Genomic DNA, 225,281 nt, shown 5'->3' on the forward strand with positions numbered 1-225,281 from the left:
ATTTGATTGACTGTTTTACTTTAAAAGAGTAATGGATATTAATAGCAAATGTTAAATGGCAGAGGGTTTATCTGGAAGTTTAAAGTAATTCCTAAGTGCAGAGTACAGATTCATGCTTGTTCTGATTTACATATAGAAATAAGGACTCAGCTTTCCCACTGGCATATATGCCTGTGTGGCCTAAACAGAATTATCCTACTTGAGGATTGCACAGGACAGGAAACAGGAAATGTTAGACTCAAATTAGTGGTAACTCAAACAAAGGGTTTTACACAGTGCTGCGAGATCATAAAATTGAATTGGAAAAAGGCAAGAAATTGGTGCAGCAAATTATAGACAACTCCTCAGCAATGCTATAATGCTGGCATCCTGCCATTTACATACTATGGTGGAACCATCAATTAGCAGAGACTGAGGCAGCTCCTACTAAGGGAGTGTGCCGGGATGACAATTCACCTCTTCCTGTGATCTATTCTAATGCTGCTACTGGAAAACGTTGCTAAGTACAATTAGGAATTTTTAAAAGGAGAGATGTGAAAATGGAGGGAAGAAAAGATCCCAAATGCCTTAGCTGCAGTACAAAAAGTTTAAGAAAGGCATCTGGGAGCCTGCTTTCCTTGCAGTCACCGGGGCTGCACTGCGAGGAGGCCCGTGTTGGGCAACATTCCTGGGTTTGGGATTTTGGGTGTTCATTTGCACTTCTGCTGAGACTCACAGACACGCCAGCAAGAGACTAGCTTGGTAGCAAAGGAAATTGTATTTTTATAAAATTTTTATTTTTACGTTAAATTGGGCAATGGAGTTACCTTGAAACAGTACGGAGGTGCACTACACTCATGCAACAAATAGATAAACCATTCAGTTTAGGAAACTGCTTACTAACTCAGCAGGTATGAGAGGAGAGTTTGTTGGGTGTACGAGTGTAAAGACAGCACATTATAAAAACATCAAAAGACTTCTGGATATTGGGTGTTTAGAAGCACCTGTAAGCCACTGAGCAAAAGTTTATGAAAAAGCAAGCTGGCAGTGTTACAGGCACAGCTGGAACAAACACAAACACAGCATTATTTCTCCAGTGATGGATACGGTGCCACTTTGGGGTCATTCTTTGCAATGCTGAGCACCTCGGTATTCTTGATCTGAGCTTTGTCTCAGGCATTAGTCAAAACAAATGGAAGAATTTGTGCCCTGCCTATTTTTACACTCAGCAGTAAGTACAGGGAAAGATGAAGAGGTCAGAAGCTCGAACATACCAGCATTTATGTTTACCTGCAAGAATTATGCATAGTTCTATACTAGGATTATTAGGGGCTTTTCTAATGGCTTATAATTGTGTTGAATTTAGTTGCTCTCAACTATTAGAAAAGCTTTCACACAGTTTAGACTAGACATTTTGAAAGGTTAGAGTTAACTGGTTATTTATGCAAAGCCATATGTAATTGGTAACCATTTTATCAGATTGCCCATATGTTATTTTTCTGAAGTAAAATAAATCTTTGCAACAATGTTATCAAGATAAAGTCAAATGTGGGTCATGCAAAACTTTTCAAAAGAGACTGTAACTAATGATTTGTAAGATTTGGATCTGTAAGGTACCTTTTATAACTTTTGAGCCTGTTTTACCTGATACTGTGCCTTTTTTGCATAGCTGCTAGAACTGTTTCAACTGAGGCTTTTTAAAAATGACATGTTCTTTAGTGTCATTTCCCCTTGCCTAATTAGTAATGCTTGTTAATTCTTTTCAAAGTGCATAGCCAAGCCACTCTGGGAAAGCCAGCTGAATTCTGTCCTACTTCATAGGAAACATTACTCTTTATTTGAACTCTAGCTGAAGAACCCCAGGCCAATTTTTCATTTATGGCAGCTTAAATAAGAATAAAAATAAAAAAACCTAGCAAAGAACCAAGTATATGGACTTTCAGAAACATTTTTGATCTGGTATTCTTAAAGTTGTGATCTTCAAAGATGTTAAGCGTGTGCAGCTCCCGCTGATATCACTGAAAGTTGCAAGCAATTACTTTGCCAAGGGACCATTAGAGCTGGCATGACTTAAAACAGTCCTAGATCCTCTCTTTCTTGCAGCAGGAAATATGAAATCTTTTGCTTTCTAGAGGCTTCCTTGCGTTTAGACTATTGCTTTGAAGTGTGGACTCATAATTTCACTTACCTATTGATAAAATCCCTTTTAGACTGTATTCTTGTGGTCAAAGCCCTGTAGGGCTCACACCTGATAAAAGAGTAAGTGATCCCATATGTTTAGGGAAGGAAAAAAAAATCATAGGAAAGTGACAAGGCTAGAAACCTGAATCTGACTGCCTGGTTTTGAAAGGGAGAAGGAGCTTTTATTCTCATCTGCACAACCAGATCTCCACTCTACCACTCCTTCATGTCTGAACGCAGGATGGGACAGTGTTTTGAATGTGGCTGAAATCCTGCAAAAGTTGCAATTCAGTACTCTGGCTTGCCTGGCAGAAACCTGGAAAATCAGACTACTCATATGACACATCCTCTCCTTAAAACAATATTATTCAAAATATCTTCATTTCCTGCACCCACTTCTTAAAGAAAAACCTCCCGAAATTCTGGTGACTCTGTTTAAATACTAACCTCGACTGTGTCTGAGACTAAAGCATTCTGGAACTGGTCCAGAATCTCAGCCAGATTTTGGGTGAAGATCTCCCGGTCATCTCCAGAGACGGGCGATGCACCTGCCGGCATGCAGGACCTGATCCACAATCCATGCACCTCTCTCTCATGACCCCAGTAAGCTTTGGATGACATCCAAGTATATCTCCTACCAACAAATCCTGATGAAGACTTGCACTTGGGCAGCTGTGGAGAGTCGTGTGCTTTGCTGCACTTTGCTTTCAAAGATCACTATGAATTTCATTACTAACAGTATCAAATGACTTCAGGCAGGTCACTTCTCAGCTTGAGCTGAGGAAACAAAAAATAAATGTCTCATTAGGCTGAAAATTTTGAATCAAAAGAATATATAGTGATGCCCAAGGTCAGTTGTCCTATTTATATAGCAGTGCTGAGGTAAGTGGCCTGCAAAATTTTTATTTATCTTTCTGTTCATGAGGATGACTTTATTTTCTGTTGTATATCTCAAAGTTGTGTAACCACAGAGCTGCCTTACCCAAGAATTCAAAAATCAAGATGGGCTCATAAATCATGGGATCTGATAAAAATATTCATCAGTACGTCCTTTTTTCTTGTCCTCTGCAGTTTGAGATTTTATTGAGTTCATTTTCTGTTTATGTTCTTAGGCTTACTCACGAAATTAAATAAATAAAATGCTGTGATTTTTTTAGTTGTTTTGTGGGGGGTTATCCTTAGCTTCTCCCACCTGCCTACGCCGCTCTTTCTCTGTGATGAACGCAGTTTGTCAACCCTTGTGCATTTTTAACAGGAATGTGCTCTGGTCTCCCACAGCTAGAAGATCCCACTGAGATAATAACACACATTTGGAGATAGTGCTGCTTAGCTGTATGAGTGTCTCCAGCTTCTACCAGGACTCCAAAATTACAGTCCCTGCATTCCCAGCTCCCTGACTTCCCTTTCTTCATCTCGCCAGTCTCCTCCTCCACAACAAGCAGATAACCTTTCATTTTCATATCAACTTCCTCTGTGTCTTCACCACTCCTATCTGCCCTAGGCCCAAAATACCTTTTCCACTTATCATTTCTTCCTCTTCTCCTCCTCCCATCTTCTCTCAGCACATTTCTGTATTTCATGCCCCTGAGAAGGCTCTTTGCCCTTCTCCTCTAATGAAGGGTGGTGTCTCCAGGGATCTTTTCCTGCTCATCTCCCTTACATCAATCAACCTCTTGTCCCTTTTTCTGGGATCCTGTTTCATAACTAGGAAGGAAAGGAGGTAAAGGGGATTAGGACAGGAAAAAAGAAATGAAGAAGAATGAAAGGCAGTTTCAGCAGCTAAACTTGTCCATCTTCCTTTTCCCAGGAAGGTGTGAAAATGGTGTCATTAGCTTCTTCACCAAGTGCTTCTGTGGGCACAGGCGAACAGCCTCCTTAGTTTCCCTTCACCACAGGTCCAGACCAGAGCAGCATGGTAAGTTTCACCATATGAAAAACCAAACCTATGCTGCTTGCTGTGAATTTTTATGTGAATGAGACCATGGGCTTAGGAAAATAAACATCTCTTCCCTAATACAGCTTATCCACTTTGAATGAGGTATGTGGCTCATACTTCAATTATTTGAGTTCAAGGACACTTTGCAATTCATGCCAGCATATTTAATCAAATTAAGTCAAATGTGAGGAATCTGTGGAAATATTTTTAGCCAGCACGTATGAGGAACAGGTATTAGCCAATTTTTAGACTTGTCTAAAAGAGAAAAAACATTCTAGAGGCTATTACTGCTTTAAATGTGAATGAGGCCCTTGGCTTCCATGAGTAATGTTTTAATATGATTTAAAACTAACTGACTCCCTTTACTGCTCAACTATACAGGAAAGATTTTTAACTAATCAGAAAGGGGGGGGTGATGAGTCCCTGCACGTGAAGATGTGTAAGACTCTCCCAAGCGGTGCCACATTGCACAGCTCCTGTGGCACTGGGTATATGGAATATGGACAGACAGATCCCACACCGGGACCACTGAAGCCAGCTGGTGCATGAACTCCAGAGAAGGCCTATCCAAAACTATCGTGTTTCAGTTGCAGCAGTGCTGTGACCTCCCTCTCCTGAAAAGAGACCTTCGTACCTGACCTCACAGGCTGGTCTGCCTTTTCTTGAAGGTCTCCTCCTGCTTTCTTGTCTCTGTTCCCACCTGATTCCCCACTCTACAAAGGGTGTGGGGGCCAGGGCTGCCGGGGTGTGTGGGCTTGAGATTATCTCTGTGGACCTAGGATCAGGTAAATTGTCCTGCCTCCAGGGCTGACTCCATTAACAGAAACTGGACTGGTATCTCCTTCACTTAATCAGTTGTTATGTAACTTAATCCGTATGTTATGTAATAACATATTAATTAAAAGCAACGATTTAATGCAAGTAAAAGCAAGTATGTTAGACTTTAGTCATTCCTATCCATTTATTCCTTATGAAGTTAACATATTAAAACAACCTGCTCATAGGCAACATTTCCAAGGGAAGATTCTCACAAAGTTCTCCCCAGCTAGTGTCTGGAAAAAAACATGTGCACCAATGGTGCTGATATCAGCAAAGTGGGGCTATCAGCAGACTAAAATCTTTGCTGGAGGACAGTGTTCAGCATTGCACAGATTCAGATGAAGAACAACATGCCTTCTACATCAGGACCGGCTGTCTGCTTTGTCTTCCCTTGCTTTGCTCAGTTCACCTCGAGGGAGCAAACACTAACTGCAGTTCTTAAAGAACTTTAAGCTCTTGTCCCCAGTGTTTCTTGGAGGGGAACAGAGGCAAACTCAGTTCTGAATACCTGTCTTAACTATTTTACGAAAGACCCATGTCTTCAGAAAAAAACAATAAAACATGCAAACAAACATACAATATTTTATTGAGAGTACAGCTAATAGAGGCAGTGAACAGAGGCAGTAGCAAACTAAGCTCTGCTTAGAACTTCTGAGAATCTTGTTGGAAGTTGCAGGGTCTGTCTGGGGACCCTCTGAGGAACTGGAGGGTACCTGCTATGGACAGGTAAGGAGAGCGAGGCAAGGACAGCTACAGGAGGCCTTAACTTCTCCTGGGAAGCTCTATCTAGGTGTTGCTGCTGCTAACAAGCTCTGTTGGTTGCCCCGATCAGAGGGAGTTTAGGCTTTTGTTTCAGCTGACCTTTGATTAGGGTGGGTCAAGCACCCTGTTAGTCAGTGCTAGGGAGAGGCCTATATAAGAGTCAGGCCTAGAGCACAGTGAACAGAGGCAGTAGTTAGTGCAATAGTGTCTGGGCTCTGCTTAGAACTTCTGAGAACCTTGTTGGAAGTTGTGGGGGCTTTCTGGGGACCCTTTGAGGAGCTGGAGGGTGCTTGCTGTGGACAGGTAAGGAGAGCTAGGCAAGGGCAGCAGATGCAGCCCTGCCATTCTCAGGCTGTTGGGAGTGCCTGTGGCCTCTCTGTGAGGCTGGGGCTGACAGTCAACTTTTCTGCAGAAGGTGTGGTGTTGTTGATGAGTTGTGTTGCCAGGTAAAGGAGCTGTGGGAGGAAGTAAGCAGGCTGTGCAGCATCTGAGAAGATGAGGGAGAGCTAGATAGGATATTCTCAGAGACCCTGCAGCTTCAAGAGTCTCAACCCTCCTACATCAGTGGAGATGCAGGTGGGTTCTGTGCCATGTGGAACAGTAAGTCATAACTCTGTAGAAGATAAAGCTTGGAAACTGGTCACTCTTTGTATGAAGAAAAAGGCAGCTGATGAACAGGTTCAGTGCCTTCCAAATGGAGGTGGAGCTGGGCATGGCTTCAAGCGAAGCAACTGAGCTGATGGACACTGTGCCATGTAGGAACACCTGGAAGAAGTGGAGAATGATTGTTGTGGGTGACCCCTTGCTGCAGGGGACAGAAGCACTCATCTGCTGACCTTACCTCTTCTCTAGAGAGGTTTGCTGCCTACTGGGGGCCCAGATCTGAGATGTCATGGAAAGGCTGCTGAAGCTTGTCCACCTGTCTGGCTATTACCTCCTGCTGCTCTTCCATGTGGGTACCAATGATACCACCAAGAACAACTTGAAAAGTATCAAATGGGATTTCAGAGCTCTGAGGATGGTGGTCAGGGATCTGGGGGACCAGGTCATTTTCTCCTGGATTCTGCCAGTGAGGGGGAAGGACAGGAGGAGAAGTAGATGGATGCTCCAAGCAAACAACTGGCTGTGGCACTGGTGTTGGCAATGGGGTTTTGGTTTCTATGACCATGGGATCCTGCTTGAAGATTCCCAATTGATGGGGAGAGATGGGATCCACCTCGCTAAGTGGGGCACATGCATCTTTGTCAACAGGCTGGCTGAGCTGGTAGGGAGAGCTTTAAACTAGGAAATGCTGCAGAGCGTTGATAACTTTCTGACACAGGTGATGGAGGAGCCAATGAGGAGAGGTGTGCTGCTCGACCTTGTACCGAGAAACAAAGAAGGGCTGGCTGGAGATGTGAAGGTTGGGGGCAGCCTTGGCTGCAGTGAGCATGAGATGGTGGAGTTCAGGATCCTGTGAGGAGGAAGCAGAGCAATAAGCAGGATTGCAACCCTGGACTCCAGGAGAGCAAATTTCACCCTCTTCAGGGACCTTCTTGGAAGAATCCCATGGGATAGGGCCCTAGAAGGAAGAGGAGTCCAAGAGAGCTGGTTAATATTCAAGGATCACTTCCTCCAAGCTCAAGATTGGTGCATCCCTATGAGCAAGAAGTCAAAGAAAGAGGGAAGGAGAGCTGCATGGATGAACAAGGAGCTCCTGGCAAAACTCAAATGAAAGGAAGTGTACAGAAGTTGGAAGCTGGGACAGGCCAATTGGGAGGAATATAGGAGTGTTGTCAGAGTATGCAGGGATGGGATTAGGAAGGCCAAGGCCCAAGGCCCATTTGGAATTAAATCTGGCAAGGGATGTCAAGGACAACAAGAAGGGCTTCTTCAAATACACCAGTGGCAAAAGGAAGATTAGGGAGAATGTGGGCCTGCTACTGAATGGGGCAGGGGCCCTGGTGATGAATAATACAGAGAAGGCAAAGATACTGAATGCCTTTTTTGCTTCAATCTTTATGCTAAGGGCAGCCCTCAGGAATCCCAGACCCTGGAGACAAGAGAGAAAGTCTGGAGAAAGGCAGACTTTCCATTGGTTGAGGAGGATTGAGTTAGAGATAATTTAAGAAAACTTGACATCCACAAGTCCATGAGCCCTGATAGGATGCAACCATGAGTGCTGAGGGAGCTGGCGGATGTCATTGCTAGGCCACTCTCCATCATCTTTGAAAGGTCATGGAGAACAGAAAAGGTGCTTGAGGACTGGAAGAAAGCCAGTATCACTCCAGTCTTCAAAAAGAGGCAAGGAGGAGGAGCCAGGGAACTACAGGCCAGTCAGCATCACCTTGATTCCTGTGAAAGGTGATGGAGCAGCTCATGCTGGATGCCATCTCCAAGCATGTGGAGGGAAAGAAGGTGATGAGGAGCAGTCAGCATGGATTCACAAAGGGGATATCACTCTTAACCAACATGATAGCCTTCTATGATGGGATGACTAGCTGGGTAGATGAGGGCAGAGCAGTGGATGTTGTCTACCTTGACTTTAGCAAGGCTTTTGACACTGTCTCCCATAACATCTTCATAGGTAAGCTCAGGGAGTGTGGGCTAGGTGAGTGGACAGTGAGGTGGATTGAGAACTAGCTGAAAGGCAGAGCTCAGAGGGTTGTGCTCAGTGGTGCAAAGTCTAGTCAGAGGCCTGTAGCTAGTGGTGTCCCCCAGGGGTTAATACTGGGTCCAGTATTGCTCAGCTTAGTCATCAATGACCTGGATGAAGGGACAGAGTGCACCCTCAGCAAGTTTCCTGATGATACAAAACTGGGAGGGGTGGCGGATACACCAGAAGGCTGCGCTGCCATTCAGAAGGACCTTAACAGGATGGAGAGGTGGGCAGAGGGGAACCCTGCAAATTTCATCAAAGGGAAGTGCAGGGTCCTGCACCTAGGGAGGCATAACACCATGCACCAGTACAGGCTGGCAGCTGACCTGCTGGAAAGCAGCTCTGCAGAGAAGGACTTCAGTGTCCTGGTGGGCAACAAGTTGAGCATGAGCCAGCAATGTGCCCTTGTGGCCAAGAAGGCCAATGGTATCCTGGGTTGCCTTAGGAAGAGCATTGCCAGCAGGTTGGAGGGAGGTGATCCTCCCTCTCTCCTCAGCCCTGGTGAGGCTGCATCTGGATCACTGTGTCCAGTACTGGAGTACTGTGTCCAGGCTCCCCAATACAAGAGAGACATGGAGCTACTGGAATGAGTCCAGCAGAGGGCTACAAAGATGATGAAGGGACTACAACATCTCTCCTATGAAGAAAGGCTGAGAGAGCTGGGCCTTTTCAGCCCGGAGAAGAGAAGACTGGAGGGGGGGGGGGGTGTCTTATCAATGTGTATAAGTATATGAAGGGAGGGTGTAAAGAGGATGGGGCCAGACTCTTCTCAGTAGTGTCCAGTGATGGGACAAGAGGCAACAGGCACAAACTGAAACACAGGAAGCTCTGTCTGAACATGAGGATAAACTTCTTTACTGTGAGGGCGACAGAGCACTGGAACAGGTTGCCCAGAGGGGTTGTGGAATCTCCTTCCTTGGAGATATTCAAAAGCCATCTGGACACAGTCCTGTGCAACATGCTCTAGGTGACCCTTCTTGAGCAGTGGGGTTGGACTAGATAATCTCCAGAGGTCCTTTCCAACCTCAGCCATTCTGTAAATCTGTGATTCTGTGAAAAGAAGCTGTTGCCATAATGACTATATGCAAAGAACAAGAGAAGCACAAATCCTAAGAACCACATCCTGCAAAAAGTCTGTGTAGATGTAACCCTAAGATCTCATGAGCCTAGTTGGACTCAGTACAGCTAAGCAACCTGCTGACACAGACCAATGGCTTTATCATTTTGCAGTCCAATACTCGGCTCCATCTGTTTGTTCCAGCCCTGTGAATCTGGCCACTGAGAGCCAGACTGGCTCATAATAATTAGCCTGATTAGCTCAATTTTCTGGCTGCCTGAGGAAAGTGTTAACACATTCATTGAGTTTCATTGACTCATTGGACAGTGACAATTTTGCATATATTTGGCCTAACAAGGGCAAAACATAGTGCCAGTTATGGCTTTTACCAGTGAAATCTACCTCCTAGAATTAGACCATATGCAGTATCAATTCATTCATTCAAAGAGTTTCCCACTGGGAATCTAATTATAATGCAGAGGCAGAGCTGACTGGCTCATAACAGTGTGGCAGTGCAAAATACAAATCAGAAGCACACCAAGAGACAGAAAACAGCAAGAAAGCACTAGGCGAAGTTGTAGAAGGACCTGTTACGCAGTCCTGATGGAGCTACAAAAGGGAGCTTTTGGGGCTGGGTCCTGTTTTAAAGGACTTTAAAAACTTTGACTTTAAAAAGACAAAGGTTCAAGTCTATTCAGTTTTGCACATCCAAGACACTGCATTTTGGCTGACAGCTCACTGAAAACCAGTAACTTTCTGTTGCGTTTTCTGGGTCCACATTGAGGCCAAACAATCACTTAAGTAAGCAGTAAGCAGGGAAAGAATTGGTCCCCAAAAGGGTCTTGGGAGGGACTGTATCTTGACATGAATATTGCACAAACTGATGTACAGTCCCAGAGTCCAGAGGCAAAGATGTTTATCACCCTGCCATGCACAGGGTGTCGTTACTAGGCTTTTTACTACAAAAATGCAGAAGTTACAGATTATTTGATAACTGAACCCTGAGAAAAGCTCAGTGACCTTTAGAGGTTTGGATTTGGTCCAGCCCGCCCTGCAAGGGTGATCTCTGTATACTTACCAGTGTGCACTTTCAAATAAGGTAGGAAAATTTTTCTGAACAGAGAATTTAAGCAAGCATCTCTTGCCCTTATTCAGATTATTGAAATGAAGAGAAAACGCAAGGAAATCTACTGCTCTGAAATCTACTGCTCTGAAATCTACTTCATTCACATGAAAGACTATCTCAATGGCTAACAAAAAGGACTGCATAATACACTCAAGAGCTTGAATGATGTTCAGAAAGAGAAAGGACTCTAAAACCATCCAGTCATACATATTCTGCTTTCCATTAGTTTGATAAAAGAGTTGGTACAAAATAACTTCAAGGGCTTTAAGCAAAGCCAGCTTGCAGGGGTATTCAAAGGCATAAACTAGGTTTCAGGAATACTTCCTCAAGTAGTTCAGATTGCTGTGTTCATTTGCTTTATCTTGCTAAAAGTGGGAAGCTGTTATTCAAATACTGCATTTACAGAAATTTCCATTTCAGAGAGCTTAGTTTGTGCTGGCCTTTAAGAGCGGAGCTCTGGGGTCTGAAATAAAAGCCCTAGCAATAGGTTTGAAGTTGGGGACATTTGTATTGGAGCCTTACCTGCCACCTCCTCAAACCAAACCCAGCTTCAGAGTCTGCTTTTAGTTTACCCTAGGCCACAAGACAGTTATGTTGCTGTCTGCAGCAAACAACCTCACATTAATCATGTGGGATAAGACCATCAGCCAGCCCTGCCTTCTGCCCAGCTGCTGCTGTAACATTCATCTGTCTTCCTTTTCTTCTTTGAAAGCAAGCAATTCACCTTGGCTTTGAATCTTGAATTTCAAACAAGAGGCATATCTTATTTTTTAACCTTTAAAAATATTTTAATCTGCTTCCTTTCTGGCAGACAGCTATATCTAGAATTACCACTAATGGGTTTCAGTACAGTTGCTGACACTTTATATCATGTGGGTTTTCATTTACCTGCACTTTATTTGTCTCAATTCCCAAAGCCAATATTAACAAATACAAACTGGCAAAGATGTTGTAAGGATCTGTGTTTAAAACATATTTGTCAGCCAAAATGCATCAGTGATATAATGTGCCTCTCTGTGGGTTTCATAAAACATGCCTCTTGCAAAGCTTTTTTGCAGGAGCCATGCAATTACCATGCTCATATATATACACACAAATACATGTACCAAACAAGTACTGAGTACTCATGTGTCATGTATAGTACACAAGTAGAAATAAAATTTACATCAACCAAATACATAGCTTTCCAAGGCTACAAATTGTTCCAGTGACCAGAAAACTAAGGTAATGTAAAATGGAGATCCATATTTCACTAAAATTATTTTGCTTTCTGGTGTGTAACTTTAGATATCTGTGACCTTACTTTCAAATGTGCTGCAATCCACAGATTTCTGTAATAATAAGGCTCTGTAATTTCCAGTACCTTTGAGTACCTCTTACTTGTAGGGAGGGGCTATTCTAGTAGGGACGAGAAGGTACCAAACACACCAATTTGCAATGTCTCAGGGAAATCGGAAGCATTACTACAAAGGAAAAAATAGGGTTTATTTTGGCAGGGAAGTCAAAGAAGACTACATGACAAAGAGCTTCTAAGAGTCTTATATGCCATGGGATTTTATTAAGCAGCACTGGTTCTGAGAGCCTACTGGTATGAAAGTTTAAAGAAGTGTTTAGGAGGAGTTGACAGATTTGCAATTATCCCTGCAGGACTGATGAAATATCTAGAGCTTTGTAACATGCCTGTGAAGAAACCCCACCAGATTAATTCATCTCTGTTGTATTTACAGAATACTTTGCCCTGCCTGTCTGTCAGGGCTTACATACAGCCCTCAACAAATATTCAGAGAAATAAAAAAAAATTGTGTCATTTGCTCCATGAGTAAATCTTTTTTTTTATCTCCTCTATTTATAAAGAAAATGATCTGAGATGTTTGTCTAGCAAAGATTATAATGCTCATTATTTAATAGCTTACTGTTTGAAATTCCTGCTTTGTGCTGCTAGGAAAAACAGACTGTCATAATTTACTGTTCAATAACCTTTTCTAGTAAATGATTTAAACTTAGGCTTTATGGTGGTTTTGTCTGAAATCAGACCACAGTTTTAAAGGTGCTGCTGTTCAGAATTACCCTAGCAAATGGTTTGTGAAATCACCTTGAGCGGTGACAGCTCAACTGCAAGTTACTTTGACACCCAAAAACTGCTCTGAAATAACCACTTGTGCTGACCGAGACACACAGGGAAGATGCATGTGCTGCGACACATGGGAAAACCTGGTGTGAGCTGTGATCATGGAAACAGCTTGTTGTGCAGCCAGGCGCTTGAACACCTTCCCAAGGGAGTGCTCACTGAGGGCAAATAGACTGGTGCTGCCTGGGAAGGACGTGTGTTGGTCTGAAAAGGCACAGTTCTGCTCCCAAGAAGCCAACAGCACATTTTCGCTGGTTTCTGTGAGGGCTGCAGTACAGTCTTGAAGAATAAAGGATTTGTAGATTATTGTATGATTGGAGTTTCTACAGACCTGTAAACATGTAGCTTGTAGCAGTGTGCAGAGTTACACATGGATGTTTTATACTAGAATTTGAACCTACCTTGAAAAAAAAAACCTTAAAAATGTATGAAGGAATTTTAAGCTATTTGTCTCCTCCTTAATGGATTTTAAAACATATTTGATAATTTCAGTGGGAAGAAGGCTCTTATGCAAAATTTGCATATGTACTTCTTGAACAATTAATTGTACCCTCAAGGGATCACGGAAGATGACTCAGTCAACTCAGATGTGATTTGTATTTGTCTAATACAGCCTGTTCCTATTCATGCAATAGTTTTTCCATTAGATGCATTGCAGAAAGTGCATTTAAAAATAAATTCCATAAAGACAGAATTAAGATCATCCTGCAACATTACTTACAGTGCCTAAGATGTAAAAGCCAAGTACCCACAAATGAACATCACATTAATTTCTTTACTTTGGTCTTGCAGTTGCTGTACAAACAGATGAAATGACCCTCTGCTGCAGAGAGATTTTCTATGCCCACAGCGATCCAAACATAATTTTGCTAAACAACTTAATTGGAGTAGGAAAATTGGGTAATCTCAGCCTTGTCATCTACATGTGGACTTCCTTCCTTCCTTTCGTTATCTCAAGAGGTTGCAGCTGCTCAGCAAACAGATAGTGAGACCTAAGATTTTCAATATCAAGCTGACCACAGCTGCTGTAAGAATTTCACACAGTCCAGTGGCTCGAGATAGCACTGAGTGTTTTTTCTTAAAGGTTAGAGACATGAGTTCAGATGGCTCTCGGAATGCTTCCCGTCTTGTAGGTAATGCTCTCACTGCTATGCTCCTGGGTAACGTGAAGAAAGCTTTGTGTTCTGGACAGAGCTCATGAACATATTGTAGCACCATCAGTAGATGGAGAAATACCTTGCCTGTAAATTCCAGTGGAGGGCTAAAAGGCTGCACCATCCCTGCACCATCACAGCTGAGGACATTCTGGCTGTTCTTGGTAATGGGGACCTGGGTGCCTCAGAGCGCTACATGGAAATAGTTGCAATTGTGGGCTCTAAGCTTTGAACTTAAATGCTTGGATCCCTTTGGAGAATTTCAGCCTGGGTGATTAGGGGACTCGAGATTTGGCAAACAAAGGCATTAAGCACATCTGAAAACATTATATGGGACAGTATAAGTCATTAAATGCATGCTCACTTATGTTGCACCATTATCTCCCAGTCCAGTGGAACAGCTACCTGTAAGTAAAGGCTCTTAATGGTGACCACTGTGTAAAATCAGTTCCTCAGAGCTATTGAACACTGAGGTTTAGCAGAAACACATATCTCTGAAATGAAACTTATAAACGTACAAATGTAATGGGAAAGCACATAGATCTATAAATTCTCTCTGGGCTCACTCTTCATAGAGACTGCCACTGAATTTGAAGTTTTTATTTATTTGTAGATGGGAGAGGAGACTATAGCATGGTTATCTTGAAATCTGCTGTTAATAGCTTTTTTTTTTTCACTAGTCAGGAGAATTTAATAGAGAATGAGACATTTTTAAAAGGGTCAGAAGACTCTCAGAAAGACAATATTCATATCTTACAAGTTTTAACAGCTTTAACATTGTCTTCTCAGAGCTATCACCCATAGGTCAGATCCCTGAGAGCTGACTAAAAACCAATCATAATTATATTATCTCTTTAAATAATTCCAGTGAGAAACTTTTCTCTGCTCAGACCAGCTGAAAAAGGCCTGTCTCTTACAATCAGCAATCAATAAATCCCTGTAGAGTGACAGGGAGCTCAGGAGAGACAACACTAGAGAGCAGCCCCTTCCAAGGGGGCAGTAATTAGGGAGCTCTCTCCAGGTTTTAGTGCACTCTACACTTAGAGTGATGCTGCCATTTAGCTAATTGGCTGCTGCTAAAGTGCTCTGAAGAAGTAAATTGCTCCATCAGGCCTATCTGGGGCAATCATTACTAACAATGAAGCAATTTTTTTTCCTTCTTCATTGTGGAAGCAGCTTCTTGTGAATATTGACAGATTTCTGACTGTAACAATATGCTTTTTGATTCACTTTAGATGCTTTGAACCCTCTGCTCAAACTCCTAAGGTACTCACCTTTAGCAGCAAACACTTTTCTTCTGTTCTTTGCGCCTGTAGAGCGGCTCAGTCATGGAGAAGTCTCAGTCCGACCAGCAAAATAACCAAAGCAGAGAAGTGTGCACTTTTACAAATGCATCACCTGTATGCTGGAAGAAATGGGATACTTCCATGCAGGAGTGTCATGCAAGTCACAGACCCGTGCCCAGTAGTTAGAAGAAATCACCTTCTTCCCCAGTGTCAGGGACCCCCTCCAATATTCCTCTACCCTCCAAGCAATATCATCCCTAGGAAGACTGCAGTAAAATCCTTGCACTAGATACTGGTAATGAGCCCTGTAAGAAGGCAAAATTTTAACTGAAAACAGATTTTCCTTCACAGAGCAAAAGATATAAAACCTGCAGATCACAGCTGTAAGTAGCCAACTAATTGCCAGCGGAGTGAGAGCAATGCAAGGAAGGCACAGCACAACTCATTGCCAGTCCTGGGAGTCTGAGGTACAAAGCTGGAGAGCCAGATATGCTGGAAGGGTGGCTGGAGGCAAAAGCAAGCAAAGAGGTGAGGTGAGAGGAGAGATGGGCTGAGCAGTGATTTGAGGTAAACGATGCAGACAGCCTGAGATGCTTCCTATGGGGGAATGAGCCGTAGATAACTCATCCTGTGAAAAGCTGCTGGCTGCAGGATCCCAGTGTACCAACGAGCTTGAGCAGTTCAGCAGCTTCCAGTTTTGCTGGACGGCACAGTGACAGCAGCAGGGATGCAAGGATGGCAGGACGGCTGGTTTGGTTGCCTGTTGCTGCCACCAACGTCAGAGAGAGTAGAAATGGGGCATCTCAGTGGGTGATCTGCTCTGGGGATGTAAGTAGGCAGAATGAGCCCTGCGGGCCAGAGGCTCACAGAGGTTTTGGGCTGCCACTAACAGGAACTGCTGGGACACACATACTTATTTTTAAAAAAGCAGTACTATGTTACCTCTGCATGATTTTGACATATTGCCCTCGACGCTAATTCTTCCTACCAGCTTCTTGCCATGCAGCAAATGTCTAGCACTGTGAGAATTATTAAAAAAGTGTAAACAGGCTATAAAGAAACGAGCAGGGAGTCATCTTGCAAGGTTAAGAAGAACTTGGCAAATAAGTAAAAATAAACTGGATCTGGACCCATGCTTGGCAGCTGTAGAGACCTCTCAGAAAGGGGATCTTATCAGTGGGGATCTTATCAATGTGTATAAATATCTGATGGGAGGGTGCAAAGAAGACAGAGTCAGACTCTTCTCAGTGATGCTCAGTGACAGGACAAGAGGCAGCGGGCAGAAACTGAAACATAGAAAATTCTGTTTAAGCTTAAGACAACATTTCTTTGCTCTGAGGGTGATTGCACACTGGGAGAGTTTGCACAGGCAGGTTGTGGAGTCTCCATCCTTCGAGATACCCAAAACCCAACTGGACATGGCCCTGGGCAACGTGCTCTAGATGACCCTGCTTGAGCAGAGAAGTTGGACTAGATGATCTCCAGAGGCCCCTTCCAACCCCAGCTACTCTGCAGTTCTGTGATTTTATGAAAATGCCGAGTACTGTTCCCTTGAGAAACAGCTCCGACACTCCCAGAGAGGGGAGTAAACCATGAAGGATCAGTTCACACAGAAGTTACAGATAGAAATGACTTGGCTCTGTTCACGGCTCCATCATTAAAGGGACTTTGCAGGATCTACAAAGCTAGAGTTTCTGCCATATGCAAGTGAAAATTATAGACAGGACCAGTTAAAATTATAGACAAGACCAAGAAACTTCCCTGCCTGGAGCCTCAGCTTTCAAGCCACAAGTCCCTCAGAGCAGTGTTGGACAATGGCAGCACTGTTCTGACTTAAGGCTGTGTTTCTGCATATCTACTTCTCTCATCTCTGCCAGTTTTCTGTGGTTTTAGCACTAGCTTTAAAGATATGTTGTGACATGAATTACAGTGTATCAAAGGACACCAAGAGTCCTGGGGAAAAGATATCACTCACAAATTATTGCCATTGTCTGAATGATAATTTACATGTAAATTCATGTTTTATGGGCCCCTGTGCTGTTCAGACCAGGAACCAGTAATAGTGTTGCTCTACAGGTGTCTGCAGATGGTGCATAGATGGTGTCCCGATACTGTATTTGTCAGAGCTGTGCTGAGGTTGCTGTCTGCATAAAGATGTCCAAGAATATTTGGTATCAGCCAGATGTGGAGGCTAAAGTGTGCCCGGGGTCCATCCCTTTCAACCTGCAAAGTCATCAATTCATAGTGTTAAAAAGCACAAAAGGATGAGAGAATGGAAGGGGTATCTTTATAAGTCTTACAATTCAAAGAAAGAACTGTTCTCATTTATTTTTCTGTCTTTGGGTGACCATGCAAATAGCATTTATACTTTGAATGATAACAGGCAGTGCCTGCCGCTGTATTAGTAATCTGAAAAGAGACCTGGCAGTCCTGCAGGGAAGCTTGGCACAGCTTTGCCAAACCCAGCATGATTCCCAGACACCTCTGAACTGGCAAAGTGTTTGAGGAAGCAGTAGTTCTTGCTAGCTCATCTGAGGATGTCTGGAAGGAAGATGTAGACTAGAAAGGCTACCAAAGTGAATTCTGGAGTATGTCTAAGAGGTTTGGCTCTGGGGATCTAACAGGACAGAGCTTTCTTGGGATCCAGGGCATGCAGAATCTCAGTCTGGATGGCGTGATGTTAAGGAAAAAAAAAAAACCCATGTCATCTGAACACCTAGTTTGAAAGAAACTCTGGCATAAACACAGGAAGATCTTGAGATGGCTTAAGGGGCATCATATTGAGTAAGATTGCGAGGAATAGTCTGCCATAATTTTTAACATGTACAGCAGAAACAGCAGCTACCAGGAGTTCACCTTCATGAATAGCTTTGACAGTGAGCAGGACCCCAGAAGATCAAAGGAGACTGCTACAGCAGACATCAGCCCCACTGAAACATGAGAATTGTGGAATGGAGGGGACCTTTAAAGAGCCTTTATTGGATCTGTGGAGATCACCCACAGAAAGAAATGAGTCCTATAGCCTTAGCAGACAACAAAAAAGAACAGAAATGAAGGTCCCGTAAGGGAGACCTGGACCAGGAGCACCAGGGAGCACCAGGAAGACCAGTGGACCAGGGAGCACCAGGAAGAGAATGGAGGTTAGGTAGGCATGTATGGTAGCTGCTAGGCCTCTGCCAGCTGCTGATCAGGAACCTCACAAAAGATGACCATATTTCATCCAGCACCTAAGCTGTGAGGGAGGACAAGCTTGGATAGCAGGTCCTGAATGCTCTGTGAACACATCTGGCCAGAGAGGAAGGAATTTCTCCCTGCCACATTCAGCAGGACTGGGAAACAGAACTGTTTTGTCCAGGTGGAGGCATGTGGAGTTATGGTGCCTTGCCTGAGGACCTTGGAAATCAGCTAAGTGAGGGAAAGGCATAAATTATTCCTCTGAAATATAAGCTACAGAAATAACCCAGGTTCAGCCCTGCCCTGCAGTGGAATATCTGGCATTTCCAGTTATACTTTGGAGCAGGCTGACCTCAAAGCAGTCTGTCCTCAAATATGATCTTTGGGATACCAAACCATAACTCCCATTTATAATGCATGGGCTAGAAATGGCTGACACCAGCTTCCAGAGTGATCAGCTCTCCTGATGAAGAGACTGCTGACAGGTGGATCTGATTCTGCTGGTATATCAGATCCATAGCTTGGTCGCTTCTTCATATGAGAAGTTGTTCAGTTTCTCTGGGATCCTAAAACCATGAGAGGTTGGATGGCTGCCCTGAAAAGCCCAGTCTTTGAGATCTTTGTCTTTGGCGTGTGCCTTGGCCTGTAAGTTGTGGTGAACCAGTGCTTAAGTGTGACTGTATACGTACGTGGTCCATCATCCAAGCCTTGACAACCATTTTCTAGTCTAGGCTCCTTAGATGTCATCATGGAAGAGGAAAGCAGAAATTTAACAAAGGCTCCGTTTTGATTCTTTAGCCCTTAGGTGGGTCTGGACTTGTATGGCTACAGGATGCTCTGGTAACTCTATATGCACATGAACTGGAGCACTAGCCATAACCACCACCGGTAGAAAGCAAAAAGCTCAAGCCTTCCCTTGGAACTTTATGCGTACAAATATTACATAGGAACGGTCATAGTTAGAGCAAAGATCTGCCTATCCCAGTGTACCTGTCCGATTTCAGATGATAGTACTTTAGGGACTTAGCTTGAAGCTGTTTCCAGAAAAAAACATTGTATTTATTAGCCATTTGTGGACCTTTTCTCTGTGAATTTGTACCATTCCTTTTTAAACCCTTTTATACTTTCAGCCTCTCCACAGCTTATACCATAAAGTGCAGCAGTTTAGATTTGTGCTGTGGAAAAAGTACTTTCCTCTGTTTTGAAACTGCTTTAATAAGTTTTCTGTGTATGTCCTAGTACTTGGGTTATGAGAGAATGAATAATCACTCCCTATTCACCTTTTCTGCATGATTCATAATTAGACAGACTTCTATCCCCACTCAGGCTTTTTCAAACAGATGGTTCTAGCCTATTTAGTCTTTCATTGAACAAAAGCTGCTCCATAGGTCTACTGATCCTTATAACCCTTCATAGTCTTTCTTGCTATTTTTAAAAACAACACCAAATGAGCTCTGTAAATTTTACCTTTTTACTCAGAAAATAAGACATTTTCTGCTTTAAATGAGTGTTGACAAGCACAAGACTCAAGGGGCCATAAGAATCTGACTCATTTCATTGCATTTAATGTTTCTGTTCAATATCTCTTCATATGGGATGTAGGCAATGACAATGCAATGAGCCAGGCCACATTTATCTCTCATTTGGATCTATTCAATCCCTCTATTTGACTGTTCTGCAGTAAATTCTTACTTTTTTTCAGTTCATGGAGTGTTTTGGTGTTTGAGCAGTGCTTTGCAAGAAGAGCAGTGCTTTTGTTATGTTTGCCCATAAAGCCATAAACTTTATTAACCTGTACACTGTAACCCATCTGACTTTCCAGGATGTTCATTCAAGAAACCTGAAAGATTTTAAGAATGAAGTGGCTATATTGCTAACAAAAAACATGAAAACACTCATTATAACCAGCCACTATGAGGATGCTGGAAGGACAGCAAATATTTTATCGATTTTTGAAAGAGTGATTGGACAATTACAGGCTTCTAAAATATACATTTGTTAAAATGCTAATTATAACATGTAGTTGAACAAGTGGCAAACCATGATTGATGGAGGCAAGCCAGGTCCTGTAAAGCAAAATCATGTTCTATTCTAATAGGACTTCCAAGCCTTTTCAGACTTTCAAAATGCACTTGACAGAATCCCTCACAAGAAGATATTAACTTGGTAATTATGGGATGATTATCCATATTTTATGGGTTAAAAATTGTATTTCACTGTTTATTAAGTATAAAGTTATTCCAACACTAAAAAAAATTTGTAAGATAACAAACATCTTGTTTAACATACAATCTATCAATAGGAAAACTCCAGCGCAGACAAACCTTAACAGAAAGAGTAAGACTAAATTATTAACTTGGCTCATCAAGACAAGAGCGACTGAGGACTTTTTGGTGGAGCTACATGACTGGGCAGAACGAGGCAGAGGTAACACAGTGTTGGCCACAGCAGAGTTGTTAATTCATTACAGTGATTCCAGAAAACAACCAGGCAACTCTCTGAAGGGATCTCTAAAAGAAACATCTGCAATGAACATAACCATTCTTGTTACCAAACACAAGGTTGTGATCAGGAAAATGTGTGCGAGATTATTAGTCTTAAGAAATCATTTCAAAGAATGACTTGTGAATGGCCAATATTGCCCATCAGCACTTGTGACTGACTGTATTCAATAAGCAAACTATTAATGCCTCCTGAGCTATAACTGAGCTTGTCCTGACATGAGTTATACCCAAAGTTTACTTAGTGTCATATTCCTTACTAGTTTTTTGGTACATTACTAGCCAGGGAACAGACAGTTAACTGACTTGAAGCAAGAGCAAGAAGAGCTCTGATTAAGATACTTGAGGCCCCCATCTGGTCCTGCATTTCTTGCCATTGTCCTTGACTTTTGGGGAGCAGGTATCAGACACAGCCATATGACCCTCTGGTGAAGGTGGTGTCCAGTGCCTGCCTAGATCTAACACGCAAGTTCCTGAGCTTCAGTGTAAACAGACTGAGTGGGCCTTCACGTGGAGGCTGTCAAGACTACAATCCAATGAAACATCCAATACATCTTCCAAAACTCACATGACCCATCCCTTTAGTCTTTGACCATGGTGCTCAGTTGTATTGCAGAAAGAATTTCAGGAGTAATTGGCAAGGATGGCTGAGAACTTCAGTCATAACATTGGCTATGGTCTGTTTTGCCTTCTTATTTCAGCATCTTTTCTTTTCATTGCAACTGGCTGCAGTTTTCTCTCTCTTTAATAAAGATATTTAAGTGCTTTTCAGTTAGATCTGAGTAATTCTATCTACCTCCAAAACTTGAGGGTTTATAATTACCTTTACCTTATCTCTCTTGCAACACAGGAGATGTGTATCTTTCACCTGAAGATGCTTCAGTTGCACAGGCCAAAACAAGCCCTGGTCTGACTGGTTGGCTGGCAGCATGATTCCTGCCAAAACCCACTCGGGGCTCAGGCTGCAAGTACAGTCACAGAGATTAAGGCTATACATTGACGCTTAGCATGCAGTAGTCTGAGTTGCTTGCTTTCTGAAATGATAGGACACCCAGCTGAGAGGGGAGAGGTGGGGATTCCTGTGCTTACAGTGTTTTTATGTATTTTGCTTTAAACTGTCTAAGGAAATGTCCTGGACAATAATATTAGACTCAATTCTGAAGAAAAAAATGGTAGTTTGCTCCTATTCCATAGATCAGTGACTAGAATATTCAGCCTGGGCAAAGGTACCTGTACCATGTTCACAGGAGAGATTTGAAGCAAATTCTCCCACCTGTGCAAGGCTCAGACTCCTAAGTGAAAAGCTTAGGTAGTCATGGGCAGGCACTCAAACACCATCAGGAGAAGACACTGGAAGAGTCCCACCCCACAATATCCTGTAGCATAGGGAGTTTTCAGGGTGTCTTAGAAGGTAAAGATGTTTAAATCACCTTAGAATAAAGACAGAAATGAAAGTAAATCTCCCTGTCCTGAGTGAAACGGGGTGTATGAATGTATGCATGTATGTCCTGAGTGTACGGGGTGAAAGAGAAATCTTACTTTAGCCTCACAGATGTTGCCTATGGTAACCCTCCACGTCGATTGTTTTACTTTTAGAGATTGTAATTGGTAACGTGATATTAGTATACAAATACACAATAGCACTTACCAGATCACTCCACTACTGCTTTCACAAGAAGAGAAAAAGCACTTTAATACTTTGTCCCCTGGCATCAGTGAGCAACAGATGTTCCTACAAAGCTGCAGCTGTTTGATAAAAATATAACAGAAGCAGACTCAAACTAACTGAAGATACACAGTAATTCTCCATGCAGAAAATTTTATTTATTGGCTTTTTTTATGACAATTAATAAACTGTCTGCATTCCAGATTTTTTAATATATTTATGACTCAATTCTGTAAAATATTAATGATTTACTGCTTTTTACTTTCTTGGAGTTGTTCTGTAAAAAAGTTAGGCTCTTAAGCCTTTAGATTTACACTAGCACTGGTATTTTAATCTATTTCTCCCAGAAATAGCTTAGCACTTACTTTGCTTGTCTGACAAAAATAGCATGCCTACATATATTCCATAGGGAATGTTTCATGTTACTTTATGGATGTAATTTCCTATCACTCCTCTCCATAGCCTGTCTTCCAAAACATTTCTTCCTTTCTTTCATGGCGAACCTTTTGGCCTCTGTACAAAATTGTATTATGTCTACTTACCTTTCCATCTTCCATCTTTAAAGACATTATTGCTAAGGTATCTTTTTCCCTAGTGTTCAGGAGTAACCAGTCTATAGCGACTCCACCAAAGCTGTTCTATTCTTGCCATTTAGATGCAGGTCCTAGTAAATCTGATGAGATCTCTTTGGCCAATTTCAGCAGAGGCAGTACTACCTCCTGACTCTAACAGCGATACAAACAAAGAAGTGGGAGCTAAGGAACTGAATATAAGCAGCTAGATGCAAGAACAGAGTTTACTTTTCTCTGCCTCTTCTAGTTCTATGGGTCCATAGGCCCATAGGTCTTTTCCTTTAAACTACAGTCTGAGATTTGACAAGAGGGAACATTTTTTTTCTCAGTGGACAGAAATTAAATCATCAAGTAGCTACTTCCATGCTGGCTATCACTGTAAGACACTATGAATAAAGCTAGTCTCTGCATGTACCCTACACAACATGAAACAAGTTTAAATAGAAAAATTAGCTACCTACAAACTAATATTGCATCTATTTTTCATTGAATGAAATGATTACTTAATGGTATCATCCTTACTGTGATTGGTGAGGTGAACTTATTCTACACTGAACAAAGTACATGTATATGGGGCTGGGAAGGTTAAAGCAGCTTTGCTGCTGTGAGCTGGGACCTGAGGGCTTGAGCTGCACTAGGCAGTAGTAATAGCAGAGGTTTAAGTGCTATTAGTTTCCTCAGTAAATCCATGACATGTCATGGGTCATCAAGGAGCATTTTGCTCATTCTTTTAGTTACTTATCAACTATATGCAGAAGCAATTCTATTAAAATGAATCAGAATGTATTTATTGCCATAGGGTGCTGTAAACAGTAGTCTTCAGGAGTTTTATGGTGTCATAAAAAGCTAACCTCTTGCTATGTTTGCATGCCTTTTTTTTTGGTAATGATGCAGCATTACTGGCTTTGGAGGCACTTCACAGTAGCCCATTAGGGTAGTCCTTACTCAGTGTTGATCTCACTCTTGGGGAATCTAATGGAATGGAGTCTTGGGCCTCTGGCTATGACATATTCTAGCTCCAGCCATAATAATGGAAGTCCTAAAACATGAGAAATTAATAAACTGAAAATAAAGTCATTTGGATTCCTCCCTCCAGTCAAGCAGTCATTACAGCTGGTGTTAGAGCACAGCTATCCTGCACAAAAAGTTACCCAGATGGCAAGCCGTCTCACATGTCTGTCCATTTTCCTTCTTACAGCTGGAGATAATGAAGGTCAGTTCTTTTGGGCTCTCCGTGTTTGAGCCTTTTGCAGATGCAGGGAAGAAAAACTGGATTCATAGCCATCATTATTCTCACTTGCACTCCATCGTGGGGCTCAGATATCCTGTTACTCATCACATACATGCCTGGCTATATTGAAGGCATCAGTATTCCAAGATTTTTTTGGATGTTAAATGCAGATTAAACAACCAACCAAATTATCCAGAAAATTCCATGAAAGAAATGTTTTTGATACATGTTAATTTTCCATGTTATCAACACATTAAAAAAAAAACAGTCCATAATGATTCCCAGATTTTTTTCATATCACAGCTGTGGAACTTCCTGGAAAATGGAACCCTGAGCAGTCCCATTTTAATCTGTCTGTTACAAAGATGATCTGTGAATTTCCTTTCTCTTGCTTTGCTTTAAGATTATACCATTTACACTCCCCTTGATTTTTATTAGAAACATTGATACTGTTCATGCTCAACACAGCCCTGGAGAACAGAATAATTTCATCTTTAGGTTTCAGATAGCAAAAGCTTTGCACTGCCTTCTAAAAGTAAATGTAATACAGAAGGCTTCGCATCTTATTTTCAGAAACACTCTGGGATTTTGAAGTCTTGATTTGCACTTTTTGTCCATGGAAAAAAAGGTCATTTCTGTCATGCTCTTTTGTCATGCTGCTGCTGGGGCTGGGGCTGCATATTATTAGTTATGTATCTAAAGTTATATTGAGTTTTGGGGACAGAGAAAAGTCAATTGCTGCTTCACTGTTTTCAAAACTATTAAGGACAGAATCAGAAGTCTGCTTTAATTCTACCTTCCCTAATACCTACAAATACCACCAAAATACACGCAGTAAAAAACAGAAATAATGGTAGGAAAAAGGATGGACTTTAAACAGCTACTGTATTTGTTGTGTCAGAAGAAAAAGTCTAAGGAAGCAAGCAAGCAATATAAGACTGAGTCAATGGCACTCAATATCTAAATAAAGACAGGAGGACACAAGAGCAACACAACATGGATCCCAAACTAATCAGCTTTGCCTGACTCATTCTGTCTCCACACAGCCCAAAGAGATGTGAAGTATCACCAGTTCTCAAGTTGGAAGTGATTTGACTACATGATAGGACCTTTGGAGAACTTGATAATGATACATATTTTGTGAGAGCAACAAGATTCCCAATCACATATGAGGAGCCCACTATAAATACATTTTTCATTTGCACAAAACTAGAGATTAAAAAATTTATCTCATCTGGAGAAACGTGTCAGGACAAGGTATGGAAAGAAATAAAATGCTTAAACTAGCTTTTAGCACCACTGACCTTAGAATATTATTTAACCGATAAAATAGTGACATGGGTGCTTAAAGAATTCTGTACTCTGTTTGCAAAGAGGAAGAAGGCACAAAAGGTTAAACAAGTATGCTTTTATTCAGCTTTCAGCTCTCACAGTTCTAAACAGTAAACATAGTTAATGATACATCCATGGTACCAGAGAACATAGCCCTGGTATCAGCAAAATGTTTACTGTTTAAGGCACTGATAGTGGGAAGAAAGAAGAAAAAATACATGACGTGGATTACTCCTATTTAATCAGTATTTGAATCTATTATGAATATGTGCTTGCTATTCAACGGCTTAAAATTCCACAAGCTCCATTCACAAACAAATGTTTATACAACTTCAGTAATTACTGAAACAAGAATCAGTGGCTCCCCTATGTAGATTTGAAGCAAGTATTGCATTACTTTGGAATGGAATCAAATTCTAACCTATTGATAAAACAAAACAAACCACAAATGACTTCAGCAGTATGGCTTTAAGACCCTGTATTTGGTTACAATATAGCAAGCAAAGTTAGATAACAGCATACAAGTGCCATATACTGTAGTCTTAAAAGGAACAGTTTTACAGTATAAAAATTAGTTTAGAACATACTAAAGACAGATTTTGTACAATTTTACAAGACTGAATTACACAAAAAACTAAGAACATTTTAAATATGAATCCCTCTTTACATGTTGTATGCATAAAATTACTTGATGATATAAATTAGGAATATTGCAAACTTTTTAAAGCTGGCATCCATACACTATGGAAATGCAAACAGAAATACTGAAGTGTTAGTTCTTCAAAAGTCCTTAACAGTCACATTTGTACTTGCCAAATAGATACACTGTGACACAGATTTCTAAAGGAGCCACAGTGACCTCTCATGGCCACTTAAAAAATCCTAGTCTTTTACCTTTTTTAGATTTTGAATGTCACCTTCCTCACAGCTGCTAATCAACTTCAAGGTACAACAGTGGTGCATGCTTGGTCCATCTATCCCATGAAACTACAATATTTCTGTTTGAAAGGAGTATCAAGGAACATAGCCTTCACTCAACCTAGCTCATGGTCATAGAAATAAAGTCACATCTCCTCTCTGAATTATCAAGAATCTGGTCCAGAATAATTTAGAGACTGAAGTCAGTGAGAGCTATGAATGTTCAATATTAGGCAATGAAGAACTTCAGCTTTTGAGACACTGAGGAAGAAAATGTAAATAGATGATGGCTGACTCAAAGTCCAAAACTGAATGTAGATAACATTGTACGAGACATTTTAAAAAGAAACCAAGCTTAACAAAAGAAACTGAAAAATCAGTTAGGTGCCTTTTTCCATTACTCTGAAGCATTGTAACAAACAGGAACAAAACATTATCTTCTATGTCATGAACAGATGAACAATATGAGTAGAACACAAAAATCACAGTTAGTGACTGTCTCTCATCTGCAGTACATTAATCACAATTTAAATTCTTCTACTGTTTATAAATCCTCCCTGTTATATCCACCTTTCTTTCCATTAAGGGAATCTTCTGTGTTTGGTGCCAGCCATGTGAAATACACCTTCACTGGATCAATATTCCAATGCTTGTGAAATGATACTGGAATTTGGTGAGAAAGGTAGTCTTTTGGATAGTCCATTGGCCGTGCCTAAGATAGAAGGATAAACCAAAAACACAGCTACTCAGTGATGAATGATTTTTAGAACAAGAAAGTATCACCATTCACTATCACCATTCAACTTTGTATCATCATAAAGCAATGTGGCATTGACAAAACACACTATATGACACCCAAACAACTGCAAATTGGGCTGAAGTCACCCCACTATGAAATATATTAATATTAAGTATGCCTGACTTCTCAGGAAGAAGTGGTCACCATCTATAAAAGCAAGGGATGAGGAGCAGTATAGTTTATACCACATCCCTTTAAATGTACAGTCCGGATTCAATGATGAGAAAATACTTTTAGGCAATATTCTCTGTTCCTCCTCCTAATGAGAGATGCCAGCACTGCCAGTATGACTGCAGGATCCTGATTAGGACATAACAAACAAACAAAAAAAGTAGCTTTATGATGGGAAGCCAGGAGACAGTATTCTACTGCTAGAAAACTATGTTATTCTTAATCAGGTTGTATCAAGAGGCTGAATTACAACAAAGCCACATGATGCATATATTTCATTTTCTCTTTGACAATTGAATAGCATGCAAGTACATCATTATATAAAACAAAAATTCCATCTGTAGTGGGTCCTGGTTAAATAACCAGATTTTGCCATTGTAAATATAATTTTACTGCAAAGCAAGACAGACATGCAAGATCTTATTCAGAAAGCACTTAATATCAGCATTTTAAAAATAATTTAATAAAAGATACATTCATTCTTTCCTGGTGTAAAATAGAAAAAAATGGGAGATTGGGATACTGAATCACTGATTTGACACCTAAGCGAACAACTGATTTAATACTGTACACTTCACCTCCTTGTGGTTGTATTAATGCTACATGCTGCATTCCCCATGCTGTTCTATGTACATTCCAGGCAGAAAATTAGGCAATACAATTTCACATTAAGAAATCTGCTTATGGGGTGGGGGAGGTTCTTTGGTATTTAAACCACAGGTGTGGTTATCTATCAAAATTCTTTTGCAGAAATCAAGGGAGCCTGTCTCCTACAAGGCTTTTGAAAAAGCTAACTTTGATTAACATTTTGGTTTCCATGACCTTAAGAATTTCCTGCAATTTATTTTGGACAGAAATAGCTTTTACATTTCTGAGAGCAAGGATTTTTGCAGTTTGAAAATGCAATCAGCGAATTATTGACATACACACAAAGGAATCAAATCTGCTATAATAACTATTGTGTTTATTACATTGCTCTCTAAGAATCGCATTGCTTTATCAGTAGCTGATCTAAAGACATACATTCTCTCAATTTCTTTTTCTGTTTTCTCCTCCTTTCTTATATTTTGTGGATTCAATTATTGCAATACTTGCTTTTTTTGTGCTCCAGCTTGTATTTGGTATTTTATAAAAGCCAAATACACTGCTCTTGCCCAGAGCTTCTATTTTAAGACCGCAACCCTGAAAGCTATTGGGCATAGGCAGATTCCTGTTTTTTTAAAGCCTCATCATTTCAAAAGCCTCTGGAACAAGTTACAGAATATATGTCTACATTAATATGTAGCAAATAAGAAAACAGTAAGAAAGAGCAAGGGCTATCACACATCATGGACACTCTAAGGATGGAGATATGTTTCAAATTAATTATTTAGTAGAATTTTGATTCATGTACTTCAAGGCACATAGTACATCATGGTATTTCAGTCAAATCTTTTCAAAAAATAATTTGCTTGTTGACGGGACTTCTGATTTTGATTTTCTTCTCATTTTAAAAATCTTTATTGCATGATGGAATAAGTACACTGCAATTTCTATTCAGTAGTCTTCCTCCATTCTTAAGTTTTGTTGCAGGTATGTTAATTCAGAATTTATTGTAAGTGACAGTAAAGAAGAATTAGAATTCATGTGTAATTTTGTATTTGGAAAAATCAAACTGCTAAGATTTCACTTTTAAAGAGATCCAGTATCAGATGCACATCATTTTAAGGTTTACAAAGAAATGCTTTGTTTTCTTTTACAAGGGCCATTCCTACAAATCGGTAAGTTGAGTTTGGTTCTTTCTAAGTCACATTTAATCAGTTAAAAAAAAAAAAAAGCAAACAATTCATTCAATAATTCTGTTGATTTTATGAGATGCATTACTTTTTTTTCTTTCATATTTATACTGAAAGGAGTATGCAATTACAAAATAAACAAGTAAACAGATATAATTTCATATAAGCAAAAGGAATTAAAATGATGAATTAATGTGTTCTCAGTCTTCTCATATTTGGTTTAAAACACAGCATATCTCTGCGACTCAGCACATCATGTTTTTCATCATGATGTCACAGTTACACTGTTAAATATTCTGGATGAGAGAATCAAGATTCAAATCTATTCCAATACACTTCTCTCAAACTAGAAAATACATACACAAGAAAATTATGATTTGTGACCTCTTTATTCCTTATGCTAGCATAGTCCAATTTATGAAAAGATATTTATAGCATTCTTCAAAATCCAGCATAAAAGCAACAATGCTAGAAATACTGAGTTTACATTATGTGTCTTCAGTAACAAGATATTTCAGAATAGTAAAAAATAAACTGATACAAAAGTTGGAAAAGTAGAGATGACAGATGAAATATGTCACAGTCAATACTCCATTATCTGAAGGAAAAAAGATTGCTGTTTTTTTTTTCCTCAGAGGCTGTATTACAAGTATTTAAACAGGTGGCTCCTAATTACATCTGATAAGCAAAGTGCCCACCTCTATGTTTTTTGTAATATGTAGTCACAGGGAAGTTGAGATATAAACCTGTTAAAGCATTGTCATAATCCATGCTTTGAAAATATACTTATTTGCTTGATCAAACTTGCTCCGGAAAAAGATAAGGTATAGCAGCAGTATCTTGGTTACAATAATTAGACATTAGTCCACTTCATAGCATTTACAAGTCCAGTTTTAAGTGTACACTTAAGAGAATGAAATATATTTTAAAAACTACTGAAAATAACTCTCAGACCTGATGGAATAGCGGACTATGTGTTATAGGGATTCCTAAGCCACTGAAGCACATCCCAAGGACCATATCATCAGGAGCATCCATGCTGTAACACCGGCATTTACTAGCAAGCAGTTTCTGGACAGCTATTCTGCTGAAAACCATCCTGAATAATAAAAGCAAATGAAGAAGGTAAGACAACAACTAACGCAGCAGCCAAAAAGCTCTAAGTGTTATTGCTAGACTGAATATTGCTAAATGACATAAAATTGCAAGATGAAATGTAGCCCTCTGATGCAACATATCTGACATTTCAAAATTTTGACCATTACTGTTAGAGGCATTCTCTGAAAGCTAAGTGCTTTATATAATGAAAACTAATTACACTGTTATTCAAACAATTACATAGCTAGCTACCATTTTTACTGTAGATGATAACTGTTCCTAGATCTGGCCAGGACTTTTAAAGGGAGGTTCTCCTCTCTCAGTCAAATATATTGTCTGGTTAGTTACCATGTAGCAATTAAATGAAATGAAAAGAAAAAGAACTCTAAACCTTAACTGCCATTCCTTGTAACTTGTGTTATACAGAGCTCTCTCCATACACAAAAAAATGTTACTTGAGGCCATTGCAAGGCTTTTCTGCTCATCCTAACTTTCTTGCTCTTTTAAGTATCTCCCAGAGCCTGAAGCCTTTAGACAATTACCAGTAAAATACGCATCCAATAGATCAGAAACAGGATCATGATTTAAGTTTGAGAGCTTAGGGAATATACTCTTGCTTAGTATTCAGTAGCTGTCTCTTTTCTGAAGTTTGAATGCATCACCCACCCAATCCAATCAGAATATATGATAATCTAGCTACTACAAATTATACTGCTAAGATCCATACTCTGAAATCACTACCCAGCTTCATGAGTTCATTCACTATATGACACTCCTTCACTTGAAAGTGGCACACAGCACAACTTTTATAAATACCAAGGCTAAGGAAAAAAACACTGATCTGGGAATACTGTCAGACTGATGTTGTAGAAGACTTTATAACTAGCATTGCAACTTGGAAGGCAATCTAATGCATATATCATAAAAAGAAAAAAAAGAAAGCACAATGGGAAGTCATATTTCAGTATTCAGATCAAACAGAGATAGAATTAGCTAGAGCCCTGAAAAAAAGAGTCAGGACTAGAGACCAGCATGTGTTGCTACACAGAAGCTATGACGTAAATTGCACACATTTGGGAAATACAATTGCTACTTCATTATCTGCACTGTGTCCTTTCAGTTAAATGGAATTCTTAACTCTAAACAAACTTTCTCAAAAATAGGGTACGAAGCAAGACGGATAATCTGTGTCTTTATCTCCTTAAACCTGAGAATGAAAATAATCCCTCAAATTCTGCATCTGTAAAACAGAATAGAAGCTAAGAGATAAACACTAAAAAAGCACAGAAATATACAACTCATAACTGGCAAACATACCAGCACAAAAAGAAGGTTTATTTCTTAACCCAAGTGTAAACATTAACTTAAACTACTTGAGTAAGATCTTATGCAGCTATGCTTAAGATAATGAGAAGACTGGTCAATTGATCTTTATTTATTCATGGATGGATAAGAAAACTAATATTATAGTTAATATTTATTATAGTCATTACTTTTCATGGAGAAAGACAGTAATGACAGTGAGATCATATAGCTCCAAAACCATACCATTTGCTTTAGATACACAAGATAGGCAGATCAGAATGATCACCTTTATCCATGCCTGGACAAAGACAGAAAACAGGAAGGAATATTTTCATGACAAAATTTGTATCCCTATAGAGGTATGCTTCTTTGGTTGCTCCTCCAACTTCACTGCGGTTCAGAAGAGAAGAGTATTTTTTAAGCAAATATGCCAATTGTCTCCACTTACCATGCTTTGATTCACATTGCAAGGTGGTCCCTGAGTATACAAAAGGAACTCTATCAGATCAAACAAGGCTATGTGACGTGCTTCAGGAGAGCATGTGGTGTACTTGCTACTGATAACAGGTGCTCAGTCCACAGGATCGGCCAAGCCAAACTAAGACGCCCAACACTTGCACAATTCAGATGCTGGATCCTCAGTACCAACTGCTTTGCTCTACGGATCTGTTCCCATTGGGCTGCACAATTTCTTACACTTGGTTCTTTGACCATCACTACATTTTAATCATATTAGAAAACAACACTATTTCTGTTGCATCTGATCTGCATCTTAATTCAAAACATTTGCATTCAAAACAGTGAGTGACTAATATAGAGAACTCTGTAGGAGTTTAAATAAATTACCCTCCTCCTCCAGTGATATAACTATATCCTCCTGTTCCCAAGCCATAACCATAACGCTCTCCAAGAAATACTGGTTCATTTGGGTCATAGCAGCTGAGCAGTTTTCGGAGTCTGAAGATGCTATAATATGAAAGTCCATTAAATTAAAAAAAAAAAATTAGTTCACACAGACACTTATTTTGAAACAGATTTGAAAATCCTTATATTGCTAGCCTAAATGGCATTATAGTACACAGCACAAAAATAACTGGAGAAATTCAGAAATTCCAGAAGACTGAGATTAACATAAATTTACTATAAGAAATTATTTTTGGATTTGGTTAAATGATGAATCAATTAGCTTATAACTATTTCTCAGGAGAAGCAGAAAAGTTTCTCAGCAAAGCTGAGTTTCATCTCAAAGAAAGCATGCAATGATTTTTCCAAACAATGGTAAGAACTTTGCAAATGATCTTTTCTCCCCAGAAACTGGAAGACAAAAAGGTAGATTTAGTTCTAAGAATCCTGCTTTATCTATAGTTATAGGCTCCTCCAAATTCTTCTGTCATGTGATTTAATCAAAATATTATCTTGAACAACTTCTTCTCATGTTCATGAACATGTGATCCTACTGGTTCATTACTCTGCCTTATTTCTCTTATACTGCTGTGTCACAGAATACACATTCACTTGTCTTAGTGCCAACTTTGCCACACAGTCACCATCTTTCAGTTTTCACTGATCCAATTTTCTGACACAACAAATGCACATGATCCAATTTTATTTTAATCTCAACAGTTTATTCATGTTTTTTAATTTCCTCTACGTTCTTTTGACTGACTTGCCTGTGAGGTAATTGCATGTTGATGCATGTTCTTGCTAAACTTAACATAACTGTGCATTTATTCTTTGGTGATCAATGCTACTTCACAGATTTTCTGAAATATTATGCCCTTTGTAAAGGGTTTACTTCAAGGAACTGGATTAAAACTGCATTTTGAGTATTTTTCTATTTCTCCAGTATGGTTCAAATTCTTATCTTGTTCATTTCTTGAAAGCAGTCACAAACACATATGCAATTTACTCTGAAGAGAGATTGAGAACTCTGAGCTTCTCCTCACAAAAAAATATTTTTTATCTGAACGTGATCTCATTTTCTGACAAAGGCAAGTCCCAGGACATGGTTCCAGGTGGCTCTGAGAATCGACCCTAGCTTATGGAACCCTTGTTTGGGCTCTTTTATGTGAGGAATACATGTCAGAAAGTGTATTAACAAATGACTAACAGTAATCAGCTCATATATGCCTCCATCAAAGAAACACAACATCAGACCTCCACATATTTGGACTACATGATTATGTAGTAACACTATATGCATAGTTTTTAATCAAGTTACAAGAGTGAATTGTTCCTAGTTTAGTCAAGGAATGCTGAAGGAAAAGTGACAATTTTTCTTGAAAGAATAGAAATTTGCATAACTAATAAAACATAACTAAGATAAATAAAAAAAAAGATGTATAAGAATAAGAGGTGAATATTTCTAAGACTCCTATCAGCATGAACAGAGATGCTTTGTGAAATATTGCAATTTATACCTTATCAATGTGTCATCATCCACAATGACTAACCAAGGAGTTCTGGCAGAGCTCAGATTCAAAAACCTTTCCAAAATGGCAAAAGTTTTCCCACAGTGACCTAAAAGAAGAGGAATAAGAGAAAATATACCTTTAAATAAAAAGAGATTTTATAATAAAGTTATATATGACCTAGAAATGCCTTTTGCTGCACTCTGCAAAATGTTTTGGAAATGACTGGCAGAATACTTGAAGATGAATGTTTAAATTACATCTTTCTTTGTGCTGAATGGAGTTTGTACAGATGCTTCCAACACCACCATTGCTTTCTTTGCAGGAAGGATGTTAAACTATGGAAATTATTTGAATTATGGAGACCTGGACATCAAGCTGTATTTCCAGCTATTTTATTAAGCTGTTGGACAGTTTTGGGAAACTGCTTTACTTACTTTCCCAAACTGTAAAAAGAGGAGACTACGACAGAAACATCTTTTGCAAAGTACCCTGAAATCTATGAATGTAAAGTGATATTTAAGTATTGCTTATACATATCCACCCACCTACCCACAGGATTTCACAATGCATCAGATCAATATAGACTTAAATATTTACAAGCAAGCAACCATCAACCATATTCGTAACTGTCAACTCAGGTCCTGGTAACTTACTCAAAGGAAAAGTCTTAATATTTAACATAAAGACTATAATGAAGTTGAGAGGTAAAACACCCTTGATTAGAATGAGCAGGACAACAAAAATAAGAAGCTGCATTCGGACTTCTACAGAATCTTTTCTAAGGAAAGGAAAAATCCAACTGCAAAATTTTTTTCTTCATCTAAATAACAGACAATTATCTAAAGCAATTATCACTTTCAATGTAACTGTTACTAAACAAGCATTAAAAAATAACAATGACATGCTATATTTGAAGCTATTTCCATTTAAATTATTTTTGAGAAAATGCAGTATTTCTCTGCTTAAGAAATAAAAGAAATCCTGGCTTTGCTGATTTTGTGAAACCATGAACTTAATGCAGATTGATATACAAAGATTTACAAAATTAAAACAAATATTTCTATATTGTATTCCATGATGAAAGATGGACACAAATGATATTACAACACACAGCACAATTTGATTAGTTTAGAACACCAGTACCCCCCAGGTCCCACCGATTCTCCCGGCAATGCTCAAAGGCCGGATGCTGAAGGTCCGTCTCCCATCGTGTGATCAGAACTACTGGGCACGACTTCCACAGATGATCCATGCAGGCACAGCAGGCCTGCCACCCCCTGAAAACACTCACTGGTTGCATGTGTGTCACACCCATGCAAATAAAAATTCCTGCTTATTTCTGTCTACCTCTGATAAGCCCTTTGGAAAAAAGGGCAGCTGGAAACAAGGCAAAGGCCAGAACAACTGATCTAGTGGGTCAGATAAAGTTAATAGGCCACAGCTTGGACACCTCTAATGCAGAGAGTAATAGGCTTCTAGACTCTACAGGCTTAGAGAAATAGATCAAATATAACAAAAAACATTAAAAAGACATTAAAAAGAACAAACTGACTGAAGCCATCCTATCCATGGTCTTTCTTGTATTCAAAGATGAAGCAAGTTACTACTTTAAACCTACTAAGTTGTCATAAAAGAAAAAAAAACTTAATCTTAACATTTAGTTTTTATGCTTAAATAAGACATACTAGATATAAGCACAGAATATCCAAATATTATACGACAAGCAGTTTATGATCAGTACCCAGCTGGCACTGCCTGAGGTCTTCTGTCCTAAGCCTATGACATACTGCCACCATTAACAAATCTTACGCAAAACAGTGGGCAGACAGCGATAACAATTTTTTCTCTCCTGGAGTAGCATCAGCATACCTTGATTTCATACTTACAATATTTAGATTACTACTAAAAAAAAAAATCTGCCCAAATAGGTAAATTGTATTCTCCATCCATTTCTTGCATGTCAAAAGTATTCTTTCAGTGTTAACTGCAAGAATGTGTACTACAGAAATACAGAATTTCTAAATGATATACTGTACACGAAATACACATATCATCCTGAAAACTTACCATCTTTGTATAATAATTTATGCAAAACTGAGAACAACAGTCAGAAGCTTACCTCTGTCAGTATTAGGTACTCCTAAATCTATAGTAGGAATGGAGATTTCTGCATAATCACTGTAGTATTCAATAAGGGCAGCCTCTCTTTCCCAGGTCTGCTTTACAATTGGTACTGCAAAACAATCATCAATATTGAAAAGTAAATAACCACTTGATTAAAATGTTCATGTCCTTGTTAACTGACATGTTCCTTCACGCGGTAATGAAAATGCTGTTTCAAACAGAGCATCATGATTATAAACATTCATTCTATTTTCTTCCCTACAATATTTAGAGAGCAGCAATTTTACATTTTTATGCACAGTCAGCCATGACAGTTTTATATAGCAATAAATTTCTTTAAAATATGACTATAATCTCATTCATATTACATTGAAAACTGTAGTGTTTACATGTATGCCAACCAAAGTATGGAATTCATTAGCTTTATACTTGTTATGTTAGACTTCATAGCACCTAACAGCATGAACACTAATTATTAGATTTCAATCACTCTTTCAGTATTGAAACAGTCATATTTTAAAAACAGCACATCCAACTGTATGGCATATATGATATCCTTATTCTGAGAACAGTATTTGAAAGCAACTTCAAAAGCACCTGTCTCTGGAAACACACTGACAAAATGACATTTATAAATATCATGCAATCAATTTTTATCCAGTGGAGATTCTGCTCAAAGCAAGGACTGCTTAACCCTTCTCTACAACAGTAATTCTTTTCTTATCAGTTTTCCATTTGACACAAACATTTAAAATTGATCATAAAAAATTCTAATAATGATACTGCAAATGTATAATTATATCCTGAGGTGAGTAAATCATGAGTAACACAAAAAAGCAGGATGGTGGGAACACTTGCAGGATATTTGGAAGAGAACAATCCCATTAAAACTGATGATCCTTTTTTCCATTTTAAAAATTAAGTGGTCAGAACTTAGATGAGCAGGAACTCTGAAACATCCTGCATTCTGGTCTCACTATCTGCTTTATGTTCTCTGACACCATACAGTAGGTCTTGTTAGTAGTATCTCGTGCCTTGAATGATCACCAAAAACCTGTACATCTTATATGTGTGTAATTCTGAGTAATTCTCTATACACTCAAAAAATATTGATAAAACTTTCTTTTGTCACTATATAACCCTGATGCATGCAAATACAGAAGTCACAGGTTTTAGCCCCTTGCTGGATTCCTCCTTCAGTTATTCCTGTTTGACCAATAGTCAGTTTAATAAGACTAAAATGAACTGAAAGTTAACTGTTAGAATAGAGTAATAAGAACTGAATGCACTGATGAGCACAGCTGCAGTATCTGGAAGAAATGATTCCACCCCTACAGCACTGCACTCCAGAAAATGCTGCTTTAAAAAGTTTTAGACACTTAAAACTGCACTCAATTTTTTGCAGAAAATTTTCAAAGGAGATTATATACAAAAAATACATTAATACAACATTAAGGTTAAGATTTGAAATGCAAAGTCAGGAGTTTCACAATACATGAACTCTGCCTCCTGTGTGCTAAGAAGTCTCAATCACTGCATCATACAAGACTGCATTATCTTGCATTAACTGGCAGGGAATACCATGTTTGTTTTTTATTTCAACTAGAAGAAAAAACTTAGTAGGCAGGAAACGATTTTCTGATTTTGTGGGAATGTTCTATTTTAAAAATGTCCTTGTTTTTGAAAGGAACAAAACCAGAAGCCTTTCAGAAACCAGGGACGCAATACAGAAGTGTCACAGACACACTCAACGCTTCCAACATTCACCTGCAACAAGAGAGAGGCTCCCGTAAGGCTCTGTTTCACCTTTCTCCAATCTATGACCTAAACCTCAGTAGGATGTTTAACATAAACAACTATTTGCTATTATGGACTGTGCCTCTCAATTTCTCCCGTGGAGTTCCCTTTCTTTGCATAAATAAATATTAAAGAAAAAAGCTCACTGAAGCAAAGACCTGAGTCTCACCTTAGTTAAGTGGTCTAACCAGGGTGCTACTAGCTAAACTGTATTTCCTTCTGTTTTCCTTGCTTGTTTCTACTGAAATGTTACCATCCAGACTAATGTCTATTGTAAACAGAATCCCACAACAGTTTGCAATTTCTAGATAACCGATGTTTTCCAAAGAAATAACAATTATTTGAAAGTTCCTGACCAGCTCTTACACACACTGTCGATGCAAGGATTTACCAATATGTATTTCTACTTTTGATCACAAGGAAGTTTTAACATTATACTAGAGAGAGATTTATAGAAGCTCAACTCTGCATTCTTGATCATAATTTAGTTGTGTCACTTCTGGAACCTTGATTCATATTTTCTATATAACCATATGAAGTATGTATAAGAAGGAGAGTTAAATCTATAGTAAATTTTTTAATTTAGCTGCTCTTGCACATCAAATTCTAAGCCCTTAATGTTGCACTACTGTAGTTTTTGGCATACAATAAAAAAAGACTTACCAGGTAAAAGGAGCTCTCTGAAGCTGGCATCCATTAATCTTTCAAAATCTTGAGCAAGATTATCCTCCATTGCATAACACTGGAAGCTGTGAGGAAAGTTCAAGAATTTTCCTCAGTCTTCAACATGTGTTTCTTGAAGGATGTTTATGCTAACTTTTTAAAGCCTTGCGTTCCTTTCTGACTTTTTGATCATTTTTAATAAAAACAGCCTAGTTTTTTATTTTGTTTGTAATTTTGAGAATTAGAAAATAAACATGGATCCAGAAAGGCAAATTCTTCAGTGAACTCCAATTACAGGACAGTCGATTTTGTTTTGTCAAAAGCTACTTGCTAAACATATCCAAATGATTAGGTGATTAAAATACTGGAAATGTGCCTTCATCAGGTACACTAACAACATTAAGAAATATAAGTTATATAAATCTTATTTGGAAAAAAGAAAACAGCCAGCAAACAGTCTAAATTTAAAATGACAAATGATAGAACCTACAGTTTTGAATGCATTAGCAAAGGGGAACTTAGTTAAGAAAAGAGCTTTTAACTTCATCCTGTCTTCTGACAAAAGGCATGGCAAAACGCACCACAAAATTTGATACAACTACTAGCCATTATTTAATTTGCTTTTTTTTTCCTCCCCAACAATAATCACTATAACTTAAGCTTATAAACAAAATAGGCATAATGCTGACAATATTACATACCTGGAGTATTCAAGCACCCACAAAATGCAAGTAAATTCCTGTAAATAAATCCATTCCTGGATTTTCTTGTTAAAAAAATGCCCAGAAGTAAATTAGAACGGACTGGTAGATGGCATCAAGTAGATAGAGTATTTTCCATTAAATCAGTGGACTTGAAATCTTTCCCACCAAGTTTTGTAAACACTAGTTCTAGCTCAATTTAGCTGACATCTGCTGTACATTAACTGAAGCAGGGAGCCTTCTCTGTGCCTTTATTTTCCCTGCATCTGAGAGGGAAGTTAATATGCACTATATGTATTTTGCTGGGCTGCATATAAGTATAAACATACATACATACATACATATATATATATATATATACACACACATATATATATGTATTTTACCATGGATACCATGGTCATATTTTTTATGGTGACTATCATTACTTGCAGGACACTACAATTTCCAGATGAAAGACACTGTCGTGAGACACACTTTGGAAGACTCTAGATCTGGGCCATGTCTTGGACTCAACATGAAGTACTATACTTGGCCACGTTTCTACACAATAAAATTTCCCATTACAAGCATTACAGAACACCTGTACACATCCAATTGCATATGGTAACATTACATAAAAGCAACATGATAGCTTAAGCTACCCACTTCTTTTATGGGGGAAGGGAAGAACAAAAGCAAGGGGTAGGGGAGATAGCTTTCAGTCTGCTCAAATTTCTGAATCAGCTCACCCTACAGCTGCACAAGTATCTTGCTAGTACAAGGAATGTGACTTGACCACATATCCGGGGGATACAGTGAAGGATGTTAACACAATAGCTCCAATTTACATCAGCGTAAGCTAACTTCAGATATTTTTAATTCAGGTATTCATTTTCAACAGTTTTTGCCAACCAATAACTAGCAATGAAACATCAAACTACCATAACTTTTTGTCTTGAGCATTTCAAACACTCCTGAACAACTCTGAATAACAAAAAAAAAAATTCTACCTAAAGAATAATGCTGTTAGAATTCTGAAGCTTTCATCCTTCCCAGTGGATTTTGCAAATATTTAGTTCCAAGAGTTGCACGGCCAAATACTGCATCAGCTTGTTTTTTAAATATTAATTTCCCAAACTATACTGTATAGAGCTACTACCTTGAATAATCAGGAACTTACTTCTGTCTCCATGGAATTTCCGACATGTTTTTACAGCAACAAAAACATCTTCCTTTTTCACTGGCTCTCCCTATAGGAACAGAACAAAAATTAAGTTTGCAATTGCAGGCGCTGCCTCTAACATTTTATTGGATATGTATGTCCACACCTATAATAAAACAGAAAATACTTTTCCGTTGTGTAGCTTATCAAGTAGAATAGCGTATTGAGTAATACAGCAGAAAGGATATTTTTGTCCCTTGAAAGTGTGTCAGTAGTGGTTTCAAATTCCTGAAATAACATTACTGAAATAACTTTTCCATTGATGTAGGATTTTAACCTGCACTAAAACATTATTCATTAGGAAAAGAAGAGCAGTAGAACTTGTTGTACTAAGAATGATTTACCTGAAAAAAAATTTTCTTAACTTCTTTGTAATTAAAATAACCGCTATGAGAACCTGTTGAACTGTTTCATACTAGGAAAGAGAAGCTTAAAGGTTATGTCCTAGAAACCTGCAAACTGCCTCAACTCTACTGAAATCGTGTTTATTTTCTTTTTGACACCTAGAATTTTGTTTTCCTGCAAACATGGCCATCACTTTTTGGCCCCCAGTAACAGTTACCCACAATATCTTAAATATATGCTTCTAGAAATAGAAGATACAGGTTGTACTTTAATGCACTTAAATGCTATATTGCATTTTATCTTTAATGTATCAAGTTTTAGATTCCCATCTCCAAAATGAGATTATCTGTACTTTAGTATATCACAGAATCATAAGGAGAAATACTTTAAAGATCATGGGCTGCTCAGACATTGTGGTAAAATCATGCATGCTAATTGTTTGCCAGAAAATACTATGTACCACAGAAGGCTGAAAGCATATCCAAACAAAGGAAAAATGCCAGCAGCAATAATTTTTTTGAGTTTATTGAAAAACATTTTTTTAAGGTCTGAGATTTTTTTTTAAGTCAAATATTATGCATTTTAGTAAGAGTTTTACCTTTATTAAGCAAGTGGTATTTAAAATAAGGTACTTACACAAAGTGGCAGAAAATTACTGAATGTTGTTGCGCAATGATTAACCTTATGAGAGTTCACATCATCTGTACAGAACTCAGGCACTGGAGTAAGATGTGGTCCATCCCCTTTCTGCCAAATATATAGTGCGATCTATCAAAATGCAAAACATTTATATCTATGAGTAGAGTAACTGGGGCAAGCATAGAAATCATCATATTACAGGATAAACTTAATAGGAAATGGTTAAAAATATAGGATGCCATAAAGGATTTGTGCCTTAGTTGATTAACTTGCTGCATACCTTATTCCTCCACATTTCTAAAGCCAAAAATTTTTTGTTATAATGAAAATTTTACAGATGCTCAAGGTTTAAAAGATTAAAATTGGTTTCACATATGTAAGCACATGAAAAAAACTCATCTCTAAATTTGTAGAAGAAGGGATGAAATGAATACTGGCATCTTCTTTTAAATAAAATAAAATGCTTATTTTGGTGACAATTTAAAATAATTTAAAAACAATAATAAAACTCAGAAGTTGTGAAATAGACTGATGGATAATGTAGGAGATTCTTCTCCATTTTAAATGTTACAAAAAACAGCAAAAATTTACAAAGAAAAGGGAAGAAACAAACCAGGGATGTCAGAATAAGACAAAAAAGAATCTTTATGTTTACATTCATTTAATTCATAATAAAATTAATAATATTTCAAGTTGTATTTCACTACAGATCAAGAACACTTAGACTTGCCCAATGTTTCCATCACAAACCTTTGATACTGCTTATAACTTAGTCAGACTAATTGTTTAGTCAGGAATTGTCTATGTTGGCTACCTATCTTAGACTAGTTAAAAAATTAACCTCATTTCATATGAAATTGTTCAAGCACTTAAAAAAACAAAATTAAGTTCTTAAAAATTTAAAGGGAAGAAAAGAACGTCCCAGTAAGTATGTGGTGGATTCAGTATTTCCCAGCTGCACCACCATCCACTTTGCATTCTGAATGCTTAGTCTCTTTCGAGGACTGGTACTTCAAAGATGTGAAAGCACTTTCCTTTTGTATAAAAGCTGTTTGAGCATATGCTCAAGATATAGATATGTATTCTAGGTTTGCTTCTGTTAATTCAGTCAGAAGTTACAGCTTCTGCTTTTCAAAAGGGTGCCCAAGCCAACAAACCAGATACCCTGGGACAGGGACTCTCCATTCTTCCTTGCGAAGATGAATTATTAGGTAAAAATTAAGATTCGTAGAACCAACAAGATAGTGTAGCAAAGAGGAGCTTGACTCTACAGCACAGGGGGGATGAATCTCCTCTAAGGGAGGAAAATTCATCTTGGGTTCCAGTTGCTGTTTCCAATGTTGCTTTTACGTATTCTCAATGATTCTTGCATGGAAAACAAGTGCTTCACTGGAATATGGGACCAGAACCAGCATACACCAAAGCCAATGAGAAAATAAGACTCTTTTTCACCGTTTTATGTCTACTTGGGAAGCAGGAATTGGTAGGTTCAAACCTCCTCAGATTATGTAGGGGCCAGAACCCAGATCACACTCTTGGTAGGGAGTAAGTTTTCATTAAGCTATTATTAAAAGAGCAAGGTATTTCCTCCCCCCTCCCCACAGAGTTCAGGAAGAACTCAGTGCAAACTAAGTGCATTACGTATGGTCTGGACATAGCTAGGAAGTCAAACCATTTACAGGCTTTAAGTTAGAGATTAGTACCTTCTTGCCCATCTCATTCACATCAACCTCCTCAAAAAACCTCAACAACCTACACATAGCCATTTCTTAATTTGTTTCAGGCACTGTCAGGGCTGGGGGGCAGGCTTCGGAACAGAAACATATTCTTGAAACTTAAGCTTCTAGCTTTGGCAGATTTTAGATGCCAAAGAGCTACAGTATAGTCACATTATAGAACACAACCAGCTGATGACATTTTAACAAGCTGCTGGTTATAAATGAACTGTCATAACTACACAGGCACTCCTAGCCCACCTCAACTGCAAAGTAAAACATACTTAGTTTACTTGCATTGAAAAGGGTTTAAATTATTGTATTTTTCTTGTAATTGAGAGGGAATGAAGATGACTGGGAGCTCTGCATGCAAACACGGTTATTACTACTACTCAGCTGATAGCGACTTTTGAGCTACTGCAACTCAGCTGCAGGTTCCTACTATACCAGGATGAGTTTTGTAATTTGCAAATACATTCTAACTTCTCTTAGCCTTGCCATTAGTAAGTGGTCTGCTTCTTTGCTGTTTTAGCAGTGCTTCTGAAGACATAAATGACGAGTTCAGATGAGTTCAAAGCACTAATGGGGAAGAACACTCTATATGGAAGCAAATGCAGAAGCGCATGAGTGGAGGTCAAGCCTAACATCATTCACAGTGCTTGGAGTAGAGGAAGAGTATGGAAATGACATGTAACACACACGTGCAAGCGGTAAGGAGTTGAGCGTAATCATACACACATCCCCAAGGTATCTTTTTACCTTGTTGCCACATTCACCTTCTGGCACATAAACTGCTCCTGACCCTGCCTTGGTTAGAAGGCTACATAACAGCAAGGGATGTGATTTTATAAAGAGCTTCCAGCACATTTTAAGATTGTATTACCTCAAAACTCATCTATTCAGAATGAATACACATGAATCAACAAAAAAGCAATGCTTATGCTTCACAAAGAATATTCAATTTTAACCTAATATGACCTATCCACTCACTAATTATGAAAGTTCATCATGTGCTAAGAAAGCAGATTTCTCACAGAATTATAACATCTTCGATAGAAACCCTTAGTATACTGTGAGGCTATCATATTTCAGAAGTAAGAGTGCCATTTTTTGGGCTATAGAATAGGAAGATAGACAGTTCCTAAAACAACAAGAATAGCTTGACAATAAAAAGACACAAAATACATTAGTCTTTTGTTCATATCTAACAATAGCTACACAAAAAATCAATTATCCACTTCTAGTTTTAAGTAAACATCAGCATGAAGAGAATATGCTGTATTACATATAGTTTAAAAAATCTAGGAAAAATCTACAAATGAAAACTAGCATGACAAAAAAACCTTTTAACACATTTGTAAGATTGGTCTTCCAGATGGAAAGCGATATAAGCATTAGGGATGTAAGAATTAGGGATGTGGAAAGTAGTAGGAGAAAAAGCTGATACGGAGCACAGTAAAGTATCAAGGACTAGAGGCACATGTTATTAGGGCTCTGTCAAACCAACATATTTCTTAAGACATTTATCATCCTTCATAAATTTAAACATTACACATAAACATTAAGGATCTCAGATTATATCCCTTGATTTGTTGTCAATCATGATTCATGCAGGAAGGATACAGCAAGATAAAAAAGACTGAAGAAACAGGAGCTAGTGATTTATAAAATAAATGAGGGGGTAAGCTACCAACAGCGATGAATTTGAAATGGAACACAGACAAAGAATTGCTAACAGAACATGAAGGGGGATGGAAGTCACCTTTCCCAGTCAAGTGATCAATTGTTCTTCATTAATCAACAAGGCACACAAATTAAGAGTCTGCTAATGAAATTTTTTGATGACACTACATTCAGAGGTTTTGTCAGTGCTGAGGTAGACTGGAATACTGGGAATATGAATGACTTCAAGATAACACAAGAAGATGAATAGTGTGAAGTGCAAGGTCTTGCATTTAGAAAAATTAACAAGAGGAAAGTAAAACAGCTTGTTGGCTTGTTTCATGGAGGAAATGAAGGCTGAGGGAGTTCAACTGCCTTCTAGAAATACATCAAGCAAGGTGGGAAAACTAAGTGAAAGAATACTGTTGGCACAAAGCCAAATGCATTTAACTACACTACTGATTTATACAGTATAAGTACACTATAAATTTATGTGAAATGAGGAAGTTTGTAACCATTACAGAATAAGGATCTGGAATACTTAAGTAAGGTTTTTAATATGGGCTGGAACCAGAATTTATAGCTGAATTTTAAGAGAGTTTTAAAAAATTAAAATAAAATCAAAATCACTCATGATTTCAGGCCAAAAATCTAATAGCGTACCCCAGACTCATCCACCTCTTCCCCTCTGGTTCTGGTGTTCACTTTGGTGACAACACAAAATTCTGGGTCGTATGAGCATTTTTGAGGCAGAAAAACATGCTTCAGACAGTGTAGCACTGGTCTTGCCTCAGATCTCCATTCATTTCTTATGTTTCTTTAAACCAACTCTCTTATTCTCTGAAACACCCCGTAGCTGCCTTTTGGAACTGTTGCAAACCAGTGGTAAAAAGCAAAATGTCCAAACTTCCATCATACAAGTTGCAGTGTTGATTGTTCACACTGACCCAATGGTTGCAACAGCTGGGTTCCTCGAAATACTTCATCCCAAATCCATCGTATCCGGCTCTTATACACTGATTTAAAATGTGAGTGTGGCTGTCTAGTATTTGAGATACCATTCATGACAGTTTAAACTTCATGAATTGGATGCTCTTTCCCTCTCTATAGAATAAGCCTTAGAAGGTACCTCACTGTATACAAAATATTAACACAAATGCAATTTTCTTCATGAATTCTTCTATGCTTGCGGCATAATTTTGAAGTATTACATGTTATAATATTCTAAAGGAAGAGAAAAAAAAATAAACACACTACTGTATTCAAAATTTTTAACAACCCCTAAAAAACTTACTTCTTCTTTACTTTATCAAGATTCAAATATATAGTTTTGAGAGAATTTTTCTTACTCACATCACAGGAACAACCCACTGCTTACCTCATGTTTTAAATCTATTGTAAAGTCTGATTTGAGTGGTTCACTTTTCAACTTGTTCGCAAGCCTATACAATAAAGATGATGAAACTTACTTCAAAAAGCATGAATAAGAGAAACGTAAGATCGGCATCAACTGACCCTTTATACAAATGAATAAATTGAAATTCTTACATCTATGAGATATACAAAAATTTCCTAACAGTTTCTAAATCAGCTATTCTTAACTGCAGTATTCATGGCCATGATAAGAAATCTGTAGCTGATCTATGAAACTGTAAGTATTTTCCAGAAAACATTCCACAGGTAGGCTGCACAGCAATCAGAGAGAAATGCAGACCAACAGTAGACTACTGGCACAAAGGATTAGGGAAGTACTGCTCTAGATAAAGAGCTACCTATAGATATTTCACAAAAATGTATCTGATATATTTTCTAGCATATTTAAAAACTATTTTAAACAATAATATTTAAATGTCCTCTAATGTCATACTTCTACCATATTACACAATAAATCACTACTAGCTTGCAATAAAGTATAGCTAATATTTTTGACAATCATCTTCAAAAAAATCCCACTTCTGTATTTATTGTCTAAAAAGCAACTTGCATTTTCTTTTCATATCAAATTTTCTTGCATCTGAGCACAGTGTGATGATAATAATATCCATTTTCAGCACACATTTCAACACATTCTTCCTGCCCAAGAAGAAAGTTCTCATCTAGAGTGGATCTACCGTTTGGCATAACATTTTCAATAGATTAAAGGCAGCAGTGTGTTTGAAGCTGCATACTAATCAGCATCTCAAACTTCAGATAACATTCTCTTTTTGTGTGTTCCAAAGCACAATATTTAGGCACTTTCAATTTATGAAAATACCAATTCTTGCTAAAACAAGATGTATTTAACTTCTGAAGTCTATGAACTTTTCAAATCTCATCTAAAAACTAAGCATCTAATCTAAACTAAGCATCTATGTTTTCTCCATAGGATGAGCACTTACAGAGGGCAATGCAGTCACTCTAAGGTCGATGAATAAATCTGCCAACTGGAGGAAATTACTTTTTTAAAATCACAGAAAGAGTATCAACAACTAGTTAACATGATGTTAACTTTCAGATAGGCAGAGCTAAGAAAAATAAATCATACCTAATGGATAAGAGCAATGATACAGAATTATATGTGGAAATATATTTCCATGCATGTGTATTAACAAATTCTTAAGTGTTTACTTACGGTAATTGTGTGGAATAAGGAGAAAATGGAATTTTGTCAATAAAAGTTTTTTCAGGGTAAATCTATAGTGGGAGCACAAATCTATGCAGACATACCCAGACCTGGCTGTAAATTAACATGCATTCGCACAATATTTGAATGTCTTGCTACACACCTTAGATCTTCAAACCAAAATAGCCTTGGCATGATAATATAGGGGCAGCAGCAGCAAAAGAGCTCAGCATATGAAACCAATCCACGAAGTCAAATAAAATAACTGAGTGGCCAGCCTGCACTGATGGAGTACATCCCAAGTTGTGTACCATAGCGAGCTACAATTGGTATTCAAAGATAGGTCAAAATTAAAATTTGACTGCATATCTACATGATCTCTAGTAAAATCTTCAGCTGCACTGCAGGCATACTTTTAACTTTTATAGAAAATATTAATCCATAAGAAATCATAACTCATTAACATAATACTGATTAGCATCAAGATGTAAATTCAAAACTCTTAATTGCTCTCAATAAACAATTAGGAAGTGATTAAAAATTCAACTCTTACTTGTTAACAAGTGGAATGCTAAGTGCCCAACCAGCAGCAAAATCTGGAAATTTAAAGACCGCAGGATTTTCAGCAAAGGCATAGTGGTGAATTATTGTAGATTCTTCATCATACAATGCTTTACCTAAAAACCACTCCTGTAAAAGAATATAGAAAACAATTTTGCTCATCTACAGAGTCCTCTTAGTGAAGATGATGACTTCATTCATGCTAAATAAAGCAAACCTGAAAACAAAAACAAGGGAATTATATTCTTCACAATAAGCCAGGCCAAAATTTTACTTGATAAGAAATGAAACAAAAGGCAGTTCTCTAAAAGTTCAGATGTACATTGTATTTTCAGACTCCATCATTAGCCCTGGATTCCACTGGTGCAAAGAGCACTGAGTGAGTCAGGTATTATTGGCTACTGATTAGACAGAGCACTCAAAAGTATTGCTTGCACATTCAGGGTCTGAATGTACATCCATTTTGGATTTCCACCTGTTTAACCTACAGTTATTTTCCGCTAGGGAACCTGAAAAGCAAATACACCTTAAATACCTTGATCCTCTGAATCACCCTAATGGTTATATTAAGTATTTCAAGACTGGAGCTTTTCTTTGCATTATGACAGTAACTCAGACTGTGCTTTTTTTCTGGCAGTTTCTGAGCTCACTATTAAAATAGATTCAAATTTTGGTGATTATTTTCTCACAAAAAATAGTCCCATTCATTACAGATACATTCAGACCAAACACTGCCATAATCCCTTGTAACATTTACAATATTGTCCCCATTTTCCAGGTCTGTTTAAAAATATTAATCACACAGATTAATTGTTGGGTTTCTGTTCTCTTCCTCCACACTTCCGGCCGTATTTGATTCTTCCACTCCTTTAAGAGGGCAGCTGTCAGCAACAATGAAAAATACCTTTGTGGCCTTAGCACAGTTCATACACTTGACATAAGGTAAATAAACAATTTACGCACAGCTCAAGACAAAGAGGAAAGTATTCAAGCAAAAGTACTGTAGAAACATCAGACCAAAAAACTATAGCCCCAAGAGGCTCTTCCTTCTCAAAAGCCATCTCTACAGCTCCATGCAAATGTTGCTATACAGACTGAAATACAGTTTTGTAGCTCCCCAGAGTGAACGAGGAATAACGAGTGAGATTTGGCTAAGGCAGGGTGAACTGGCAAAGAGCAGAAGAGAGGTCTGAATGCAACAGGAGAGGCACACCTCCAGCCCAAACCGGACAGGCTGAGCCACATAAGTGTGGCTGCCCCAGAAGACACTTGATCTGGCAACCCCAGAAGCTTCCCACTGGGACTCAGTCCAGCAGCCCCAAAGGCAGAACAGGGCAGAAGCCTGGAGTTGCCAGCAGTATTTGTCTTGCTGAACACACCAAGTCAAAACTATGAGGTGCTGGCTGCTTTAAAACCCACACGTCTACAGAGGTCTTTCAGTGCGGCAAGCCTGTGGCCAGGACTGGTATAAGCAACCATGAGATTTATCTTGCTTCAAATGCTGTGGTGAAGCCATGGGACATCATCCCTGCTGGGAGCCCTGACTCTCCAAGGACCCTCTGGCTCAGCCAGCCAAGTACTCAGGACTGGTGCAAGTGTAGCACTGCGTGTGCATGTGCATGCGTTTGTGAGACAGTACTTTTCCCCTGAATTCTGCACGTTACTCCCCTCTACTTCAATCAGCCACTCTAAATAAGACTAAATTGAATGTAGCTTGTACTTGACTAGCTACTTCTTCAGGTAACACAAAGGCTGAAAATGTGTCAGCTCCCGTAATCAGTGTCTCCCCTCAGGCTGAGCAGTCTTTAGGAATCCATTGAGGAAACAGCCAAAATTAAACTGTCTCTACCCAATTTACACAGAAGACAAGGATGAAGATTTTTTTCCACATTAACCACCTTCATAGGTGGCTACCTGGCACCTTACTGTGCCTTTGATTTATACCTTCCATCCTAACAGACCCTATTTTCTTCCTCCTTTATTGGAAGGATTCAGTAGTGTTCACTGGAAGGATTTAAAAACTAACAAAATATTGGGAGGTGAAAGAAGATGGGCAAATACAGGCAAACACATTGATTTTTATGCACAAAGATAATCTCTTTGGAAAATCAAAATAATTCTTTAGAAGTATTTTGTGCAAACAAAAGGGCCTCCAGGGCTTCAATATGTTCATAACACAGGCATTCTGTTCGTTTCAGAAACAGATAATATTAACAATTTCACATAACAGTACTAGCTGCACACAACTCTTTTCAGAACCTTGACTCTACTGTGTTAGACACTGCATAAAAGTATTTTCTTATCCTAATTCTGTGTGCTAATTTTCACACTAAAACACTATAAACTTTCTCTTAAGCTTGCAGATCAAAAAAACAATTTTAATTTCCTTTCTCTATAAAACAGAGAAAATTAAACTCATACATATACTCTCCTCAGGCTTTCACAGAATATCATGTCTGGAAATATTAAGTCACAAATCAACACTGTGAAGGCATTTTAGATTACAGCTGATACTCTCCAGGCTTATCTGTTCAGATCAAAACAGCAAATAAACAGTGTTATACAGAACAAACTGATCTGTGCAAGATGGCTTTACAAGCAAAGATGAAATCAGTTATAGACTAAGACACTTATAAAGCAGCTTACAAGAGGTGTAATGGTAATCACGTTCTGTGTATGAAAAAAACGTGGGTGAAAAAAGAAAAGAATTCACTGTACATTGTACATCATTCATTCCACAGGATCAGTTAAAATACTATGCTTCAAAAACACCACAAATCACCTCCCTTTAGTAAGGACACTCCAAATCTTTGAAGCACTTTAACTAATATTGAGAAATCTGACACAATGAAATCAATACCCCACTTCAGGGCAGGGGGAAATGATTTTACACAGTTGGCTAAGCAAGTTGATTCTACCCACTCACTTTTGTACCCACTTACTCACAAAGGCCACAGCAAACGAGCCAATTCATCCTGCCAGGCCTTGTGTCCAACACAGAGAACAAGACCAGCTGCTGCATCCTCCCTATTGAGGTCTTACGATCCTCAAAGACAAACCTGTTCTTTAGACAGATCCCTTTACCCTGTAAGTGTCAACAGCTATTACGGCACTGCTGCCCCTCATCTTGGTTTACTTTTGGGTATCTTCAGGGCTATAATCTGTCTTCCTGTTAGGAGGCACATTCCTCTCATATTTCCACATACAATTTGGTTTAATCTTGCTGTTGTCCTCCTGCTATCAGTGCCCAGGTTTCTGCTGCTGAGTTATCTGAATGCTCACCTTCCGGTCTTGCCGTAAATCAGACATTCCTCACTGATTATTAGTTTCACAGCTATCAATAGTGTCCATCATTATTAATGTGGGCTTTTTTTAAAAAACAACACTCCTCTGTGATTTCTTATGGTGCTTTCACATTTCTGTTTCCATGCACATTACGTTCATACCAGTCTTAATAGTTCTGTTATTCATCTCTACATATCCAGACTGAAAAGCTGCAGATTCGCTAGCTATTTATATGTTCCTTGTACATATTTTATTGTGATTAATGTGTGTCAGCTTCTTATTAGGCAGACTGCTGACATGATAAAATTAATAATGAGTGAGCTCATTCTGGTCTAACTCATCATCTTAAATTATATAACTGATAGACTATTACATTATACAAGGAATCAGTTATGGACTGTTATACTAAGATGACCATTACTCTGTATAAAAGCGAAACATTTTATTTCCCTTTCAATGCAGGCTGGAACATAATTTGTTATTATAGTAAGATTTACATGTACTGCAAAGGAGAGATTAAAACTGGCATGTGGGCAGCATCCAAAACAAAACTGATGTCCTGAGAATTCATAGAAATTTTGAAGTAGCTGCTTCTGAAACAGAAATGGCTGTATGTTCCAAAGGCCTGAAAATATTTAGTAGTCCATTTTGAAGACAGAGTATTTTAAATACATAAGATCTCTAAATTATTATGATCATCATTTTAGAAAAGAATTGTGTGGAAACATGACAAGGCCACGTGCCTGCAACAGAAGTAAATACACTAAACTGAGACCTGAAGTAGAGTTCAATACTTGATCAAGGTAACAAAAAGAGGAGAAGCATATTTCTGACAGGAGATTTTGGCTTCTTTTAGTCCAGGCAATGAAAGACATCAGGCTGAATGTTTTCAGAACATTTAGAATTCTAAACATTAACAACTTATCATTTGCATTGCCAAGTTTACTTTATTTTTTGGTGACTGGCTTTTTCTTCTGTTGTGCAAGTCTTTTGGTGGTCTTTTTCTTCCAGCAGGTAAAGATTTTCTTTCTTACCACCAAGTCAGTTCAGAAACAGAATGCAATAAATGCCCTCCCATATTAGGTCAGAGCTAATGAATCATCCTGCCTGATGGTAATCAGAACTGATGATGGACAGGAGAAAGAAACACAGCAGATTGTATCCACCTTTTTACTGCTGCTACAGCATTTTCAGGAGATCCACAGAAAGAATCTTCTTTTTATTCAGTTTTAATAGCTCTTCAACAGCTATACGTGCCCTCTTACTGCTCCATGTTCAATATCTTGCTCACTCCCAGCTTCTAAATCAGGACTCTATACCCCTATTTTACACTGTTTGAATATCTCTTTCCAAAAGCTGGGGGCTGAACCATACAGGCAACATTGTAACATGAAATTCTGGACAACAGAAATTGTTCCGTAACTAAGAATTCCAAAATTATACATACAGAATTTTGTACTTAAAGACTTTAAATGATTCCTATGTTTCATCAAAAAAAAAAAAAAAAAATCAAGCTCATTCTAAAGCAAATTAAACATCTGATTTTTTATTTCACCTTAGACTGATCAAATCTTCCAAGTGTTTCCAGAAGCTTTACAACTTGTATTCTTGTATCTTCTTCACAGAAGAAAATCCATGAGGAGTTCCTACCATAGGTAACAGAGAAGCTAAAAAAAGAAATTAATGTTTTATTACAAAACTGGCTTTTGAACAGAATCATAGATTCAACCTCCACTCCCCCAGATATAAGCACTTGGAAATTTACACACAAACAGAAACCTTTACTACTTAGAATCGCATATCAGAGCACTAGAGTAAACAGATGAAGATACTGCCTCCATTCCTATCTGTTTACATAGCATTAGTTATCCCAGAGAGAAAGGAATATAGATAGATAAAGAATGTCAACTCAGAAATACGTAAGTACCATAGGAATAGGCACCTAAAAAGGCATAAGTTTATAGGCAGCAGTTTAAGTTACCATCCCCTCTGTACCTTAACTTCCTTCCATTGAGCCCCACTGTTGGACATTAACACCAATTGCAATAATCCTGAAACTGCCTAATGACAGGATTTACAACAGCCGTTTGACCACATCCTTGAACCAAACCTAAAAACTTCATGAAAACTTTCATTCACTGTAATCCTTAATACAGTGACAGAGATCTTAAAATCACACTTGATAGAAGTCTTCAGAAAACAAATATTCTGTCCAAGTTAATCTGTGTCTAAGAAATAAAAATCAAGAATTGTCGTGTGTACAGACCTCCTTAAAAATGGTGATACCTAAAGAACCGAGGAAAGCTATTCTACTGAAAGCAGTTTTCATAAGAGTGCAACTTGCGTCACAATTCCTAGCATCACCAACCGCTGCAGAACTGGCTAACCACTTAATCTCCCTCTCTTCCTCCTCTTCTGTCTACTGAAAAAAACCTAAATAGTACAAGCCTCACAACACGTACATATTTCTAAACTGCTCTCTGTCTTCATTCTGCTCTTTTGCCAAAAGTGGTGAACAAAACAGGAGACACAAGGAACTGGTTACTCCAGAATTCTCTTCAAGCTGGAAAACTGTTGAGATTCCATTTCTGACTACTGAAGAAATTTCTTTTGCTTTGTCACATGAACTAGCATCTGTATTTTTGCTTCTGAGTTTTGCTATCTTGCGAGAGCTCTTTCCGTTAAACTTTGTCATTGAGACGTAAGTAATTCAGAAGAGTAGCCATTCAGTCACTGAAAAAGGGGCTAAGAAAGGAAAACAAAGATGATTCTGATTTTCCAGTTTTTCAATTTACTTTTATTCTCCTTTTGCTTATTTTTGCAGCATACATATATATTATGGATAGGTATTATACAAGCACCATTTTCATGTTTCTACTAACATAGAAGGCAATAAAAAGCAGAACAGAAAAGAGTATGAAAATCCTGTCCTGTGACCAGTCTGGTGCAAAAAACCCAAACCAAAACAAAAGAATCCTTTTGAGTAACTCTGTTTGCATCAGAGGAAAAATAATATTGACTAAACTAAGCCTCAAGAAGCTGCAGAGCCTCTGGCATCAATTTTAAATGCAAGTTTTAGGATAGCCTTCAGTACCAAGGAGCTTTAGAACTTCCTGAAATGGGAATCTTTGTTTCCTAATAGTTTGCAACACAGTACTGTGTAAATGCAGCAAGTCTCCCCTGGAACCGTCTACATAAGCTAAGACAAGATATCTGAAATTTCCTGTATTATCAGAGCACAATGAGATAAGAACTGGCTTACCAAAAGTTCTTGAAACCTACACCTCTTCACTATAGAGGAGGACTAGCTCTTAGGAACGCTCTAAGCAATATATGATAGAAACCCCAAACAGGTATTATTCATTATCTATTAAAAAAAAATTATCAACTTTATTTAACCAACCAACCTAAAAAATCAAAAATTCAGCAATTTTTCAGAAGTCACTCCTTAAGCAACTGGGAAAAAAAAGTAAATGCTATTTCTTTTCACTAGTTTACTTTTCTAATAATTTTAAAACACACAACTATTTAAGGAAGCTAGTTGTTCAGTTACGTTATACTATTTCTTCTTTAGTTCCTCTTATATTTAAAATAGCTTTCTCTGATTTAATGAAATTTAACAGAAAATTGCTTTGGAAAGCTAAAAAGAGTAGAAAGTGAAAAGATAAAGTTGCAACTCCTATCCAAAAATGGTTGCTTTTGAAAAAAAGTTTGAGTAATATATTTTTTATCTGCTGGGTTACACAAAATACTGAAAACAACTGGTATTCAGTACACTTACTCTCTCATTAATGGCAATATGGTCCATGCACCTTCATGTCTGTCCATCTGATGAATAAGCAGAACCATAGGTAATTCCTTTAAGAAAATAAAATTATTCCTGTTAAACATGACTAATATACACTTTTTTTCCTCAAGCACCAACTAGTTTAAAGACAAAATTACTCTGGAATGATTTAGCTCTTCAGTGTTTTCACTGGCAAATAGCCCTGCAAAATAGAAGATTTAGGACAGTATGAATCAAGGCAACCTACAATTTACAAAAAGTGATTCTTCCAACTCATGGTTTCTAAGTTATAGGTCAGATATAAAGCTAATACACTTTCAGTGAAGTCTTTTGTATAGGTCCCATGCACTCATTTAAGCTATATTCTTGTTTATCAAATCATAAAACTTTATATTGCAAGGAAAGCCTTCTAAATAATGTAGAATATTCTACAAAGCAGCAGTTGACAATCACATTACACAGAGTTTATGTAAGAGTTCTAAAACCCATTACTTTGCTGAGTTTGCCTGACCTGTCACACTAACATCATGGCAGAAAATCACAGGTTTAAACAAAAATCAAGAGAAGTTTTTCAAATTTTTTCTCCTTACCAAGCAACTTTTTTTCCTATAAACTTCTTTGCACTTTTTTCTCTTGAAATCTCTTTGATGTGACAGACCAAGATGTCTAGCAGGCAATGATCATCATGAAGTACCCAAGAAATCATCTTTAAACAAAGCTCTCTGAAAACCCAAATCATGTAATTTTTTCTTTAGCTTATAAATATATGCATACACACACACATATATAAACTTTATATAAATTCTATATATACTGTGTGTATATATATATAAAGCTATAACACAATTTATAATTCATATTTATAATTATCTATCTATAAAACTATAGTTTCTATATTTACTTCAGTTACATTTAGCAAAGACTTTTGCTTTGGTAGTAGGGTAATGACCTAAACCTATGGATTTGGACATCTGTGAAGCTGCTGTGATCCTAATGATGCTACAATAGAGAACTGATATACTTGTAAATAAATAGATGATAAACCAACAGAGTAAAATGTTGCCTGTATATTGTGGGATATATCTCTATACAGTTTCTACATATCTGTATCATTTTTTTATATATAGCTTATATATGAATACTTTATATAGAAACTACATATATAGCTTTACAATTTATATATCTGTATCTATAAATAGATAGACACATTACAGTTTAAACTCTATGGCAGCATCTTTAGGGCCATAACTAGTTCACAAATGTCTAAATCTTTTGGGTTAGGTAACTAGACTACTACTGAAAAAAAAATCTTTGTGCTAGCAAAGCCTCACCTCCCAACTAGTTTATCTAACTTCCTCATGCTCTAAATACATTCCATTACAACAAATTAACTTAATAAAGCACTGGTGTTGTTAACATACTTTAACACAAACGATTTATGAAGAAAATTATTTATTAACATACAATATATTACAGATAGAAAATTATATATATTTACACTGTATTATATTATATATATGAAACCTGTAATTTTTTATATATATTATATACATATTTATTTGTAGGCAAATCACCCCACCTCTCCATTATGCAAACTGTTAGGTTATATGATTAAAAGCTCATCTCTATAAGCACAAAGCAGCACAGAGAAACAGTGATGGGGAGAAACCCCAGGCGGAGCAAGCGGAGCCCCTGACCCCGCTCCTGCCAGAGCAGAGCCATCTGCCCCATTGCCAGTGACACCCACCAGCTGAGTGAACAGGAGAGCCTCCCCTGTCACCTTACAGACTGCGGAGGGTTGCTGTCTACCAGGGTATGGAACTCACTACGGGATGCAGGAGAAGAGCATGTGGGGATTGTGCAAGACTTACTATCGGACCTTTAGGGGAAGAACCAAAAGCCAGGGAGAGAGGCATCAAGGTGGTTTGGGGAGGAACCAGCACAGTAAGCATAGAGCAGAGGGGATAAAAGGGGCTGGCTGCTTGTAAAGAGGCTGCTGGTCAGTATGCCTGTCTGGCCACACCCTGTGCCCCGTCACCGCAGTCTGTCCTCTCTTCTCATTAAACTTCATTTCTAGCTATTTCCCGGGTGAGGGGACTCTGCACATGTATGTGTATGGATGTCTATGTGCCAGCAACTGGAGGGGGACCACAAGTCATGGGGGATCCACAGGCAGCTACTGCATAGACCGAGCATCTGAAGTCAGCTACTGGGGGCTTCCAGATTGTATATATGTATATAATATGTCCACTTCCTCCACTAACAGGCTTTCATCCTGATCAGCCAGAGGGGGGAAACAGGATGAGGCCATTGGTGCTGCCTGTGTTTGTGCGAGTGCTGTAGTTTGTGTTGATCTGTGTGCCCAGCCATGTACATATGTACATGCACTGTGCATATGTGTGCACGTGTGCCCGCTGGCAAGGTAATACCTGCTCAGCCTCACTTCGGGCTGGGTGGAGGGGGATGCGGAGCTGCAGCCGCCGCCCTCTGTAATGGCTACTGCATTACACATCTCCCAAGAAAAACAATGTTCCCAATGCTCATGATCTTTCAAAGGTGTAATTCTTTTCCACTTTTAGCATGCATATGCCAAACATTTTTGCTTAACCAATGCTTCTCATGAATATAAGCAAATTACATTAATAAAAAAAAGCATTTAAGCACACAATTTCTTCTCTAGAGTCCACACTTCCTTCTGACTCCACCAAGGTTAAATTAACTTCTTTTTAAGGACAGTTAAGCATAGCAACTAGAAATACACACAACTTCCAAACTTCATATACTAAAGAAAACATCTACGTCACTCTAGAGAATAACCATGTCTCTCAGGAGCACATTAACTGTATCCAAAGATAATGATTAACTTGTTTTTTAAAATTTTATGTTACTGACATGTTACTGACACAAATTGAAAAGAAACTATAACAAAACTTTAATTTGGAACAGGATATTCGGATGCCTCTACAGTATCAGTTGCTCTGATTTATGGTTCTAGTTCAAGTCAATTTATGAAATTGGTTTCTGGCTACAGTTACAATTTATTGCAATTAGATATAAACCAGTCCAGAGCTTTTTAGTGGAAGTGGCAAATCTTAGTAAAAGCATGATCAAAGTATGGTATTTCACTATAATATAACTACACTTTATGGAAAAAAAAACATAAAAATGTGTTCTCTAACAGTGTTGCAGACAGGAAGGTAAAAAGATGAACATCTGTCTTTACAAGCATACAACAGCTAAGCTGATATTTGTATGTGGCCACATATTTCACGTACAGCAGGAACAGAAAGACAGAGATCTGTAATTGTGTATTTAGTGTCTCTCCAAATCCCTCTAAAACAAGAATACATCTTACATATACCTCTCCTTCAAACCATCTCTAAAAATGTATCAATTCTGATTAATAAATGATTTTTTTTAAAAAAAGACCGTACAGGTAAAATGACCTCTTCCCAAAAGTTAGAGAAGGCTCTCTGTTGCTTCTCCTTCCTAAATTTATCTATTTGCTGTGAAAATGGGCATGTCACTAGCACCCCTATACCTCAACTTGCATAAATAATACTAACTGATTTTAAAGGTGTATATGAAGTAGGTTCACTTTGAACCTGATGGAATTAAACTGGCCAATTACTATTTCTACCTTCAGTACAAAGACATAAAAAGGCAAAAGGCACTTGATATCAGCTTTAGAGTGTGTGTGTGGCCAGGGGGGAAATGTGCAGGCTGGCACAGCAGAGGATGGCTAGATAGTCAAGGTGCTGGTAAGTCTCTACAGGATCTTACACAGAGGTTCTGCATATCCCAATAAACTCATCTCCAGATGCTCAAGTTCCTACAACAACTATACCAACTATATGTTTTTCATTGGTTATTTTATCTTTAAACCAATATTCTTCCACAGTTACAGTGCCCACATGACTTCATGCAGATTGACACTTTAAATCTGACTTATGCCATGGGCGATCTAAATAGCTTTCAGCATTATCATACTGAATAAAATCATCTAATCATTTTAAAAGCTAAGAAACAACCCACTCCACTTTCAGAACAGAGCTGACTTTAGAAAGGCAAAAACAAAAAAAATGGAATCACCTGTGGCCTGAAATATTGTATAACATATTTTTGCTCCAAATGCTAGCTGCTATTCCAGCACACAGAGCACTACTACCTGCCAGATTATAACAGCAAACTGCAGACAAAGAAACAAACAAAATCTAAGAAATGTGTGACTAAAGAGCTTGGAGCCACACCTTCAACACATTTTAAAATTTAAAACCCATTGACCCTACCTCATATATATCTTTAAAATCAGTTATTATTATTTATGCAAGTCGAGGTACAGGGATACTAGTGACATGCCCAATTTCACAGCAAATCAGAAACAGAACTGGAATCAGAAATTCTGGTTCTTGAATATAAACATTAAAAAGTCCTCTTCATCAATATGTGAAAACCCTGGAGGAATAGCATATCCAATTTTATCACAAAAAAGATCATTCAGAAGAAAAACAAATTTTAAGAAATAATTAAGAGATGTGCTAACCTGAAAATAAATATCTGAGATCATTTGGTACTAAACACAATTTCATATTAATCCACCAAAGTCTATTTGAGAAAGGCACAATTAATAGAGAACAAAACAGCATGGTGTAAGAATAAAGAAAAGGGCTGAGATTTCATAGACTACAAGACTAAAACAGACCCCTGCAAGCACCCAGCATGGCAAAGATCAGCCCCAGCTACACTGGGATTTCCAGAGCCACAGCTAGGTCACATCATCTGAGACTCCCCAGTAGATCTGTGCTTGCTTTGCCTTCTTGTAGAAGGCAGTCCACTGAATTTCATCTAAATATAAATAAATCTTCCCAAAATGTATGGCTTAGTTAGAACATATTTTTTAGAAAGTAATCCAAACTGGATGTTGCTCACCAGTATTTATTATGTGCTTTATGTGACTATTACAAGCTACTATATTTAAACACATCTGACACTGATGAAATATAATACATGAACAATAAGCAAATACATAGCACATTATAGAAAAATAGAGATGTATATAGGAATCTTCTCTTAATGAGGACAGTATACTGGTATGCGCAGGTATCTTGCGTATATCCCTCTGCTCTGTAGGTTTATTAAGCTGCCTCACGAAACTCAGAAGTGTGTGTGTGTGGGGAGGACTGGTTAATTGTTTTTTGTTTGTTGTTACCTCCAGACATTGCTGTTGAATCCCAGAGCTCCAAAGTTAGAAATGTTTTCCTAGTTTTTGCTCTACAGGCTCTGAAAGCAGTTAACACCACTTTCCCTTCTCTTTCAGCTTAAATGCTGCTTTTGCTTTTCACAAATTCATCTCCAGACACATTCGCAGCCCTCCTATAGGTGAGGTAAGCCCAGCTCTCCTCGTCACCCATTCTGACCAGATATTCATTCTCTGCTGCGACAAAGGAGAGTTGGAGAACACACCAAAGTCTCCCTAGAGCTTTCCTTCCAAAGACTTTTACAGACCTCTCAAGGATTTCCAAAAAAAAGAGAAAGTTAGAGCATATCTCCTACCTCTAAACCCAGAGGATCAATTTGCTAGGAACTGCCACTGTCAAGTACTACACCATACACTACATCATCTCTATTTTCTACCAATTAGCTAAAAGCATTGAAAACTACAACATACATCCCTAATTTTTTTTCATGTTTGAAAGACATAAACACCAATATTTATCAGAGCAGCAAGTACAAGAATTCAGGGCAAGACATTATTTCAATATACACCTTCAAACAAAACCCACAAATAATTTAAAATTCTATTTTATATATAGTGTTACAGATGTACTTTATCTCTGTTTAACTCAAAAGTTATGAGGCAGCTTGTCCAAGATGGTCATGACCTTTTTAAAATCTTTGCTCTATTTCTCCCCTTAAGCTGTTAAAAAAAAAAAAAAAGAAAAAAAAAACTTTGCAAGCAACATGCAACAGCCAATAAATACACAGTTTGTAGCCTTTTGCTGCTTTTTTTTTTATTATTATTACTTTACACTCCAAAGGAAAGAAAAATCTACTGTTCTCCATTAAGAGAGAATCTCTACTTCTACTCTACTCTCAGATGCTTGGTTATCATTTTAAAAAAGGCACCGGTTTTCTTAAAATGCTATGTGCAGTTTCACAGGGTTCAAAGAAAAGTCACAACAGTACACTGCCTTCATAAATCAAGGCAAAAATGTGGTGTATGAGTGTCTTCAGATGATCTTACATTAAAGAAACGATGGGAGCATTTACTCAGTCACATGGAGATATTAACTGAAACTACAGAAAGCGATTTGAAGTTGTCCTGACTGTAACTTGAGATAACAGGCAGAAAGAAGGAAGAAGTGAAGAAGTAAGAAATAGCAATTTTATTTATTTTCCTACTGTATACACCATATTGAAAACCTCAGAACACAACTTGGCTGCCAGCAAAATATATTTGAACGCATAACCAAAGCACTGACTCTTCACTTCTTGCACTCTAGATTCAGCCAACTCAATGCCTGGGAAAATAGCTATGCAAGTATTTGAATTTTTAAAGGACTGTTTAGGCAGTTAGTTCATTGCATGTAAGGGTTGATCTTCTAGCTACTTCCTCATCAAAAAAAGTTTTGTGTTACAGTATATTTCTGTCTCAAAAACCTGTAAGTTTCATTGCTGTAACTTTTTCATGAAGGAAAGATGCTTGCAGCTACTAATTTTGTGATTTTACTAAGGTGTTCTTCAATGATAGTCTGATCAGGTTTCAGCAATGCAGATTACAATGTTGGCAATTGCTAGCATGCTGCCTAGAATTCTCACAATTAGAAAATCAGTAAAAAGTCTAGTAAGGTTTTTGTGAGCCAGAAATAATTCACTTGTCAGCAGTCATCACTGTTCATTTATTTTGAATTATGTTGATAATGACACCACAAGATTTTCTTGAATTCTGATAGAAAGAGGATCCTAGAGCAAACTAAAAAACATTCATACAGCAAGGAAGTTATAAACATGCCTACGTTTTCTGTTATCAGGAGCAAAAAATATGACATCAATACACTTCGGTCCAATCTTGTAGATGAAAACCTGAACAGATCATTATTCAGATGAACAGAATGCCTGAAGACTCAAGAAACTATCAAACTTAAAAACAATTTCAGAATATATGTCCATCAACAAATTAAGTTATGTCTAAAATAAATTTTAAAAATAGTCAAAAAACATAAAATGCATATAATTTGTTTTAATCTAGATTGGATACATGTTTCAAACATCAAAATGAAGTCTGGAGTCTTTGATTTTCCTTGCTAACAGAGTGGTCTCCTCCTGACTTTTGAAATTGAACGATACACTCTTTAATTTCCCTTTTACAATTACTGGGATGTGAACAACATTCAGAGGTCTTAGTCCAGTTCAAAATGATTACCAAAAATGCTTAACCTTAATATCTAGAAAAAAGATATGTTTACTAAAGATCAAATCTAACTGCAAAATTGAGTCCTGAACCAAAAGTAATTCCTATTGCTTCCTAACATTTCCTAACATATTCAGTCTCTATTAGTCCATCTTTTTGTGCAGATATTCCCATGAAGAAAATGAATATAATGTAATTAAGAGATTAAATAACGGTGTGGAAATCTCATTCTGAGTCTGTAGTCTTTCGTTAGTGGATCCTTTTTACAGACATCCATATACTTCAGCTCTCTAAGAATTACCTGTACATTTCCAGATGTGTTTCACGCAAATTAAGATCCTTTCTATAGCTACTCACTATTAAGGTTGTTATAGTGAATGTTTGTCTACATTAGCATCTTAATTCAAATAAGGAGTGAGAATTTGAAGCGCACTTTGTGATTTTTTTTGTACTTACCCCTGTTTATCTTGGATCACAGAGTGCACAAGTTATATTCCTTCTCAATGAAACTAAATCAAGAGATGTGCTGCAACTGGTAATGGACCTTCAATTCACAGAACCAAATCAGAGTTAGTCCAAAATAAAACCCTTTGGAAGTTAACGTACTCTCTTTATTCCCTGTTCTGTTCTTTTGAGAGTTAATGATCACCAACATCCCCAAATAAGTCCTATTTTGGACTGGAGATGTGTATAATGAGACAGTAGCCTAGAATGAAAACAATATACTGCACTAAATCACCATATGTTTATCACTTACGTGGATACAAAGCAGTCACTAATACTGTCTTCACAGCTCACAGTTCACAGGAATTATAAATAAAAGTAATCATACAGAAAACAAACATGTGACAAAATACACAGCTATTACTCATGAAAGTATTAATGGTGAATCATAATGATTATATTACCAATTGATCTCAGATTTCCTTCATTTAGAAAAGCTGTTCAAAATGGATTTTGCTTTTAAACAAAGACCCATGTAACATACTAATATTGTAACCTACAGTACTAAAATCCTTTCTCACTCTAGTCTAAAACATAAAAACACTTTAAACAATGAAATTAGTATGTTTGGGCTTCTGTTGATTCTTTTATTATTACCAAACTGCCTTTTCAAAAATCTATAAAGTCTATTCTAACATCGGATGGTTGCAAATACCATGTATCATGCACATAAAAGGAAGACAGTTTACTTCTGTCCTCTGCTACTCTCTCCCTTTAATGAAGTCTGTGGAAATAATATATGCTCATTAACCTTTTTACTGTAATACGTGCTCATTAACCTTTTTACTGTAATACATGATGAAATTCTTAGCTTCACAGAATGTTTTAAGTATTTCCATTCCTTAGTATATGTATCTATTCACAAGCAAGCTAGTCTAGAGCATCTTTCAGTGACAGTAGCCTAGTGACTTGTTATATCTCAACTGCCAGCTCAAAAGGTTAAGACTAAGCTTGCCTAAAAAAAGGAAGCAAGACAACAGATGTATTGACAGACCCTCTCTTTAATGTATTTTCTTGTAGTCATCTCCGTATATAACTCAATGTGATATGTGGGACAGCAGCCTTTGCATGTCTCCCCCAAAAGTCTAGTCTTTGTACCAAGTAAACCCCCAAAAGCTTTATAAGTAAGGCAGAAGGAAGGAAGAAAGGAGGAAACAGAAACAGCACAACAGAAAAGAAAGAAAACACAAGGCAAGAAGTTTGGTAAATACATTTCAAATACTAATATAGAAGCCCTGGAGGATTTATGAGATGCAAATAAAAATGTTAGCTACTGATTTTAAGGTTAATTTCTGATGATTTAGCAATTCTGGTAGTTCATTACCTCATCTATACTTGAGAGCAGTGAATATGGCACTCTATTCATCAAGAGCTGAACAATTTTGACATAGGAACCCACACAGCAGCCAAAAGTGGGAGAAAAAACTTCAGATCAGTTTCTCTTATTTATTCTTTACTAATAAAGACATATCTTAGGAAGATCGCTTTGCTCAAATTCTCTGATGTATGCACTGACTGCTGTAGAAGAAGCTGAGGCACCTGCACTCAAATGCGAAACTTGCCGATTTCATTTATGTATTTTGCCTTGACATACGAAGTCACTTCTGCGAAGTCAGCTAGAGCACTTCTCAGGATCACAGTCCCTGATTAAACTGACATCATCTGCAGTTCAAGAGCATACTGCTTCATTTTAAGGAACAGAATATAGATGTACAAATACATATATCATCCCTATCTTCCAATGACACAAAGGACTCAAAATATACCTTCTATTAATAACACAAGTGTAAAAAATTGAGTGGATTTCAGATATATTGGTATAATTTTGAATAAACCAGACCCAGAAATATAAAAATTACTACAGCTTTTCTCATCTTCCACTGTTTATATAGGAGGCTTTCAAATCCTTAAATTTCCCATGCAACTTCACGATCAAGTTTTAGCAATTTAATTTTAGTAAATTATGAATCGCAATTTCACTTCAAAAGAAACAGTATTCATCTTATATGCATAAGGCAGCATATACAAGAAAATCCTATTTGAAACAAGATGTATATCCTTTAGTCAAAGATAAGGTTCTATCTTTTCATTAACCACTGCTGGTATAGGCCTATATTCACTCAGTGTTTTATTTTCAGTCTAAAAGCCTCTTGAAGCCTAGATAATCTACACAGTGTTTTCAGAATGAATATTATCCACTTAGTTAATTCGAAGTAATGTCTGTTATTAAAGTGCTAATTTTTACATTAAATTCAAGTTAGTTAAATTCAATAAATACATAACCAATAAGATACATTTTAATCTTCCAAGAGTGCTTAATTTAGAAAATAGAGGAACAACATTTTTAATAGAAAATTAACTCTTACCAAAAATTGCTAGATTTAAATGTGTAAGACTCATTTCCTCTATCTATCCACTTAATGCATCAGTGATATACTACCTAATCATACAAGCAAAATTAAAAACAGATACAGCCTTTGTCCAGACGCAGAAATCTTTCCTCTTGTACTCTCTTCATTAACATCCTTCGATGCTGTTTGTAGATGAGTGTCTTTCCATGAGTACCAACCCCTGCCTCTACCCCTAAAGGGACCAAGTACAATATTTTGTTGATACTGACAGTGCACACAACCTGCTAAGAACTAGATAATCAAAGGCATAGGAGGGCAACCTAACCCTCAGATTTAAGTTTTGCTATTACCAGACTTGGCCCATTCTCCAAAACAACACAGAAATGAGAGCTATCTATGAAGTCATCACGGATCATCTTAGCTCTGAAAGTTGTGACCATTCTGCAGAAGAAATAAGATTTCAGCAGACCAAGTTTTCCCAAGTCTAACCCACAGATCCACTTTTCTGCATACTAAAGCCAATACAGTTATCACATATTTGACTAGGGAAAGCAGGAATCTAGCTAGTCACAGTAAATCAGTATATAATGTGTAAGCCAGAGCTTAGAGGACTCCATTCATTGCTACTAAAACATTTAAAAGATTTCATTAGTTTAGAATTATCCAACTTCTACAATTTCTTCAAATCTACTGAAGGCCTATTACGGACAGAAGATGACTACATTCATCTTCTAGCATTACAGCATAGATAATGGTTAAAATTTCAAGCACAAAAGAGTTAAGGGGCAAGAGACTGATTTCACTGATAATAAAGTCTAGTTATTATTATTATTCTAGCCGTGAAGTCCTGCAAGATGATCTTTAAAACAGCAGATTCAAGGCAGCTCTGAAATATGTTTTCAAAAGCAAACAGCAATTTTGTATACCTTTCCCGAAACATTTCAAAAGGTTTGATTTTCAGAACTGAGCACCTTACTCTTCAGAAATCAGAGTTTAGAAATATTTTAGAAGTTGAGCACTCAAATACTCAATCCCCAAAATTACCAGTTGCTTTTTAAAATGCAACTCCTAAAAAGAAATTAAGCACTATGAAAACACACTATGGACTCAACAGGAAAGAAAATGACCAAGAATAGAAACAATTCTACCATGTGTCAGAATAGAAGGTATTCAATCCACCCAACTGCTGGAATTTAACTGCATGAATTAGTTTCCTCTACAGCCTTTGAAAAAAAGATGGTTCCTCCAGACAGCAATTCAGAGAAGCTCTGCTCTTTCCACTCACTGCAGACGTAACCTGGCTGACTACGTTCAGTGACTAAAGCTGGGTGGTTTAATATCTGATATAAATCTTGCATTAAAGATAAGAACAACTGCTCACCAGCAGAAGACAGCACAGCTTACTACTTGACAGAAGCAAATCCTTGACTGAAAGCTAATTTATATTGAAAAAAATGAAGTTATTTACCACCAATCATAAGTGAGGTGAAATATTATATAGTGGGTGTATTCCATAATTCAGAATCCTGAGACACAAGCCAGCAGCAGCAAAACCAACTGACAAATCCCCACTAAGAAAGCCTTCTTTGAAGAGACATGAATAAGCATTTCAAAGAATTCCCTGACTTAAAGGAAAAAGAGAGAGAAAGAGTGAGCAAGAAAGAGAGAGAAAAAGCGAGGAAGAGAGAAAAAGTGCACAAGTGAAAGGAGAGACACCCCCTACAAGAATATATGACTTTTCATTTGGCATCCTGCCATCCTCGAAAATAAATTATGAGGAGGAGGACAGGACTGTTTCCTCTTTCCCTTTGCCAGTTTTGAGAAAGTGCCAGGTTTCATCTAGAGGCTGGAGAGAGATTAAATACTAGTTACATTTGAACATCATGTTGTGCTCATGCTCCACATACCACGCTACCAGTACAGTGATGCTTACTCCAATCAGGATCCTGATCCTGGATGATATATGTGAGCAGACTAAATAATACATCAGAAATCAAAAAACTGCAGATGTTAATGTAGGAAAGGAAGAAGAAATGTGAACTGCATGCACTGTGCACTTAAAAGCACATATTTATTACAAATAACTTCTTATACAGCAAACTCTAGCTATATGAGAAGCAAAGGACAGATCTGGAAGGCAAGTGTAAATATAAGAAGTATGTCACAGATAGAAGCCAGGCAAAACAGAGAAACAAAGGGGGACAGAGGAAAAAAAAAGCTGTATAAAATGTAGGTGCAACTGAATTTTATATAAGAATCTGAAGATGTGGACAAGTCCAAAGTACTAAATTAATCCATTAATGTTTTCTGTATGCAAGGCGATTGCAATGACAAGGGAAACAGAACACAAAGAGTTTACATGCACATTTTAATTGGTAAGCAGAGAAAGTTCAGGAGTAAATTTAACCAGTATGGCAAGATTTAGGTGTTCATTCTCTAAATGCAAAATCAGTTCTAAAGCAGGATGTGGGGGAAGGAAAGGGCAAAGAAACCTTGTTTCCAGAATTTTCTACTCATAAACAAGACATGATTCAGGGCTTTTGGTAATCAGTGGCATTATCATCTGACTAGCTGTATTGACAGAGAAAAAGCATCACAAAAGCAACAAGTATTGGGTATTACGATACTTAAATCTGTTGGACATGTATTCATGTGGTTGTGGGGAAACACTGATATAGGCTAGAAATTCATTCTTCCTTCTTTCCTCAGCAGTATTATGCTCCCTAATCACTCTAATTTTGTTCAGTATATGAAGGCTGACACCTGAAGGGCTTCACTTCTGGAGAAAGTCAGATGCTTGAGCTATCCCTTCAGCTCCTCCTCCCTCGCCACAGAGGAGCACAGGACCTCTTCTTTCAGGAGGATACCTTCACACAGTCTATCTATCACCAGCCACGTGTCAGATGCGCCATTTTGCCAGGGAAAAAGAGGAGAACTGCCTATCTGCCAAAGATGTAAACGAGGCCTGGGCCAAGTACAGTAAAGTACAAAATCAGTACCACAGATGGCATGGCAGTTTCTCCACCAGTAACCCTGGTATCAGCTTCCATCTGGCCTTTGCTCTGCAAAGAGGGGGAAAACAATGGAAAGCTAATACCGAAGATGTGCTAAAGAGCCTTGTTTTTCATATAAAAACCAAATCAATGAAAATAAATTCTTACTTCTTAAGGAATAAGCATTTTAAGAACTGAGGTGACAGGCACATTTTTTGAGGCTACGGGGTTTATTATTTGACATGAATATATCCTTGCAGCAGAAAAGAAAACTGCTGCTAGGAAGTAAAACAAATCCTTTATACAGAGCTGTACACTAACATTTTACAAAAAAAGGATTCTAGATCTAGTAACATTGAGAAATAAAATAACTAGAAAATATGTATAAAACATCTATTGTAACATAAAAATTAAGAGTTTGATGCTGACATTGTGGAAAATCTAGCCATAAAGAGGAAATGGTCTAAATGAGAAGACAGAGGGCCAACATTTTACTTAAATATAATCAGTTAACATCAGAAAAGGAAGGGAATAGGGTTTTCAGACTAGAATCTAGAAGTTCAAGCACAGAATCTAGAAGTTGAAACTACAAGTACATTACAGATTGCATTGCATTTATGGTATTTGTTGTCAAAGCTCTCCAGCAAATTAAGTCCATGAACAGTCCATTTAAATATACAGTTCAGTTCAAACAACTCAGTCGCAACGAATGAGAAATCCTTCCACTAGATTTTATAACCACAGCATTTTTAACATGTATGTTAGCTTTATAGTAAGAGTAAGATGAAGAACTGTTCAGACCTACTTCAAGACTCGGAATCAGAGCTTGTTGCACATCTGGATGAGGAATGTATTCCACAAGTGAACAAGCATACTTCTAATAAGGAATGAAATAAAGAAGCTATTTTTACATCCCAGGAAAAGAGAGATATGGGTGTCAGAGTTCATAGTGGAAAAAGCATCAAAAAATAACAGATATCCTGTCAATCTGGAAACAGTCATGGAAGCAGAGTCAGGAACTCCAAAAAACATTCATTCACCCAGAACAGGAATGCATATCCCAACTGGCAAGTCCAGGAAAAAAAGATAGATGCACTCTAGAAACCTCCTTAAAGTAGTCTCTCCCAGCTGGCCATGAAGAAATTAACAGGAAAAATCTGGAGATAGAACATTTTAGATGGGAATATAGTGATGGCTCAACACATATACATTAATATTTAAGTAAGCTAATTATATTTATTTCTTCCTCCTCAATATTTTAACACATAAATCTTTCATGTTATTAAAATTTAAACACTAGAGGGCAATGCTGCAACCAGTACAGCCTAGGGAACCAAAAATAACAAAATTTTAAAACACGCCATGCTCAACAACAACTGGCATGTTTTAGATATTTTAGATATGGTGGCCATGGCTCTATAGCATAATAGATCAAAGCTGAGAGAGGCACCAAGCTGCTTTCCCAGGTTGCAGATGCAGGAACTAGGATAACGATTTATGGTCAATATGTGCTGGAAGCAGAAAAACAGAACTTTCTGTAAGCATGATCCTGTGAGGTAGCAATGAGACTGAACTTCTGAGGCACGGATCAGTGGCCCAGTCCAAAAGGATTTCTGATCACATTTGTTCCTGCCGCACTTCAGGAAACAGGATTTTGCAAAATTGTTGTAAATGAACAAGAACACAAGTAGGATGCTCCTAACATTTGTTACTTATTTTCACCTCAACCAAAACATTTCAAGATCCTGAGCTGCAAATGAAGATTGACAAAGAAACAATATTAGAAAGTGTGATGAACTATGCCCTCAGTGAAGATGTTAAGGAAGGCAAACATTTACTCAAGCAACATAAGATGGATGTCTTCTATGCACAGTTCCACACTTGTGCTTATACTTATTTCTTTTAAACTGATAATAATAATCACTACAGTAATGATCTTCAATGAACTCACAAATAGGGAGCGTTTCCTCCCTTTATATGCAGGACTAATTTAAACCTGTGAACTTCATTTCTATTATATGATACAAAACACACGATTTTGCTCAAAACAAAGCAAGCCTAATGGTACAAACACTGTAAACAATAGTTAAAACAATTCTATAAAACCGAGTTCATACATCACTACATCTATTGTTCACACATAAGCATGTGATACCCATTTTTGTTTGCCAGTATTATATGGAATGAGTCTTAAAATTATATTCTTGCATTCACGTTTTTAAACTATTAAATAAATACTGCTAGATTCCTAATTTGCTATATTTCTGGTTAATGTACAGAGGATGTCCTTTAACCTCTAGGCTTTTTAGGAAAAGAAAAAAAGCTTTGCAAATACAATGAATTAGTTTAAGGTGTTTCAAAGAAAAAAAAAAAAAGGCCTTTAATCTATCAGACAAGTTTTCATAGAGAAATACACAGCCCTTTGTCTTTAAAATAATCTTATGATCCTAGGCAACTAAATAGCATTACTGCATCAAAACCAAGATTTCAGACAAAACCATCATTTTTCAAAAACAGTATTTTATTTGTTTTCCAATTGTAGATGTGTTAGCCAAAAAAGCAATCCTGTCACTATATTTGTTAAGACAAAAGGAGGACAGTCAAAAATACTATAACTTCACACTGACAGCTTCCTCATTCTTATCTTATGTTTCCTAGGAAGGCATAGTTTGTAGACCTTCTTAAAAGCAGAAAACTCAGAAAATTAAGAAAATTGGTAAAAAACCTAAAGGAATTTTCTTCATTACTATGGTCTAGCCATTGCTTAATGTGTCTCAGAGTTCTGGTTAATACTTAACAAATATCTATGAATTACTTTTTTTAAGTATGAAAACAATACTGACATCTACTGGTGCCCTGAACTATATATTAATTTCTCATTAAAATTTATTTTTAAAGTGTACAATGAAAGAAAATAAATGGACAAATTAAACATAAATATTCATGTAAATATGAACATGATAGAATCCATTTCAAAGCAACACAGATATTCTACTTCAATGTAGCAGTAGGTTTCCATTTTTCATTTTAAAACAGTGGAAAAGAATAACTAGTTAATGAAGTCTCAACATCTACAACTTGGTTCTGTGTCAATGGACAAATGAACTTAACGATTCAATTGATCCAGCCCTTTCTGTACTGCAGTTACACTTTAAGACACAACAATTTGGTTTCCTTTGCCAGAAAACAATAATTTCATATGTATTCTTTTTAATGAAAAATGTGAACTTCAAATGTTGATGTGCAGGATTGCAGAGATCTTCTGTCTCCTATCAGTAATTAGTACTATTGAGTCATGCCCAGAAAAGTTTAAAATCCTACAGTGGAACTGAGATTTGACAAAAACAACAGGGACACAAAGAATACGCTGGCTACGCTCATTTTCTTCTGTAAATTAATGGATTATCCCCTTTCCCAGATTTTGGTTATGAGAATTTTGGTTTGATTCATTTCCATCACAGCTTATCTAAATTGACATGAATGCTGTTTAACAGGTACAATTTAAAACTGAAAAGCATTACCATTTCAGTGTTTCCATAAAGGAATATCTTTAATTACAAAATAGATGTTTTTAAAAGCCACTGCAGTTCGTGCAGGTCAGAGGTAGTCACAGGTACGACTTCTTAATTACAAAAAAAAGATTTTGCCTTTCTCTCATAAAACATGCCTATATTTCTGTCTCACTGAAAGTATTCGTATTTCCAGTTCTTGATCTTCTCACCATTCATATTATGCGATATCAACTACAAAATTCAACTGAGATCCTTATTTTTAACAACTAAAGCCTTAATCATGTCTGCACACATGGTATCTGAACACTTGCCCCAACTCCAGAGATGACTCAGAAACAGCAAAACTCCACAGAGATGCAAAGTCTGTCCACACAACTGATTACACTAAGGGATTAAAAAGTGCATTTAGAATATACTTAATCGCAGTCAGTTTGATAAGCTTGAATAGATGAAGCCTAAAACTAGGAACCTAATCTAGCCATTCCAGTTTGGGGCCAAAATATGCATGACACTATTTATACCATACTTATTTTTCCTTTAGAGCAAAGATTCTGGAATCAAAAAATATGTCCAAAAACCTCACAGCAGGCTATTTCTTATCAGAATATGCATCCCTTTCCCTACTTTCTTTTTTTTAAACTAAAGACAAAGAAAACAAAGGATTGTTTATGTAAGTCTTAACTGTCAATATAAGTCTCTTAAAAAAACTCTCTATGCTAAAGCTTTACGAGTAAAATTTCATATTAGAATATTATGTCAAAATCAGCATAACACGCTACATATGAAACATAACATGCTGTTCCCAGATCCACAGGGCCAACCAGCAGGGGAAAGGCAGAGTGCTCGGTAAATAAATAAATAAATACATACTTTGCAAGTATTTATTCTTCAAAGTCTTTCTTTTTATCACTTCTATATCAAATGTCATTCCGAACAAAAGCAGTTGTTATACAGAAAGGTAGATAAATTAAAATTATTTGGTGTTAAATCACTGTATACAACCAGTACATTCCCACTGAAACAGTTTTGTCATAAGTACACACAAAAGACAATTAACCAAAGGAACAAAATGGATCATAAAAAAGGCACAACAAAAAATCATTTTTGTTTTTTAGTAAAATGCTGTAAAAACATATATAACAAGGTGCAATCTATATTATCTAAACATACCTTTCCAAGATCTGCAGCCTGTTTTAAAATATCTCTTTTTAGATCTTCTGCTCTCTTGGAATGAAAAGAATTACTTTGACTCTGGATGATAAATACAATTTCTTTTAATTCTGTGAACCAGAAAATAAGAAGATTTAAAGACAAAAGGAGTTATTTTAAGTTTTGCTCCAAAGCTATTGAGAACACGGCAGGGAGGGATGGGAGGAATCTATTTTACAGCAAGCTATTTAACTACACAAACATTGCATGAAATAGTAAAAAGAGCTAATTTAACACACTAAAATCCAAAGTAGTCCTTTTAAGAATTAACATGTAAAAGGCATGACATAACTATGAGATTTGCAGCAACAAAGCAATTTATGCACCTAGCAACAGTAACCACATAAGTCATATAATTTTATGAAGTTGCTTTCTAATACACCAGCACTCATTATTAATTACTATAGCATTAAAAGCTACTGGTCATAGACCAGCATCTCACCTAACCAGGCAATGGATGAACATGAAACAAAAGAGATACTTCCTGACTAAAGAGCTTAAAACCTCGGTCAAAGACAAGCATCAAATGGAGACACACACACACACATGCAGGAAAACAATCGGGTAATAGTCTTTCATACAATAGGATAGCATCAACACCTCATGTTTCCCTGATTTACAGTGTTTAAGCGTATCACAGTTAAGAACTTTCAAAAAAAGAGAGGAGACTTGGAGAAATTTAAAAGAAAATAATGAAGTAGCTTTGCAAACATTTATGCACAGAAAAAAGTGCTTATGAGAAAATACAAACGAGTGATGAAGGCTGATACTGCAAGGAAACTGAAGATAATTAACTTTTCTTGATGATAATAGGTAGAATAATCCCTTAGCACTTTGAAAGTTAGGAAAAGCAGGCAAATTTGATCTAGTGACCTAGTGGAGAACTAGAAAACAGCAGAGGACAACAGAGGATGAGAAGGTGAAAGGAAGAGAGAGGACTGACAACTTTTCCAAAATTCTAAGCAAGCTTGACCTAGGCCGTAAGGAGCAATCAAGGGATGAGATGCGGGGACACCGCACTGCAGTTTCAGCTGTTTGATGGCAGGGAAAGACTGAACTTCACTGATACTATGCAGAAAGCATGCAAACAATGAAAAGCAGGGCAGAACAACTTAGAGGTTCAAGCCAGTGACTGACAAGTTAATGGCTAAGGAATAAACAGGATATTAATGTTGTCTTCCAAGGTATAAGGAGATAACTAGAGGACTTGTGGGAAAGTGACCGACTGAGAACTCCATTTATATCCTGGTAAACTCAAGGTGACATAGCCAGATCAAGCGCAAGAGATAAGCGATGTTAGTTTGTTCAAGGAGAAGACAACACAGAAAAGGTAGTTTGAAATTTTGTAATAGAGAGTCAGAAAGAGGAAGAAATCAAAGATGAAGTGTTGTGGGATTTATATAGAATGCCAAAAAATGTGGAGAAGGATCAAAGGCCACGCAGAAAAAAATATATAGGTATGAAAAAGAATGTAGAAGTCAAACTACAGGAAGACGAAACTTCAAGAACAGCATCATTAATAACATTATAAAAGCTGACAAAGAAAATAAAGATAGAGTAAGTACCTCTAGGAGGTCCTTCTAAGAACAGTTCCAGGTATTTCTGGAAGTAACACTTTCAGAGGGGTATAGGAGATGTCAAATTGAAAAGGGTCCAGGATGAATGTTCAGTAGAGAAACTCTGGACAGTGATGGTTGACTGAAAAGCAGCCAGATTTTACTACAAGCGAAGTCTGGGTGGAGACGAACATCTCAAGGACAGAGCACCTTACAGGAGGCATGTCAAGTTTCTTGTCAGACAGAACAGTGCTCCAGCACTTCTAATCCGCAACTGCAGTGTGATATAAATTCAAACTTTACATGCTGCAATATTAGTTTATAAAACGAATATTCTTGCATCATAGATCAAATCAACCTACAAGGTCCTAGTGTCACACTAATATCCCGACCTCCAGGATGAAAATGCTAACATAGCAACTAGAGTAGAATGAATGAAGAACAGTGAAACAAAAAAGATGGAGAATAAATTTCCAAAGAAAGGAAGAAGGAAGCAGTGTCAAGGAAAAACTGTAAAACTGAGCACATGAAAAGTGTCACAAGAAAAACAGTGGCAACAAAAAGAACATTAAATATCTTTGCTAAGATTACAAGAAAAAAATATAATATCCAAGGCCTGACCATCTATTATGTTCCTTTTGTTCCTCCACATAGACAGTTTCTTGTTTGCTAATTTAGACCTATGACAGCCCAAACACAAGGTATCAGTTAAGTGTTTTTCTACTTTTACTCTGATGCTCTTTTTCCACAATTTATCAGCTTATTCATCAAGACAAACTCTGAAGATGTCAAACTGTGGTAAGTTTCTGATGATGAAGTTGTGGAAATGGCACAAGCACTGACGCAGATATCTGCACTGATTGCACATTGTTCTTCCACATAACATTCCTTCATCGTTCTGACCCACTTCATAGACTGCTTAAAAAAAAAACCCTGTGGAATAAAAACTTCTGAATACCAGCTATTCGTTATCTAGTAGGAAATAAATTCAGTGCAGAAATTAGCATCAATGAAGTGTAATTGCAATGAGAGTCAAAGGGCTAAATTTACATATACAATGGTGAAAATATCCCAAGCGATAAAAAGCAAAAACTAGATTGTTTTGTACAGTTACTGTTTTATTATCAGCACATTTATAAATATACAAACATCTGAATTACACTCAGTTTCACGTATGGTACACTTAACAACTATGATATCCTGAAATAGTATACTTTCTAGGAGTAATCTAACACCTACTTTGGTGTTACTGCTTTAGTCCAACGGAAATATTTTCCTCTGGTGTAGGCACTTTAATCCATAAAAAGAAATATGCACTGTATTGAAATGCCAACAAAAAGGATGTATAATTTTATAACTGTTTTAGTGCACACCTACATCAATTTTTTCTCAAGTTGAGAAACAGCCAACCAAGCAAGACAGAGAATGGAGTCTTTCAGAAGATTAATACCCAAAAGAGCTACTGATATACCAATACTTTATTTCTCTTGCTGTTGTCTTTTTCTTTTTCGTTTCCCTAAGACACTCCCACATTTGGAAACCATCTTCAATTTAAAATGCTCAGTGATTGGAAAGATATTGCAAGGTCAAACACAAAAAAAGAGCTGGAAAATAGAAAGGCTGAAACTCCTGAGTCTAATCATGACCACATCTCATTGCTAAACAGAATGGAGCCTTAACAAACTATCAACAGCTACATGTGCTCTAGAGAGTACAAAATGACTCTATGCAAATGTGTGTTCTTTAGGATCACCGCTAAATCAGTTCAAAAGATGGCAGTGGGAAAACACTGCCGTTTCAAAGATATGCCTTGCAAGACAATGACCTGAATGTTCTCTCTTTTTTTGGCAGTTTATTTACCACAAGAAGTAGTTTTAGTCAACTCTAAACTACAAAAGAGTTTATAATGAACATTTCAGGTATGCAAAAAAAGAGAAAGAAAGCCCCAAACACTAGAGGAATATAAGATGATGATGATGTTGCCTGTTAGCCTTTCTCTTCTAGCTAGTGGTTAGAGCATTCAACCAGGATGCAAGAAATTCAAATTCTAAGCTATTATTCAAGTGAGGCAGGATGGACTTGAATGCAGGCCTTTAGTGTTCCAGGTGGGCATCTTAATCATCAGGCTGCAAATAAATCCTGAAGTGGGTCTTCCCCATTCTCTCCTACTGAGCTAGATACAGAGAAGAGAAAATGACTCTCTAGCTTCCTGTTTACATAACTCACCCGACACAGTGGGCACCAGAACTATGTCTCTGACTCACTGAATATTTAAGCACTTCATTAAAAAGCATGTAGAATAGGCATCAACAGAAAAGACAGAGCATTGCATGATGATTATTATACTTTCCTGGGGTATGCGTGATGCAAGTCCAAATCCTTTCCAGCAATTATACCTATGTCTCCAAAACAACTAGACCAGTGGTTAAAACGCACTGTACTAAGTAAAAGAAGGCCACTAGTATCTTCACAGCTTTGTCAAGCTTAAATCAAGCTCTTCATTTCTTCAGAGCTTCTCCTAAGAAATGATGGGAAAAATTAATTTGTTTAAGACTAAATGAAATAGGGTTTCAACGAAAATAGGGTTTTAGTTTCAGTGAGAAAGTATAAAGTGTCTTTCACTATTTAGTCAAACACAGCAAAACAAAACTGTAGAGGTACTCTAGTGCTTTAACTCACACACTGGTGACTCTACTGTGTCGATCAGAAAACTCAGCTTTCAATTTGAGTGTCTAAAAATTAAGTTACTTGCCTATTCCATTGGTTTCCCCCCTGCTATACCAAATCTAAAAACAACCTGAAACTCCGACTCGGGATCTTTCAGTTCTTGTATTTTCAGCAGATTATTGCGGCACAGTATAAAGCTTCCATAGTTAAACCCAGAGAAAAGTCTTTTCTCACACTGAGATAAGAATAACAATTTCTAAGTGGGTTTATATCAAGTTATTGAGATCTTTCTGGATGAAAGGCAGTGTATGCATATACATATACACACACACGAATATATATATGATCTCAAATGTGTGTCTATACTTATTTATCATATATGCAATATGCATCATAATGACTGGTGATCTGTTTATAGCCTGCAGCATGAGAACTGAAAGTCATTCTAACTTCACTGCCCCTTAACACAGTTCGAGTATTTATGGTATTTTTATTTTCTGAGTTTTACTAAACTACTTGCCTTAGTAACATCTAAAAAACTTCAAAATCAATTTCAAATGTGCCACATTAAGTACATCTGTGTACCTTTTAAAATTAGAATAGTATACACATGTTCTTAAATAAATTATGCATCTTTTTATAGCTTTGTAATACATTAAATACATGGTTCACCACTTTAGAACCCAAAATGATGTCCTTACACTTACTTAAAAAAAAGTTCCTCTCCTAAGCATTTGCTCTGATACTAAAATAAACCTTATTTATAAGTAACAGTTGCCTGCCTTACACCTTTGTAGGCAACCTGGCATCTTCAAGATGATTTTTCCATGTGCCTCATACACGTAAGATCAAATACTTTGCTGTCAGTGTCTAAACACTGCATGTTGTTCTCACCTTTCCACCTAAACTTCCCTTAGTAACTCCTAGGCATGCTGGATAAATTGCATAATAGGCCAAGCTGGCTATTAAAAGAATATCACCGAGTAGAATGCTTTTGATCCTTTCAAGATATTGCAGATACTTGCAGATCATCCTCTTCGCAAGAATCAAATCCAAGAAAAAAGCCTCAGGACTACTTTACTCTTCTTCACTCATTTAGCACGTTAAAATAAACAAACAAACAAAACAAAACAAGACCTCACCCCACAGGCAAAACCTAGTGAATGTTCTTGTGGTGTGAGACACATCTCTAGAGAGAATAGTTCAGTCTACCTGGGATCTCAGCAACTCTCTGGAAGTGCCCCTTTCTTTCCACACATCGCAGAAGGAATCTAAGGGAACCCATGCTCCCAGGTTCAGTGCTTCCTTGAGTTTCCAGAGAAGGTAGCGTCATTACACAGTAGCCTCAATCAACGCACTGCTCATATAGGGGCCCCTGTCCATCCCTCAAAAACAGGATATAACCTAATTCAGGGGCTGTGCTGAGGCTATACTACAGGCTACACAATTTCTTTTAAAGGAAGCTCACAAATCTTGCTTAACGTAGCAATGTCCAGTTGTAAATGACTTTACCGATCTTGAATGCCAACGTCATCTACTTCATTGAAATGATGTATATTCAAGAAACTTTCTCAATTATCTACTCGGTCTATATTTACCAACAGTGAGTTCTCCTATATTCTCAGAAATTATGGTATATATTAAGCTCATCAGAAAGTTTTCAGTAGGAAGCTTTGTTCCAAGAATCCAGCATTCATATGTTTAAACATGAAAGATCAGCAACTACTACACCTGACTGATACAGTCAGTGCCTCTCTTCAAGAAAAGATTTCCCTCTGTACTTCAGACATGCTAAAAACAAAAAAACCACGGTTGGCCAGCAATCAGCCTGCTATTAGGCACAAATACACCCATCTTACACTCACCTGAAGACTTTTTGCCATGGCCTGGCCATAATGACCCAACATCAGTAAGCCACATCACTATGATCTTTTGGCTGGACTTTACAACATATTCACACAGGGAGCTCTTCACACACCAGGCAATGTAGAATGCTACACTGCATTTTGGGAAGACAAAGCTATGATGAGTTCATGAAGCCGAACTTCACTACACTTCTCCTCCAGCGGCTAGGAAATAGAAATTTTGATTTTTGTCTTCAAAGGAAAAGAAAGGCTAGACTAAGGACACTTAAAAAGATCTCTTAAATCTCTGAAATGAAGACTAAGAACAACTTTGCTTCCTTGGCACAAAGGTGCAGCTTATTTATAAAGGAGACAGAATTTGCATAACAGCCTGAAAAAGAAGAATGAAAAATCACAGAACTTAGAACCATCAAGAACTTCATGATTTTGCATTTCAAGCGGTGGCTTGTTTTTCTTTGATTTTACCCTCCCCATAGAAATGCTTGATAATATACATATTAAAAAGATTTTTTTTTAAAAAAAAAGAACACTTTGTCAAGGTAAGGTAGGCTTTCCATTAAAAAGGATAAGAGAAAAAAAAAAAGACCTATTGTGTCAGACCAATGATCCATCTAGCCCAGTATACTCTCTTTGATAGCTGCAATAGGAAACATTATTTAAGGAGATCACAAGACCTTCACTTTCTGCACTGCTCCTTGTACTCCACCAACATCTACAACTACTGTATTAGGAATGCTAGAAGCTGTATCACTGCCTATTTCTTTTAATATACATTTATGGACTAGTCCATGGACATATCTAATCCCCTCTTGAACTTGCTGGTACAGCCTAATTCCACAACATCCTGTCGCAGAAGTATCTGAATTTTCTACATCTGCACAATGTACTTTCATTTGTCTGCTTTAAACCAATCTCTTACTAAAATAAATAGATGACAGATGCTAGTTACACCAGTAACATAACTTTGTAGTGTTCCTAAATATAATGTTCCTAAATAATGAGATTATACTAAAACCTATAAAAACAGCACTGGTGAAAGTCAAAAAAAGTTGTCTGCAAATGCATGTCTGGGTGTTCTACGAAATGAGGCAAAACAGGTCTGCTGGGAGTCATAACAGCAGCAACCAGCACCTGCCTCTGCTAAGAGATTCCACAGAAACAGATGAAAGAACAGAGAGAAGGAGAAAATGGACTTCGTTTGACACCACAAAAAGAAGATGAACCGGGAAACTGAGTATTAAAGCTTCTATAAAAAGGCCCTGATCTCTCAATGGCAAAATTGGAGATTACTGGAACAAGGTATTTAATTATTTTCCATAAGAGTGGTTATCAGTGCTAGGGACAGAGCTTGCAACCAAGTCAAAATAAAATAACAGATCTTCTCAGTACCATTAAAAGTTCCATTAGCAACTCCAGTAAAAGCATACTAAGTGTTCCTGGTATTGGGCTTTGATGCCAGAGTGAACTTATAACTACTCAGAAGCTACTGCAACAGAAACATGGTCAGGCTGGCTCCTTTTAAAACAAGCAGATCTAAATGCTTGGAGATTAGAAGAGTCAGTCCACATTTCTTTAAAACTCAGATATGAACTGCTTTAGTGTAGCAGGTGCAGCACAAGGTTTCACTGCAGATATTGGAAGATCTCATTTGAGATCTGTGAACTGTTTGCTGAAGGGACAGCAGACCTGCTTTCAGACTTTATTAGAAAAAATTCCTGCAACCCATTGAGGCAGAATCTTGCAGTAATTTTATTCTCATAACTTATCTCAGGTCTGGTGAAAATTTATTTTACCACTCAGTATCCTATGTTTGAAGTGTTTTAAAAATACTTCTTTGCAGTTATTACAAGTCTCCTGCACCATGAGAGCCTATCAGAATGGCAGCATTCAGTATTATATTAAACCTTCACAAGAATTGCTATCATGAAATTTGATTTAAAACATCATGTATTACAAAAAGCAATGCATCAGTGTCATAAGGCAAAAGTGCACACTTTCAGAAAAACGCCTAACTACAAGAATTACAAACACAAATAAAAATCAAGAAGTTTCAGTTTGATGGGAATACATGAGCAAGGAAAAAAATATGTATTTAGGAAGCAGCAATTAACTAACAATACTGTTGAGCATTTAGGCACCATTTACAGTCATTGTTCATAGAGTAACTGAATTTTATAAATAGAAGTGAAAACAAATACAGATTATGCAGGACCAGCACAGAAAAAAATCTTGCAGTGTATAAACCTCAGTACTGGCTTAGTAAAAGTTTGCACACAAAAATTTTGTACTTACCTCCGCTTATTTTACCCATTGTTCCACTTTTTTCAGATTTCTAGAAAAAAGCAGGGAAAGCAAAATTAGGATGCAGGCAAAACCTCAAATATTTCTATAGAGAGATCCAGAGTGTGAAAACATTTACCAGCTTATACACGGATATATAGAGATTTTAACTCAAGGACTAGTAAGAATTTAAAAAAAAAAAAAAAAAAAAAAGGACTTTTTCATCAAGAAGGAAGGATTTTCTACGTGCTTGCATACTATTACCTGGATAATACATTAAAAGAATTTGAAAAAATATGATAGTGCTTTTTCATGACTAAATTTATACTGGAGCTTTCCAAGTTAATACTAGCAATTTTACCTTTTAGAAAAGAAATTCTTCTCTGTGATCAGAGCAAAGTTTGGAAAAAAGGAACGCCATAAAACACATCCATTCGAGGGTATAAAGAAAACCAGCTGATCATATCTGATCAACTACCAAGCACCTACTGAAACACAATTCTTAAAGAAAGCCCCCAAACCAATTTATATCAAGACAAATGTGGAAAGGTTGTTGCACATACCTAAATAAATCCCAGTAAAGTCATGTTATTACAGACATTTGTGATGGAATTTTAACAGAGTGCTTAGGAACAGACAACAGTGACATTACATTTGCATCATTACCCAGGAAACCAAGATATAGATTCTAAAAATATCTCAGGAGTGTATTCAACTGCTTCTGAGTAACAGAGGCTGGCTGGAAAAGCCTGTTTAAGAACTGCTGACTGGCGGAGAGATTGGACTGGAGAACTACCTTTGCACTTCCTACAAAAACTGTGGCGAGGAAAGCAGAGCCTATATTTATTTGAACAATTTCTCCTTCGTAATAGCACCTCAGTGCCTTGGATTCTCCATAAGTAAAATCAAGATAATAATTACTAATAATTACTAAGATAATAATTACTACACAGGGATGTTGTAAGATCTATCTTGGTTCAAGTGTTTTGAGACGTTCAGATAAAAATACCATACTTGGTGCTTCTAAGTAATAATTTTATACACTTATCCTATGTTCATCACTTACCTGCTATTTATAAGCACTCTTATCCTCCCCATTTCTCAAATACTATATCCATTTAATCCTATTAGACCTTCTTGCATCTTTCCCCCTGTCCAGGTCTGACTTCTACACTGAAATGCATAATCAGAGTGGAAACTACAAGCATGGTGTACTCTATCAGCAGACCAGTAACTAAGGTAATGTACAAACTGATGTAAATTTCCCAAATCACTTTCCAGAAATGACACCTAAATCACAGAAAAAAACCACACTAAAATTAGTTCCCTCAGTTTCAACAGTTTCAGCAATGAAATTCAGGCTAAAGCAATCTGGAAGACTGGTCATCTCTGACAATCAAGAGGCAAATCCACTACACAGGTCTGATGTACATTTAGTTTTAGAATAAAAAGTAACTGTCCAATTCCTTGTCCCTGTGTTCAAATGAGATGTTTATTTTAGATAGCAATCTTCATATTCAAATGATTCAAGTAACCATTACGCCTTTAACATTAAAATAGCTAATTATACATTTAATACACCAAATGCATCACAGACACCAAATATAACTGAAAAGGTATCCATCTAATAACTAAATTAACACTTTACTGACATGGTGAAATAACTAGACTTTAATGCTGAGTTGGGCAGATCAGTAGAAATCACTTGCACAATCCTCACAGTTTCAGATCTATTTAATATACATGCACTTCCTCACAAACCAGGAAGGAACACTCCTTGCACATAAACAAAATCAGATACCCAGTTCCCTTTGCAATTCATGACACTATTTTAAACGCACAGCTCTCTAACCTCCTGGTCAGCCCTCTGCAAAATGTTTTCAGAATGACTGTTGTGTCAGTGCTTATGGCCCTTTTTTGCTGACTGAGTGAACAAAGTTTAAAAAAAGTCTTTAAAGACTTAAGTTATCTTGATGACTATACACAGTACTGCCAAATGACAACATAAGATGATTTACCACATTCTAAATTAACCTATAGCCTAATCAACATGATGAGATTAACTTTGCATGCAGACAAGTTATGTGCTCTGTGGTATACACAGTAAACAGGTCATAGTTGACAATTACTTTTATTTTTTTAGGCTACTGTTTAAAATTATTGCCTGTTCCATTTCTGTTACACACACAGAGACAAAAAGGGATTTCAGCCTGAAGAGTTCTAGGAGGCACCTCTGACTTCATCCAAGAGAAGCTTCTGAAACTATAAAATAATAGGAAAGCTTTCATAAAGTATATCCGATCTAAGAGTGATGAAATTAAACATTTATGCTGGATTGAAACAGTACTGGAATTTGATAAACAGCTATTTAGAAGTAATGAAAACAGGATGACGTATCCTCTAGCCTGCCAGATAAACTATAGCAGATCAAGAGTTTGAAGAGGGATTACTTTTAATTTATGAAAATTGGTGTAAGTACAGTAGTCATCAAACAAAAAACTATTAAGAAACATACCTTTGACAATACTTTTATTATATTTTGATCCGAGATGACCAGATATAAGTGGCTTTTATAGATTCTGCTGTTGACTAATTGCAGTATTTTTGCTCGATTTTACTCTCAAATTTGTCTTTATATATACATATGTATATATTTTTAAACACACACGAATACATATCTTTATACACACACAGAAGTCTGTTAAAGAACATACATTGACACATGCCTAATACCCATTATGTTGCTTAATGGAACAGTAGGGCTTGCTCTGACCAGCAGTTCTTCTCGTCTGCTAACATGGGATTCCATATACCAGGTTTACTTGAGCCATGATTTGCACAGCAATATGTAACAAAGCTAATTTAACAGAAAGACTCGTTTTCTTCTTAGTGTATAGTATATTTAACAAAATGGAGAAGAAAGGAAAACATCTCTGGAATAATAAGGAATAATATTTTGGACAGCATGTGATAGCACTGTTGACTTCTAAAAACTTCAAAATAGCAAAGTTTTTTTATTGCAAGTTTCTAATGTACTCTTAAGTTGATTTTTGAAAAAGAAACTAAGTTGTTTTCTGAAGTACTATTTTGTTCTACAAAAAACCTCAAAAAATTCTCTTAATATAAACCAACATAAATCAGAAAACCCAATGTAAGAAAGGAATCAAAGGTGCTATCGATAGGTAGAATTTCAGTAATTCTAAGAATCTGAAGGATAAATTAAGATGCTAGTAATACTAGAAGAGTAGTGTCATGTGTAATGTGTGTCCCATTAAAGGCGTCTCATGTGTCTCACGGAAGAGAAAGACATTGCATGACATTTAGTCTCACTGAAGTCAATGACCAAACTAATCAATGTCACAGATGTTAAACTTTCTGCTCTGGTCTCTTCCAGATGATTATAAGATCTCCATAAAAATGTGGCTGCTCTGGCTATTAGAATTTAGTACCTGTAGCACTGGTAGCTCAGTCTTTTCTTCTGCACCTTCAGGAACTATATTTACTGCAAAAGCTGAAAGAAAAAGCAGACAATTTTTTTCAAATTACAGGAGTTCATTTTCATACTTGACAAAGTTCTGCACAGATAGAAAAAATATTTAAGTAATTTTTCACATTAAATGATACTATATTGGCGATAATCCTTTTGAACATAAGGCAGCCTGTTCTTAGGGAACCTATGCTTTTACAGCCTGACAATTCTATTCCCACCCATCTCTGAAAAGATCACTCTTCGATGCAAAGCCAATTTATCTTGGCTTCAGGTCAACTACATCCCACTTAAAAAAAAAAAAAAAGAAAAGAAAAGAAAAGAAAAATTACATCTGTCCACTCCAGTAGTTCACTCGACAGCACAACATGCTACCAAATGGGAGACTTGCACTCCATTCTGTCTTTTAGGTTAAAGTTTGGGTTATCAAAGCTTCACTTGGAACTACAGAAACTGACAGCAGCTTGGACAAAATTGTGTCATACTTGAGGGTGGCTGTCATGTCTTGAATGTCTTCTTTGAACAACAGTCTAACTGCTTTCAGCATAACAGTAGCTACAGATCCAGGTAAGAAATAGCTTCTCTTAGGCAAACCAGATCCACATCTTCCACCTGACACAACCATAATTTTAAGATCAACACAAAACACCCTTCCTCCAGGATATGTATTAATTACATAATATTAAACTGAAGTATCATCACCTCGTAAATTCAGCTCATTTGCAAAACTGCAATGTAAGTAGAATTTTCAGGCTTTTGTTTTTAAAATGCAACTGGGGAACTGCATTCAGAGATCTGAAATAACTGTGATTGACAAGAGATGCTGCCTCTCTCACAATATTAAATAACCCATGTCACACAGCTTCTAAACTTGATAAAATGTTAATGCACATGAACCTTGAAACAAATCAAACATCACTCAGATAATCAGGAAAAAAAGACCTAGTTCATACCATACTGTTGACAGCACAAAGGCCCTATAGGAAGTTTTTTTGTATGACCTACTTCATCTTCACATCACAGAATGGCTGAAGTTGGAAGAGACCTCTGGAGATTGTCTAGTCCAATCTCCCTGCTCAAAGCAGGGTCAGCTACAGCAAATTGCTCAGGACCGTATCCAGTCAGATTTCCAATATCTCCATGGATGGAGACTCCACAACCTCTCTGGGCAACTTCTTCCACTCTTACAGTAAAAAATGTTTTTCTTATGTTTAAATAGAATTTCTTGTGTTTCAGTAGTTTGTGCCCACTGCTTCTTGTCCTGTCTCTAGGCACCACTGAGAAGAGTCTGGCCCCTTCCTCTTTACACCCTCCCTTGAGATACTTACACACATTGATAAGATCCCCACTCAGTCTTCTCTCCTCTAGGCTGAACAGTCGCAGCTCTCTCAGCCACTCCTCATATGAGGGATGCTCCAGTCCCTTAATTATCTTCGCGGCCTTTTGCTGGACTTGCTCCAGCAGGTCCACATCTCTCCTGTACTTGGGAGCCCAGCACTGGACAGAGGTGGCCTCACCACTGCTCAGTATAAGGGAAGGATCGCCTCTCTCAAGTCTGCCGAGAATGCTCTTCCTAACGCAGCCCAGGATGCTGTTGGCCTTTGCTGCAAGGGCTGGCTCTTGAACAGCTTGCTGTCCAGCAGGATCACCAAGTCCTTTTCTGCCAAGCTGCTTTCCAGGTGGTCAGCCCCCAACGTGTATTGGTGCCTACAGTTCTCTCTCCCCAGGTGCAGGACTTGGCATTTCCCTTTGCTGAACTTCATGAGGGTCCTCTCTGCCTACTTCTCCAGCCTGTCAAGGTCCCTCTGAATGGCAGCACAACCATCTGGTATATCAATCATTCCTCCTGGTTTTGCATCACCTGCAAACTTGCTGAGAGTGCACTCTGTCCCACCATCCATGTCATCACTGAAGATGTTAAACAGTACTGGTTCCAGTTTTGACCCCTGGGGTACACCACACTGCTGATCACAGCCCTTTGAGCCTGGCAATTCAGTCAGTTTTCAGTCCACCTCACTGCCCCTTCACCTTGTCTGTACTTCAGTTGGACTATGAGGATGTTATGGGAGACAGTGTCAAAAGCCTTACTGAAGTCAAGATAAACAGTACCTACTGCTCTTTCACCATCCACCAAGCTACATATCGCATCATGGAAGGCTATCAGGTTGATCAAGCACAATTTCCCATCCATAAATCCACGCTGACTTCTCCCAGTCACCTTCTTGTCCTTCATATGTTTGGAAATGGTTTTCCAAATGCCCTTCTTGAAGATAGGAGTGACATTTGCTTTCTTCCAGTACTCAGGAAATTCCTTGCAATAACAACGTCCAGCTTCCTCAGCACTCATGGCTGCCTCCTATCAGGTCAAAGGGACTTGTGTATGTCCAGTCTGCTTAAGTGTTCTCTAATCTGATTCTTCTCCACCAACAGTAAGTCTTCCTTGCTTATACTTTCCCATGAGCCCCAGGGAACTGGGATTCCTGATGGCAGGTCTTACCAGTAAAGACCATGAAAAAGAAGGTACTTCATCCTTTTCCATGTCCTTCGTCACCAGGTCGCCTCTCATTCTGCAGCAGGCCCACATTTCCCTAGTCCTCCTTTTGCTGCTGACACACCTGCAGAAGCCCTTCTTGTTGCCCTGACCAGATTCAACTCTCCAGGTAAGCTTTGGCTTTCCAACCCCCATCCCTGCACACTTGGACAGTATCCCTATATTCCTTTTGGGTCATCTGTCCCTGCTTCCACCCCTTATGCACTTCCATTTTATGTCTGAGTTTTGTCAGGAGCTCCTTGCTTATCCAAGCAGGCCTCCTGCCACCCTTGCTTGACCTTCTGCACACAGGGAGGGACCATTCCTGAGCTTGGAGGAGACGATCCCTGAAAACTGACCGGCCCTCCTGGGCATGTTTTTTCTCCAGGACCATCTCAGATATCAGTCTTTCTGTATTGTTAAGGAAGGTGGTAGACTCAATACGCCGGGCTAAAAGTGATTTTTTTTTGCAGTTCCCTCAAACGCAATACAAACCCAACACTCACACACACCATTTGCTAGACAAACTGAAATCTGAAGTTGTGATGAACATTAGCCTCTCTCTATGAACCATTATCCTTATCCCCAGTGACTTCAGACATGCAGGCCCCCTTTTTTTTCCAACAGATAAACATATTAAAATGACTTGGCATCTTTTACACTAAATAGTCTAGAAGACTTTTTCCGACTAGTACATTTAACACAGGCAAGAACTGTTCAGGTTATTTTGAACTACCAAAGAATCACTCACTAAGCAGCCTGAAGACAGCACAAAAAAAAAAAGAAAAAAGAAAAAAACACTTAGGAGTTTTGACCAAACTTTTCAGTCAGGCAGACTATATGAATTTATTTTAGCAACAAATATAACACCGTACCTCTACTACCTTACTAGCAAACTGCTACGCTCACATAATATAATCGGATTTGAGCAAAGCACTCTTCAGAAGTAGACAGGAATGTACCAGCATGGTAAATTCAAGCCTTCCTAGGACGTGGCCCGGAAGAATTGCTCTAAGGTAAAGCAATCTGATCTCTTGGCCTGGAAATAACTATCATCATCTATATTTCTCAGGAGAAAGCTAGAACGAGAAGAATCTGGTGAATTCAGGTGGCATACCACTTGGAAACTGAGAGGATCACAGGGCAGCTAGGAAATCTAGTGCCTGGGAGCAAGTGGTCACCTCTAGGTTAATCCATCCACCCACAATTCACTCCCCAAGGAGCCCTGAAAAAGGTGTGCTCAAGAGTGGACCACCAATAGCAAAATTCTTCTAACTACATACAGCTCATGACCAATCAGTTGTGCAACATAGGTATAAACTGTAAACTCTCTGTGGCAAGGATCTCTTTCTTGTGAGTATAATACACAAGCACAAAGATGGATTGGCTATGAACCGAGAGCTATCAGATGCGACTATATTAAACTAACAATTTTTCTTGCCCAAATATCATTACTAATTCCAATAACTGCTATAGCTCTCTCTCAGTATAGAATTCCTTAGGAAAGACATCTGTCTCCAGAGTTGGAGGTACCTTTGCCAAATCCAGAAGTTCCTCCAGCCCCTTTATGTTTGTATTGCATGAAAAAAAATCACCTCAGGTGGACCACCGACTTATTATAGGACAAAGAAAAAATATTACAAGAAGAAATTGGTCAGCTGGTAAACTTTCAAACTCTGTAGATACCACAGTAACATAAGTGCTAATGATTAACTGCAGGATTTCCTGCAAATAAAGCTATCTAAAAAAGAAAAAACAAAAAGGAACTATTTCAAATGCAACCTATAATTTTACTTTTGTCACTTCATTATTTATAGAACTGTATACTTAAAGTTTGTGGGCACAAGTAGCTATTCACATGATTTGGTACAAGCATGAAGAAGGTGAACGTGTTAACTGCCAGTCCTCACCTTCTTTCGCTAACTGCTCAACAGTTGAAGCTAAGTAAGGAAAGAAATTTTACACAGACTGTACACTTCTGTTTTCATCAATCTGATGTTTAGTTCCTTTGAAATGAGGATTAAAATCAACTGAAAAGGCTAGCCAACATTTTTTGATCCATTTCCACAAAAACTGGAAACTTAATCAGAGAATGTAATACAAGCAGTCTCAATTGCTATTTTTCTCAAGTGTTTCATTATTTCCATGAACATTTTGGTAAGTGGACTTGCTTATTTTACTAGAAAGTAAAAATCAATCATTTATTTTCATTATTCAGCAGCTGAACTGCAGGAATAAGGACCAACAAACAATTAGGTAAGTGGAAATAAATACTGCAGCATTAAAAATACAATATACTGTATAAATGTATATTTATAATGTTATAACATGGTATTACAAATGTACAGGTAACCATTTTTTCAATATTGCCCTTTCAAGTGTAAACAACTTACAAATGTTTATGATTACATGTCCTTTAAGTGCAAAAGAAGACATTAAAAACAGAGGAGTTAATTTTTTTTGCTTTCGTAGTTAAAATCCATTTGAGGCAGAAAGACAGCACTTCCAACATCTTCCTCTTTAAAGGTCTGATTCAAGGCTGACCGAACCCAGAGTCATTCCAGTTACCTCACTTGGCTGTGGACTGGTTTAAATAAGCTACAAAAAAAGTTATGATTCCATGACTTACGTATGCCAAAATCATGATTAATAATAACTACTTCAAATAACTAAAGCCATTACATCATGCACAGTACATTAAACATTTGAAATAGAATTTCTGCATATTTATACTAATTTTTTGCTGCTCACCTTTTTTTGGCCTACTTTTGTTTTGGTGAGGGTTGTTTGAGTTTTTTCCCCAAAATTTCAAAGAACAGGAGTCTGTGTATAGACATGATTCCAGAAAACATCTGCACTGCCACTGTCAGTCAAGAAGATAGGATCTCCTCTAATGAGACAGCCTGGGAGCACTAGCAGATAAATTAGTTTTACATATTTACACGCAGGTTTTTATACCATTTCTTTTTCATTGTTGCTACTCTATCCACCTCAAAGACCATGATCTAGCCAGCTAAAATGAAGATGTGCAGATTTATCGTGTGTGGGGGGGAAGTGATGCAAGCATGATTTCCAGCATCTGAAACATCTGACACAATAAAAGGAACCCATTTTGATCCTTGAATTAGTATCTTTAAGTTAATGCCACATATGGGGAAAAAGACAGCTAAAATCACCACTATAAACCATTAAAACATTTTTAAACGTGTTGTGCATACCAGTATCTTTATGAAAGGTAGATAGAAAAAATTATTAAAAGAGCAAGCACCACCATTATCCCTTCCGATTCTCTGAAAGTCAGACCAAACAAAATTATCTGAATATATTTTCCCATTCTACAAGCTGCCACTTTCAAGCTGCAATTTATGACATGATTCAACCAACCGACGTGAACTACATTTCTTCTATGAAATGTAATCCAAATGATTTCTGTTTTCCAAGAGCAAAGTTGATTACTTCGCAAAGTTATTATTTTTGCCATCTCAAAAGCACTGGGTATCTAGGAAAGATAGGACTTTAACACAAAAAGATACTAAATACAGTAGAAGAAAGTCCCGATACTGCAACAAGCTTCAAGTGAACAAACCCTATGCAATCATTAAGCAAGACACACTAAACTAGAGACAACTGCACAAGCAAGAACCCAAGCTTTTCCATTGCTGCCTTCTAAACTTGTCCATCTATCTATATAAAAGCACATACACGCACACACAGAGAAAGATCGGAGCTGCTGTCTCTGACCATGATGACAACCTGTTCAAGCTCATGGGTGGTACAGCATCTTGCTGAAACACTGGGGTAAAACTACTCACACCCAGAAGAATGAAATACAGCTTTAGGAAGAACAGCAGGTATTAGGACTCCTCCAAAAGTCAAGCTGCATGGCTGAAATGAAGAACTTCTTACAAAAGAAAAATCGAAGTATCACTTTTTTTTTTCCTGAAAACAGGATTTTGTATTTGTATTAGGTTTCGCCTCCATGGTTTCTGACCCACGTGCCATGCTAGTGGAAGGAAATTGGAGGCTGAGAACAAACCAGCAAGCCTATGCCGACAGAGAAGCCAACATTCAGGAATGCAAACAATGAGAAACAGAATAGATGTAAACATTATTTCCATTTTATACATTTGCCGCAACAGCTCCGAACTCCAAGATCCTGTCGTGATCTGACTGCTGACACGCTACTAAACCTTCTCTTGTAATATTCTCCCACCTACCAAGACGCATTAAAAACGTCTGTAGAATACGGTGTTTTCTTCTTTTTGCTGACATTTTAACCAGGCGGTATTGCCTCTCGTAAGATCCGCGCAGGCAGCAAGGAGCTACTCCAAACACGAGTACGAGTCGCTCGGCGGTGGGTTTTAGCCAGCCGGAGGGTTTTGGACGCGCGCTGAGGGCCCCCGCCAGAGCCGCCCCGCAACGCCCCGGCTGCGCCCCGCAGCCTGCGCCCCGCACGCGGGACCGCGCGGCCAGGGCGTCCCCAAGGGCGGGAAGCGGGTCCCAGCGCGGGCCGTTAACGGCCGCCGCAGCGAGGGGCTCGCGCTGCCCCGTCCGCGGGCGGCGGCGCCCTCCAGCCCAGACCGCTAACAAACTTCAGGGGAAGGGGCGCCTCCTCCTCGCCCGCCCGGCCGCTTCCCCTCGCGGGGCGGGACAAGGCGGAGAGGAAGCAGCGACCGCGGCTCCAGCGCCACCCCGGCTCCGTCCCGTGCCCTTTCCCCTCCGTCCCCCTTCCCGCAGGGCAGAGCGTCCCGGGTCGCCGCGGGGTCCCGTCCCGTCCCGCGGTCACTCACCCCGGGTGCGGAGCGGTGGAAGAAGGAAGAAGAGGTGGGCGAAAGCGGCCAGAAGGAGCCAGCGGCTGCAGCCAGGCTCCCGAGACATCTTGGAAACGGCCGCAGAGGCGCACGGCGAGCGGGGTAGGAGGAGAGGGGCCCGGCCGCCCGCCTTTGCCGCAGGAGCGCAGGCAAGCGGCCTCCGGCTGGTGGCGGCGCGGCCGCCAGCCCCGCTCCCTCCTCCGGCAGGACCGCGCGCCAGCGCCAGGAAGGGGGGGGAGGCGGAGTGCTGGCCGCGGCGCCATCTAGCGGGCGGCAGCGGCCCCGCGCTTCCCCTGCCGGCGCCCGCCGCGCTGCCCGCGCCCTCTCCCGGCCTTCCCCGCTGCCAGCGCCCCAGGGACACCCGCAGCTCCTGCGGCCAGCAACTCTTGGCCCGGCCGGCCAGTCTCCCGGCCCTCCTGCCTTCCCCAGCTCGGCCCCTGACAGCCAGAGCCCTCCTCCCCACTCAGCCCTCACCTTTGCGAGCCCAGTTTCCCGCAGGGATCATCAGGGCAGCATCGACATTCAGCTTTCACACACAAGCCAGGACCCCGATCCACCCTCTCCACCTCCCTGAAAGCCACCAGAGGCTAACGTGTATGTCCCAAGGAGCACATGCAACACAGCTGTTCCCTGGAGACACCCCAGATCAACACACACCATTCAGCTTTTTATACTGCTGCAATATAAAATGATCTAATTTAATTTTGAAATTATGAATAATGTAACACATCCCCATTTATGGCCATGAACTAAATACTCAACATAAGAACCCTAAATAATCCTCAGTAGCATAGCTCTCCATATTCATTATCAAACATCCAGCATCCATTACCAAAAACTATTAATAATGTCTTTAATTCTTAATGCTAAATTAATAACTATTGCAAGTCCTCGAACAAGGATCTTAGACGAGTGTTTTTTTTTTTTTAATTATTAGCTTCATCATCCTCCACTCTCAAGCAAATTTAAACACTGACAGTCAAATGTTATCCAGCACTCTTGATCCAAATTAGTAAGTGGCCTGGTATACTTCTAAAACATACCTGACAACCAGTTGAAAGGCATAGGTAACACCTTCAGAGAGTCAGTTCATAACTACCTGTGTAAGCAGGTAGCCCTGCAATACAGTAATGCCATTGCTAGTAACAGGCCATAAGCTTTGTACTGAATTTGCAAGGCCTCAGGACTGAAGCCTGCCAGGCTTGTTCTGCCTGAACTTTTTCTAACTGACCAGGTGTATTTTATCTCTGTTCTTCTGTATCTTCTCTGTATCTTCTGTTTTATCTCTGTGTAGTACAACCATTTACATAGACAGCAGTAACAAGAAGTTATTCTATGTAGAATTAAATATTTACAACTCTAGCACAATGATGCAGTGTACAGAAATACAGGCCTGGTATGATAGCAGATGCCTAAAAAAGTGGAGGCACAGGATGCAGCATAGAGGAGTACAGGCACGAGATACGAGATGGGGCAAAGTCTTGGCACTGGAGATCCTGTAGCTGTAAACAACTCACCAATGGTCAGCTGGAGAAAACTGATTTTAGGAGCATATCAAAGAGACAAAGTAGTATCTCACATAAGTAGAAGGCACCATATACAGTAAATTCAAATGTAACATGAACCTGCAGATCAATGAAGAAAGAGCTAAGGTGTAAAAGCATGTTAGCAAACATAGAAAAAAGACCCCAAGCAGATGCTAGAGTGAGGAAGAATGAGTCATCAACATGAACATCTTATTCCTCCCAGTGAATCCTCCAGATGCTGACAAATCACCACAACATCTGACCTCCACTGCCAGAATTAAACTACTGACCTTAGAGGAACAGTCAAAGGGTAAGCATAACACCAGGAAAAGGGGTAGAAACCAAGAAGTGTGTATACAATAATTTAACTGCATTGTTATTTTTTTTTCTGTGACAATTAGATCTAGACTAATAATGATTAGACTCTTCAGATTTCAATTATACTAACAATAAATTCTTGGCATTACTTACAAGGTGTGCTTCCTCTTGCCCCAAACAATATTTTGAGTGCAACACCTAGCACCCCTAGGTAGGTGGGTACTCATACACATGAATTCCAGTTAGATCTGTATGTGCAGGTTTTCCTCATAAACACCCAAAGAAGGTTTCCTGCACACACAGTCCCCTCTTCCCAACCTAGTCATTCAGTGTCCACTATTCTCTCACTGGTTCAGCATACAGGCAAACTATAAGCTTCCCATGTTTTAAATCCGGTAAGGCCAGCAGCACAGGACCTAACTTGGACTCTTCCTAAAAGCTCTGCAGCTTTTAGGTCGACTGCATTTTTCTCCTGACAGATGAAGTGTTCAATAGGGTACCTTAAGTATGCCAGAGAGGTGATTGTGAAGATGAATGGAAATCTTTTCACAGTGATAAATGTTCACTCTCCCTGCAAGTTCAGGCAAACACATCTACATCACTTTAACCTGGTGCTAGACTTCACACTTTTCTTAAAAACTATCTCAACGGAAATATATTAGCCTGATTTCCTTAGGAAATTAGATTTAATTTATTCATCTATCTGCTTTATATTACAGGGGACTGAAGAGAAAGGGAAAACAGGACACAAGCGTGAGCAGCCACAGATTGTGATTTGCATTACACAACAATTTCTTGTTGCTGACATTCTGATTCACTGGCCTAAAAATAATCATTCTGTTGCAAATTAAGCAGAAACTTTCATACTGTGTTTCTCTCTGATTTTATGTGCATGTGCATTACCAGAAAAAAAGTGTTCAGTAATCCTTTCATTTCTATACCTGTCACACAATAAAAGGTGTGAATCCTTCTGAATATCATGTGTATCAAATGTATCATATTGTTTTTCCTTATAAATTTCACGAATGTTTCCTGGCCTTTCTCCTATTTCTTTACTCTGCGGTGGTTTCTACAAGTATACACATACTTTATAATCAAAGATCATGCCCACAGAAGTTGGGCTAAACTTGAAACTTCTCACTTTACAATGATTAAGATATACCTATGTCAATGTTTCCCACTTAGCAAGTCAGTAAGGAAAAAATCTTTTGTTGAGATATAACCATTGTTTTGGTTTCTCACAAATCCAAGAAATTTCATTGCACTCACTAGAAATAAGGAACTCTTACATGAAACCTAACGCTCTCCAACTGTTAAGAAAAATAGCACTAAAATGTTTTACATCTTATGTTTGGGGCTACGAGGGGGAAGGAGGAAATAAATCTTTTTCTTGAATTCTACTATGCATACAAACTCAGACTGTGTTTTTCTAACTACCCTCCCTATTGGGGATTTTCCATTGCAGACAGGATGAAAATAATGAACTTTTTGGTAAGGAATACTCAGTTTCAGAGCAACACCACACTTCCTTTCCTGCTAGTATTACATAGATCGTATGTTAATAAATAATTCAAATGTAGCATTATTGATGTGCCATCTCTCAAATTATCTAGGGAGACTGCAAATATCAAAGAGACGCTGTCAGATAGATGCATAAGATTATGCACATCAAATTTATTTTGTCCTCATGTTTATATTTTATCAAGCATAAAGATAAACCTTCACAATGTATATAAATGCTACTTACATTCTAACAGTGCCATTTAGGCTGTTTTGTTCATTCATTCCCTTATATAAATCAAGGGATAGCCAACCATTCTAGCCCTGAACAAAATGTTCCGATAGCCAAAAAGCCCCAAAAGTCTCCAAGTATCAAGGGAAAAGGGAACACTGGGAGTTTAGAGGCAGATGACAAGAGTCCTTTTGAGCCTGGCTGGGCTAGCACGTGGTTCACGGGTGGCCTCCCCTTGTAAGCAGGCAGCCCAATCGTGGTTCAGGACGGCCAGAAGGCTGTGTCCTAGACAGGCCAAGTATTCCTATAGAAAGACTATGTGGGAGAAGCAAAGGGAAATCATGAACCAGAAACAAGGGCAATCAGTGAGTTTGAGAAGCTGACTAGAACTACTTTGCTATGTTAGCTGTCTGAAAAATGTTGAACTAATCCAGGAATGACAGTGTATTTGTATGGTTTCTTGAAATGGATGGGGCAGGAAGGCCTTTTTGGCAAAGAGATAGGTGTATAAATCAGAAGACTTGACTTCTGTTACAGCTCTACCTCAAAGTGGCTGCTTTGTCCTACTCAGGAAGTTATGTAAGCATAGGCCTAACTTTAAGCTTACAAATACTCTTGCTGGAGTCAGCACAACTACTCAAAATGAGTTCAAAATTACACAATCACTTTTTGAATCACAATATGCATCTGTAGAATACAGTGAGTTTCCCAGCTTTCAGCTGCTTGGCAGAATAGTTCAGTTCCATTCTATTAAAATCATGCATGGTCAGTTAATACCCTTGGAGCACATCTGCATGTTAAGTGCCAGGCAGTGAGCTTGAGCGTGGGAGCCCTGATAGTCCACATTGCTCCACTCTTAACTTTACTCCCTGGTCCTTTTGGACCACTCTAGCTTTTCTCAGGAGAAATTTGCAGTAGAGTGGCAAGCCCTAAATGGTGTGAATGTGACTCAGTCAGAGCCACTTAACTTGGGACTTGCCCCATCTTGTTGAAGATTTATATAACCACAGCATGAGCTCAGGTGCATGATCTAACCTGACAACCAAACCACTTGGGGAGATCAGCACTCTCTAGTGAAATCTCTGTGAGCAGCCCACAACATAGTCTGAGCTTCTTCTCTCTCCTTCTTGGACTAATCTAGGAAGCATTTGCTCTTAGTTAAAATTTTGAGGACTCCACATTTAGATTAGTCTCAAGTTATTCCATCCAAGCTTTATAGAGAACTGGTCTGGGGCTGTAGCAGAGAATCCCAGGGACACAGAATTCACTCAAGCAATTTCTCTCTAGTTGACCCTCAGCATGTGATTGACATTGCTGTTATTAGATCACATGCTCTTTAGAATAAAAACTAGGAAAAACACTGGACATGCTGAAGAAAGTAATTGTTCCCAGATTCTTAGAGGATTATAAACATGGACCAAAGATGGTTCCTTGCACATAGGGCAAGCTCCTTTCTGTGATCCAGCACAGAAACACAGAAAATCTCCCATGTAACATTTTCTGAGGCTTGTGATAGCACTGTCCAAGCAGCACAGACTGTGAGTACTCAGCAATGGCAGGGGCAAGTACTTTAAACATCTTTGAAGCATTACAATTTAAGTCATGCATGAGAAACAGGAGATCTATCAAATTGTGGAACATGAAACAGATCCCCAGAGTGCCTTGAGACAGCTGCTTAGAAGTCAGTACTTCAGTATCTCTCGCAGACCACATTTTGAAATTTCTGACTGGATCATTCTTGTAAGCATCACTGAAAATCTGTTGCCTCAACACAGCCAGATTCCAAACGTCTTATCTTCTGAAATACACACTCTTAAAGAAACCTAAACCTTAAAGAAACAGCAGGAAACCTAAAATGGTTAGCCTTATTCAGCTAGCATAAATATAACTTACAGCTGCAGCGTTGTCAAGTTCATGCTTCTTAAATCTGTGCTTTAAAATATACAGTAGCTGTAAATCAACAGGTCTGTGTGAAAGAAATACAGGTTTGGGATCTGGAATACTTTGGAAGGTGAATCTAAAAGCTAAATTCCTTTTTTCCCCTTTCTTGAAGCCTTCCTTCCCACTCATTTCTCTACTTCAGTCAATAACTGTCATCCCTCCTTCCCACAGGCTCATAGCTTAGTTACAGAATCTGATTTTTCTTCTTTCCTGCTGTATTGATTCAGACATTTTTCTGATTATATCTTATAACATCCTCAGATGCTCTCTGTGGCTCTTTATTCTCTCTGCAAAGTCACTGTGTGTAGCCTTTAGTCATTCTGTACTCCTAAACTACTACCTCCTCTTTGGCTTTTCTCTCACTTACTATAATACCTCTAATCTGCCAAAAAATCTATTACAAGATCTATGCAGTCTACCTGAAAATTATAGTACTAAGCTACCATATCACTGAAGGGATTCAGACTGCCAGTGTCCTGTGACAGGCATCTTACTATCCTTATTATTATTATTTCATAATATGCAATTATGTGCAACTGTAAAGTTCTTTTCTACTTTTGGAAGCTCGGTATTGTCTCAAATTTTGCTTTATGAGACCATTTTTAAGGTTAAATCATTTGATTACTACTTTCATCTAGGTTCAGAATTTAATGTTTGAAATTATTTTATCTTATGTCATATTGACAGGCAGTTTCAGTTATACATTATTTGTAGCCCAGCATTCCTGAAAAGCTATATTATAAGCTCTCGCAGGATTAGTATCTGCAGACAAATACTTGCAAAGTTAAAATTATGAGAAAATGCATTATTTTGATTTCTTGAGACTGTCAGGTGATGAGAGGAAGATGATTTATGCATCTTTCTACACTTTCTGGACTGCACACAGTCAAGGAGAAACAAGGGTAATACCAGCAAAAGGAAAGAGAAGACGAAAGCTTTTCGGTTTCAATAAGCCATGGGCATATCGCCCATTCCTCTGGTCAAATGAACAGCTTGCTAAAAAGAACTGTCAGACTTGATACTTTCCTCTTTTGTTTCTTGCTGCTTCCATCTGACACAGAATTGCCTATACCAAGCATATCTGAGCTCTTAATATTTTCCTTGCTAAACTGCAGCTATTTGAAAATACAAAGCATTAGTCCTAAACTACTTGATAGTGATTTTTTAATCAATATATGAAAATACTACCTCGTCAATCCAGAGAATATAGATGCACAGCAAAGGATTTAAGAGAGCAAAAATACACAGGAACAGAATGCTTCCATATATTTTAAAGAGCTTAGTGGCATTATTGACCACTTTCTCCTGCTCTTTTTCCTAATAGAAAAGATACAAAGTAGCAAAAAGAGTCACCTACCTTTCTCAGTCACAGTGACAAGGAGAAAATAGTCTGCAGTGGATGGTCAATTATTATCCTCTGAATTTGTCCCAGTACTTTTCTGTTGATTTGATGTTCTGCAAATAATGGTGTTGACTCAGGTGTTGACTAGTAGACTAAGCTGGATCAGCTGTTGGGATTACTGCCTCATGTTGTCCCACTTCACACAGGTGGTGTCCATATGTTTTGTTTTACTTTATTACACCTGCACTGTAAAGTGTGGCAGTTCAGCAGGAACTGTCTTAAGAATCATGCCATCCCACTGTGGCAGCAAAAAAACAAACCACCCCAAACAACCACCCCAAACAACCACCCCAAACAACCACCCCAAACAGACTGCCAACACCCCACCATCCCTCAGAAGTAGAACAGACAAGTTAGACTTCTGCATTACAACTCCGCATTCTATCTGCTTTACAACTTTTAATGCCATTAACCAAGAAGCAGAGGTGATTTACATTTGGATTAAAAACACTCCAAGCAAAGGTAGGAGTATAAGGACTAGTTTCTTCAGCTGAAGTAGCTCTCCTGTGAACCAGCTCAGATGTGTACAACAATCATGCCCCAGCACAAGCAGGGTTTGGAAATCCCGACTCATTGCTAAGTGGGAATGAGAAAAGTCTCTACATTGAATTGTAACGTAAGATTAAGCACAGTTTTCTCACTTTGTACCTATGTTAACTACTTCAAAATAGTTTATGTTTTCCTTAAAGGGACTTGACAAACCTCATCTATAGATCTGTAGAAAAAGCATTGGCATTAGCTACTCAAACAGCCTTCAAACCAGGACACATGGGATATTCTTACAGCACCCCAAAAACCTTTTGATGATGACATCATAGTGTTACATTCTGCCCTGATATCTGAAGATATCTAATACAGAATGATAAAAAAAAGAGTAGCTGTCTTCACACCAACAACTCTGGGCCACACAGACAACCATTTGCCTTCTTTATCGCTGTCCTGAACAACAGGACGAAGCACGGATGGCACCAAACTGGGGGGGAGCAGTCAACAGCTTGGAGGGCAGGGCTGCCATTCAAAAGGACCTCAACATGCTAAGAATGGGCTGACAAACCTCATGAAGCTCTAAGTCCTGCACCTGGGGCAGAATAGACTGATGTAACAGTACAGGCTGGGACTGGCTATGGAACAGCTTTGCTGAAAAGGGCCTGGGAGTACTCGTGGACAAGCTGAAGAGAAAGCACAGCCCCTTTGTGATGAAGGCCAACTGTACAACAAGCTGCATTAGTAGGCATACAGTCAGCAGGTCAAAGAGGTTACTAGTTCCCTCTACTTGTTACTTGTGAGACTGCACCTGGAATAAGAGGCCCTCCAGTACAAGTGAAAGGCTGACAAACCCGGGCAAGTCCGGTGGGGCGCCACCGAGATGGTTAACAGCTTGGAGCATATGATGTACTAGCAAAGTCTGAGGTAACTGGGTTTTTTCAAACTAGAGGAAAAAAAAATACTATGAGAGATTCCAATTGTTTTCTTGAAGTACTATGGGGGAGAAGCCAGGGGTTCTTCTCAGAAGCGCACAGCAAGAGGGTAAGATGCCACAATTTGTAGTAAGGGAAATTCCAATGGATATAAGGGGAGGGGGAGATCATAGAGATGATCCTTGAGACAAGTTGCCCAGAAAGGCTGAAGAATCTCCATTCTTGGAGGTGTTCAGAACTTAATTGGATAGGAGCCTGAGCAACCTTATCTGAGTTCAAATGTAACCCTGTTTGAGCAGGGAGTTGGATCAGATGACCTCCAGAGGTCCTTTCCAACCTAAATTATTCTGGGATTCTAAAATGGTAGGGACGAGGGGGAAAAAAAGTGACGTGACACCTATCTGGCACTTACCTACAGACATTATCAGTCTATATTTTGGTTTTGTAAACTGCCTCCTGCCATTGAGTTTGGTGTTTGCCACTTGTTGAGGCCCCAACTTTGGCAAAATAGCAGTTTAAAGTCATTACTGGGCAGAACGACCAGTCATTAAAGGTAAAATGATTCAATGCTAAGCTGGCCAACCATCCTAGCCCATGAGTTAAGTCACCATTCCCTGACATGAACAAAACCTCATGCTACGAGAACAGTATTAATTACATCCAAAAAGCATTTCTACATCCAGATCTTGTTAGCTTGAAGGTGGCTGTCTGCCTCTATGGTACCTGAGGTAAGGAGCAACAGGGTTTGGGACAGTCAACCAGATGAGCAAAACTGACAGTAGGGACCACAGCACTCCACATTCCCAAAATTCTCTGCTATGATATGGCCCACTGGAGCCATTACTGCCTGGTGTCACTTAAGAACAGGCTGCACTGAATATAGTTGCATTAGCCTCAGGACTGCTTTACATTATGTCCATCAGCAATTGCTCCCTTTAGACCATTTCATTCTGCTTTTGATAGGGAAAGTCAAGTGGAATTGGATCACAAACACAAACATCACATGGGGTACAGAATCATTCATATATAGCAATGTCAAGGGAACATACAGGAAAAAAAATGCCAAAGCCAAAAGATGTTCAGGAGATTGATGGCAAAACCATAAAGAAAAATACTGCCAGAAGAAAGCTAGCATAAAACATACAGTTCTAAATCAAAAATGCTGAGTTTCAGAAAAAAGTGCTCTGTGGACATGCCCAGTATGTTATATACTATTTAACAGCAGTAACAAGACTTTATATACCACTACAAAAAACACTATAATCCTGAGAAAAGGCCTGAGATGCACAGTAATCCTCAGTAACTGGAGCTTTGTGTAGACAGTGCAGAAAGCCACCGATTTGAATTTTACCTAACAAGTTGTAAAAACCTGCCAGTGATCTTCTCTAAATTAGTAAGAATTTTCTCTTTTCTTCACTATTATTTGGCAGTGAAACTACTATAACAGATCAGACATCTTGATCTGACCTAGGCAAGTTTGAAATACAAATTGTTTCCAATAGCTTTATCTACTCCAGAATTTACAATATTAAAATCACGGAGGGGAGAGGGCACAGAACTTAGAAGAAATCTCAAAAGGTCATTAATTCACAAGTGCTCACAGCAGGACCTATGCTGCCTCTCAAAACAGTAAGACAGCACAAATCAAAAGCATCTTTCATTTTTTCAAGACATTGACTTCCAGTTCATGTTTGACACCAAGTTCCAAACTCCATGAGTGTCAAGAGGTACAGAATCAACTGAGTAGCCAGTACCAAAAGAAAAAAAGATACAATCCAGCACACCACTTCTTGAACCACAGTCCCTAGTACTCCTCTTAACTCCTTCCCAGCTCCATTCTGAAGGATTAATGAACTGTATCTAAACAATTTTGACAGACATTTCAAATCTCCATCATTAGAGATGAGAGATCTACCTCAGTACTTACCTCTCCTCACCATTAGGAAGCTTTGCCTGATGTTTGACTTAAGCCTTCTTCGTTCTAGTTTTAGGATATTACTTCTTGTCTTATCCTTCACAGGCCTAGAGATAAGTTCTTTCATAATAATTCTGCACTTGACAAATAGTTATCATTTCTGCTCAATTTCTTTTTCCACTAAACAGAATAAAGAAAGTGGGATTCTTTTAAAGTTAAATCACTGATCCTCACTGGTTGCCCCAATGAGAATATTTGCTGCCTCTGTCCATTTTTCAGGTCTAAAACTGGACTTATCTGTTACATCAGAAGCTTAAAATATTTGAAGAATGAAATACCTTGAACCTGCAGAACTGTACTGCAATCAGATCTAGAGTGGTGCAAACAGGTACATCTGATCAGATTACGCACTACAAATAGATAACCAAGAAATGTGACTTAATCATCTGCTCTTGCATTTTGTAATCTGGTCAGACTCGAACAAACATGTTCCTTACAAGGCTTGCAGTGCAAAATTCTGCATATAGAAGGTTCATAAACAGTTTTATGACATACTGGGTAATACACGATCTGTCATTTTTTCTGGTATCTTTCTGGATGGCAACATTTTCTAAGAATAACAAACAGTATTTTTATGCAGATTTTCATTTATGCTAAAATTGTGGTATCTTTAGTGAACATACTTGCATATTTTGCCTGAAATACAGACAAACTAAAAAGTTTCCAAACACTGTATTCCTTTTCACTTGCTCATTCTGTCCCACAGTAGTAAACACTGTATAATGGTCAATCAGTTTTCAAATGCAATCACTGTCAGTTTACTTCATTAATCTAACGGCAAAAGGCTTTCAATTTTCGACTATTTGAATATTTTTATCTGTACAATTATTTTAACTGTCCCCAGAAAAGATTTATATCAGTAGCTAAATGAGGTATTTGTCATAAGCTTTACAGCAGTAATATATATAAATTTGAAAGTGGCATACATACAAGCTTCTGATCTGGAACAAACTGTGTGCCTGCCAGCAAGGAGATTAAGATCCCATTAAAAAGACCTAAATACATATTAAAGGTAAACTGCTTAGTGAAAATTTCATGTTTACAGAAGCATATAATGGTATTCAGTATGTCAGCCATGTATGCACCAACACAAAGCAGCTCTTAATTCAGAAATGAATTTAAACCAAAGACCAGAATAAACCACACAGGTACAATTCCTGCTTTTTACGTTAATGCACAGCTTCACTACAGGCTGCCTGAGACACTTACACTAAAGCAGACTGGCTGTAAAGCACATGTTTCTGTCAAGAGCCTCAGAAATGATCTGTAGATTAGAACTTGAAATCAAAGAAAAATTCTTTAAGCTAAGCAACATCAGTTCTTGGTTAGAAACCTATTACCATTTAGAGCAATATGATTACTTAAAAGCAAGCTAAAAAAAGAAAGACACAACTACTACTTCTGCTTTTTGACTTGCCTTATATAGTTACACTAGAAGGAAGAAAAAAGCTGGCCCAACACTGTAAAACCTAAGCTAAAACGCATCTATACTGTGGCTTATGCAAGGCTATGGTGCCCCCCAATGTCCAGCAGTTATATATAAACTTAGGTTTCTCTATTGATCCAATAGCATGCAAAAAGCAACCTATACAATGCTGATCAATAATCAGTTTTGTATGTCATTTCTTATAGGTTTGGCTCAGAAATAAAATTAACAGATTTGGCAAATTTCAAAATAGGTAAATATTTCTTACTTATTTTGTTTCAGGATATTTTGTTTCAGCTTGAATTCTCTGCAAAATGGATACTATTCACACCCAGGTGAATTTGGACAAGCTGTCAAAATACATTTACCAGCATCTTCATTATTGCCTCATTATTTTAGTCTCCTCACCTTTTGGGTCCACTCAGTCTGAGCCACCCACAGGGATCAGTCTTTAGCATGTTCCAAACAGTGCAGACTTTCCTGTGATACTACTTCAATCCACTCTCCTGCATGACAGCACAGTTTTCATCCACTGATCCATGAATCTAGGCCACGTTCAAAGGACAGTAACTTTTTAGAAATGCAGCTATCCATAACTAAAGACTTCAAACAAGAGTTAATCATATTCAAGAAGTTTACCAGGAGACTGTTAAATACAGTTACTGGTAAACATTTGCATCTCATTTTTTAGTTTTGTTCTCATTCTCCTACCAGTGGATAACATCACTATGTCTAAAATGAAAAATGCTCTAGTAAGTGAGATTTAGAATTACCTGCACAGGAAAAAAGTAAAGTCTGTAAGTAAATCTTAGCAATGGATTATTTATACTTTTTATATTCATCCTTCATAGAGTATGTTCCCTAAGCTATAAAGCATTCCAGCAGTTATCTGAGATATATTCAAGTCTTCCAAATTCTTTACAAATGCAAATACAAGAAACTACACTTAACAAATCACACTCATACAGTATCTAGATCACATGAAGCAACCTTGTGGTGATCTCTATTCCTCCTTAGTAGTGTGTTCAGATAAACTTTTTTAAATAGATTATATTACTTCTTTCTTCACACCTGCTAGTCCTTTATACAACCAAGGACTGTGTTACCTTAATTTCACCATGGATTTATGATTGAATCTTATAGTCACCTGGGGGGGGGGGGGGGGAGAACAGAAAAACAGCTCCTTTCATAGGCCCTTAGTTCCCATAATTCCCATATTCAATCTTTTTCTTTCAAAGAATGATTTTCACAAGCCTTGTATGTATCACCTCAGTGACATTTTTGAACAAGAAGGGAGCAATTTGACCTGTTTTAGTAATTTTTCAGCATGCTGATTTTTAGTTTACAATATTTGCTATTTTATCCAGTGGATTTTCTAGGCTTTATATGAGGTCATTTTGAAGTTTTAAATTCTCAAAATACATTTTATTAACAGATTTCTGTGGCAGCATGTTTAAGATAAGCATATATTTATAATAGCTTATTTATTCCAAATATAGCTATAAATACATTATAAATCTTAAAAAGGAACTTTCTTGCAATATTCCACTTAGTGTATTTGTTGCAATTGCTTACTTTGTGACCATGCAAGCAGAGAAATAACATACATACTAGCTTCCTTTTAGGGGGAAAAAAAAAGTAAATGTTGGTCTTGTGTATGCATACATACACACATTACCATGCACACACACTTTCAAGATTTATTATAACAGAAAGATTAACTACAGATGTAATAAAGGCTAGCTCTTTAAAAACAGCATGTTTGCTGTAAACTATAGTTTAGCTATATCTAATTATCTATATTTTTGTACTGTTCAGGCCTAACTCTGCTTAATCATGGTATACTTTCAGTAAGGCAGTGAAACTGAGAAAGAAATCAATTTCCTTGTGTCCCTACAAAGGTCTTTTTAATTAAGAGTGGGTTTTTTTTTTACTCCACTGTTTTGATTCACATTGAAAAGTCAAAATGTGGAAATGCTTGGGACATTTTCTAGTGAAAAATACATTTGAATTGGAGCCAGAAATTCATAGCAAATACTTGTCATATTAATATTGCAAGTGTTAATTTTAAAACATTCTACCAATGTTGGAAGCACAAGGAGCCTGCATAATCCCTGCACATCTAATTAGCACTGAATCATATAAATGATACATAATGATTTGGCAGCATATTGCCAGATGGTTTGCTATCAGATGAAATAGTAATAGCTTGACTTCGTTCTTTTCTTCTTCCCCACTCTTCCTCTACCAACCTTCAACAATTTTCATTTGTATTCATTTTTAAATCCATTTCATATATTTAAAAATAATGCTCAATTTCTTTGATTTTACATACACAACCCAGTCAAAAAATCATTCTTTGAAATATTATTTTAAATCAGGACCCTATCTTTATTTTGTAGTCTTTTTGTATTTACAAGTGCATTTATTTCATTAATTACACTTAGGCATGATAGAATTTATGCAATCAAATTCCAGACGTAAAAACTGTTCCCTTTAATTCTTCACTACTTTCAATTTCTGATGCACACCTGGACATCTACATGAGATTTGTTTTGCACTGTAATCAGATCAGGATTTTTTCTTATTCAAAAGACTTCCTGTGTCTAAGCAACAGGGAAAAACACACAAGCAATCAAGTTAAAGTATTTGAGATTCATGAACACTTAAGGCTTAACATTACTGGAATGCTACCAAACTTCCCATTTTGTAATTTAAAACATGCAGAGTACACTTACTTTGATATAATAAGTCTTTTAAATATCAAGTAAATAAAGCTTTGGTGTTCTTTTTCCTAAAATCTTCATGTTTTCCAGTGAGACAATTCAGCTGGTTTTAAGTGAAAGGATTAAAATATCTGTGCTACATTTAAATGAATAAAACTGAAAAGTTTATGATACCTTGGTACTATAACTTTTAACTTACCTTCTCCAATTTTGTACTATTTAGTTTGTTTTTTTTTTTTTTTTTAATCCAGAGAATGCTTAACCAATATCAGACAGTTATGGCAGTTCCTCAGAAATCAAAACAAAAATTCACAGTCACTTAATTTTTGAGAAATTCAAATTAACCTCAGAAGCAAAGTCTGTTCCATTTTAATCCATGTTTTATAAGCACACTGCTTAGGTCTATTATTAGGTGCCAAAATTAAAGAAATAAGATTCCAGAAAAGAATTAGGACAGCCTTCCTTTTAGATTTAAAAGCTACTTTGGAGGATAAGAGTCTTATTTGGGGTGTCAGAGAGCAAGATAAAAAACATGATTCCCCCTTGGTTACACTCAGATTTGGATCCATGCTACGCTATGTCTTAGTATGCTGATACACAGGCAGAGCCATGAAGAGTCACATTAGTCTGCCAAGTGCTGAGGCTTTTATCAAGCAGCATGCAAAATCTGGCAAGCAACGTTTATTTGCCTTACTCAAGGGGCTGTGTATATTGTTTAAATTGGATATTCCCCACGCTAGGGAAGCTCTGCACAATACAGGTCAGATGTCAAACCTTTAGAAAGTGGTGCCCATTGGTTGCTATGCTTCAGACTGCCTACACTGCCACCTTGGTGACATATCCTCTTTTATTTCCTTCTCCAGGATCAGTTGTGGGTGACAAGGCACTAACAAAGATCAAGCTATAAAGCAAGAGTAACATTAATACTTTCTATACAAACAGAAAAGACAAAAAGCCAAATGAAAACACTTGGCCACTTTACATATTGAATGTGTTATCTATTATCTGTCATTTACTGCTTTGTATAGTTGAATAAGCCTTTGACATCCCATATTATATACAGAAGTAAAAATATCTGTGCTTGCAAATCCCCACGGCATTTCACTTAATATGAGCATGTTTTTCACAAGTTGCAGAATGTATATGTAAATGAAAATAAATATCATACGGTGATAACATATATAGTAATATAAAAATCAGTGTTAAAATAGCTGCAGCACAACACTGGACAGCAAGGGAGACTACTGGAGCTATCTAGTGAATTTATATTTCCCGAGAACCATGATTTGATAGGAACTTCGGTCTTTCTTTGGAACAAACAAATGATCTCAAATAATATCTTTGCTCTTTAAAACTCTGTCTGGAACTCAAGATCAAAAGAACTCTAATCTCATCTGGCTCTCATTAAAGGCCTTCTGAAATAAAGAAGAGGGAGAGAAATGGTACAAAAGCTTAGACTGACCAGCATATCCATCGTATAATATCGTAAGAGCCAACTGCTTAGAGTTACAGTATGCCAGCTGCAGTAAGGCTGGCATAGGCAGCCTCCAAATAGATTAGAAAGAGATAGCATGGGTTGGAATGCAGCTCAGTCCACAAAGGAAAATTGAGAACATACATGAAGTCCCCAAAGAAATAATAGAGGCCTATTTATTTTTAATTGCAAGGTTTAGACGTTGCCTGTCTGTGCTGGGATAAGTTTTCCTGTTTTTTCTGTTGTTTGTTTATATTATAATATGAAGATTATGTATAAAGAACAGTGACTCTACTATCCCAGCAGATCTTCTGTACATCTTTCAGGCCCCAGCAACATAGCAGAAGTCCTGAGAACTCAATGGATTTGTATGTTATGTTCTGTGATATTTTGGCCTTCTAGAGGGACATGAGCCAGTCTTCTTAGTTGGAGGTCATGCTTTATAACTGTAATATTCCCTGTACAGATGTTAATGTCATTCTACTTCTACCACATGACAGTTTGCCTACATTAAGCTTGGTGTAGCAGATGAGATCCTACTACTTCCCATGTCAAATTCAGTTTCCTAACACTCTTATTAACACTTTAGCCATGGTAGAAACCACAACATAGAACGCTCAGTACCAAATAAGAAAACAAATTTTAAAAAGTTTAATCAGCTCATGAAGATTGTTTTTTTCTCCATGTCAGCATGTGGCCATGCTTAAAGAAGCCCTTAACTATCACAGAGGGTAAGAGCACCTAGTTAGCTGAAGTTCCTGAACATGCTGATGAATAAAGGAAAAATCCACAGGAGATACTTTTTTGTCACCAAACCATCTCCTTAATCACCATAAGCTAAGCACCTATGTAGTTAGGATGAGTATTTGACTACCCAAATATTCTAATTAAGCAAGGGAACCTTAAAAAGTTGAAAAACACTGGTCAACTGTTATATTCTGATAATGAGCGGCAATAGCTGAGGCTGTGTAAAAACAGAAGGGTTGAAACAGAGATGGAGTATCCATACCTAAGAATCCAATATCCCACTGAAGTTCTGAAAGCAAAACAGATTTTTTTCTAAGCTTTTTTAAAGGTTTATCTCATCTGTACAGCCTTGGTAGGTCACAGTTTTAATGATTCCAATCTTGCTGGCTATAACCAGAGCACCATAGTCTAGCCAGACAGACACTAGTCTTCCCAGCATCAGGCCTAACCAGTATGTTAACTTTAGCTGAATTGATCTGGTATTTTTTGGTTGTCACCAGCCCTGAAAAACAGTGTTGTATTCACGACATAATAGTCAAACCTGTTCCTCCATACAAGGGCTGCATCCACAACTACCTAGTCTTAAGTCTCCAGAACGCAGGCAGCCTGCAGCTGCACTTTCAGAGTGACCCTTACTGCTGCCTTGGCTGTCGCAGCCTCATCCTTAGCCTTCCTGGGCAAGCACCTTACCGCTATTACTGACTGACCTTAGCGGATCTTACCTCCTCTCCACTTCCTCCACCCAGCCCCGACATCACTTACAGCTCCATAGTGGGAATTCACCTCTCAGAGAGCAGATCACTGTCAATAGGTGCTTCTGCTCCAGGCCAAGTAAAATGAGCTGGATTTCTATATGGGGATTCCATTTCTTGGGAGCCATACCTGAGCCACTGCACCACAGCATACTGTACTATACCATAATACATCAGACAGTGCCAACACATAACTTCCAAATTCACTATTGAGCTTAACATTTTTCTCCCTTTAGAGATAGCTGCAAATCTGGGCAGACAGTCAAGTTTGTTCATCCTGGAAAAGAAACAACATAATCTACAGCAAAGGAGGGAGAAGAAAAAAAAAACAAAGCAAAAGCAATGTTTGTTACCTACTTTTATAACCTGTGGTGACACTTAAACTACTGGGCATACTGGGTATTTGTCATTTGCCACAAAAAGATTTTCTAAATAATCACTAGCCAGCCGGCTTTTTGTCAGATAGGCTTAGCTGCCATACAGGTGAACTATTAACAAGCAGATTAGATTTTCTCCTACAAGTCCTAGAGAAGTATCTAGGACACAAGGAACTGGGACACTTGTGAAAAAGACAGAAGCGCTTGGGGCATTTTCAGTATCTGAGAAAAAGCAGGATATTTAAGTACCTAAATACTTTAAAGAAGTCTACCTCCCTGTTTAAGTTTGAAAGTGCAGTACCAGGAATATTCACAAAATGGTTGAGGTTGGAAGGGACCTCTGGAGATCATCTAGTCCAACTCCCCTGCTCAAGTCCCCATGTCAAGTATGGATAGGAAATCTCATCAACAGACAAAATTTCATGTTTTGGCCACCCTGACAGCTAATTCTTGGATTATAAATTACAATCTCAGCTAAGTAACACAACAATCTCAATGGATTTTTCAGGTATCTGGCTCCTCTGAAATAGGTAAGCATTAAGACACTATCAGTGCACCCTAAGGTATTTTAGGGGACCAGTTCCTTCCCTTATACTCTGAAGAAGGCTCCAGATTCCAAGGGAAGGAGCTGAATCTTACTCAGCTCTGTTGAATAGTTTTAGCAGAGGTAAAGTACTATAGCACAGCATCTAGAAAGGGAGTAGGGGCAAAATACTGACACTTTACTCCACAGAGGACACTCAGGACCTTGAATGCTACCATCTCCCCCTGCCTTTCAGGGCAGCCAGGACCAGAAAGCCAATGGATAACCAGTGTAACACTGACAACAGAAATGAGATCTGCATACCTGCTGAGCCTCCCTAAGGAGGGCAGGAGGCAAGTGGCTAAGAAAGCCTGCCTGTACCAGTGAAAGTGGTCCTGAACAGAGACCTAAAATTAAACATTTAGGAGGAAAAACAGGTGAACATTATGCTATAGTGAATTACAACACTTGACAAAAATAAGTAAATAAATAAAATAAAAGCCATCTTCAGAAGGACAAGTGACCTACAGCATGAACATGAATTTTTTTTAATCTGTTCTGTCACTTTTTCCTACTCCTAATGACAACCCAACAGCAAGTTAAGGAAATAACTAATTATGCAACACCCAAGCCTACAGAAAAATAACTCCCTGGTGAACTAGAAGACTAGGGATTTTGTCACAGCCAGCTGCTCAGCTGCCACACTTCCACACACACAGAGGCTCAAGGCAGACAAGATCCCTGCAAGAGAAAGAGCAGAGCTGAGCACTCTACTTGCCAGCAGGGCGCCGTATCAGCGGCCCAGCGGATCCCTCGGGCGGCCCCAGCGCGCCGTGCCGAGGGGCTGCCCGGCGCTGCCAGCTCACTTATTCCCCAGCCACCCCAGAGCGCGCGGCGCGGACGAGCCATTTAACGTCCCCGGCCGCGCACGCGCGTAAACCATCCACCACGCTCCCTACTCACCCCCCTCCCCCGCCTCTGGCTTCTCGGCCCCGCCCCTTCCCGCCCGCCTGGCCCCGCCCCCTGCTCCCCGGCTTTGACAGCGGCCGACGCAAACCCGCCCCGCCTCCTCTCCCCGCTTCTCCTCTCAGAGTCGGCGGCGTCCGCGGTCGTCATGAGAACGGCGTGCGTCACAGGGCCCTGGCGCCTCTGATTGGCAGGAATTGTTCGAGAACGCCGCCGAAGGCGGAAACGGAAGCCGCACGTGGAGCCGGTGAGTGGTTGCCGCAGTTTCTGGAAACTTCGTCTCATTGTCATATTTAAAGCGGCGGTGCGGCCTCCCTCCCCCTCACCCCCTTCGCCCGGAGGCGCCGCGCGCGGGACCGGGACCGGGGCCGGGCTTGGGGCCGGGCCGGCCGCAGCGCCGAGAGCGGGCCGGGGCCGCGCGCAACTACAGCGGGGGCGCGGAACGGGCAGCCCCTGGCAGCGGGACCATGGCCGTGGTGGGCTTCGACCTGGGCTTCCAGAGCTGCTACATCGCCGTGGCGCGGGCCGGCGGCATCGAGACTGTCGCCAACGAGTTCAGCGACCGGTGCACGCCGTGAGTGCGCGGGGCGGGGGGGCGGCCCGGCCGGCGGGGTCCCGCGGGCGGGGAGCCGTTACCCCGGTGGAGGGGTGGGGGTTAACGGTCGGTGGAGGGCCCCGCGCTGGAAGGTGCTAGAAGCTTCCAGGCTGCTAGGGGAGGGGGCTGTGCCCGCTGTGTGTGGTGGGGAGCAGGTGACCCGGTGTGGGGAGGCCACAGCCGCTCGGCCCCGCGCGGGGGGGACCCCGGCGCCGGCCGCCTCCGCCGTGGGGGAGCCCGGCGTGGGCGCCGGGTGAGGGCAACACGGCGGCGGGGGGAACCGAGCCGCGCTGCAGCGCGGGGCCCCGCGGCGGAGGAGCCCGTGCGGTGCCCCGCCGTGCCCCTGGCGTGTGCGTATCGCGAAGCAGGCTGCTCGCTCTGAGACGGAACTGAAGCGTGTCTTGGGGAGCGCCTACTAACTTGGAAAGCGAGGGAACTCGTAGTGGGGGTGTTCGTAAGCCTAATGGTGCGGCAGGCTGGGAAGGGCTCTTGTTGCGGCGTGAATTCCCACCCAGGGAATGTAATTTGGTGTACGTGGACTAGAGGGTAGTCTCTGTTGGCAGGTAGGTTCTCCCGTGTGGTTGGCGAAAGGTAATACTGGAATTGAAATCCTCAGCTTTGCGGTGAATGACTTTTAAGGTTAGCTTGGGTTTGATTTTCACGGGAGATAAAGGGAGAAGATTCAGCTATAGAGTTGCATTCTGTTGTCTCTTGTGCAAATGCATATTGCTGCGGGCAGTTAAAACAGTTTACAACTTAGTAATACACGCAAATGAAATCTGTTTTGTAATTGTCTTGTTGATGATGAAGTTTAGCACTCTAGTTCTTATTGAAACCATTCCCTAGAGCTGAGTATGCATGAATTTAAAAGTTCCAGATTTCATCTATTTTTAATTTAGCCGCATCAAGAAAATGACATTTTAACCAAAAAAAGCCAGTTTCCCTGCAGTAGGGTGGTTCACTTAGCTGAGTGGATTCTCTTCTAACTGCCCAGAGCAGTTTACCTTTATTCTGAGGTCAAGTATAGAAAGCCTCGGGCTCAAAGCTAGAGTTGTGAAGTTGTGAGCAAACAGAAATGGGTAGGATGGAATCTGGATGTGACATCTTAACTGTAATCATCATATTTAACTGTGTTTGAATAAGCCATTGTGAAAAGTCCTGGATTCAAGCCAGGACTTTAAAATGGATAAGACTCTCATTGTAGTGTGTTACCACAAGCTGCAAGAACCTCACTTTAATAGAAACAGAGTTTCAAGTTTTACACAGTTGTAAAAAATGTATCCACAGCAGTTGTTAGTACCATTTATGGTCAGTACAGTGTTAATTAGCCTGTTGTTCTTTTTCAGATCAGTTGTTTCATTTGGATCCAAAAACAGAGCTATTGGTGTCTCAGCTAAAAACCAGGTAGGTCATTTCCTGACATTTGTGAGTAATAGTAAAACAGCAAATTATTTGATTTTAGTGGGTACCTGTCCCTAAAATCAAATAATTTCTTCTTCTCAGTTAATCACTTTATTTTAGAAATGCTGCACTGTGCTGACATGCTTCCTGCAAAGAAATGTAAAATGCAAGTTGTTTTAGCAAGAGCATTACTGATCTGTATTTTATTAACGGTAGTATCTTCCAGTTAAACACATTCGTCTTCTGACAACTTAGTCATCAGATTTCTTGTCCTAATGCTTGTCTGTAGGATTTTCCTGCATTTGAAGGAAAGCATTTTAAATAGTGGATATAGTTTCTTAAAATCAGATGTGAACGTGAACCAAGACTCTTGGCCCAGATTTTTAAAGCTATTTAAGTACCTTGTTACCTTTGGTTTCTTAGTAAGGTAAGTGCCTATGTTCTGGTTTTTTTAAAGGTCTTCATTTTTGTTTGATCAAGCTGCTCTGAAGGGGACTTAAAGAAATATTTAAAGTTATATTATAGTAATATTTTCATTTTAAAAAGAAATTTCAATTCTGACACATCTTAAAGTAACTAAATGCAGTGCTTAAATTCTCAAGTATTGTAAAACCTCTGTTTTGTAGGCTGTTACATAACTACTGCCAGTATAGACCAAGCATGCAGTCTTTGTTGACCTGTGCAGATCTCTCATGTAGTAAAGGCACTGCAGTGGGTTTCCATGGAGAGAGCACTAAAGGAGACTTTTTCCCACTGTAACGGTTCCCTTAATTTTCAACAGCCAAGGAAATAAGAATAATTTGTATGTTCATAAGCACGCACACATCTTCAGTTACAGGTTAACATTCAGCGTAATGTAGTAAATGTGTGTGTGTGGGGGGGTTGCCTTAGACAAATTTCATTTATATCATTACATCTGTTGATTTAGCTGTTGGCTTTTGCTGTTTTAAGTCATAAAATTCATTAGTGTACAAAAAAAGAGTTATTATTCAAAATAAATGACCTAAATTCTATGTAGATACTCTTGAGACTAACTGAAAGATATAACAATGTTGTTAGATCATTCTATTAAATTCTGTTCAGAACTTGAAGTAAACTGAAAGCAAAGTAGATGGTCTCTTAAAATTGCATTTAAAAGTATGTGTGCACAATGGTCTCATGTTTTCTGCCTGCCTGAGACTTCAGTTGCCTTCAGACTAGCTAGCATTTAAGGGATTTTAATATATTGAGTCTTTCATGCTTAGTTGTCCTAGCAGTTGAAACAAAATATTTTTGCCAGAAGAAAAGAATGTGAAACTTAAAATGATAAAAGATTTCAGAGCATGAATTCCTCTTGTAAGCCATCCAGTTTTGCTTGACCACCTGTTGTATAGATCAGGTTTCTCTTGTAAATGTGGAAGTTTCTTGACTTGGACAACTGAGAGTTGTATTTTCAGTGACTTAGGATATAGTGGCTGCATATATCAAGGAGGAAAATTATTATCTTACTCCTTTGAGTAATAAGTTTATTAATTAAAAAAATCTTGACTAGTGACTTCAGGAACGTGAGGATATGTGAGAGAGCTCAGAATACTCAGAGGTGGTCTCTTGCTCTGACACTTGGGCTGTTTTTGTAGTGATTTTTTTAAAGAAATTCTGTGACACATTAGGTCAGTCTTGGTAGCACTGGATGTGAACAGCAGTGTGTCAGTTAACCAACCATAATCTCAGCTTTCTTAATTGTGACTAAGCAGGAAGATATTGAAACATGCTAGAGATCTAATGGCATAGAATTGCTCTAAAAATAACTTAAGATTGTTCTCTTGGAAAAGGCTTTGAGTTTAATTCTAAATTAGGTTATAAAAAGCCACCAGAATGTTTGTACTTCTCTGCCCACTGCATAATTATTTTTTTTGCATCCACATTCTTCCATAGTACAGCTGTGAGTTACAGAGCATTCAAGTAGTATGAAGTTATGGCTATACAAATAATGAAACAGTGCCAGGAAATGGTTTTGGACACTGGAACTTAAATACTTTATTGTATTAAAGTATTGGAATAGCTCCTGGCATGATTTTGGCCTGTACAAACTAGCATTCTCCATTACAATTGCTGGGCACTGTTTGGCAGTTAGAATAGGCCAGGAACAATTTCCAATAGGGAGTTTGAGTGTGGCATCTTTCTCCACACACATGATACTGTTTGGAAGTTAACGTTTAATAGTATGGATATGGACCGCTTCTTTGTCAGTGGGTTTTCCTGTTGGGGAACTGTCATAGAAACATCATTTACTAGTATAAGATATAGTTTTAACCTGCAATGGGTAATTTCACATGCAATAAGAAAGTGGTAGTTTCCTTTGAGGGTTGTAGAGGCAAGAAGCCTTCCTCAGTGTGCTCATCCTTTGACTTACTGCCATGGAATCTGTTGGTACCTGCCTGAAATTATGCAGGAGAACAATACACTTCTGTAGTTTCCATCCAATAGAATAGGCTTCATTCTGCTCATGGAGGTATTTGCAGATATGTTTGAGGTGTATCTCTTTTAGGCCACTCTAGTCATCTAGAATGCCTCTCTCGTTTGGTTCTACAGGGAACTTGTAGTGTATTTCAACATACACTTTAAACTGGCACTGGTTCTAAAGGGATACTCATGTTTCTAGCTGCTTGTTATCATGCTGTATCCTCCTTTGGTCTGGCACAATAATTTTTGAAACTGAACAAGGGAACTGAACTGGCTTGAAAGTAACTCGGGAAAAAAGCGAATGAGTGCTGAACTGGATCAGGAGACTGATCAGCTTGAAACTGATTGACTGAATAAACAATTGTTTGTGCTTAATGTAATGGGGGCAAAAAAAAATGACTGGAGGTGAGGTGGCTGGGAATGTGGTGCCAGCTTGCAGTCGTTGACAGTCAGTGACAGTGAAACTGGCTCCTATCTATAATTATTTGAATTGCAACTAAATTAGGTGGCTAAAGTAGTAGATACTATAAATGCTGTTACTGCTCACCTGATTGCTTCAAGATTTGAGAGCTACTTGTGTCATGTAGCTCTGACTCATTCAGATCTTCTGCAATAATGAGCTGGTATAGAGCTGTAGTACCAGATAGCAATTACAGGTGCTATAGAAATAAATGCAGCAAGTAACTGAACAGTTGTCCTAAAACTTGACTGGTGCATGGGGTCATAGAGAGCAATGCTGAACATTGGAGGATGATTAAGAGTAGTTTTCAAAATATCCTGTTTTTTCTTTACAGCAAATTACTCATGCCAACAACACAGTATCTAACTTCAAGAGATTTCATGGCCGTGCGTTTAATGATCCTTTTGTTCATAAGGAAAAAGAAAAGTTGAGCTATGATTTGGTTCCTATGAAGAATGGTGGTGTTGGAGTAAAGGTAAATTTGTGGTACAGCTTTCCACTTTTTTATAGCCAAATGGAAAACTTTGTTTCAGCATTTAATCATAAAAATACAGGTTTCATTTCATCTCTCTAAAGGTTTTCTTTAACCTTTCCTGTACAGAGGGGCTGTTGTATGAATAGCCAGCTTCATCTTTAAGTAATGTATATTAACTATCAAATAAAGCCTCACTGTAAGTAATTGCTCGAATATGAGCTTCCCTGGTGGCAAATTGCACATGCAGCTCAAGCATTGCAGCAGAAAAACTGCTAAGATAATTACAAGGTTGTTTGGTTTTACTTTGAAGTATTAACCTGTTTCTGTCTCTCCTATGTCAAATGCATTGTAAGAGCCTAATTACATGGTCACATACTCCTCAAGTAGTAGGAACGCTTTAAAATCTTTGTTACAAGTGAGTGACATCTTTGTAGTGGACTGTGGTATCCTGTAAGATACTTGCAGCAGATGTTCAAAAACTGTCTTTACAATATAACCCAGGTTTGTGCCTCACTCACACTACAAGGAGTTTGTTGGCACAGTGTCAGCCTTTTCTAGAAAAGAGGTACAGTTACTAACATTAGATTCATCTAAAGAACTGTATGAAGATACTGGTAATAACAGGTTTGCTGGCATAACAGACTATAATACTGCTTCCCAGATGAAGGCTCTAGCTTAGTTAGGGCTGTGGGCTTATGTTTTCTTCTTTTCTCCATGCCTTGATCTGGTGCCTCAGCTTCAGTATAGATCAGGCTAAGTAATGAATAGATTACATAAGAGATTATGCATTAGACTGAATTTTCTGACTGCAAGGATAGTCAAGTTTTAGAAAGGACAAGACACTTTTTTGATGCAGATTGTGACTTGTGATGTTAACAGTTCCAGATAGAAATTAATGTTTTCCTTTAGTTGCAATAAGTGTAGGTGTCTTTTACTGTAAAAGAAAGTTTAGTATTGAGAGAACAGTGCTACTTGATATTTCTTTTTGTTCTCGGTCTGTCTGGAGAACAAATGAGTGTGTTCTTATATTTGGGGGAGGGGAAGGGGGAGTTTTGAGAGTAGATTCAGTAAGTAGCATTCAGTGAGATTGGGGTATTTAGCGACCAGTTGTTCCACTGAAACTGTAATGCCCTGTTGTTGGTTTTCCAAGTTGAAATGATGTGAATAAAAGGCAACTACTACTTTAAGAATCAATCATAAAATGTTCTTTCCCTTCATTGTTGGCATTTATTCTAGTACACAGAAAACTGATGATTCAATAGGAATTTTTAGGAGGGGGCAACATGAAAATTAACTTTTTACTGAGCTTTATATTTTAAGCTTATAGTTTTATATGCATAAGGTGAAGTTTTGATGTGCAGTTCTTCATTTTAAAATCACCATCTTGGCAGTTAGGCTTTTAAGGGAGTTAATTTTTTGGCAAAACTCATACTCTTCAAATGTTTGAACAGAAGTGCAAAAATGTCAGGGGGAGATAATCAGCATGTAATTCTATACTTTTCTGCAGTTGTCAGCAGTTTTCAAATGATGACTATTTTCACTTTTTCAGCATAATACTGTGGGACCATGTCTTATTCATGTTTTACACCCATGTCACTTTCTAAATCACTTGAAACTCCCAGCCATTTTCTTCATCTATGGAGTTAGTATGGTTCTTGATGGCTAAGTCTGTGTCAAAACAGAGTTACTGCTTTGGTAGACACTCAAGTGGAAAATTAAATTGTAAACTGCAGTTTTATAATGGACTAATTAAGCTTGTCAGGGTTGAAAGAGTATTAGGCAGCAGCATATCCGAAATGTTGAATGTAAGTTTTTCTCCAATTGAAATTGTGGAATTGTTTCCCCTATTTTTTCTATCCAGGTCATGTACATGGATGAGGAACACATCTTCAGTGTGGAGCAAATTTCAGCTATGTTGTTGACTAAATTAAAGGAGACTGCAGAGAGTAACCTGAAAAAGCCCGTAACAGACTGTGTTATTTCTGTGAGTAATTGTAGTGTACAGGAACAGTATGTCTTTGAACTTCAGCTATTGAGGGCACTTTGTTTCTATTTGCGTATAATGAAAAAGAAACGGTATAAGCACTTACAAAGGGATTAATCCTAACTAGCTTTAGAGCTTTAGACTTAAACAAATCCCAGGCCCTTCCATATTCCAGTCCTTGAATGAGTTCATGAAGTAGTTCTCTTGGTGATGTCTGAACTTCAAGGCCCCAAGAGCATTTCCTGGATCCACATGTGTACCTTGCTGCAGCTAGATTTCATGTCTGAGCACGCTACACAATGAAGATACCTTTGTTTATCCAAGTGTGCCCCCCCGGCAGCTGAGAACTTTAATTTCTGTCCTATTTCAGTAAGGTAATTTTTTCAATTTATGACTGTGCATGAAGTGACCTCAGATAAAGAACAGTCATTCCATTACAGTGCTCAAATATAAAATAACATTTGCCTCTCTGAGTGAATAACATTCACCTTCTTCAGAGTGACATTCTGAAGAAGTTGTTACATCTAAGAATGTTTGGCTCTGTTATTAGAAGAATTTGTTCTCCAGTCAGTATTTGGAAAGTTAGTGTCTTCTAATGATGTAGTTTCTGTCTCTGATGACATCAGAGGTCTCTGTCCAAAGCCAAGGCTAGAAATCTGTAGCAAATTTTCAATAATATACTTCTTCAGAATCTCTTGCTGTTTTTTGCCCAAAGTTATTTTGGCCAAAACAGATTCTGTTTATTCATATCATCCCTTATTTCTTTGTACCTCTCATCTGTAATACTGCTGTTTTGGGTTTTTTTTTCTTCTTGGACAGGAATACCTGAACTAATTGTGACTGTGGTTCTTCTGTGTGTCTCTCCATAATACCTGGTTGCATATTTTGCACCTGTAATTCAAGTTCTGTTTTCTTGCTCAAGTTTCTACCATTTGTATACAGATATTTCATTCGCTTCTTGCTAGTGTGTACTAGTGTAAATTTGCTGACGCTAGCTTAATTCCATCTAGTGTGAAGCAGAATGTTTAAAGCCTCAATTCAGTACGGTAGTTGTATGTTAAAACTCGCAGTGAGTGTCTTCGTTAAAGATGTAGAACAGACAGACATTTTTTAAATGAAAATTTTTAAATGAACAGTGTTTTATGATGTGTCATTTTCTGGAAATAACTTTCTGTTCTTACCTGCTTTCTTCAGGTTCCATCCTTTTTCACAGATGCTGAAAGGAGATCTGTTCTGGATGCAGCTCAAATTGTTGGATTAAACTGTCTTAGATTAATGAATGACATGACAGCAGGTAGGTGTGGTAGAATAACAGTTTCTGCAAAGCTGTGTATGGTAAAGGTACATTTAAGTACTTTAAGAAATAAGGCTGGTTTTAAAAATCAGACACTAAACAAACTTGTTCGAAACAGTTGTTGCCCTCTTCCTGACTTCCTCTTTCACATTAATGTCCTCTGTATGCAAGTGTAGATGAGATGAAACTTTAGTGATAGTTATGTTCCTGTGTGCTTGAGAATCATCACACTTGCCTAGACTACTCATCCATTTAGTGTCCAGATTTCAGTGAAAGAAACCTTCTAATGAACAGTTATTGGAACACTTTTAAAGGAAATTGCTTGAATAATCTTCATTTAATAATTTCCAAAGTTTTTGTCAGTGTAGTTGTGAGTTTAAAAAAAAAAATTAAACGTAACTGTTCTCATTCCCTTTATGTTCAAGATGCTTAAAAATAATTGGCAGAACAAGTACCTTATTTGGTCTTTTTTTTAAAAAGCAAGTGTTCTTATTCTAAGTCTTCCAAGGTTTTTTGTACATGTTTGAATTATTCAGAAAAATTGGGAGGGTTTTATTTTGTTTGAAGAAACAAGAGCTTTCCATGCTGGCATTTTTGGTGAGCACTGGGTGGATTTGTGTTTCTGAATCAATTTGTTTAAAGAGTAAAATAATCTTAAGCATGCATTGATGCATTGATATCTTCATGTTTTCTAGAATTATTTTCAGATACATATCTATGGTAAGGTATAGGGTTACTAGTGAACATTGCCATTTAATCAATATTAAGATTTTTACACTGAGCACTCTGTTTATTTACACCTAATGAGGAACAAGCCTGACAATATAAAAACCTATAGGTTTATGTTAGTGTTATCTAACTTCAGCTTAGTTTCTCATTTGTATAGCAGAGTGCTATAGAGAGCATGTGGCAGTCTGAATTCTTGAGCTGGGTAAGTGTGGATGCCACAGTGGATGCACTTGTGTCCCATGTTCGTGTGCGTGTAATCTTCTGAGCTGCAATATTCAGCTGGATTGCATATCTCTTGGATGTAGAGAGAAGAGGAGGAATGACAAACACCCAGCCCTCTGCATTTAATGTTCAAATTTCCATTTTTTAAATATTTATGAAGAAATCAATCTCCACAAAAAACACTTAATTTGCCATTCAAGAAGAACCTTTCCAACCCCTTCCTTTATTGAAAGAGAAGTAACCCTTCATGCAAGTATGTGCCAACTAAAAGCCTTGCCACAAAGGCATTGTCCTTTCCTTTTTTGATTATTTGGCAGAACACTTGCATCAGCTCAGTCGTGACCATACATGAACCTTGAACTTTTCAGGACTTTTTAGCAAGGATCATTAGAATCTTTGCCTTTGAGATGAACAGTCCCCAAATAGTGCAGATAAGCTGTCTCATATCCTTAGCACCACCAGCATATGTGTAGCATATAGCACTTCTCATTTTGCTTTCCTGGCTTGAAGGGCAAATGAGCAATGTTTTCTAACACTTTAAATTTAAGAATCTTTGATAATATCTGTGGGAAGAGGTCCTGATTTATAATAGGACAGAAAAGACAAAAAGTTTATTTCCTTTTGGCCTGATAAAAGGCAACTACAGCAGCTGCTTCCTGCTGTGATTTATCAAGTTCTGTTCATAAATTCATTTTAGCTTGGAAACAAAGATAATGTGTTCAGTCTGAATATAAAGTCAAGAATATAAACATGAAATGAGTGGCCAGACCAACACACAATTTTGATCTCAAAGATATAGCACTTAGACATACTACACGAAATAGAGCTTCTGTTCTTTAAGTACCTGTTAATGACTTGGCTGTAGGCGGGACTACTGTGATGCTGACAGTGGTTTTTTTATAGACCCCAAAGAATCCATATAGGTGAAAATGAGTGTGCCAGCTGCAGGGAGAACTTTATTAGACTCCAGAATTAATAAATCTCAGTCCTCTGCTCAGTGAGAAACCAGGCTGTCCTTGTTCCAGATGGTCTGGAACTACTGGTTTTGATGTAAGAGAGGTGAGCCAATGTTGCATTCTCGTCATGTAAGAGGATGTCACTCGCTACAAAACCTTGCTCTTTAAGAGCACTTATTCACAGCCTTCCTTATGACTTTCTCTAATGCTCTAATTCACTTGCTTGATAATGTGGCCTGTAACCTGGGCTATTATCTTGCACATGGGATTTTTTTCATGCTCTTGCACATTCTGTCTGTCATGCCAAAATCTCAGCCTTTCCTACGTTATGAGGTAGCTGAAACTCTAGGCTTTCATTTTTCATCTGTTACTGTATCAGCCCCATTCCTAGCCTTGACACTGGTATCCCTCCAGAATGGTGCTGCAGAGTTTCTGGTGTCCCTTGACTGTGTCATCCTGTGTTTACATGCCCCATTTGCTTTTGTTTTACACTTCTGGCACACTTCATAAACTGTCGTTGCCTGATATCCCCTGTTTAGGCTGAAATTCTTCCCTTTGTCTGGCCTCTGCTGCCTGTTCGTAGCATTTTCAGACAACCTTCATGCCTGGGGTATTTCTTGTAAATACAAAACTTCTTTAAACACTGTTTCTGGTACCTAGAAGCTAAAAACTGAGCTGTCGATAAACTGAGATTAAAGTAGATAACCCCCAAGCCAAGCAGGGTCATTGCTTCTTAGACTTGAATATTTAAGTGTTTAGGGATAGAGCATATACATGACTGAGCAGGAGTTTTTTGCTTTTCAGGTTTTAGGGCATATATTAACAGGATACAACTTCTATATAGGTACGATCTTGCATAGGTGTACTATGTTAAGTACAAGTCTGTTTTTCTCTTGCTGCTTTTGATCCTATAGCTAATGTTCACAAAGATGTGATGGTGTGTTGGAGACTCACTGAAGATTGCAATGATAATATCTGACACTTGCTTTACAGTGGCTCTGAACTATGGAATTTATAAACAAGACCTTCCAGCTCCTGAAGAGAAGCCACGGATAGTAGTGTTTGTTGATATGGGACATTCTGCATTTCAAGTATCAGCCTGTGCGTTTAACAAGAGTAAACTAAAGGTAGTAAGACTAACTGAAAATAAAAGGCTTTATGAAACACAAGAATTAAATGATCTGCAATCCTACTTTACTTAAATTCTGAAATAATTTAATGCATGTGCAGTGGCAAAGAAAAGAAAGATGAAGACTACTTTTATCAATGCCCTTCATTAGAATGGTTTTAAGCAGAGGCTGTAAATTGCTTGGTGTACACCAATATAGGTACACAGTACAGTTGAAATCACTCTAGATAATGGATATGTGTATGCATTAAAGGTGTGTTACTGCTTAAATTGTGGCCGTTGAGGGTTGTCATCTAGTTAATTAGGCTTACTTCCACTGTTAAAGTGAAGAGCAATTTTTGACTGATGTGGTGAATAAAATAGAGCTTGTGTGTTGGAACATGGGCTGACTTGTCTCCAACTTTTTTTGGAAACAAAGGCTTGCTGATGTTAGACTGCTGCAACATTTGATTTTCACCAAGTGTAAAACTAAATAATTGTGTTCTTTCAAACCAGGTACTTGGCACAGCATTTGACCCTTTCTTAGGTGGAAGAAACTTTGATGGAAAGTTAGTAGATTACTTTTGTGCAGAAATAAAAGCAAAGTACAAACTGGATCCAAAAGCAAAAGTTCGAGCTCTTCTTCGTCTGTATCAGGAGTGCGAGAAGCTGAAGAAACTAATGAGTTCAAATAGTACGGACATTCCCCTAAATATTGAGTGTTTCATGAATGATACTGATGTATCTGGAAAAATGAACAGGTGAGGCCTAAAACAGGCAATTGCTTTGCTGGTTGTGCTTTGTAAACTGCTTCTTCCCATGTCCTAAAGAGACTTTTTGTGATAGAATTCAGGGCAAGTACTAAAGAGCTGTGTCATTTTCTTTTAATGCTAGAATAACTAAGGCCGAAATGCAATGTTCAGCTACCTGAGCAATGGGATGCACTGTTTGAGTGTAATAATGTGTGCATGGTAAGCATGGATTCTTTGTAGAATGATACATTCTTAAAGCCACAGACAGATGCATGCAAACCAGACAGGTTTAGGTAACCTAAATCCTATGCCATTCTTAAGATGGCAACAAATGGAGCTTTTTTCTTTTTTCTGTCCTTACTGTATTGTGGATTTTAACAGAGAAATGGAGGACAGAACCAATGCTATTGGAGGATGAGTTGATTATGACCTGGTATAAATGAAGTCTTCCTTTAAACACGTGTACATGCTCATAGGCACAACTTCATTTGTAGTTGCTGCTAATCCTGTAACTAATGTCACGTGAGTGTTTATTTAGTCTCCAGTACTTACGGAGCAGGTTTTCATAGTAAAGGAAGCACCAGTGCTTTTTGCATTCTTATCTGTAACCTCTGCTCAGAGGCAAAAATACAGCGCCTGCCCAAACAGTACCTTCATCTTGCAGTTTAATTGATTTACTGCATTGATAACAGCATAGAAAAATCTGCAGAGCAGCTGTTCAGGCACTGCTTTCTGTTGCTGTTACCTCAGTCCTTTCACAGGGGCTTAACCATAAGTCTCTTGTTGCAGTGTAGTTAACAAATCTGTCCAGAATCAGTTTAGAAACAAAAACACCAGGAAATCATAGTGGTGGGACAGGCATGTTTTGATTAGTTTTATTCTGTTCCTTAGGTCTCAGTTTGAAGAACTGTGTGCTGACTTACTGCAAAGGATAGAGGTGCCTCTACTTTCACTGATGGAACAAACACAGCTGAAAGTGGAAGATGTGACTGCTGTAGAGATTGTCGGAGGAGCAACCCGCATTCCTGCTGTCAAAGAGAGGATTGCTAAATTCTTTGGCAAAGATGTCAGTACAACATTGAATGCCGATGAAGCTATAGCTAGAGGCTGTGCTCTGCAGGTACTGTATTGGCAGCACTTGAGAACCTTTACACTTCTATTTCTTGGGAGCACTATTCTGTGGTCTTCTAACATTTCTCCTGATCTCTTGGTTAGCTCTCCAAAAAAGAACCACATTAAGAGTGGTCCCTTTAAAAGCAGACAAGGGAACATGTTCACTGGTCTGTTTAGGGAACTCTGCTGTTAAGAGTTCACAGTATTCTTCTGTGGTACATTATTTAAAGTACAGTTCAGTGTATTCTATTAGCAGGCCCCTCTTCTCTTTAAAAGAACAGGACATAGGAATCTTCTTTTAAAGAAAAAATTAAGTTCTCAACCTGAGAGAACACCAAAATGTACAAAAAAATCTGTGTAGAGCCAAAAACACTGCAAGTCTGTATTTTTCAGTATCCAACTTTCCATCTGTGTAAAACTGACCTTTATTCTATTGTTGTCCCTGTGCTCCCCTATTTATTTTTGTGGTTTCCAGTCCAAGTGAACTATTTTTACAATCAAAGCACTCCTTCCTTCCTTCCTTCCTTTTCTGCTTTACCCATTCTCTTATTTCACTCCGTCTTTGTCTTGTTTCTTTATCCCATCTTACTAATTCCTTCCATCACTAGCAGTCAATTCTCTGCAGGGAAAGAAGCAGAACCTGTAAGGCAAACACTATTTTTTATTTTTTTTTAGGGCTAAGTAATGCAGCACTTATATTCTCTGCAATCCTCCTATTTCTTTAGACTGTTACCATTTTCACAAGGTATAGTAGGAATAAAAACTGACATTTTTAGATTAAATGTTTGAAATAAGAATAATTGGGTTGTCTTAAGAGTGGGCCAGATGTCCCACTAATCCAAAGAATGTAAACACTTCTATAGGAGATTTTTGTTTTATCAGATTTCATTAAAATCAAGCAACTCACCTAACTGTTTTAGTAAAGCCAGCACAGTTCTCATTTTCCGCTGTTTATAGCAAGATGCTTTAATGTATTGGGGAGGGGCAGGGAGCAGAAAGAGCAGTTAACCAACTGTAATACCTGTCTGTTTTCTTTTAGTGTGCAATTCTTTCCCCAGCTTTTAAAGTGAGAGAATTCTCTGTGACAGATGCAACACCATTCCCAATATCTCTGCTGTGGAACACAGAAGCTGAAGACACTGAAGGGTAAGTAGCTCAAAATACAGTTCTGGGAAGCTTTTGGCCTTCAGGATTCAAGGATAATGTTCTTGGTTGTATTTAAATTAAGATCTTGGCATTCTGATGCAGAGACCGTGTAGGTCTTGCACCAGAGACTGACAGCAGGATTCTGTATAAAAGTATGAGGTAAAATTTTTAGCCATAACTATCCTCATATATTTCAAAAATAAATAAATTACAACTTAATTAAGCTGTCAGTCAATGTCTTGTTTCCTTGTATTTCCCATATCTGCTTGTCTGTGTTGTGTGGGTTTTTTTTTTTTTTTTTTTTTTAAATACAAAATCAACTATATGAACTGCTAGATTCTGATCACATTTTTCTTTCTGGCTTTTTTTTAATCAAGGTCTTCCTAACACCTATCTGGATTACTGCTTTAGTAGGAATGTTATGCATTACATAAATGTCAGCTTCTGTGGATACTGCTTGTCTGGCTGAAAGCAGAAGCAAGGATTTAACCCTTCTGTGGTTTTATTGACTCGGTTGACTGGAAGGGAGAAGAGGGATTTCTTGCAATTGCAGTGTCTTAAGACAGTGCCAGTAATTATGGCACTGTGCCAGTAATTATGCCATGCCTATGGGAAATGCAGTTATTGCTGTTTAGGATGTACAGAGATCTACATTTTACTTTGTGAGAATTTAGGGAGAGTAGTAGAGGGACCTTTCATTCTTTTCTCATGTTCTCTGTAGTTCAACCTTTAGTCTTTGGTCTTTTCCTTTTGTGGGCATGCAGAACCTAGTATTTGATAGGGCACAGGCTTCTGAGAGCAAACTGTGGGTTTACATTCCAAGTGAAGCACTTATTTTCTCACATTTAGGTTACTAGATGAGCTCCTTCCACAGTTAGGAGATAAAAATTAGTTGGAAATTAGAAAGAATCAGACTGACATGATGGGGCACAGAGCCCAGAGAAAGAACAGAAAGCTGTGGGGTGTGAGATTCCCCCTGCTTCTTTCCCCTCTCTCCGCTCCCTTGTCATATCAGGGAAGGAATAATAATCTGGTGTCAGGGTTCTCAACTGAGACATAGAAGGCAAATGAGTAAGGAATTAGCAGGGCTATAATTAGCTTTTTGAGTCTGAGGAAGGGTGCAAATTATGATTTAAATTATGCCATTCCAAGCTCTGAGCAACATCTTTGGAGGAAATAAATTTTGCAGGTCTGCTGATAGTCTATCACTCAAGTTTCCACCTACATCTAAACTTATTTGCTTCTGAGACTCAAATCAAAATGAGTGGAGTAGGGTAGCTTGGCATTACAGTACACAGTGGTAAATCCCCTCCTCCCCCCCCCCCCCCCCCCAGTCGAACAGTAGCAAAGACTCTTTCTTGGAAATGTCCAGGACGGTAAATTTGTCAAAGCAAGGTGTTGTTTCTCTTGGCAGTTTCTGACCCTAGATCAAAACGTTTCAGCTAAAATATTTTGCTAAGACTGATGTTTTCAATTACAGGGTCCATGAGGTGTTCAGCAGAAATCATGCAGCACCTTTCTCCAAAGTTCTTACCTTCTATAGAAAAGGCCCATTTGAGTTAGAAGCTTTTTATTCTGATCCTAATGGAGTCCCATATCCTGAGTCAAAAATAGGTAAGTAATTATTCTGGAAGTGGTGCTGTTCTCACATTGCTTGGTATCAGTGTTGGTCTTAAATCAACTCTGCAATAGTGACATGCTGCATGGTGTTACAGTAGAGCTGTATGATGGATATATATTTAGTCTTTTATGTCTGGAGGACTCTATTTCAAACAATCCCGTTTCAAGGTAACTAAGTTTGGCTTTTGCCTAGCTTCAAAAGATGCCTCAGTATGATGAACAGATGAGGGAGAACTGGAACAGAATGGCCAGGACTAGAATGAGACTATAATTGCAAAAGATGCTTAACTACTTTTAACCCTCCTCTCTGCCTTTCGTTAAAGCAAGCTAGGAATATTTGAAAAATATCTTCTGTATATAGAAAACTTAAGTATGAATTACCTATTAGCAGTGAAACCATAAAACACTTGAATTACTAGTTGTTGCAGTTTTCTGTACTTGATGGATTTCTCTTAATGTTGAATAAGCTTTAATCAAGGCAGCCTGAGACAGTGGCAGCTACAAGACTATAGTAGTGCAGTGGCAGCTACAAGACTATAGTAGTGATTTGAATTGTATTGGTAGCATTTATGAACAGCTGTTTCTTGCTTTTTGACAAATTAAAATATTGAAGTGTTGACAGTTACAAAGAGTTTAGAATGCAGAGATTGTGATGGTAATGACAGGCCAGTTAAATACTTGCTCTTGAGTTCTAAGCATGGAATCAGATGTTTGCACAGTAGAATTAATATAGAAGTTTGTTACTAATTGTCAAGTAATTGCTTGGTTTTGTTAGAAAGCTCAACAGTTATTACACTTTTTTCAGGGTGGTAGAAGGAATGACAAATATCTCTTTTCAGAAAAACAGTTTCTCTTCTTTTGTTTTTTGTTTATTATACCCAAGCTATCAATTGGTTAGGTATTTCACGATACAGCTGTTCTGTTGGTTAACAGTACACTTGCATTATAATATCAGAATGGTAGTATTAAAGATTAATTTTACAAATACTTTGGAGGTGTTTGGGAGAATACATACGGCAAAACCATCTCCATCTGATTTACTGATACTTTGATACATAATGCACTGCAAAGTTAGCTGTAACTATTATTCTAACAGAGACCATCAGTTGTTTTCCCTGTCTTGAAGTAAATTATGTGGTTGTTTCACTGATAAGTCAAATACCCTGTATCTTAGAAACTAGCATGGTATTTTGTAGTCACAGAAACAACAGACTTCCATTTCCATAACTGTATGACCAATAGTGGGATTTGCCTGTTAAACTTACATGGCTATAACAAATGAAAAGATGTTTAACTGCTGTCTGCAAATTGAGCATGGAATTTGAAAATCAGATTGGTTTCAGCTCACCCACCCACTAACTCTTTGCTCAGAACAGAGTTGCTGATAGCTCTGACTGAGGCAGGACTTGAGATGGAACTGTCAAAAGAGAGGACAGGTCACAACCCCAGTATATTGGATTTGAAGAGGGGATTACAGTCTTTAACTTATAAAGCAGGCAGATAAAAGCCCATATGCATGAGGACTAGACCCATGACAACAAAATGGTGCATGTAAGTGTATATATACTCATCCTGTGATGAAATTAATGTACTGCTGCTTAGTGGTTATACAAGCATCGTAATCTCCAGGTTGCTGTTTTGGTGATGAACATATAACCATGTAGTAGGCAGAAAAAACACTTGTCTGCTTTTAAGTTAATGTCAAGATCTGACTTTTCATACACTTTTAAGCTAGTTGTCTGTCTCTTACTTTCACAATGTTTACTTCAGGTATTACAGGGGCCACAAAACTACACATTCTGCCTCAGAGCAAAACGTAATGACAGATTTATGTGGATATTAGAAGCTGAAAATAAAAAAATGTGATTTTTAAACTTCCAAAAATACTGTTTCTATACTGGACAATAACATGTATTAAAATGACATTCCTCAAAGCATTTGCATTAAACTAAATCTTTGTATAGTTTTCTTTTATCCCATTATTGCATCACAGACAGCACAACTATGGAAGGGTGGACTTTTATTTTTGGTATTTTTTTCTGTATTACTGGTGTCAGGAAAACCTACCCTAGATGAAGAAAATAAACATTCTCCCTTTTGATTTGTAAGCAAAAATATGCTAGTATTCAGCCAGTTTTGTCTTCAGTAGTATTAATTTCATTTTGGGGACTCTGAGATGCACATAGATAGTAAGGCATTGTAAAGACTTTGAGAACTTACTGTTGATGTTGAAATAGATGTGAAAAAGCATTAAATTTTGTCTTAGATTTGTGGGCTGAATTTTACAAGCCTAAAAAGTAAGGTGAAAATATATTTTTAATATTAGGCACAGTCAGCATGAAGCCAGAAAGACAGGCTTAAAAACCTGCAATGATATTTCTAGATGACTTCTGTCCTTTCCTCCTGCTAATTTTGTTGCTGGTGGAGTGCCCTGGCGAGAAATTCATGAGCCATAAATTCCTCAGGCTCCACTGGCTTGGTCAAATACATAGAAAAAGCCTTTGTATGAAAGGGAGGTATTTTCCTGACTCTGTAATGTCACCTAGTTAATGCCATCATGTGAATATTCTTTTGTTTTTAGGTAGGTATGTTATACAGAATGTGGCAGCCCAGAAGGATGGAGAGAAGTCTAAAGTCAAAGTGAAAGTTCGTGTCAATACTCATGGCATTTTCAGTGTGTCTACTGCATCCATGGTAGAACCAGTTAAAACTGAGGAGAGTGAAGATGTCACTGTTGAGACTGAAGTAGAAACTCAGGACCAGAGGCCTCCTGAAAATTCAAATGATGTGAGTTGATCTTTCTTGTGCATGAATGTCCTTACTGATGAAAGTGCATTCTGCTGTTAAATACTTAAGAAAAGTAACTTTTTCTAAGGAGGTAAAGTGAGGTTAATTTTGAGATATGCAAAGCTGTCAGGAAAAATAATGTCATTATAAGAATGGGAGAAATTCAGTGCTGCTATCCTGAAAATACATGTATTTCAAAATCAATTGTAGAGCCTGTTCAAAAAGTGCCAAGTTACCTCCAGTATAGCCAAATGGCAACAGGAGGGTTACTTGAGGGTGGGCTTAACTACAGCAGCTGCAAGTATTCATGTGTTCCAAATAGGAGGACTCAGTTTGGATTATTAGTCATCTGTGCTTTGTGTTGAAGGGGTTTGTTTATAATCCTGCATATTAGTCAAGTTTTGGAATTTCTTGTGAAAGGGAAAACTGGATTGTTTTACAGCATCGAAGGAAGGGGGACAGTGGGGAATAATGCAGTATTGTTATGGTGGACTTGATGTTTTAATAGTTTTCTGAGGGGATAAAAAACTGAAAAGCTATGATTCAGTAAAATAAAAGCCACTTTCTGCAAGAGAAAGTGGTAACACACACACACGCGCACAAGTTTTAGGCTGCCAGTCTGGCACTGGCAGCATTTTCACTAAGTCCTTCCTGACTTGCACCTAGTTTGTATCTCTTTGTTAGTTAAAGCATGTGTGTGTCTGTGTGTGCACAGGATGCTTTGTAGGGCACATTGTATAGTATGTGTGTCAGAAGTGAAGTGCCCTATGACTTGTAATAAATACAAGTGCACATGCCTTCTACATCCTTTGTGCCTGGGCTTTCATTTCAGAAAAATATCCAGCAAGAGAACAGTGAGGCTGGAACACAGTCCCAGGTACAAACTGATGGTCAGCAAACGCCACAGTCTCCCCCTTCATCAGAACCTCCCTCTGAAGAAAACAAAATCCCAGATGTCAAGAAAGTGAGTGACCCTTTAACTCTGTTGAAAATGTTATACTCTATAATGGTGGCATTTAAAATGGTAACCTATTCCAGAAAAGTAAGGAACTTGGTGCTCAGGTCCTCTTTCATTTCTATTCTTCTTCTATTATGAAAAATGATCTGTGTAGCTTCTTATGATTTTTTTTTCCCAAAGAGTTTGAAAAAATTCCTGCAAGGAGTAAGTGTCTCCACCACATCCATGTCTTTATGCAGTGTTGCAGAGCTAATTGGTCTGGCTTGCAGAAATTTCAATTTGTTTAATCGCTGCTAGAGGCCAAGCTTGTTAGACCTGCTGAGAGAAGCTGGAATTGGGGATTCTTAAACCTAAGAGGAAACAATTTATGTGAAAAACGTGGATCTGCATGATATGGCTAGTAGTTTGCTTTTATATGGATGGAAAATGTTTTTGTCTAAAATCTTGCCACTGTCAGCATCACTAGTGAAGTGCTAAGCTACAGATGGACACTCCCAGAAAAACTGTCAATAGACCATATATCTGGGAGATGCCCTTCTTGTTGCTTAATACGGTCCATGAAATAGACTGTGAACAGCCTAGAATATGAGATGTAATCCCTGAAAGGGAAAGTGTCTCACAAGCATATATTGAAAATTATGAAAGAACACAGAAAATTTCTGTGTTCTACCCAGGGATGTTTCTACCTATCCAAGTGTTACATCATCAGAAAGAAGTCAGGAATATGATCTTATCTATCTTCTCTCCAACTCAGACAAATGAGAAGAAAGGTGATCAGCCTCCAGAAGCTAAAAAACCCAAGATAAAAGTAAAAAATGTGGAATTGCCTATTGAAGCTAACTTGGTTTGGCAGTTAGGAAAAGATCTCCTCAATATGTATATTGAAACAGAGGTGAGTAGTGTGGTTAGGCTGCTTTCTTGATTACAGTTATTTAACATTTCTCTGCTTTTTGTGGCAACCTCTGATCTTTTAATGAACCCTGGAATGTAGATTGACACCTAATTTACTGTGAGCTAATGCACTGTCTAACAGTAATATGTAGCTGACAAGTGTTAATCAAAAAGAATGAAGCATCACTTAGTGATAGTATCAGAACAGTATTCCTTGGTAAGATCACAGACTGGTTCAAGCTGTTTCAGTCTAGAGAAGAACATTATATTTCTTCAGGTGAGTCCACTGTGTAGCTATCAGAATGCTAGCGGTTATGTGAACTAAGGCCTCTGGGGGATGTAAGTTTCACAGAAGCTGTGCTTTTTATGATGCTATTTGAATATAGATATTTAATTAAAACATTTTCTGCTCTTATGCAGGGTAAGATGATTATGCAAGACAAACTGGAAAAAGAAAGAAATGATGCAAAGAATGCAGTGGAGGAATATGTGTATGAGTTTAGAGACAAGTTGTCTGGACCATACGAAAAGTTCGTTTGTGAAAAGGTAGGTTATAGTTTGAAGAGCTTCTCTGAAAACATTATTATCAAATACATATTCTGTATTTCTTGGTCAAGCTTTATCATACCCATCCTGGAAGTAGCTGAAAATTGTGACTTATTTGATGGCTGTGACTGATCCAGAATTAGGTTCTGGTTTTGCAAATAGTGTATATAGCCCTGAAAACAAATTTTGTCACCAGGGAGTAAAGTTATGTTTCCAAATAAAGTTAGTGACTGAAAATGGAAGCTGCATTATGGTATCTATAACTAAGGACGTGAATTAAAGCCACACTGCAAGCCACACTGGCTGAATCCAAAGCAACCAGTTGCATATGCTACCCTATGGCACAGACTTGTGTTTCCCAGTTAAGAAGCTGATATGATTTAATTGCCATAATTAAGCCAAAGCTGCAGTAGAAATGCAGTTTTCCTTCAGGAGGCTAAGAATTAATGCTTATATTTAACTGTCCTGTCTAAGACAAGCACAGTCAATTATTTTATATTTTGATGCTGAACATGCTGAATTATATTCACACATAGGATCTGCAAGGATTCTCTGCACTGCTAACAGAGACAGAAGGCTGGCTGTATGAAGAGGGTGAGGATGAAGCTAAGCAGGTGTATGTAGACAAATTGGAGGATTTAAAGGTAGGACTGTTTGTATGCCCAAAAAGCAAAATTTCCAAAATACCACAAGAAACAGTGTTAATGTTAATGAATTGTGTAATGCATAGGAAATGCTTTTTCTAGAAATTAGGTACTCCAATTGAAATGCGCTATCAAGAAGCAGAAGAAAGACCAAGGCTGTTAGGAGAACTGGGACACAGGCTCCAATATTATGCTACGATAGCTGGGGAATTCAGGAATAAAGTAAGTGCCCTGAAAATATCTTTCTTTTACCACACAGTATTTCACTGAGGCCCACCAGCTGGCAGAGATTTCAAATTCACTTTCAGATGACCTGCAGTCTATTATTATATAGGTTATGAAATTAATACTACAAGTGTCTCCCAGTACTCCACTTCAGTTGCTTGATACTTCCCTGGATATTTTCAGGCCCAAAAGGACATCCTCAAAAAGTGAAGGCTAGACTATAGTCTGATCTTTTAAAAGCTAATCTGACTTCTTTAAAGGTGTGCCTTAAAGGTGTACATTCCAGTCCTTTCAGGAGCAAGAATGGATATTGTGCCATGCTGAGAAGCATGAGTATAAAAGACAGTTCAGGATGAACTAAAACAAAGCATTTTATGTATACGGTGTATCCTTTTTTGCCACTGCCATTTGAAGATGACTTTCTTTATAAGCATGCCTGCCTCTGAAAATTTAGTCCATAGCTTTCAGCTTACCAGTTTAAATAGGGCAGCTCACAACACTCAAACTAATTAAATTTGACTTTGAGACTTGCAACAGAAGCAATTCTCTCTTCACAGCTGTAGATCATAAGACCATTTTTATTAAGTGAATCGTGCAGTAATATTGCATACACAGTTTTGAAATAACTAACATCATTGAATACAATAGGTTTAAGATTCAAATCCATGTCCTGAATTCTCACCCAAAATCATAGGTTGTGTTGCTGGGTATGTCCTTCCCCTCTCTGTTAGCTACTTGCCTAACTGTTAGTATGGCACAGTGGGGAATGCTCCCAAAGCTGAGCCACTCTGAGCTTTCCCTTCCTGTGTACAGCAGAATGGTGCTATCTTAACTGCCCTGGGCTCACATAAGACTTCCCAGAAGAGAGGGCAGGGTTTCCTTTAGCAATCCGGTTAGAAATGTCATGTTATCTTACTGCGTGACCTGTTTGTGAAGCCTGCATTCCCTTCTGTGAACTATCTCTCTTGCTTGATCATCCGACAAAGGAAGCTTTATTTTGACATCTGTATCTCTTTGTCTCTTGCTGTAACTGATCTGGCTTGTTGCCAACTTCTGTTTATTTTCAAAATCAGTGAAAATGATAAATGGTAATTAATTGGAATAGTCTTGACAGCATAACTTGATGCCAGTGAACTTGACATTATTAACTAATACAAAACATCTGCATTTGTGCAGGATGAGAAATACATACATATTGATGAAATGGAAATGATGAAAGTAGAGAAGTGTGTTGGTGAAGTGGTGGAGTGGATGAATAATGCTGTAAGTGCACAGGCTAAGAGGAGCTTAGATCAGGATCCAGCTGTGCATTCATGTGAAATTAAGGCAAAGCTACAGGTAAGTACTGAAAGAAACTAATTTTAAAGGCCAGTGCTAAAGCTAGACTGATTTTTCTTGTTTTTTGTTGTTTTGTTTTTTCTTCACATTTAATCTTACTGCTCCAGTGTTTTTAAAGTATAGTTAGAAAGTACAGGTAGCATGCATTTCAGTAGAAAGCACATAAGCAGGGGAGCTTATAATAATACTGTACACAATTCCATGGCGTCATAGATATTTTGTCTTTCAGTCACCTTGAAAAGTCGGCTTGTTTTTCAGTACTATTGGCAGGTAAAAGAATAGTCTTGAAAGATATGTAAAATACAAAATGTTAAATAAAGTACTTTGTCCACAGAACTCTTATGAAGTAAATCAGTTAAGTTATTTCAGGGTGCAGTCTGTACTTGTCAGCTTGGACTCGGCAAACAAGTAAAGAGACAAGTTTCAAACAGTAACAAGCACAGGGCTCAGCACACTGGTGAAGCCATTGGGTCCTTTATATATATATATTCTGACCATAGCTCTTTCCTCTTTCTTGCAGGAGTTGAACAATATCTGTGAGCCTATTGTAACACAACCAAAACCAAAAGTTGACTCTCCTAAGGAAGAAAATCCATTAAATGAACGGAGTGATTATAAAAACGAAGACATGGGAGATGACGACAAAAATTCTGAAATGCCTCAACAAAATGGTGAATGTCATCCAAGTGATCAAAACACCATGAGCATGGACTTGGACTAAACCACTGCACTTGCAGCAAATTACTTCATCCCATGACGGAAGATATTTTTGCTGTCGTATGTGATGGAGGCAGGGTGGGGGGGATGCATTGTTTTGGGAACTATTTATATTTTTTTCTTAAAACTTGTCTGGAATATGCTGTATTATGGGAGAAAGAATAGTAATAGTGTTGGTCATGACTATCCTAAAAGGAAAATTGCCTTGGTAACTTTCAGATTCCTGTGGAATTGTGAGTTCATACTAAGCTTCTGTGCAGTATTTAACCATTTGCATCACTAAAGATGAAAAGAAGCCCTTGCTCTGAAACATACTGCTCTTTCAAGAGGTTGTAACTGAAACCTTCGTAGGCATTTGTAGATGCCAAGGTAGTTTTCTTTCATCTGGACATCTAATTGGGTATGTCAATTAAAAAGTCAGTGTCTATCCCATTCATAAGGACTTTCCAGAAAAAAATCCTTCTATTCTGAGGTTTTTGACCATTGCAGTCCAAAGCAGTTATCTGATAATAAGATGGTGAAATGTGTTAGTAGCATGCAGAAACGCTTATGTTTCGTCTCTTGCTAAACAATACATTTTTCATGTGGGGTACATAAAATGAAGGAAATGCTAATCCTGTTAGTGTTATTGTGAAGCCTTTTAATGAGCTTTAAAATAAAGTTCATTTTACTGGTATCTCCTGAGTTGTTGGCTTTAGCTGTTTTCAGTACTTCTGGTATAAGTCAGTACCCTTTTCACTGTTTATGGCAGATAACCAAGGCCACTACTTTGCATTCCTGTGCATGAGTCCTAAAAAGCTGTAACTCACATACTTAGCACAGAATAATTTGTGTAGTAAGCTGAAAGTAATAACTGCTTAATCAAATAGAGAGACCTTTCTTTCCTCTGCCCTGAGAAATGAGCACACCTGAAGGAACCCAGAAACTTCACAAACGTAAGGCATATGATAAAATTTCTAAGATTTAGATCCCTGTAGCTTAGAGACCAAAATCTGCAGTTTGGAAGATGATGTTAAAAACTGACTGAAGACTTAGCACAATTTCAGGTGCCGTTTGTTATAGATTGAGCTAAAAAGGCAAAATGAGGTTTCAGCTCGTTTTAGCAAGTGACTCTGCTTAGACCTTTAAGTGGTTTAAGAACTAAAAAATCTTCTCAGGTGAATCTCTGAAGTCTTATCAAAGAAGCTTATTTTTAGGTACATGTAGCAGAGGATGGTATTGAGAGATATAATTCATATCCTCTGACCTAGACATCAAACTGTACTAGAGAATCAGGCATTTGAAGTCAGTAGGGAAGGGATTTTTCTTTTTGGAAGCATATTCCAAAGTGTGTTTGGAATCTCCACTGATGTGTTGGAGTATGGAGTGTGTAAGCATGTGTAACCAGATGCTGGAAGGCCAGAGAGTCACTGAGTGCAAGGTTTCGGAAAAGGATGTGTGCTTGGGAGTATTTTATCTGCAACAACAAAACTACAAAAAAAAAAGAGAGAAAAGGAAGTTTTGTTCCACTAGAGCTATTAACCTGGGGGTACAGTTGAGAGGACTGGTGCTTGCTCAGGGCCAGCTAGTCTTACTCTTGACTAGCCTTTCTCTCTTCTCATTACTGCTTTCAGCAACATCCCTAGTTCTCCTAACAGCCAGGGGCAGGAGCAATGCTACAGTGCATGCAGCTTTCCATAGCAGTGTCTACTTGGCAGCATTGGCTGTAAGAAGCAAGTGGTGTTGTGGCGTGTGGGTTTTTTGTTTTTTTTGTGGTATTTTGTTTGTTTGTTTTTTTACACACTACTTCTTGCTTAGGTTATTGCTTGCTGAAATGGACAGTATGGCTCTAGCACCATAAAGATGTTAGAACTTACATTGCAAATCAGAAGGATCCTATAGCAGGAAGCTTAGTCTGATCATAGAAAGACTTTGTAGAGACATCTTATTTAAAGTAGAATTCTACTGGAACAGCTAGTCCTCGAGCTACCCGAAAAAGCTTTGCTGGCACTAGAGTGATGGATTATCACATGTTCAGTTACCTCTAGAGAAGGTATTGCTCTAATTTTCCTCTAATGCACCTTCATAAAAGAAATCTGTACCAAGTACAGACAAATTGGGTTTTTCACAAATTTCTGGAACATTGATTATTTCATAGCAGTTAATGGTGTGGTAAGTGCTCAATCCCTTCTGGTTAAGTGGCTTATTTAAATTCTTACAGTGCTTGTGCTTCAATCTGAAGAAGAAAATTGAAAGCAGAAATTAGTAATGCAAGCTTCTTCTCCCCTCCCTCTGAATTAATGAATTTCTCACTTCCCAATTTACCTTTGACCAGAGATCTTTGAAAGCCACTTGTTCATTCCCACTTTGATTTCAGCATCAATAATAGAGATGTGAGGATGTTTGGAATGGTAGCTTTCTTCATGCTGCAACATACCAAAAGAACACTCAGCAGTGCAAGGAAGTCATTACATTTACTTACAACATGTCTCTAAATTCCCAATTTTATATAAGCCTTTACAAGTGTTTTGTTATTATGGCATTACTAATAAGGAGAATATCCAGCAGTATTCAATGTATTCTTACTGTTTAGGTATGTTTTTTTTCAAGCTGCGTTCTGAGAGTCTTTGGACTTCTTTGAAAGATCCTAGAAAAGTGTCTAATAAAGACCAACTTTTTTAAATCCAAAAATCTGTGTGTGAAGTATGCAGGGAGATCAAATCCCCACTAAAAATGTTTAAGGATGTGAGTCGAAAACCATCAAAAAGCATTTACTCAGACTGCCTTTATGAGTCATTATTAACCTTAGTTAAGTGTATAAATATGCCTTAACTGACATTATCTTGCCAACATAATGGACTTATGAATTAACTGCTGCTTTAAAATGAAATTTGCAAGCCCCCAGCACACATGAAATAGCTTGAAATCCAATCTTTCTGTAATTCTGAATTTCAGATGTTTCAAACTTATGTAAAATACATAAGACTTACTAGAATTGTATTTTATAGTTTGCCCTTATGTTTTTCCAAAAGATTAATGGAAGTAATAATTGTGAAATGATGCATAGTGTTAGGGGGAATCACCCCTCCCCTGCAGATCTTTAAGTATTTTAAACCACTATGGTAGAGTTTAGATCCATAAAAGGGCAAAAAAAAAGTAAAATTAAAAATAATAATAAAATCTACAGCATAACTTCTCACATAAAGGCTTGATCTAGCACATCTTTCTTTACCATTTTATGGACTAACAATGTACAGACTGACTATTATTAAGGTGCAACTAGTGCATAATAACAGTTGATCCTGTGTCTGGACCCTCACTGAAATGTTTCTTTCATTATTTACTACTTCCCCTATTTTTGCAATATTTTTTTTCCTTCATGGACACCTGATAAAAATGAAGCCAAAATAAAACAATCTTTCTGAAATACCAAATATGCCAGCTGCACACATATTGAAGTTTTAGTTTACCAGATGGTAGTCTATTTAGTATACCACAGGTTGAATTTAATTCTTTTTCTTAAGCTGTTCTATGGAATCCAAAGATGTGCCCTAAGTGCAGCACCTTGCCTGCATTACTTGTTTTACTAGAGGACAGCAATGGAGGCCTTACCCATTGCATGGAGAAAAACTGTTGTGTATGCACAAACCTTAGGCACAGGCTTCCCCTGGGCTTTGGCACTCTGGTCTGAGTGGATAACTTGCAAGACAGAAGATTGTCCTTCTAGCACTGGATGAATGGGCAGGCTTTGTGGGTCTGTCAGGATTTCATAGGGAACCCTGGGGTGTTTCCAGGAGGCAGGAGTGAAAACCTCCCATGGCTCCGTCTGGCCAAAGGTCCCTGGAGGAGGGAGGGGGGGGGAAAAAAACCAGCCATGTAAAGAGGCAGATGTGTTGATTCACAGCCTGCTTTTCAGTGGACTCATCAACAGTCAGTGTGGTAGCAGCTGAAGGTCATAGGAAATCTTTGAATAAACTTTCTTCTGGGAAGAGGAAGGGCAGAAAGCAGGATGACAACATATGAGCTGCAACAAAAAGCACATACAGAAAACAGTCGCTGTTTTAGGCAAGATACTAAGGGAGGGGGGACTTGAAGCATTGCCCTGATTGATCTTTGGCTCCAGGCTATCTATTCATGTGAAGCAGGGTTGCTTTCCCCTAACTCTGAAATTAAGGGTACTGGACTGCCAGGTGCATTACTAAATTTGATGTGGGGGTAGGGATTTAAACTTCTCTGTTACAGCTGAGCAGCCTGATTACCAGGTATCTGCTACTCTGATACAGGTATTTGTCATGCATATATTTGTGGTTTTTTTATCTGCCTGTGATTAAGCTACAGTATAGCTCTTTGAAAAACATTCCATAAATAAATGCATTTTATGTAATCTTCAAAGTCAGATGTTATTTATTCCATGGACCCTGATCAATCTTAAAAAACAGTACTGCATTCAGTGGATGTTAGCTCAAATAATTTTGAGTGACTTTCAAAAGTGTTGAAGGAGCCAAAAAATGCAAATAGAAAAATAGGACCTAAACATACTAGTTCCACAGATTAACAAAAAAAAAAAAAGCATAAAAAACCCTCAGCATCTACATCTTCAAATTTTAAAATGTCTTAAAAATCTGGCCTTTAGTTCTTCTAGCTGAAGGAGTTCACTTCTAAATATGGTTTGACAATACTCTTCCTCGTCAGAAAGTAAGAGGCATGCTGGGAATGGGAAAGAAGAGAAAACCCCATAGCCATTCCTTGTGGATATTAACAAAACCCATCCGGTCATATTTTATATCACTAGGAGCTACACTTGAATAAGATGCAAGACTGAAGAGTACAGGTCCAAACCCTAAATCCCTTGCTGCATTCCAAGACTCTGTCACTTAGACACTCACTAACTTATGACTCCAGTGGTAGGGTAATTATAAAAGTTTATATCATCTTCCTGCAGGTATTTCTTTCACGTGCATCTGCTGTTTGGCAACTGGTGCCTTCTGAGTGCTTAGCTGTTAATATTACTTACCAATGTATTCTCCATCCAAACTCCACAGGCGGACTGCGCAATCTATAGATGAGGACAACAGGACTCTATCTTCATCTATCACCTCTAATCTATCAAAACAGAGAGCAGAACAGAAAGGTATGTGCAGAGGCTCCTACTAGGAAACCTGTGACAGCATCACTAACTCATGCCTTCTGTTGTTGAACTTTACTGCCTGAAATTTCTTCTGTGGGGGGCAGCTTTACAGGTTGACTTCAATATATGGATGCTTATCCGTCTTGGCATGCCTCTACAGAGACTGTGAGGGAGAGGGATCCTCCAAAGAGAGATTCAGAAAGGGAATCCACCTCTCAGGATCGGTTGCCCACTGGGGTCCCTGCTCCCTCAGATTGTTGAGGGGGCTGGCAGATCCAGCCCTCTTGGACTGAGAAGCTCTGCCGGAGCGTGCGATACCTGTGCTGAGGGCACGCGACAGAGCTTATGGAGCTCTACCACATCGTGTGATACCCATGCCTGTGGCACATGTTACAGGTCTGCCGGAGCATGATATACCTGTGCCTAAGGCATGTGCGGCAGTGCTGATGTAGCTCTGCTGGAGTGTGTGATACCCACACCTGGGCCACATGCGACGGTGCTGATGTTGTAACCCAGCTGCTTGTTTCGATGAACTGAAGCTCCAGGTAGTATCAGACATATCTGAATGACACCGATGTAAAAATGGCACCATAATGGCGCTTCACATGATTTGAGAAAGTAATTACCACAGGCAACCTCTGAACATTGGCAGAGGAGAGAGCTGAGGTTTCTAGTGTTGCCAGTGTAGATGATAATTAAGTAACCCAAACACGTTTGCACTAAGAAGCAGCTGTTTATAGGTCTGTGTACTTTGTAGATATTTACACAGCCCAAACTGCACTACATAAACCATACTTACGATACAACCATTTTTATGTGCGCTCGCCAATGATGCATATCTACAGCAAAATAAAGAATAAATTGTAATATTCCATATGATTCACAGTAATACACAAATATATGTCAATAGCAAAGAATATTTCACTGAGAGACACTTAAGACAGGCAACAACATTTTGTGCAAGGCCAAACAAAGCCTACGAAATAAAAAACTAAATATTTCTGCCTCAGTAACATTGTTTTAATGCAACAAAATGTTAAAATAGTTTTCACCCAGAGCACGTTAAACTGATGCATGTCTGTTTATCTTCCACTAAACTGCATGGATTTGAGTGTCACAGGATGATATGCCAACATCCTTACCGAGATTTTGCTCAGTCCTTACCTCCTACTGAATTCAAAGTAGGTTTGTTAGGATTTAGCCAATGGACCATTAAATTGTTTTACTTAAAATGCTACACAAGGGCAAATTTAGCTGTGCTGAAAACAAGTCATCACATAACCAAGGTTAGATTTATGAGAGTGTACAAGACAGGAAAACAGATTAAAAATGTGTCGGGGAGGAGTATTTTGATTTGTTTGGAGGTTTTTTTGATATAGCCTCAAATCATAAGTACTTTGTTTATTTTAATCCTTATTTTCTCTTACTGCGTTTGCCCAGATGCACACACATACATATGACCATTCAAACAGTTTATCTATGTAAAAAACAACTCATACCACATACATTGTGGGGGCTCCTGCTCTGGATTCCCAAGGGCATAATCCTTGATGCTGTAGACATACACATAACCATCACTATCGGCTGCATAAAGAAACGAATCATCAGGAGTGACAGCTATGCTGCTGATTGGAGATTTCACTCTAGACTGAAATAGACATTCAGGTATGATTAACCAATAATTTTCAGTCTGTGATAATACAGTACAGATAGACTATTTCAACGGACTTAAATTGCAACATACAGGTGATACAACAAATCGAAAGAGGAGACACACGTTTGTAATGGCTAATCAAGGAGATTGCACTTTTCCTTCCCCCTCTCCATACACAATTTACCTGGAACTGCAAGGACAGTGCCAAACAGTTCTGCTTGGCTTACTTTTGCCAGTGTCAACAGCCAAACTTACAGGTATGAAGGTTGCTGGAGGTGGGGCTCCGCTGAGCAGACTCCAGAAGCTGAGAGAACCTGCAGAAAAACAAATCAGAATGGCAAAAGTATTTCTCAGCAATTGTGGAGCATGAGTCTATTGGGACAGGAACATAGAGGTGATGAAATCAAAATTAGAAGTAACGATCAAACTATTCTCCACTAATTGCCACTTGTCTACAAGGTACTTACTACTGATCTGTAATACACTGACTTTTCTAATAGTGATGTTTCGTCATTTTTATTACTCAGCTCAGGTATTCTCCAGGTATTTGCCTTCTGAGCAAATGATTATTTTCACTTAAAACTTTAACATAAGACAAGGGAAGGATCAATAAAATATCCAAATTTAAGGGGGAAAAAAATAGCAATCAAAAAAAGTTAGAGCAAGTCTTGCTATCAGCAAAAAACAAAGTTCTCCCGTAGAATGGATCAGTACATTATCCCAGGGCCAGAGCTCCTGCAGATTTTACTGCACAGGAGAGGAGCATTCAGTAGCCACAGGAACATGTTCTAAGATGCTGACCTCCCTTTAGAAGCTGTAAATCAATAATCTGAAAATACATCCTTATGGATAAAAAGTGAAGGGAGAGGAAAGATTAGTTATGACTGCAATCTGAGAAACAACTAACTCACAGTTTTCCAAAAAACATAATTAAGGTCTCTTTTTTGAAAAACTGTAGTACAGATCATTTAAAAAACACCCCATACACCACTGAGCTGTGACATTGCTGGGACATACACCACATCACAGTGCTAACTCCTACCTTGAGGCCCGTTGGAAATGAGAGTTGCTGCTCCAGATTCAAGTGTAGTCATGCGAGTCCTTAGAAATACAACTTGAGTAACACTTGTGTCTACAGCTTAGAAAGGAAAAGGAAGAACAAAATTCATGTCTTCACTGCAAGCCTGTTTAAATGCTAAAGAGTTCAGAATTACTCTTCTGTAAAGAATAAAACTGAACCAATAAAATAAATCATGTTGACACAGCAAGATGTCCCCCTGTTGCTGTATTGAAATTATGATCACTAAAACCCCTGCTTTTGTCCTTTTCTAACTCAGCTGTAACATGCTGATATGCATTTATTAGAGCTGTCCCTTTAAAGCCTCACAAAACCACCATTGATATTGAATATCATCACTGGCGGCTTTCAGCAGAGCTGATCAGAGAAAGATGGAAACCTTTTATAGTGGAAAGCTTGAGTCTATTGAAATGGAAAGCACTCTGCAGAATCATGTTTTTTAACTACAGTTTTATTTTGGAGTTAAAAAAAGGAAAATTCTGAGAGTTTCTGAAAGAGGCTGTTTTAGTAGTTTTAGAACAAAACTTTTATTTTTCTTTAAAAGTTCGAATGATAAGGTTTACTATTTGTATAGTAAAGATATATATATATATATATATATATGTATATATGGTAGAAGTAACCTCTATCTTAAATATTTTTCTGGTATTCCTTTTGCAAATATTTTGGAAAGCTGAGGTTTATTCATTGTCACTGCATTGCTCCCAAATGGTACTTGCCTCCTCCCTCAGTGCAGTCAGTAGGAAGTGGAGTGTGAAGTTTGCAGTAGACACAGCCAGAGCTCATGTTCCAAACTATAATTTCACCGTCGTAACTAGCTGTGGCGAGCAGAGCTGGTGGACAATGAGCAACACACAAGATATCCTCTTTATGACCTTGGGTCTGGATGCAAACAGAAAAAAAGCCATGAAGGAAAAATCGTTCATCCTCCCCTTTTATTCAGCAGGCTCTCTTCAGCTTGGTCCAATCACACACAAGAGCCTAGAAGAAGTGATCCCTGCTCTCAGTCTAATGTGCTATACATAAAGCATGAGAATAACCTCTCCCTTCTTCATCTTCCCTTCCCAAAAGGCTTGTATTTTCCATGACCCTGCCACAGGCTTGGTGGTACCTGCTTTCCACCTCCCACCTCAGTTCACAAACATTCAGCTTTATCTGTCTCCTCTTCCCTGAGCTCAGACTATTTCTGTCTCTGACTTCTCCTAGACATGATGAAAAGTAGTGACCAAGGCATGTGTGCTGCTAAAATTAAATTAAAAGCTGACTACAAAAATCTCATTTGCCTAAATTAAATCCAGACCAAGTATTTATTTGTTGATCCATGCTGACTTACACTGCACCATAACTTCCTGGGCTCCTTAAAAAAATGTATTTGAAATATACTCGAGGTGGGTTCTTACTATGTCATCCTGCCAAAAGGGCTGAGGTTTCTGAACATGATGAAGCTCCTCTGTGGAGTCCTGTACCAAAGAAGACAAACAAGGGAGACACTGTATATCCACAGACAGAAGGAGTTTGCTCTCCCTCTCCCTAGACATGTTCGCCTGCTCAGCAGGAGGGAAGACCAGTGCTATGGAGACTGAACAGTACTGCCCTGCAAAAAGAGCTGGCCAGAAAATGGAAATTCCACTTCACAGAAGCTAAAGAGGTTCCTGAATTACTTTTTCTTCCAATTTAATATGAAGTGAGGTACTTTTTTGTTTGTTTGTTTGTTTGTTTTTAAAAAAAAAGAAAGCAAGAGAAGTGTCCCAGAATGGCCAAAAGCTAATTACAGGCTTTTTCTTTCCCTCTCAATCCCATTCGCAACATTGCCCTGTTTGTTGAAGCCAATAATGTTTGGTTTCAACAAACATCCATTTTATGATGAAAACTCCTTTGTATGACGATGCCAAATCGTAATAACTGCTGGCAATTCCCAAGGGCACAGAAGGAAATACTGCATCTTATGAGGAAAGAACAGGCCCTTCATATCAGTAGAAGTAATATGTTTCCTCTCTGCATTTTAAATCTAACCTTGGTAGAGGCCACTGTGTTTTGGCTATCTGACAGCAGGTAACTGCATGTTTCTCTGATCACTGCCAGATAAAGTTTTACACAGATTTTTCCCTATAAATGGCCCAAAATTCTGAATTCAGAGGACAAGAAAACATTGTGGCACTTACTGTGCAAAGATGTACAGACACCGAACTTTCTGCACTGATTAGACAAGCTGAACTCAAAGGAACTGCTCCCAGTCCCCAAAGTCAATCCAAACCCAAGCGACTGGGATTTTACCAGGCAATTCAGAGTTTCATCCACATGGCACACATACAAGCCTTGGAAGAAGCCTCAAAATTGTGCCTGCTTTCTGAGTTCAGCACCATCATAGTCTAGAGAGGGGGAGGCCTAGTTTAACACCACTTGCCCTGTGGAATGATCCGTCAGGATTTGTGTATCTTGGACATATTTTCGGTTTCAAGCCCCGACAGAAGGTTTTAGTAGTGGTAAAAAGTTTTTTGTTCCTGTTCAGTTTTTACAAAGATCAAAACACTGAGTTCTGTTTTTCACTTAAAATAGGCATTTTATACCAATATTTTAATGCTAGTAGATCATCTCTTTTAGATGCAGTCTTTCTACTTACAAAGTACACGTTTATTCTTCTGTCCCATCCAACAGCTACAATACACCTAGGAGAACATTCAGGACACAGCTCAGGATACATTTGCTTTATCAACAAACTTTTCCAAAATTAAAAAGAGAGGAAGTATTTAAATATGGCTAGTTCAAATATTCATACAAGGGCAAATTTACCCACTGGTCTCCAAAGGATGAAGCAGTTACCTGCAATCTGCCACTCAGGTCTTACTCTCTCTCGGAAACCACAGAGCTTTTCATCGATGTGCTTGGCACTATGCTTAACGTAATAGGCTCTGACTTATATGTGTTGCTATAAGACAAATAGCACAGTGTATTGTCTATGATGTAGCAGAGCAATGACACAGATAGACAGCTTATCTTTTAGAGCACCATCTGATTTGCACACTTCTGTCTAAATGCATGTGTAGAAGGGAGGGGATAAAACAGTTCACAGGGCAGCTGAAAAATGTAAAAGCCAACTGATACAGCTTTCAGTTAAGTCCTTAGCTCAGGACCAACTCTGCCACTGCTAAGGGACTCCGTCCTGACCAAGACAGCTCACAACGTTTGGTCTTGTCCTCGCGAGAGGCAGGACGTGTTCTCTCCCGGGGGATCCTAGGAGGGGTAGGGACCTTCCCCTGGGAGCCCTGCCTTTGCAGGTGGTGTGGAGATGTGTGTGACGCATGGGAGCCCCTGGGACAGACCCTTTCCCAGCTAACCTCTTTCCATCCTACATCTTCTCTGGAGGTGTGGGGGTTCCCTGGGCATTGCTCCACTATGGATGTGCAGACCAAGCCTGCCCTTACAGGCAGTCACCGACAACCTGAGCTTGCTTGGTCAGGCTGGGCAGCTCTGTTTGTCTGTATTACAGCTCTGCTTGGTTTTATTTATTTATTTATTTTTTCTTTCCAGAAGCTGCAATACATGTTTCTTTCTGAGGCACACAGATCTGACTAATCCTTCAGGAATGTCTCAGGGGAGTACCTTCCCACAGAAAAGCAGGGTTACTTGCTGCATAAACTCCCACCAAATGTATCCGCCCCTGGGACAAGGCTCACTCAATGCTGTGGAAGACCTTACTTGCTCCCATTCACCTCCACATACGTGCAGTCACAGATCTCGTCACACTTTCCTTCTGCAGGAGAAAAGAAACCAATCTACTCACATCTGTGCCCTTTAAATATTTTCCAGTCTTTCCTTCAGATATTCCCAAACTGCTTACCCCTCTTCAGAGTATGCAGACAGTGCCCATTATTGTAATTCCATATCTTCAAACATCCATCTCGGCCTCCTGTAACCAGTCTAACACAAGATTCAAACTGAATGTTTTTTTCTGCATGTGGTAGCAATAATGCCTACAGAGATTTAATAAACATGGAAAGAAATGTACCTTCTTCCACTGCCATCAAAAGTCAAACAGGTGATTGCTGCCTCTCCATGAGCACTGGTGAATTCAAATAACTGCTTACCTGTTTCAAAATCCCACACTTTAACTGTCTTTAAAGAAAGAAAAAAAAAGATAAAGAAAGTTGGAGTCTGAAAAGAAGCTCAGACTTTCCATTTGAATTGCCACCCCTGCTCCCCCGCTTCATGCCCTGGCTTTCTTTTCTGTTGAACGGCAAGCAAAAGGCATACCCTTCTGCCACCTTTACTGAGATCTCAAATATCTACCTCAGCAATGCTACAGTGGGGGCTGGAGGACAGGTTTGAATGGGATTTAGCTTATAGGACTATAAGGACTATAAGGAAGAATCTTTAAAGGCTCTTGTACTGACATGGATGTGGGTGTCCAGCACCTGCATTTCTGCTGATAAAGCTCCTGTAGTGTAAACACCCACTGTGGGGTGGGCACACAGCTGCCCACGTCTGGGCTGCTCCACCCTGCGGGCTGCCGTGCTCGTTGGGTCGCAAGACAGGTCCACCAACACTGGCCTCGTTTGCAGGACCTGCCCTGTGACTGTGCTCAGAGTACATACCACCCCCTTCAAAAGACTGATGGAGATGGTCAGCCCTGCTTTAATCCAATATTCAGCGATTTTGGTACCTATAATCCCTCCTACAGAAGCTGCACCGGTTTATGTAGGAGATGCCCGGATGTGTCAGCACAGAAGGGCTAAAAGTCAAGTGACTTCAGCACAGTGGATCGAGGCCATGCACCTGCAGGGACACAAGATCCTGCTGAGCGGAGTACCAAAACAAGGTACTGGTCTATCTTATCAGCTGTCCTTCCAGTTTAACCCTGGAGGAAACTCCTGGGGCAGCACCCAGGACAGCTGCTGGGGTTTACTGCTACTTGAATCATTTACCCAAGGGAAAACCCACTGCAGACTCTAGACAGACACAGTCCAGTGGGATCAGGGAGCAGGAAAGGGAGCAGCATAAATAACAGAGCCATGTTCTCAGGAGCAGCTGCTGAGAAGATGAATGTGATGTGTGCTGCTTTATACCTTCTACAGTATTCTCCATATGGGCTGCTAAACAGTTGTAGAGAGCAGGGCATTAAAAATGCACAGGCAGACAGAAAATAGCTAAGACTCACACGAGGACGTCAGAAGTACTACCTCTTTAGTGCAATTCAGTTTTCACTTACAGATCCTTCTGAGCAGCTCACCACCTGCCTGAATGCTCTGTTATACTTGCAGCACAGAACAGGCTCCACGTGAGAAACTACCAAGTGAGGCTCTGGAAGAGGCCTGTTTCATAGAAAATCACTCCAGTCACTTACAAAGCATGTAGCGTACCCTCCTTACAGTCACACAGCATTTCCCCCAGGGCTCCTGAGATAGGGATCAGATCGGCTGGGCCACACTCTATAGAAGTGTCACAAAAGGTAGGAGCATTCAGAGCTGCTATCCATCTTTTTCCTGATACATCAGCCAAAGAGGGGAAAGAAGGATGCTCAGTTTAAAAGGCACTAAAAACTGAGATAAGGAGAATGAGGCTTTTAGTCCTTACAGACAATATGCTCTTTATCTGTCGCTGTTATGGCACTCCTGTGTGACCTTAGTAAACTGTTCTCTCATAGACCCCACATTTACCCAAGCACTGACTTCTGAAAAAAAACCCAATACAAAGTACCCTCCACATCCTTTATCCCCAGCCACCCTTTACCTCAATTTCAGATAAAGGAGAGCAAGTGCATCTGCAGCAACATAAAGTGATTGCGTGCCAGGTGCATAGAGGCAAGCAGAGAGCTCGCCCTTGATTCCGCTTGCTTTTGAACAAGCTGAAAACAAGCAGCTCTGGTCCTCAGCATCCCAGATCTATGGGGAAAATAGAAGAAAAGGGAATGTGTTTTACTCTAAAGCCTGGTGCACCTCAGTGTGCAGGTGAGCATCCTGCCCAGGCTGCACTTAGCATGCTTGCAGGAGGATGGTAGGAAGTCTGGCAAGAAGTGTTCAACTATTTTGGAGCATTTCTTTGGAAGGATCAGAGGTTCAGCAGCAAAAAGCACTGTTGGAAGTGCTGACAAATGCACCAACAGGAAAATTCTGCTCTCATTTCTGGCCTGTTTATAGCTGTGCACATCCCTTGCAAAGCATGCACAGCCACTGCAACTTGTGGAAGGGAGAAGAGAGACCTGAAGCAGAAGTCTCATCTGGTCTTTGATCACAAACAAAGCACTGGCTCAGGCCTCGCTTTGGCTGGGGTGGGTGGTAGGTGCCCTGGGCACAGTTATGCTGTGTGGTAATACAGATGCTCAAAGGAGCCAAGTTAAACTTGGAGAGACAACGCAGTGTCCCAAAAGCTGAGCATTTGACTTCAGAATTGCAAATGTTCTTCCAATACAGGCAAAGGGTATGTGTTTCTTTTGTGCAGATCATATACTAGTTACACATGCAGAAGTTGGAAAATTTCAGCAAATTTACATAGAAAGATCAAGAGTATTATATCAGTACCCTCTACAGACCTTAATCATGTTATCTGTGGACACAGATATAATTTTAGCATCTTCTTCAGATATATGGAGGTAAAAGATCGGTGCTGTGTGGCTTCTGAGCATGCCTATGCATTGGCTGAAATTTAAATAAAAACAGCTCAGTATTAAGCAGTTTCAATCTATGCGTTTCTTATTAAGCCAAGTAAAATGTAATGGCCCTAAATCTATTAATGCTTGTATTCTGGAGAGCTGTACTGCAAGTTTTCTCATGAAAATTTTAGCAACAGCAAATCTTCACTAAAATGAAGGCAGAGGTACTGCAAACAGCTACCTGAAGAAAGCAGCTTTTCCTGCTAGTTAATACTGTTTCACGGCTTCTTTGTGCTCCCCACCTCTGCCTGCTTCCATCTCTACTGCAAACTCCAGTTCTGTTGTGCTCCTGGCATTCCCCCTCTGTGCAGAATGCAACACAGTGGCCTTCTGGCCTATAATTAGATTTCCAAGAGTCTTGGTAATGTACAACGATGTGGCAAAGCTATGACTCAGAGTCTAAGGCTCTCCTCCTCCTGAAGGCATCTGTTTCAGCAGAAAATGATGCAGGACTGTGAGCTTAGTGATGATGAATTGCTCCAGCCAAGCTTTCTTTGAAAACAATTTGGGTTTCCGCAAAACACCTATTTATAGAAGCTGTTTTTCACTGGGGTTTGAATGAACTAATGGGGTGCAGTACTCTTTTAAGAATAAAGACCTGCAATATGATGCTCCTGAGCATCTGGTGGTATCAGAAGTAATGCCACACAGCTCTGTTTATGAGCTCACAGACTGTTAAAGACACTAGTGACTTGCCTCCTTTACCCAAACGTAGGGACGTAGTTAGCTGGTGGGAACAGCTCGCCTGCCACATGAGGCGCTGCCATCTGGCCCACCAAAGCCCTCTGGCAGGTGTCACAGGCCCCCTCACCTGGGCACATAGGGGTTCCACAGCCGGACGGTTCGATCCATTCCTCCCGTCACAAGGAGATTGTTTCTCTTACTGAAGGCAAATGTTTTTACTCCTTTGTGGACTCGGAACACAGTTTGATCCCCTTTGGCTCTCCTTGGAGGAGATCCCATTGCCAGCTGCCCTTTCCTTCCTTTTGAGCCTTTCCCAGGCTCCTGAATTTCTTTCATCTGCTGCTCAACATTAGTAGCTCCAACAGTGCACCCTGAAAAAACACAGAAACCTCACTCAGCAAAGCCAGGCAGCTAGAAGGAGTCCAAGCCCCCAGACTACCTACCACTGTTTGTGAGTTAGGCATTATGATCTTGAGTCATTGGATTTTCATCTTTCTTAATTTTAGAAGTAGTTAACTCATACCCTTTTTTATCATATTGATGTATTCCTCCTCCCCTACCTAATCCTTGATGACAGTTACTGAGTCGCTCGTTAATTGACACAGCTGTTTTGATCTTCTCTAATAAGTGAGCCCACCTCAGCTACCTAGCTGTTGTTTGTTTGTTTTATCCTTCCTTGAACTTCTTCCAGTTCATTAGCAACCTTTTTACCAAAGAGCAATGTGGACTGACAGCAGCTTTGCTGGTGTCCTTGCATGTGCTGTTCATCCCAAAGCACAGGCACAAATGCAGCTTGCGCCTGCACCTGAGACATGACTTCTGGGCAGGAGAGAGCAAAAGAAAACCCCACAGGGACCAAGTGACAGACAAAAATTAGATATTAGGAGAAAAGCAAACACTTCTGTCATCTCCCTCCTAAAGCACAGTTGTTTTCCTAAAACAAGGCAGTAGAAAAGAAAAGCCCAGGACAGATAGGAATCAGCACCACAAAGGGAGTTCACGTCCTTTCTTCCTCTTCAATATTCCATGTCCTTTTTTATACAACCTGGAAGTTACACAAAATTAGCAGTATTTATCCAGTGCGGTTGTGATCTGTTGCTACTGAGAGGATTCCAGCTAAAGCTGCCACAGAATTTCAGAGCAGAATAATTATCTATTGCTAATTTTATAACCTTGAATTAAGCACATCCTCCAGTTATGATCTACCCAGGAAAAATGAACTTTTTGAAATTGAAAAACAATGTGTTTTTATAGTCAGATCATGAACTAGGAGAGTAGTTGTCATTGTGCCAGTGTCAGCTATTTTAGATAACTGTATGTCTGCCTACTGTCTGGTGAAATGAAACCATAGACAATGTGGTATCGGCTTTGTCTGCAGCTACCACATTTCAGCTGAAAAAAAAAAACCTTCTTGACATCTATTGGATTTGCAGCGTAGATGGGCCATTAACCTTGTGCATATTCTTCACACTATATGGGTAATAATATTTGACTAACTCACAGTGTTGCTGTTAAGTAATGACTGTACTTTGTGCGGAGGTTACTGAAGGGGAGGTGCTATTCTCGCAAATTATTACCACAAGTGATTTAGGATAACAAAAGTGCACCACTTCTCTCTGGGAGAGACAGACATAGGGGCCTGAACTGGAAAAGGAAAGACTGAACTCCAGAGGCTTCAGGTTTTCATATTCCTCGAGAAAATGATGATTTTAAGAGGCATTGCTCATGTGGCCAGATGACAAAGAGGAGCTCTAACGAACAGGAACAAAAGGACAGTAGTCTCATCGTAAGTGTTGTTCTGGATGACAGGAAAGGATAGCTTAAGGGAAAAAATATGAGAAATATTGTACCAGCAATTAATTTGCACTACTTCCAACAATTCAGGTAAGACTAGAGAAAACAAATATATGGGTTTAAAGATGGTTGCTATAGAAACCAGAAGAGATTTTATAGTTGCTTATGAAAGTAAAGGAGGTTCTGATTGATAAGACAATTACATTTAAATAGTCACTATGAAAACCAAAGGTGACCTTGAGGAGGCATGAGTTCTCTCACTCTGTTCCTGTGGGCAGATGAAGACAGACTGGATGGGGGAAGGTCTGGGCTGGGCGATAAAGCAAGCTGTAGCAAAGCCACACGCTGCTTACTGTGATGTTAGAAATGTTCAGTGTTTCACAGTTTAAAGCTGCCTGAGTGCTGATCTGTATATTGATGAAATGTATTTATTTACTTATCCTCAAAAGAGGGGATTTCTCTCACTGAAGTCAACAGCAGCTCTGCAGCTGACTTTCCTGGAAGCGAAAGAGATTTTAGAGACCTTCCTATGTCTTTAATGCATCAAAGCAGGGAAGTACGTTTGCACGTGTCCCATTGAGCTCAGTGTTTAGCAGCTGCTCATGTGCTTTGCTGAAATGAGGCCATGGAGTTGCTGAGCACTTTTCACCTCCGCTAACAAGACCTGTGCATGCGCAGCGGTCCCAGAAATAGGAAATGAAGTGAACTGAATATGTAAGTCCTTTTCTTGTGGGCTGGTTATTTAAGGACTGAACAAAGTTAGTCAGCCCACATGTGACACAAACCAGAAATTTAGTACCATGATAATTCCTCAGTAACCATTTAGCATTTGTTTTAGATATCCATTTTTAAGTCATTGGCAGGTGTTCAGCATTCCTGTACACAAGCCGAAAACAGAAAAAATTATTCCATATGCATACTTTTATGTTATCACCTTAATTAATGCAAAGTTTCTCCTCCAGGCATTTGAAACACACTGATTCCTCCCTAAGGGTTCAGACTGTGACAGTACCCCCAAGGCCATACCCTCCAGCTAGTTTCTCTGCCCAAATTAGACACACGCTTCTGTGTCATTTAGAAAATCTTTAGTTCCAACATACCAACAAATCAGTTATTAATCAATCAGAGACTTTTATCTTGCATAATTTCCAGTGAGGGAAAAAGAACTAGATGGCAGTCTCAGAAACACACTTACATTTCTGAGATTTCACCAAGTTTTCAGTGTAAACATGCAGGCAGGAGGAAACAAGGTAGTCTGGAGAAAACCTGAGGACACATGTCCTTGTCAGAGATGCTTTTAGACCATAGGAATAGGTTACCAAGTAGCACATGTTCTTTGCGACTCTTGCTCTCCTGCATTAGCTCCCAAAGTTGGTGAGACTGGTCAGGAAATCAGTTCAGCTCAACTGCAAGGCTGCTGCCTTTTCTAACTAGCCCTGGATGGGCTTATAAATTGGTAATTCTGGGGGAAAAAAAGAGAATTCTGCTTTCACTCTGCCCCCAGAACATGGATCCCTTCTGTCATCAAAGAAAATGTTTACACTTCAGGCCACTACTAGAAATGAAGGTAGGAATGACACTGTGGTGGGGCTACAGTAACCTGGAAAAGCTGCAGGCCTGGAAGCACAGAGAACACATATTACCTTGAAAGAATTTCCTAATGGTTTTAAAGATAAGCAAAATTGTTACCTATTACTAAAGCTGTCAACTCATGGCTGGAGGTAGAAATCACGGCTTTAATGGAGTCATAGTAATTCAGCTACAAAGAATGAGAGAGAATGATATTTAATACAAAGTTGTGCTCACGGGAAGGTACAGTCTGCTAGGCTACTTTTTATTCTGTTTTTTGTGTCTGTAGAAAGGAAAAAAACACAGATGAACAGAATGAATTAAACTTTTTTCATTAGAGTGTAAATGTGTAGCTGAGCCTCTTCTTCTCAGCACGCTGCTGCTCACACTCTGGTCAAATGACAGAGTAGCTCAGCTGTATTTTTTATTTTTTCACCTGTGTAACCCAGTCCTCATGCACTTTCCAGCGGATGTAAGTCACACTGGGAGAGAGAATAGCGCTCTCGAGGCAAATGCTTGGCAGATTTTCACCTTTTGGTAGTTTCTTCCATGTTCTGGAAAAAAATTAAAGTCAATGGTGTTAAGTTGGGGAGAAAGCAAACAACCCTTCCTGGAGTGCTGGAAGGCCATATTTCATCCCCTTCACCCATGGACAGTGGGGATTAGCACCTGCATGAGAATTCCCACCTGAGCCTTGTTGCATGGGATTGCCTCAGTCTATGGTGCCTTTTATAAGCAGCTGCCATGGCAATCCTGGATTTCAGGCTGCTCCAGGATACACACAGCTGGCAAAGAAACCAGTGGGAGAGCTAACGAGGTCTATTCGAGCAAGGGCCCAAGGTGGCATAGTGAACAGAGACGGCAGGAAGGTCATTCATGCATGGTCACTCCCAAGCAGGAGTTGTGTTATGGAGACACTTTCCTATCTCCACAGCAAACTGGGTTCTGGTTTTCTAAGCTCCACAGTGAAAGGAGCTGCACCCTCTGAGCTGCCAGAGGCAGGCAGGAGGGAGCTGAATCTTCATGTCCAGAGCAGTGAGGGTTGACTACACCATGCCTTCTCCTGGCCCCAAATCACTGACAGAAAATAAGGGCTGGTACCTAAAGCCTCCTCACTTATTTCACACAAACAAGCCTGCACAGTTTTCTGAAGGTGATATCTATGACCCCTCCTCTCATATTTCATCAGAGGGATGAAACAACTATCTCAAACACTTGGCTGCAATAATTAAAACCAGCACCTTTACCACTATATCCTCTGCAGCTTCTCAGCATTGGGTTACCCTTGCCTCATGGGTTTAGGTCTCGCTTGTTGGGTAGAAAGAGCTAGAAGTTTTGTTCTTTGCTTCTTTAAGTGAGATCAGGTATTATGCAGAAATATCAAACAACTTGACAGGAGTCATAACATGCTCTTCCACCAGGCACTGGATCAGTGCCCAAATGCACACATGGGAATCCAACAGCTTTCTCCCTTTAGCACTGAGAATGGATAGCACTTCTTTATCAGTGCTTGGAACAGCTCAGAAAGGTACTTTTCTGAGACATTTATCATCCTTTTCTTCCAGGCTGAAATGGTCTCAGAACATGCCTCCTGTAAGAACACACTATTCAATACTGACTTCAAATCATCCCAATCTGTACAGGCTCTCCTGGGCCTCGACAAGCTTATACAAGAGGCATAAGCTGTCTCTCACAGACTGTTTCTGCAAGCTGCGTTTGGAAAGCCGTCCAAAGAGATGATACAAATTTCTCTCCTCCTCCCACCTTCCGATTTTAAAGAAAAAAACACAAAATGATTATGATGACAGCCAAGCAACATTTTGAGAAAACAGACCATGAAACAGTCAAAATCACAGAGGTTTGAAATCCTGTGGGATGTGTATTGCTTCAGTGTCCAACCCTTCAGCTCTCTGAAAAGTGACAAGTGGCCATGAGCCTCATAGTTTTCCCCTGGTAAATACCATAAACCAGTGGATAGTGCAGGAGCAAGCTGATCTGGACACACACTGCAGTAGGGTTTCTCTGAGAAACATGTAAAGACAGTAAGCACCATCTGCTGGCTTGATCATGAAAAAGTATCACAGGAATTTTCCATCTGGTTGCACGTCTCCGCATCTGTTCTGCCTCCAGTTTTAGGGCAAACACAAAGAAATTTATGCAACAGCATCAGAATGGAGCTCCCCAGGTGGGTAATTCTAGCCAAAGCTAGACTGGGAAACATCAGTTACTCCATTGATAAACCAAGATAACACAGCACAATACAAGATCAAAAGAAGAAAGTTAAACCCGGTAAAAATTCACAAAGATTTTATCAGCATTCAAACTGAGCAGCATTAAAGACTTTCACTTTTTACCTGGTTTTACATTATATTTGAAACATAGGTGCTTACCTTAGGAGTTCTCCCACAGAGGACATGAGCAAAATATTGACACAGCCCTAAAAAAATTGAAAAACAGAAACAGCCAAGAAACGTTTTGTAAGAAAATTGTAGGCACATACTAATTTTCCCCCTCAGTCCCTGATCTCAAAGGCAGATTTGCACAAATAAGGATTTCAGGATTTGGCACAAATATAACAGGGCAGTGTTTAGCAGATGGCTAATTCATGTTGTAGATATTTGTTATCCAAGGACCCGTGATTAAGCTAGCAAGAGCTGATGGCACATATCAGCTTCACAAAACTGCTCAGCAATTTACAAAAATTGAGCCCAGAGAACCAATAAAAGTAATGAATACATGAGAATTGCCAGTTTCCAAATGAAGAGGAGAACCAGCCCCAGCCTTTTGCATCCAGAATGAGACAGAAAACACCATATCCACCGTTAATTCATGGGAAGGCCTAATCCTGCAAGTTGCTGGGAGCCTTCAGCTCATGATTGCCTGCTGAATCCAGCATGAAGTGTAGTGGTGCTTTACACATCCCAGGTTTTGGGTCTTAAATTAGCTAGTTAACAAAATGGCTCAAGGAGCTCAAGGGCAGGTGTTGGGACCCAAGGCTTGGAGACCACCCACCTGCACAGCCATCTCTCTAGAACTGGGTGTACAGAGAGCTCCTGGCCCTTCCTCTCTTACCTGGCCAGAGACAAAGTGCCAACAGTATCAGGGCTCAGCAACAGAAGGAACTGGCCCTTGCTCCCACAGGAAAGGCATTTGGCTGCACTGAACAGGTAAAACAATTCACTTGCTGCAGCTACGCCTTGGTTGCACTGGTTAAGCTGTCTTTTTAATGTTTTTTTTCCCCCAGTCTATCCCATTCCCTGGCTAAGCAGAAGAGCATTGGACAACACTGGGTAATCAGAATTTGAGATTTGAAAACAACCCAAAAGGAAGACTTTTTCAAGTGCGTACCTGATCGTCTCCGTAGAGAACCATACACTCGTCATGATCAGTGTAACTAAACAGAAGAGAAGAGCAGTAAACAAGACCTTTCACTGCGTCCCCACTTAGGCTTGACGTGCTCAGCAGCTGAGTGGTGCCCTCCCAGTGAAAGGAGCATTGTTCCCACTGCCGCAGGGTCTGTGCAGACCAGCCAAGCCTGGTGCACCAGGGCTTGGGGAGGATGAAGGGTATCTGTGTGTACTGCGGGGGGGAGTTTTCCCACTCTGTCCCTCCCCCAGAGTTGGTAGGGTTTATGCAAGGAAGAGCTAATGGAGGGAGGTTTGCTTCATCTTGCACTTTCTATGTAGGGTTCAGACAGGAGGTACCTGAATCTTAGGGTGGGGGAACTGATAGCAATTCTCCCCAGCGGCTGTGGAGCTCCCACCCCAAAGGCAGGGTGTCAATACTGCTTACTGCTCTTCGCTGCTCCCCACTGTTGGTCGCAGCCCATAGCTCGGTGCTATCAGCCATGTGTGAAGGTGCTGCCACTGGTCACATGCAGTTCCTTCTCTCTCCCCTCCAAGAGCATAAATTGCATATAAAGATCTTAGTCACCTAATTGAAGCCCTACAGTGTGGCCAAACCGTTGGCTCCTTAGTTACATGCAAATCTCCAGCCGTTCAAATGTGGCCCCATCACAGAGCTGTCCTGTGTCCAGCACAGAAGACTGCTGTGCAGGATTTGAGTTATCCAAATCCCCAGTTGCAGGAGGAAATGAGCCAGTGGGGGAGCTGAACATGGTATGGACAGGTTGTCCGCCCAATGCTGTCATGAACAGAGGCAGGGAGACCCTCTGGGAGCTGTCAGCAGTGACTTGTGCAGCTCCTCCTCAGTTAATGTCTTTTGGCTCTCAGCCACATGGCAAGTGCAGTAAGCACCTCTCAGACTCAGTAGGTTGCTCACCCCCACAGCGCTAGAAGCTGTTCATATCACAGTGATGGAGGCTGTAAAAGAGCCTGGATACACCCGACTAGGCTTCCTCCTTCCTTGTGCCGTGTGTGTTGCTTTTAGGTTTTTACAGAAAACTAAAATGGCATAAGAATGCCTCACCACTGCCACCCACCACATAATCAACTCCCAAGCCGTGCCCCGGGAGAACCTGACCTAAACGTTTCAGGGAAGCTGGGCTATTTCCAATGTACTGCATTTGCCAAGGCTTTTTACAGCCTTTCAGCTGCAAAGTTTGATGTCCCAAATCAGAACCTGGCTCATGCAGAAGATTTAGACAGTTCTTTATGAGGAAAAAGTATGTCTTAGCCTCCCAGTACAATAACAACTAAAGAAAAAAGATTAGCCAAAATCCTGTGGTTAACACTTCCTGGGAGGAATGGGCCTGGAGGAGGAAAAATAAAAAATTTGTAATAGCCTGAGTGCTGTATGCCAAGTTTATTCTGTCAGGCAGGGACAGAAGAGGAAAGATACATATCTTGCTAACTCTAGCCAAAGAATAATTTTTTCCCAGAAGATGCTTTAATAAGCATTTGGAGACATCTCCTGAGACTACATTTGTTATATGAAAAATCTGAGGTTTAGTTGTTTTGAGTCTACTTTTGCTTTACGGACTGCAAGATAAAGTCCTGTTAATATCCTCTTCATGATTAGGTTTGTCCTGCCAGACATCGATGTGAAATTTATTATAGTGGATATTCCATGCTTGCACAGCAGAAATAAATAAGAGAGAACACTCTTGACTGCTGTGATCAAGTTAGTGAACTTAACAAAGGCAAATCTCTAACAGTTCCTTATATTCACAACCTCTAGCTCGGTGACAAGAAGATGAATGACAGATATCAGAGACTTCATTTCGGGAAAACAGCTCAGAACAAACCCCTCAAGCCTGTTCTTTCAGTCTGCAGTATGCAAATTGGACAGTTTTAATGGTAAATGCTAGCTATGTTCACGTAACCAAAATACACTGAGGATTCCTTACTCTAAGCATGAAACATTATTTCAACACTAATGCCAGCATTCAGGTCACCTAATGCATCGTTAAGTACTGTTTGACCCTACAAGTATCTTTAAACATTTGGTGTGAACAAAACCCTGTTTTCATTAAAGTCTGTGCTAAAACATCCCCGTTACTTTTTACCTCCACAATAACGTGTTCATGCATTACAAGGTTTATTGCTTTATCATCCCATTAACCCAACCTTTTGTTTGGCAGAGGTCCTACCCTTATACCTGTTTTACAAAACAATAATACTAAGCTTCCCAGGAGCCTACTTGCTTTTTGTTTGCAACACTACAGCTTAATATAGGCAACTGTTTGCTGCTTCTTATTACATATCCTTGTACTACCTGATAATAAACTGTGAAACATCATCTGCAAAATTAATTGTAACATGGCTTGTTAATTATAAAAGGTGCATTAAAGCATTAAAGTACATGTTTCATTTAACAAAATGATTAGTTATAAATATTTTATCATAATAGCAGGCTGTTTGGTACAGTACACAGTAGTTAAGAGGGACATTTATCGCACTGGAGGTAGCCCTGCTTTTAGTCACTTGAAAGGGAGCAGGATTAAACCTGTTCAGCCAGTACTGTCCTCAGAATAATGCCCCAACTCCTGCAGCAGAAGGCAGGATTCAGCAGAGCACAGCGTGGCTTGCAGAGGAATATCAGCCACCTGGACAGCAGACAGGACAGGACAGAAACTGAATCCTGGAAGTGTTTCAGAAAAAGTGGCCCAATTCAAACAGTCTCTGCAAGAGAGCAAGAACCCTCTCTAGAAGTCGGTTTGTCACTCAGCCCCACCACAGACCCCTCAGAGGGTCTCTGAGTCATTAATATTTCCTAGCAACCACACCATGAGGCAGGAAGAGGCTGTTATGTCAGCTAACAAGGCTAAGCGATGTCACTGATTCACCATTTTGTCCACTCTGTTAGGACATAGGCCTAATTGGACACAGGCTTAGGGCCCCAGGAAAAACACATGGAAAAACACCTTGTGCAGTGGCAGCCCAAGCGAGGGAGGGCAATAGTTTCACAGGCAGCAATGCAAGCTAGGGGCCAAGGGCATATGGAGGCATATGGAGGCAGATTATCAAAAGGCGTTAGCAGTATTTCATATTCACTCACCATCAATGGCAGGATGCATCCATATACTATCATTTGTCATTCAGTCTGACTTCAAGCTGAATAAACACCCAAACATATAATGTGGATAGAGTAATGTAATTAAGATTATAAGTAAGAGAGATAAAATGGCCTATGTAACAATACAGCTTTGTATTTCTAACAGGATATTGTGAAGAAATATCACGTGAAAGTATAATTGCTGTCAAGGCCAGACAGATCCAACAGTGCAAACAGTGAAACAGAAAATGCAGACTACAGAGTATTGATGCTGAACTGGGAATGACAGCAGGAATGGAGTATTGCTTACCAGTAGTCCAATCTCAAAGGGATGGCTTCCAAGGCACTGATCTGGCAGTACGGCTCAAAGTTGGAAAGTTCGTACAACTGGATTTCGCGATCACTGTCAGACAAATTTTAAACAGGTAGCAGATTTCTCCTGTCACTTGGCAGTGTGTTACATTTTTTGTTTTAAACATTCTTAAAGTATAGTTTTTAGAGTGGTCCATAACGGAACTCATTTAAGGTGGCTATGTGGATTACCTGTTCTTTTTCATTTTTTTGTGAACATAGAATTTGATCCAACGTCACTGAACGAGTTCACAGAAGATGATGTGTAATTATTTCCCACATTTTTGTGTGGATTTATCAAGCTGCAATTTCAAGCAACCAGACTCATGTTTGTTACATCCATGGCCCTTGAGCAGAGAGTGACTAACAAGCTTGTCATTGTGGTGATTTTGGAAAAGGGCCCTTAACCCACTAGTACCTCGCTTGAGACCATTTAAGGTCTCCTTTGCCCTTTCCCCAGACATGGTGACAGGAAATTACTGCAGTTAGATGTTTACTTGTGAGGTGTATTTCTTGTAAGAGACCACTCACGCTGTTCCCAGGAGGAGTTTGTTGTACTGTGTCATGACAGTGAAATCCAACATCCACTTAGGTTTCTTCTTGGCGGTCTTCTCCTAAAAAGCAAGAGAGATTGTTGTCATCCCCATGCACCATGAAAAGACAAGATGATGCTGCCAAGTGTGGGTTCTGCTTTGGCTGCACTCTAACACATCCAATGACCTCAAACACCTTGCAGAGATTAAAGCTGAAGGTTAACTGACTTCAGCCAGGTTGAGCACACTGTAGATTGCTTCCTATTAAGTATAAAGCGGAACGAGGAGCGATCCTGTTCCACTCAGGATGAGGCTTTTGCTCACCACCTATAACACTGACAAATCAATCATTATACAGCATCTTTTTTTTGTTGGTGGGGCTGACTCTTGCCTCACTGTTTCACAAAGTATGGCTGCTGTGATCAGGCATGTGAACATGGGCTTACAGTGACTTCTTCTGGGCGCTTGTTTGAACAAGAGCTTACACTCCTCATTATTTGCATTTCTTGTGGGGTTTCGCCCCCTGGGAAACCTTCGGCTTTTGCTAAAGTCTTGATGTGCCTCACATCCTCCTAGAGTTAGGACCACCCTCATATCCCAGCGTCTCTTTCTGGATGCAGAGTAAGTGCATTTGCTTTCCCAACCACTAACTGCTACTTTTTTTAATCAACAGACTCCTGTAACTGTCAGCTGTTTACAACAACAGCGATAACCCTGCAGCAATGACACACCAAGAGCAATGGAAACTCCTATACAACTGTGAACCTTAGTGGAGTATATCATCTTTCCGCAAGGACTACTTTTCAGCTAGGAGCTGCTGGAGCAAATGAAAGGAACAGACATTTTCACCAAAATAAAATGCATCAGAGATTTCAGGTCCTCATGCAAGCAAGTGTAGCTAAAATGATCTTGGGGATTAAAACAACAGCTAGTCATTCCCAGGAGTATTACACTGTATGAACAATATATTTCTATGTGCTTCCTGTAGACTAAGGAATATAATAGTTCTACAGATATTTTTTATTGCTTTTAACTCATTATTAAACAGATCTGTAATTTTTGTGGCTTATAGGTACTGCAGTTAAACTACCTGAAGGTTCAAATTATGAGACTGTTGATCATGATACTGCCACATTTAAAAAAGAAGTCTTTTTTAATGCCACATTATGCTTATAATTTGTAAACCTGCATGAGGTTCTGGATCATTCTAGAACTTTCTTGTTCCCACTCATTTTCAATTAAACTCACCTTTTTTTTAACATCTTGATCATTTACTTCTTTTTCGAGCCAGACTGGTAAAGCCAATAATGTTATGAGGGCTCAGTCACTGATAATTCTGCAATTTTATAGGCTTTATCTTTAACAACAGCATATAAGGAAATATTTCTACTTTAAATCACCACACACTGAGGGAACTAATATGAGCCTGCATTTTAAGAGCAATTCTCTCTTCCTGCAGAGCAGAATCACTTATGAGCATCATAATTTAGACTCGCACATTGAACAGAAGAAGTCAGCATGAAACATGAAGGGCTTATAAGAAAACAAAAAGCACCTACAAAAATCATCTTGCTTCGTTTCACTTTCAGCTGCGAAGACCAGAAGGACACGACACCATCTTCCCGAGCCGTCACTAGCGTGTGGTCGGCCAGGGAACAAATGCGGAGGACGGGTTCCCCGTGGGAGAGCTGCTGCCTCGCAGCGGGGAGCGAGAAGGCCGTCTGCTTCAGCTGGGCGGAGGACCTGTCCTGTTCGGCATACTCCAGCTGCATGTACGTGCAGAAGTCATTCTGGCACAGAAGAGGTCTGGTCACTCGGGAGCGCGGCAGTAAAACACTGATGCGCTTGTGCTAGGCTGGGCAGCGATGCCCCCCCCCCATGGCACTGCTGGGCCTGCTACCCGCTTTCCACTCAGTCTGAACGAGGGATCAGCTACATGTTACAGGTTCCCTTTTTGGCACTCATAAACCAAATGTGAGTTGCACCAACACTGGCCAGGCCTCCCTGGGCAGCCGACAGCAGAGGCAGAAGCGGAACAATGCTCGGACTGCAGTTGACATGGGTTGGAGCAGTCTCCAGAGAAGGAAATTAGCACAGTTTGCAGCAGCTGCTTGCAAGCCTTTGCTTTGCTTTTCTCCCTCCCTCACACCCTGAGCCTTCCTGCCTCCTCACCCACCATCGTCAAGCCCTGTGCAGAGGAGCACAGTCCATCACACTTAGGGCTTGCAACAGGGAGCAGGTGGTGCAGCATGTGGTTCTTCCCTGAGGGCCTTCAGACACTGGATTCCCCTCCACATCTTGCAGGAGGGCCTCAAAAGCACAGCTAGACAGGGTCTCACCAGCAGGTTTTGCGCTGTGAGTTGAGGCTGTGCAGCTCCCTCACTCCCCTTTGGGCTCAGCCCACCTTTGCTCTGGAGCATGAGGTGTCCCCAGGTGCACGGCACAGCCCTAGCTCCCACCCCGCCAGATGAGGGCAAGGAGTGCGGTGGGGAGCTGGTGGGCAAGATCCAGGACTCCGCTGCCAGGATATGGGCCCCCCTGCTAACTGGACACTGCCGCATCAGGGGGGCACCTACGCGAGCAGAGAGGGCAGCCCGGAGGGCGCACAGGCTGCCACTCGGGAGCCTGGTGTGAGGCACTGGCGTGGGGCACTTCCATAGGCAGGGCTGAAGCTGACCCACGGGTCTGGCTGGCGCTGCCAGGCTGGCAAAGGCAGTAGCTGTGGGCAGCCGGGAGAAACGCCGTGCGACAGACATTGAGAGCTAAAGCCCAGCTGGCAGGAGGCCACGACTGAGGGAAGAGGTGTTGCCCTGCTACCTGTCTCCAGCTGTGTTCCAAGAGACAGGACTTTGTGCTCGTTTTTGGTAAATAAAAACTTTATCACCGAAATACTCTGCTCCCTTATCAAATTTTCCTCCGAGGAGCAACAACCTGTAATATTATAAACACTAGCTCACAAGAGGAATAAAGGCCAGGGGAGGGCAGGATGTCTGCCAGAAGCAATACCGAACTCGGTAATGATATCATAAGGCTTGGGCATTCACTGGAAGAGCGTTCAGCACGTGCCTATTGCTGCACATGGAGACGAGCTGGACACAGATGTGGAATGTGCCTTTGTACAAGTTTGAACTGGATAAGGATTTCAGGATCGTTTGTCCAACTTCTTGTTCAATTTGTGCAAAGCCCCCAAAAGAAACTTGGATCCTCTCCCAAGAAAACTGCAGTCTAAAATTGAATGAAGAAGTGCATTTTACAGAATAATTTTAATATGAAAATTTGAACTCATTTAATACTTTCTCTCTTTAATATATTGTGAACCCTGACTTAGAGGTCAATTCTGTTGCTGAATTTATGAGGCTGCAGTTCTCACTCTCATTCCTGGCTGACTAAACATTTGTTCTCCAAGTCAGAAAAAACAAATTAAAAGGCCCTCCAAAGCAGTCCCACATGCACACTCACCCATTGAATACTTCCTGTTGCAGCATAGTCTATTTTCATGAAAAGCTTTTCAACTTGCTCATCATTCTGAAAAGTGTATATGATAAGACTTTGAGACAAATATGTTATGTGAAAAGTAATGGAATTAATATGCATTATTTTCATAACAGATTTTTATTCAGCTGGAAATAATTGGGCTTTGCAGTCTCAGCTTCCATGCTGCTTTCTAAATGAGTATTAGAATTTCAGGAATACATTATTTTCCAAACATGGATCAGATTAATCCAATTATGGAATCATTTTACATAAAAATGCTAAATTCTTGATGACTGAACAAAAAAGATAGTGGCCTAGATATTGTTCAGTTCTGCTTTCAGAACTATCCTACAATCCTACAGTTTTCACTTAAGACAAACAATCATTCTTAATCCCTCTTTTCAAATCCACAAACAAGTAACCAATCTGCACACAAGGAGATACTATATATTTAAAATACATCTTTTCCATATTCCATATTTGATTTTGAATGCCTAATATTCTGGGTTTCTAGGAAAATTCAGAGGCTTCAACAGCACAGAGCTCAAATGGTCTCATATCTGCAGGGTTAACAATATGTGGTGTTCCTTTTCAGGCTTTTTAAAAATTGTAGTTCACTTACTGTGCTATGTGGACTCATGCACTTCTTCATTATCTGCTTAAACTTCTCTACATCCAATGATCTGTAGCCATCCTTTTCCAGCTCCTGGGAGTAGAAGAAACAACAGAAAACTGCTGAAAAAAATTAATTTTTGTTTGATTAAAGATTATTCGTTAATAAGCATGTTAATGTGAACCTACACTTCTGGACAATTTAGTCTAAAAATATAATTATTTTCTTAAATCTGTTATGTGCCACCCAACCTGAATTCTTTACTTCAGTAGTTAGAAAATATAACCTGATTCTACCTTACCTTAGCACCTCAGAATAGATGTTGTCACCTGACTTTAGTGACAACTGGACTTAAATCTCTTGTGTTTTTTTCAGCCTAGTGATACTATTTAATAAACAAAAACCCCTGTTTTACCTACTTTCAGCCATCTAGATGCAATGGTATTGTTATTGTTAGATAATGAAGGAAAACAAAAGCGCAGGAAATAAATCCGAGTCCTTTCTTCGCAGCAGTAAACAAAATTTGGTAATTTCAAGCTTCATAGAAATATAGCTATTGTTCAGAAAAACATAGTTTGCAACTTTTGAATAGTCTATACAAATATGGCAAAGTGTTTTTAAAATACATACACTATGGATCAGGTTAAATTATTGATCTTGTGCGCACCAAGTGGGACAATGTTTTCTGGATACCCAAAAGTGGCCCTCTTGCAATGTCCAGAATAGATGGCGTTAAGCTCCTTCATCACTCCTTCACCTATCAGGTCAGAGTGGATCTCTCTGAAAGGCACTCAGACCTATGGGATCAAGATTTTTGCTCAGAGTTGGGGTAAGACATGCTGAAGCTGGTAAGGTCATCCATATCCCGGTCTTAAGGCAACTCTAATGTGTCCTCCAGAGCAGGATAGAGAAGGAATCCAAGACAGAGACAGCTGGTGCTGCTTAACATCTGCCTAGGCAGTGGATGGTGCAGGAAGACAGTAATTCCCTTTAAGCCTCAGCAGTGAGCTGTGTCCCCCTTGGCCTTTCAGGGATTGTCAGATGAAGGAATAGAGCAGCTTTCAGACAGTGGTGGGCAGGAAGACCAGGTCCCCTGGCAGGCTGGGAATGAGCCCAGGCACCCTGACTGCAACCATAGCTCTAGTCTCACCCCTCCCAAGCCTCCTTTGAAAATGAAGAAAATGTGTTTGCTGGTAGACTCTGAATCTGAAAGTGGCCAGCCCATTCATGCTTTTCCTCTTTCCTACCATCTCTAAAGCTCGTATCTGACTTTGGGTGATTTTCCTCCATCCTGCAGATCTGTCCCTGCCTCTGATACTTCCTACTCCCTGGCTCCTTTGTCTTGCTCTCTTTCCTAGTCTCTCTATTCCACTTTCTCCCCGTGCAGGTTCTCATTTCTTCCCTCTTTCTTCTTCTTCTTCTTGAGGTTCAGTCCACTTCAGAGTCCGGGTTATGGACCAATTCCTACGGAAAAGGTGGAGAACTCAGAAGAGTGCTGTTTTCCCTTCCTGCAGCCCTTCCTTCAACCTGATCCATATCACCTTCTCACATACCTCTTTCTTCCACCTTTCTTTGCTGTCCTTCATGGCTATCAGGGCAGCCTGAGCCAGTCAGATACCCCGGATGCAGTGGGCCAGTTTCAGCCAGGGCCCCGAGGTGTGATCACTTCAGGTCATATAGAAAACAATGCTGTTTATTCATTATTTAAAGTATCTCAGCACTATTTCCAGGACTTGAATTCAGCCAGCCGGGAATTTTTACTGCTCTGCCAGCATTGATTATTGCACTGCTCAGCTTAGCAGCCTCCCCACAACAATTGGCAGCATCTGCAGAGAAGCTGGGATGCTTCTGACAGGGTGCTTAGTCTGCAAATCCACCCCTTCTGCAGCTGGACCATTGACTCCATGGCAAGCAATTTGCCAATTTATAAAGCTATTACAGTTACTGCCAAAATTCCCAAGCTTTCTGGTGTGAATCATCTCAATTCCAAGTTTTGGCAACCTCATTACTCCTCTGAGTATCTCATGGTCCTCAGAACATGCTGGAGAGGTAGGGAAACTCTTATTTTTCTGATAGGTGCAGATTTGAGGCACAGAAGCTGAGCATAGTCAGATGTGTTCAGTGAGCGCTACGGTCCTGTGGGGCCATGCACCTCAGCTTCCATGCTCTGGAAACAGGGTGCCATGAAGGGGAATGCTGAGGGTGCACTTGGGGTTCATCCCACTGCTGGACCAAAGACAACTGAGGAGCACAGCCAGTATGGGGGCTGAGAGGAGCCCCCAGACCTGCAGTATGGCTGTAGCCCACAGGCCTGGCAACTTGCTTGTGTCAGACAAGTGTGGAGCTGGAGCTGGAACACAGCTTGGAGGACAGGCAGAGCTCCGGCTACACCTCTGTCACCCCATCTCTCCAGACTGCCCATCCTCCATTTGCAGCCATGACAAGCATCTCCCAGGGACTACTCCAGCTGCTCGTCTCATGAACAGCAGCAGCACAAGAGAAGTATTTAGCCCTTTGATTACAAACAGTTTACAAGGAGGAGCTGCTTATTCTGCTACACCCCATCCTTGTTTGTGTAGGCTGTCCAACCTACAGCTGGTTCTTTTCTTCTGTCTGGGTGCCAGGTTTCCTCCTCTGTTAAAAATATCTTTCCCTTTTGACAGCTCTTGGCTTCTTCCCTGTTACTAGCTCCCAAAAGCAGCTGGTGGCTCTAATCACGGAGCACCATTCCCATCTCCCTTCCTCTTCCAAAGTGTAGCTAAGCTATTTCCTCCTTGAGTGCCAGACAGCACAAATCATTGTGAAGAAGGGTAAATTTATCACCAGCAAACTTCACATGCCATGGGTAATTCCTACATATTGACAACCTTACTTCCCTCCCTTCCTAAGCCTTGTGCCAGTTAAGGAGATTCCCCCGACCACCAGTACTTGGGGAGGCTCAGCAGTAGCACAGGCCTCTTTTGCAGGGGCTTGGCACAGCTGTGGCTGCCATAGCAGATCCACGCCCCAGAAACATTGCTCTTGCTACCTCTGGGTGTTTGCTCCCATGCTTGTGCTCGGAGGACCCCATGTTGCAGGGTGTTTGATGTCATGTGCAGATGACAACAGGAAAGATACCACATGTTGGGAATTTTGGAATCCCAGAATAGTCTTCGCTATTGATTATAAAGCACAGATCCTGAAATATTTGCGTGAGCAGCCACATGGAAATGAGCTGCCTCTGTAAAGAATATGCTCCGATGAGACTGCTAAAGCCAATGCATCAGGAAAACATGTACATTTTCAGAGAGAGTGAATGACTGTGTCAAAGTTGCTATAAATCATAAATTCCACCCCAAATGTTCTTATCCCAAAGCAAGCCAGATGTGACAATCACTCTGCGAAGAAAGCATCAGTTACAAGCATTAAATAGAAATACAACGCAGAAAATAAGTAAGATATGTGCCCTGCTCCAAAGCTTCTCTCCAGTCAGCAACTGGTTTTGGCCAGTTTTTCATGTAATTTATGTATTTATTCTTCTGATCAGTGCTACACTGAAAGATAACAATTTCACTGGTAAAGTCATACCTGAAATGCAGAATTCAGTCTCTGAAGTTGTTCAAGAGTCATTTGTTGTTCAATCTTGAAAAGTAATAAAAGAAAACAGGTGTTAAAAAATAAGTAACTCACCTGTCGTGCTATTAGGCTCACATGCAGTAACGCTTCACAGTAAATTATTTAGGTGCCTGGAGTGCCTGCTTTTAGAAGGGGCAAGATCTGAATTAATTAGCAGATGCTTTTCTTTTCCTCTCAGACTGTTTTCTTAAATACATTTACTGTATCTGTGAAAAGAAGGTCCTATTTGTACATCATACCCTCTAAATAAGAATCTTTCCTGCACCTACTGAAGACAATGAGCATTCAACATTAATTTTGAAGGGAGCAACACCATCTCATTTTTTTCCCACTGCCTTCTCATTGCAAACTAAGAATTTATTCCTGATAGCTGCTGACAGCTCACTACATTCCTTAAATTGTCTATAGTTCCTAGTAAAATCAAATATGTTTCTGGAGAAGCAAGATATTTTCTGTACCTCTGCAGTCATCCAGTGAAACTGCATTTATCTGTTTTTTCCCTCCCTTCGTCCGGATCAGGGAGACAGTGTTTGCTGCAAGTGCTCCGTGTACTATTATTTATTTATTATTAATTATTTATTGACACACAACAGTTTCAAATTTTCACAGAGCTGCATTCATCAATAATTTACTTCATAAATAATGTTCCTTGAGCAGGGGTAATCAACGAGGTACTGGGATGGTAAGCAATGGGACAGAGCAGCACCTCATTATGAGTATACATATTCCTGATGGCATCAGCCAGGGATCAGTCCAGAGTGGTGCTCTCGTATTACTGGCACTGTACAGACAGACCAGAGCCAGGGTCTAGCCCGACAAACCAGTCACTGGGCAGGTCCTACAAGAGAGGCAGTAGTGCGAGGGCAGCACGTGGAATGGCAGAGCCACTGTGGACATACTTGTATTAAGCACAGGAAAGCTTTGGGAAAGGAATGAGTTGAGGAGAGGACAGAATAGGAGAGCAGGGGGTAAGAGGGACATACTGGAAGAGATGCAAGTCTGCTTCCAGCTCTCCCCCTTCCTCACAGTCAGCACAGGGGCAGAAAAAGTCCTAGCAGAGCTGTACAGGTATTTCCGAATGACCAGCAGCTCCAGCCATGGCTCCTGTTAGCCGGGGTCTCTAGCTGGCTTCCATGGCAGCTCTTTCCAGCCCCTTTGTCCCCACTGCCACATGGGAGGGAGAGGAAGGGGGGAGCCCCTGGTTGCTGTCTCCCAGAGCATGCAGAGAGAGAGGAATCTCTTCTGCAGTACTCCCAGCCTGGAAGGGCAATCTCAGCCAGACTTCACTTTAACTCGATTTTAACCCCACATCCCTGCCTTGTGTGCTTCTGTTGCTAATGCCCTCAGCTGGAGTCATTGGCTGGCTTGCTTACAGCTCGTTCCTGCATACCCAGGCCGTGGCAAAGCAAAAGAAGGACCAAACAGACTCCACATGCCAGCAGCGACAATGCGTATTTATGCAGTCATCATAATAAGAGTATGCAATACTTAGCATTTATATTGAGAATTTTGCCTTCTGAGCAGCAGACATATATTAAGATACTAATTTTGCTCTTGAACACCAATATCTGCCTCTAGTCTCTCTCTCTCTCTCTCAATCCTGCTTTCCTGAAAGTGAATAAATAACAACTGGCTGATTAGAGAGAAGGCATTTCTTTATTCAGTGATCAGTCTTATTCACACCATGCATACTCAGATCCTGAACACGATCCAAAGTATTGTCATTCACCTAGAAGCAGTTCATGTTGCTGTGTCCACCTAGAGACCCAGCCCTGCTCAGAAGACAAATCAGCCTACATCCATGTGCAGAAATTTCCTCTGACTAATCAAACTTCATATTTGTCCTACACCTGTCTATCGGTATGTGCTGCCAGACCTTTCTCGCCCTATTAGTTTTTCTTTTGTTCTGGCAATCCTGTAGTCTCCATCATCCCAACTTCTCCTTCTTAAAGTGCTACCTCCCACCCACATGTTCTTCAATTTTCAACTCCACCACCTAGAGGCTTAGCTGAATCAGGGAAAAGAGAGTTTCTCTCAGCTCCAACTTGAGGGGGTTCAATGTAGGCTTGCAGCCTGGCTGACATAGGCAGGTGTCTAGAAATGATTGCCTGAGCAACAAACTTCAGTTTGTGCAGCTCACACTATGAAAATAAAAGGTTTGGTATCTCTGTCTCTGGATCAGATCTGCCTGCTGCAGAGCCAAGAACCAGGACTATATAAGGTTTGAATTGCATAGCCACTTAGATATGTTTTTGGCTGGCTCACAGACTCCCATCGTCCCCCTGAATAGGTACCCATCTAACTCAGCTTGCCATAACCAGTTCTTTACATATTACTGTGTAATTACGTTCTCCCAAACTGCTATTGTCAGCTCTGTGCCTGGCTGCCCAGCTCCTCTTTGTCAAATCCTATTCACAACAGGGACAGTTAGAGGTTGAGGGATGCACACTGTAATGTTCACAATACCTTTCCTTTCCAGAGGCTCTTTGTAGGGTTGAAGTGACGCTGAGCATTTCTGCTCTCTGATATGTTTTCCATGAGCCCGACTGAGTAACTTCTCTGCTGCCTTTTCAGCATCTCCTTCGCCAGCCACTCTGGGAGGGGAGAGTCATCTTCCCGAGCTTCTTCTGTACAGTCGCTGACACAAACAGGAGATGCAGCCTGCAGCCTGAGGCCTCCTCGTGAAGTCTGGGTGTGCTGATGCACAGGGCCTCCAGCCATGGGTGGCCCTTGGAGCTCGGTCAGTATGCTGCCAGGGCCAATAACCGCAGAGAGTGACAGGTGGGTGATGGTGAGGGTGGTTCGACATAAGTCTTGGCACTGCACTTTTACTCGCAGCTTGCAAAGCAGTTCATGGAGGCACAAAAGCTTTACCACAGAGGTGGCGCTTAAGAGCAGGGCCACACTTTGCTGCTTGCACTTTGAGCCTGAGGCTGGGTGAAGAGCTAGCAGACCTGAAGAGGTTGCCCACCTCCTGGGCTAGTTCCCAGCCTGCCTTCTTGAACCAACCAGTGGTGCCAGAGCCCTATGTCTTACTGCAGACGGGTAAAGAAAGATATTTAGGGTATGTCTAAAATACTAGGTCTATCTGTAAGGCCAGGTACAGCTCAAGCATGGGAACTTTCCAATCACCCTCTCCACCCCACTGCCAGCCCTCTCCTGGCTCTGCTCTGGACCACTCCAACCACTCGAAGATGATTGCTTTGTGGACAGTCCAAAAGAGGACCATTCCAAAAAGGGAATATGGACGCAATGCACCATGTTTGTCTCATGTTATTCTATACAGTCCTTCAATACCATCTCAGCAGACTTTGCACTTTCAGACATCCCTACATGCCCTCCTGCCACACTTCAGGACATGCAAAGTATACCATGGGCTGCAAAACTTCCTTCACATTATTTCAGAAACTTTGAACTGAAAAGAATCTCCTACAAACAGTAATCAGGTCCTATGGCCACAGAGGCATGGTATGGTGTCCAGATGAGACAGGGCTGAGTGCTATGTGGTAGATATGCACCCAGTCTGCTCCAGAAGAGACTAGTTGAAAGCAGTGGAGATAGAAGACTGTCTATGCCACTTGGCTTTGGAGCCAGGGATTGGTCCCTAGCCTTCATCTAGTTAGCAGTAGAGATACAATCTGAGAGCAGCGATAGAAAACCTATACACATGACTGGTTTGGGAAGGGATGGTGAGGCAGATCATACTCTATATCAGCAATAAGTGCTATTGCAGTGGTCAGGGTTTCTCAGCTAAGTTATCATTTTGCAGCTCTGGGTACAACCAGAGCATGGCCCCCACTCAAAGCAGGACTATTACCAAAGCTAGATCAGGCCAGCCTTGGCTTTGTTTATCCAAGTCTTAAAACTCTTCAGGATGGGTAGCTCTTCCAGTAGTGCTGCAACACTCTCCTAGTGAAACTTTTACATCCTACCTAAAACTCCCAAGCCACAACTTGTGGCTGTTGCCCGTTCTCGTATCATGTAGTATTACCAAGAGGAGTTTGGCTCCATGACCTTTGCAAGTGCCCTTTGGGCAACTGCAGGCAGTTTTTAGAGAGCTATTAGGTTGGTCCTCAGCCTCCCGTTCTCCTGACTACACCCACCCAACTGCCTCAAACTCTCCTCCTAGGTTGTATGCTCTAGGCCCTGGCTATCTCGGTAAGCTGCTGCTGGGTTTTCTTAGTTGTCCCATAGTTCTCTTGAACTGGGAGGCCCCAAACTAGACATAGTATAATATTGAATATTATCCTGCAGCCTTTTCTCTGATACCACCTTCCTGCATCCAAACACCTCCTCTTTTGCCACCCTTCAGACAGGAGGGCTGCTCCCTGTTCCCACTTGCCGAGCTACTTCCTTGCTCTTCTTTCTACTTTTTAGCCACAACGGCTACACAGTGCAGACATGAAAAAGGCCAGTGTATCCAAAGAGCTTACATCTTTTTCCATAGCTCTATAAACCAGTATTATCCCTCTCTACAACCCTGTCCCACTTAAAAAAGTTCGATAAAGAATGGTAGTCTGCTCATGTGCTAAGGAGACACTGCCACATTCGTTAATACTATCTTATTTGTATTTCCTCCTTTATTACATATATTTCCTTGTATTTGTATCCCTCATGCATACCTATTAGATATACTTCAGCTGTAAACTCCCATGGCATAGCTTATCCCTTTCTGGGCTTGATTAGTCCCTAGCTCAGTGGGAATCTGGTCCAGAGTTAGGGCTCCTGAGTATCATAGCAGTTACTGTTAACAGGAACATACTTAATACTGAAAGCAACAGAATGATGCTTTGGTTGGTGCTTTCTAACACTAGCTCTGACTGCCTCTGTGAAAAACACAGAAGAAAGCTAATTTAAGGGAAGAAGACAACTGTGTTCTAAAATGCAAGCCTGCTAAAGTCATTTTCAGATGACAACAATGTTCCTGCTGCTATATTACAGAAAAGAATCTTCTGTGCCAGAAGGAGAGTCTGCGATTTCCAGAATGTTAGTAATCAAATACATTATGTAACTGAGAATAATATGCATGTAGCTCAGATCTCTATAATCAGAACACAGCTTGTTTCTTCCAGGCTCCATCATGGGGAAAAAAAAAAAAAAAAAAAAAAAAAGATACACACTTGAGTACAATTACAACTGGCAAAATGCTAACGATCCTTCTCTGCTGTAAATCATGTCTTTATGAAATTATGCAACAGAGCAGTAATTCATATGCCAGGTGTTTTTCTAGGTCACCTGAGAGACCACCCTGTATCAGAAAGTCCTGGTTCATCAGCATACATCAGCTTGAAAGGTGGGGGGGTTGCCTTGTTCATGCATTACTGAGATTTTTTGTTATCTTTTACAGCCACAATGAGAATTATTTCTCCTAACACACCAGCAGTGGGGGAGGAGTATGGGGGAAGGCTGTACGTGACTACCACATTGAGCTGTTAGCAATGAAATACACACATAAACCTACAAATAGGCCAAAAATACTTGAATCCTAAGCTCTGTTCACTTCAAACTGGAATTTGTGTCATGGCTTCATAGACGCCAGTTACCAGAGATTACTGGAACAAAGACTGAGTGGGACCAGGAGATAGTATTTTATCTGTAATGGTCTGTATCATTCTACTGTGTTAAGTGCCACAGAGCTTACAAGATAGAAACAAAGCAAGAGAGCAGGGATTGCTTTTCTCAGCTTCTTTATTGCTGTAGATGGAAAAGTAAAAAACAGAAAAGAGAGGAAATGACTGCTGACAATAACTAAGCACATGTAAGCCACACAGTCTGGTTACTGGGGCTTGGTACATTACCATCTATCAGCTGAGCTGTCAGGTGATGAAGCTGTTCAGCTCCAGATTTGGACACCTTGGGTTGGGGTCTACAATAAGAGCTGCATGTCTGAGCTCTTGCTACAGCCTAGTCAATATAGTCGTCCCCTGCACCCAGTGCACTACTCCACTGACTGTCGGATTGTCTAAGGACTCTATTCAGTTGCCCAATTACAGGTTTCTGACACCATCTGAGATCCTCTAGGGTATCCCAGACAACTGTTTGGGAAGGTAGAAAAAACAGAGGACCTGAATCAAGCACCCAGCAAATACAGTCAGTGAAACCTAGGGAGCTATTCAGCTGACTCTGAAGTGGGCACCTCCCTTTGGTCAGCTGAATCCCTCTGCACGCTATGCTAACTCTACGAGTTAGGTGTCCAAGGACTAGAAAGGGAGCTTGAATGGCCAACTCACATGGAGACACCTATGCCTAGGTATCTGAATCTTCCACTCTATTTGTGGGACCAAGGAGCTGAATCCAACTCTATCTACACTCTCTTAGCATGCCCCAATTGCTAGATAAGGTAATTTAGCCTAGACCACTCTCAGTGAGACACTCAGACAGGTGTAGGGCAGGCTAAGAGAGTGGAAATATGCAGTTATGGCATACTAATTAATGGCTTATGATTTGTTAAATTGCCATTACTTGAGTATCCATCTGATTTACAGCAAAGGAAAAAAACCCAAAACAAATACCTGTTTTTATGAAATTGACTCTTTCTTCCTAGTTCCTTATTTCTGATTTTGAACTCCTCATTAAAAGGTCAATATTTAAATAAATAAAGTTTAAGTAAATACACCCACTATAAAAAATTATGTTAACAACCATGTTATATTCATAACTAAGTCTGCCCTCCTTAGTTTAGGGGAAGAACTGAATTTCAACTGATTTTGCAGAACGCTTCTCCAGGCATGCTAAAACACTGTTTTTGTGAAAGTTTGATTATTCTGAAGCGGTAGAGACCTGCCATTCCTTGCTACAGAGCTTCTTTCCTGGGCAATCACAATGCCGTTCAAATAAACAACTGGATTTTTATGGGTGATAAATGACAAAACATTTCTGTATGCCCTATCACCATATGACATTATCGAGACCAGAAGGGCCAGAGATGAAGTCAATTTTGGGGCAAAATTCAGCAAAATACTGTTTTCCTAGTGAACAAACACCGTTTGTGCAGAAATGGACCAAATTCTAGACACTTCGTACTGTTGTATGTCCCTTCAGTATAAATCCCTTCCAAACCTAGTGTCTTCTTTCCACAAGGGCTCTCTCACATCACAATCAAATCACCTGTTTTTTTCCAGCTAACCAGGTTGAGCTCTTGAAGAGCACCAATCCTCACATGAGGATGAGGCAAGAAAGCTGTCCCGAGTTATGCCAACCCTGCTTCTGGATCAGAGCCCTGACTCTTTCTCCTGCAAGACATTTCTACGGACTTCACTGTGGTTTCACATTTTGAAAAGGGTATTTAACACTTGATTTGTCATTCCTGTACCAGTCTTGCCAACTCCATAAATACTGATAGATACTTTCCTACTCACTACCTAAGCATCATTTCTGTCCTCTTTCCCCGCTGCAGGGCTGAGAGCTCAGGTTGACAAGATGTCCTCACTCGGGATGCTGCTTTCTAGGATACAGTTCCCAGTTCCGTGGCACTGACCTGCACTCCTCGTTCCAGTAACTTTCACACGTTGAGTGAATGAGCTCAACTTCCTACGCTATTAAGATAACCCTGTGTTACTCTTCTGCTTTCATAATCCACCCTCCAGTCAGTCTTTGTGTCATACACAGGTCTGAGCGGCGGCAATTTTATATTAATTCCAAAGAGAGGTAAACATTGACATGTGTCCAGCCTCCTCACAATCCCTAAGCAATCTTCTTGCATTCAGTTATGGTTCCCTGTTAGTTATTTGCTGGGCATCTATCAATCATTCAGTTTTCACTCAGTTTAGTGTGTGCTCTGTCCCTAAGACATCATGTTGATCATGTTAATCAGAACAGCTCTTAGTACTAAATAAAACACATTACAGAATTCTAATATCTACGCAATTGCCCTTATCTATACAGTTCTATGTTAATAAACAAAGGATGATTTGTTTCGCAGGCCCATTCTTCATAAAAATGTTGATGCCTGTGCCACTTTTGTATCATTTCCAACAATTCTATCTCAGTAACAGTAACTAACCTGCGCTGCTACTAGGATGCTTGTGTTTCTATACTCTTTCTTATGTCCTTTGGCCACTCAGCCAGGATCTTTCTTTTTACTGTTAGTATCAGTTCCCTTCACTTGACAGCTTCTAACTTATATCCATTTGCTTTTTTATGATGTTTTTAATAATATCTGATTCCATTTAGGACATACAAATACACCCACACCATCTATTCCTACTAAAGTTAAATGCCTCCTGTTTCTCTTCCCTTTTTCCTTGCTCACAGTTCAGACGTACTCTGACTTCTGCTCCTGTGTCTCCAGCCCTTCCTATTATGGCATTCCGGAAGCCATTGCCATAATTTGGCTGTCCAAGAAGTCTTACTTTTTCTAAAAGCTGTGTAGTGTGGAACTTCTGCTTCCAAACCACTTGCCCTGCCCGTTCACCAAATTCGCATATTGTACATCAGAAATTTCTTCTGTCTTCTAGCAGAGAAGTAACAGTGTATACTGGAGTCAGGTGGCATTTACCTGCTCTGTTGAGACGTTCTGCAAAGATACTCTCTTCCCTTCTTCCCTTGGAACTCCAATTACTGTCCTGTTTGACAGGCCAAGATGAATTTATACAGGCTTCTTCTTCCCTTTCATTTCCTCACAAGGAGATGGACTCACCAGTCGGAGATTTATCAAGACAGCTACAGAAACAAGGGCCAAACACCAATCCCCAGCTCTGAGACGAGGTGGCACAGTTCGGTTTGTGGCCACGTTGCTTAAGGCTAGTTCTAACTACAGCTGACTCACCAGGCAAAGAGGTAGCTGGAGCAGTCCAAAACAGAGCCAGGAATAAGCTAACATTCACTACTGTAGACAGTCAAACACTCTAACCGTCTGTTGTTTTGCAATATGGATGTATCCAGAGGTTGAAGAATCACGAGACAGCCAGCCCCCACTGCATCTCCAGCAGATGTCTGACTTAAGCCTCTTCAGCCACATGGAGAACAAACAAATCCACAACAACAAACACATTAAAAATGTTTTTCATCAAATTCTTCTGCTTCCAAAAATGATATGCAGTTTTCACCTCTAAAGCTGTTTCCTTGGCTGTTCCCATTGCCCAGCAAAAAATGGCACACTGGGGAAAAAGAGCCAGTGGAATGCCAGTCACATCTTTTCCCACAGAAATGCTCTTCCTGACTCAAGCTATCTCACAGCTGGTTCACAGCAGCCCTGTGTCACAGGGACACGTCCTACTGAGTGACCCAAGACTCATTCTGTGACAGGCAGGCAGTCAAAAACCAGCTCCATTCTCAGCCCTACCAGTGGGGAATGAGCAAAGTATGGAGCAGGGCAGCACACTACACACAGCAACAGTTTTGGACCCTGTGTGTCCCATCCCAGCTACTTTGGGTGAGTGTCGCAATCAGAGGAACGTGGCGCCTGGGTGACGCAGGATAGGGTCTGTTACATGGGGCCAGTCACAGCTTGGTTTCCTAGTCAAGCTCCATTTAACACAAAGGCATGGATGGGGGGGCACACAGCAGCGTATTGCCCAGGGATGAGGTTTTGGGTGAGCACACAAGATTTTCGAAGCGTTTCTGAACAATTTAACGTGTTATTGGGGATGATCAGAGATTTATTCTAACATTTAGTCATCTTTGTAAATTTTTTTCAATCAGACTAGCCTTCTGCAAGGAACTGGCACCACAAATGAGGAATGGATCGTAAGGACCAACTTCAGCTCCATGAACTACTTGCCACCACCTACCCTTGTCAAATGTTTATTCCTTCCTTTAAAACCTCTTCCCTTGCTCATAAGCAGTGTGCAGCTTTTCAGTACTTTTTCTTAGAAGCCAGAACAAACTTTCATGTGGCAACAAATGCTCCAGGGAGAAACTAATTACAAGAATACGAGCTCCAAAGCAACAGCTGGTCTAACAAAACCAATCCAAAAATGCCATTTGCCACAGAATCTGCATTTACATGAAAAAATACACACACTGAGAAGTGAATGTGCAAGGCTCCTCAAAGAAACCGTTTCACAGGAGAAAGGTAATTTCAATTTCTGGTGAGCAACAGCTTTGGTTCCTTGACAACAGTAAACAGGCTCTGAACAATGCTGATTCCTGCCAACTACAGAGGGGCTCTGAGGCTCAGCCTGCACCCATTTATTTTTCAATTTGTGAACAAAATAAAAGAGACAGGAGACCGTGGAACAAGTGTGGGTTTTTGGGGGGAGTGGGAGGGAAAGATCATCTTTTCTTACCTGCTAAGGTTGAAGGTTTCTAACTTTCCTGAGGCAGAACTTGGTCTCACTTTCTTCCTTAGAGACATGGTGTCCTGAAAAGTCCCCAGGCAATTTTAAAACCTGAGCTGTCAGTCTCTGGAAATTTGAGGCAGCGGTTGCTGCCTGCTGAACTCCCAGCGCCAGAAGGCGAGAGAAAGCCCGCTCAGCTGGATGGCTCCCCACCGCGTTTGCTGCAGCTCCGACCACGCTTCTCCTCCCACACTCTTATCAGCATCGCTTGCGAAGGTGGGGATTACGCAGGGCGCAGGCGGGAGGGGAGCACCACCCAGACCAGGGCCATCTCCCTCTGCCCCGCAGCATGGCAATTTCACTGTGGTGCACATAGCCTGCTGTTGGGCCGAGCATCTATGATCCTGCACTGATGGACACAGAGCGGTGCAGCGTAAAGCTCTTCTTGCTGTGCTGGCTCCCTGAGCAAATAAAATGATAGCTGTAACCCATGGAGCTACCCCAGGGAACACAAGTTACGAAAGAAAATGCGAGTGACTTGGTCCCACTGGCATTAATAGAATTTTTAGTGCTAACTTCACCAGGGCAGTTGTAAGACAGAACATTGTCGGTTATTAAAAGGATATTCCATTATTGCTTCTCCATATGTCCAGTGTATATGCAGAAGTAGTACTAGTGCTCAAGAGAGTTGCTGGGCTTTTTTATACATACATATGTGTGTGTGTGTGTGTATAAATATACATCTATTTCCTTGAATTCTGCAATTCTTAATATAATCACTTTGAATTTGGAGATTTTTTGGCTTGATAACCCACCAGCCTGAGTATGCAAGCCTGCTAACTGCCTATGACTAAACTATTTTCTTTGGTAAAAAGTTACTACAAAAATTTTCAAAATAGATTCATTACCTTTTACATAACAGTTATTCTAAGATACACTGTCATCAGCCATTTGCTAATAGTTAACAAACATTTCCCTGATTTATTTCAGCTGCAATCATACCAACTGTATGATTTAGTCTGGGGCAGAAGCTTTCATATAGTTAATGGGCAACTGCTTTTCCTTGCAAAATGCTTTAGGAAGTATTTTAGATATAAGGAAAAAAAAATCCAACCTGAGGATAGCCAAGCAGTAGGACAGGCTGCCCTGAAAGGTTGTGGGATCTCCATCCTTAGAGGTATTCAAAACTCAACTGGATATGGCCCTGAGAAACCTGATCTAGCTGGACCTGCTCTGAGCAGGGGTTGAACTGGATGACCTTCAGAGGTCCCTTCAACATATAGAGTTCTACAATTTTATTTTTAAAATGTCACTTAGTGGAAATAATTTATTTTAATTGAATATATTTAATTTAGCAAAACAAAAACAGAAAAGGGATAAGTTTGGAAAGTCACTGCTTTAGGGAATTCAGAATTCCTTGTGCTGCTGTATGCAAAAGGAGCACATGGAATATGTTTAGTGAAAGTGATTTATTTCAATTAAGGCAGAAAAGAAATGTAAATTTTCCATGAAAATAAACCAAAATGTATCGTAGTAGTTCCTGCATCAGGAAGAGGGCTCTGCTCTGTATAAATTGGATAACAGCTTTTCTTCCTAGTGACAATAACTGGGTGCAATTTCATGACTTCTGCCCCCAGCTCATAAATACAATTGCAGAAATAGGGGCTTTCATTTTTCAACACTGCATATACCTTGAGCAGTGCTTTGTTTCTCTCATCACCAGTATTTCTTTATTTGCCAAATTCTAAAGCTTCCTTTGAGATATCAGCCCTCAATTCAAGTGTACTCAGGTTAAAGCAGGCCCAGTTCTTCTGTGACTGTTAACTATATTACTACATCCTACATACTTCATTAAACAGGCAAGTGCTGCAGGCCCCAAAAAGCCTCTGTGTGGGGGGTATCTGACAACACTGCTATCTTGCCATTGACTCAGAAACGCCTCTAGCTGAATTAGCCCCAGCTATTATTTGGCTATTCCCAAATGAGATGGCTCCAAGAGAAACTTTTTTTAAAACCTCATCATTAATTACTGTGTTACTTACCATGGGCCAATTCCTTGTTCCTGTTCCAAGTGACTGAACCTGGGATTTTGACAAAACCAGAACAACAGCACAGGTGAAACAGGAGCAGCTATAGCTGGCAGTAAGTGTGGCCAGTGCTTGGCTTCTACCAGTCTGACTGGTGCCTGGGAAGAAGAGCCGCAGCTTCACAGCAGTAGCCTGGGGAGGGCTGTTTGTGTGCCCTGCGCTCCAAGGTGCCTCATTACAGCTCCATGCAGGATCACTGTGGAGGGACTGAGGGACAACCATCCTTTTCCGAACACCTGAAGTGGCGCACGTAGCCATCCTAGGCTAAGCACAGGAGCGGACTAGTAGATTCATATGGCTGTTGGGTCTCCAGAGCAGGCTGACATTTCATTTCCAAGGCCTCACGTGGGCTGTGCCAGAGGGAGGCTGGTAGACCAGTATGTAAGGGAAAGAGAGGAATGTTTTTTGGCATTGGGATGAAGGCACACTTACCTGCTTGACAGTTCACAGCCTTGATAGTATCCTCTCTGCAGGCTAGCAGGGAAGAAAAGAATAAAATAATGCTTTCCAGTGTGAAATCTTTTTTTCACTTCCGCCTTTAGGAAACAGGCAAATATCCATTTAACTATTTCTTTGGCTGTTACTATATTATAACCATAACTGAGACCAACCTCCATCAGGTAAGCCTAAACCTTCTTGCTTATAGAATAGTACTTAGCTGCCCTAGTTAGATCAACCCATCTATATGTGACCCAATTACAGTGAAGATAATCGCCCTTGCCAGATGTTTCACCAAACAATATGAACTATGAATAAACTTTGATGAGATTCTAAAATACAAAGTTAAGTAAGTGCAACTGGCAAACAAACCTAATTCCTAAAATCCTACACTCTTCTATAAAGTAAGTTTTCTTCTGAGGAACCAGCCTGGGGCATGGTGCACATTATCTCTAAATACTCATTCACCTAAGTCTTTGCAGCATCAGGGCTGGGCTTCCTGTCTCAAGATATATGTTTCATCTGGAAGAAAAGATTTATTGACAGAAAAAAGATTCACTGGAAAAATAAATGGAAATGAGCTCCAAGAGTGATCAAAGTTTAAGGAGTACTAGCAGAAAGGCCAGCTTTCAAATCCTCACATCTAGCGGAGGAAGAAAGCACAACACAGTAAGACACTGCTATCAAAATAATTGCACATCATTGTGTTTACAATCAAAATTGATTGGAGAAAATGACCTAATCACAACCAAACACTAAAATGCACTTCTGAGGCAGTGTACCCAACAGTTACCAGCTACCCTGTACTCTGTTATGGAAATTAGGCTTGTCGGCCACCATAACAGGCTCCGACCCTAGGTTCCCGCAGAAAAGTTCAGAGCCCAATCAAAGCAAATTAAATAATTAAATTTTAATTACACGCATGCGGTAATTACAGCTCGAGCTGGGTGCCTCCGAAGAGGGACCCTGAACAAAGAAATCCCTGGGCAATTATAGCTTTTTCAAATTAAGTTTCCCACCCCTCACGTGGTAGTTCAGACCAATAGTAATTTTTAGGTCTGGGGTCTCCTGCTCCTTATTGAGTCTCAGCGTTGTTCCTAGGCAGGCTGCTCTTCTCCCTTATCTTTACTGTTGCAGTTTCTGCTGACAGTTGTACCTTCATTTCTTGTTGGGTCTTACTGTTGTCTCTCAAGGTCCTGAGAAGGAGGACATGATTCTAAATCATAACGATTAACACTGCCCCAGCAGTGAGCTAAGGCTTTGTCCCTCAAGGTCCTAATGCCCTGCACTAGTCTTATTTCAAAGCCTTGATGTCCTCCCTTTCAGAGTGTGAGACACAGGAATGCAGACTGCTTGTAGCTTCCTTATCTTCCCAGCTTGAACCAGCTCTGAGGCCCTTTTCTTACTGGACTAAGTAAAAGGTCATTATTTTATCTAAGTGCAGCCTAAGGCTTCATCAAATTCAGCTACTCATGCTAAGCAAGTTTTATAGAAGTTGTGCTAAGTGGCTACCTCTAGACAGTTTCAGTTTGCTATTCCTTAACATACTCAAGAAACATACACAGTTGCTGCTTATGGGTTCCACAAAAACTTTTTAATCACAGTCTGATATGCTGTTGCTGTAATCTTTCAGGCAAACCAACACAGCCAGCCAGAGGACGTAAGAAACAAAGCAAGGCTCAGAAACAACCACTTGCCGCTTCCCAGTTACCAGAAATACACAGGTCCATTTTGCAGCCATGGTTGTTCCTCCCACAAGGGTTGTTCTGGTTTCATGAGGTGCTGAGAGTGAACTGTCACATCACACAGGAGAAACAGTCATTGTCAGCCTTCCTGGACCAGTCTTTCTTCATCCTGCTGCGATCCCCTGCCAGTGTCAGCAGCTCAGGCGCCTACTCATTTACAGTAGAGGTGGATGTCTTCTGATGGCTTAGGAGACTTTGTTTATAAGGTGCTGCAAGTACTGAACATCCGAGATATCAGCCTTCTGGTTGATGAGTAATGAGATAACGGTACGTGATCCCAATGAATGAGCAGAGTAAATTGGCAAACGAGGGGAATATTTATTCCAAATTTTATCTGTTACGGTGAAACTGAGATTTGGAATTAGAATTCAAAACAGGGCAACAGGAAGCTTATTCTTCAAAGAGCATTTCTCTTCCAAGCAGTAATCGCAATTAGATTCTAGCACAACTTTAACATACGTTCTGACTAATATCTCAGGCAGGGATAAGCATTCTCCTATAATGTACCATACAGAAGTAATAAGACAAAATCTCTTTTAATGCCCTATAGCACTAAAAGGCAACAGCATGAACTCTTGGAGGAGGCAGGCATGCAGAGGTATTTATTATTTTAAAAGAATGTTTAATTCAGCACATTCCCTACCACATGCACCTACAAGATAAAGATGCAATAGGCTACAACTGCACCATCCATTCAGCACCTTACAAGAGGAGAGGCCATTCTCCTATTGATATTGGTAGTATTTGGGTTGCTTGTTTGATGTTTCCTTTAAGAAAAAAGTTTTTCTGATCATCTTTTTCACAATGAGGGTAGTCAAGAATTGGAACAAGTTGCTCAGGGAACTTTGGAGGATGACCTCCAGAGGTCCATTATAAGCTAAGTTATCCTGTCATCCTATTATCTCACCCTGGATCCCATTCACTGTGTTTGTAAAATTCATCACTCTCTTTCCTGGCGATGTAACTCAATGTTAGTTCAGATCTCAAACTGTCAAATGCAGTAAATATGAGGAATGCTGGATGCAGCTGCAATAACGATGAGCTCCTTCAATGTTCTTAATAATTCATTCTGGAAGTAGAGAATTTAAGCTTGATATGATACTGAAATACTCTTTTCCAAAATCTGCTTGGCATGAGGTCAGTTGCCTAGTCTTTTCTCAGTTGTAGAGCTCAGTCAAAGTCACTACAGTAACTGCAGAGAAGAACACAGAGGAGAATGCAGCATGCTGGAAAACTAAACCTAGTTCCTTTAACCCTCTGCACTCTTCTCCATTCCTACACTGAAGGCTTCCTTTCTTCTTTCTGTGACGCAGTTCTTAATCAGCAACAGACTCAGTTCCTGTTCATGGACCCTTTAGAGTGGGCCATGATCTAGACTTTGTGCAAGTCCTTTGGGGGAACAGAATATTTCATCTGTTCTGCAAAGCACAATTCTGGCTGCACATGCAATAATGATGAAGGTCTTGAATCTGGTCTATATCCACTTTCAGCTGCCAGAGTTTTGGATCCACACTCCGTTCAGCTTTTTGCCAAGACACTGGCAAATCACACTTCTACGCTGTACTTGAGAACAACGGTCAATGAATATCCCCATATTAGCCTACAGAGGGAACTGAGAAGTCTTGAACAGTATATGTGCATATCAAAATTTAAATTACCGAATTTACATAAAAAAGCTGTATTTGGGCAATTCCTACAGAGAAAATTGTAGCATGAGGCTCATCTTACATTAATCCTAACAACTCTCTAAAATGAAGAGTTTCAAATACTATTGTATTTAGCTGCTAATTTTAAAAAGGAGCAAACTGAAAACTAATCTGTCACTTTGAAAAAAGATAACTCAAAATAATTACAAACAACTTTCCCATTTCTAAGAATCCTGGTCAATTTTTGTAGTTTTGTTACTTTTTCTATTTTGTAAAGACTAGTTCTCTTTCCCTGTCCGCTGTGAAAAAAAAATAGGAAAAAACACACATGAAGGGAAATTGGCAAAAAAGAGGAAAAGATCAGATTGACTAATGGATTCCAGGCCCCTTCCTGATTAAATAAATCAAAAATACTGAAGAATAAAGGCATGGTTCTTAACAAAATTCCAATCTAAACATCAGATTGGATGTTGGATATACATTCACTTAACAACTCACTTTGAAGTTTCAGTTGCTCTGGACTTTTTTTTCTTTTTGTCTCCTTTGTCAATATTTGAAGAAAGTCACTTTGCATGGTGAACTGCTGTATATCGTGAAAGTGATGAGGTACATGTGTTTGCCATATGTGTGTACATGTGTACGATGCATGCTCACTCACGGGCAATGAACTATTTTGGGTTGGCCACTATCCAAGTAACAGCTAGCTATTTTCAGGCCCTTTTGGAAAGCAAGGCTTGCTGAAAATGTTCTGACAGCCAAATATTCTGGATGTGGAAAGAATACAGACAGAAGAAACAGAGACAATTAATAGAATCTATGGCCAAAAGAACCATTAGATCACTTTTAGATGTTTCGATGATCCATAGCTCTCCATTGTTCATGGACAGTAAGCTGACAACTGTAGTCCAGCACAACCTGTTCCTAACACATAACCATAACCTAACACAGGCCATGAAATTTCACTTAGTCACTCTTGTACCAAACTTAATGCCAGCAAAAATGCCCCCTTCCCATCTGTGCTGTTGCACCAAGGTGGCATTGCACCGAGGATTCTTCTGAATGTTCACTAACTTGAAGGAGACTGTAAAAAGAACAAGGACTCCAGGTGTAGCATGGCCACAAGCAAAAAAGCATTTATTACTCACTCTTAAATCTCTCTAATTCACTATAGCTAGGCACTAAACAGCATTCTAGGCAAGATCTGGGTTCACAACTAAGTTGCTGTTTTATGAAATTCTCCCCATCAGTCAGGGAAAAATCACGGAGGGGGTACCATCTGCTGTGGTAAGGGCTGTGCTATCCATGAGGCCCACTCTTGCCTGCAGGCCTGTGACACCCATCATATGGTGTGAATATGATTAATATTAATATCATGATTAATAGAGTATGCCTAAAGTCCAATTTTAAAGTGGCTGATGATCAGCTTCCAGTCAGTGGTTCTTCTTACTGCTACATTTGTGAGCTCTTCCTGAGATGCATCACTTCCCAGTCTTGTTCTGAGAGGCCAAGTGGCCTGAGCTGTTCAAGTCTCTAACAGTAATGATCTCTCATTCTGTGAATATTTTTGTGTCTTTAATTTGGACTGTCTCCAATATAAGTCCTCTATAGAACAGACTGGTACAAGACAGGTACAGCAGAAAGACAGATAAAAGGTAGCATGACTAGTCAGCATGCAACAGCCAAAGGCCAAATCAGACCAGCAACCACGTCTCAAAATGCAAATATGCCTTTATTGCGTTAGAACTGATTACCTTCCTTGATCATGAATGCTGAAATTAACACTTATGGCAGGTCTGACTTTTTTATATGGCAAATATGTTAGTAAATGATGGCTCCTTTAACTGCAAAACACTCATGAGATCAATATTCAACTCTTCCGTTTCCTCTTTTCAACTCTTCCACCCTATAGCCTATACTATAAAGCATTAAAAAAATGAAGCATCGATTTTTAAAAAATGCAAGGGAAAATGCTAACATTCAGAGAACCAAGGATTGTTTCTTTTCATTCCTCACAAAATCGCATTTGTTACTGATTCTGCCTCGGAATATATTTTCCAGCAGTAATCTTGGGCACAAGTACTGCAGCTAATAGGGTCACTAACTTGTATAAACTGAAAAATCCTTTTGTTGTTGTTAGACTACAGAAATATATAAAACATTGCAATGTGAAGAGACAGAGACACCAACTATAACAATTATCACTTATAATACATTTCTAGAGTATTTATAATAGTTCTTTGAAAAAAATACTAGAAAGTATCACAAATGCTGGGGAAAAGTTGTATGCTAAATATGTTAAGTTCCATTTGCAGCTGCTACCACTGCTACCTATTTTTAAAAGGTGATCCATAAATGAACATTTTTTGTCATATCAGAATAAAATGCAATAGATACAAGAAAGTATTTGCATCAACTCATCCAGTACAGTCTTACTAAGTTGTTTCAGTCTCTACTGCTTCTCTGTATGGATAGTCATGTTTTGTTGTTGTTTTACAAGGATTCCACTTTATTTTGCCCTCTGAAAACACACTGTGCTAGTTATAGATACAGTAAGCACAGGGTGTTCTCTATTCCCTGGAATGGAGATTAACAAAATATTGACAGTCACAGAGTAATTGTCATTAATTCTATTCTAACTCTAATTCTAACTCTATTTCTTGGTTGTCTCTTCAGAGTTCTTCCCTGGAAACACTCCAGCTATTTTCTTCTTCTACACTCTGTTCTTTTGCCCTTTTCTTGTTCTCTCATATAATTTTGTAACATCCCTTCTCTGATTCTTTTTAACACTTGCCAATTCTTATATCTCTTTCTCTTCTGCAAAGCTTCCATCAGTCATGCAAAAGTAGGGTGCAGCCTTTCCAAGAGACAATTTTAGAAGGATGGAGGCTCCTTTCTTTTTTAAAAAGTTCCCTATTTATTGACTAACAGCAAAGAGCTTAAATCTTCTCCTGAGAAAAAGCATCAGTCAGACTAATTCCAGCCCTCCCCAGAAGGCCAATAGATTACTTACATATGTCTAAGTTAAGCATGCATGTAACTTTTCACAGTATCAGTTCCAGTCACCTACTATTGCTGTAGTAGGCAAAAGAGAAACATAACCAAAAACAGCATGCTGTACTTCAGACATTTTAGTAACACGACAGCATTGATACAGTAAGGTATTCAAATGACTAAAAACGTGCGTTTTTTGTCTGGAATGTCAACAGTGGTAGTGCAGTACAAAACATATTCAAAGCGACTGTGACCTTGCCATGCTTAGTTTGTGTTACTAGTTATATTTTCACTCTTTTACAATGGCTGTGACAAACAGAAATTCTGACCTAATGGAACAGGATTTCTTTCTTCAATAGTAACATTTGGCTCTGGTTTTCAGTTCGCTTCATGAACTCCCCAAAAATGCAAATTGCTAGTATTCTACCCCATTCTTCATATAAGGTCTTCTTTATTTACGGCACTAAGCCATCTGAGATAGTAAATGAACACAGGGTCTTGGAAAACAGCTGAGATATCAGAGGGTCTCTACAGGGGTCCAAACCCTGTCCAGCAGTCGTTCCTGAGTCACAGCAAAGAAGCCCAGGTGGACCCAAGCTTACTTCTGCAGAGCTCTTTGGAAGTTTCTGCACCACTCTCTTGGACTGTGAAAAGGCTAGCAAGCTCAGGTATTACCATAGGCAGACAAGACCCTGCTCTGTCCAGTTACTTCAGTGCCTCGCCCTGTTGTGCTTTGGCATGGCTCTGAACTCCTGCTAGCTTTCAGGAATAACACCTGGTCACACAAGCCCTGAGGACTCTGGGTCTGCTCACACCAGGCTCAGCATCTCCAAGATGCATAATCTACACCCTGAACAACCTCACCACTGAGACCGAGACTAAGACTGAGACTTGCCTGCAGGCTGCTGTCTCTCAGCCCTGCAAGCAGTGCCACCCCCCGGCGGGTGGGAGCTGGGCCCTGCGCTTTGCCAGGCGTTAACCCCTGCCTCCCTGGTGGCCGCGGGGCACACTGCGAGCTGCTGGCTGCCGGGCCGCGGGGGAAGGGAAAACAGCGGGCAGAGGCGGGAGGACGCTGCCAGGGGCCCTCCTACAGCAGGCGGCACTGCTGACACCAACATGGCGCCTCACCGGGGGGGCCGCTGCAAGGGGCGTTTCTGCGTGCAGCGCTGAAGGTCTCAGCAGGGACAACAGTGCCCCTCCCTGCTTCTTACCTACAACCCAAGCTGCTCCTGACCCAGCATGGACCTCCCACACACATCCCGCTCCTCTCACCGCGTTTCCCACCTCCCCTTTCAGCCCCCCCAGCACTCCGCGAGCCGCCATTTCGGCGGGAGCGCCACCGCCCCGCTCCGCCTGCGCATGCGCAGCGCGGGGGCGGGGGCGGCCGGGGCCTGCCGCGAGCGGGGGCGGGGAGCGCTGGCTGCGGCTGGCGGCGCTCGGCGCTGCGGCGGGGCTGACCAGGGCGCTACGTACCGGGGGTCAGAGCTTTCCCCGGGGAGCAGCCCATACCCAGGCCCGCCTTGGCCCGCCGCGCCTTTCGCGCACGCCTGGCGTGAGGCCGGTGTTGCGCACTCCTAACAAGGCGGGAAGGTCGCGGTGTGGCAGCGGCTCGGCACCTTTGCCGCCCTCTTTGGACTGACCTGAAAGGATCTAAAAAATAGCTTTAAAATATCTTTAAAAAACCTTTAAAAATAGATCAGCTATTATAACTACTTCCCAGCCAGCCTTGCAGCTGATTCTGTGGTGCTTCTTTCCACAGTGGTCTTGACTTCTCTGTCTAAACCTCCAAAGAGGCTCAAATGATCAGTGAAATACTTGTTTTGTACCTAGCACGACGGGACGGGTGTATGGTCCTGGCTGGAAGCTTTTAGTACCATTCGTAACAAATTAATAATGGGCTGTATCCTACTCTGCAAGTCCGAGCTGCATTTCACTTCAGGCAAATGAACGAAAGGCGAGGAACAAGGGACGCTCTGATGTCTTTTGTGACTTTTGGAGAGGAGAAGCGTTGCCTGAATAGGGAATCTTTATTTTAGTACAGTTAGGATAGGGAATAAAAGACTGCTATAGCTCAGTTGGAAACTAAGGGTTTTTTTCCCCCCCTCACTGTCTGAAATGCACTGTGCAAGTCTCTAGATCAAGAGTGGTGTTCAACACATGGAAGAATCACTGCTCTCAAAATACTTGTTTCATTAAGCTGCGACATTAACATAACAAAAGCCCTGCTTTTTTCACCGCTCTGAGCTTGTATAGGATAATGTTTTATTTAACAGATTTTGACTTTGTCATTGAAATACTTAGGGTAGGGATTCTGCATTTTTATTTGGGGTCTTGGTTTAACCGCCTGTTTTTGACACTTTACTGAGTAAAGAAAATATTTTGTTGGTAGGCATTGCAGTCCTTCGCCTCGCTGCATGGTGCTGACTACTATTGCCATTCCTTTCAGGCTCTCCTGGTGTCATGGCCCTAATATATGAAGGACTTGTTAGATAAAGGTGTCTTTTTTATTATTTGCAATTATTTAAAACTGGCTATTTTTCATAGTATTCTAACTGTCCTGTCTTGAAAACACTCTGCATCATACGCTTTTATCCTTGAGGAACACATACAAGTGGAGAGATAATAATGAACAGAATGGAAAGCTGCTTTTTTGTTAGATGTGCTTCCTTACAAACATAATTCCATTATACGTCTTTATTGGTTAAAAATTGCTCAGACTCTCATTCAAAACCAGGTTTGAGTAGCCAGCAAGACTCACTGCATCCATCTTGCTCAATAGAGTATTCTGAAAGTTCATTCAAAGTTCACCATGTAAAAATAAAATTTTCAATGATCGCAGTAAATAATGGCTGTTGGTAGCAACTTACTTGTTACAGAGTTAGCTCAGTAGCATAAGTGAAAGGGGTGCCTGCTGTACAACTGAGAAATGTATCTTAAATGTAATTTTTAAATCATCAGCAACATTGAAACTGCCTGATGATTATTTACACTGAGCTTTTGTACCCCTGATGTCACAAATATGACTTGGTATGGCTGTTACAAGCAACAACATGAGAAATTATTAGAGCAGGCAAATACTTTTATGAACACAAAGCACCAGGCCACCCTTGATTTTTGCCTTGGTTGCTGACTGTCACTAACTTTACATTATTTCAGTCATAGTAAGTTCAAGGCTAAAACAGTAAACACAGGGTTTTTAAAATCACAATGATTTGCACTGTTTTGCTTACCAATTTGTGTACTTGCTGCATTATTTCATATTTTTTTTTTAATGTTCTGATGGTTTATTAATCAAAATCTACAGGTTGACTGCATAATCACTTTGAATTGCAATGCTCCTACTGCAGTAGTACCATTTATGCGATAAAGAGCCAATTGCACTGCATGAGTATGACCACTGTCATCAGCTGCCACGCTGAAAAATAACTTCAGTTTGGCAGCCAAATTCCTGTTTTTCCGTTTGGCCTACATGCTCAAAATATAAGCACTTACTAACAGTAGAATACTGTCTCATTTCTCCCTCCTGAGGCAGAGAAAGCAAAACATCGTGTTAAAATAAGGACATCTTTGGAGGACAATATAAGCCTGCATTGCTTGCATTTTTAAAAACTCTGGTAATTAAGGGCTTATTTCTGATAATGCAGGACTCATCTGTATTGTAAAACAAGATTTAAATTGGACCAATAGATTTTGCTCTGAAATTTGTCAGTTAAAAAAAATCAAAAACTGGTGTAATTCAAATGTATCTGAGCAAGACTTTCTAGGATTAAAGAAAACCAGACAGATCAAGACAATGCTAAACTGGTAACTCGTACTCAGTTTTAATAGGGTTGTGTTTGACTACCGTCATTTTGTACTATCGCTTTGAAGAATAAAACAGTGTGTATTGCTTTCTGTTGACTAGTAACTCAATCAGACTGCTCAGCAAGTGACACACTCCCACTCCATTCCAAGGTAAGACTCAACACACTTCCTTACTGCTGACACATTTTCACCATCTATGGTTTATCAACCACTGCCATCTTCTGGCTATCAAGGAAAAAAAGTTCCAAGCACCAACTTAAAAATATACTTCTAAAGCATTCTCATAAAAGACTAATGTAAAATTATTTTTTATGCCATATCAACAGATCATTTGTTCTGTCTTGAAGGAAATTATATGTTTATTCTGAATTAACTCTATTACAGCTACTTTTGTAGGACAATTTACTTGCATTAAAGCCTGTGATAAAGATTTCATGAACTTAAACAGGATTTTTGGAACAGGAAAGGATAAAAAAATACTTTGTCATGTATGTTATGTAAAGTTGTACATTAGCTGTACAAATTGAAAGTAGAGGTAAATATTCACAAAATATTGAAGTCCTATATAAGGCATTACTAAGAAGGGTCATTAGAAGTTGGCTTATTTCTCTAAAATCTTCAGAAATATACAGATTTAATGCTAAAAGTTGTTCTACTACAAGTACACCATTCTGTTTTCTAAACAAATTCAATGGCTTTCAAGACATGCATGTGATTGCAAGAGTATAAGAAATTATTCTTACATTTTCAATGAAAAGGCTAGCAATGGTAAAAAATATTAAACATCAATCACTGCAGCCTGCATTCATATTAGCATAAAACTGTACTTTTAATTAAATCACTTGTGTACTTAAATTCCATACATTCAGAATTTAGTATCAAGACTAGTCACACCATGTTATTATTTTGTTCTATATCCTGTCAAATCACGTACCTGAAAATAAAACGGCTTCAAGCCCCATTTTTCAATGCACTTACCCTGGCCTAAACTTTTCCAAATACAAGATTGCTATATAGGTGCATCGTGTGCAGTAAGTTCTTCAACAAGGTTGGCTTTACAGGAATTTCAAAAACTTGTGGCTGTCCTTAAAATTAATTTCATCACATTTCCCATAGTTTTTACTTAGGAACAAGTGATGGCCCTGGTCTTCTCAGCCTTTGTAAATCAGAGGGACACACTGCTGTACAGTACTCTGACATTCTGTTTCTCACTCAGCTCATCAAGGATGCCAAGTTTTGCTAGCCTCAGGGACTACATATACTGTAAACAACTGTTTCTTGGCTTTCAGAGGTCTTACCAGTCTTCAGGAAAGAGGTCGACTCAGCTATATTACTAGTAGAGATGCAATTAGCGATTTTAAAACGCATCTCACAATCCATCTGCTGTCATAAATGCTATTAAAACAGCAATACTATTGACAAAAATTAACAAAATTACTGCTAAAAATCTCAACTGTTAAAGCTGAAGTGCATAAATGGCTGTTATTTGTGTTCAGACTTTCTTTAGAAAGATTTTCAGGAGAACCTAATGATAATGCTTTAATCCATAGAAGAACTGCTGTAGTCATTAAGTAGAAATCAGTTAAGTAATAAACATTGTATATTTTAGTATTAAAGTTTAGCATCTTTATTAACAAGATGGATGTACCATAGAAAAACATACTTCAATCAGTAATAACCTATTTGTCTATCATCTCAAAGCCGATTATTAGCATACAGATCACCTAAAGAGAGCATAGCAGTGATGCATTCACTTAACATCACCTATATGAAGCTCTGAACATGCTTTACTGACATTTAGTGGGCAAAACAGTACAACTCTTGTCCAAAGGAGACTAATTATTTCTATTTTGGAAGCATAGGCAGATTAAGTCTCTTACAGAATACTTCCAGGTGACATTGGCAGTAATTGTGAAAATTAAATTATCTGTATATTATTCACTTACCTTAACCTCAAACCTGTATGCTTCTTTCAAGAAAAATCTCAAAAATCCTCCCAAAGAATTCAAGGTTCAAAAACCAAACACTGTGTACCACCAATCTGAAAAAAAGTCTTCTGAACACTCTTTCCAGCTGCTAGATTTATAGTTGCCTTGTTAATCCTCTTGTCTTTATTGGTCATACACACTTAAATACCGGGCAAGAAAAGACTGCAGCAGACACTACTTTCTAATAGTATTAGAATCAGATTTATGAAGTGGGATTAAAATTAATAGCTTTAAATACTTTACCTACATATGGACATAAGAGTTTGCTTATAATTAGCACAACCTAATAGAGTTATATTTCAGAAGTACCCGCTAAGGATGCTTAAACACTTTTAAACACAGTTCTGCATAGCCAGTGATGATGGAGCTGAATTTGATCTCTTTGCTGGAGTACCATAAAAACCAAAGCTACCTATCCAGCATTTCAGATCAGCTCTTACTCTACCGATTCTTCATTAAAACCATGCTGCTTGCTTCTTCATCTGGTTTTAAAGAAAATGTATGTGGAGGAATGATTACCGGGTTAAGCACTGCACTTCAACATTTACTTGCCTGGTTGAGTAAACAATCCTGATGCTGAGGGAAGAAGGAAGGTCGTGCTACTCCCCGACCACCTGACCATTCTGCTTCCCACTGAGAGGAACAGCTCAGAAAGGAACAGACAGAGAAGGCTGGGAGGAAAGAGAGGAGCAGAGATCTCACTCTCTTTCCTCCCAGCGGCAGAGAAAAATGCTGCTCCTCAGACTCTCCCTGTCACTGCAATGCCATGTTGTGCATTTTTTGTTGAAAGTCTTGGTTTTATAGCAATCTAACTAGTTCTGTTGTCTAGTCCCACTGGTCCTCTCATTCTTGAATTCCTGAGCCTGACCATATTGTTTCAGGGAGCTCTGTTGAAGATGATCTTGATGTCAGATTGTCATTAAAAACATCATTCATATTTTAATTAAGAGAAGCATGTTTTACAGGAAGCTGACAGGAAAGTGAATGAAGAAGTAATGTACATTAGCAGAGTGACTTATTTATGAGATAGAAGACTGAAGAGTCAATGTACCCTAAAATACTAAAAGAGGGAGTGAACCAGTGACATATAGAAACCCGTATCAACTGAGAAGCAATAGGAAGGGAAGTTAATGCAATATATACCTGTTAGAATGTGATACTTCCTTTAGTTATACTACACACAAAATATGACAGTGCATTTAGAGAAAAAATAAATCTTGATATGATTTCCTAGCTTCTAAACAACCAGCACTCCAACCCACTGTTTTTTATACATTAAAAATTGGCATCCTTCTAAGAGAGATTTATTACCTTGTTATGTTAATCTGTCTACTGGCAATAGGGACAGGATAGATGGCCACTTGAGACTTGATATCTGACTTTAGATGACTATGGCTAGGTGTGATCAATTCCACTCTGTCTAGTGGAAGCTTTATTAGCCTAACAAGCTTCTAATAATATAAAAATTAGTCAAGAAAGCTCAAGATAAAATCTTAAAAAAGATTGAAAAGATTCAATACTGAATGCCGACTGAAATTTTTTATGTCTGAAAATACACTAGTCAAAAGTGGCTACAGATGAACTTCTTAGAGAAATTCTGCATAGGCAAAAACTCTATCAGAGATACCATTACAGCAATATAAAAGTATGTTTGGCAAGTGAAATAAACAGGTGGACTTACTGGAATTATGTTGGCCAAGGGGTTTTGCCCATATAAAGAGCTTCTGCACCAGAAATCTTTGCCCGTATAACTGTAGCAGCAAAAAATTATCTTGCAGGTCTGCCTAAAATGTGAGATGCTCATAACATATTTTAGCTCCAGGTATTTCTGTTGTAAGATGCTGTTAATACATGGTAGCACAAAATACCGAGCACTGTGTTTCCAATTATCAGTGGAAATTGTTATACACACTTTTCTCACACACTTTTTCTCCCCTTCTGAAACTTCACTGTTGGTCTGAAGGAAATGAGTAGAAACTTGTTTTACAAAATGCTAGGTAATAAAAGAATACTACCATAAAAAGTCGCAGATGATAACAGTAGAGATTTTCATGTGATTCATTTGTTGCTTTGTAGACTAAAATTTGAGTAGTGTCACAATTTGTAGTAGCATTCTCAAGGATAATTCTAAACTTTTGATTATGTTGCAGATGTTAAAAAACATGTAAGCAGATATCCTATTTACCACTGACTATGCATCCACAGGTGCTGCAGGGCATGCATGATTCCAACTGGAGATAGCGTCTGATTTAGGCAAAGCTGACTCTTCTTTAATCCAAGTATTCTCTTTATAAGGTCACGGCCAGGTATTATGTTTCTGCTTTCTTTTTTCGCTAGGGAGAAGAATCCTTATCAAGAATCTTTATCTGCAGATCTGGGAATCTACATATCTGCTAAAAAAATACTATACCTCCTGGCTGAACTTCAGTACTAAACTATAAACATTCAAGATGAGCTGCAATGCGAAACTGCAGAGGCCCGTGGAGTTCAGCTGGCAGCCCTTGCTCTACTTCACCTTGATTTGCCAACACTGCATTTCTGTTGTACAGAGTGGACTTTTCAGGGGACACGAGGAAGGTGATCAAGGTGACAGGCCCTGATTACATGTTCATTGAGCCAACAGCTACAGTGCCTTAAGAGGTTATCAACAGACCAGCTAACTGCCATGCTCTTTTGCTGGAGGTCAGCACAGCGCACATGGGCTCACACCTCTGATTCCCACTTCCGAATCCGGCAGCTTAACACAAACTCCGCAGCAGTCTATGTTTGTCTATGTGCTATACCTCTGTTCTAATATAAATTTCACGAAAAACTACCTCTTATCTGCCAGATTCAGAGTTAAAGATTATGTTTTGCCCCTGAAACAGTTTTAGTATAAAGAATGAGGCAACTTTCTGAATAGGTGCCTTCAGATCTATTTATGTCCTGATCTGAAAACCCACTGTTTTTTTATACATTAAAAATTGGCATCCTTCTAAGAGAGATTTATTACCTTGTTATGTGTATCCACTTACTTTTATTGATGTATAGTATTGGAAAGACTCACTGTGGTGTTTAATTCATGGCAAAAAACCTAGTTATTCTTCTGAGTACTTACAAATATATTTCTGTTATTTCTTAAAAGACAGGCATTAACCCCTGCTTCAGAATAACTGGATTAAATCTAACAAGGGCAGGAGATGCACAAAATTTGATCCTTACTAATGGGCAAGTTAAAAAAATCCAGATCTCTGATTTTGGCACTGAAGTGTCAGCTCAGCTAATAGATTTACATATCTGTATATGTACATTTATAGACTCACTTCAGACTACTCCCAAAGTAATATAGTGTAAAGCTAGTCCAGTATTATACATTTCTTAGTGTTATGAAGCTAACCAAATAGCATAAAACCCCAGGAGTATCCACTATAAACTGTATTGGCCTGTTGGTAAGATGCTTCAGGGAAAGTAGTGGGGTGGCTGGGTGGAGAGGAGTGCTTCTTTTCTGGTAAAGCACCTGATAACTATTTCTCTTCCTGTAGACATCAAAAACCCTTGCAGATTTGGGATTTTGAAAAGCAGACAAGGCTAGTTACAAACTCTCTTATACACGCTTTCCTTCAGTCCTTGTGCACCACTCTTTCCATTCCACAGCTCCTAAAAGTGAGCATATGCAGCAAAATGTTTCCGTCTGAATAATTTACAAGCTAAAAGTACTCAAGAAGGGAATGACCACATTTACCAAGACACTAGATTCAAAGGCAGTTTTCACTAGGCCATTTCAAGGTACTCTTTCACTGAGGCCTATTTCCACAGGAAAGTACTTCTTGCAGTGGAACATAAATCAGTTTGGTGAAAAATGAAGTGTAGTTTTATAGTTTGTTTGGATTTCCAAGGGACTGAGTTACTGTTTGCTTAAAATAATTGGTAAGAAGGGTGTAAAATACTTCAGTTCAAGCAATCATCGTTTAACACAACTATAAGCAAATGAAAATATCGTAAGAATAGAATATATTACTCTAGCCCAGCTGATCAACACAACAGATTCCTACTGGGCCAGTGAACACAAATTGAACTTTTTGTTTTTAATCAAGACAATTTTAAAAACAAATAGAAATACAGGCTGTTTAAGGAAAAATTTTTCATTTTGACATTTTTAAAGAATACTAATGGTCTGCTTACAATGGTGTCTCTGTAGTCTTTATAACCACTGTGGCTGGTGAGTACTACATCCCTATTAAACAAAACATAATTGCTACTGTCATCAGTTATTATTTTGGAACAGAATGTTTTTCTGTTTTCAGTATTTGGGTTTTTTTTTGTAGGGAGAGCATATTTTTATGAAAAGAAAAACAACAATTTCTGTTATCCAAATCTTCCCTAAGCTGAAGTCAAACAGAAATCGAAAGGCTTAAGAAATCACTTATGGATAGAGTACAATTCTTTCCAAATTATCATGACAAGAGTTAGACAGCTAAATAAAAGGCATCTGATGACATGGATGTCCAGCTTTACCCAGCAGCATTTGAAAATCTGTTGGTTTGTGTTCCCAGCTCTCAGGATCTTACTGAGACATACTGCATTAGGTATTTATCTTCTAATGTCTCTGTGCCTAGAGTCAAAAGAAAATGGAAAAAACACAACTTCCATTAGAAAGTAAGTTCCTTGTCCTTGTAGTTACAAGAAAAAAACTGAAAGCATGATCCAGACAAGTAAAAAGGAAACAGATTTTAAGATTTAATGGTTTTGAAGAACATTATTTTTAAGCCAATACTATGATTTTTGGAAGCTAATTTATGTTGTGGAACAGCTGACACTGTCAATACCAGATTTATTTTTAGCTAAGCCCACCATTCTTTGCAAAAAAGAAAGTCAGCTGAAATGTGTAAAGCCTAAGAAAACTTTCTCTTTTCCTCCTCTCCAAAAACAAGACACAAAAATGAGTCAAGTAGCAATGCTGTTACTATAAAAAATAGCATGGAGAAGAAAATTTTTGAGGGCTGAGACAATTTAATATAATCCTATCTGTTGCACCTTACTTGCAGCTCATAGGTCATTCTGAAAGCAGCTTCTAACAATTTCTATCAGTCTTGTACAGACTGGGATTAAAAACAGACAGAGTAAAAACACATAGAAGGCATTATGGCTTATAAAAAGAGCAGGTTATAAAAACATCTTTTCTATACTTTCACTCTGAAACACATGACACCAACAATTTAAGGTCCTGTATCAATTACTTCACAGTTCTCAAGCCTCCATGCAGAATTTCCATTTGATCAGCAATGATTATATTGATGGTGCAGATTTTATGAAAGACGAAAAATAGAGATTCTTGCCCATAAAATAAAGATGAGCCTAATCTATGCCTTTTATTTACATACCTATAAGAATACAGCTGAAAAATATACCACATTTCCTGTGCAACACTTTCAGGCTGTGTCATTTTCAGTAACTTGTCACCACTGCTCTGTAAGACCAATTTTTCAAGGCAAGAAAATTTTTCAGTGCCAAGACTAAACCAGAAAATAACCTAGAATCTTGGAAAAAATCAGCTTCAGCTATTGGTCCCATCTAATGTATGATAAACCTCTTAATGAGATACAAATTTCAAAGAATTGCTTTTGAATGGTTGTAGACTATTGACTCCTTTCAGAAAAGGCATGTTTCATAGTTATGAGGTGCTACGCAACAGGACAGCTGAACCTGTAAAAATTCCACTAATTATAACTCACATTTTTGGCTACTCTGCTGCAAGTCTGTGGTTTTCTGGAATTACATATACAGTGTGTCCCTTTTGTACAGTTTTAAACCGTTGCACCTGTACGTGCAGATGATTGGTTTCATTTTTAGGTTTATTTAAGGGAAAATCTCAGCTGCGGCATCCAGGAATGTTTTTCAGGTCCAGGTGTGTAACACGGTCACATTCTGACCACATACAGGGGGAAGAACCATCCCTTCCTGACAAACCTTGGCCAAAAAGCACCATCACATCTCTTTGCCCATCCCTGACTTCTACGATGGGAGACCCAGAGCTCTCAGCACACTCCTCTTCCCACAGTATAGCATAACTTTAGGAAACCACGTCAATTTAAAAAGTACTTACATCTCTTAATTAACCGTGGGCCTGGTATCATTCTGTGCACCTGCTGGACTAGTAACGGCAGGATTTAAAACAGCCTACCAGCTTCCCTTCTTTACCACAATTACAGTAATCATTTTCTGGAACAGGACGGGTGGCACTGCAGGATGCAGGATAGACAAAAGAAAGCTGGGATGGGTGGCAAGAGCACAGGTTGCATGTACGTTTGTATGACTCAAAAATCTGGCTGACCATGCAATTTGGTTTCCAAATCCCAAAGATGGAATCTGTTCCAGTGAAAGTGAAGATTTTTTTCCTCTGAAAGCTCATAATCTTACTGCTTTTAGGAAATTGCCATTATGTTTGCACCATACAAGATATTCGTAGACCCTTTTTATCTAAATGTGTATACCAAACTCACTGCTATGAGAAAGGTAAGGAGTCTGAAGAACAAACAAAAGCACCAATTGTGGATTGCATACAAAAAAGTTTAGATATATCTTAACAAACTGAGGAAAACAAGCCAACCTTTCCCCCAGCAACTCTGTCCCTCCAGCCAGGATCCTAATTCCCAGTTTAAGTACTGAAGTGGAATTTGCCTGATTTTCAGAAAAGCAATTTGTGCAATTTGCAGCCACAAATTCTATTAAGTCAGAGGTAGGTAACAGCTTTGCAGGTTAAACCACTTGTCCTTAAATGCTTAAATGGAGATTTGGCAGCCTAACTTGGTGAAAATAGCTTTGAAGGTTTCATTTATATACTAAGAGCAAATGCTGCCCCATTTTCAGGGCGAGATGAGCCAGGACAGAAAGATCCTGAAGCTCCTGCTCACCTTGACCTCGAGTGCACGGGGCAGCCTGTACGCAGCCACATGCCTCCTCCACAGCACAGCATCGCCTGTGCACAGCGAAGGGCTGCGGGAAGCAGATCAGTCTGGGTGATCACTGCAATAAAAGACAGTCGGGAGAGCAGCTGATCACGAGAAAAAAGGGAAATTCAAGATGCTTCCCACAGCCCAGTATCTTCAAACAGGTCACAGGCAAGGTTCGGCTTGCTTCTTGTGTTTCCCTCCACTGGTAAAACATCAGTGATGTTTACTCAGGGCTGGAGACCCTGGAGCCTGGGTCGTGGCAAGGACCTCTGGCTGCCTCAGCTCCCTCCCTCTGCAGGTGGTTGGCCCCAGGGGACGGGGCAAGGAAGGGGTGTGCTCAGGTGGATGTCCCTGAGGGGTAAGGGAAGGTGTGTCCCCGGGGCTGTCCCCTGCCGCTCGGCCTGTGAGCCTTGCTCTGGCCTTGGCTGGTCTTCCCAAATCTCCGCCCCAGCTCAGTCCTTTCCGCTTAGCTCTGCCGTATGATCAGCCCTGTTCAATGCTGTTGACTTCAGCAGTTAGTCATAAATTTAAATCAGTAAGAAATATTTCAAGGGAGTTAATGAGTATTTGAAAAGGCTTCATTGATTTCTCTGCATGAGAGCAATACCAGAATGCTGAAGCATACTATTCGAGGCAACCTAGCCCATCTTTTAACAAATTGCTAGTATTTTGTTCTGTTCAAAACCTGGGAGAGAGATTCTGTTGTAGGAAAGAGGGAAGGTCTCAAGATTACTGGCTAGTAAGGAGCTCTGGTAATTGCATGCATTGCTCTGAATGCACTATCTGGGTATTTCAATAGCTGAGTGAGGCCACCTGGCCCACAAACCACTCTGGTAAGACCTCGGGCATGATCCTGCAATTGGGAAAGAAAATATCAGTGTTTATATCTGTTTGCAACTATGCAAAATTAATTTGAGAAGGAGCTTTCTGAGCTTTCACAAAGATAGTAAAGAGCATATTAAAGACACATAGGTTTCTCAGCATACGAATTTCTGCTGTCTTAGGTCTCTCAGGTTTGTTTCTTCCTTGCTCCATGACCTGTCTGATATCAGAAGTTTCCCATGCACTGTCCAAGTGGGACAGATACTGTCTCTTGGCTTCAAATTTTGATCTGTGGTAGCAGTAGTAGTGGGGGAATTTAAAGCTCAGACTACTTCTGAGTTTTTCCATATGTAACAAAACCAGAAAATGTTAACTCCAGTTAACAATAGCACAACAAAGTTACCATTATAGTTATTCAGGTATGAAAGTGCCGCTGCTGTTCTTGGAATGTCAAATCGTTCATGCTCAGGTACTTTAACTTAATATGACTGGTAGATTAACTAACTTAATATGACTGGTAGATTAATTGATAGATTAACTGAGCTATTAAACTTGTCTTGGCACAAAGTAGGGTGTAACCAACACTGAAAGAGCCTTTGGCAAACTGACAGTTGCTTTGAGTGCAACCAGAGATAATGCCATACAAACTCTGTTGGGTCTTACAGTGAGGAGGATTTCAAATGAATTTACAGTTAAAGAAAATAATAGGATAAGGAGAGGAAATTGAATGCTTTGGTGCCAAATTAATCGGCAATGCCTAAATATCCAATTACAATTTCATTAGTTGTTTATGAACATGTTTTGGTTGCAGCAGCAGTTGGAAGTATTTTTAGAGATACATTTGTAGTTTTTATGGGCATGCTGAAATGTTAAAAATAGGTCATAGGTTTTGGGTTCCACAAATTAGACTATGTTTTCACATCTGTTTGTAGGTACTTTAGTTTTCTTAACTATAGCTGGTCCAGATGAACCAGCAGTTTGATTAAAAAAGGAGAGACTTTAGTGATGAGAAGTGTATTCTTCCTTCTCTATAAATTTACTGGTGCAACTAAATCAAGAATGGTTGGATTATATATATTTGTTTTCTCAACTAACAAATTGGAGAAAACAGGATAGATTGTTTATATATTATGAAAAAATATGGAAGTTATGTTTAATTAGCTTCCCACAGACATAATTAAAATGGAAAGATTAATTTATCTGCCAAAGAAAAGTAGGCACTTTCACCTTTACAATATGATAAAGTAGGAGATATTATTAAGAGAAGAAAATTAAGGCCACATCACCCCCTCTGCTACAAGATCCAGATGAGACAAAACAAGTAGAAAGTCCACCAAAATTTCATCATAGTCATCAAAGAAAAGAGAACCAGCATGGTGTGTGGCTCCTCTCTGCTCGTACTGGCACTGCAGAAGCCAATGTGTATGAACAGCAGAGAGCTCTGTACTGCCCAAGTTGGATGTGGGTGAATTCTGTCTACTTCCATTGCCCTCAACACCCCACTTTCTGAATGCACATCTGCACTGTAAACACAGTCAAGTGCTTCATAGAAGCACTATAAATAAGCTGTATTGGAAAATAAGTTATGGCTACATGCTACTGTTAGCGCTGCAGATTCAATAAATATTGGAGAGAAGGAACTTCATTCTATTTTACGTTAGTGGTGGAAAATAGATGCTTAATTCAGCCTAATCTCTACTACTGGGATTCCAGTGATGCTACTGTGAGATTAACTGGAAGATCATGACCGCACACAGTAACTGTGAGCATAATTTAGCTTGCAGAACCTTCCTTCTGCACTGTTGTTAATGTGCAGGAAACCGTGAGCTCAGATGGGTGAGCAGAGCTCTATGTTGATTTGCAGGGTAAGTCATTAGTAGGAAAGACAATCATGTCATAGTAAACTGAGCACAATTAATAGGCATTTGGGCACAACAACTTTCCAGAAAAATTTCTGAAAGCAGAAAAGGACTACAATAGCAAAGCCACATGATTTAGAAATTCTCTAGGGAGCAAAATGTGAGAAAGAATGGTTCTTTTTGTTAATCCTCAGTAAATGATGTGAAAGTGGGCAATTTTCAGATCTCATTGCAGTTTGGAAATGAGGAAACTGAGTGATTCTGGGTCATACATAGCATGATTTACAATCTCTCAGTATTCTATAGCATATTTTGCTTGGTTGGCAACTTCTGTTTTTGTACTTTCGCCCCACCATGATCTTAATGAACATGAATGCTTTAAGCATGACAGTAGGCCTAGTCTCTTCTTGCTTGACTCTGCTCCATTTGTGGGTCAGACATTCACACAATGGGATCAAAACTTAGGTAAGGAAAGGGGGAAAGGAAGCACCAAGACTTTCCCATTTAACATGATGTGATCTCAAACATTTTCTGAATAAAGTACCTAGAGTTGGGAATCCTTGGTGAGAAGTACAAAAGTGCAATGATATTTTGGATACGTATGCAGTGGGTTAAAATCTATGCTCTTTCTGCACATCCTGTCTGTAAAGTGCTTGGAGATAATGAGGGGAAAATGCTTAATAGAAGCTAATATTTTATATCCATCAATAACAGTAGAACCAAAAAATGAACCCAGTGAAGGAACTTTGTGCCCAAAACTGAAGGCTTCTTCCAGCAATATCAGTAATTTGAATACAAGATTTATCTTTCTTTTACTCCTTTTGGGTCTCTTGTATCCTGTAATTAGTTTTCAAATTGTTGGTGCTTTTGTTTAACTCACTTATTGGCACCATTTGTCCCGTTGACCTCCAATGTTGCTTTTGAAATAAACAATATGCTTCCAGGAGCAAAAGACTTTACCTATCTTTCAAGCTTTTTCTTCCCCAGAACTGACTGCCGTCCTAAGTGTATTTGTTTCAATTCAAATAATAGCTCTACTGGTTGTTAGCAAGGAGAACTAATTATTCAGAAAAGAAATACTAAACCAAGATGGTTTAAAACAGATATAACTCATCCCAAAAGAGTCTTTCCCTTAGATTTGCAATTGGAGTACTTATGCGGTCAAGAGTTGCTCAATTCCAGAGAGAGACCCAGTATATAAACTTGCTTCCTACAAAGGGTAGGACAAAGCTTTTACTATCTTTAATAGTTTGGCATTGGACCTTTAGGACTGAATGTTTGGCCAAACTTCCATAAAGGGTACTTGAAATGGGATTCAGCTATTGCCTAAGAAAAAATACTGTATGTGAGCTAGGTGCATCAGTTCTTATTACAGTCAATGGCGATCTACTTGGTACAGTGAGCACAGTCTAGAGTGATTCAGCTGACCAAACAGAGGTGCCTGCTAGGCTCCCTGGACTATACTGACTGAGGCTCAACTCAGTTGCCTGAAAGAAAGCATCCAGTGCTGTTTGAGATTCCCAGGGCATTCCAGTTGGTGTCTGACTGCCCCTGCAAAAGGATTTGATGTGCTGTGCCACCTCTGCCAACCCCACAGCGGTGCCACACATCCTGCGAATCCTACCTTTAACCACTGCATTGAGCCCAAAAGCTCTACTGATAATGGTGACAAGAGCAGTGCACCATCACTCTCCTTGAAGTCAATGACAACTTCAGTGCTGATCACCCTTAATTGACCCTTAATTCTTCATATCACTGCTGAGATCAGAAAAGAACTAATATTGTCAGTGCTCACTGCTAAAAGCAAGAGCATGCATGAAAGAACCATTAAAACACAGGGGAGCTGTTTGAGTTACAGGGGGCTGGTCTAGCTCATCCCCCAGCTGCAGGAATGACAGGGTCAGCGGTGCTAATGCCACACCTGACAGGTGCTTATCAAGCCTGGCAAGTTGCAATCTGCAACCCAAAATTTCCTAGACAATCTATTGCAGTCTGGCTTTATCATACTGTTAGAAAGTTTTCCCTGTGTCTAACCTTGTGTAGTCCGAAAGCCTTTTCTGTATTTAAAGACTGTTCTAATTTCCACCCTTTGTTTGTCTCTTCTTTAGGCTAAATACTCTCCTTCTTTCACTCTTTCTTTAGGGGCCATGTTTTCTAGAATCTTTTCTCACCATCCACTTTGATCATATTGTATCACATTTATTTTAATGTCAAATTTAAATAATTCAACATAATATTCCAGCCTTTTCCAGAGTTGTGAAAGGCAGTGAGGCTTCATGTATCTTCTGTTTATAAACCTCAATATTAGGCTATTTTCATCACAGCAAGACATTGTTGACTCATGTTCAACTTATGATCCACTATAGCCCTTGGAAATTTTTCAGGGGAACTGCTATCAAACCAGCTTTTTCCTCATCCTATATTTGCCCAGTTGAGTATTTCTGTCTTCAGTATCTTTGTACTTGTACCTAGCAAATTTCACCAATTTTTATTTAGACCATTACTCCACTCTTCCAAATGCTTTCAAATTGGTAATCTGCCTTCAGCCAGCTTGTAGGCTTCTCCTGGCATTTTGTTCTGTGTTCTACCATCAGGTTATTGATGAAAGCATATGATAGACTTATGTTCAGGCAGGTCGCTGAAATATTCCAATCAATATATCCACTCATTTGGTCAGTTAAACTTTTGATAATTATAGTCTTCTACATGATCTAATTATTTTTGCACTGTGTAGTCATTTCATTTAGTCCATCTTTCCCTATTTTCCTTATGAAAACATCATGTAAAACAGCTGAAAGCTTACAAAAATCTATATACATAACTTGCATTTCTTTTCTCTTACTGTCAAGGCCTATTATCCAGAAGAGATGTGGGTTAATTTGACAGTTTGTTCTTGACAAATGCATGCTGGCTGTTACTCATTTTCATGCTTACAAATTTTTTATTTCTTCCAGAAGTTTTCCAGAAATTGAAATTAAAACAATCATCATATAATTCACTGGCCATTCTTTTTTTTTTTCTTCCAGTGAGAAGCCAGTATAAATCAGAAGCTATCCTGCTGAAAGGATAGCACTAGAAGTGTTCTATTATAAACCTGTGTAAGGTTCAGGAGAGCCAAGGCCAGTTGCTTGGAGAACTGGTTGTGCAGCCCTGTCATTATTACAGATGCTAAAGAAAATTCAGATAAAAAATAATTTACTCATAAAGGCATAATCTGGAATATTTACAAGAAGCAGTAGTATAAAAGGGTTTGCTGTTTAATTTTTTGGGAGCAATAAGAGCTCCCAATAGTAAAAGCTCAGCTGGTTCCACTTCTTCTAGGGCTTTGAAGATTCCTGGAGTGTTTGTGATAGGATCCGTGTAAGCACACAGCTCTGGAAGAGCAAACGCAATCAGAGTTTCTTTGCCAAACATTTTGCATCATATAATCCTCCAGTTAACAACCCACATAGTTTTATTCGCAGGTGTTATAAAGTGTGTACCAACAATATGGCAACTGTTAGAATTACTCTGTGTATATGAAGTGAATTTGGTCTATACAAAAATAACAGTTGCAACGCATGATGGTTTTTGAGACAGATATGTTCCAAGTCTGTGTGAAGTACAAGAGGTCGTTTATTTTCTGTAACTTGGTTAGATAGTCTGTCTTTTGCAGTTTCCATCGATTTGAGAAAAGTGGCTCAGATTTCATTACCAAGAGCGTGAGCCCTTGGGAGCAATGTGCAGACCTTCGCACAGCAGGTTCTCATTTTGACTTGGGGCCTCTCAGAGTTACTGGTGTAGTAGGGGCCCAAAGCCCTGGCCCTGTTCAAGGGTCTTTACAACACTCCGCTTGGCCAGCACAGCCTTGCAGTCGTCGTCATTCACTAGCAGAAGGTTGCTTTCTCACAACAAAATCATTCAGCTGTGTAGGTTCATTCCTTCCCTTTTACATAGGCCACTTAATATCTGGGGGGGTGGTTTGGTACGGACATAAATACTTTCTTCTAATTATGGCAGTTGTAGCTGCAGTGACACTGATTTGGAGGGGAAGAAGAGCTGTACAAGAGCGGAAAGCTTGCACTTCTGTGTAGTGAGGCTGAAAGCACAGCTGGTCGTCACGGTGTCCTTCCCCTGCCCTTTGGGGCCCTGAGCAGCTGAATGCATCAGGCCAGAAGTGGACACTTTCATACTGGGGCCCAAACCTGCAGTCAGAAAGCTCTTGCATCAAGGGTTGGAGGTCCTGAGAGTAACTTTTAATACAACCCGAACCTTGCTGGGCAGGCCCGTTAACACAGCCCAGGATCTGGGCCCAAGCTAGCAAACACCTATAATGCTGCAAATTCCAGCTTGGAAAGACCTACGAGAGAGATGTTTCTGTAGTGTTTTTTCATAAGGGAAAGCTAAGGAAGTCATGTTTTCCAGCTCTGGTACTTCTTGTGTGGTGGGTCTGCAGCAGTTTGTGCCAACATACCCACCGTGGAGAGTTTTCACTACATGAGAACATGTTGATAACTTTTTGCAGATGTACATAAGACAGGACGGTTTCTTTGTACATTCAGGAAGATTTTGTTTATACTGAATATTAAAAAAACATGCTCTTGCATGCTTATCATTCTATGCCCAGCTTTATAAAAACATCACAGAAGAAAAAATTTTTTGAAATGGAGAAAAATCTTGTCACTTTTTTCAGACCACAGGAATTTGTCACCATGGAGACCTCCTGCTTTCTTTGAGAATGACTCAAATCTTATGGATGGAGCATATGTGATAGAAGCAAAACAATATCACCAAGAATTCACATTGAGCATTTTAAAAAGAGGCATCTGAGCACTAACCAAGATCCACAGACTGTTCATGGAACAGATATGCTTCCACTTTTTTCCTGAAGAGCTTTTTTCTTTCTAATGTGAAGTAACTAAAGGTTTTATTTCTAAAGGTTGCTGGTTTTTAAGGAACTTGTAATATATAAGGCTGAAGGCAGAAGGACTTCATTGTTATGTTGTGTTTTTATGCAATGAAATACTCTTTCTAAGAACTAAAGTAGCTAGGTTTTAAGGACATAATGAAGCAGAACTCCTGGAAAAACTTGTTCCTGATTCTAGTATCAATTACTTAGGCATAGTTTTTATCTAAAAACAACCAAGTTGAGTGGGAGATTGAGCCGAAAGCATGAACTTATTTGTTGGCAAGTGCCCAGGCTGCCTATATAGCAGCTTTAAGTGTGAAGCAAGGGTGAAGCTGGGGTGTGCCAAGTTCAGGTCCATTCTGGGGACTGCATCTCTGGAGTAGTGCTGTTGCAGCCAGGGCAACACTGGGACTACAGGAGCACCTACAGGGAAAAAAAAAGCCCCAACATACTGCTACTCTGTCATGCCTCATATGGCATGTCAGACTGTACCCTTGCAGTTCAGTCACTGCTCAGCCTGCATAAAAGTGTCTTTAAGTGAACATGGAAGGCATTGCATGATAACCCAGGAAGCCAAACCAAATTGGTCCAAAACAGACAGACATCCTCATGAGCTTGCCATTCTGATATGCCTCACACCTGACACTCTGGTCTTTGCCTGATATACAGCTGAGCCCTCATGTTCGTTATTTCCCTGACCACTTTTGCTGCAATGCCAACCTAGGGCTCAGCTCTATTAATGTCAGTAGAACTGCAGGGGAGGGAGGAGCTTGTGGAGGTGAATGCAGGGAAAGTGCTGCCCAATTAGGGGCAGAAAAGAGCCTGCCGTGCCTTCAAGATCAGAACCCTCGCTCTTAAAAGAAGGACAGAGGTGCTAGTGGGACACTCAGCAAGTGAAAAGAAGCACGGATTATTCTACAAACAGGCCCTTGACAGGAAGAAACATGTGGATTGGTGTATGGGCGGAGAGGGAGAGAAAAAGGGGTCGGGTCCCACATCATTGCATTAATTAGAATAACAATGTTGTTCAAAGAGATGGAAAGCTGGTTTTACACAGAATGGATCAAAACTGCTGCAGCTTATGACAGGAGGTATAGAAACAGTACCCTCCCACCCTTGCAAATGTGCACACTTCATGCCTAGTGGGTTTTGTCTGTCAGCCGTTCTAATTGTACATCAGATAAGGCATCCTTTGTCCTCCCATAGCACGCATGAAGATAGGATGAAACATAAAGTCATAATAAATATCCTAACGTGCTCTGGCTAATCTAACAGAAGGGAAACTCAGTATTTACTCTTAATCAGTATCAGCTTTGTCCTGCTGGGTCCCATGGTACTAATGAGCGTGAAGTGACATTTGGCAAGCATGGCAGCAAGAGGAGTGGGCACCCAAGTCTGCTGTTGTCCCAGGCCCAGGAGAAGCCATCTGTGTTCCTGGCTCAGACACCAGCAGGGTCCAAGCTGGGGAACTAGGCAGCCTTGAGGAGAACAGGAGAGCAAAGGGTACCCGTTCAAGTGAGATAGACTTTTCTGCCATCCTTTTATGCTAGGAATACCCAGGAGGTGGTCTAGGTGCTGAAACAAGGCACTGCTAGTGGTTTTTACTTCTTCCTCAGTTATCCTGATAATAAATAATGCAAAGGAAAGGTACGATATATTTATCAGTGGACAAAATAATTATTTAGAGAAACTAGATGACTTTAGCTTTACCGTAGTGAAAATGCTTTATTGAGGACTATTCAGGAAACTTGAACTGAAAACTTAATAAAATTTGTATTTAGCATATGTGGATCTCAGAAAAATATGAATTTAAAAATCACTACACTTAAGTGCTCTGCTATGAAACTTGTTAAACCAAAGCAATGGTTTCTCTAGTTTCAAGAGTTCATCTTTATGGTAGCTGGTAATCAATTTCTACTGGGCAGGGTGAGTGGTACCACTTACATCTCTTTCATGATTCCAAGATTTTTTTTGTTCTACTCGCTGTACCGAAATATTTAGATAGAAAATTTATTAACACAGTAGTTCTATTTGACATGTAGTGAAAAAGTTTAAGAGAGAATATCATCTACATTTCTTTTATTGGAGTTGAACCTTCTTGCAGTTTGTATACATTTGCATTGGTGATAACATTTGGTCTGTAGCAACCAGTGATCTGGATTTTCAGGCAGCATAAATACGCTGTTTACGGTGCTGTCTTCTTCGAGAGTACTTTGAAAAGCTTTGTAGGAGTTGGTCCTCTGTTGTCTTCATGTCTTCACTGTGCTTCCTCTGGAAGGAGCACTGATAACACAGTGATTGTCCTGTGTGAAGGTAGCTCCACTACTAAATGAGTAAGTGCAGAATTCTTTCAAACTTTTCCAGGTTTAGAGGCATGAATCCCAATTGTCTAATGCAAAATGAGACAAAAAATTACTTGCGCTGAGAGTGCCATTTCCAAATGGTTGTCTCGATCTCAGATTCTCAGACAGATCAGCCCATTCTGGATCACCCATATCTTGTCATTTCCATTGCTGTTACAGATTTTTATCATTTCTGTTTCTTCTGAAATACACAGCACAGCATCATCCGTCATCACATTGTTATCTAGAGTCCGGTACTTCAGATGCTTCCTATTCTTTACAGTAATGAAATTCCATATTAAACAAATGCAGCTACGGGACCAGCAAGCAGATACTGAATATTTGGAAGGAACTGAGAACATTCCACTTAGACTTCTGGCCATTCTTAATATAGTCAATCTGATATGTCAAAAAACTTTTCTTTCTTTTCTATTGCGGCTTCACTCTGACCAAACAGGCTGTCAGGCTTATGGAGGCAGTCTCTGGCACTTACCATTTGTGTCTGGAAAGAACCGTGGTACTTTAAATGCTGCTGGAGCTCAAAGCTATGTTTCAGTAATACCTGCTGTCTTGTCCTGCTTAGTGAAGTAGAAAGGAAAGTTGTGCAGAAATGCAGTCAAAAGCCCTGACTACTAAACTACAGAGAAAGCTTTTATCCCCAACAAGGGGGTGAAATCTGGAGTGGCTCATAGGATCATATGACTGGAAAGGACTTCATGGGCTGCCATGGCCAGGTTCAAAACAACTTAAACTACTTGTTTGTAGCATGTTAAGAGCTAGAAGACATCTTCTGATTTCCAGCTAAGACTCCTCCATAGCCAGTATCCCTATGTAGAATAGTTCTTCTCCCTTGTGTTTATGCTCTATATTTGTTCCATTTTAAATGTTCCCTGAAGATGATCAGCTGGAATTGTACACTATATTCCAGGAAATAGCTCAGCATAGGCTTGTAAAAGGTGTTTAGTTTTTCAGAGGTTACACCCAGATAGTCTCTAATCTTCACTCTATACCGAGCGCAAGCAGCCCTCTTTTCTCTAAGAGCCTTTTACTGTGTTTTTCTTATTTTCCTGTTCTGTTTCTAACTCAGCTTGATGTTTGACAGCTCTTACTTTTTTCAGCACTTCTTAACTAGTAAGAAAAGGCTTCTTTGTTGATTATGTCTTCCTTCCATTCTTGGTAGGCTCTCGTTCCAAATTTTATTTTAAATGTTAATTATTCATCCATTTGACCACGGAGACATTCCCCTTTGCTTAGAACACAAACTTAGCATAGTTACTGTATATAGTTTTTATATCTTTACAGTAAAGGTATTCTCAGCCTTTTTTTGTGATCAAGCCCTTTAGTTCTTCAAAGCATTAAGTAACTCTCCTCATTTTATCAAAATTTTCCTTTTGGAACCAATGAAATCATTCCTTGTGCACACACTTGTGTTCATATATCAAAAAAATTGAAATTAATCAGTTCAAGGTAATTTTCTCTGATCAGCTATTCTAAAACATTCCCACTACTTTCCAAAATCACTGACCATCTGGTAAAAAAAAATCTGTTGACTAACACGTCTGGAAGCATATATGCCTTAGCATTATTAGCATTTGTGCTCCAGACTATCACTAAAAAGTTAGGGTTGTAGGAGACAGTGATTTCAGCTGTCCTGTTGTGGTTTGGAGGAGAATGACTCTGATTTGTGGCAGCAGAAATTAATTTGCTGTAATACCCTTATTCCCTTATAAACCCTGGTGTAATTGCATGTGTGAATATTCAAGCTCCTCCTCAGAAACTGTGTGTGACAGTGATACTGGGCTCTATCACTTTGCTCGGTATCTAGCAGAAGGTGCTGGGATTTCAGAAGGTGTGTACATAAAATAACATTGTTGTCACACAACTGTTCTTTCAATTCAGACCAAAGGCACTGCAGTGACATCTGTTGACTTGTTCGCATGCATCCCCGTGTCAAGCCGGTCAGAAATGACCCTGCGAGGGTCTGTTTGGAGGCTGCAATGTGTCCCCTTGAAGGCCTGCAGACAAGTGGGCTCTGCCAGGTCTTTGCAGTCTGTGGCTCATCCGTTTTGTATTGTGCACAGCACTGCTCACAGGCGTTACCAGGATTGCCACTGTCCCTGCACCACGGCTGTCATCATTTGTGTCTGCCTGATTGCGACAGTCCCCCAGCTCCCTCCATGCTTTCTGCACAGATGAGTTTGGTGCCTCTGTTTTCTAAACAGCTACCCTTCTTTGCTGGCTCGCTACGTAACAACCTACCGTCAGTGAGTAATCTGTGCCGCCATTCCCTGCCTTGTCTGGTAAGTGATGCTTCCTTGTCGGAAACACACTAGTGGTGTCTTGGTGTCTTTTCCAACTGGCTTTAATAAGGGGAGTGTTTCTCCTGCAGGCTTTAGCCTGCCCTGCTTTCCTGCTTGGAGGATGCTGTGATCCCCAGCATATTCCTTATTCTGTAGCCATGCCATTTCCCACCTCAGACTGGGGCTCACCAGTATAAGGGCACAGTTTGCTGACTGACTTTGGCTGCTGAATGTGATGTTAGGGTTAAGAACAAGGTACATGCATTTCATTCATCTCTAAACAATTTTATTTTTGTAGAGTTCCTTGGGGTTTGTAGGGTTCCTGGGGATTCCTTCTGCTGACCAACTTCTATTAAAATTCCCAGTGCTGTCAATGTTCATTTGCAAGCTAGAGTATATGACCCACAGGAGCTACAGCAGGAGCATGGTGTATGGGCAGGGAAAAGTGGGGAGTGCTGGAAGGTGGGAACTGGGCTGGGGCTGGCAGCAGCAAGGTCTGCATGTGGGCAGGCTGTGGTGGAAACTTTAGCTACGGGGCAGAGGCAGAGGGGGTAAGAAATGCAGATCAGCAGTAGAGAAAGGGTAATTTCTGTGGACTGAGGTTGCTGGATCATGGCTCCCACCATAACCTGCTGATTCACAGTCTGTCAGTGCCCCAAGCAAGAAGAGTGTCTGTGAGATCTAGAGAGCCTTAGGATGGGGAAACGTAGGCGCAGACACTTCAGGGATTGTCTTCATCTCCTCAAACGATAGCCCGGTGTTCCAAGGCAGCACCCAACACCCACTGCTCAGCTGCACCCAACTGGCCTGAAAGACTGAAACTAGCTACAACAGGCCTGAAGTAAGGGAAGATGAAAAGCAAAAGCCCCCAGTCTTCGGGTTGTTGCCTGAAGGAGTGCCTGGGAGGACAGGGCACTGACAGGTGGAAGATCCCTGGCTGTTTGCAGCATTCTGAGCTGATAGGTGGCTCTGGGGTAACAGGAAAGTTTAAGGCCATAAGTTTCTGCCCTTCAGCTGCTGAGGAGCCTGAGCAGTCTGTCAGCACAGCTTTTTCCCAGAAGGGCAGCTGTGAGTAAGCAAAGCCATGGCTTGGGAGATGCCTGTGTGGTTTCCTTCCTCTTCCAGATGACATCCCTGTGGCCAGCATCTCCTCAACCCAGTGATGAGCAGGCTGCCCCGAAGGTAGTGTCCCTTTTGGCTGGGACTCATGTGTGGCCTGTCTCGTGAGGAACCTGTGGAGGTGCTATATCACAGACAGGACCAGCCAGCCCTTATAGGCACTGCTTTTAGGTCAAGTTGCAGGCTTGCTTTCCATTACCGTGGCTTTCCATTCCTTAGGTAGCCAGCAGTGACAGTGATGTCTGCACGAGTCATCCTTTCTGGAGATTAAAAAGACTCTGCAGGCATTGTGGGCCAGGAGCCAGGCTGTCAGCTCGCTGTGAGGGGTACCAGCAAAATGAGAACAGTCCTGGAAATGAGGACGCTACTGGTGGGGTATCCAGCCAGCAAATGAAGGTGTCTGGAGAGCCCTCTACCATCCTAAGGTGGGACTGGCAAGGGCATCCTACAAGCAGATCTGAGGGAACAGCTACGGCTAGCCAGAGCGCGTGGTGAATGTGTTTGCTCTCAGATAGGATGGATGCAGCCACAGGTAGCACAGCTCAATAATTACTCAGCAGTGACTGTGTGCTTGGTGATGGGGAAGTCACAAAATACTGACAATCTTCTCCACAAATTGCTTACAGCCAGGATTACAGAATCTGAAAGATGTGCTGATAATCAAACCAAATACTCAGAGTTAGCTGTTATGAAAAAGTACAAGGTACACTAGGAGAAAGAAGTGGACTGGTCATCAATATAGACAGAGTCTCTTAGTGACTTATTTTCACACTGTGCACAGACTGCATTTTATAAATGCAGTAGAATTAAACCAGTATTTGAAGCTGCCCTCCTGAGACTTTATTTGAATATAATACATTTCAATTATTGTGTATTCAAAATTACCAGGCTAATATAAAATCTGCAGAGACTTAAAACATATTTTGGTAGAAATACGAGCTAAATTAATCTAATCATTTTATTTAAAAAAATGAGAAATAATCTACTTGGCTGCCAGTGCCTCAAGGAATGTTGAGCAGAAAAGACACAGAATAGCAAGGGAATGATTCTGAAAGCAGCTCTTACAGGCAATGGCTCAGAGCCATTGCCAGAAAATAAGGGAAGCCTTCTTTTATTAAACATGATTGCTGTGACCTTCTCTGGTTAACCTACAGAAGGAAAAATGAGCTATGCACGGTGTACGATTTGTTATTATTACAGCTGGGCTGTTTTTCAGTGAACCTGTAGAAGCAGGAACGTTTATTATGATTTATTTTTGCTTTGTTTGCTCAAAAGAGCAAAAGCAAATGATACCTGTCTTCTAGGACTGCACATGTGCACCCTTTTCCCTTTGAGAGCAGTAGCTACAACCTCTACTCTCACCTCCTTTCACTCTGTGAACATCGTAGCCACGTATGTCCCTGTCTCTCTTCTTCTATGATGTTTAGAGAGGCTCTGCCAGAGGTATTCAGAAGTACTTGCTGTCCTCCTCTGAGTATAGAGATTGCAGCTGTACCTGACCCTTGAGCGAGGGCTGATTGGGTAAGCTTTCTCTTATCCCCTTCTGAAGCAAGAGCCAATAATGTTCTCCTGGGGATCACATAACCCAGATGAAGGGCTGCGATTTGATTTATTTATGTGCAGCAGAGTCAGAAGGGCCCCACTGTGCTTGGGATACAAAGAGACAGAGCTCCAGACAGTTCCACTGCAGGACTATCACAGGGACAAAATACAGATCAGCAGTGAGGCAGGAGGACAAGGTCACTGCGATTGTGTGTTTGTGTATTATCATTCTACAGAGGTACAGTAATGTGTGCAGCATAATCAAAGAGTATAAGAAAATCCACACAGAATGAAGACCTAGTGATCTAACTGTAGCTTGTCATTGTCTATATGCCTTCCAAGGTGTCTGCAAATACTTAATTAAGATGCCTAATATATTTTGTTTAGCCACATGGTGATGGAGGATGAAGGTTATAAGCTTGGTGTCTGGGGCGTTGGCAATGCCAACTGTTTTTTCCATGGAGTGGAATTCAGCAAGCTTTTAGTCTGTGAGGAATAAAGTCACTATCAAGACTCAGTCCCATGGTTACTTTAAGGAACAGTCAAACCATTAAAAATATTCTAAAAATCATAAGATTCCACTGATTCATCTTTCTGTGTCATTTCTTGGCCTCAGCTCTCACTTCAGCAAAAAAATATGCATTTGACTTGTATTGAAAATAAGGATATTTAAAGAATTGCAGAAACATGGAATATTTGAGTTTGGAAGGTATCTCTGGAGATTGTCTTGTCCAACCACCTTGCTCAAAACAAGGTCAGCTACAGCAAATTGCTCAAGACTGTGTCCAGTCAGGTTTTGACTGTCTCCAAAGATGGGGACTCCACAACCTCTCTGGGCAACCTCTTCCAGTGTTTGATCACTCTTACAGCAAAAAATGTATTTCTTATATTTAAATGGAATTCCCTGTATTTCAGTTTGTGCCCATTGCCTCTCATACTGCCACTGGGCACCACTGAGAAGAGCCTGACTCTGTCTTCTTTACTCCCTCCCATCAGGTATTTACACACATTGATAAGATCCCTCCTGAACCTTCTCCAGACTGAACAGGCCCAGCTCTCTCAGCCTTTCTGCATATGACAGATGCTGCAATCCCTTAATCATTTTCATGGCCCTTTGCCAGACTTGCTCCAGTATGCTCATGACTCTCATGTACTGGGAAGTCCAGGACTGGGCACAGAACCCCAGGTGCGGCCTCACCAGGGCTGAGGAGAGGGGAAGGATCACCTCCCTCAACCTACTGGCAACACTCTTTGTAATGCAGCCCTGGATACCAGTGGCCTTCTTTACTGCCAGGACATGTGGTCAGTGTCTTTACTGCCAGTTCATGGTCAGCTTGTCCGCCAGGACCTCCTTCTCTGCAAAGCTGTTTTTCATGTAGGTAATCCTCAGCCTGTACTGGTGCATGGGGTTTATTTCCTCCCCAGGTGCAGGACTTTGCACTTCCTTCTGTTGAACATCCCTCTCTGCCCATTTCTCCCATTTCTGTCAACATCCCTCTGTGGCAGCACAGCCATCTTGTGTGCCAGCCACTCCTCCCAGTTTTGTACCATCAGCAAACTTGCTGAGGGTGCACTCTGTCCCATCCTCCATGTCATTAAAGAAGATGTTAAACAGTATTGGCCCCAGTATCAACCCCTGGGGTACACATTAGTGACTGATCTCTCCTTGGACTTTGTGCCACTGTGATCACAACCCTCTGAGCCTGTCAGTTCAACTGGTTTTCAATCCATCTCACTGTCTACTTGTCTAGCACATACTTCATCAGTTTGTCATAGAGGATCCTGTGGGAAACAGCGTCGAAAGCCTTGCTAAAGTAGAGAGAAAAAATATCCACTGACCTCTTCTTATCCATCAAGCATCTCATTGTAGAAGGCTATTGGGTTGGTCAAGCATGATTTCCCCTTCATAAATCCATGATTTATCCATCCATCCTTTCCTTCATGTGTCTGGAAATAGTATCCACTATTAGCTGCTCCATCGTCTTCTCAGCCATTGAGGTGAGGCTGACCAGCCTGTAGTTTCCTGAATCCTCCTTCTTGCCCTTCTTAAAGGTAGGGGTTGCATTTGCTTTCTGCCAGTGCTCATAAACTGGCATTAAAAAAAAAGAAAGAAAGAAATTCTCCCAATTGCCATGACCTTTCAAAGATAATCGAGAACGGCTTTGCAATAACATCATCCAACTCCCTCAGCACTTGTGGGTGCATCCCATCAGGGCCCAGGGATTTGTGTGTGTCCAGTTTGTTTAAGTGTTCCCTAACCTGATTCTCCTCCAGCAAGGGTAAGTCTTCATTGCTCTAGACTTTCCCACTGGTCTCAGGGATCTGAGATTCCTGACAGCAGGCCTTACCAGTAAAGACTGAGGCAAAGAAGGCATTCACTACCTCAGCCTTTTCCATGTCCTCTGTCATCAGGTCCATTCACCCATTCAGCAGCAACCCACATTTTCCCTAGCCTTCCTTTTGCTGCTGCTTTACCTGCAGAAGCCTTTCTTGTTGCCCTTCTCATCTGTCTCCAGACTCAGCTGCAGATGCGCTTTGGCTTTCCTAATCCCATCTTTGCATGCTCAGACAGTAACTATATATTCCTCCTGGGTCACCTCTCCCTGCTTCCACCTCTTGTACGCTTCCTTCTTCTGTTTGTCAGGAGCTCCTTGCTCATCTATGCAGACCTCTTGCCGCCTTTGCTTGGCTTTCTGCACATGGGGATGGACCATTCCTGAGGTGATCTTTGAAAGTCAACCAACACTCCTGGATTCCCTCTTCTGTGCAGGACAGTTTCCCATGGAATTGTTCCAAGCAGATCCCTGAAAAGGCCAAAGTCTTCTTTCCTGGAAATCCAGGGTTGTGATCCTGCTCTTTTCCTCATTCCGTCCTCTCAGTGTCCTGAACTCTAGCATCTCATGGTCACTACAGACAAGGTTGCCCCCAACCTCCACATCCCCAACCAGTTCATTCTTGTTTTTACGTATAAGATCCAGCAGAGTATCTTCCCTCATTGGCTCCTTGATCATTTATTTCAGGAAGTTATCATCAGTGCTCTCTAGAAACCTCCTGGATTGCTTGTGTCCTGTTGTATTGTCTCTCCAGCAAATACCAGGGTGATTAAAGTCCTCCGTGGAGACCAGGGCCTGAGAACATGAGGCTTCTTCCAGCTGTCTGAAGAAATGACTTTTTTTGTTTTTAAATTATTTCAGTAGAGTAACAACTATTTAAGCAAGGGTGTCATAGCAAGGAATTATGTCCATTCTGCCTTTTTTTTCAATCATTTAGTATGATTTTCCAGATCTTTCATCTTTAATGCTGAAGTTCTCTGGATATGAAAGTGTTTGGAAAATTTGATCAAGATTGGGTAAATTATGTTTGCAAATGAAGAGCATATACTTTGCCCCACCACACACAAGTTTATTTGAACATTTCCCTGAGCCATCTTACACAAGAAAGGAGAGGGAACTGAAATCTGGCAAGCAAATGCAACATACTAAGAAGATGCATCTTTCAGTACTCCAGCAAGACCTAGATTTAGCATTGTTCAGTTGTGTGCCCATCTGCAAGCCATAAGCATTATTTTAGGCTTTTTTTGCAGCACCCTTTGTGTTAAGGAATCATAGTGTATGCGTGAAGTATGCAGAGCCTTGTACACGGCCAGCAAACCTGCTGTTTCTCTCAAGCGTTTCACTTTGTCCACATGTTGGAATAGTTGTTTCTTTGCTTGAGGCACTGATTCAAATTAGGAGTACACAGACAAGTGCTTAGGTCATTCCAGCCTACCTTGACCTCTATTGCTGCCCCCACTCTCTCAGGTCTCCTGTCTTCACCTCCTACATCCCCACAGTCCCTTTTCTTGTCCAGAGCCCAAATGGTGGCTTGTACATGTGGAGCAGCTTGTGCCCAGTGATATGCAGGCACTGCCAGCCTGCTGATGCTAGCTGTGGTACCAAGCAGGAGCTGATGCCAGGACACACAGACACCGCTGATTAGCTCTTGCAGACACTTGTCAAGAGGGGAGGTGCTGAACACTTAACAGCTATTTTTTTACTGTTCTTCATCTGCTGCTACTTTAACCACTAACTGTGCAGCACCCGATAAGCAACGATCATTGCCTAGCAGAGGCAGATAATCATCATGGAGGCACTGGGAGGAGGGAATTGAATTCAGCAAGGCAAGGCCAGCCCTGCTACACACTCCCATCTCCCTCCTTCGCACATCCTTGGGATCATTCTCTTTATCCCCAGGCAGCTGCCTAGCCACACATGCGCCCCGGACCACTGCATCCTCCTGGTTCTTCAATGCCCAACTGTCCCCTCACCTATAGAGTCCCTCGCTGTGGCCTCCCAGCCACACGGCATGACAGAGGTGAGCTGATCCTGCTTGAGCAGGGGTGTTGGACCAAATGATCTCCAGAGGTTCCTTCCAACTCCAGCTCTTCTGTGATTCCTGGACAACCTAGGAGTTTCTCATCCATCTTGCCAATCCACTGTTGGGCAATAGGCCAATAGTCTTAAAGCCCAGGTGGTCTGCATGTAACAGGGCCGATTAATGGTGATTGGCAAAGCACCAGAAAAGCGTTGGCTCTCACCATCTGCTGCATGTTTGGCCAGGGTCAGGGAAGTTATGTAATTTCCTTTTCCAATACAGTGTGGTAGGCCAAGCAAATTTTTTGGCAAGCCACATCTAGCCTTGGGGCTATATGTTGCACATGCAGCAAAATATATATGAAATAAATGGGCTCTGTACTGAATGTCTGCCTAAAAATGAATTTTCACATTCTATGATGTGCAAGACAAACTTAACTGTACACTGAAAATAAAGAGTGGATGTAAAATGTAAGTGCTGGCTGAGGAAGAAAACTGTTTTATGAAAGGAGATTGAGTTTCAAGTGGTTTCTAGGAGGCAAAGGTCCATGGCTGTCTGCAAATGGCCAGATGTCTTTAGAGGACACGTGGCAAAGTGCCGGGATAAGTGAGAAATGCCCGTGGCATTTTACTGAAAGGACCACCTACATGCTGTTTGTGCCAAATGCTGTTTGGCAAATGGGATGAATGCAGTGTGTAAATAAATGAGTTATATAAAATACACAGAGTTCATTTATGAAAAATCAGTGATGAGGATCAGTCATTCCTGAAGGCTCTGCAAGTCATCTACCATACTGCCAGCAGAGCAGCAGTATTTGGTCTTTCTGTTAGGATTCATCTGTGCTTTCACGAGGTACTTACAGTCTCACTTAAGCCATCATGTGCCCAAGAACACAATGAAGAGTGCCACAGAGCTAGTTTAGATGGAGATACTTTGTGTTTCATGGCTGGTTGCTCTATTATTAGGACATTTCTGGTGCCATTCTGACTACTGCCTCATCAGTGAGGTCCAAGGCATTGCAAGGAACCTGGCAACCATATGCTTTGATGAGGACAAAAATCTTAGGTTTAGTGCCATTAGTAATAGGATTGCTGCCATCTGATGGTTGAAATCACATGGGGAATTGGAAGAGTTCTTAAATGCCTTTGGGAGATTTTGTTTTTAATGACAAGTCTGATGCGATCATGTTCTAGAAATGAGGAGAGGACGAGAAAGCAATTAGTCTGCGTTTTTACAGTACATCCTTGCTGTCCTGTACATCAGCCTTAATCCTTTGCTGAAGCGCAGGCCAAAGTCTTAACTTTTCAGAAAGCATAATCTGAAGTTAAACCTCAGGGTTATTATATGTAAAACTCTGAATGTAACTGTTAGTTAACAAGCACCAATATACTTCAGAGACTACTATTTTGCAATAAACAAAGAATTACTCACAGAAAACGTGTAAATAGTATCTGGTATAGCATATAGACCTAAAAAAACTATTATAGAACACATCTGTAGGTGTTTTCACATATGGACTTCTTCACTTTGTGGCAGTTACATCTTCAAATATGGTGCTCTAACATAACCACACATTTCAGCACACATCTCTGAACTCACACTTCCCCACTTTTAAAAATGTTTTTCCCTCTGCAGTGACAGTACCATGTTGTCTGCGTACCTGACCCAGGCTCTGCCTCGCAGACCTACAGGCAGTTAGTCTGGAGTCTTGTCAACCCACCTTTGGGGTATGAACAACCAGGCTGAGGGTCTACAAATACTTCTCTTTGTAGCAGTGCCTGCTTCAGCAGCATTGTTCATAGACAGCCCTCAGTTGAGGATTGACTCCTACTTCAGGACTGCACTAAATGAGGAAACTGATGTGGTCTAGGAATAACTCCTTGCCTGCCCCCCCTTTTTTCCAAGTTTATCTTCAGGCTGCATTCGTTGCTTGAATGCATTCTCTACGTCCTCCCACGAACACTTGTGCTAGCAGCTAGGGGAAGCAGGAACAGATAGGAATTCCTGCAAGCTGCCCTCCTGCTATGAGAAATTCCTGTCCATAGAATCAGAGCTTTCAGTGAAACAAATCTGTAACCACTACCCACATTTGTAAAAGTGTGGGACCAGCATATAAAATGGCTGTTCCATAGATCTCTCCAAAGGCTGTAATTATCCAGATTTCTACCTTTACTCATTCTAAACCCAAGTCAGTTCAGAATTCACTATACCAGGCTCTGCCCTATTCTCTGGCTGAGAGCCACAGCTACAAAGTGAAACCTATAGACTGAGCAGCCCTGAGAGATAAATGCTCACCCTACAGCTTTCTCCACAAGTCTGTTAAACATATCTACATGCACCAAACATTTCCAGAGTGGAGGGTTTCCACAGTAAGAAAAACTGGACCTGCAATATCCTGTATCCCAAGCAGCATAGGTATTAGGTGTTAACTCTTGCATTAATCATCCCCGGATGTACAGTGATATGCTGTGATGCCCACTGGGCTTCCTTCATGCTGGTGCTCCTTCTCCTCTCTGTGCTCTGCCAGGCTCCACTTTTGGAGAGCAGCTACATGCAACCTGCTCAGTAACTAACCCCCAACAAAATTTAACAAGGTTCAGAAATAGCTACTGAACATATTGAAACAACATGACATGAACTTTGGGATGTTTCTGGCCCTTTCATTAGAGATGTATATGAGCAGAAGCGCTGAGATTTCCAGCTTAAAAACATGTCTCCTGTAAGGTTGCCAAACTTTGTGTTTGACTTGGAGTTTGGGGGATTTCAGTTTCCAGATTTCTTTCCATGTGGGTTGAATGGAAAGTGATTTCCATAAACCTCTCCTCAAGGCTCCCACTGACTTGGGTTGAAGAGAAATTCTTCCTCCTATGTGATCTGACAATTGTCATTCCCTATAGTATTCCAGTCACGATGCAGTCAAAGATCAGGCTTCTTTTGCAGTGCCATCTTGTTGGCTGGTTATTGCACTCGTGCTTCCCACTAATTTGCAATGGTTGCAGCACATCTTGAGGTTTTAAGAAGTTCATTTCAATTTTTTGTGTGATCTTTGTAGAACTGGTGGAAACCAGATGGAGAAGAGCCAATTTCCCCACGGTCATTTTTAACTGTAGTTGAACTCTTGTTCAAATCATAGAAAATACTGAAGAAAAACTCACATGCTGGAAGCCTGCCTGCCACTTTGAGCAGAAATTTAAAGGAAAATTAGCTGGCTAGATTAAACAGTCTTCCTCATTCTTGTAAATTACTGCTTTTAATACTTAATTCTTTCTTTTCTTTCCGTGCAAGAATTACAGGCTAAAGATATTTTCTTATGATCAGCCAAGCAGATGACAAGGTTTATCTCAAAATTAACAATGAATATAGGCAAGACATGTACACAATGGATATGACTACAGTGATAAATAAAAATGGGGATATTGGACCCCTGATTATCCTTAAATGATCCACTGTTTAGTTTCCACTGGCTTATTTCTTTGTTCAGTTTTGCAATCAGTGCAGCTAGCTCTCTCCTAGATAAAGCCCAGGTAGGGCTCTGAGGATAGCTCGAGAGGGTATGAACAGGACCACACCAGGTTGGACTCCCTCTAGACACTCTTTAAACACTATCTCAGAAGGCTTTTCATTTCTCCCCATCACACCCTTCCCACGCCTTATGCCATATCCCTGTCTCTCCTGTTTGGGCCAGTATCATTTACTGCACTGAAGCATATGGGATACATTTTTTATCTGAGTCATTTTTAAACATCAGTGAGAAATGCATTTTTCAAAAGTAACTGTGTGAGAACACAAGAAATGTCCTACAGGTTCAGATCATGGTTCTTCTACCCCAGGACTCTGTCCCCGACCATGGCAATAAGAAATGCCTCCTAGGAAGCACACATGAGACTGGACATTTTCTGCAATCCATTCCCATTGTACTCCCCCATCACCTATAACTGGTGTTTTAGGGATGGTAGATGGTATTTCCCAGCCTATTTCATTTAATATCTGTTTATAGACTTGTTGGCTGTAAGCGCTTCTAATCCATATTTGCCTCCAATCCTATCTGCCTCCACAACCTTCTTTGGCGACCAGTCCAGAGGTTCACTACCCACTTCACTACCCCACACTGTTTCAAACCAATCTACTACCAGTTTCAACATGTCCCCCCCTAGTTCTAGTATCCTGGGATATGACGAATAGCAGTTTTGCGTTCACCTCACCCACCACCCTCATGATTTTGTAAATGTCAATCATACCTTCCCCTCTCCAGCCTTCTCCTCTCCAAACAGAAGCCTTTTTAGTCTCTCCTAACAAAGCAATTATTCCAGTACCTTGATCATTTTAGTTGCCTTTCTCTGCACTTCCTCTAATTTCGCTACACCCTGGAGAGAACACAGCTTAACATCAATGGGAATGTTTTCTGGGTGGGTTATGGAATATTTCTAATTCCAGACACAGTAGCCCTGAATTAAGAGTGCTTCAGCCTCTCAGTCTCACAGATCACCTCATTACAGAGAAGCTTGGCTTCTCCTCACTGCACTGCTCCAATTGCTTCTTACTGCACTGCACTCTGTGGACCAGAATGGATCCTAGTCAGAAAATCCTTCTAATTACATGAAAATTTATGATAAACATAGGTGAATCTGACGCTTCTTGTTCCTTT

General features: G+C 39.8%; 4 protein-coding genes and 3 long non-coding RNA genes across 9 annotated transcripts; 3 read left to right on the forward strand and 4 right to left on the reverse strand.

Moving 5' to 3' along the window:
* Positions 1-25,603: 25,603 nt before the first annotated feature.
* B3GLCT (beta 3-glucosyltransferase) lies at positions 25,604-92,391 on the reverse strand. 2 transcript variants are annotated; one of them, XM_026108921.2, is made up of 15 exons: positions 92,263-92,391; positions 84,905-84,966; positions 81,468-81,507; positions 73,049-73,158; positions 55,102-55,178; positions 52,876-52,987; positions 48,028-48,164; positions 46,251-46,314; positions 41,493-41,624; positions 40,470-40,539; positions 36,142-36,255; positions 34,029-34,128; positions 32,455-32,574; positions 30,160-30,304; positions 25,604-27,172 (listed from the first exon to the last, which is right to left on the reverse strand). In XM_026108921.2, exons 1-15 carry the CDS (start codon positions 92,348-92,350, stop codon positions 27,005-27,007), a joined length of 1,539 nt encoding a protein of 512 aa, XP_025964706.1. In that variant the 5' UTR covers positions 92,351-92,391; the 3' UTR covers positions 25,604-27,004. The 2 variants fall into 2 exon arrangements, with proteins under 2 accessions (XP_025964706.1, XP_025964707.1); XM_026108922.2 differs by lacking the exon at positions 92,263-92,391 and adding an exon at positions 91,690-92,110.
* LOC112988409 (uncharacterized) lies at positions 92,272-95,293 on the forward strand. Its single transcript, XR_003260530.2, has 3 exons — positions 92,272-92,385; positions 94,033-94,119; positions 94,847-95,293. It is a non-coding gene; the product is annotated as an uncharacterized LOC112988409 (long non-coding RNA).
* A 16,548-nt stretch (positions 95,294-111,841) lies between these two features.
* On the forward strand, positions 111,842-136,665 carry HSPH1 (heat shock protein family H (Hsp110) member 1). Of its 2 annotated transcripts, XM_026108877.2 has the most exons (18): positions 111,842-112,160; positions 113,528-113,585; positions 116,819-116,959; positions 118,821-118,943; positions 120,138-120,237; positions 123,138-123,271; positions 123,769-124,013; positions 124,896-125,124; positions 126,157-126,263; positions 127,744-127,877; positions 130,465-130,670; positions 131,503-131,634; positions 132,383-132,520; positions 132,940-133,065; positions 133,602-133,709; positions 133,812-133,931; positions 135,111-135,272; positions 135,793-136,665. In XM_026108877.2, the coding sequence occupies exons 1-18, from the start codon at positions 112,054-112,056 to the stop codon at positions 135,991-135,993; spliced, it is 2,571 nt and encodes an 856-aa protein (XP_025964662.1). In that variant the 5' UTR covers positions 111,842-112,053; the 3' UTR covers positions 135,994-136,665. The 2 variants fall into 2 exon arrangements, with proteins under 2 accessions (XP_025964662.1, XP_025964663.1); XM_026108878.2 differs by lacking the exon at positions 131,503-131,634.
* Positions 135,996-139,796, reverse strand: LOC135327158 (uncharacterized). Its single transcript, XR_010387281.1, has 3 exons — positions 139,618-139,796; positions 138,294-138,394; positions 135,996-138,204 (listed from the first exon to the last, which is right to left on the reverse strand). It is a non-coding gene; the product is annotated as an uncharacterized LOC135327158 (long non-coding RNA).
* A 125-nt stretch (positions 139,797-139,921) lies between these two features.
* On the reverse strand, positions 139,922-154,688 carry LOC112988387 (WD repeat-containing protein 49-like). The gene is made up of 17 exons (XM_064507602.1): positions 154,642-154,688; positions 151,286-151,529; positions 150,355-150,460; positions 149,556-149,707; positions 149,031-149,137; positions 147,835-147,937; positions 147,667-147,746; positions 147,525-147,579; positions 146,449-146,494; positions 145,229-145,288; positions 144,548-144,710; positions 143,793-143,882; positions 143,006-143,064; positions 142,603-142,744; positions 141,576-141,657; positions 140,983-141,071; positions 139,922-139,992 (listed from the first exon to the last, which is right to left on the reverse strand). Exons 2-17 carry the CDS (start codon positions 151,492-151,494, stop codon positions 139,922-139,924), a joined length of 1,614 nt encoding a protein of 537 aa, XP_064363672.1. The 5' UTR covers positions 151,495-151,529; positions 154,642-154,688.
* LOC112988424 (uncharacterized) lies at positions 154,661-169,566 on the reverse strand. The gene is made up of 9 exons (XM_064504952.1): positions 169,516-169,566; positions 165,958-166,041; positions 165,321-165,386; positions 163,421-163,651; positions 161,860-161,942; positions 161,288-161,380; positions 157,870-157,915; positions 156,912-156,958; positions 154,661-155,075 (listed from the first exon to the last, which is right to left on the reverse strand). The coding sequence occupies exons 1-9, from the start codon at positions 169,555-169,557 to the stop codon at positions 154,946-154,948; spliced, it is 822 nt and encodes a 273-aa protein (XP_064361022.1). The 5' UTR covers positions 169,558-169,566; the 3' UTR covers positions 154,661-154,945.
* On the forward strand, positions 161,156-163,120 carry LOC112988389 (uncharacterized). Its single transcript, XR_003260525.2, has 2 exons — positions 161,156-161,402; positions 162,535-163,120. It is a non-coding gene; the product is annotated as an uncharacterized LOC112988389 (long non-coding RNA).
* Positions 169,567-225,281: the final 55,715 nt, after the last annotated feature.

This window comes from Dromaius novaehollandiae, chromosome 1 (assembly GCF_036370855.1).
Source record: "Dromaius novaehollandiae isolate bDroNov1 chromosome 1, bDroNov1.hap1, whole genome shotgun sequence".
NCBI lineage: Eukaryota > Metazoa > Chordata > Aves > Casuariiformes > Dromaiidae > Dromaius > Dromaius novaehollandiae.

Coding starts and splice junctions, on each gene's coding strand:
- LOC112988424 (XM_064504952.1), bottom strand. CDS start 169,557: ATGACTCTTGAACAACTTCAGAGACTGAATTCTGCATTTCAG. Junction 165,387..165,957: donor GCATGAGTCCACATAGCACA/GTAAGTGAACTA, acceptor TACACTTTTCAG/AATGATGAGCAAGTTGAAAA. Junction 161,381..161,859: donor AAACTCCTCCTGGGAACAGC/GTGAGTGGTCTC, acceptor TTTGTCTGACAG/TGATCGCGAAATCCAGTTGT.
- LOC112988387 (XM_064507602.1), bottom strand. CDS start 151,494: ATGAAAGAAATTCAGGAGCCTGGGAAAGGCTCAAAAGGAAGGAAAGGG. Junction 149,138..149,555: donor CTCCTTTATCTGAAATTGAG/GTAAAGGGTGGC, acceptor TCTATGAAACAG/GCCTCTTCCAGAGCCTCACT. Junction 147,580..147,666: donor TCTGCATACTCTGAAGAGGG/GTAAGCAGTTTG, acceptor TTTCTCCTGCAG/AAGGAAAGTGTGACGAGATC.
- B3GLCT (XM_026108921.2), bottom strand. CDS start 92,350: ATGTCTCGGGAGCCTGGCTGCAGCCGCTGGCTCCTTCTGGCCGCTTTC. Junction 52,988..55,101: donor ATATTGCCATTAATGAGAGA/GTAAGTGTACTG, acceptor TTCTTTTTTTAG/CTTCTCTGTTACCTATGGTA. Junction 32,575..34,028: donor GATGATGACACATTGATAAG/GTATAAATTGCA, acceptor TTCATATTATAG/CATCTTCAGACTCCGAAAAC.
- HSPH1 (XM_026108877.2), top strand. CDS start 112,054: ATGGCCGTGGTGGGCTTCGACCTGGGCTTCCAGAGCTGCTACATCGCC. Junction 124,014..124,895: donor GTATCTGGAAAAATGAACAG/GTGAGGCCTAAA, acceptor TCTGTTCCTTAG/GTCTCAGTTTGAAGAACTGT. Junction 133,066..133,601: donor AAAAGTTCGTTTGTGAAAAG/GTAGGTTATAGT, acceptor ATTCACACATAG/GATCTGCAAGGATTCTCTGC.